The sequence below is a fragment of the Salmo salar genome, chromosome ssa03, assembly GCF_905237065.1.
Source record: "Salmo salar chromosome ssa03, Ssal_v3.1, whole genome shotgun sequence".
NCBI classification, from domain to species: Eukaryota; Metazoa; Chordata; class Actinopteri; order Salmoniformes; family Salmonidae; genus Salmo; species Salmo salar.
The window spans coordinates 27,050,324-27,294,479 of record NC_059444.1 but is presented as its reverse complement, the minus strand read 5'-3'; the positions used below and the strand labels follow the sequence as shown (position 1 = coordinate 27,294,479).

Sequence of the window (244,156 nt, the reverse complement as noted above, 5' to 3'; positions counted from 1 at the left end):
CTGGTGAGTCCTGTGCCTGCGCCCAGAGCCAGACCTCCTGCATGTCTCCCCAGCCTGGTGAGACCTGTGCCTGCGCCCAGAGCCAGGCCTCCTGCAAGTCTCCCCAGCCTGGTGAGTCCTGTGCCTGCTCCCAGAGCCAGGCCTCCTGCATGTCTCCCCAGCCTGGTGAGTCCTGTGCCTGCTCCCAAAGCCAGGCCTCCTGCATGTCTCCCCAGCCTGGTGAGTCCTGTGCCTGCGCCCAGAGCCAGACCTCTACTGCAAGTCCCGCCAGTCCGGTGCAGCCAGAGCCGCCCGCCTGTCCGGCGCAGCCAGAGCCGCCCGCCTGTCCAGGGCCTGCGGTGAGGGTCCCCAGTCCGGGGTCGGCGGCGAGGGACCCCGCACTAGAGGAGCCACCAAAGTGGGGTGAGCCAGTGGTGGAGCGGGGTCTGCGTCCCTCCCCTGAGCCGCCACCGCGGATAGATGCCCACCCGGACCCTTCCCACCTGCGAACACACATGCGAGACACCCAAATCAAACCACACCCCGAAACCAACTCACGTTTGAATTCAGTCAGGGACGCTAGCATTTCTTATTTAACCAAATCTAAAACGAGGCCAAATCAGCACCTCTACCTTGCTACCTTTCAGATGAGCCAAGGAGGAGGACAGAGGAGAACAGTAGGCGAGTAAAGCACTTAAAACAGCAGCAGCCAGGGACAAATGGTAGGGAAGAGGAGGATTTAGAAAAACCATACACAGGCCCAAAACAAGTTAAGCTAACCCAGTATCCCCTTGACCGTTTTGGATTGCAAAATTAAAGAGATACGGCAAACAAGACACAGAGACAGCAACAGAAGAATATGTGATGGAGAGAGACACCATATAAGACCCAGAGACAGCAAAAGAATAGTAAGATATGATGGAGACACACCAGACAAGACACAGAGACCGCAACAGAAGAATAGGATATGATGGAGAGAGACACCAGAAGAACCGAACAGGCCATAACAAAGAGGATAGACAAAGGAGACAGTAACAAACAAGAACCTGAGACAGCAACAGACAAGACACAGAGAAAGTGACAGAAGAGGGCAGATGGAGAGAGAACAGAGGTGGATTGAGTACACAGCAGACTGTATCACTTCAAACTGCTCTATAGATTATAATTAATTGTATTTATTTTCCCAAATGATAAGAAGTGAAATACAGACAGTGAAAAAGCAAAACATGGCTTATAAAGAATTTGCTGGTGAAAAAACCTTGAGAAATTACTTTTAAAACAATTGTTTACTTTTGCACTTTTTACAACCAGGACAGGACGAGAGAGGAAGGTAGACAAGAGACAGCAACATAGAAAACTAAGAGACAGCAGCAGAAGACGGCAGACAAGAGAGACAGCAACAGACGACACAGATGGAGAGAGGCAGAGGAGGAGTGAGCACACAGTAGACTATATCACTTAAAGCTGCTCTATATACTCTAAATACTGCACTGTGTGTGGTGTGTGTGTTTGGGAGAGAGAGAGAGACAGAGAGAGATGGTGTTTGGGTACTGTGGGATTCTTTAATCAGTTTGGCTCATTGGACAGGTCAGAGTCTATGTTTGAAGTTGTTGAGTTTTGGTGGTTCAAACTTGGAGGCCGCTGTGTTCTTGGGGACCTTCAATGCTGCAGACATTTTTTGGTACCCTTCCCCAGATCAATCCTGTCTTAGAGCTCTACGGACAATTCCTTCGACCCCATGGCTTGGTTTTTGCTCTGACATGCACTGTCAACTGTGGGACCTAATTTAGACAGGTGTGTGCCTTTCCCAAATCATGTCCAATCAATTGAATTTACCACAGCTGGACTCCAATCAAATTGTAGAAACATCTCAAGGATGATCAATGGAAACAGAATGCACCTGAGCTTAATTTTGAGTCTCATAGCAAAGGGTCTGAATACTAATGTAAATAAGGTATTTCAGTTTTTATTTTTTATACATTTCCCAAAATTCTAAAAAATAGTTTTCACTTTGTCATTATGGAGTATTGTGTGTAGATTGCTGAGTAAAAAAATATCTAATCCATTTTAGAATAAGGCTGTAATGTAACAAAATGTGGAAAAGGTCAAGGGTTCTGAATACTTTCCGAATGCACCGTAGGAGAGGAAGATGAGGAAATGTGGCTAGGATGGAATAAATTATATAGGAAAACCTCAAAAAGAGCAAATGTAAAGTAGGGGGGGGGAAAAAGCACTACACTCTTAGAAAAAAACTTGCTATCTAGAACCTAAAAGGGGACTTTGGCTAGCCCCATAGGACAACCCCTTGAATAACCCCCTTTGGTTCCAAGTAGAACCCTTTTGGGATCCGTGTAGGACCCTTAGCACCCCCAGGGGTACGCACAATGCTATCGGGGGTACGCCAAATAAAAATGTGATTCACATTTAAAAATATATTTTATACATAAATATCTTTTTTTTTCTTCACATTTTCAAACAGTACATTTATATTTTCCAACGGTGCTATACATTTGGGTGAGTTTCTTTTTCATTCCTGAGTAGCCTCGTTTCACTACCAAAAATAAAAGTAAACCATCTAGTGTTCAGCGAAATAACAACCCAATGTCAAGTACAGGTAGCCTAGTCAAATAATTAACATCCAATCACATTTACCATTACTCTCTCGCAGGAAACCTTCACTCTTGCGCAGACATTTAGAAACTAAACATGACAATTTGAAAAATAAGCCACGGGAGTTTTTTGAGCGAGAATAAAGATGACTTTCTAGTAGTAAGACGTATAAAAGCAACAGATACCATTAATAAGAAGGGGCTAGAATCGTCTTATATGGTGAGCTACCGAGTGGCTAGGACAGGCAAGCTCCATACTATTGTGGAGGACTTCATTATTCCTGCTGACGCAGATATGGCTGGGGGAAAAGGCCAAAAAACTATACAGACAATGCCTTCATCAAACAACACTGTTTCACGACGCATCAGTGACATCGCAGGAGATGTTTTGAAACAATTACTGCTTCACATACAAGCCAGTGAATTATATGCATTACAGCTGGATGAGTCAACAGCCGTTGCGGGCCTAGCACAGCTCCTGGTATATGTCCGTTAGGTTTATGGGGGGTCAGTTAAGGAAGACATCCTCTTCTTCAAACCACTGGAAACCAGGACAACATGAAATTATATTTTTTAAGTACTGTACAGCTTTGTGACATCAAATGGACTTTGGTGGTCAAGATGTGTTGGTATCTGCACTGATGGTGCAAAAGCTATGACAGGGAGACATAGTGGAGTGGTAACGCGTGTGCAAGCAGTTGCTCCCGACGCCACTTGGGTACACTGCAACATCCACCGAGAGGCTCTTGCTGCCAAGATAATGCCTGACAGTTTTAAAGACGTTTTGGACACTGCTGTGAAAATGGTTAACTTTGTTAAAGCAAGGCCCCTGAACTCTCTTGTATTTTCTGCATTATGCAATGATATGAGCAGCGACCATGTAACGCTTTTACAACATACAGAAGTGCGCTAGTTATCAAGGGGAAAAGTATTGACACATTTTGTTTAATTGAGAGACGAGCTTAAAGTTTCTTTACTGACCATTATTTTCACTTGTCTGACCACTTGCATGATGACGAGTTTCTCACATGACTGGCCTATCTGAGTGATGTTTCTTCTCACCTGAATGATCTGAATCTAGGATTACAGGGACTCTCCACAACTATATTCAATGTGCGGGACAAGATTGAGGCTATGATTAAGTAGTTGGAGCTCTTTTCTGTCAGCATTAACAAGGACAACACACGGGTCTTTCCATCATTGTATGATTTTTTTGTGTGCAATGAACTCAAGCTTACGGACAATGTCAAATGTGATATGGCGAAGCACCTGAGTGAGCTGGGTGCGCAATTACGCAGGTACTTTCCCGAAACAGATGACACAAACAACTGGATTCGTTATCCCTTTCATGCCCTGCCTCCAGTCTACTTACCGATATCTGAACAAGAGAGCCTCATTCAAATTGCAACAAGTGGTTCTGTGAAAATTTAATTTAATTAGAAGCCACTGCCAGATTTCTGGATAGGGCTGCACTCAGAGTTTCTTAACTTGACCTTATCGCGCTGTTAAGACACTAATGCCCTTTGCAACCACATACCTATGTGAGAGTGGATTCTCGGCCCTCACCAGCATGAAAACTAAATACAGAAAATGATTTAAGACTGAGACTCTCTCCAGTACAACCCAACATTGCAGAGTTATGTGCATCCTTTCAAGCACACCCTTCTCATTAACCTGTGGTGAGTTATTCACAATTTTTGTGCTAGAGGGGGTACGCAGCTGGAGGTTGAATGTTTGAAAGGGTACGGGACTTTAAAAAGTTTGGGAACCACAGCACTATGTGATGAATAGTGCCACCATGTGCCCATTACATGTTGCATCACCTTCCCTGAGACAAAACTTCTAAACGTAACAGACTATTTACATAAGTCTGTTTTAATGCAGAATTTCTGTCTTGTACTGTTTTCCCTAACATTGTCTTCCTCTATGGTAACTAGGATTGGCTACCTGACTCCTATCAAGGCATATCATTTACTTCTGTCACGTCCTGACCATAGTAAGATGTTATTTTCTATGGTAGAGTAGGTCAGGGCGTGACGGGGTGTTTTGTGTTTTTCTATGTTGTTAGGTTCTAGTTTTGTATTTCTATGTTGGCTTGTTTGGGATGATCTCCAAATGGAGGCAGCTGGTCCTCGTCTCTAATTGGAGATCATATTTAAGTAGGGGTTTTTCTTCCTGGGTTTTGTGGGTGATTATTTTTGAGTAGTATTACGTTCTCCCCTCGGGTGTAGCTCGTCGGAGGAGGAGATGTAAATGCCTGGGCCTAAACACACCAGGTAAAACAGATGAAAGGGGAAGAAATGTGGGGTGTAATGAGCAAAAATAATCAGACCACAACCAGAACTCAATTTTAGCCCTCAGGGGATGTTTAGTAAAGTAATTAAACAAACAATATAAAACACCCATAAAGAATCAGTAAGAAAACAAAAACTATCGGGGGATCGGGGTCCAAATAATGAAAATAAACAAAAGGTCCCTCTTCTACACACCTAATCCTTCCTAACACATTCTAAACCCTAACCCACTGTCCTACCTGGTTCCAAGAAAATACAAGGGTGACACCCGCCCGGCTAACCTAGTGTATAAAACAATGGGTTATCTACGTGGGAATGTACCCCCGTGGGCAGGTCTACCTTTTCCCTTCTCCAGGACCTAGGTAGGGTGGAGTACATCAGGAGGACAGACTGAAACACAAACAAAGATAAATTAAAACAAATCATCAAATAATCAAACAAAACATGTGTCTCCCTCTCTCTCTTCTCTTTTCACACGACCAACAGATATCCTCTCTTTCAATCAGCTACAGCCACGCCGACCATCGTCAGCCGCAACTAGGTACACCTGTAATGCCTAGGACACCAACACACTTACATGGGAAAATGGGGAGCAAGAAAAACGTAACATGTAACAAGTAGTGTTTGTTCTCCTCTGCGTCACGGTTTGTTTTGTCAATTCAGTTTATATATGTATTGCAACGTTTCACAGATTAAATCAAATGTGGAACTACACGCACGCTGCACTTTGGTTCTCTCCTTTCGACAGCCGTGACAACTTCTTTGTCTAAAAAGGACTTACTTTGTACTTTTGCATGTGGTACTTTGAATCTTACTTGTGATGTGACTGGTACATTCTCACCAAAACAAAGGAAGTCCTTCTTGTAAAGAGTCTGTGGTTTTCTCACCTCTGTAAATTGAAACACTTGTAAATCAGCATAGCCATCTGGTAAACAACTGATGTACAATTCCACTGAAGAATGATGTTTAAGATCTTTCGGGCTGGCTTCTCGGACACATATTAAGCCTAGGAGAACCTCCAATGAGCATGCTTTTTATTCCAGGGCTAGGTGAAATCTCTTACCAGGGAACCAGGTCATACCAAGGATCATTTAGCTTTTTGATTTGAAATTTTAAATGCCCTTGAAGTATAAAAAATATATACAGTACCAGTCAAAAGTTTGGACACACTTAAGGGTTTTTCTTTATTTTTACTATTCTCTTCACTGTAGAATAATAGTGAAGACATCAATGCTATGAAATAAAACATATGGAATCATGTAGAAACCAAAAATGTTTTAACAAATCAAAATATATTTTAGATTCTTTAAAGTAGACACCCTTTGCCTTGACAGCTTTGCACACTCTTGGCATTATCTCAGCCAGCTTCATGAGGAAGTCACCTGGAATGCATTTCAATTAACAGATGTGCCTTAAAAGTTAATTTGTAGAATTTCTTTCCTTAATGCGTTTGATCCAATCAGTTGTGTTTTGACTAGGTAGGGTTGGCATACAGAAGATAGCACTATTTGGTAAAATACCAAGTCCATATTATGTCAAGAACAGCTCAAATAAGCAAAGAGAAACGACAGTCCATCATTACTTTAAGACATGAAGGTCAGACAATCCGGAAAATTTCAAGAACTTTTAAAGTTTCAGCTCTCATGAGGACTGCCACAGGAAATGAAGACCCCGAGTTACTTCTGCTGCAGAGGATAAGTTAATTAGAGTTAACTGCACCTCAGATTGTGGCCCAAATAAATGCTTCACAGAGTTCAAGTAACCGAGACATCTCAACATCAACTGTTCTGAGGAAACTGCGTGAATCAGGCCTTCATGGTCGAATTGCTGCAAAGAAATCCCTACTAAAGGACACCAATAAGAAGAGACTTGCTTGGGCCAAGAAACATGAGCAATGGACATTAGACCGGTGGAAATCTGTCCTTAGGTCTGATGAGTCCAAATTTGAGATTTTTGTTTCCAACCGCCGTGTCTTTGTGAGATGCAGAGTAGGTGAATGGATGATCTCGGCATGTGTGGTTCCCACTGTGAAGCATGGAGGAGGAGGTGTGATGGTGTGGGGGTGCTTTGCTGGTGACACTGTGATTTATTTAGAATTCAAGGCACACTTAACTAGCATTGCTGCCATAGCATTCTGCAGTGATACGCCATCCCATCTGGTTTGCGCTTAGTGGGAATATCATTTGTTTTCAACAGGACAATGACCCAACACACCTCCAGGCTGTGTAAGGGCTATTTGACCAAGAATGATAGTGATGGAGTGCTGCATCGGATGATATGTCCTCCACAATCACCGGACCTCAACCCAATTAAGATGGTTTGGGATGAGTTGGACCGCAGAGTGAAGGAAAAGCAGCCAACAAGTGTACAGCATATGTGGGAACTTCTTCAAGACTGTTGGAAAAGCATTCCAGGTTGAGAGAATGCCAAGAGTGTGCAAAGCTGTCATCGAGGCAAAGGGTGGCTACATTGAAGAATCTCAAATATAAAATGTATTTTGATTTGTTTAACACTTTTTTTGGTCACTACATGATTCCAAATGTGTTATTTCATAGTTTTGATGTCTTCACTATTATTCTACAATGTAGAAAATTGGAAAAATAAAGAAAAACCCTTGAATGAGTAGGTGTGTCCAAACTGGTAATTTGACTGGTACTGTATATATTTGCTGAAAACGTTTATTTAGCCTTACTGCTATTACCCCGAGTGGCGCAGTGGTCTAAGGCACTGCATCTCAGTGCTTGAGGCGTCACTACACACACCCTGGTTCGATCCAGGCTGTATCACACCCGGCCGCGATTGGGAGTCCCATAGGGCAGCTCACAACTGGCCCAGCGTCGTCCGGTTTGGCCGGTGTAGACCGTCATTGTAAATAAGAATTTGTTCTTAACTGACTTGCATAGTTAAATAAAAAAAAAAAAAAAAAAATACAAATGCATTGACTAACAGATTCACTACATGGAACAGATAGCCCCCCCAAAAAAATCTGTGTCTGTCCAATATCTAAGAGACATAAGAAAGATCAGGAAACATTGTTATTTAAAAAAAAAATGTATTTAACCCCTTATTTTTGTCACTAAACAGTCACCATATACACATACTTCCATAATGTTTTTTCAACTGGTACCAGAGGACATTCAGACAAGTCTTGCTGGTCATTGTTTTACTCCTAGAGTAAAACAACCAAGTGTGCAGCCCAAACTGTTACACAGTTTACGCTACAGACAGAAGTTGGCAGATCGGCTGTACCGACTTCAAACAAGTCCCAAGACGCTTGTGGAGAACACCATCGTAATCTCTTACATTTACATTTTAGTCATTTAGCAGACGCTCTTATCCAGAGCGACTTACAGTAGTGAATCCATACATTTCATACATTTCATTTCATGCATTTTTTGTTTGTACTGCAACCAGCTCAAAATGTTAAGCAAAGTGAGATATGAAAAAAGGATGACTAACAGGATGTTCTCCAAGGTGTTTCTGTTAAGGGAAGTGTGAGAAGGGGAGTTCTAAGTAATGTCAAGAACAGCCTGCTCTGAAAATAGCTAGAGTGGAGAAATAGTTTTTCTTTCTGGATAGTTATGCCAACTAGAAAATGGTAGAGGCCTAGATAGTATGACAGAGCATAGAATATGCATCTCTCAAAACAGGTAGACCTACATTCAGTCAGTCAACATTCAGAACCGCATGCTATGAGTAAATACATTATTTCACAACTCTTTATTCATTTATTTTATCAACAATTTAATGCAAAGATTTAAAGATGCGTAATAGTAGAGGGAGTTGTTCAAAAAGGGGACTTTTTTTATTCTTATTTATCGATTGTGTTGCTTTAATGTGATCCAATAAAAATTATTGTTAAAAAAAACAAGGAAAGAAACAGCTCAAGCTCCTGAAGCAAATAAAATGTACACTTTCTTGTAAAAATAATAATAATATAATATAAGCCATTTAGCAGACGCTTTTATCCAAAGCGAGTCCTGCGTGCAAACATTGATTCAAATATTTCAAACATCATTTGTATCTTTTTGTAATTTACAGTTTAGCAAAAATGTTAAGTACATAAAGTCCGAAAGCAAAATTACACAGAATACAAATTGCATGTTCAAGTTGTATTGCTATGATTGAGAAATTCTTTGAGATAGTAAACATAAAACCCTCAAAAGTATATACATTATTCACAATTCACATCAATAATCTCTGGGTTAAAGACCAGTTCCTCTCTAGTATTCATACATGGTATGTGGGCTTTTCTGAGAAGTTGTTCTACTTTGGCTACTTTGGTTAGTGTCGATATAACTCTTCAGACATGGGATATGTTTTGCAAGTAGTTTCCTAAAGTGGCTTTGAAACTTTTTCCCAAGAAACGTGTAGAAGACAGGGCTTACACAACAGTAGAGGTATGCTATATTCCTAGTCACATACAGAGCGTAGTCAAGCACATCAGAGCACGGCTCAAAACTATGACTGGTGGACATCTGGAGGGCTCTCAGCAGTATCACAATATTGTATGGGGTCCAGCACACAAAAAATGAAAATACAATCACAAAAATCAGCTTGACTGCCCTACACTTCTCTCTCATTCGGGTTGACATGACTCGGACTGTGATTCTAACATAGCAGTACATGACCATGGCCAAAGGAAGCAGAAAGAAGATAACAAACTGCTGATAGTAACCCACCAGCTCCCGATTTGTCCATGATATCCTTGGAGAAGCCTGTCTCCTCACAAAGGTGTCCGTACTGAGGATCCTTCCAGACGTTGTACAGAACTAACTCCTTGACGCTGGCCAGAAGGCTGATACACCACACAACTGCCGAGGAGACGCAGGCGTAGATCTTCCTCCTCTGTTTGGCAGCGTTAATGGCATGGACCACAGCCAGGTATCGGTCAAAGGTCATGAGAGTGAGGAAGAGGATGGAGCTGTAGAATCCAATGAAGTACATGCTGCCCACCAGCTTGCACATGAACGGGCCAAAGATCCACTCAGAGGAGTAGTAAGTGGCCAAGAAGGGCAAACTGGACGCAAACAGCAGGTCAGAGATGACCAGGTTGAGGAGGAAGATGTTCGTGACGGAAGTGAGCTTCTCGTATTTGTAGATAATGCATAGAACCAGCCCATTCCCAACCACACTCAGCAGGAAATTGATGGTGTAGAATGTTGGGATGAACTTGGCTCCAAATCTGTTTACCTCAGTTTTGGCACACAGATTCACCATTTCATCCACGACATAGCTGGTGTCTACAGAGTTATTATAATCTGTGAAATTGTCCTCATTGAAAAAAGCCAATAAGTCTTCAAAATCCGGCATGGTCTCGTAACCTGTTAAGAGGGTGTAAATATAGTGTTTTCATTTGATTTTATGGTCTGCTATTACCTCCTATGTACTGCATTTACAAATTGCAAGTTAAAATGGTAAGTATATACGGTATATATAAGTATATATATCCTCTTGAGCATCTGATCCCGTTTGCGGGATCAAAATCCAGCGAAAAATCATATCGCCAATTAGCATTAAAAAATTATCATAATTTTTTACAAAAATAAAAAATATATATTTTTTTTTTTTATAGATACACCTCTCCTGAATCGACCCACGTCGTCCGATTTCAAAAAGGTTTTACAGGAAAAGCAAATCATTAGATTATATTAGATGAGTCCATCGTAAAAAGCAGCTTCATAGCCATTTTCCGACCAACCACTTCCATCACATATTATCAATAAACAGCTAAATGTAGCACTAACCTTTTACAAACTTCATCAGATGGCACCCCTAGGACATCATGTTATACAATGCATGCATTCTTTTGTTCAATAAAGGTCATATTTATATATAAAAACAGCATTTTACATCTCTGTCTGACGTTGACTACCTAATTTCCCCTCAAAAGCGTCCCGGTAAACAATGCTACGTTTCAATAAATTGCTATACTATAACGATTTTTTAAATGTATATTGTCAATCTAACATTTATAGATGAATATCTCTTGAGAACACCCGTCATACCAGATTTTAAATTAACTTTACTGGGTAATCACACTTTGCGATAAAAGGAGATGCGATACTCAGAAAATCAGCTAATATACAGTGCTCGGCGCCATCTTGGACGCAACAGTATGAACCATCTCATCTTCAATAATATTGTCAATAATCGCCTACCTTTAGTTGTCTTCATCAGAAAGCATCCCAGGTCCACAACAGATGTATTTTCGGTCAAAAAGGCCATACTTCACGTTCCATTAGCCTGATGTTGGTAGCGCGTCCTATGGCTCTCTCCAAACGCAGCTCTGCACTTCATACTGAAAGTAATCCTCGCGCATGTAGGTTCGTTCAAACATGTCAAACGTTGTATAAAATAAATGTTCAGGGCCTCTAACACCAAGAGAGCCAATAAGATTCGAGGGGGATGATTTCATTGCCTTTAAAACCGTTTCCAAAGGTGGGGGCAGACATGGCCGCCGGCGTCATAATGGTGATGGCCCATCCCCTGTGACCAATTTCAAACTCCTGTCATTCACTGAGTTTTGACTCTATAAGGCTCAAACCACTGTGAAAGGACTGGCGACATCTAGTGGAAGCAATAGGAAGTGCCAAAATATTCCTAAACCCCTGTGTTTTTCAATGGGATAGGTTTCAACTCAATACAACACATCAGGTATCCACTTCCTGTCAGAAAATGTCTCAGGGTTTTGCCTGCCAAATGAGTTCTGTTATACTCACAGACACCATTCAAACAGTTTTAGAAACTTTAGAGTGTTTTCTATCCATATATAATAAGTATATGCATGCCCTATCTTCTGAGTTTGATTAGTAGGCCGTTGAAAATGGGAACGATTTTTTTTCAAAATGCGCTGTGGCGCCCCCTATCCTAGGGTATCCTCAAGAGGATATATGTAGTAAATGCCTAGGGATTATGCTTTAATTTCTTTAATTGCTTAAAATTATTTTAAGTAAATACTAGAAAGTACTCATTGTTACTACATAACTTATTGGTAAATAGCCTACAAGCTGCAAATGGACTGGAAAATGAAGTGATACTTTAACAACTTACCAATGTGACCTTTCTGGGTGCTGATGTGATTATCAGAAAGGAAGTAGTTTTTCTGTTCATGTGTCAGCGCTAGTAGGTTGAAGCTTTGTGTGTGAGAGTTGTTGCTACTGCTTGAGATATGTAATATGTGATTAACTCCTCCCTAATAGCCTCCCTTACAAAGGGCTGTCTTAACACTGTTCAATACAGGAATTTCTGGAACCTTATTCATCATTATAACCATAAAGGGTTGTTACATGGGATTCAATTTATCAACAACATTTTAACAAGGTTTATTCAAAAAATACTTTACAGTCAAAAGTGCTCTTTCTCTGACAAGAAAATACATGGAGAAATGTATACAATTGTTTTGAAATGCGGAAAACAAAAAGACAAAGACAATTGTATGAAGTTGTCCAAAATGTATAAAAAGTATACAACAAACTGTATCCAAATAGCCCATTTGATAGACCCTTTTTCAAAATATGATGGATGAAAGTTAACCAGGTTACACTATTTATGGGTACAACAGACAGAGGATGCTTACTGAGAGAAAACATGTTCATTTCCATCCAGCAGGAGGGTCACTGAACACTACCCACTGGGCACAAACTGGTTGAATCAATGTTGTAAAAGTTAAAGAATAGGATTAAGCCAGTGGCTCAGATGAACCTATCCAATCATTAGAGATCCTTTAAATGTTGATATTTGGTTGCATTGTTTACCAAACACAATGCAATATTACTTTTGTAATAGCCTTAACTTTAGGCTACTTACTCTATCTTACAAACTAATGCAACAGTATTTATTCAACCTTAAAATGAGTAACACATTCATGAGCACATTTTGAGGTTAGCCTACTGTAACAATACATGTCTTCTTATGTAATCATAGAAAGAGTGCATGTTCAAGATAGCATGGAAAGGTCACAGGTTTGTGGAGATCTTCACAATTGCTATAATAATCTGTGCAAAATCTCGAACAGCACTGATCACTTGCACCATGTACTTTTAATTTAATCTTATCTGCAATCACAGGATGTTGGTGGCACCTTAATTGGGGAGGATAGGCTCGTGGTAATGGCTGGAGCTGAATTTGTGGAATGGTATCAAATACAGTGCCTTCAGAAAGCATTCACACGGCTTTACTTTTTCCACATTTGTTGTGTTACAGCCTGAATTGAAAATTTATTAAATTGAGATTGTGTGTCACTGATCTACACACAATACCCCATAATGTCAAAGTGGATTTTGTTTGTAGAAACTTTTTACATTTTATAAAAATGTTTAAGATGGAATGTCTTGAGTCAATAAGTATTCAACCCCTTTGTTATGGGGTACAAATGTGCTTAACAAATCGCATAATAAATTGCATGGACTCATTCCGTGTTCAATAATAGTGGTTAACATGACTACCCCATCTCTGTACCCCACACATAAAATTATCTGTAAGGTCCCTCAATCGAGTACTGAATTTCAAGCACAGATTCAACCTCAAAGACCCAAGGAGGTTTTTCAATGCCTCGCAAAGGGCACCAATTGGTAGATGTGTAAAAATAAGAAAAGCAGATGTTGAATATCCCTTTGAGCATGGTGAAGTTATAAATTAGGCTTTGGATATCAATGCACCCAGTCACTACAAAGATGCAGGTGTCCTTTTTAACTCAGTTGCTGGAGAGGAAGGAAACTGCTCAGGGATTTCACCATAAGGGCAATGGGGATTTTAAAACAGTTACAGAGTTTAATGGTTGTGATATGAGAAAACTGAGGATTGATCAACAATATTGTAGTTACTCCACAATACTAAGCTAAATGACAGAGCGTAAAAAAAGAAACATGTACAGAATACAAATATTCCAAAACATGCATCCTGTTTGCAACAAGGCACCTAAGTAATGCTGCAAAAAATTTGGCAACGGAATTCATTTTTTGTCTTGAACACAAAGAATTATGTTTGGGGCTAATCCAACACATCACTGAGTACCACCTTTCATATTTTCAAGCATGGTGGTGACTGCATCATGTTATCGGTATGCTTGTTATCGGAAAGGACTAGGGAAAAAATACTCACAGTTGTAATCATCGCCAAAGGTGCTTCTACAAAGTAAAATACCTATATAAATGAGATATTTCTGTATTTAATTTTCTGAAAATTTGCAAACATTTCTAAAAACATGTTTTCCCTTTGTCATTATGGGGTATTGTGTCTAGATTGGTGAGATTTTTTTTTTCAAGTCATTTAGAATTCAGGCTGTAACACAACAAAATGTGGAATAAGTCAAGGGGTATGAATACTTTCTGAAGGCATTGTACATCAAACACATGGTTTCCTTGGGATTTATGCCAGTCCATTCGCTCCATTCCAGACATTATTTTGACATCTGTTTCCAGACATCTGTTTCTCAAACTAGACACTCTAATGTACTTGTTCTCTTGCTCAATTGTGCACCGGGGCCTCCCACTCCTCTTTCTATTCTGGTTAGAGCCAGTTTGCGCAGTTCTGTGAAGGGAGTAGTACACAGCTTTGTGCGAGATCTTCAGTTTCTTGGCAATTCCTCGCATAGAATAGCCTTCATTTCTCAGAACAAGAATAGACTCAAGAGTTTCAGAAGAAAGTTATTTTTTTCTGGCCATTTTGAGCCTGTTTCTTTAATCAGAACAACAGTTTTCAGCTGTGCTAACATAATTGCTAAAGGGTTTTCTAATGATCAATTAGCCTTTTAAAATGGTAAACTTGGATTAGCTAACACAACGTGCCATTGGAACACAGGAGTGATGGTTGCTGATAATGGGCCTCTGTACGCCTATGTAGATATTCCATTAAAAATCAGCCGTTTCAAGCTACAATAGTCATTTACAACATTAACAATGTCCACACTGTATTTCTGATCAATTTGATGTTATTTTAATGGACAATTTTTTTTGCTTTTCTTTCAAAAATAAGGACATTTCTAAGTGACCCCAAACTTTTGAATGGTAGTGTAAATGTTTGCATTTAAAAGCACCGTCTGCTTTTTGATTGCAGAGAGCTCATAGTGAGGAAGAATACTCTGGACTGATTTACATCAGTATTCAGAACCTTTGCTATGAGACTCGAAATTGAGCTCAGATGCATCCTGTTTCCATTGATCATCCTTCAGATGTTTCTATAACTTGAATGGAGTCCAAATGTGGTAAATTCAATAATTGGACATGATTTGGAAACGAGCACACCTGTCTATATAAGGTCCCATGGTTGACAGTGTATGTCAGAGCGAAAACCAAGCCATGAGGTCGAAGGAATTGTCCGTAGATCTCCGAGATAGGATTGTGTTGAAGCACAGATCTGGGGAAGGGTACCAAAAAATGTCTGCAGCATTGAAAGTCCCCAAGAACACAGTGGCCTCCATCATTCTTAAATACAAGAAGTTTGGAACCACCAAGACTCTTCCCAGAGCTGGTCGCAAAAATGTAAAAAATACTTTTTTGCTTTGTCAAATCATTTATTTAACAAGGTAGGCCAGTTGTGTCACGGCTGTCGTAGGAATGAGAGGACCAAGGTGCAGTGTGCGTGTCGTTCTGTGACGTAGAAGTCCGTCACTGGCCGCGGGCAGCATTTGGTACTTTAACGCACGCACACATTCATCACTCCTCCCTGCTCCGTTATCAGATAAGTTAACAATGTGGGTCGACACACAAGTTAACGTCTCTATCTTAGTACATACATTTCACACTTACTTCAGTAACCAGTTAGGGTATAAAGAAATAAAGACAGGTGTTCATATTTAATATAAGCAATATTTAGTATACTTATCGATGTTATGGATGAGCGCGGTTGTTTGTTCTGTTCCTCTCTCTCTCCATCTCTGTAGCTTCCAGGTATGCTGGATAAGGACCCGAGCTAAGGGAATTGGGCTTACTTTGTGGTGCCTGTCCGGAATGGCTCATTAATGTAAACGGGCATATTGGAAGACACTGTCAGTAGTGATGTAATTTTGTAAATGTTATATTGTGATGTTGTTTCATAAACGTGTTGCAATGTATATATTTTGGTATGTTTAGATAAATGGAAACTGTATGTTGAATAGGTAATTGCTTAATTAATTGGTGTTAATTGTTCTGAGGGGAGGGGCTACCCCTACAAAAGGAGCCTCTCTTTCAGTTCAAGGAGAGGCATTTTGGATTGAGCTGTGGGTGGGGCAGCTTTGTTTTTAAGCTGTCCCATAAGGTACATGTTTGATGGCAGTACTGTTGTTTTGTTCTGGAATCACTATGTAAATAAACACCTTTGCACAGAAGAACTTTTGCGGCTCCGCCATCTTTTTATTTTTTATAGAGGTTAGGTTTTCCAGTTTAGCCTTCTGGCCTACTCTACGTGACATATGGTGGCAGCAGTGGGATGGCGCACCGCAAATCAGTGAATTCCAACAAGAGAGGTAAAGGAATGCGTACAGGATTGCGTTCTCAGCAGCAGCATCAACTGTCATAAAAGGTAATTGAAGTTGAAACTGGGTGGAATACCATGGAATCTTCTGGTGAAGAGGTTAATTATGAGAAACTAGGAGCCCGACCAAGGGGCCAAACACAACCAGAACTGTTTGAACTACCGGTTGAACCAGCAGATACAGCAATAAGAGACCAGCTGACTGAAGGAGCAGTTGGGGGACCAGAACCACACCCAACCATGGTAGCCCTTTTCCAGCAACTTTTCACCTGCCTTGAGAAGAGGGACGAAGACCTCAAGCAGGAGTTTCGGGGCCTACGCCAATCTATCCTCACAGCTCCTCACCAAGCGGAACTCGTCAGTGAGAGCCCAAGATTGGGTCTGCCAACACCAGGACGACAAAGGCTCAACGCAGCAGGGACTTCAACTCCACAGCAGGATCCCCAAGCAGTAATGAGGCCAGCACCAGGAGACCAGTCCAGCAGTGTTAACGTTCATCTTCCAGCATTCCTGAGGAAGGAGCCAAAGATGCCCTCATACCAGCAGGGGGAGGACATTGAAAACTACTTGCTGAGGTTTGAGCGAATGGCCAAGACGTGGCAGTGGCCGGAGGTAGAGTGGGCCTGCAGGCTTGTCCCATTGCTCACGGGCAAGGCCTTAGAGGCTTACACAGCAATGGATGAGGGGCTGTCCAACGTCTACAAGGGCTTGAAGGAAGCGCTGCTGGTGAAGTTCGACATCTCCTCGGAGACCTACCGTCAACGCTTTAGAGCTGCATCGACGCCATCGGGTGAGTCACCGACAGAGACGTACCACCGCCTCAAGGGTCTCTACCGACGATGGGTTCAACCAGAGGAGAAGACACAGGACGAGATCGGTGAGGTCATCATCCTCGAGCAACTTCTACAAGTTCTACCACACGACATTCGAACCTGGGTTCGAGAGCACGAGCCCAAGGGACGGGCTTATGGCGGCCAAGCTTGCGCTGCAGTACCATAATGCACGTAAAGGGGGGCCCACCACGACCTGCAGCACCCGCTCCAAGGAGTCTCCGAGACACAAGGGACATCAGAGATACCCGAGATGGTGGAGGTAACTCTGGGGGTTATGTGTCTGGGAGGAGGGAGGTAAGGTATTATGCAGTTCGCTCTGATGGGAGGGGTCTGACCTGTTTTTACTGCCGACAGCAGGGGCACAAGGCTTCAATGTGTCCGCTACGTAAATCCAAGCTCTCAGGTTACTGTTATGTGCCCAGAGAGGGGGATGGTGTTCAGAATAGACAGACTGGGGAAGGGTCAGTCTTGGTACCTGTAAAAGTGAATGGTAAAAGTCTTACTGCAATGATTGACACCGGCAGTTCCCTGTCGTTGATCAGAAAATGTAATGTACCTGTTAATGACATTGATTACGGTCACCAGACACTGATCCAATGTGTCCATGGTGACCAGTCACAGCAGCCCACAGCTGAACTCACAGTGGAGATTCAGGGTCAGAAATACCTCCTCAAAGTTGGGGTAATGGAGAAGCTACCTTTTGAGATGATTTTGGGGAGGGATGTGCCTGTACTCTCTGATCTGTTGGGAAGTGTGGGGGGTCAGCTATATGAGCAGTCAGTTTGCCAGTCTGATGTTCAGGTGTCATGTTCAGTTGTCACTTGTGCCCAGGCCAAAGCTGGTTTACAACCTCTGCCTGACTTGTGTGATAGTCTGTGTGAGGGGGGAACCAAAGGGCCCAGAAAGTCACGCCGCCAGCGGCGTCTTGAGAAGTATGTGGGAACCCCTGTACCTGTTGCTGATGTGTCTGGGTTAGAAGTGCAATGGGAAGTTCCACAAAATTTTGCTACACTGCAGAAGTCTGATGCAACCTTGAAAGGTTTATTTGATAAGGCCTTAGCTGGGGACAGCCAATCTTCATGTGGGGGAATATACACAGTAGACAACCACATACTCTACCTTGGGTCAGAAGCAGATAGCAGGAAGTTAGTGGTGCCATCTACATGTAGACCACTTGTTCTCAACCTTGCACATACAGTTCCATGGGCAGGCCATCTAGGGCAACATAAGACCTATCTTAGGCTAGGCTCCCGTTTCTTTTGGCCCTCCATGTATACTGATGTACAAACATACTGCAAAACATGCCCCACGTGCCAGAAAACCAGTGCTGTCCGTAGGTCTGACCGGGCTCCTCTATGTTCACTGCCAGTTATCTCTACCCCATTCAAGAGAATTGCAATGGACATTGTTGGACCCTTGGAGAAGAGTAGTGCAGGTTACCAGTATATATTGGTGATCTGTGACTATGCCACCCGGTTCCCAGAAGCCTTCCCACTCCGTTCCATAACCACTCCAAAAATAATCAGTGCTCTTGTTCAGCTCTTTTCTCGTGTAGGAATCCCAGATGAAATCCTGACGGACCAAGGCACAAACTTCACTTCACGACTGATGGTTCAACTCCACCGACAGCTGGGCATTAAAGGCTTGAGGACCACTCCCTACCATCCCCAAACGGATGGGCTTGTAGAGAGATTCAATCAAACGCTCAAGAATATGCTGAGGAAGTTTGTGGCTGACACTGGTAAAGACTGGGATAAGTGGTTACCCTTTCTGCTTTTTGCTTACAGGGAGGTGCCTCAGGCATCGACAGGTTTCTCACCATTCGAACTCCTCTATGGATGGCCAGTGCAGGGACCACTGGACCTGCTGAAGAAGTGCTGGGAAGGTTCCCCAGTAGCTACCTCAGGACAGGGGATTGTCCAGTACGTTCTCCAGATGCGAGACAGGCTGGAGCGGTACCGAGAGGAAGCTAGGGCAAACCTTCAGCAAGCCCAGAAGGCCCAGAAGCGAGGGTATGACCAGCACGCTCGCCACAGAGCGTTTGAGCCAGGACAGAAAGTCCTGCTCCTCCTTCCCTCGTCTACCAGCAAGCTCCTTGCGCAGTGGCAAGGGCCGTACCTAATCGGGAGGAAGATGGGCCCGGTGACCTACGAGGTGCTGCACCCGGACAAGGGTAAGGAGAAGCAAACCTACCATGTGAACCTCCTCAAGGCCTGGGAGGAGAAAGGGGAACTCTCCAAGGTAAAGTCCTTTCTGGTCCGCAGAGTAGAAGAAGAGGACGAGTCAGATGGGGTCACAGAGGCATGGAAAGGACGAGCAGAGGTCATACTGGCTCACCTAGAAGAAGACAAGCAAGATGAGCTGAAGCAGCTGTTTGGCAAGTATCCGGCCCTCTTCAGTCAGAGGCCAGGAAGAACCAAAGTCCTGGAACACGTCATTCGTTTGAAGCCTGGCCAGAACCCTGTCCGCCAGCATCCTTACCGTGTGCCTGAGAGGCTGGTGGTAGCCCTCAAAGAAGAGGTCCACACCATGATAGAGATGGATGTTGTCGAGCCATCATCAAGTGAATGGAGCAGCCCTATTGTCATTGTCCCAAAGAAGGATGGCTCTTTGCGTGTCTGCATGGACTTCCGTAAGGTGAATGCCATCTCCCAGTTTGATGCCTACCCCATGCCCCGCATTGACGACTTACTGGAGAGAATCGGTAGAGCTCATTACATCACCACATTGGATCTCTGCAAAGGGTACTGGCAGGTGCCCCTGGACGAACAATCCAAGGCCTACACTGCCTTCCGGACACCGATGGGCCTGTTCCAGTTTAAGGTCATGCCGTTTGGCCTTCATGGGGCCCCGGCAACTTTCCAGAGGCTTATGGACAAGGTCCTCCAGGACTGTGACGATTACTGTGCTGCTTACTTGGATGACGTGGTGATCTACAGCCACTCCTGGGAGGAGCACATACAGCATCTTAGCAGAGTCCTGGGGAAGATCCATGATGCAGGCCTCACGCTTAACCTCCTGAAGTGTGAGTGGGCAAAACAGGAGACTAAGTATCTGGGTTACCAGCTGGGTAAGGGTGAAGTTCGACCTCAGGTGGACAAAGTGGAGTCCATCAGGAACAGCCTTCAACCCAGAACCAAGACACAGGTGAAGTCCTTCCTAGGTCTGGCAGGATGGTACCGGAGATTCATTCCGCAGTTTTCGACCATCGCTGTCCCTCTAACCAACCTCACTTCAAAGGTGGCCAGCAACCCTGTGAAGTGGACTGAGGAGTGTGAGGAAGCCTTCAGGATACTGAAAAAACGACTGTGCTCATTCCCTGTTCTCCAGACCCCTGATTTTCAGAAGAGGTTTCTCGTGCAGGTGGACGCTTCGGCTGTGGGAATTGGAGCTGTACTGGCCCAAGGGGAGCCAGGAGAAGAGCTTCCTGTACTGTACCTGAGTCGGAAGCTGTTGCCGAGGGAAACCAGGTATTCGACAATCGAGAAGGAGTGCCTGGCTATAAAGTGGGCCCTAGATAGCCTCCGTTACTACCTTCTTGGGAGGGAATTTGACCTGCACACAGACCACAGAGCACTGACCTGGATCCAGACCATGAAGGACCGGAATTCTCGTGTGACCAGGTGGTATCTGGAGCTCCAGCCTTTCAGGTTCTGTGTCCGTCATAAGGCAGGAAAAGAAAATGTCACGGCAGACTACCTATCCAGACTCCCGAACCTGGTCGCTTCAGGAGAGGAGGAAGGTAATGTGACGTAGAAGTCCGTCACTGGCCGCGGGCAGCATTTGGTACTTTAACGCACGCACACATTCATCACTCCTCCCTGCTCCGTTATCAGATAAGTTAACAATGTGGGTCGACACACAAGTTAACGTCTCTATCTTAGTACATACATTTCACACTTACTTCAGTAACCAGTTAGGGTATAAAGAAATAAAGACAGGTGTTCATATTTAATATAAGCAATATTTAGTATACTTATCGATGTTATGGATGAGCGCGGTTGTTTGTTCTGTTCCTCTCTCTCTCCATCTCTGTAGCTTCCAGGTATGCTGGATAAGGACCCGAGCTAAGGGAATTGGGCTTACTTTGTAGTGCCTGTCCGGAATGGCTCATTAATGTAAACGGGCATATTGGAAGACACTGTCAGTAGTGATGTAATTTTGTAAATGTTATATTGTGATGTTGTTTCATAAACGTGTTGCAATGTATATATTTTGGTATGTTTAGATAAATGGAAACTGTATGTTGAATAGGTAATTGCTTAATTAATTAGTGTTAATTGTTCTGAGGGGAGGGGCTACCCCTACAAAAGGAGCCTCTCTTTCAGTTCAAGGAGAGGCATTTTGGATTGAGCTGTGGGTGGGGCAGCTTTGTTTTTAAGCTGTCCCATAAGGTATATGTTTGATGGCAGTACTGTTGTTTTGTTCCGGAATCACTATGCAAATAAACACCTTTGCACAGAAGAACTTTTGCGGCTCCGCCATCTTTTTATTTTTTATAGAGGTTATGTTTTCCAGTTTAGCCTTCTGGCCTACTCTACGTGACACGTTCCACATTTTATTTACTCTGTGAAACTATGCAGTACATAAATAAACTGAATACACAAAACAACAAACCGTGACGCAGAGGTGAAACGAACACCACTCAAAAATAATCACCCACAAAACCCTGGTAGAAAAACCCCTACTTAAGTATGATCTCCAATTAGGGACAACGAGGACCAGTTGCCTTTAATTGGAGATCATCCCAAACAAACCAACATAGAAATACAAAATCTAGAACCTAACAACATAGAAATAGAACACATAGAATAAACCCCCCTGTCACGCCCTGACCTACTCTACCATAGAAAATAACAGCTTACCATGGTCAGGATGTGACAAGTTGAGAACAATCTCTCATTTACAACTGCGACCTGGCCAAGATAAAGCAAAGCAGTGCGACAAAAACAACAACACATAGTTACACATAAACAGACGTACAGTCAATAACATAATAGAAAAATCTATGTACAGTGTGTAAAAATGTAGAAGTGTAAGGAGGTAAGGCAATAAATAGGCCATAGAGGCGAAATAATTACAATTAATTAGCATTAACACTGGAGTGATAGATGTGCAGATGATGATGTGCAAGTAGAGATACTGGGGTGCAAAAGAGCAAGAGGATAAGTAACATTATGGGGATGAGGTAATTGGTTGTGCTATTTACATATTGTCTGTGTACAGGTACAGTGATCGGTAAGCTGCTCTGACAGCTGGTGCTTACTTACAAGCCCTTAACCAAAAATGCAGTTTTAAGAAAAATATGTGTCAAGAAAGTATTTACCAAAATAAACTAAAGTAAAAAATACAAAGAAAGAAAAAAAAGAATTAAGGAGCAACAATAAAATAACAGTAGCGTGGCTATATACAGGGGGTACCGGTACAGAGTCAATGTGCGGGGGCACAGGTTAGTCGAGATAATTGAGGTAATATGTACATGTAGGTAGAGGTAAAGTGACTATGCATGGATAATAAACAGAATAGCAGCAGTGTAAAAATTGGGGTGGGGGGAGAATGCAAATAGTCTGGGTGGCCATTTTAATTAACTGTTCAGGAGTCTTAGGGCTTGGGGGTAGAAGCTGTTAAGAAGCCTTTTGGACCTAGACTTGGCGCTCCGGTACTGCTTGCCGTGCGGTTGCAGAGAGCACAGTCTATGACTAGGGTGGCTGGAGTCTTTGCCAATTTTTAGGGCCTTCCTCTGGCACCGCCTGGTTTAGAGGCGCTGAATGGCAGGAAGCTTGGCCCCAGTGATGAACTGGGCCATACACACTACCCTCTGTAGCAGTTGCCATACCAGGCGGTGATGCAACCAGTCAGGATGCTCTCGATGGTGCAGCTGTAGAACTTTTTGACGATCTGAGGACCCATGCCAAATCTTTTCAGTCTCCTGAAAGGGAATAGGCGTTGTCATTCCCTCTTCATGACTGTCTTGGTGTGTTTGGACTAGGGATGAAACGCTTACTGGTTTCATGTTAAACCACAGTAAAATTTCCGACGGTTAGCATTACCGTTTCATTAAAACTGTGTTTGATTACCACGGTTTGAAAAACTCACGGTAAATACTGTCCAGCATCAACCAAAGTAAGCAACAGTCTGACACAGGCGCAGCATGCAATGTGGGTTTTGTTTTGTGTGAAAACATGGCGGAAGGCAGTAACAGCGCTCTAGAGATTTTTCAGAGTGGTCGTATTTTGGGTTTTACAAGAGTGCCGAGGGAAACTTAATCGAAGATGGTCACCCTGTCTGCAAAACAAAAATCGCTGTGAAAGGGGGCAACACTTCAAATATCTTGAGTCATCTTTGTGACCACCACCCACTACTTTATAGCAAATGCAAGGTTAGTTAACTTTTAGCTCAATGCATGATGTGTGGACTTTGGAATGGGGAAAAATGTAATGGTTTGTCTGTCTAACTTGCTAATAGCTTGTCATTAATGTAAACTGAAGCTTTCAGTGTTACCTACTCTTGTAAAAACACTACACGTTGTTCTGCTGCTGTATGCGTCGTGTGTCTGCAGACTCTATTTGCCCATTGCACACGATAACACGTTATGTAGTTTAGTCACCCAACCAACATATTTAGTTTAGTCACCCAACCAACATATTTTATTCATTTAAAATCCGTCAGTCATCAACTTGGTTGTAAAAATGTTCCAACAGGAGAAACACTATATACTCCTATAGAAGACTCCTGTATTTATGTCAATTGTTGTGCTCATTGCAATTACTATCACTGTCTTCTTAAGACTCATTTGTATTTATGTAAATTGTGCATGGGGTCATTGCATATACTCAAATGCAAAACAGAAGATACTATGTGTGTGTGTGTGTGGGAGTGAGTGAGTGAGTAACGATGTGCGCTGAGAGTTGGGAAGCAAGTTCAGGGAGTGAGTGTTTTAATAAATACACGCAACATAATACAAAACAAGAACCTTGAACAACGCACAGACATGAAACAGAAACAGTGACATCTGGGAAAGGAACAAAAGGGAGTGACATATATAGGGCAGGTAATCAAGGAAGTGATGGAGTCCAAGTGAGTCTGACGACGTGCAGGTGCGCGTAACGATGGTGACAGGTGTGCGCCATAACGAGCAGCCTGGTGACCTAGAGGTCAGAGAGGGAGCACACGTAACAGTGAGTGAGTGAGTGAGTGAGTGAGTGAGTGAGTGAGTGAATAATAATAACAATTATAATGTAACAGCACCAATAATAATAATACATTTGCTATTCCCTTGTTAACATAGTGGGCGTGCAGCAGGCAAACCCAGTGATGCTACTGGTCCCTCCTCATCTACAGTTGTGACACAGACACTCGAGCAAACATTTAAAATGCAGGCAGCTTATGCAACCACATCAAATCATGCACTGCAGCCCTTTCATATTACATTGCAAAGGACATGATGCCATTTCAAATTGTTGAGAGGCCTGGCTTTCTGAGGCTAATGAAGGTTTCTGTGCCTCACTACAAAGTGTCATCACAAACATTATTTTCCAAGACTGAAATCCCAAACCTGTACAACCAGGTTAAAGCTGATGTTGGAAAAAGTTTGGCTCAAGGCACATGGTTTCCTGCAACTACTGATCTCTAGACCAGTGTCACGACTTCTGCCGAAGTCGATGCCCCTCCTTGCTCGGGTGGTGGTCGGCGGTCGACATCACCGGCCTTCTAGCCGTCTTGTCTTGTTTTCCTACACACCTGTTTCCAATCCCATTAATTACATGTTGTGTATTTAACCCTATGTTTCCCCTCATGTCCTTGTCGGTGATTGTTTTTGTTATGTTATATTACGTGTGTTTTGTATCGGTGTGCGACGGGTATTATGTTACCCATGTTATTTTGTATTTTGGTTGTGGAGTTTTTTTTGGGGGGGGGGGTTTGGATTTTTAGGGTTTGCCAATTACTACCGGAGGTTTATCCGGGGTTTTGGTCAGGTAGCGGCTCCCATTACCTCACTATTGAAGGGGGGTCCGGTGCGTTTGCAGTGGTCGGCTGGGGCGGACAGGGCTTTTAGGAAACTGAAGGCTCTGTTTACCTCGGTTCCTGTATTGGCTCATCCGGATCCGTCTTTGGAATTCATAGTGGAGGTGGACGCGTCTGAGGCTGGGATAGGAGCTGTGCTCTCTCAGCGCTCAGGTACGCCATCTAAGCTCCGCCCCTGTGCGTTCTTTTCTAAGAAGCTCAGCCCGGCGGAGCGAAACTATGATGTGGGGGACTGACTGGGAGTTGTTGGCTGTCGTCAAGACTTTGAAGTTGTGGAGACATTGGCTTGAGGGGGCTAAACACCCTTTTCTCATCTGGACTGACCACCGCAATCTGGAGTACATCCGGGAGGCGAGGAGACTGAATCCTCGCCAGGCAATGTGGGCCATGTTTTTCAACCGTTTTGTGTTTACCCTCTCTTACAGACCAGGTTCCCAGAACGTTAAGGCAGATGCACTGTCCCGGCTGTATGACACAGAGGAGCGGTCCATGGATCCCACTCCCATAATCCCAGCCTCGTGTTTGGTGGCACCGGTAGTATGGGAGCTGGACTTGGACATTGAGCGGGCGTCACGTTCAGAGCCCGCTCCCCCTCAGTGTCCATCTGGGCGTCTGTACGTTCCGTCTGCTGTCTGCGACCGATTGATCTACTGGGCTCACACGTCACCCTTCTCTGGTCATCCTGGGATTGGGCGGACGATGCGCTGTCTTAGTGGGAGGTACTGGTGGCCCACCTTAGCTAAGGACGTGAGGGTTTATGTTTCCTCTTGCTCTGTGTGCGTCCAGTGCAAGGCTCCTAGACACCTATCCAGAGGTAAGTTACAACCCTTACCCGTTCCACAACGGCCGTGGTCGCACTTGTCGGTGGATTTCATAACCGATCTTCCACCTTCACAAGGTAACACCACGATCCTGGTCGTTGTGGATCGTTTTTCTAAGTCCTGTCGTCTCCTCACTTTGCCCGGTCTCCCTACGGCCCTACAAACGGCGGAGGCTCTGTTTACACACGTCTTTTGGCACTACGGGGTGCCTGAGGATATAGTGTCTGATCGGGGTCCCCAGTTCACTTCTAGGGTCTGGAAGGCATTCATGGAACGTCTGGGGGTCTCCATCAGCCTTACCTCGGGTTTTCACCCTGAGAGTAACGGGCAGGTGGAGAGAGTTAACCAGGATGTGGGTAGGTTTCTGAGGTCTTATTGCCAGGACCGGCCGGGGAGGTGGGCGGAGTTTGTGCCCTGGGCAGAGATGGCTCAAAACTAACCTCTCTCCCTTTCAGTGTGTGTTGGAGTATCAGCTGGTTCTGGCCCCTTGGCATCAGAGTCAGACCGAGGCTCCTGCGGTGGACGACTGGTTCCGGCGCGCGGAGGAAACCTAGGACGCCGCTCATGTCCGCCTTCAGCGTGCCGTGCGGCGCCAGAAAATTGGCGCAGTGAGGCCCCGGTGTTCACACCGGGGGACAGGGTCTGGCTCTCGACCAGAAACCTGCCCCTCCGCCTGCCCTGCCGGAAGCTGAGTCTGCGGTTTGTGGGGCCATTTAAAGTCCTGAGGAGAGTGAACGAGGTATGTTATAGGTTAAAGCTCCCCTCCTATTACCGCATTAACCCCTCGTTCCATGTGTCTCTCCTCAGGCTGGTGGTGGCTGGCCCACTCCAGGAGGCTGAGGTGCAGGAGGTTCCTTCACCCCCTCTGGACATTGAGGGGGCCCCGGCGTACTCCGTTCGATCCATCCTGGATTCGAGATGTCGGGCGAGGGGTCTTCTGTACCTTGTGGACTGGGAGGAGTACGGTCTGGAGGAGAGATGCTGGGTTCCGGTGGAGGATGTGTTAGATCCTTCCCTGCTTCGAGAGTTCCATCGTCTCCATCCGGATCGCCCTGCACCTCAACCTCCGGGTCGTCCCCGAGGCCGGTGTCGATGCGCAGCTGGAGCCGCGCGTCGGGGGGGGTACTGTCACGACTTCTGCCGAAGTCGATGCCCCTCCTTGCTCGGGTGGTGTTCGGCGGTCGACGTCACCGGCCTTTTGCCATCATTGATCAGTTTCTCATTTTCCATTGGTCTTGTCTTGTTTTCCTACACACCTGCTTCCAATCCCATTAATTACATGTTGTGTATTTAACCCTCTGTTTCCCCTCATGTCCTTGTCGGTGATTGTTTTTGTTATGTTATGTTACGTGTGTTTTGTATCGGTGTGCGACGGGTATTATGTTACCCATGTTATTTTGTATTTTGGTTGTGGAGTTTGTTTTTTAAAATTAAATACTCCAGAATAACCAATTTGGTTTCTCCTGCGCCTGACTTCCCTGCCACCAACATACACGAATATGACAAGCAGTGTAAGCGGGGGTGGTCAACCCTACATTAGCTTCACTATCGATTACCTCACCCCAGACTGGCAACTGGAATCAAACTGGCTGGATACAGTCCTTCCCAGAAGATCACACGGCACACAACATCAGAGAGTTTTTTGAGAATATGCTGGAAGTGTCACGTCCTGACCAGTAAAAGGGGTTATTTGTTATTGTAGTTTGGTCAGGGCGTGGCAGGCGGTGTTTGTTTTGTGTGTTTTGGGGTTTTGGGTTTTGTTCAATGTTATTCTATTTCTAAGTGTTTATCTAGTTTTTCTATTTCTATGTTGGGGTTTTTGAACGACCAATTAGAGGCAGCTGGTTGTCGTTGCCTCTAATTGGAGGCCATATTTAACTTCTATGGGCTAGGTCCCACCCTAGTCAACAGCCAGTGGAATCCCATGGCGTGATATTCAAATACCTTAGAAATGCTATTACTTCAATTTCTCAAACATATGACTATTTTACACCATTTTAAAGACAAGACTCTCGTTAATCTAACCACACTGTCCGATTTCAAAAAGGCTTTACAACGAAAGCAAAACATTAGATTATGTCAGCAGAGTACCCAGACAGAAATAATCAGACACCCATTTTTCAAGCTAGCATATAATGTCACAAAAACCAAAACCACAGCTAAATGCAGCACTAACCTTTGATGATCTTCATCAGATGACACTCCTAGGACATTATGTTATACAATACATGCATGTTTTGTTCAATCAAGTTCATATTTATATTAAAAAAAACAGCTTTTTACATTAGCATGTGACTAGCATGTGACTAGCATTCCCACCGAACACTTCCGGTGAATTTACTAAATTACTCATGATAAACGTTCACAAAAAACATAACAATTATTTTAAGAATTATAGATACAGAACTCCTTTATGCAATCGCGGTGTCCGATTTTAAAATAGCTTTTCGGTGAAAGCACATTTTGCAATATTCTGAGTAGATAGCCCCGCCATCACAGGCTAGCTATTTTGACACCCACCAAGTTTGGTACTCACCAAACTCAGATTTACTATAAGAAAAATTGGATTACCTTTGCTGTTCTTCATCAGAATGCACTCCCAGGACTTCTACTTCAATAACAAATGTTGGTTTGGTTCAAAATAATCCATAGTTATATCCAAATAGCGGCATTTTGTTCATGCGTTCAAGACACTATCCGAAGGGTAAAGAAGGGTGACTCGCCCGGCGCGTTTCGTGACAAAAAAATTCAAAATATTCCATTACCGTACTTCGAAGCATGTCAAACGCTGTTTAAAATCAATTTTTATGCGATTTCTCTCGTAAAAAAGCGATAATATTCCGACCGGGAGTCGTTGTTTTCGTTCAAAGACTGAAAATGTAAACATGGAGTCGTCTCGTGCACGTGCGCCCCAGTCTCATTGTTCTCAGATCGACCACTTACCAAATGCGCTACTGTTTTTCAGCCATGGCCTGCAAAGTCATCATTCAACGTTCTGGCGCCTTCTGAGAGCCTATGGGAGCGTTAGAAAATGTCACGTTACAGCAGAGATCCCCTGTTTTGGATAGAGATGGCAAAGAAGGCCAAGAAATGGTCAGAGAGGGCGCTTCCTGTTTGGAATCTTCTCAGGTTTTGGCCTGCCAAATGAGTTCTGTTATACTCACAGTCACCATTCAAACAGTTTTAGAAACTTTAGGGTGTTTTCTATCCAAATCAAACAATATATGCATATTCTAGTTACTGGGCAGGAGTAGTAACCAGATTAAATCGGGTATGTTTTTTATTCGGCCGTGCAAATACTGCCCCCTATCCCCAACAGGTTAAGTGGGTTAATTTTCTGTTGTGTTTGTTTCCCTGTAGTCTGAGCACCTTACGGGACTGTTTTCGTCGTTTGTTTTGTGTAAGTGTTTTGTTTTGTTTTTCTTCAATAAAAGGAAGATGAGCATTCACATACCCGCTGCGTTTTGGTCTACATACAACGACGCTTATGACAGAACCACCCACCAATGAAGGACCAAGCAGTGGAGGAAGGAGCAGCAGGAAGAGTATAGGGAGTCATGGACCTGGGAGGAGATCCTGGATGGGGCAGGACCATGGCACCAGGTTGGGGAGTACCGGTGCCCGAAGGAGGAGCTGGAGGCAGCAGAGGCTGAGCATCAGAGGTACGAGGCACTATATCCTCCATTTCAGGAGGTGAGGAGGCAGCCCCCCCAAAACATTTGGGCACACGGGGAGTTGGAGTAAGTCAGGCAATAGGCCTGAACCAACTCCTCGTGCTTATTATGGCGAGCGTTTGGCGGTGAGAGCACCGTGCTATGCGGAAGTGCGCACGGTCTCGCCCATCCGCACGCAAAGTCCGGTACGGGTGATACCAGCCACCCGCAAGTGCCGTGCTAGAGTGGCCGTGCTAGAGACGGCCCACAGTCCGGAGCCTGCAGAGACGGCCCACAGTCCGGAGCCTGCAGAGACGGCCCACAGTCCGGAGCCTGCAGAGACGCTCCTCAGCCCCGAGTCTCCAGAGACGCTCCTCAGCCCCGAGTCTCCAGAGACGCTCCTCAGCCCCGAGTCTCCAGAGACGCTCCTCAGCCCCGAGTCTCCAGAGACGCTCCTCAGCCCCGAGTCTCCAGAGACGCTCCTCAGCCCCGAGTCTCCAGAGACGCGCCCCAGTCCGAGGTCTCCAGCGACGCGCCTCAGCCCGAGGTCTCCAGCGACGCGCCTCAGCCCGAGGTCTCCAGCGACGCGCCTTAGCCCAGAGCCTTCAGCAGTGGTCTACAGCCATGAGCCTTCAAGGGGGGTGGGCAGGTTAGAATGGGGACTAAAGCCGGAGCCTGAGCCACCTCCGTAGTTGGAGGATTGGGGAGGGGGGGTGTAGCACGGGAGCCGTCGGTGATGGTAGCCACCCTCCCTTCCCTCCCTTGAAGTTTGGGGTTATCTTTTGTGTGGTTTTTGTGTTTCGGTACATCTGGGATCTTCACCTTTAGGGGGGGGGTACTGTCACGTCCTGACCAGTAAAAGGGGTTATTTGTTATTGTAGTTTGGTCAGGGCGTGGCAGGGGGTGTTTGTTTTGTGTGTTTCGGGGTTTTGTTCTATGTTATTCTATTTCTATGTGTTTATCTAGTTTTTCTATTTCTATGTTGGGGTTTTGGAACGACCTCCAATTAGAGGCAACTGGTTGTCGTTGCCTCTAATTGGAGGCCATTTTTAAGTGGGTTAATTTTCTGTTGTGTTTGTGGGTGGTTGTTTCCCTGTATAGTCTGAGCACCTTACGGGACTGTTTTCGTCGTTTGTTTTGTGTAAGTGTTTTGTTTGGTTTTTCTTCAATAAAAGGAAGATGAGCATTCACATACGCTGCATTTTGGTCTACATACAACGACGTTTATGACGGGAAGAGTGGGTGATCAAGAAAGACCTGGTCTGCATAACCACAAACAATGCAACAAACATGATCAAGGCTTTTGAAGAGTTCCCAGATCTGTGGCTTGGGTGCTTTGGCCATAATTTGAATTTGGCCATCTCAAAGGCTCTGAAAATTCAGTGAGGTGACACAGCAGTCAAGGCCTGCCGTCATCTGGTCCAAGGCTTCTCACGGAGCTGGAAGGACTGAGAACTGAGAGAAAAGCAAGCTGCCCTCAACATGCCACTGAAGGCTTTGATACATGATGTGGTGACCCGATGGGGATCTACACACAAGATGCTTGAGCGTTTCCTCAGTCAACAGCAGCCAGTCTGTGCGACACTGGCTAGAGAAAGAGGAACATGGCATCTGATGCCCAAGGATGCCAACATGAGTGTCATGGAGCAAATGTGCCAGCTCCTTGAACCTCTGAGCAAGTGTACAGATGCATTTGCCTCAGAGACACGAGTGACACTGTCAGCCATCAAGCCTGTCCTGGACCACATCACCCGTGATGTTCTGGTGGAAAAGGATACGGAGCCATCCCTGACCAAGGAGATGAAAAGGGTAATTAGAGAAGACCTTAACAACAGATATACACAGAGAAGGCAAAGAGAGTCATGCACATGGCTTGTTTCATTGGCCCCCGCTTCAAAAGGAGCTTTTTAGATGAGCCTGAGGCTGCAAAAGTTTACACTGGCAGCTGTGTCCAGGAGGCCTTGAAGCTAGCAGCTGCACAAGTCAGGGAAGAACCACAAAGCACCAGCAGCACCTCCACCGCCAACACCCCCACAGTGGCATCAGAGGGGAAAGGCCTGGCTGGGTTGCTGAGAAATATAACCTCAACAAGGCAGCAGAGAGGTGAAGAGGGTCAGATTCCAACCATCCCAGAACACAGAGTGAAAGAAGAGATCAAGGTCTACCTGTCTCTGCCACCCATTACAGCAGAAGAGGATCCACTGGTGTGGTGGAGGGACCCCACCCATTCCAGCAGAAGAGGATCCACTGGTGTGGTGGAGGGGCCCCACCCATCCCAGCAGAAAAGGATCCACTGGTGTGGTGGAGGGGCCATGCATCAGAGCTGCCTCACCTTGCAAGGGTTGCCAGGAAGCTTTTGTGCATCCCAGCAACCTGCGTGCCATCAGATAGTGTTCAGTGCCAGCGGGCACATTGTCCACCCTCGCAGATCACTACTTAATTAAACCGGACAAAGTAACATTTTTACATTTCAATCTCAAGTGAACATAGATGCATACATACAGGATGTTAGGCCTGCAGCACCTTATTTCTTCATGAAGGAGAGAATGGACATACAATCAGTGCTGTTCATTTGATTTGTTTACATGCACATTTGATTTGCTTACTAAAGCCTGTTGAGGTGTAGGGGGCAGTATTTTCATGGCCGGATGAAAAACGTACCCAAATTAAACTGGTTACTACTCTTTCCCAAAAACTAGAATATGCATATTATTAGTAGATTTGGATAGAAAACACTCTGAAGTTTCTAAAACTGTTTGAATGGTGTCTGTGAGTATAACAGAACTCATATGGCAGGCAAAAACCTGAGAAAAATTAAACCAGGAAGTGGAAGATCTGAGAATTGTAGTTCTTCTTTTGAATGCCTATCGAAACTACAGTGTCTGTGGGGTCACGTTGCACTTCCTAATGCTTCCATTGGCTGTCAAAAGCCTTCAGAAAGTTGTTTCATCCGTCTCCTGTAACCAGGCAGAGTATAGGAGCTCAGTCAATCAGTGGACTGCCTGGGGACAAAGGGATTGGATATGTGCGATCCCATGAGCACGCTGTTCCTTCTTTTTCTCCTTGAATGAATACGCTATTGTCCGGTTGGAATATTATCGCATTTTTACGTTAAAAATACCATAAAGATTGATTTTAAACTATGTTTGACATGCTTCTAAGAACAGTAATGGAACATTGACTTTTTGTCTCTGGTACCACGCTCGCGCGTTATGCCTTTGGATAGTGACCTGAACGCACGAACAAAACAGAGGTATTTGGACATAAATATGGATTATTTTGAACAAAAAACACATTTCTTGTGGAAGTAGCAGTCCTGGGAGTGCATTCTGACGAAGATCAGCAAAGGTAAGAGAATATTTATAATACTATTTCTGAGTTAAGGTGACCCCAGAATTTGGTGGGTGTGTGTATAGCTTGCTGTGATGGCGAGCTATGTACTCAGAATATTGAAAAATGTGCTTTCTCCGTAAAGCTATTTTAAAATCTGACACAGCGGTTGCATAAAGGAGTACTGTATCTATAATTCTTAAAATAATTGTTATGTATTTTGTCAACGTTTATGATGAGTATTTTTGTAAATTGATGTGCACATTCACCGGAAGTTTTCGGTGCGAATACATTTTCTGAACATCACGCGCCAATGTAAAATGCTGTTTTTGGATATAAATATGAACTTTATAGAACAAAACATACATGTACTGTGTAACATGATGTCCTAGGACTGTCATCTGATGAAGATCATCAAAGGTTAGTGTTTCATTTAGCTGTGTTTTGGGTTTTTGTGACATATATCCTTGCTTGGAAAATGGCTGTGTGGTTATTTTTGTCTATGTACTCTCCTAACATAATCTAATGTTTTGCTTTCACTGTAATGCCTTTTTGAAATCGGACAATGTGGTTGGATTAAGGAGAAGAGTATCTTTAAAATGGTGTAAAATAGTGTTTCATTTAGCTGTGATTTGGGTTTTTGTGACATATATCCTTGCTTGGAAAATGGCTGTGTGGTTATTTTTGTCTATGTACTCTCCTAACATAATTTAATGTTTTGCTTTCGCTGTAAAGCCTTTTTGAAATCGGACAATGTGGTTGGATTAAGGAGAAGTGTATCTTTAAAATGGTGTAAAATAGTCGTAAGTTTGAGAAATTGAAATTATTAGATGTTTGATGTTTTGTATTTCGCGCCCTGCTGTTCCATTGGATGTTGGCTAGGCGTTCCGCTAGCGTAACGTCTGTCTTCAACAGGTTTCAAGGTTGTGTTCATTTAAACCTGCACTAGGGAAACTTTTACCTCTCATGGCCACATGGTGCCATCTTTAATGTTATTATTTTAATGTTTATGCACACAAAAAGTGCATAGTGCTGCTAATTTTATTTGTTGTTTGCTGGTTTTCAATATAAAACTTGGTGAAATGATTTCAGTGTGTGTATCAGTACTTCTTGAACATTTCCAGCACATTTTAACAATACTGCAATAATACTGATAACCGTGATAATTTTGGTCACTAAAATCGTGATATGAAATTTTCATTCCGTTTCATCTCTAGTTTGGACCATGATAGTTTGTTGGTGATGTGGACACCAAGGAACTTGAAGCTCTCAACCTGCTCACCTACAGCCCAGTTGATGAGAATGGGGGCGGGTTCGGCCCTCCTTTTCCTGTAGTCCACAATCATCTCCTTTGTCTTGATCACGTTGAGGGAGAGGTTGTTATCCTGGCACCACACTGACAGGTCTCTGACCTCCTCCCTATAGGCTGTCTCATCGTTGTCGAGGATCAGGCCTACCACTGTTGTGTTGTCGGGAGTGAGGGGACCCCATGTTGAGGATCAGCATGGCAGATGTTACCTACCCTTACCACCTGGGGGCAGCCCGTCAGGAAGTCCAGGATCCAGTTGCAGAGGGAAGTGTTTAGTCCCAGGGTCCTTAGCTTAGTGATGAGCTTTGAGGGCACTATGGTGTTGAACGCTGAGCTGTAGTCAATGAATAGCATTCTCACATAGGTGTTCCTTTTGTCCAGGTGGGAAAGGTCAGTGTGGAGTGCAATAGAGATTGCACCATCTGTGGATCTGTTGGGGCGGTATGCAAATTGGAGTGGGTCTAGGGTTTCTGGGATGATGGTGTTGATGTGAGTGATCAGCCTTTCAAAGCACTTCATGGCTACAGATGTGAGTGCTACGGGTTGGTAGTCATTTAGGCAGGTTACCTTGGTGTTCTTGGGCACAGGGACTATGATGGTCTGCTTGAAACATGTTGGTATTACAGACTCGGTCAGGAACAGGTTTAAAATGTCAGTGAATACACTTGCCAGTTGGTCAGCGCATGCTCAGAGCACACGTCCTGGTAATCTGTCTGGCTCTGCGGCCTTGTGAATGTTGACCTGTTTAAAGGTCTTACTCACATCGGCTATGGAGAGTGTGATCACACAGTTGTCCAGAACAGCTGATGCTCTCATGCATGCTTCAGTGTTGCTTGCCTCGAAGCAAGCATAGAAGTTATTTAGCTCATCTAGTAGGCTCGTGTAACTGGGCAGCTCGCGGCTGTGCTTCCCTTTGTAGTCCGTAATAGTTTGCAAGTCCTGCCACATCCGACGAGTGTCGGAGCTGGTGTAGTACGATTCAATCTTAGTCGTGTATTGACACTTTGCCTGTTTGATGGTTCGTCAGAGGGTATAGCGGGATTTCTTATAAGTGTCCGGGTTAGAGTCCCTCTCCTTGAAAGCAGCAGCTCTACCCTTTAGCTCAGTGCAGATGTTGCCTGTAATCCATGGCTTCTGGTTGGGGTATGTACGTATGGTCACTGTGGGGACGACGTCGTCAATGCACTTATTGATGAAACCAGTGACTGATGTGGTGTACTCCTCAATGCCATCAGAAGAATCCTAGAACATATTCCAGTTTGTGCTTGCAAAACAGTCATCTGACCACTTCCTTATTGAGCGAGTCACTGGTACTTCCTGCTTTATTTTTTGCTTGTAAGCAGGAATCAGGAGGATAGAGTTATCGTCAGATTTGCCAAATGGAGGATGAGGGAGAGATTTGTACGTGTCTCTGTGTGTGGAGTAAAGGTGGTCTAGAGTTTTTTTTCCCTCTGGTTGCACATGTTACATGTTGGTAGAAATGAGTTAAAACGCATTTATGTTTCCCTGCATTAAAATCCCCGGCCACAAGGAGCGCCGCCTCTTGATGAGCATTTTCTTGTTTGCTTATGGCCTTATACAGCTCATCTTAGTGCCAGCACCGGTTTGTGCTGGTAAATAGACAGCTACGAAAAATATAGATTAAAACTCTCTTGGTAAATAGTGTGGTCTACAGCTTATCATGAGATACTCTACCTCATGTGAGCAAAACCTTGAAACTTCCATATTAGATTCCGTGCACAAATAGACACAGACCACAGACCATTTCATAGTTTTGATATCTTCACTATTATTCTACAATGTAGAAAATAGTAAAAATAAAGAAAAACCCTAGAATGAGTAGGTGTTCTAAAAGTTTTGACCGGTAGTGTATATATATATATACACACCAAAAAAATATGGGGGATTGGAAATTATGCAGACAATTACATTGATGGAATCTACAATCTATCTGCACTATTAAAGCTGATCTACCCTCCAATTTTTTTAAAGAATAATACAAATTAAATTAAATAAATAAACAAAAAAATATATAACAGTTGACAAGTTGGTATGTGTCATAATGTAATTATGTGATTTTACCTGAATATCTGTAATCATGATCAGCACTATTAGAATAATATTTTTTTATATTTCAACGATGGCAATCTCAGATTGAAGTATGTAGAGAACATACTTCAGTTTTAGTTGTCAAACAAAGAATTGTGTGCCATTTAGAGAAAAAGGACAACAAGGATAGGATTATTTGTGGCCGACAAACCAAACCATCGGTTTATGGGACCAATCAGAACGGTTAGAATGTGTTTGCCTTCTAGAAATCGTCGGGAAGGTATTCAGATCTAGACTCATTGCGGAGAAGAAACTAACGTCCGTGGGTGTGTTGTAGCGTTTGGATAGCCAGGCAACACCATACTAGCTGTATTGTTGCTATTTTGTCATATACATTGTTCCAATAAATAATAGGTCTATGCATTTGTTTAGTTCAGAGCCAGGTTCAGATTTTCATCACTACTGTCAGCATGTTATTGTGTATCTCCAAGAGTTGTGGTCTAAAATAGAAATGTGTACTGAGTCCTACACAGACACAGAGATTAGGCAACAATGTACGTTGCAGAGGATGTGTTTTTTTTCTCCAAAATGCAGAAATGAAAGCTGCATTAGTGCTCCAGATGTTTCCAGGGGGTAGTTCAGTGAACATGCTGTTGGATGTGTAGACCAACAGGATGCTGCTGTATGCTTTCTTAGACCTACAATTACGAACATCCTCACTATTTCGAAACGCCCTGGATACGTGCACTTGGTGAAAAAATAAAAACAATCAAGGATTGCCTAATGCCTTCATACCTAGCAAGCATTCTGGAGTCTATCATTTGAAACAGTCTAAATCTTCAATAATCCATACAACAGATAATGGTCATGCATGAAACAAAATAAAGGGAACATACTCGGAAGTACATTAGCGCAAAGCTTCATCAAGTGGCCATCAGTTGGTGGCTTCCCCTGAAAGACAATATATTCACATCAGTATGCCTGTAGATAATGAGCTGGTAATGACTCTATAGACATTTTGGGGCAAATCGCTTCGACTCGTGGTCCACGTACAGGTTTCCCTGGGTATCCAAGCTCTCCTGGTTGCCCTGGTAACCCATCTTGTCCAGGAGAGCCACAAGACCCAGCAGCTACCATCAGAACCACATCCCCCTTCCTCCCCTCTGGCCCTCTGGCTCCAGTGTCTCCTGATACACCTTTCTGGTGTGGGACAACATCACAGCAAATTCAATTGGTGTTATAGATTGCATTGATGTATGTTTATATACAGTTGAAGTCGGAAGTTTACATACACCTTAGCCAAATACATTTAAAAACTCAGTTTTTCACACTTCCTGACATTTAATCCTAGTAAAAATGCCCTGTTTTAGGTCAGTAAGGATCACCACTTTATTTTCAAAATGTGAAATGTCAGAATAATAGTAGAGAGAATGATATATTTCAGCTTCTATTTCTTTCATCACTTTCCCAGTGGGTCAGAAGTTTACATACACTCAATTAGTATTTGGTAGCATTGCCTTTAAATTGTTTAACTTGGGTCAAACGTTTCGGGTAGCCTTCCACAAGCTTCCCACAATAAGTTGGGTGAATTTTGGCCCATTCCTCCTGACAGAGCTGGTGTAACAGAGTCAGGTTTGTAGGCCTCCTTGTCGCACACGCTTATTCAGTTCTGCCCAGAAATGTTCTATTGGATTGAGGTCAGGGCTTTGTAATGGCCACTCCAATACCTTGACTCTGTTGTCCTTAAGCCATTTTGCCACAACAATAGTACGCAAGGATATGGGGTCATTGTAGTATGCTTGGGGTCATTGTCCATTTGGAAGACCCATTTGCAACCAAGCTTTAACTTACTGACTGATGTCTTCAGATGTTGCTTCAATATATCCACATCATTTTCATTCCTCATGATGCCAGCTATTTTGTGAAGTGCACCAGTCCCTCCTGCAACAAAGCACCCCCACAACATGATGCTGCCACACCGTGCTTCACGGTTGGGATGGTGTTCTTCAGCTTGCAAGCGTCCCCCTTTTTCCTCCAAACATAATGATGGTCATTATGGCCAAACAGTTCTATTTTTGTTTCATCAGACCAGAGGACATTTCTCCAAAAAGTACGATCTTTGTCCCCATGTGCAGTTGCAAACCATAGTCTGGCTTTTTATGGCGGTTTTGGAGCAGTGGCTTCTTCCTTGCTGAGCGGCCTTTCAGGTTATGTCGATTTAGGACTCGTTTTACTGTGGATATAGATACTTTTGTACCTGTTTCCTCCAGCATCTTCACAAGGTCCTTTGCTGTTGTTCTGGGATTGATTTGCACTTATCGCACCAAAGTACGATCATCTCTACAAGACAGAATGCGACTTCTTCCTGGGCGGTATGACGGCTGCATGGTCCCATGGTGTTTATACTTGCGTACTATTGTTTGTACAGATGAACGTGGTACCTTCAGGCGTTTGGAAATTGCTTAGGTCTTAGCTGATTTCTTTTGATTTTCCCATGATGTCTAGCAAAGAGGCACTGAGTTTGAAGGTAGGCCTTGAAATACATCCACAGGTACACCTCCAATTGACTCAGATTATGTCAATTAGCCTATCAGAAGCTTCTAAAGCCCTGCATAATTTTCGGGAATTGTCCAAATGTTTAAAGGCACAGTCAACTTAGAGTATGCAAACTTCTGACCCACTGGAATTGTGATACAGTGAATTATAAGTGAAATAATCTGTCTGTACACAATTGTTGGAAAAATGACTTGTGTCATGCACAAAGTAGATGTCCTAACCGACTTGCCAAAACTATAGTTTTTTTATCAAGACATTTGTGGAGTGAAAAAACGAGTTTTAATGACTCCAACCTAAGTGTATGTAAACTTCCGACTTCAAATGTACCTGTTGTAAGTTTGCCGTCTGTAAAATTCACTTTACTTTTTAAAACCAATGTCTGCATAGAATTTTTCTGTTTGTTTGGGTTTTTGATTCCATTGAATATGTGCAGTGTGACACACAAGTGGTAATGTCCAAACCACATTACGTGTATGTACTACTTGTCACAGACCAAGAAGTTTGCATGAGACAGTGGAGGCGGTTATGGGGAGCTGAACTAACCACTATATACTGAAATATATTCCCTTCTCTTCATCAGAATTCCATTCTGTTTGTTTGTGTCAGTGTTGGTGAAATAATGTGGTTTGTATAGCTACGTAGGTTTCCATCCAATTGCTGACACATTTTCATGCGAATATTCAAATATCTGCATGAAGAAAATATATGCTTTTCCCACCAGTAATGTTTCCACCAAACTGACTTCCAGATAAAAAAAATCAGTGGGTGAGGACGTAGTGCACACAAAATTGTCTTTTTCGCTTAAATCTAATGTTCATTGTGTTTCCATCGCATTTTCAACTCTACTGATAATTTTGGCACAAAAGCTGTTACGTTAAATAGTAAATGTACCCTACTCTGGTCTTGGCACATGCGCTCTAGCCAACAGATCGCAGATACAGTACACATAGGCTCTGTGGATAGGCTAGTCTACATGATGAGATTATGGATAAGAGCAAAAATGCTTTTATTTGTCAAAACAGCATCGATCATACTGTCACCAGAATAAGACCCTTGACATTTATTGAAAAGGAGCATCAAGCTCATACCATGCACTTTCACCACCCTGTGAAGTTAATCAACATTTTTCTGTAGCCAGATTTAAACTGCGTGGTTTCCCGAGTTGTAGTGGGACACACCATTTCATTACGTGACTCCAAATTTACTTCGATATGATGGTTATTTCTCACATTGTCATGCCTGACCATAGTATGATGTTATTTTCTATGGTAGAGTAGGTCAGGGCGTGACAGGGGGTGTTTTGTGTTTTTCTATATCTATGTTTAGTTCTAGTTTTCTATTTCTATGTTTTTTTGGGGGGGGGATGATCTCCAATTAGAGGCAGCTGGTCCTCGTTGTCTTTAAATGGAGATCATACTTAAGTAGGGTTTTTTTTTCCCACCTGTGTTTGTGGGTAGTTGTCTTCTGTTTAGTTTATGTGCCTGACAGAACTGTGCGCTTTAGTTTGCCCTCTTTGTTATTTTTCCTGGAATGTTTTGAGTTATAATAAATATTTTTGTCATGAGCAATCAACACGCTGCGCTTTGGTCCCCTCTCTACGACAGCCGTTACACACATAATACATTTTACTGACACAAAAAGATACCACCATGTCGAAAGAACAAATTATCCTATCGTGATATTTATTTTATATGATATGACTTTACTCGCATGAAAACTGTAGATGGAAATGGGTTACAGTCTTCAAAATAGACCTGTAGGTCTGTATAGGCAGATTTCTGTATTTCTCAAGGCACAAACAAGAAGTTACATTTGAGAAGTGAGATATTTACAAACTAATGAAACGTACCTCTCCTTTGCTTCCTCTGAGCCCAGTATCACCCTACAGAGCGGCAATGACATGGATAAACATGAAATCAGAGTCTAAAAGGCAGTATGAACATCTATAACAGTTATGAGTAATGCATGCCCCTCAAGTAGATTTGAGAGAGGGGAAAAGTTACATACGCTTGTCCCAGGGGTCCCAGGCACACCATTATTCCCCTCACCCTAGAGAAACAGAATAGGAGGGTGACGATGAAAAATGAAAAACACCATTAACTGCTGTTTCTTAAAATATAAGTCATGAACACATCTAAAAAGCAAAAGGACCAAACACACATGTTGTTTTATACTTGGCTTCCTTTGGGACCGGGCTCTCCAGTTTCCCCCTGAAAACAAGGGAAGACATGTTACCTACAGTCAGTCATAATGACTATTAATATGACATATTATGATAATAACAATTAATAAACCAAAAAAGCCATACTCTACAGAGTTAACTTACTTTTGTAATATAGTTGATAAGTGAGCATCATTTTGCAATTCATGACCTTTGAACCCCCGGCAGTCCTTGGTCACCAGGTAACCCTTGAATCCCCGTTTCTCCCTCTGCTCCCTAGAGAAACAACAGGAAACACTTTAACAATTACAGTACTGTATGCTGTATAACAATAACACATGTACATCCAAGTTTATTCTGCCTTCTCTGTGACATTAAAATGAAGCCACACTAACTTATTTCCTTTCCATGTCCTGCAATTTGTATTTCATTCTCAGGGGACTTCTACCAGTTAGTATTGAATGGCACAAGGCCAAAAGCACAGGAATCATAGGCCTACAGCAGTAAAATATAATGATATGTGTTGTGAGTTTATTATGCTGAGAAATCCAAAGTCAAAGTTTTCTGCCTGAGGTGAATCCTGTATGGAAAAGACCCACTTACAGCCCCCAACACTAGAACATCATAGCATCTTTCACCTACCCGAAACAAGTGAAAAATACCTACTTTCAGTCCAGGTGTCCCAGGACGTTCATCTGATCCACACACCCCTTGGGCCCCCCATGTGAACACACTCATTACTCCCAGAACACACATCAACTACATGACGAGATGCACATGTATACTCAATAAGAATATCAACGCAACATGCAACAATTTCAACAATTTTACTGAGTTACAGATCATTTAAGGAAATCAGTCAATTGAAATAAAGGCATTAGGCCCTAATCTATGGATTTCACATAACTGGGAATACAGATATGTATCTGTTGATCACAGAAAACCAGTCAGCGTGACACATCTCCTTTGCATAGAGTTGATCAGGCTATTGATTGTGGCCTGGTAATATTATCCCACTCCTATTCAATAGCTATGCGAAGTTGCTGGATATTGGCGGGAACTGGAACGCGCTGTCGTACACGTCGATCCAGAGCCTCCCAAACTTGCTCAATAGGTGAAATGTCTGGTGAGTACTGTATGCAGGCTATGGAATAACTAGGACATTTTCAGCTTCCAGGAATTGTGTACAGATCCTTGCGACATGGGGCAGTGCATTTGTCACGCCCTGATCTGTTTCATCTGTCCTTGTGCTTGTCTCCAGCCCCCTCCAGGTGTCGCCCATCTTCCCCATTATCCCCTGTCTGTGCGAGTTCGTTTTGTTCGTTCATACCTACCAGCGGTTTCCCTTGCTCCTGTCTTTCCTATAGTCCCTGTTTTCTAGTTTCCCGGTTTTGACCTTCCTGCCTGCCCTGACCCTGAGCCCGCCTGCTGTCCTGTACCTTTGCCTCTACTCTGGATTGCCGACCTCTGCCTGACCTGACCCTGAGCCCACCTGCTGTTCCGGTGCCTTACACCCTCTCTGGATTATTGACCCCTGCCAGCCTTGACCTGTCGTTTGCATACCCCTGTTTAAAGATGAAACTTTAGTTTCTTCAACACTGTCTGCACCTGGGTCATATTTTAAAACGTGATAGCATTAGCCTATCATGTTGAAAGATGAGGTCATGGCAGCAGATGAATGGCATAAAAATGGGCCTCAGAATCTCGTCATGGTATCTCTGTACATTCAAATTGCCATCAATAAAATGCAATTGTGTTCGTTGTACATAGCTTATGCCTGCCCATACCAAAACCCCACCGCCAGTATGGGGCACTCTGTTCACAATGTTGAAATCAGCAAACCGCTCGCCCACACGACACTATACATGTGGTCTGCGATTGTGAGGCTGGTTGGACGTAAATGCCAAATTCTCGAAAATAACATTAGAGGAGGTTTATGGTAGAGAAATGTACATTCAATTCTCTGGCAACAGCTCTGGTGGAAATTCTTGCAGTCAGCATGCCAATTGCACGCTGTGGCATTGTGATGTGTGACAAAACTGCACATTTAAGAGTGGCCTTTTATTGCCCCCAGCACAAAGTGCACCTATGTAATGATCATACTGTTTAATCAGCTTCTTGATATGCCACACCGGTCAGGTGGATGGATTATCTTGGCAAAGAAGAAATGTTCACGAACAGGGAAGTGAACACATTTGTGCCCAAAATTTTAGAGAAATAAGCATTTTGTGTGTATGTAATATTTCTGGGATATTTTACAGTGCATTCGGAAAGTATTCCTGAGTCCCCTCCCTTTTTCCACATTTTCTTACGTTACAGTCTTATTCTGAAATTAATTACATATATTTTTTCTCATCAATCTACACAGAATACCCCATAATGAAAAAGCGAAAACAGGTTTTGAACAATTTTTGCAAATGTATTACAAATAAAAAAACGTATAACTTATTTAAATAAGTACTTGCTATGAGACTCAAAATTGAGCTCAGGTTAATACTGGTTAATACTGTTTCCATTGATCATCCTTGAGATGTTTCTACAACTTCATTGGAGTCCACCGGTGGTAAATTCAATTGGTTAGACATGATTTGGAAAGGTACACACCTGTCTATGTATATAAAGGTCCCACAGTTGGCAATGCATGTCAGAGCAAAAACCAAGCCATGAGGTCGAAATAATTGTCCTAGAGCTCAGAGACAGGATTGTGTTGAGGCACAGATATAGGGAAGGGTACCAAAACATTTCTGCAGCATTGAAGGTCCCCAAGAACACAATGGCCTCCATGATTCTTAAATGGAAGAAGTTTGCAACCATCAAGACTCTTCCTAGAGCTGGCCGCCAAGTCAAACTGAGCAATCGGGGGAGAAGGGTCTTGGTCAGCAAGGTGAACAAGAATCCGATGGTCACTCTGACAGAGCTCCAGAGTTCCTCTCTGGAGATGGGAGAACCTTCCAGAAGGACAACCATCTCTGCAGCACTCCACCAATCAGGCCTTTATGGTAGAGTGGCCAGACGGAAGCCACTCCTCAGTAAAAAGCGCATGACAGCCAGCTTGGAGTTTGCCAAAAGGCACCTAAAGGACTCTGACCATGAGAAACAAGATTATCTGGCCAGAATGCCAAGCGTTACGTCTGGAGGAAACCTGGCACCCTCCCTACGGTGAAGCATGGTGGTGGCAACATCACGCTGTGGAGATGTTTTTCAGCAGCAGGGACTGGGAGACTAATCAGGATCGAGGCTAAGGTGAACAGAGCAAAGTACAGAGATATCCTTTATGAAAACCTGCTCCAGAGCACTCAGGACCTCAGACTGGGGTCAAGGTTCACCTTTGAACAGGACAATGACGCTAAGCACACAGCCAAGACAATGCAGGAGTGGCTTCGGGACACGTCTCTTAATGTCCTTGAGTGGCCCAGCCAGAGACCTGAAAATAGCTGTGCAGCAACACCCCATCCAACCTGACAGAGCTTGAGAGGATCTGCAGAGAAGAATGGAAGAAACTCTCCAAATAAAGGTGTGCCAAGCTTGAAGTGTCATACCCAAGAAGACTCAAGGCTGTAATTGCTGCCAAAGGTGCGTCAACAAAGTACCGAGTAAAGGGTCTGAATACTTATGTAAATGTGATATTTCAGTTTTTTTTGTTTAATACAATTACAAAAATTTCAAAAAATATGTTTTTGCTTTGTCATTATGGGGTATTGTGTGTAGATTGATGAGCGGAAAAAACTATTTTAATCAATTTTTGAATAAGGCTGTAATGTAACAAAATGTGGAAAAAGTCAAAGTGTCTGAATACTTTCCGAATGCACTGTATTTCAGCTCATGAAACATGGGACCAACACTTTACATGTTGTGTTTATATTTTTGTTCAGTGTACATACCATAATACATACTTACATGCCCACACACAGTACGTGTAGCTCAGACACACACACTTATAGTTGGGGCAACAGCTCACTGGTTACCTTTTGAACCTTCATGTCTATAAGTTCCAGGTGGACCCACTGGACCATGACCCTGAATGATGATTAAACATTTAAACAACGGCATAATCATCTGGCATTGTAAAATTAACCTCATGAAAATAATGTGACTTTCATAATGTGAAATTCTGAGGACTACACTTTAATATAAATCAAAAAGCTGAGGCAAAAGGCTTCTTTTATCACACAAAATGATATAGGGAGAAAGACAAATTGAAAGATAAACAGAAAACACTGGAGAATAAAATGGTGAGAATGTGAGAATTGTTTGAAATCACATGACACTACAGTTGCAGCTATTTCCTCATTGGCCTGTCAGTTTTCTAAAGTGGTTATGTATAGTGGGTGTAAGCCTCATTGCGTAAGTCAGATATTGCATTATGGAACAGCACATAAACAATTTCATGAAAAGGGTGAGAGAAGAAAATATAGCATTTTACATGGTTCTCAAAACACTTTAAGGTTTTAAGTTACTCTTTCACAGAATGGATCTTAGCAGGCAAAGCAAGGTCATGATGACACAGAAGATGAGCCAACCAAGTCATTGATGGCGACATGGCCTACTCTTGATTATTGTCTAAAATGATAAATTGCAAGTTTTATCCACGAATTATTACCTGAGGTCCAGCAGGCCCCATCTGCCCAAGGAGGCCTCGGATTCCGCATTAAGGTGATGAAAAAACAAAGATATCCCACTCAGGACACATGAAAAGACAAAGGCAAATATCTACTGTATATCAATAAACATGTGTCATTTCTACAGCGCTTTTTAAGCACAGCTGAGAGGTTCCTACTGCTCTTGAAATATCCTGGAAACTGGAAAGAAGCGACCAGTATCATGATGTTGTACACATGAAATAAGAGGGCCACTTTTTATTTACCTCTAAAAATAATCAAACATGTTTTATTGTTGGAGCCAAAAGCACAGAGATTGTTGGAGCTAAAGCACAGAGAGAGAGAATCTGGCCGCACATTTTAATGCATGGGCAATAAAGATAAAAAACCTAGGTGTCATTTTAGATTCTGAACACAATTTCGAATCACACATTAGGAATGTGACCTAAATAGCTTTTTACCACGAGGAACATTACCAAGGTGCGGTTGTTTCTCTCTCAAGCTGATACAGAGAGACTCATCCATGCTTTTATTGCAAGCAGACTTGACTACTGTAATGCTCTCCTGTCTGGTCTACCCAAGAAAGCCTTTGGTCAACTGCAAAACATACAGAATGCTGCAGCATGGGTACTGAGCAAGACCAGATGGAGAGCACACATTACACCGGTTCAAATCCAAGATGGCGTAGCAGTGCAGATGTGTTTTCTTCGTCCTCTCGTGCACTTTTGTATTTTTCGTCCTTTTTTTTGTATACATCTCTTTTCCATTTTAATTCAATTATACCTTCCGGTAACCTGCCTCACCCAATGTGATACGGAACCGCTATTATTTTTATTTTTTTTAGACCTTATAGCCAGAACCACCTAGCCATCAGAAGCTAACCAGCTAATTAGCTACAAGCTATTTAGTCATTGTTAGCCATTGCTAGCGGCCTTTACCTTCTGCACAGATACCAGCCCTTTTTTTAGCCTGGATAATACTCGCCAGCCTACCAGTATCGGACTGTTTCTCCACTACAACCCCGAATTCCGTCCGTAAACCCTGGACCATTACTCCTGATCTTCACAGCTGCCACCGAGTGACCCAGTATCGAAGCTATCCCTGAGGCCCACCTCTCGGCCTACTCAGTTGTTCACCCGGACTCCATCCAAACACGGCTAGAATCCACTACTCCACCGGATCCTTGCCGTAAGCTCTGGAACTTGGCACTGGACCACCGCTGCTACCGAGTGGCTAATTTTCCCTGCCCCGAAGCTAGCACCAGTTAGCCGTGAGCCAGGCGCTTCTCCCGGCTAGCAAACTAAATTACTACAACTACAATACCTCTTTCGCCATCTGGCTTGGATCCTTTGTCGACACGGCGCCCCACCGCACCACCACGACTGGTCTGCCGACGAATACTCCATCCGCTGTGCCTTCAACCGGCCTCCGTCGGACGTCGGAGCAGACGCTTCTATTAGCCCCGGGCTGCTAACTTTAAACGCTGTGTCTCCCGCGTGCTAGCTTAGTACCGACTACTCCGCGGCTTCCCTGTTCCATCTATTGCTGTCCCCTGGACCCTATGATCACTTGGCTACATAGCTGATGCCTGTTGGACTGTCCATTAATCACGGTACTCCATTCTGTTTATCTGTCGGCCCCAGCCGCGAACTCAGGCTCTGTGTGTAGTTAACTGACCCTCTCTGACCTTTCATCGCCATTTTACCTGTTGTTGTTGTTGTTTTAGCTGATTAGCTGTTGTTGTCTTACCCGTTGTTGTCTAGCTAGCTCTCCCAATCAACACCTGTGATTGCTTTATGCCTCGCTTTATGTCTCTCTCAAATGTCAATATGCCTTGTATACTGTTGTTTAGGTTAGTTATCATTGTTTTAGTTTACAAGGAAGCCCCTAGTTCCACTCATCATACCTCTGATACCTCCTTTGTCCCACCTCCCACACATGCGGTGACCTCACCTATTATAAGCAGCATGTCCAGAGATGCAACCTCTCTTATCACCACTCAGTGCCTGGGCTTACCTCCGCTGTACCCGCACCCCACCATACACCTGTCTGCACATGCCCTCAATCTATTTTACCACGCCCAGAAATCTGCTCCTTTTATTCTTTGTCCCCAACGCTCTAGACGACCAGTTTTGATAGCCTTTAGCCGTACTCTCATCCTACTCCTCCTTTGTTCCTCGGGTGATGTGGAGGTAAACCCAGGCCCTGCGTGTCCCCAGGCACCCTCATTTGTTGACTTCTGTGATCAAAAAAGCCTTGGTTTCATGCATGTTAACATCAGAAGCCTCCTCCCTAAGTTTGTTTTACTCACTGCTTTAGCACACTCCACCAACCCTGATGTCCTTGCAGTGTCTGAATCCTGGCTTAGGAAGGCCACCAAAAACTCTGAGATTTCCATACCCAACTACAACATTTTCCGTCAAGATAGAACTGCCAAAGGGGGAGGAGTTGAAATCTACTGCAGAGATAGCCTGCAAAGTTCTGTCATACTTTCCAGGTCTATACCCAAACAGTTCGAACTTCTAATTTTAAAAATTAATCTCTCCAGAAGTAAGTCTCTCACTGTTACCGACCCCCCTCCGCTCCCAGCTGTGCCCTGGACACCGTATGTGAATTGATCGCTCCCCATCTAGCGTCAGAGTTCGTTCAGTTAGGTGACCTAACCTGGGATATGCTTAACACCCAGGCAGTCCTACAATCTAAGCTAGATGCCCTCAATCTCACACAAACCATCAAGGAACTCACCAGGTACAACCCTAAGTCCGTAAACATGGGCACCCTCATAGGCATTATCCTGACCAACTTGCCCTCCAAATACACCTCTGCTGTTTTCGATCAGGATCTCAGCGATCACTGCCTCATTGCCTGTATCCGCTATGGGTCCGCGGTCAAACGACCACCCCTCATCACTGTCAAATGCTCCCTAAAACACTTCTGCGAGCAGGCCTTTCTAATCGACCTGGCCTGGGCATCCTGGAAAGATATTGACCTCCTCCCGTCAGTCGAGGATGCCTGGTCGTTCTTTAAAAGTAATTTCCTCACCATCTTAGATAAGCATGCCACTTTCAGAAAATGCAGAACTATGAACAGATATAGCCCTTGGTTCACTCCAGAGCTGACTGCCCTTGACCAGCACAAAAACATCCTGTGGCGGACTGCAATAGCGTCGAATAGTCCCCGCGATATGCAACTGTTCAGGGAAGTCAGGAACCAATACACAGTCAGTCAGGAAAGCAAAGGCTAGCTTTTTCAAGCAGAATTTTGCATCCTGTAGCTCCAACTCCAAAAAGTGTTGGGACACTGTAAAGTCCATAGAGAACAAGAGCACCTCCTCCCAGCTGCCCACTGCACTGAGGCTAGGTAACACGGTCACCACCGATAAATCCATGATCATCGAAAATTTCAATAAGCGTTTCTCTACGGCTGGCCATGCCTTCCTCCTGGCTACTCCAACAAAGCCTCCTTCACTCACACCACCAAACTTACCCTAGTAAAACTGACTATCCTGCCGATCCTCGACTTCGGCGATGTCATCTACAAAATAGCTTCCAATACTCTACTCAGCAAACTGGATGCAGTCTATCACAGTGCCATCCGTTTTGTTACCAAATCACCTTATACCACCCACCACTGCGACCTGTATGCTCTAGTCGGCTGGCCCTTGCTACATATTCGTCGCCAGACCCACTGGCTCCAGGTCATCTAGAAGTCTATGCTAGGTAAAGCTCCGCCTTATCTCAGTTCACTGGTCACAATAACTACACCCACCCGTAGCACACGTTCCAGCAGGTATATTTCCCTGATCATCCCCAAAACCAACACCTCATTTGGCCGCCTTTCCTTCCAGTTCTCTGCTGCCAGTGACTGGAACGAATTGCAAAAAAAATCGCTGAAGCTGGAGACTTATTTCCCTCACCAACTTTAAACATCAGCTATCTGAGCAGCTAACCGATCACTGCAGCGGTACATAGTCCATCTGTAAATTGCCCACCCAATCTACCTACCTCATCCCCATACTGTTTTTATTTACTTTTCTGCTCTTTTTGCACACCAGTATCTCTACTTGCACATCATCATCTGCTCATTTATCACTCCAGTGTTAATCTGCTTAATTGTAATTCTTCGCTACTATGGCCCATTTATTGCCTACCTCCTCATGCACACACTGAATATAGACTTTCTTTTTTTTCTACTGTCATTGACTTGTTTATTGTGTTATTGGCTTGTTTATTGTTTTTTCCATGTGTAACTGTGTTGTTGTCTGTGTCACACTGCTTTGCTTTATCTTGGCCAGGTCGCAGTTGTAAATGAGAACTTGTTCTCAACTAGCTTACCTGGTTAAATAAAGGTGAAATATTTTTTTACTTTTTTTAAACAACGGTTTTAAAGGTCTCTGCACTGGTGAGTTTTATAATTACTTTTAAGCTTCATCTATTGGTTTTTAAATCAATCCATGATTTTGCAGCCCAGTACACGTCAGACATGCTTTTAAGTTATGTACCAAGTAGGTCCCTCAGGTCCTCTGGAACTGGCCTTTTAACTACCCCAAAGACTAAAACCAAGAGGCATGGAGAGGCAGCCTTTAGTTATTATGCCCCCAGCGTCTGGAATAACCTGCCAGAGAACCTGAGGGGGGCTGAAACTGTGGACATTTTTAAAAGAGACTTTAAAACAGATATTATTAACTTTGCTTTTCCTTAGGGTGCTTTTTATTCGTTCAGTTTTTATTGTTTTCTTTTGTTTTTTATCCTCTTATGTTTGTTGCATAGTAAATATTTTCCCTGGGATGCACGTTGTGTTGCAATCCATGTCTGAAATGTGATGTATAAATAAATCTTGATTTGATTTTCCCGGCCGGCGTTGAGCACAATATTCACCTAGTTTACAGCCTGTCAGAGATTTCACCCACTGGCTACACTACGTAGTGGTACTTAGGGAACCATAAACTGTTAGTTCCACTCCTCATGACACATTGCAACGTTTTAAGTCACAGCTGTAGGATGGCCTGGCTGACAGGCTCATTAGGTTTTTAATTCATTTTACAAACCAGTTTGATTGACTTGATTTCCCCATAAACTGGACCATTGTAATTATGGGCAGAGTGACACAGCAGAATAGCTGAAGAGCACTGGCAGCCAGACCTAAGTTAAAATAAATCAAATCAAATTTTATTAGTGTAACAGCCGTCGTCAGAATGAGACCAAGGTGCAGCGGAGGATGTGTTAATCTTAAATGATTTTAATGACCGAATGAACACTAGCAAAAGAAACCACGAAAATGACAGCCAAACAGTTCTGTCAGGAATAACAAAATACTAGACCGAAAACATTCACCCACAAACCCCAAAGGAAAAACAGGCTGCCTATGTATGACTCTCAATCAGCAACAATGATCTACACCTGTTCCTGATTGAGAGCCATACACTGCGGAAACAAAGAAAACCACCAACATAGAAAAAGAAACCTAGAACGCCCACCCATGTCACAGGGCGTTACAATTAGTCACATACACATATTTAGCAGATATTATTCGGCTGTAGCGAAATGCTTGTGTTACTAGCTCCAACACTGCAGTAGTATCTAACAATACACACATATCTAAAAGTAAAAGAATGGAAAATAAATATATACTGTAAATATTAGGACGAGCAATGCCGGAGTGGCATTGACTAAAATACAGTAGAATACAGAATATACATATGAGATGAGTAAAGCGGTATGTAAACATTATTAAAGTGACTAGTGTTCCATTAAAGTTACTATTGTTCGATTATTAAAGTGACCAGTGATTCCATGTCTATATAAAGTGACCAGTGATTCCATGTCTATATACATAGGGAAGCAGCCTCTAGGGTGCAGGGTTGAGTAACCGGGTGGTAGCCGGCTAGTGATGGCTATTTAACATTCTGATGGCCTTGAGATAGAAGCTGTTTTTCAGTCTCTCGGTCCCAGCTTTGATGCACCTGTACTGACCTCGACTTCTGGATGATAGCGGGGTGAACAGACCGTGGCTCGTGTGGTTGATGTCCTTGATGTTCTTTTTGGTCTTCCTGTGACATCGGGTGCTGTAGGTGTCCTGGAGGGCAGGCAGTGTGCCCCCAGTAATGCGTTGGGGAGACCGCACCACCCTCTGGAGAGCCCTGCGGTTGCGGACGGTGCAGTTGCCGTACCAGGTGGTGATACATCCTGACAGGATGCTCTCAATTGTGGATCTTTAAAAGTTTGTGAGGGTCTTCTTCAGTCTCCTGAGGTTGAAGAGGCGCTGTTAGTGTTTGTATTTGTTTTCTTTCAAATCCTTTGATTGAGCTTGATTGGAGAATGGCTGAGGGCACTGTCTACATTACCTACATGTTGAGCCACAGGTTTTAAGTTGTGCCAGACCCAGACCCAGACCACAGATTCATTGCAATGTTTTTTTTGTCAAATTTTATGGTATAATTTTTTGCAAACTCATCTTACTATTTTTGGCAAACACATATTAGTTGCTGTATCAATGCTCCAACAGTCCTGCTTCATTCAAATATTGTCAATATGTTGTCTTTGACGAGCTCCCAAAAACCAAGGCCTGCATTTGTATATACAGAGACCAGATATAAACTGATTTATTTGTCTATTTCAGTCTGTCTCCTCCTGGTGGCATTTTAGTGGTCTCTTTAAAAGAGGTTGAAAAGAGGAAAGAGCCTCCTGAGGTTTACCTCAACCATCTAACTGTGAGAACTGGAGTAGCTGCCAACATAAAGTCCATTTTATTAGCCTCTAGGTACTTTTGCACTAATCATTCATTTGATCTCATATACACCTTGTTAACTTGACGGAGAGAGACAAAAATTCATCACCCTCATCTCATTTAAGTGATGCACCCAGTACTTCCAACGACTATGAAGAGGAGACTGAATGATTACTGCAACATGGTGGTTTTCTATGGTTTGGAGGAAATTAATTAAGGTTGTTAGGGATCACTGCTAAAGCTTCTTTAGTAGAAATACGGTAGTTATTGGATGTAGGTTGCGTATGGATTATAGACAGATGCTATGAGGTCTCTTCAGCACCTGGTATAAACATTTTTTAGTGAAAGGTTTAACCTGAAGACAAATTCTACACAGATAGGGGTGGTTATTGGTGGTCCCTCAGCCAGCTGGTTCAGATTCTGTCCTGGGGCCACACTACCACACTAAAACGGGAATGGAACAATTGTTGAACACCTGGTTTGTGGGGGAAGGGTGGGAGTGTGTGTGTGTGTGTGTGTGTGTGTGTGTGTGTGTGTGTAACCCACATCCGTTGCTATGGGGTAATGATGTTAGGGACAATATACAGTGCATTCAGAAAGTATTCAGACCCCTTGACTTTTTCCACATTGTTACTTTACAGCCTTTTAAAATGGATTAAATAGTTGTTTCCCCTTATCAATCTACACACAATATCCCATAATGACAAAGCAAAAATAGAAATGTTTGCAAATATATAAAAAAAATACAAATGTATTATCACATTTACGTAAGTATTCAGACCTTTTGCTCAGTACTTTGTTGAAGCACCCTTGGCAGCGATTACAGCCTCGAGTCTTCTTGGGTATGATGCTACAAACTTGTCACACCTACGTATATTTGGGGAGTTTTTCCCCATTCTTCTCTGCAGATGCTCTCAAGCTCTGTCAGGTTGAATGGCGAGCGTCGCTGCACAGCTATTTTCAGGTCTCACCAGAGATGTTCAATCGTGTTTAAGTCTGGGCTCTAGCTGGGCCACTCGAGGACATTCAGAGACGTGTCCCAAAGCCACTTCTGCGTAGTCTTGGCTGTGTGCTTGTTGGAAGGTGAACCGTCGCCCCAGTCTGAGCTCCAGAGCGCTCTGGAGCAGGTTTTCATCAAGGATCTCCCTGTACTTTGGTCAGTTCATCTTTCCCTCGATCCTGACTAATCTTCCAGTCTCTGTCACTGAAGAACATCCCTACAGCATGATGCTGCCACAACTATGCTTCACCGCAGGGATGGTTCCAGGTTTCCTCCAGACGTGACGCTTGACATTCAGGCCAAATTGTTCAATCTGGAAACAATTGAACACTATGAAACATCTGGTAAATCAGGCCTGGTATTCATAGCTGACTTTGAAAAGGCATTTGATAAAGTACGACTGGAGTTTATACAGTTGAAGTCGGAAGTTTACATATACCTTAGCCAAATACATTTAAACTCAGTTTTTCACAATTCCTGACATCCTAGTAAAAAATCCTTGTCTTAGGTTAGTTAGGATCACCACTTTATTTTAAGAATGTGAAATGTCAGAATAATAGTAGAGAGAATTATTTATTTCAGGTTCTATTCCTTTCATCACATTCCCAGTGGGTCAGAAGTCTACATACACTCAATTAGTATTTGGTAGCAGTGCCTTTAAATTGTTTAACTTGGGTCAAACAATTCAGGTAGCCTTCCACAAGCTTCCCACAATAAGTTGGGTGAATTCTGGCCCATTCCTCCTGCCAGAGCTGGTGTAACTGAGTCAGGCTTGTAGGCCTCCTTGCTCGGACACACTTTTTCAGTTCTGCCCACACATTTTCTATAGGATTGAGGTCAGGGCTTTGTGATGGTCACTCCAACACCTTGACTTTGTTGTCCTTAAGCCATTTTGCCACAACTTTGGAAGTATGCTTGGGGGCATTGTCCATTTGAAAAACCCATTTGCAACCAAGCTTTAACTTCCTGACTGATGTCTTGAGATGTTGCGTCAATATATCCACATAATTTTCCTTCTCATGATGCTATCTATTTTGTGAAGTGCACCAGTCCCTCCAGCACAAAGCACCCCACAACATGATGCTGCCACCCTGTGCTTCACGGTTGGGATGGTGTTCTTCGGCTTGCAAGCATCCCCCTTTTTCCTCCAAACATAACGATGGTCATTATGGCTAAACAGTTCTATTTTTGTTTCATCAGACCAGAGGACATTTCTCCCAAAAGTACGATCTTTGTTGCAAAGCGTAGTCTGGCTTTTTTATGGTGGTTTTGGAGCATTGGCTTCCTCCTTGCTTAGCGGCCTTTCAGGTTATGTCGATATAGGACTCGTTTTACTGTGGATATAGATACTTTGTACCTGTTTCCTTCAGCATCTTCACAAGGTCATTTACTGTTGTTCTGGGATTGATTTGCACTTTTCGCACCAAAGTACATTCATCTCTAGGAGACAGAACGCATCTCCTTCCTGAGCGGTATGATGGCTGCGTGGTCCCATGGTGTTTATACTTGCGTACTATTGTTTGTACAGATGAACGTGGTACCTTCAGGCATTTGGAAATCGCTCCCAAGGATGAACTAGACTTGTGGAGGTCTACAAATCTTTTTCTGAGGTCTTGGCTGATTTCTTTTGATTTTCCCATTATGTCTAGCAAAGAGACACTGAGTTTGAAGGTAGGCCTTGAAATACATCCACAGGTACACCTCCAATTGACTCAAATGATGTCAATTAGCCTATCAGAAGCTTTTAAAGCCATGACATCATTTTCTGGAATTTTCCAAGCTGTTTAAAGGCACAGTCAACTTAGTGTATGTAAACTTCTGACCCATTGGAATTGTGATACAGTGAATTATAAGTGAAATAATCTGTCTGTAAACAATTGTTGGAAAAATGACTTGTGTCATGCACAAAGTAGATGTCCTAACCGACTTGCCAAAACTATAGTTTGTTAACCTCTCTCGGGCAGGTGGGATGCTAGCGTCCCACCCACGGGACACACGATTCAACAGCCAGTGAAAAATCAGAGTGCCAAATTCAAAACATCAAAATGTCATCATTCAAAGTTCTCAAACACACGACTATTTTACACCTTTTTAAAGGTACACTTCTCCTTAATGTAACCACATTGTCCGATTTCAAAAAGTCTTTACGGCGAAAGCATAAAGTTAGATGATGTTAGGACAGGTACAACACAAGAAAAACCACACAGCCATTTTCCAAGCAGGAGACTGGTCACAAATACCAGAAATTCAGCTAAAATTAAGCACTAACCTTTGACGATCTTCATCAGATGACACTCCTAGGACTCAATGTTAGACAATACATGTATGTTTTGTTCGATAAAGTTCATATTTATATCCAAAAACAGCATTTTACATTGGCGCGTGATGTTCAGAAAATATTTTGCCTCCAATACTGCCGGTGAATCAGCACAACAATTTACAAAAATACTAATCATAAACGTTGATAAAATATTAAACTGTTATTCAAAGAATTTTAGATAACCATCTCCTTTATGCAACCGCTGTAACAGATTTCAAAAAAGTTTCACGGGGAAAGCACACTTTGCAATAATCTGAGTACGGCGCTCAGAAACATACACTAGGCAATACAGATACCCGCCATTTTGGAGTCATCTAAAATCATAAATAGCATTATAAATATTCACTTAGCTTTGATGATCTTCATCAGAAGGCACTTCCAGGAATCCCAGGTCCACAATAAATGTTGTTTTGTTCGATAAAGTCCATAATTTATGTCCAAATACCTCCTTGTTGTTTGCGCGTTCAGTAAGCTACTCCAAATGTAGGAAGCGCGGCCAAAATTTCACGACGAAAAGTTTAAAAAAAGTTATATTTACGCTTGTTGAAACATGTCAAACGTTGTATAGCATCAATCTTTAGGGCCTTTTTAACATAAAACGTCAATAATATTCCAACCGGATGATTCCAATGTCTTGAAAAACGTTTTGGAACACAGCTACCTCTCACGTAAATGCGCGCCAATGAACTCATGTCCTTTCCTGAGTCACCAACTTCCCGGCCTTCTTGATCGCTCTCTGTTCACTGCAAAAGCCTGAAACTAGGTTCTAAAGACTGTTGACATCTAGTGGAAGCCTTAGTAAGTGCAAAATGAACCCTAAGTCACTGTGTGTTGGATAGGCAATGACTTGAAAAGACTACAAGCACCAGATTTCCCACTTCCTGGTTAGATTTTTCTCAGGTTTTTGCCTGCCATATGAGTTATGTTATACTCACAGACATCATTCAAACAGTTTTAGAAACTTCAGATTTGTTCTATCTAAATCTACTAATAATATGCATATCCTACTTTCTGAGTCTGAGTAGGAGGCAGGTTAATTTGGGCACGTTTTTCATCTGAACCTGAAAATACTGCCCCCTATCCCTAAGAGGTTTTAACTCTTTCTCCTCTCCCTCCAGATGAAATTCTGCATCTAGTGACTTCTGATTACCCAATAATCTGCACACTCATCCCATCCCCTCCATCTCATTGCATCCTCTAAAGCTGCTATTATTGTCATGTTGTCATTATCTGCTAATAAAGTTTGCTAGCCGTATCATACTGGGCATATAATATGTGAGATACACAGATGAACTAAAAACACTAGCACTGCAAACACTCAGAACAAAGAAAGCAGCACTGCCTGGACTTCGCAGTCTCCCTCTTCAAGTCCCCCTTCCAAGACTGCCTGTTGAGAATAAGTGACAGGCAGAACCTCCCAATCACACAGCACCGACCTCTTTATTCCACACACCAGAATTAAGTATTGCAGTCTGATTGCCATGTGAGTGTACAAAACATAATCTGTGAAAATAAATTAATACTCTACTCAGCAAACTGGATGCAGTCTATCACAGTGTCATCCGTTTTGTCACCAAAACCCCATATACCATCCACCACTGCAACCTGTATGCTCTAGTTGGCTGGCCCTCGCTACATATTTGTCGCCAGACCCACTGGCTCCAGGTCATCTATAAGTCTATGCTAGGTAAAGCTCCGCCTTATCTCAGCTCACTGGTCACGATAACAACACCCACCCGCAGCATGCACTCCAGCAGGTATATCTCACTGGTCATCCCCAAAGCCAACACCTCTTTGGCCGCCTTTCCTTCCAGTTCTCTGCTGCCAATGACTGGAATGATTTGCAAAAATCGCTGAAGCTGGAGACTTAACTAACTTTAAACATCAGCTATCTGAGCAGCTAACTGATCCCTGCAGCTGTACATAGCCCATCTGTAAACAGCCCACCCAATCTACCTACATCATCTCCATATTGTTTTTATTTACTTTCTGCTCTTTTGCACACCAGCATTTCTACTTGCACATCATCATCTGCTCATCTATCACTCCAGTGTTAATTTGCTAAATTGTAATTACTCCACTACTATGGCCTATTTATTGCCTTACCTCCTCACGCCATTTGCACACACTGTATATAGACTTTCTTTTTTTTCTATTGTGTTATTAACTGTACGCTTGTTTATTCCATGTGTAACTCTGTGTTGTTGTTTGTGTCGCACTGCTTTGCTTTATCTTGGCCAGGTCACAGTTGTAAATGAGAACTTGTTCTCAACTAGCCTAAATGGTTAAATAAAGGTGAAAAAAAAAGTTTTAAAAAAAAATGACAACTGTACCAAAAAACGATCATTGTTTATGTATTAAAATCTTAAATATTGGCAGGGTGGCTTTCACAGCTGTTTCATAAGGTGTTCATTATTGTAAGTTGTAAAGGTATCATTTGATGGTATTTATTCGTTCCACATTATTCATTGTTGTATCCTATGACCTACAATAGTTACATATACATATATATATATATTCAACCACAAGGGTGTACTAATAGATAGAAAACAATGAATCATAATAGAGGACTACTGAAATTATATTATTTCAGTGTAGACAAGGGAAGGGCAGATTAAAATTAAAACATTACAGCAAGACAAACCAGTGTATGAATCAAATGGATTTTGATATGAATGGAGTGGAAATTAGCTGACTTCGTGATCTGTAAGGTAAGTAACTTAATGTGTCAAGCAGATTACACGTTGTCTTTGCCATTTAGCAACATTTAGACATGGATTTCATGTTGTAATGTTAACAAGGTACCAAAAAGTAGTTAGAATTTATGTTTTCATTTTATTAGCTAAACAAAACTTGTTGCATAGCGATGATGAAAAGAACGTCATTTAGGCTGTAATGATATCCACAATTCTAATCATTAGGACATCACACCGTTGATATAGCAACAGACGCTAATAGTTTATTGAATCCCATTGTGAAGTAGAGTGGGACACTATTTGGCATGACAGGCCCCCAAAAGGCTAGGGCTGGCACTGACTGCATGTGTGGGTATGTACAGTATTTGGGTATGCAAACCTGCGAGCACCTCATGATGAGTTCAGATTTTTTGTGGCCCCCATCCTCATCAAAATTGCCCATCCCTGGTATTCACAGTGTTTGCTGTAATCTACTGTCTGTAGCAAAGTACAGGCCCCTAGTGGATTGTAATGAAATACCGCCATCTGTTGACAAAGATAAGAAAACTCGTGCATAATACCACACAAATTCTTTACATTAATTAATCTAACTACAGTATATGACAACTAAATTACAGATAGAACAATGGGCCAGATATTAAAAACGGATGTAATGTAGCATCTGGTTGGCGTTTCCACTAACTACCAAATATGGTGATGAGAGGAAGCCCAGTGGCTGGCAGTGTAAGAAGATGGAGTGAGATGGATTTTGGCTGACATTCTGCTAATTGTATCATCAATGAAACATTTGATCCCCATACAGTTCTGTTTCCAAAACTAGAATCTATAACAAACAGAGTGGACGGCGTTTTGTAGACTTAGCCTTTGCCAAAGTCTCATAGAATTACGTTGTTTAGAAAGAGTACACGAGAATGGAGTTATTGCACATGCGTACTTCACAGAGCAGGCGTTCCATAACGGAAATATGCAAGTCGGTGTTAGAACGCGCCAATAGGATCTCACTAGTAGCTCCTGTTTGGCTTTACCTCCTTACTTGTTCTGCCCACAATGATTAATTTGATCACATTGGAAACGTCTATAATGGGTTACTTATAAAACATATTTGACTATATCGTGTGCAATCTAGAGATAGCCAGCTTGTAGTCCTAAAAAACGTAAATTATTTACCTCTGGTTCGTTCAGAAATTCTTATCGGCAAAATGAATGGGGAAAGAATAGGGGTTTGGAATAAACGCTGAAAATACGGTCTGAGGTTAACACAGGTTTATGAGATTTTATAGGATTTGTTCTATAAGACAATCAGCCAGTTAACATAACCATTGTAAATTATGAAGCCTTTATGTATTTTGTGTTTTTTTCATAAATGCTTAAACATTTTAAAAGTTACGATCGGGGCGGCAGTTAGACTAGTGGTTAGAGCGTTGGGCCAGTAACCGAAAGGTTGTTAGAACGAATCCCTGAGCTGACATGCTAATAATCTGTCGTTCTGCCCCTAAACAAGACAGTTAACCCACTGCTCCCAGGTCGTCATTGTAAATAAGAATTTGTTCTTCACTGACTTGCCCTGTTAAATTAAGTTAAAACATATATTTTTTTAAATCTCAGAACCGAAGCTGGATTCCTTCTAGCCGTGACCGAGTTGGTGCCTACAAAAAGACGCCATTACTCTCTCTATTGTGTAAATATTTCAGTGAATTGCACTTCACAGTTTCATGCAATTAAATATAGAATATCGAATGAAATCGAATATTATAGAATAACAATCCATTGTGACAGCACTGACACATTTAGTAAAAAAAAATGAATGTTTTTACATTAATGAGAGAAAGTGACTTCGGTGACCTCTGGTAAACGCACCCTTGTCACGACCCGGTACCGGGTGGGATGAAGTTAGGACCCAGCAGTTTGATGAACGATGGGAGGAGTCAACTATGGGATTTTCGAGTGGTACAGTCAGTGCATGAAAATGAGTTACTGAGCCAGCTATACATAATCTCAACATTTCATTTCCATCTAATATCACATAAATACAACTCCACAGCAGTGTACAGATGCGAACGGAGCGAGTATGTAATTCTCCGATACGTTTGAATGAATTGATAATCGCTAACAAGTCCTGTCAGAGTTGATCATGCTGAAAATTAAATTGCCCATGCGAACGGCGGAGGAAGAATACCATACCGTCGAAGACGAGCAGGAAAATACCGATTACAACAGTCTCACTATTGATTCGATTTCGTACCGTGGTGTGAGCCACCGGTTCAAGGATTCAACGAGGGAATCGTGTCGCCTGTCGCAAATTGACAAGGAGACGGTGTTTGAGTGGTTCGGCTTGCACCTCAACCCAGCAAAGCGGATAGAGTTTATGTACGGAATACTTCATATGTGTCAACCACTTGAGCTTCGCTTTTTCGGATCCTGCCTTGAGGACCTTGCACGGAAAGATTTCCACGTCTTCCGAGACTTTGAGATAAGGGCGAACAGTCAAACTGACTTGGGCCTCCTTATGGACGTTGCCGACCCTGTCGTGCGTTCCAAACTACTTGTCTACCTGTCACTTTTGAGATCTGAAAACAGAGAATGCGCGGGCACACTTTATCGTGCTTTGAACCATATGGACCCAGCGCTGTACTTGAATACTTATCATGGCGTTCCAGTATCTCCACGTGGGAGCGCTCAGAATGTACCTGATCAACATTCCCCTCGCGATGGCGGAATGAAGTCCGGGAGATTGGAGCATCCCAGTGGGCCTCCACTGGAGGCAGAGTCGGGTTCCCTGGAGCACTTGGCGCTGCTTTTCACCATGGCCTCGCTGCACCCGGCGTTCTCTTTTCACCAGAGGGATACTGCCAGGCACCAGTTGGACAATGTGGAACGGGCCATAGAGGAGAGAAGGTATTGCCACAACCGCCCGAGCGTCCAGGTAAGCATCACATTGACAGCTTAAGTGCGTCTCAAGAGTGAATCCAAAGGGGCCTCCTCACCTTACCTCCTCTCCTTAGCTCAACTCATTACCTCACTTCTTATTGTCACTGAGCAGGTGAAAGGCTCCCATCGCATTTATTATCCTGTGCCATTAGATCAGTGCAGGTGAGGAAACGAGAAGAAAGCCAGTGAAGGCTTTGCTACTGTAGACTATTGAAATGCACCCACCCCCTTGGGGAGCCCTGGTACTTATGATGTTGACAAGTCCGCAGGGGGCGTTCCCCAGTAAAACTTTCACCTGACTTTTACTTTGACAATAATTAATTAGGTAGGTAGTACTTAAACAAGAATAACCTGTTTTTTACTGGCCACCTAGATCATAGGAATGAACAGATTACTTTTTTATACAAAATCTATATGTAATCACATTTTAGTTCAGATGACGCATTGTAGCACTTTATTTCTGGTAAAGTGGGACCAAATAATTGCTGTGGGGATAGACTGTAATAACCGTAGCATGTACTGATGTGAGTAGACTTGTGGAGTTAGCATAAAAAGAGAGGAAAGAGGTTCAACCCTTTCATACCAAGTATTGCTTAAAGCAGTTTCATTTCCATGAACAGTCTTGAGTGCATGGCCATATGACTACAAGCCGAGTTCATTGTGCTGTCACAAAATGACAGACGCCATAGAATGAAGATCACTTTCTCAATCAGGAGAATAGAGAGAGACCGCTTATCTGGTTTCAGCAGACATGCTGGCCACGGCTACTGTGTCTTCTGTCATCTTCTCCACAGTAGCTAGCTATTATGAATGGGAACACCCAGCATTCTTGTGAATGGTTGTATTGTGATCTTACTTTGCATTGTGTTGGAGAAACCTTTTTCTCTCCCCCTCTCTCTCTTTCTCTCTCCCCCTCTTTCTTTCACTTTCTCTCTCCCCCTCTTTCTTTCTCTCTCTCTCCCCCTCTTTCTCTCTGGCATCCAATGAAAAAGCCAGGAGTTTGAATGAGACAAACACCCTCTCTCTCATCTGTCTGACTGACTGACTGCTCTCTTATAGGGGCACTCTGTCATGCCCTCTTGGCTGGCTCTCGGCATAATTATATGTTTCGTTAAGACAGTTAGTCTACATTTTCCTGCAGCTAGGCGGTATTTCTAATAAAAACGGAGCTGACTTATGAATATAAATTCAACTGAAAAAGTTGAAAAAAATTTTAGTTTTCAAAGCATGTGGAGAGGAGGAAATTAGTATTGGTTCCAGTTAAGTATTGTAAGGGGGAAGTTGTTTAGTGGGACTATTATTGGGGGAGAACGCAATTTTTTTTTTTTACAAAAGCACCAATCTCTTCACTTTCTTTGTTGCAGCAGAAGCAGCATACCCTGCGAAAGGAGGACCTCAGCCTCAGGAGCACTGACATGGGTCAGTCGGCCTGCTGTATTCCCAATCAGCTCCTGAACAGGACCTTATCTCAGAGAGAAGGTAGTCTCAGTCCTGTTTGTTATTGCATCCTCTGAGGTCTCTCATTCACATGTTGAGAGGAGTGTTCAAGCAAGATGTATTTTAGCCTAGTGCGTTTGAGGTAAAACAAGGGACCCAAACAAATGGTCAGATATGGCTCAATAGACAGGATATATTACAATTACAGTGAGGGAAAAAAGTATTTGATCCCCTGCTGATTTTGTACGTTTGCCCACTGACAAAGAAATGATCAGTCTATAATTTTAATGGTAGGTTTATTTGAACAGTGAGAGACAGAATAACAACAAAAAAATCCAGAAAACCGCATTTCAAAAATGTTATAAATTGATTTGCATTTTAATGAGGGAAATAAGTATTTGACCCCCTCTCAATCAGAAAGATTTCTGGCTCCCAGGTGTCTTTTATACAGGTAACGAGCTGAGATTAGGAGCACTCCCTTTAAGAGTGTGCTCCTAATCTCAGTTTGTTACCTGTATAAAAGACACCTGTCCACAGAAGCAATCTATCAATCAGATTCCAAACTCTCCACCATGGCCAAGACCAAAGAGCTTTCCATGGATGTCAGGGACAAGAATGTAGACCTACACAAGGCTAGAATGGGCTACAAGACCATCGCCAAGCAGCTTGGTGAGAAGGTGACAACAGTTGGTGCGATTATTCACAAATGGAAGAAACACAAAAGAACTGTCAATCTCCCTCGGCCTGGGGCTCCATGCAAGATCTCACCTCGTGGAGTTGCAATGATCATGAGAACGGTGAGGAATCAGCCCAGAACTAGATCTTGTCAATGATCTCAAGGCAGCTGGGACCATAGTCACCAAGAAAACAATTGGTAACACACTACGCCGTGAAGGACTGAAATCCTGCAGCGCCCGCAAGGTCCCCCTGCTCAAGAATACATATACATGCCCGTCTGAAGTTTGCCAATGAACATCTGAATGATTCAGAGGACAACTGGGTGAAAGTGTTGTGGTCAGATGAGACCAAAATGGAGCTCTTTGGCATCAACTCAACTCGCCGTGTTTGGAGGAGAAGGAATGCTGCCTATGACCCCAAGAACCATCCCCACCGTCAAACATGGAGGTGGAAACATTATGCTTTGGGGGTGTTTTTCTGCTAAGGGGACAGGACAACTTCACCGCATCAAAGGGATGATGGACGGGGCCATGTACCGTCAAATCTTGGGTGAGAACCCCCTTCCCTCAGCCAGGGCATTGAAAATGTGTCGTGGATGGGTATTCCAGCATGACAATGACCCAAAACACACGGCCAAGGCAACAAAAGAGTGGCTCAAGAAGAAGCACATTAAGGTCCTGGAGTGGCCTAGCCAGTCTCCAGACCTTAATCCCATGGAAAATCTGTGGAGGGAGCTGAAGGTTAGTTGCCAAACGTCAGCCTCGAAACCTTAATGACTTGGAGAAGATCTGCAAAGAGGAGTGGGACAAAATCCCTCCTGAGATGTGTGCAAACCTGGTGGCCAACTACAAGAAATGTCTGACCTCTGTGATTGCCAACAAGGGGTTTTGCCACCAAGTACTAAGTCGTGTTTTGCAGAGGGGTCAGATACTTATTTCCCTCATTAAAATGCAAATCAATTTACAACATTTTGACATGCGTTTTTCTGGATTTTTTGTTGTTGTTACTCTGTCTCTCACTGTTCAAATAAACCTACCATTAAAATTATAGACTGATCATTTCTTTGTCAGTGGGCAAACGTACAAAATCAGCAGGGGATCAAATACTTTTTTCCCTCACTGTATGTGTAGTTTTAAACTGATACTGTGAGAGTCTTGCATTGATGCCCATGTTCTACTTACACAGACGCAGATGAACTCGTGGATACCATTTTTATGTCTCTTCATGCAGTATGAAGAAGGTTTGTGGTAGTTTCCCAAGCCAATGCTAACTAGTGTTAGCGCAATGACTGGAAGTCTACAGGTACAGTAGCAATGCTTATGAAACTACCGCTAACTTCCTTCATACTGCATGCAGAGACATTAAAATGGTGTCCCATGAGTTCTTCTGACTCTGGGTAAGGAGAGCAATGCCATTCCTTTAACAGTGTTCAATGTATTCTGTGGTAATCAAAATTACATTTGGGTGAACAGCAATTCATTTCTCAAAAGAATAACCATGGTCTTCTTTCTTCCTGTAGCAGTTCACATTGACAAGATTGAGCTAAAGAAGATCTTTTGGAACCGAGGAAACAGGGAATACAGTATTGAGGTATGTTCATGTTTGGACTCTAATTTTTCATGATTTTTGAAGCATACCCAGGTAGTATGTAGGAATACTTATTTTTTTAGGCCTATATATCGTTGGCCGCCAGATTGATTTGCGATTTCCTCACATTCAAATTATGTCACAAAAAAATATGTATTTTATCCTGAGCTTCAGATTGTCCATGCAATATATATTTTTTTTTCTTCTGTAAATCATGCAATGTTCTCTTACAACATCTGGACAGGCAGAGATCTAAGACTTTGCCTGGCCCTGACTCAACAGTCCGTCCTCTATGGCCAGGCATCAGCCAGGCATTGTGACAAGCAGCACTGTGCTGAGCAGTTTGTGAGAGGGAGAAGGAGAGCAAGATGGAGAGAGCCAGGTTAAATAGGACAGCAGGAAGGATTGCTCCCTCCTATTCAAATGCTGTCCTCCTTTGCAAGAGAACACAATCTGGTGGAAATATGTCCTTGATCGTTCGCGACCCCATAACATCTGCCGTTACTGTTTTTACAAGCTTGCGGCGGCATCATATCAGCCTGTAAAAACGGAAAGCCTTCCATTTAGACTAGAGGGTTGAAAGACTTGAGGGTAGCTCCAAGATTTCACAACACTGAGATCATGAGAGGATGTCCCCACCACAATGTTGTTGATGCTTTTGCTCAGATAGCTGGAGTAGTAATAGAATAGACGTATTCATGACTAATGCTGTCCTTATCTGTGATCTACTGAAATTGACCAAAACCATGAAGGCTACTTAGCTAAGTAACTAGAACATACTGCCAACACATGCTAACGATAATGAGTGTTGTGTTGGTCACTTAACAGTTAAAATCGGATCAGAGTTATATGGATAACAAGATGAGCTTCATTGAGGAGACTTCTGAAAGAGTTATAACCTTACCTGTTTCTGCGTAGTCTGCTCTACAGAGACAGTGGTACTGACAGTGTGTGACTGCGTGGAGGTGTGTGTGACACTCATGAATGGAAGGAATGGCCGTCCTGGCCTTGACCCAATACCCATCCTCATCATCTGTGTGGCTGGGCAGAATGAAGTCTTCGGTTAGCCTAACAGGTTATACCTAGGCAGAGGCTCAGGGTTGCCTCTGGATTTTTAAGGGGATTTCCCTTTGCCTTGTGAAACCAACCACGTATTAAGTATAATGAAACATGAGTGCAGCGGTCAGTTTGCTTGACCAGGCTAGAATTCCCTTGGTCTAAGGGAGATATCTCAGTGAGAGGATTGTGTTTGGTCCAACAGGTTTCTGAAAGCTGTTCTCTGGGTTTTTTTAGTGCTGGAGAAGGGTTTATCTGTAATTGAACCCTGCTGTCTTATAGCCTACTTGAAAAGGATGCACCAATGTAGCCTAAGTTAATAACCTCTTTGGGCTAGGGGGCAGTATTTTGACATCCGGATGAAAAGCGTGCCCAAAATAAACTGCCTGTTACTCAGGCCCAGAAGCTAGGATATACATATAATTGGTAGAGTTGGATAGAAAACACTCTAAAGTTTCTAAAACTGTTAAACGTATGTCTGTGAGTATAACAGAACTGATATGGCAGGCGAAACCCTGAGGACAAACCATCCCCCCCCAAAAGAAAATTCAGCCTACCACTGTTTTCAATGGCTGTCACTTTTATTATAAGGCGAAATCCTCCCAGATTGCAGTTCCTATGGCTTCCACTAGATGTCAACAGTCTTTAGAAAGAGTTTCATGCTGGGTTTTGGAAAAATGAGCCAGAAATTGTACTTTCTCTAGGTGGCTCCCATTTTGGCTGTAGTGTTTCCAAGCGCGTGGAAGAGAGCGCGTCCTTTGGTATTTTTCTCCGGTAAAGACAATAACGATTCTCCGTCTTAAATTTGATCGTTTATTTACGTATTAGTGTACCTAAGGTTTGATTATAAACGTTGTTTGACTTTTTTGGAAAAGTTTATTAGTAACATTTGGGATTCATTTTGTATGCATTTTGATGGAGGGAAACTGGGTGAATTATTGACTGAAGCACGTCAGCTAAACTGAGTTTTTATGGATATGAAGAAGGACATTATCGAACAAAAGGAACATTTGTGATGTATCTGGGACCTTTTGGAGTGCCAACAGAAGAAGATCATCAAAGGTAAGGCATTTATTATATCGCTATTTCTGACTTTCGTGGCGCACCTGCCTGGTTGAAATGTTTTTCATGCTTTTGTATGTGGGGCGCTGCCCTCAGATAATCGCATGGTGTGCTTTCGCTGTAAAGCCTTTTTGAAATCTGACACAGCGGCTGGATTAACAAGAAGTTAAGCTTTATTTTAAAGTATTACACTTGCGATTTTATGAAAGTTAAATATTTATAATTCTGTAGTTTGAATTTTGCGCTCTGCAATTTCACCGGATGTTGTTGAGGTGTCCCGCTAACAGTTAAGAGGCACTGTACAGACTGTAAGGAATCAACTGGCAGTTGAAACCCTCTTGGCTGAAATGTGGAGGGGGACAGTGATAAAATGTTGCTGCTAGCCAGGGCTGGAAACTGACGCGCGCACACGCACACATTTTGTTCTTCTTTCCTCGCGGGGACCTAAAGTTAATTCCATTAAAAATCCTATTTTCCCTAACCTTAACCCGTAACCCTAAACCTAACCACTAACCCCTTACCCTAGTTCTAACCTTAATTGTAACCCTAAACCTAACCCTTAAGCTTAAAATAGCCTTTGTCCGTATGGGGATGTGGAAAATGTTCCCATGAGGGAGAATTTATTGTTTTACTATCCTTGTGGGGACTTAGGGATTTTAGGTCCCCACAAGGATAGAAGAACCAACCCCCACACACACACACACACACACACACACACACACACACACACACACGAACGAAAGAGAAAGTGGCTTGCTGGGCTGTGCCATCTGCTCCGCTGGGCATGGTGTATGAAAGAGGGTGTTAGTGAGTTAAATAGGGGAGAACATCCATCATCTTCAGCACAGGAGGAAATTCACTCTGTCTACTCTAGGCTATACACAACACAACTAAGAGTAGCCTGTAATACTAGGGTAGGCCTGTGCTGAGTTCAGTGTAAAACAATGCTTTGAGAAGTAGGCCTAGCATATTACTTGCATATTACAGAGCTGGGCCCTGGTCAAAAGTAGTGCACTACAAAGGGAATAGGGTGCCATTTGGGACTCATTGTCGTTCAGTAGGGGAGCACCAACTACCAGACTCCACAGGTTAACTTCTATGGGCTAGGTGGGACACTAGCGTACACACTATCAACCCGCGGTACACACTATCAACAGCCAGTGAAATAGCATGGCGCGAAATACAAAACAGCAAAAATCTCATAATTTCATTTTCTCAAACAATCAACTATTTTACACCATTTTAAAGATAAACTTCTCGTTAATCTAACCACATTGTCCGATTTCAAAAAGGCTTTACGGCGAAAGCATAAAATTTGTTTATGTTAGGACATAAACTTCACAAGAAAAACCACACAGCCATTTTTCAAGCAAGGACATGCATCACAAAAACCAAAAATACAGCTAAAATATTCACTAACCTTTGATGATCTTCATCAGATGGCACTCATAGGACTTCATGTTACACAATACATGTATGTTTTACTCGATAAAGTTCATATTTATATCCAAAAACCCCATTTTACATTGATGTTCAGAAAATGAATTCCCACCAAAACTTCCAGTGAATGAGCACATCAATTTACAAAAATACTCATCATAAATGTTGATAAAATTTACAACAGTTATTGAAAGAATTATAGATATACTTCTCCTTAATGCAACCGCTGTGTCAGATTTTAAAATAGCTTTATGGAGAAAGCACATTTTTCAATATTCTGAGTACATAGCTCAACCATCAAAGCAAGCTATACATATACCCGCCAAGTTTTGGGGTCAACTAAACTCAGAATTAGTATTATAAATATTCTCTTACCTTTGCTGATCTTCGTTAGAATGCACTCCCAGGACTCCTACTTCCACAAGAAATGTTATTTTTGTTCAAAATACTCCATATTTTATGTCCAAATACCTCCGTTTTGTTTGTGCATTCAGATCACTATCCAAAGGCATAACGTGCGAGTGTAAATCCAGACACGAAAAGTCTAAATGTTCCATTACCGTTCGTAGAAACATGTCAAACGTTGTTTACAATCAATCCTTAGGGTCTTTTTAACATAAAACGTTGATAATATTCCAACCGGACAATAGCGTATTCATTACAGAGGAAAAAGAAGGAGCGGCACGCCAAACGTGCCCACGCAGCAAACAACTCACTGGTCCCAGGCAGTCCACTCATTGACTGAGCTCCTATTTTCTGCCCAGTAACAGGAGAAGGATGAAACACGTTTCTAAAGGCTGTTGACAGCCAATGGAAGCTTTAGGAAGTGCAACGTGACCCCACAGACACAGTAGTTTCGATAGGGATTCAAAAGAAGAACTACAATTCTCAGATTTCCCACTTCCTGGTTGGATTTTTCTCAGGTTTTTGCCTGCCATATAAGTTCTGTTATACTCACAGACATCATTCAAACAGTTTTAGAAACTTCAGAGTGTTTTCTATCCAAATCTACTAATAATATGCAAATATTTGACTCTGGGCCCGAGTATTAGGCAGTTTACTCTGGGCACGCTTTTCATCCGAAAAGGAAAATACTGCCACCTATACCTTAAGTTAACTCTGTGATGGACAGAGTAGAGTAGACTGCCAGGCTGTGAAAGAGCTCGTTGTGTTCAGATCCCCCTGCGGAGCAGATTATTGGGCCCAGTGATGATGGAATGTCACATTAAAAAAATGTATTACTTACAGAGTAGAATATTTTCATATAGCCTTCCACACACGGTATAAGCCTCAGATAAACCTTTTTTTTTTTTAAATGATGTGCTTGTCTGTGTTTGAGCACTACAGCCTTAAAGTCTCAGTCAACAATTGTTTCTGAAATGTTAGGCTACATACACATACAACTATCAGAGCAACCCAAAAAATGAAAAACAAATTGAGGCTAGTAACCTAACTGAAGCAGATCAGAGCCCAATAAAATCCTTCCTATTCTCTTGGCCTCCAAAGCATGAGAGAGCATCGGTTCACTCTAACCGTCTGAGTGAGGTGAGCGGCTGAGACTAAAACCTATTACTATTTAGTATGCTTTGAGAGGCAACAGAAAGCACCTCTTGGTATGTTTTTCTAAAGATGCAGATGATTTGTGAATATTTAGGGCCAGCGGGGTAATGTTTTGAAAGGACAGTATGGCAACACTCCAGTATGGCACCACTCCCTTCAGAGCAGGTCTAGATAAGTGTTGATGCTGTTGATACAAGATGGTTGAAATGTTTAACATCTGTTTTGTTTTTTTCTTAGTACACTAACTCAATCTTAGTGTAAATTATCAAAGGCCCTCTATTGGTATGCAAACTTGTCAAGATTAGTCCAGGGTGAGTTTTTGTTCTTCTTCCCAATGGGAAAACATCCTTTCAAGGCAATGCCTATCAGGGTGCGTAAGGGAGCTTGTTATGCTTTTCTGCTCAAAATATTTAAGGAGAAATTCCAACCTAGCTCTTTCTAAGATCATTATTTACTTCCATAACTAAGGTATGCAATGACCCGCTTTGGCTACAAAATCAAATACCTCAAACATTCTGAGCAGGAGTTTAGAGTGGAGCTGACGTCACCTTGTCTGTGTGTGTTTAATTCAAACTGACTTATGAGGACACATCGGACGACCTAAATACTAAACTACATCACCAAATGGAATGTGGTGTCGTCCAGATTCCAGAATGTAGTTAAGTGGTTGACTGCCAAGTATCAAATAATACCATACTTTGTTCCATCTGCATATTTCAGGGGAATGACATGCTGTCAAAAGCCGTGTATATGATGTGTGTTTGATAAAGCATACTGATGAATGATGTTGTCTTCCTCCCCTCTTCCAGGTCCAGTGGTCTGACTCAACGTGGAGCACAGTGACCAAGACTCACCATGAGCTGTATGACTTCCTGTCCAAGGTATGAGAGAAAAGCATATCCCCATCGATAGATTATAGGCCTAGAAGATACTGGATTTAATGTCTGGTGAAATAAAGTCACGCTATCTGCCGTCTGTATAAGATGTCTGATGATATGTGGATGTTGTCTTACGGATAAATAGATGAGTCTGCACACTTCGCACACAGTATATTGTTGCTCCACAGACAAGGCGGTATTTTGGATTCCTGTATAGATCTTGTCGTATGCCATCAGATCCTATTCATTTTAGTGCTGTTAGGGCTTCGATTTTTGGGGATTAACTTCTGTTTAATTAGCTAGCTCCACAGCCATTTGCTAACCCAGATGCAGTGTTTACTTTCCAAATGTATGCATGTGCTTTCTAGTCACTCAATGCTCTATGTCCATGCTAATACTAATATTGTGACATACAGTACCAGTCAAAAGTTTGGACACACCTAATAATTCCAGGGTTTTTCTTAATTTTTTTACTATTTTCTACATTGTAGAATAATAGTGAAGACATGGAATCATGTAGTAACCAAAAAAGTAAATATGTTTTACATTTGAGATTCTTCAAAGTAGCCACCCTTTTTTTTTCAACATCAACTGTTCAGTGGAGACTGCGTGACTCAAGCCTTCATGGCCGTATTGCTGCAAAGAAACCAATACTAAAGGACCCCAATAAGAAGAAGAGACTTGCTTGGGCCAAGAAACACGAGCAATGGACATTAGACTGGTGGAAATCTGTCCTTTGGTCTGATGAGTCCAAATTTGACATTTTTGGTTCCAACCGCTGTATCTTTGTGTGTAGGTGAATGGATGATCTCCGCATGTGTGGTTCCCACCGTGAATTATGGAGGTGTGATGTTGTGGGGGTGCTTTGCTGGTGACACTTGTCAGTGATTTATTTAGAATTCAAGGCACACTTAACCAGCATGGCTACCACAGCATTCTGCAGCAATATGCCATGCCATCTGGTTTGCGAATAGTGGGACTATCATTTGTTTTCCAACAGGACAATAACTTCTACCAGCATGTTAAATGTGCAACCAGAGGGCAAAAAAACTCTAGACCACCTTTACTCCACACACAGAGATGTGTACAAAGCTCTCCCTTGCCCTCCATTTGGCAAATCTGACCATAATTCTATCCTCCTGATTCCTGCTTACAAGCAAAAACTAAAGCAGGAAGCACCAGTGACTCGGTCAATAAAAGTGGTCAGATGAAGCAGATGCTAAGCTACAGGACTGTTTTGCTAGCACAGACTGGAATATGTGCCGGATTCTTCCGATGGCATTGAGTACACCACATCAGTTACTGGCTTCATCAATAAGTGCATTGATGACGTCATCCACAGAGTGACTGTACGTACATTCCCCAACCAGAAGCCATGGATTACAGGCAACATCCGCACTGAGCTAATTGGTAGAGCTGCTGCTTTCAAGGAGCAGGACTCTAACCCAGAAGTTTGTAAGAAATCCCGCTATACCCGCCGACAAACCATCAAACAGGCAAAGCATCAATACAGGACTAAGATTGAGTCGTACTACACCGGCTCCGACGCTCGTCGGATGTGGCAGGGCTTGCAAACTATTAGACTACAAAGGGAAGCACAGCCGCGAGCTGCCCAGTGACACGAGCCTACCAGATGAGCTAAATCACTGAAACATGCATGAGAGAATCAGCTGTTCCGGATGACTGTGTCATCACGCTCTCCGTAGCCGACCTTTAAACAGGTCAACATTCACAAGGCCGCAGGGCCAGACGGATTACCAGGACGTGTACTCCTAGCATGTGCTGACCAACTGGCAAGTGTCTTCACTGACATTTTCAAAGTCTCCCTGTCGGTGTCTGTAATACCGAGATGTTTCAAGCAGACCACCATAGTCTCTGTCCCCAAGAACACTAAGGTAACCTGCCTAAATGACTACCGACCCGTAGCACTCACGTGCTTTGAAAGGCTGTCATGGCTCACAACACCATTATCCTAGAAAACTTAGAGCCACTCCAATCTCCATTACACTCCATCCTGCCTTTTCACACCTGGACAAAAGGAACACCTTTGTGAGAATGCTATTCCTTGACTACATCTCTGCGTTCAACACTATAGTGCCCTCAAAGCTCATCACTAAGCTCAGGACCCTGGGACTAAACACTTCCCTCTGCAACTGGATCCTGGACTTCCTGACGGCCGCACACAGGTAGTAAGGGTAGGTAACAACACATCCACCACGCTGATCCTCAACACGGGGGGCCCTCAGGTGTGCGTGCTCAGTCCCCTCCTGTTCACTCATGACTGCATGGCCAGGCACGACTCCAACACCATCATTAAGTTTGCCGTTGTTACACGTGGTCTGCCACTGCGAGGACAATCAGTTGTCCGTCTTGTCTCCCTGTAGCGCTGTCTTGGGCGTCTCCCAGTACAGACATTGCAATTTATTGCCCTGGCCACATCTGCAGTCCTCATGCCTCCTTACAGCATGCCTGAGGCACGTTCACGCAGATGAGCAGGGACCCTGGGCATCTTTCTTTTGGTGTTTTTCAGAGTCAGTAGAAAGGCCTCTTTAGTGTCCTACGTTTTCATAACTGTGACCTTAATTGCCTACCGTCCGTAAGCTGTTAGTGTCTTAACGACCGTTCCACAGGTGCATGTTCATTAATTGTTTATGGTTCATTGAACAAGCATGGGAAACAGTGTTTAAACCCTTTTCAATGAAGATCTGTGAAGTTAATTCATAAAAATCCAATTATCTTTGAAAGACAGTGTCCTGTAAAAGGGACATTTTTTTTTTTTTTACATGTACATATTACCTCAATTACCTTCGACTAACCGGTGCCCCCGCACATTGACTCTGTACCGGTACCCCCTGTATATAGCCTCACTATTATTTTACTGCTGCTCTTTCATTATTTGTAACTTTCATTTCTTATTTAGGTATTTTCCTTAACTGCATTGTTGGTTAAGGGCTTGTAAGAATTTCACTGTAATGTTTTATTCAGAATACAACATGCGCCGAATACCTGTTGTATTCGGCGCATGTGACAAATAACATTTGATTTGAACCGAAAGCACACCTCCAGGCTGTGTAAGGGCTATTTGACCAAGAAGGAGAGTGATGGAGTGCTGCATCAGATGACCTGGCCTCCACAATCACTCGACCTCAACCCAATTGAGATGGTTTGGGATGAGTTGGACCGCAGAGTGAAGGAAAAGCAGCCAACAAGGGCTCAGCATATGTGGGAACTCCTTCAAGACTGTTGGGAAAGCATTCCAGCTGACTACCTCATGAAGATGGTTGAGAGAATGCCCAGAGTGTGCAAAGCTGTCAAGGGGTGGCTACTTTGAAGAATCTCAATTATAAAATATATAATGATTTAACATGTTTTTGGTTGCTACATTATTCCATGTGTGTTATTTCATATTTTTTATGTCTTCACTATTATTCTACAATGTAGAAAATAGTAAAAATAATGAAAAACCCTTGAATGATGTGGTGTGTCCAAACTTTTGACTGGTACTGTATATTGAAATGCATTTCTACATCTTGCTATTTTTTTACACCCCTAAATGTTATATATAAACTTTATGAATATACTGTATGTACATTGCCTTCGGAAAGTATTCAGACCCATTGACTTTTTCAACATTTTGTTACGTTACAGCCTTATTCTAAAATTGATTAAATAAAAAAAATCCTCAGCGATCTACACAGAATACTCCATAATGACAAAGCGAAAACAGGTTGTTAAACATTTTTTGCAAATGTATTAAAAATAAAAAACTGCTTATTTACGTAAGTATTTAGACCCTTTGCTATGAGACTCGAAGTTGAGCTCCGGTGCATCCTGTTTCCATTGATCATCGTGATTGGAGACCACCTGTGGTAAATTCAATTGATTGGACATGATTTGGAAAGGCACACACCTGTCTATATAAGGTCCCACTGTTGACAGTGTATGTCAGAGCAAAAACCAAGAAATGAGGTCCAAGGAATTTTGAGTAGAGCTCCGAGACAGGATTGTGTCGAGGCACAGATCTGGGGAAGGGTACCATAACATTTCTGCAGTATTGAAGGTCCCCAAGAACACAGTGGCCTCCATCATTCTTAAATGGAAGAAGTTTGGAACCACCAAGGAGGTGGCCAAGAATCCAGAAGGACAACCATCTCTGCAGCACTCCACCAATCAGGCCTTTATGGTAGAGTGGCCAGAACGAATCCACTCTTCAGTAAAAGGCACATGACAACCCGCTTTCAGTTTGCCGAAAGGCATCTAAAGACTCTCAGACCATGAGAAACAAGATTCTCTGGTCTGATGAAACCAAGATTGAACTCTTTGGCCTGAATGCCAAGTGTCACGTCTGGAGGAAACCTGGCACCATCCCTACGGTGAAGCATGGTGGTGACAGCATCATGCTGTGGGGATGTTTTTCAGCGGCAGGGACTAGTCAGGATCGAGGGAAAGATGAACGGAGCAAAGTACAGAGATCCTTGATGAAAACCTGCTCCAGAGCGCTCAGGACCTCAGACTGGGGTGCTTCAACAAAGTACTGAGTAAAGGGTCTGAATACTTATGTAAATGTAATATTTCCATTGTGTTTTATTTGTATACATTTGGTAATGTTTTTTCTTTCATTGTGGGGTATTTTGTGTTGATTGATTAGGGGGGAAAAAATGAATCCATTTTAGAATAAGGCTGAGACGTAACAAGATGTGGAAAAAGTCAAGGGGTCTGAATACTTTCAGACGGCACTGTATGTCTATGAGAACCCCTCATACGATTCCCTGCATTCCAGCTTCCATGTGAGAGGTCTGCTGAGCCCTTTGAGAAGGGACTGGTGAGGTTACTGGCCCAGAGAGACCAGTATGAACCCAGGGACCTGGAGAGGACGCTACAGTGAGTCTCCCTCTTTTACTCTGTTTGTTGCAGCACACAGAATGATGCGACATCTCAAGGGTTTTCATATTGTCAGTCAAATAAATAGATTTCTTGAAGTTCACACCTTCTTGTTGTTATACACTCCAGCTGTTCTTTTTTCCCTCGATATTCAAGATCTATTTATCTTCTATGACTTGCTTCTGTGGCATAAAATAACATTGCTGTATGAGATGGCTAAAACTGTCTACTAGTCCAAACCTCTACTTTAGCTGTGTTTTATTCACAAACCTCAACGTATCATATTGTGGAGAGTAGAGTAGACTACCCTCTAGTTACTGTCACCAACACTGCCATAAGCTCCAGTGTTGTCAGTTATGGCGAATAACCTCCAGGCTTTACATGTGTCAGAACCCAGGCTTTGATATCTAGGTCAACTGTGATGTCATTACCATTACTAGCCATTCCTTAAGGCAGTGTTTCCCAACTCCAATTCCTCAGTACTCCCAACAGAACAAATGTTTGTTGTAGCCCGGGACAAACAGCTCATTCAACTCAATTAGGGCTTGATGATTAGTTGACAAGTTGAATCTGGTGTGCTTGCCCAGAGCTACACTAAAAATGAGTACTGTTGGGGGTCTTGAGGACTGGAGTTGGGAAACACTGTCTGAAGGCATTGACACGCCCGAGAGTACTTAACACCTCTGAACAGAGTTCCGGACATCATTTGTAGAAACAGGCAAAAATGTCGTCAGTCAGACGCCCACCTGCGGTGGGGTGGTCAGTCCCTAAAACCATGAATGGCAGACCTTAACTCTGTGAGACGTGGTTTCTCCATTGCAGATATGGATGGGATCACTTTTTCCCCTTCTCTTTTTCACTACCATCCAAGGTCACACCCTCGCTTTGTGATCTCTTACAGAGTGCACCTACTGTATCTTGCTAATAGATATTCTAGTATAGAACAGGTGATGGATGACGCCTACTGTATCTTGCTATTAGATATTCTAGTATAGAACAGGTGATGGAGGACACATTAAATTATCATTTCCAAGTCACTTTCTCTCTCCCTCTGTGTAATTTCTATCTTTAACTCCCTTTCTTCTCTCTCTCCACTGTGACAGGGACATGCTTCTGTCAGCCCCAGCAGCCTTCAGGCAGAGAGGAGAGGTCTGCAGGTTCCTTGTCCCCTGCCTCAGCCTCCAGGAAGGTGAGATATCACCCGCTCCGCTGACGTGTACAGGAATGCATGTCTACACAAACCATCCACCTGATTGGTTAGGGATGCCTTGGAACACAGACCACAATTGCCCCTCTATCTTCTAGAATAATTTTGCATTTGGATTGATGTGGTCGGTCCATGTGACTAATCGTATCAATAGACAACTTCTCAGTCAACTTTAACTTTTTATTTTCTTTATTTTATGGCCTTTGAAAGTAACGCCCTGAGCCCAGTTTCAATATTTCTCCCAGAGGACCGGTAAATCCTCCAGAAATAATACGCACACTGCTTGGTGGCCAGCTTAGAGAAATAAACCCAGCTTCACAGTGAACAGCTCTCAGCATAGCTGCAGGACCAGGAGGCTGTTTCACCACATTAAACCCCGAGCCATTATCAATTGACTAAATTAAATTATTATTTGGGAAAGTTTCCTCAAACCTCTGACCATTCAAGGGAATCCATTGCTCATTGGTTTCACACAGCTGCATTAAATTGACCACAGAAATTCATAAACCAAGAATGTATTTTTGATGTCTAGGCTGCAAATGTAAAGCTTTTAATATTAACACACTTCCGCTGCCTAAAGACCTGCAAAGCTGTAATGTTAGGTAGGCTGGAAGGATCTTGTCGGCCATTCCCTAATATCTCACTATCTGGTCTCTCCTACCCAGATAATACCGTAACTCTGGGAAAGACCTGCAAGGCAGCCGAGCACTTTAAAGAAGACTGCACAGAGCCATCCAGTCAGGACGAAGGTGTGTGTGTGTGTGTGTGTGTGTGTGTGCGCTGTATGGTGTAGTTTCTATTATCGCTGTCTCATATAAACCATTTACTCTGCCTGTCTGTCATTCTTTGTGGGGTTGATCTGACAATGTGTGGAAATGGCTATTTCATACAGACAGATATTGTTGCCTGTCACCCTATGTGATTTAAGTCCAGTTGAATTTAATTGATCAATAGTTGATGTTCACTCGTACTTCTCTCTCTTTCTCGATCATCATTCTGCTCTCCCTCACCCAGACTTCGAGTCGCACCACCTTGGGCATCAGACGGAGTGCAGCAGCTTAGGCCAGAGGTAAGAGCTCTATCTGTTCAGTCCCAGACATGTGACCTTGTGGCTGATGGGTTGTACTAAGAGGATCCTTTCCTTCTCTTTACAGCATACTGATGACAAAGAGCAGCCGGAGTGAGAGCCAGAGGCCTGCTGTCCACTTAGAGCACAACGGAGTGGTGGAGGGGAGGAGAAAAGCAGACGTTATGTCCTGTTGGCCAGACCCACATCAGGTCAGTCACACATCTCTCCCTGACCTGGCCACTAGAGAAACTGCTAGAAACAGCAGGACTGTCAATATGCTGCTGTGTAACGCTGACTGGCATCTGTTCTAACAGTAAAAGCATGTCTCTTGTATTTTTGACTTTTTTGTTTGATTCGATCATGATAATTTACATCTGTTTAGCGTGTTAAATGTTCTGCTCTCTCTTCAGAAGGTAGATGAGAAATGGGCTTTCACTCCAGAACTAAAGAGTAGAAGAAGACCTGATGAAGTTAGGAGAAATGAGGGGGCCAAAGCCTACATCCCCAATGGCATCATCAGACCGCTGTCAACAAACGTCACTAGACAGGGTGTCAGTGAGAGTAAGTAGCCATGTCTGGCAATAGCCTATCCCCACCCCCAATTCAACGGTTTACATTTTAACAACATGCATGTTTGTGATTGGTGGTTTTCTAAGTGCATTCCTCCACCCCTGTAGAGCCAGTCCAGGACAGGTATGGAGACACGTGGTCTGAGAGCTCCAGTACCCCCTCCAGCCCCCAGCATGAGGCCCGTGAGAGTCTGGAGAGTGAGGACCTTGAAGACCTGGAGGAAGAGAGAGGTGAGTGGCCCCTCTACCCCTGTGGGGCCAGATTAATCCTGGACTAAAGAGCACTTTCAGTGGAGAGTCTCCATTTAGTCCAGGACAAAGCTTTATCTGGGTCTGGAAACCGGCCCATGATGTCTCAGTCTTTAGCCTTAATGTGAAATAGTGCTGTTGAACCTCAAGATGTCTTTAATGATCGCTTCTCTCTCTCCCAGACACTACTGAGAGTTACTCGGATCACTCTGTCCAGCAGAAGAGGGCGAGTGGTCACAGCAGGGGGAAAGTTGTGGCTACTGTACACCCTATGGTCCCTGTCCCCCACAAGGAAGAGCCATCCTACACTGACAGTACCCGAAGTGTACATCCTATACCACTGACGGTCCAGAATGGGCCCACCATGCCAGACGTTATGGTCTTTGTCACTTCACAGCCGGGGGGACGTTTCACCAGCAGAGGGGGCACTGACTGGGACCACCCCCATGGTTCCTCAGGAGTCCATCCCAAGCCAAGCTCCCCTGGGAGACCCTGAGAGACAGAGGCATGTGTCTGCACCCCTGAACTCACAGCCAGCCACCCCAGGCTCCAGCAGTCACCCCATACTCCAGTGTTATAGAACCCCCACTAGCCCAGACAGTAGAAGCACTAACCCCCAGCACCAGCCCCCCATGGGTGCAATCAGTGTCACCCCCCCCCGACCTCCCACATGTCCCCCCTGCAGCAAACATGCATCACCACTGACTCAGCCTCCACTGCCACCCTACCCCGAGCAGCCTCTCTCCCTGACCCTAACACCAGGCCTCAAGCCCTGGCTGTACCCACCAGCTTACCCACCCCTAACTACGTGACACCCTCCTCAGGGGCATCTGTGACCCCAGCTGCCATCAGTCAGGTTCAGGCCACTCTGCTCCCAGCCGTCCCCACTCACACCCCCGGCCCCGTGTACAGCCAAGCCCTGACCCTCACCCGCAGCACGGCCCAGGGAGACGGCACCGCTTCTTGCAGCAGCTCGGGGGTGGCAGCAGGGCAGGCCCAGCAAAAGCTGCAACCCCAGCAGCAGGCCCAACCTCTCCAGCAACAGCAGATGAGCTGCAACACTTGCGGTTGCCGTGGCAGCTGTGGTAGTAGCCACTCCCCCAACCCCAACTTCTACTTCCCTCCCCAGCTGGGGCGCCAGGTCTTCAGCGCCGCCCACCTCCCTCTCTTCCACCTCCCGTCCATGTGCAGTGCTGGATACCCCAGCCACCGCAGTCAGGTCCAACACCAGAGCAACGGCACCACACAGCTTCCCTTCTATCCCCCTCCTCCTCACACAGCCACGCCAACGCAATACGTCAGTGGACACCTGCTCCACACCTCCCACTCAGACCACATGCTGGCCACCCAGGCTGGATACAACCTGCAGCAGATGGCAGCTGCTTCCTTCAACCCTTTCTACACACCCATGTTCTCCTCGGTGGGACTGGGCACGGGCATGAAGAAGAGCAGTGCCAACGTCTCCTGCTATAACTGTGGGCTCAGCGGGCACTATGCCCAGGACTGCAAGCAGCCCTCAATGGACGCCGGGCAGCAAGGTAATACTGGCCAGGCTAGTGGCAGAGAGAGGAGGTGAAGTCTCTCATAGTGATAGAGCAGAGAAAATAAGGATTCCTCTTTTGTTTCAGCAAAATAACATTTTGTATAGGAAGGCAGAGCTTTTTTTTGTAAAAAAAATTTCCCACCGTGTTTTGCACTGTCCACCATTTTTATGTCTGACGCTCTCTGTAGCAAATCTTGGATTGTCTGAACGCGCTAAAGAGCTCTATTAAACACCCAACCAAGTGTTAAATCATCTTTTGATGGGACACTGAATCTGGAAGGCTAGCATAGACTATGGACATCACATTTCTTTAGGTTACTTGTTGGCTAGTTTGGCACGCGACACTGACGTGTGTGTGTGTGTGTGTGTGTGTGTGTGTGTGTGTGTGTGTGTGTGTGTGTGTGTGTGTGTGTGTGTGTGTGTGTGTGTGTGTGTGTGTGTGTGTGTGTGTGTGTGTGTGTGTGTGTGTGTGTGTGTGTGTGTGTGTGTGTGTGTGTGTGTGTGTGTGTTTCAGGTGGCTTTCGGCTGAAGTACGCAGCCCCCCACTCCTCTGAAGCAGACAAAACTGACTGACATGACAGAGAGAGGACCAAGACAATGCTTTGTTTATCTCACTACAGTAAAGGTTCCAGAAATCCAAAGGGTTGAGTTTTTCAACAATTTGTAATACCTTCCAAATGTCCTTTAGGGGTTTGAGAACCCATGCAAATATCCTGACTAGTTTCTCAGTAAAGAATGGAATCCAGTATAATTCTCAGACTTTTCAGAGGGTGGTATTTTGCACTGAAGACCGGCACGAGACAAGCTCACATTTACAGACTAGTCTCTTACTTTAAAGAAAGAAAACCACATATTTAAATGGTGTGGTGGTAACTTGCATTCGATAAGGATTGATAGATTTGGAGAGAAAAAAAATTATATTCTAATTTTAATGTAGGTCTTTTTAGAACATTTCAATTCTTCAAGAATCTGCCTTTGGTTCAAGTCGTTATATGTTAGGCTAAGTAGCCTATATCAACTAAAGCATGTCATGACTTCAAGTCTCTGTTCTCCCTGTCAGTTCTTTCATATGCTAGCACTTGTAATGGGAGGGAAGGTAGTGAGTAGGACAATGCCTTAGTGCCTCACAGAGAAAAGATGGAGAGGGTTATATTATCGCATAGTTAAACCTACCAGCTCATTAAATTTCTTTTTTATCTATTTGAAATAACAAAATATGTGATTTATAAAAATGGGTGGGGGGGTGAATATTCAAAAACTTCACATGCTCTTTTATTTTTTTGGATTGTCATAAAGTGGAGGAAAGATGTATGGTTTATGAGATAAAAATATTTATGTAATTTGTTTTTTGACAGAATATTCTGAATGTACCATAAATACCCTGTATTGCATTTGTTTTACATGCTAACGGTATTCCATTTAAGGAAAATCTTTGTGCGAAAAGGAATGTTTTATTGTCATTTGTTGCCACTTGATTTAATGTGAAGCATGTATTAAGTTAATCATGTCTGTCATTCATGATGTTAAAGGGATACTACAGGATTTTGGCAATCTACTTCCTCAGAGTCAGATTAATTTGTGGATACCATTTTTTATGTCTCTGCGTGCAGTTTGAAGGAAGCTGCTAACTAGCGCTAGTGCAATTGCTAACTAGCATTAGAGCAATGACTAGAAGTCTACGGTATCTGCTAGCATGCTAGACTTCCAATCATTGCGCTAATGCTAGTTAGCATTGGCTCATGAAACCACCTCTTAACATAACAGTGGTATCCAGGAGTTCATCTGACTGGGGAAGTAGATAAAGAGCCTCATTGCCACAATCCTGAAGTAACGTTATAACCCTTTAATGCTGCTGTTTTGTTTGTAACTGTCTCCTGGGGGCAAAATTGCACTAATCCTTACAGGTCTGTGCGTGTGTATATCTATGTTTGGTTCTTTGTGGGTCATGTCCCAAATGCTCTCAGGCAATGAGAGGACTCTTGTGGTTAATGTATCCCCTAAGCCTCTCCTCTAGGAGGTGATTTTCTGAGACCCAAATCAACCCCCCATCAGTAGGGTCGATCTTTGGATTGGGCCACAGAATCACTGTCCCTTATCCTACCACCATGCATGTACTGTACCTGTTGAAGATGTTGAACGTTTGGCTCCTGCCCGTTTGTGTAGGCTTGTGTCAAGCTCTTTGTTGCCAGTACTTTATGTGCCCTATTCCTCCTTTCTCATGCAGCAATGAGATTGTATTATGCATGTAGGTGTAAATTTGTGCACATCTGTAAGAGGCTAACTACACACACTTACTGTACTCAAATGAGAACTTCTGTATTAGAAAAAAGGTAAAACACTCACTGTTGTTAAAGACAATCGCCTGTTTGTGGGATTGAAACCCACCTTTCTCTTTCACTGTCTGCTGTTGAGGTGGATTGTTTAGTGTTTTCCAGCATACCAACACACAGGCACGCAATGTGTAAGCTATCTGAAATTGACACGCAGGTAAAGTGGAACGTTTTATAAAGTGGAACGTATCTGTAAGCAGCTTTTCAGAATCCGTTTTTTAAAGTTTTAAACGTTTTGTATTGGATTTAAGAGGCCTAGTTGTTGACTTTATTTTGATTAATATCTTTATTTTGATGTTTCAAATTAAAATTGAAAGAGAAAAAAACATGAACTATCAAGCCTGTTTGATGTATTTGTTGAACTTTTATGTTAAAGATGCAGTGCTGAAGGTTGAGGTAGTGTTACCTCTGGTGCAATTCATCTATTGATTAAATGTTAATGTCGCAACTGAAATATGTAATTATACAATAGTTCCTTCCTGTGCAAAATTAATTAAACATACTTTTTTTTTCTTCAGGGAAGTTGGTAGCAATCAATGAAAAAACAACAAAAACACAGGTTTATATTTTAATATGGAGATCCCCATGCTATATCAGAATTGCGAAATGCATTCTAAATGGTTTATTCTTCCATACATTTTTTTAATATAAAATAGACATTGAATATCTAAGGTCTTCTCTGTTATTTCCATTGAACAATGTTTTCACCATTATTAAAGTTGGAATACGTAGCAGGGAAACTGCCACGTCCGTTTGCGATATAATTACAAACAACGACGTTTTTTCAAACAACGAACACTGTTTTTTTTCCCCTCTGACGTCATTGCCTGCGCGACAGAACAGCATAGGATGTATTTGGAAAAACATAAACAAATGCACCTGGGGTGACGAGTGTCACTGTTTCACCTTTAAATGACTATTTACTATTGTACAATATTGTACTATTGTTTTTCACTGTTCAGGGTCAGATCAATTCCTAACTGTACATTCACCGGCCAGAAGGTGGCAGTGTATGTCAAGTGTAGTTCTCAATGTTGTACGTGAAAAAACCTGTGGTTGATGAGAAGACTTTCATACAGGAAGTGTTTGGGGTATTGAGTCCAGGTTGAAAAAAGTAGAATACTACTGTTCTCTGTGGATGATCAGACAGAGTTGTTTTAGAATAAGTAAAAAAATATACTTAAATTTTTTTTTTTTACAAAGGTTGACCGTATTTCAACACTGCATAGAATTACAGTATATAAAATAGTCAATGCCTCGAGGAAGAAATCTGGTTTAATCTCGGGAACACAATCCGGTAACACTTTACTTCACACCCAGCGTCAACACGTTATGCCACATACATAACCATGTCATAACAGCTGACACAACTTGTCATTACACTGTCATGATAGATATTTACACCTGTTGTGACATATATTGCGTTATTTTATGGCTGGTTATGACACCATAGGTGTCAAAACTCACATTTATTCAAATGTGTTTTTTCCCTGCCAAGAAGTTTCCTTTCATTTTAAAGTTTGTTAAATCCTATGTTGTTCTAATGAATTCTTTAGTCATGTTTCTTTTTCATATTTTAAATAACTTGCAGAAAGTACACTCTGACACTGTCATGAAGCATTATGACCATCCTGTGCTACTTTACTTGGACTAAGAAAATGCACTTTGACACTCAAGAAGCATTATGACGTTCATAATAATATAAACCAGATTAGCATTTCACGTGCATGCCCTTATGTCAGACATCAGTCGAAAAGAGGGTGTCTTGTCCTGCTCCTTAAATCTGCCCCTGCATTCATCCCAGTCATCAGCAACAGAGCATTGGGGTAGCTGAATGTCTGATGTAAATGTGGGTGCAATTACAATTTAATGAGCTATTTCAGAAAATTTTATATAACATAGCCAACTTGTCAACAGTTTGTTTATGGTGTAATGGAATGTTTTGCCTTGTGTGGTAGGTTTTGTGGGTTTTGACATTCTTATTTAGGTGTAACAACCAGCCATAATATAACTACTGTGGTAGGTTTTGTGGATTTTGACATTATTATGTAGGTGTCATAACAGCCATAAAATAGTGTAATATATGTTATGTCTAAATATACGTGTCCTTACAGTGTTATGACCATATTATGACAGGTTATGTCAGCTGTTATGTGTCCATAATGTTATGACGCTGGGTGTCAAGTAAAGTGTTATCCACGATCTTATATATTCAGTATTCTGTGCAGGTTTATGAAGCATAGTAAAATGTGTACGCCAGAGACCTCTAAATGTAGGCCTATTACCTCCTTCACTTCATTTGCAACAATAAGATATCAGAAAAGGGAATCAACCTGCCACCCATTGAAAATGTACATACCAAATGCATTGAGGATGCTTTATCTGAATAAAAATATAAACGTTCAACATATTTTTTTACTGAGTACATTTTTTTAAATTGACGTTGCGTTTACATTTTTATTCAGTGTAGATTAACTCAAGTCACAGAAGAAGCATGCTATAGCTTAAAAGAAAATCAGTCAATTGAAATGTGACCACTATTTGCCTCAAAGCTCGACACATGTCCTTCGCATAGAGTTGATCAGGCTGTTCATTGTGGCCTGTGGAATGTTGTCCCACTCTCCAATGGCTGTGCAAAGTTGCTAGATGTTGGCGGGAACTGGAACGCGCTGTCGTAAACGTCAATCCAGAGCATTCCAAGCATTCCATCTGCCCAGTACAGCTGAAACCAGGATTCATCTGTGAAGAGCACACTTCTCCAGTGTGCCAGTGGCCATTGAAAGTGAGCATTTGCCGACTGAAGTTGGTTACAACGCCAAACTGCAGTCAGATAAAGACCCTGGTGAGGACAACGAGCACACAGATGAGCTTCACTGAGAAGCTTTTTGACGTTTGTGCAGATATTCTTTGGTTGTGCAAACACAGTTTCATCAGCTGTCCAGGTGGCTGGTCTCAGACAATCCCGCAGGTGAAGAAGCCGAATGTGGAGGTCCTGGGGTGGCGTGGTTACACGTGGTCTGCGGTTGTGAGGCCGTTTCGACGTACTGCCAAATTCACTAAAAAGAAGTTGGAGGCGGCTAATGGTAGAGAAATTAACATTTAATCCTCTGGCAACAGCTCTGGTGGACATACCTGCAGTCAGCATGCCAATTGCACACTACCTCAAAACCTGAGACATCTGTGGCATTCTGTTGTGTGACAAAACTGTACATTTTAGTGGCCACTGAAGCCAGTGAAATCATGTTGAACACAGACAGTATGTTACTGTTAGCACTAGGTTTTCTTGGAATACTCAAGTCAAAGCTTTTAGTAGCCAGCCATTAGAGCTGTGTGTAAGACCAGGAGGAATGGAGGATCGGTTGTTGAGTGACTGATAATTCTGTGATGGAGCTGCCAGAAGTCTCATTTGAGTCCAATGCCTAGGCCCCACCCCGTGGCATGTGTGTGTAATCCAGGGATTTGAGCTGATGACGTGTGTGTGCCATGCAAGAGTACAGGCTTGCGTGCTGTAGTCCACTACAGCCCTGCCTTGGCCTTATTTTCAGTCACAGCATGGCAAATGCAGCCCTCTCATTGGACAACACTGAAGCATATGGAAAACTTGGAAAGACATGTTTAGTACCCCCATCATACCTAATTTCATAGCGTTGATGAAAGTATACAAATTGCAATTAAATATCAATATCACAGGACTACCCAGTTTCAAAACGGACACCAATCACAGCTTGGAGTGGGTGTTTCTAAGGTCGTAGAGAGCCAATGGTAAAATGCCCCATAACAATTATGAATGGTCACGCAACATCCTGGAAAAGGAATTACTTTCACCATGGGAATGCTGGCCCCACACCTCCCCTGCAGCTGTCACTGTGCATCAGTGGTTCCCCCTCTGCCTCTCCTTCCACTAGGCTGTGCTACACTACCCAGGGTGATAACTGTCCCCTCTGGCTGTTTGTGCCTTCCTTCCGCTGCTCGGCTAGTCACATAACAAATAGCGTGCAGCCAGATTAAACATTTAGACGTATTATACAGAGCAGTAGGAGAGAATAGTACCCATTGCTTTAAGTCAAAAGGCAGCATGCTGCAGTGGAGTCACACAGACAGAGGGAGATAATGGAGAGAGATCTTAATGGTATTGTTGAGGAAGGATGCAGTAAGCAGACAGCTTCTGCAAATGAATGGTCAACTTTCGCAGCAACCATCAAATGAGCCAACCAATGAAATGATTCCATGTGAGTGTGGGTACACTTTGCAGTAGTTTGGCAAGTTTCAGCGTGTCAACACCTCTCCCTGACAGCAGAGTACATTAGGAAAACAGATGTACAGACTGACAGGGGAAAGGATTTCTTTAATAGATTTTCTGACAGACATTCAGCATCACACACTGAAACAATTTCAAACTGTTCATTGTATAAGGCAAGCATGGAGGGGTGGGTGGTGTGAGCAAGGTCTCATTTCAGTAACCAAACCACTTGGTAGTGTTCGACGGTTCATTCATCAAGTATCATACGCTTACAGATCCTCAAGGACTACAGCCTTTCATCGGAGGTCTGTGGAAAATGTTTCAAAAGTGCAAAAGAAAAGAAAAATCACGATTCGTGATGATTTTTTGCAGTATGTTTTTTTTTTGCGCCAGGGTCGTAATCACGAGGCACTAAAACAGGGAGGGACTATCCAAACTTGTCCAATAAGGCAGGGTTTCCCAGGACCGAGTTTGGGAAACCCTGCCTTATTGGACAAGTTTGGATAGTGTTTGAGAAACCCTGCAATAATGAACGCTTGTTTTTTATTTTCTGTTAAATTGATTTTCTACCTTGTGCATTAATGAATACGACCCAGGTGTCTCCATCTCTCTCCAGAATCTAGTTATTTATTTCAGCAGTTTGTTGGCAGTGGCGGCCATAGAGGAGGTCATGGTCGCGGTGGGAACGGTGATGTCCTTGAAGATGGGCCGGGTGTTGCCGGCGTAGGAAGGCTTGTTCTGATTCAGCGTCTCAATGATCATCTGCTTCATTTCTCGGCTAGCGTCCCCTCTCACCGCTAGTAAGGCCACGATGTGCTCTTCCCTATGGGGACAGAGGACAGACACCTTTTTACTGAAGGACAATCAATTAAGCCTACAATGGTAAAAATCAATGGCCATCACATAATGTGAGTAGATAGCACATACACCATATATACACACAAGTATGTGGACAGCCCTTCAAATTAGTGGATTTGGCTATTTCAGCCACACCTGTTGCTGACAGTTTTTCATGGTTTGGGCTAGGCCCCTTAGTTCCAGTAAAAGGAAATCCTAAACGCTACAGCATACGATGACATTCTAGATGATTCTGTGCATCCATCTTCGTAGCAACAGCTTGGGGAAGGCCCTTTCCTGTTTCAGCATGACAATGCCCCCGTGTACAAAGCAAGGTCCACACAGAAATGGCTTGTCGAGATCGGTGTGGAAGAACTTGACTGTACTGCACAGAGCCCTGACCTCCACCCCATTGAACACCTTTGGGATGAATTGGAACACCGACTGCGAGCCAGGCCTAATCACCCAACATCGGCACCCGACCTCACTACTGCTCTTGTGGCTGAATGGAAGCAAGTCCCCGCAGCAATGTTCCAACATCTAGTGGAAAGCCTTCCCAGAAGAGTGGAGAGGCTGTTTAACAGCAAAGGGGGGGACCAACTCCATATTAATGCCCATGATTTTGGAATGAGATGTTCAACGAGCAGGTGTCCACATATACTTTTGGTTATGTAGTGTCTTATACGGTACATCTGAAGTAACTTCTCCTACAGCCAAGGTTATTCTATTGAAAACCATGATACCCCACTAACATTCATTCTCTGTGTAGCCTATGTGTTAAGTGGTGTATGATCTGACCTGATGTCAGGGTATTTAGAAACCAGCGTGGAGACCTCCAGGTACAGCAGGGTGGGGTCTGTGAGTTTAAACACCTCAGCTATAGCAGCGATGGCATCACACAGCCGGTCAGTCTCCTCACCCTGGAGCAGAACAGAGACAGAACAAACAAACAAACTGTAAAAGTCAGTAACAGTATCAGCGTATGGACTTATCAGAGAAGAGCAGTCTTCCTTACATCAAAAATGAATAATGAATCGTGACTAACTATTTGCTGAAAGACTAGATCAAGATGCATGTAGTTTCTACTGAGCATCTCCTTGGAAAAGAGAACACTCCTGTAACAATAAATAAACACTCACAGCAGTGAGTTTCCTGAAGAGGAACTTGAACTGCTCAGCCTCCTTAATCATCCTGTCCGCTCCCTCCCTCCTCTCATCTGCGTTCTTGAAGGTGATCCGTTTCTGCATCACAGCCTTGATATACTCCACCACCACCCTGCGATGGGCTTCGCTGGTCATCTCCTAAACACATCACATACAACATACTCAGTCACACACACAGGATGACCACTATCAATTTGTACATGCAAAATGTGTGGATTTCTCCAGAGCAATCAATTGTCCAAGCCTTTCATTTGATAGGATTATATCAATTGATTGATTTCTCCATGTACCGTATTGAAAGGCCTCTTGATCTTGGCGAAGTCGTTGAAGTAATCCTCGACGGTCACACAGATGGTGTCCACTGCATGGGTCCCCGTCAACCACTTCCGGGTCAGCAACTCACTGAGATGATGCTGTGGAGAGAAAAATCACCACTCAAATACAACAGAACCGTGCTCATGGCAACATTCTGTCAAATATTATACTAGAACAGTAACGAATGAGCTTAAAATATGTCCACAAACACTTTGTTCTAACCTCCAAATCCAGGAAAACTTCATCCAGTAGAAACTGGCATCCATCTTTGGCCACATCGTTCAGGGTCCTCTCTATGGCAGCATCATTCTGGGTGGGCTCCGTAGATTTTAAGAATTTCTTCTTTAGACTGTTAATAGACTCCCTAGGAGCAGAGGTACGGTTAGATATACATTAGCCGCATTAGGTTAGAGAAGACATTCTTATTTACAGGGAATTGTCAAATGGGAATCACTTGAACGTATGACAGTTGTTTATAATGGCGATCATGTATTGGACGTAGCACTGAGGGAGCTGCCGGTCTCTCAAGTGGTCCTCCTTGTAGGCGATCGCCTCTTCCCTGTACCTGAACAGCAATAGAAGACAATTGTAGATATACATTGCAATCCGTCATATACATAGCAATCCATCCCTGATATTCTGTAACACACCTTTACTGCCATCAATGTAAACGACTAATCACTACACAATTATTAACACAACATTATGAAATCCATGTTACCTGATGAGGAATGAATTCATCTGTTTTAAACAGAGCTTCAGGACCTCCTCTTTGAAGGTCTCGTCGATCTGAGCTGCCACTTGGAGATTCTGCTCAAACATCTGATGAGGAGAGAAAAACAAACATGTCAGATGATGGCCCCCCATCCAATAGACTTACAGTACACACTAGTGACTCACTGTAATTCTCAGATCCTAATTTTATCACATACACATTGTCTAGTGTAGTAACGCTACTGTAGTAGCCACTAGTCCAATGGGTTAAAGAGATTCTGGCTGATGCCAGAGGTGACTGGTTATACCTGGAAGACGATGGCGGGGAGGGTGGTCTGGTAGTATCCGTCTTGATCCGCCTCTGGTTCAGTCTCTTTAAACCAGTCCTTCTTGTCTGTCTCCAGAGCCTTGCGAAGCCAGCCAGTGATGTTAGACTGTGGAAGGGTGAGAGAGAGTCAGCCAGAGCCATGTTACCTTGGTCTAATAATTCATGAAACATTTAATTAGTGGCGGCTTCATCTTTGTTTACTGATGCAGAGAGAGAGAGAGTTGTATATCTGACAAGAGCCGCCATGTCGCTGATATCACAGAGTGTGTGTTGGCTGGACTCACAGTGAAGGTCTGGACGTATTTACTGAGAAGCTCATCTACCACCTTCTGAGGCAGCAGAGGATCCATCAGGTGGATGTCATACTCTGTCACCAGCTCTGGGTGACCCATCATCTCCACACTGGAACACAAACACAGCAGGGCGTGAGGACATGGCAACACAGCCTTGCCTGTACTATACTGTCTGTGGGAATTCATATAGTTCATGTATTGAATGTAAAAGACAGACAGCTACAGAGACACACACACACCATGGCATGCTCGCGCACCTGCACACACGGCAATGCCCGAATCCATATTATACACACAGATACCTATAAACATAGGCTGGTCACAAGCAGTCGCGCGTAAACACACACATACTCAGAAAATCATTGTGAATATAAGTGATCTATAATTCTATAATTACACAGCCTCATCCAATCAGTGGTTGTGGTTTCCATGGTAGCTGTTGGCTGATGCTTGTGTCAGAAATGGATATAAGGCTAGTTCTTTGTGTTTTGAATGCATTAGTACATTCATCTTTCTCCGTTCAATCTTTTCGGTGCATTCAATATGCAGTAGTATGTGCATTCATTGGATTATCCACACCAATTTTGCTTAGATCGCATGCTATGCCCTCCCTCTCGTGCCTAGGGACTGTTTAGCTTTAAATATTGAGTTAATTGCTCTTTGCAGAGCTTAGAAGTCCTTCCCATATATGGAGAGTACAAAAGTATTTCCGTGCCTATGTTCTTCCTACATCAATTTAATGATTTTGAGAAACACTCCACACACAAATGATGAAAGGTTAAAGGGATAGTTCACCCAAATTGCATTGGTCTCCAAACCCTGTAAGCAGTCTAAGGACAAGGCATGACAGCAATCCATGCTTTGGTTTTATTTCCCTCGAAATGTTTCCAAATGCTAACGTTTTAGCATTTGCGGCACAAATTCCATTCAAGTCATGGTACCGATATTAGCGTTTTTCATCTGAAAGTATCTAATATTAAATGCGAAGCTCAACAAAGTCACTAAAAGATTCTTATATTGGTATCATGACTTTAATGGGATTTGTGCCACAAATGCTAAAACGTTAGTATTTGGAAATAGTGTCAGGGAAACTACACACCAAAGCATGGATTTCTGTCATACCTTGTCAATAACTGCTTGCAGGGTAAGGAAACTCCTGCATATTCCACTGAGCTATGATTAGACTGGTGCCCAGTTATCACTGATGCTACATGAGCCACAGAGAGAGCAGATCATAGCCTGACCTGTAGTCAAAAAGTGTCTCAAAGTAGGAGAGACGATATAGGCTCAGGTCCTCCATGTCCATAGCTTAATCGTATTCAATATTATCTAAAAGACAAAACTGATCCTATATCAGCCCTCCTACTTTGAGCCTCTTGTGAATACGGGCTGAGAAAGGATACCTTTTGTATGTGTTGAGGACCCAGGTGAGGAGGGACACGATCTCGTTGGCCTCCAGGTCCTCTGCAGCCAGCTCCTGCACCCGCATGGACACGGCTTTGTGGTACAGCTTAAAAAACCTGTCAAAGGTGTTGTAGTGTGGCGGGAAGCACTGCACCATCAGGTTCTTCACCACAATCAGGTCGTCCAGCACGTACTTCCTGGTGATCTCCAGGAGCCTCACCATCCACATCTTGTCTGCCTCGCGCGTCACCGACTGGCTGCCCTCGATGCGTGTGGTGACCGTGCCCTCCAGCACCTCAAACATCTTCTCTGTCCAGCGCTTGGGCCGACTTGGGGGGATAAAGCCCATCTGCTTCTTGCGGTCCAGCATGCGCCGGTCAATCTTCTCCTCACGCTCAATGATGCGCACCACTGAAACCAGCATGGTGGGGTCGCGGCGCACCGTGCCCATGGCGCGCTGCAGCACCATCCACAGCTGCTTGGCCAGGTCGTCAGACAGGCCCTGCACCGCGCCAAAGTAGTTGCGGATCAGATTCATGTCGTGAGTGTTTTTGCTGTCCATTCGGTACTGCTCGTACATGAGGTCGTCCCGCGAGCATTCCAGATCCATGAGTTTACGGTGGGCCTCCAGCAGCTCAGCCTGCTCAATCAGCACCTGGGTGTCTGCCACTATCTCAGGCACTGCACAGAAGGGGAATGGTATACAGCAAGGTAGATAATTATTGGCACCCTTGATAAAGATGAGCAAAAAAGACTGTATAAAATAAATAATACAAATACTGAGCTATATTGCATGCTCTAAAGAATGTGCTAATGATATTATACTAATAAAATTGCTAGGAGAAGGAGATTTAGTTGAACAAATAATTAAAAACATCTAAAAAGATAGGGGTCAAAATGATTGGCTCCCGTTTTCAGTACTCCAGCACCCTCCCTTCGTGACGATGACAACACAGCCTTTTCCTAAAATATTTTATGAGATTGGAGTGGTTCAAGTCCGGAGACAGATGGCCATTGCAAAATGTTGATTTTGTGGCCAATTAACCATTTCTTTGTGGATTTTGATGCGTGCTTGGGGTTGTGTTGCTGAAAGATCCACTTGCGGCCAAGTGTCAGCCTTCTGGCAGAGGCAACCAGGTTTTGGGCTAAAATGTCACGGTACTTGGTATAGTTAATGATGCACCACCAAATGTTAACTGTAGGTATGAGGTACTTTTCTATGCCAAACCCACCACTGGTGTGCAGGGCAAAAGAGCTCTATTTTCCTGTCATCTGACCATAGCACTGCCTAAAGTTTGTAAAACAGCATTGGCACTTGGATTGAATCTGGTGCTATGGTCAGATGGTCAGGGTTTGGCCTTGAAAAACAGAAGCATATGCAGTAACGTACCTCATACCTACGGTAAATTATGGTGGCGCATCTTTTATGTTATTGGGCTATTTTGCTTCCACTGGTCCTGTGGTCAACACCATCATGAACTTTACCAAGTACCAAACCTGGTTGCCTCTGCTAGGAGGCTGACACTTGGCCGCAACTGAATCTTCCAGCAAGACAATAACCCCGAACAAACAAATGGCCATCTCAGTCTCCAGACTTAAACCCCATTGAACACCTGTGGTTTGAATTGAAGAGGGCAGTCCATAAGAGCAGACGAAGGATATCAAGGATCTGGAAAGATTCTCTATGGAAGAATGGTCCTCCCAATATGCTATTTATTTTGGGGCATGCTGTAGATATTGCAACCGTTTTCTGAAAACAGGGGTGCCAATATGTTTGGCCTCCATCTTTGAGATAGAACATTTGTTTAACAAGTAATAAAAAAACTTTCTTTAAGCAATGGTATTAGTATAAAATATTATAATTTCCCTTTTGTTTTAGCATACAATATAACTCTGAATTTATATTCTTTATTTTATACAGTATTTTTTGCTCATCTTTATCACGGTGCCAATAATTATGTACCTGACTGTATATTAATGCATTAATACTTTGTAACAGTACATTCTATGTACACAAATGCAAAGAGAAACAGCAATAACAGTTCCCAATTGATCTCTGAGGCACATGTAGTAGTTGTGCGGGGTACCTGAGAAGATATTCTTTAAATTCTCGACAGCTGAAGCAAGCTGACTGTGTTGGACCACGGCGTCTTTCACATCTTTGAGGTTCTCAATAGTGTTAATACTCTGCCTCCAGTCCTTACTGACGTCTGCCAGGGAGTTCTGTATGTCTTTGACATCCCGCAGGGCATTATGGAGCTGACTGAGCCCTGTGCGGACACCGTCCAACTGGGACTGGATGGCAGCCTGGGGAGAGGGAAAGAGACCAGGTAAGGTGTTTCAGGCCTGAGCCATGTATTTACAATATATATATAACGTTACAGCTCTCATTCAGACTAAAGCTCTATGAACAATAGGGAAGTACATAATGTATCTCATGTCTTCTTTGCGTCATCATTTTCTACCTTCAGTCGGGCTTCTACTGAAGCTTTCTTGCGAGCCTCTCGCCGGCAGTACTGCTCTACTTTGTCCAACTGGTCCGAGCGCTGCAGCATCCCTGCCACCCTCTGCACGGCGGTAGCGACAGCCTCCCTGTTCGTCTCCTCCATGACAACAACGCCAAGCTGGGTCTGTCAAAGATCAAGACGCTCACTTAACTGAACGTTACACTCTGTGATTACGACGAAAATGTTGCAAGGAACTATATCAGGTGGATTGCGTTATTAAACCATTAATACTGACAGTGCCTGTGTGAGGTGAGTGCCCATTGCATTGGGTAACGTTTAGCTGCCTTGGCTAATGCTACTTGCTGGCATAACGTTAGCTAGCTTGCTACTGCTGCTACTACTACTACTACTACTACTACTACTACTACTACTACTACTACTACTACTACTACTACTACTACTACTACTACTACTACTACTATCTGGCAAGCAAACTCAAATGTCTCTGAAATGTATTTTACTGGAGTACAGTAGCTAACTATATTGACTGGAAAATACTAACTTTATAAGGACAAGCCTGACGCCCAAACCGATCTTTAATTTATTTCAGAATGTATAAACATTTGGTTAGAGTCAGTTTTAGGTTTTTGCTAGTCGGGTTTAAGCGTCATCTGTATGTTTAAAGTCTCTCCCATAATGACTAACTAGCAAGCAGCCCATGTTAATGGTAAGCTAGACAGCTAGCAGCCTAGGTTGGCGAGAGGAAGGACACACACACAGCCCAATCAGTAAACACAACGCTAGCCCGTGTTCAAAACTCACTTGAAATGTAAAATGATCAAATCCAATATCTTACCAACTCTAATAATACGTTTGAGTAGGTCGTTCAAATTATCTCATTTCAATTCCAACACTGGTTCTCCTGGTTCAGTTCCTGGTTGACCTTTCTCGTGCGCCGCCCCAGTAGCAGCTGACAGAACAGCGCGCTTGGGAGCATCATGTGCGCGCGACTTTTGAAAGAGTATGCAATTTCTCACAACTGTATTTTATGTTACCGTTGATTTCTATAAATACAAGTCATTAGCTACAACACAGTTTCTAAACCCAGAGGCATAACATCGCAAGACTTCCGGAAACTAACCAGGTCGGGGATTGGGGTATAAAAAGTCAATGAGATAAGTGAACAATTCGTCCTTAGTTGTTCATTTTCTCAAAATCTGAATGCCCAATCTAGATTCGAGACAATGTCTTAAGTAGTTGAACTTGTTATAACTACAAGCTAATGAGAGTGAGAAAGTGATACATTTTCATTTTTCGTCCAAAACAACTTTATATCGAAGGAGTGGCTTTGATTTTTACGGTCTGCATATGCGCAGTTTGGGCGAGACGACCGTTATGACGTGGCCATGACATCGCCTACAAGCGTGATCAGGGATTTCTATTGGAGAAGCAGTTTTAGCCTCTCTTCATACTGTAACGTCTTTGGCTAAAATGTGTAGGAACGTAACAATTTGGTTTTAATTCCCTAACTGTGCTGAGCACTAAATTTAGTGTTTATTTGAAAATAAATCCTCATATCATAGCTTTCTTTTTGTATGGAGATCTGTATCCAGCATTTTATTAATATTTTCAGTGTTTCAAATAAATAAGATAATAATCAGCACTTTTTTTTAATGATTTTATTGTGCTAAATAACAAAACATGTTAGATGCCTATTGAATTCAATTGATATCTGAAACTTGTATGCATGTAATCCTTCTGTAAAATGTGCCTACAGTGCAACATGCAGGTTGTTCTATTTATTTATTGGTTCAATATATTACGATAAACCTTTGTTTCTCTCCTGTTCAGTGTACAGTACTTACAATAAATACACAATAAAAAGCATTACCAACAGTTGTTAAAAAAAAGTCTGGAATTCCATTATTTTAACATTTGCATAATAGTTTTAAATAAAGACAAATGCACGCGAAAGAGCTTGGAAAGCTTTCTTTAAAAAAAACTAACGGCATGAAAGAATGCTGTAGAGACTGCTGCATGCAGCTATGGAATGCATAAGGGGACATGTCATAGTTTAAAATATTTTTTCCTTTTCAAAATATAATAACAAATTGGCTTCATAAAACAGAGTTACATTTTCTAACATTTCTTTTGAATGTACTACAATTTTACAAACATTGACAAATAATATTACATTGGACCACAAACTTAAATTAACGGCATTTCTGTGTAATACATTTTTACATTATTATGCTCAGAGAGCATCTTAGACATTAATGTTTGTAAATGGCTGTTAGGTGAAGCTTTGTTTAATTTACATTTGTAACACTGTTTTATAAGACAAAACGGACAAACTCACTGTTAAAATAATACATTAATTCAACCTGTCATGAATAAAAACAATGAAGATACAGTATCTCATTCATAAAGGTTCATGACTCAATGGACATTGAAGCATCAATCACATTATAAACCAAAGCAAAGAAATTAGTAGGATTTTTATGTTCATCTGAATAATCAATCAAAAATAAATTACTTTTAATTTGTGTTTTTTTTATCCTTTATTTAACTAGGCAAGTCAGTTAAGAACATATTCTTATTTACAATGACGGCCTACCCCGGCCAAACCCTCCCCTAACCCGGACGACGCTTTGTCAATTGTGCGCCGCCCTATGGGACTCTCAATCACAGCCGGTTGTGATACAGCCCGGGATCAAACCAGGGTCTGTAGTGATGCCTCTAGAACTGCGATGCAGTGCCATAGACCACTGCGCAACTCAGGAGCCCCCAATTGAATTAATCAATGCATGTATTTTCTGTTCCCTTTACGGTAAAATGCATTGAATAGAAATACAGTTAATTTGACATGACGGGTGACATGGCTTGGTTTAAAAACGAGAAGTTATGAAATGTGTTTAAAAACAAATGTGGAACTCATGTGAATTGTAGTAGGTTCTGCATGTCATACTCATATTCATGTCATATAAAAACATATCTCCATTGCTTCCATATCTTTATGCTTTGTAACACTGTTGATTACCTGAGTTGAGTATAAATAACTACCCACCCTGCTATTTTAAGAATCAATACAATAAAGAAGCAAGGTGGAGTCCAGATGGTTTTTAAGATTGTCCCTTGAGCTCATTGCATGTAGATATATGGGTTTGGTTTGTATACAATAGCATTCATTGCCGAGTTAGGAATCATACTTCTCTGCATGGGTATTTGGCTAATGTCATGGCCACTGTCAGACCAAGGAGGTGAGTCCATGGGTTCCCTCTTTATAGCGTGGACCAGGTGATTCCTGAACTCGTAGTTCAGTTTGTTGTCTTGCTGCATGTAGCCATATACACTGATGTCCATACAGTTTTCTCCCTGACTGCTACACAGAGTGTCTGAGTGTGGTATCCTATGATCCTTCTGAGCCCTGTTCCCTGCTGTATATAAGTATTTATGGTGTCCATTGAGCGTTGGGCTCATGTTGGTCTTGTTCTTTTGGCAGGTGGTGTATTGTTCATAGTAGTCAGCCTCTGACTTCACCTGTGGTTCTTCTGAGTAGCCCATGTAGCGCTTTTCGTTCCCCACCCAGGCTCTATTTTGGGGCATGCCGTAGATATTGCAACCGTTTTCTGAGTCAGAGTCCTGCTCTGTTTTTATGGCCGTCTCAGGCAACACCATGCCATTGTAACAGTCAAGATGGCCGCCCATGTACCGGTTGTCTGTCTTCATGTGATCTTCGCAGTAGCTCTCCACCTCAGGGCTGTGGAGGCCTCCATACAGCTTGTTCTGAGATGCATCCTGTCTGTTAGCGTGATATCCTGGAGACATCCTGTAGGATCTAGTCTTCCCCAGGTGATTGTACTTGCTTTGTCTGCCTGGTGTGTTGGTGCCGCTGGGACCCTTTCGCAAGGCGGACCCTGTGCGGATGTCCCATGGATGATCCATGCTCTGAGCTTTGGGCCCACCACTCATGGAGGATAGGCAGAAGTTTAGGGGCTCCTCCTGGGTGTAGTAGCTGTTGTTCTTGTACCTGGTGCCGTCTTTGGAGAGGGGTGTCCATGGGGTGTAGTGGCAGGGTTCTCTGGTAGTGCTGCTGGACCAATTCAGAAACAGTAAGTCACTGCTGTCATATGAGCCTCTGGAGGAGCAATGCCTCTTGTCACTGTGGGAACTGTGACAAAATGTATAAATGGTCATGAATTAATTATATAATCTGCTAGTTGTGTACAGTATGAAGTACTAATTTGACCAAATTCAGCATACCCAGTGATTTGATTCTGAAATTGATGGTGTAATAAACATGTCTTGAATTGTAAATTGATAGTAAACTAAATGGTGTCCATGCCTGGCTCCTTTATAAAGTGTAGTTAAAATATAGACCAGCGTTTCCCAAACTCTGGTCCTCGGGACCTCAACGGGTGCAGGTTTTGGGTTTCGCCCTAACACTACACAGCTGATTCAAATTACCAATGCTTGATGATTAGTTGATTATTTGAATCGGCTGTGTAGTGCTAGGGCAAAAACCAAAACGTGCACCAGTTTGGGAAACCCTGATATAGACACACATTATTTGAGGAAGAGTGCTCACTGCTCAGCTCTCCCCATGCACACAACTCCCACAGTGCTTACCTGTGCTTTTCCGGTGTGGTGATGACGGGGCCCTTGTTCTTGCTCCTGGCCGTCATGTTCTTCATCTTCAGCTCTGTGATGGAGGGCATCACGAGGGGCACGGCCACACAGAACAGGGCCAGCTGGGGAGGCAGCAGTGCCCCGGACTCTGTCTTCTTCATCTGGCCCTGCAGGAACTTCAGGCTGCCCTGGAACTGCATGCTCTGCCAAAACATCCATCAATCAATCAATCAAAGTTATCTATAAAACACTTTTTACATGAACAGATATCTTGAATGTGTCGGTGCTTTACAGTAACAGTAACCTTGCCTGGACACCCAAAGAGCAGGTGAACATACATAACTGAATATAACTCCCACAAAACAGAACTGACTTCATGCTGTGTTGAGCACAATGGTAAATGACGATAGTAAGAGTTGATATTGCCAGGTACTTGTGTGAGCCGTGGTACTCACTCACCAGAAAGCCTGAGGTGCCGTCCAATAGGCAGCGGACCCGGGCGATGAAACAGCGAGTCAGGAAAGAGGTGAGCTCTAGAGGAACACCGTCAGGCTCCATGGCATTAAAGAGACTGCTCATCACAAAGTCATCATCTACAGGACAGCCACAGCATTTCTGTTAGTACAACCTATGTAACAAATACAATCCATTATATTTGTTTTGGTCTTCTAACCACCAATATTACTGTGAGAGGTTTTAGGATAGTATTACAAAGTACAAATTAAATACAGTATCCGTTCTTTCTGTCTGTGTCTTGTATACAATAACTAAAGTACTAACCCTTGTGTCGCTCTTCAAAATGGTCATAAATGGAAACTAATCTAAATGACAAGTTGCATGTAAAGATGAGGGGCTTTCCTGCAGTGTTTATCGGCTCCACGGAGTGACAGAGGTAATTATCTACACACCAGTTACTGTGGCCGAGTGCTGGTCCAGGGACGCCCCCTGGGGCCCGGGGTTCATGGCCCAGTGGAGCTGTCTTCTGAACTCCTGCCGCTCCTCCACATGTATATAATCAAATACATTCTGGTGCATCACATCCGTCTATGGGAGGGGATGAGAAGGGGGAACAAGTCACCAAACAACCAATTAACCCCCACATTAGGACTGTTGATTGTGTTTGGCCAACACAGTGACCTCCCCACTTAACCTGTGTCACGGTCGAGTGAAGCGAGTCTATGGTTACACACCATGGTGGTATCTGGACAGACACCGTAAGTGTCAGCCTGCCGTGAGCCCACTGAGAACTTAACGCTTCTGTTTTTCTGTTTCCCCCACTGACCAGGAGGGAGCCTCCAGAGGGCCTTCTGTGACTGACGGAGTTCACTCGGCATCCCTCCCCACCAGGTAGATCTACATGGGAGATCTTTTCTTTGTAACAGAAAAGCTTACAATTGAGGGAAAAAAAGTGGTAATGTATAAAGAGTTTAACTGTTGGATCATTACCGAACGAATCCAGTAATATCAAACTGCTTTGTTTGACTGTTTGCCAGTCAAAGATCTATAAATGGTAACTTAAATCAGTAAAGCTGAGAAGTAGATAGTGAAAACAAGTAATTACTAATGACTTGTCTACAATTTGTATCACAGCAGGGTAATTGGTGACAACAGTTGAATCAGTGAGTGATGAGTTATGACGCCCTACTGTTTGCATTTCTAACATGCAGTCTCCTCAGTCGGTGGGATGGTGGGAAGCCCCTCTCGCTGCCTTGTTTGTGCTTTGCGTGACACCAGAGCTGCTTGCATGAGGACAAATGCAACGCTACCCTGATGAAATCCCAGCCCACACTCGTTACTCCTCTTGTTTTCTTTCATCTCCAGCTATACCCACTGTTCATACAACGACAGACTCCCAACTAAAGTATTCAACCGTCCCGAATATATCTGCTTCTGTTGCATGCAACGCTTTGAACACTTGCCTTGTGAAACGCCACTATTGTTGAACACACAGCAACACCATCTCAATTCCCATCAGAGAAGCGATCAACAGTCTCCTTTGTCTCCTTCCCATGTTAAAACCCAAGGTTTAATGAGGCCCAATAGAAAGCTATTCACTCAAAAAGGACAGTTACAAATGTGTGAAGTAAACAAAGTAAGCTCTGTTTACTTACAACTCATATTATCATTAAAATCCTGTGAATTACACAACTGGCTATTTTCAACTAATGACATGGTTGGTCATCTGTTTTATACAACCATATTTAGATTTCTGTTTTGTTTCGTTTAATGACTAAAAGGGCATGGCTTTGCATTAAAAACAATGTGTACATTTTGTTGCGTTTTCTATCGTTGGTGGTTTTACTTTAAACCCATTTTACTTTAAACCCGTTTTACAATGCTGTAACAATTTTTCCTCAGAATGTAATTTTTTATTAAAGGCTTGTACAATGGTACTGTATTTCAACTAATTTACTTTCATTATTTATCTTTTACCCTCAATAATTAGGACCATTTTGATGAGTCATAATACACCATTTGAGAATACAAAGTGTTGTGATTATAACATACCTGATGAAAGCCCAGGTAGTCAACAATGGAGGTGGAGACGTAGAATATCAACCCATCTGTGCTCACCACCAAGGCAAAACCAGTCAAGGACTAGGAGACAAGAGACATGGATACATCTTTATACATGGAAACAGCATAGTGTCGTTCCATTTGATTTTAATAACTTTTTGACCGCACCCCTTTTAATTTGAACGAAAATGTCTATACATATCTATCTGCCCATGGTAGAAGTGATCAGAAAGTAACTTTTTTGACCTGAATTTCAAAACATTTATTAGATAGAAGTAATCAAAGTTGATCCATTTTGCATACCCCACCCTACTATGAGACATCCCCGTCTTAATCACTGGAAAAAATAAACGGTTAAGTTTGATATCATTTAAAAGCTTACAAACAGGGTTGCCAAACCATTTTATAATTTCTTACAAAAAAATCATAAATTATGCCATTATCTAAAAACACGTAAAAAAAAAAAAAGAGGGCAGTCGATAAGCGCAGCTGAAGGATATCAAGGATCTGGAAAGATTCTGTATGGAGGAATGATCTAAGATCCCTCCCAATGTGTTCTCCAATCTGAAAAAAAACTATTTAGAAAAGGCTCAGTGCCGTTATCCTCGCAAGGTGAGGTATTGAAAGGTTTGAAAACAGGGGTGCCAATAATATTTTACACCTATTGTTTAAGATTGAATTTTATTACTTGGAAAATAAAACTTTCTCTGAGCAATTGTATTGTAATTTTCAAATACTTTTTTCCATTTATACAGTCTTTTTTTTCATTTCTTTATCAAGGGTTACAATAATTTTGGACCTGAATGTGCTAAGAGCACAGGGGACCAACTTCAATTGCACTTGATTGATGAGTAATTCATAGGTAAATGCTTTTCATACAACATCTCTATTTCTGATAAAGAATGGACGTTAGAACAAAACATTACAAAAAATTGTGTTTTCGTGCCTCGTGATATGAAGAGTAAAACAGGGAGAAAAGTGGAGGAAACACCATGCAGGGTTCCTCATTAACTTCCCTGTGTTGGCTGGAGCTGTTGTGTTTGACATTTGCGTGACTCTGGCATGCTCCTTGCTAGGCCTTGTCACCTCTGGTCTAATTCGAGTCAGCCCAGGTCAGCTGGGCCCCCTTGTCCCACTTTCTGGTGTAATACTGACTTAACAGTGTCACGATCTTCATTGAGCTGCATCATGATCGGTTGTTTGGTCTCACGCTACTGAGGGAGGGAGATTTTCTAGCCGTTTGTGGCGAGGGGAGGGCATGGTTCTGGGATGGATAAGGTGGGTTTTAGGGGGACGCAATGTTCTGTTCCTACACCCATCCTCCCAGCAGCTCCGCTGTGCCACGATATCATCAATACATATTCTAAACCTCAAATAATAAATGCAGCTAAATTCAACTTTTTGGATTTTTTTAATTCAAGCTTTTATTTGCCATTTTTCCACTCCTGAATTTTAAAGAAATAACACAATCACGGCATGGCAGACTGCTTTCGCCAAGACTGATGACCCAGTCATTGCCGTTTCCCTGCCCCATCAGTGCTCTCTCATCTCATCGCTCATCAGTGCTCTCTTGGCAGGACAAACCATAGCCTGACCCTTCTGCTCAACTCTGTCTCACCTCCAGTAAGAGGTCCCTCTCTACCAAGCTGATGCTGGTCCCCGGGGTTCCAATGGGCAGGCTCTCTTTCCTGGTATCCTGGTGGTTCAAATGCGGCTTCATGATGTGCTTTCTGCATGGCTTCTCCTGGATGGCTGGATAAGAGAAAAAAGGACAAAACCTTCTCAGTGAGGGGACTAACAGGTTTATTAGATGTATGATGAGTAATCAGTCGATTAGGGTCGACAATAATAATACAAATTCTCACAGTTGTCTCATACTATGCACACTAATATGAACTCATTACTGCAAGATGCCACAACATGTCCTAGAGCGCTCTCTCTTTCTCTCACACACAGAGAGCGAAAGGGATAGAGAGAGAGACAAACAGTGTTGTACACCAACCTGGACTCACAGGTAGACGTTACATAGTAAATCTGGGACACTCAAATTAGTATGATATGTTACATATGGTATGTATTAATTTGTACATGTCATCTATTTCATATGGTATGTTACGAACTGCAATTCATACAATATGACACAAATTAACAATAGGTATGATATGTTAAGAATTCCTTTTTGTTGTGGCTAACGTTAGCTAGACTAGTGGTTACGGTTAGAGCTAAGGTTAGGGTTAAGAGTTAGGTTAAAGGGTTCATTAAAGTTAGGGTTAGGGGAAGGGTTAGCTAAAATGGAAAGTAGTTGAAAAGTATCTAAAAAGTAGTAAGTAGTTGCAAAGTTTCTAATTAACTAAAATGCTACATTTTCCGTGATGAGATTTGAACATGACACCTTTGGGTTGTTAGACGTTCGCGTTATACGCCCACCCATCCACCCTCCTTTTGCTTTTGCCTTAAACAACCTTCTGTCTAATGTAACTATACCAAACGTAACATATCATACTCATTGGAGTTTCCCGTATTTTTTATTTACTATGTTACGTCTAATCTATGAGACCAGCCTGTGTACACACACATGCTGTGGTGGTATGTTCCTAAAGGGCTCATATTTTCAGTTTATGAAGCATTTCCAATCTACCTTTTTCTTCAAGCTATTATTAAACGGTATAGACCCTACATTCTGTGTCTGGAGAGAGGCAGTGTTTAGACTCGTCTCCCTGGGAACCACAGACGAAAGAGAGACAGTACAGTACTAGGCTGCCCCTACCCCACTGCTTCCCTGTGCTGTGGTATCACATGGTTGGCTAGGGAGGGAGAGCACAGAGCAGAAGGGACTGTGCCCGGTCCCTGATGTCTGACAGCCTTCGCGTGTTCACAGCACAAATATATATTCACCAGCGGCTTCCTGGCCACCCCCTACATGACTAAACAAGGAAATCCATGTCAGGATCACCAGAGGGAAGCAGGGATGGAGAAAGAGAGAGAGGGAGCAGGAGTTGGCTGGCTGAGGCGACACTGTCACGCAACTAAACCATCTGTCAATCTCGTCCATATCCCTAACAGTGGCCTGGCGTCTGTTCAATCCATTGCGTGCAGGATGGCAAGCTACATTAGCCTGTAAAGAATTTCCTAATAACAGCTGTTACATATTGATGACTTCTGGCCAACACAGAATTCTCTCCCTGAACATTAGGCCCACAATGCAATTGAAACAAAATACATAGTAGATGGCATAAATAATGCATACAGTACATCTGCATAGTATTACATACAAACATAGATTGTCAAGGTAATAACTATGACTGTGTGATATCCATGGCACTATTCCCAATACAATTGTACAAAAATGATGTCCTTACGCTGATATACTTTATTGCATCAACCGTCTTTACTGAATGCCATGACAACTGCATTGGTAACAGCATGGATAACATGGAAATGCACTCCATCAATTTTATTATTTCCACTTTTAGGAGCGAGTTCATGGAGAGACCCACAAACACACACGCAGGCACACATAGACATGAGCACACACACACACGCACGGTGGCAGGCACACACAATGAATGCATAGCTGTAGTAAAAGACCTCCGGGGGTGGTATGAAAAAAAACTAAAACAGTAGTAAAAGCAATCAAGCTTTTGAAAATCGTGCCAACAACTCCTCTTGTGGTCACGCACTTCCAGCCATTCCCTACTGGTCAGAAACAGCCAGCAAAATCCTTTTCTGGGGATTACTACTGACAACTTGGTATATTTAATAGAAAGCACATCCAATATCACTCCCACTCACAATGTACTGTATGTTGAGGCTCACACATACAACAAAGACGTCACAACTTCTGTAAGGGCTATTATGAAGGGAACGTACATCTTTGCCCTACCTAAGATAATTATAACACGTACAGTACAAAGCATCTGAGCCTCAACTGGGAGAACCAGTGAAAACAAGATAAAAAAAATTTAAGAGTATGTCCAGTTCGATTACAAGTGGTTGGACCTTTCCACGTTCAGCGGATCCAGTGAAATGTAAAAAAGCTTCCTTTAATTGACTTGCCCTCAAATAAACTGAATGAGTCCCGCTTGTGACTGTTGCCACCTCCCTTACTACACCGAACAAAAATATAAACGCAATATGCAAAAACAATTAAGATTTTACTGAGTTACAGTTTATATAGGGCAATCAGTCAATTGAAATAAATGATGCCATAGTCTATGGATTTCACATGACTGGGAATACAGATATGCACATGTTGGTCACAGATACCTTAAAAAAAAAGGTAGGGGTGTGGATCAGGAAACCAGTCAGTATCTGGTGTGACCACCATCTGCCTCATGTAGCGCGACACATCTCCTTCACATAGAGTTGATCAGGCTGCTGATTGTGGCCTGTAGAATGTTGTCCCACTCAATGGCTGTGCGAAGTTGCTGAATATTGGCAGAACTGGAACACACTGTCGTACATGTCGATCCAGAGCATCCCTAACATGCTCAATCGGTGACATGTCTGGTGAGTATGCAGGCCATGGAAGAACTGGGACAATGGTCTGTGGGGGGTGTGGTTGCTGCTGGATGGATCCACCACCACTATATCTCACCTCTGATGTCACAAAACAGAGAAGATCCCATCCAGCCAGCAATCACGCAGGGGCATACACCATCTAGCGGGAGAGGGGGAGAGAGAGGGAAGGAGGGATGTGGCGCTGTGGAGGGAAAGGAATGACCGACTGGAGATGGAGCCATCAGCTGTCTACCACCAGTCACATCACCAGTCCTTCCTTCCTTCTGTTCTGTCATTCACTCCCAGGCTGTGGGGAGTACGCACTGACAAACATCTACTACTTAGGACTTTAAAATAGCGTGGCATTTAAGTCAAACCACTGTAGCTGGCAATAGCATTCATGTTAATGTACCTAGTGGCATCCAGTGACTGGTACGAGACGAGGTGATCAATTTAAATAAATACCTGAAACTGAACTTTCAGGTAGCAGCATTGCTTCCGCCCTGGAGAACAGGGAACAGTATATATTTCCTCTTCATGCCGTTGGCTGTGTTTGTGAAAGTCTGTCAACCTTTTATGATGTGTTCAACACTGTTTTGGGAGAGGCGGCTTTGACGCTGTATTTTGGTTGTGTGCACTTAGGAAGGGTATGGCCTACCAACGGGTATGGCCTACCAACTTTAAAAGGTATGCGCTTTTATCATTGTAATGTGAACCGAGTCTATTTGAAAATGTTGAGTATTTAATAAAGTATGCAAGTTTTGATATTGATCTTTTGTAAATGAGCCGGGGTTATAATTGTTTGTATGTGATCCGGAGAATCCTTTGGCTGCCCTTACTGTGTCATTTGTTTGTGTCCCTTACATTAAGTAGGCAGGATTTGGTATTTTGTCTATTCCGCCCAAGCAAAGGATCTGGTATTTCAGGCAAAAAAATGTGGGTTGCTTTATCGGTCGGATTAGTAAAAAAAAATCTTAAATGTTAAATGTTTGTTTGTCTACATGTTTATTTTCGTTACCACTTCCCTATAGACCTCCCCGGCTGGCTGTTCTTAGGAGGGAACTGTTTAGTTAGACAGCAGAGGCGCCGGAGGGGGATGGTTGCCTTGTAACAGGCTCCTAACCAACTGTGCTATTTTGTTAGTTTTTAAAAAAATGTTGTAACTCATTTTGTACATAATGTTGATGCAACCGTTGCTGCTACCGTCTCTTATGACCGAAAAGAGCTTCTGGACATCAGAACAGCGATTACTCACCTTGAACTGGACTAAGATTTTTTATTTAATGAGTCCGATGCGAAGGATATACTGCTTTGTCAAGACAAGGCCCAAATCCACGTCATTTGCGTGAAGAATAGACGGAAATACATTGTGCGGAGGTCTGGGTGCCTTGTGAGAATTCGTCGGCAAGTGAGTAAACCACCACTACCCTCCGTATTATTGGCCAACGTGCAATCATTGGAAAAAAACTGGACAATCTACGATTAAGACTATCCTACCAACGGGACATTAAAAACTGTAATATCTTATGTTTCACCGAGACTTGGCTGAACGACGACACGGATAATATAGAGCTGGCTGATTTCTGTTTTTCGGCGGGACAGAGTAGCTACGTCTGGTAAGATGAGGGGTGGGGGTGTATGTCTATTTGTCAATAACTGGTGGTGCACGATGTCTAATATTAAAGAAGTCTCGAGGTATTGCTCGACTGAGGTAGAATACCTCATGATAAGCTGTAGACCACACTATCTACCAAGAGAGTTCACATCTATATCAGTCGTAGCCGTCTATTTACCACCACAAACCGATGCTGGCACTAATACCGCACTCAACGAGCTGTATAAGGCCTTAAGCAAACAAGAAGCGGCGCTCCTAGTGGCCGGGGACTATAATGCAGGCAAACTTAAATGCGTTTTAACTTTTCTACCAGCATGTCACATGTGTGACCAGATGAGAAAAAAACTCTAGGTCACCTTTACTCCACACACAGAAACGCATACAAAGCTCGCCCTCCATTTGGCAAATCTGACCATAATTCTATCCTCCTGATTCCTGCTTACAAGCAAAAACTACAGCAGGAAGTACCAATGACTTGCTCAATACAGAAGTAGTCAGATGACGCGGATGCTATGCTACAGGACTGTTTTGTTAGCACAGACTGTAATATGTTCTGGGATTCATCCAATGGCATTGAGGGGTATACCGCCTCAGTCACCGGCTTCATCAATAAGTACATTGACGACGTCGTCCCCACAGTGACTGTACGTACATTTCCCAACCAGAATCCATGGATTACAGGCAACATCCGCACCGAGCTAAAGGCTAGAGTTTATGCTTTCAAGAAGCGGGCCACTAATCTGGACGCTTATAAGAAATCCCGCTATGCCCTCAGACAAACCATCAAACAGGCAAATCGTAAATACAGAACTAAGATTGAATCCTACTACCCCCGGCTCTGACACTCATCAGATGTGGCAGGGCTTGAAAATTATTATGGACTACAAAGGGAAACCCAGCCACGAGCTGCCCAGTGACACGAGCCTACCAGACGAGCTAAATGTATTTTATGCTCGCTTTGAGGCAAGCAACACTGAAGCATCCATGAGAGCACCAGCTGTTCTGGATGACTGTGTGATCAGGCTCTCCATAGCCGATGTGAGCAAGACCTTTAAACAGGTCAACATTCACAAAGCCGTGGGCCAGATGGATTACCAGGACGTGCACTCAAAGCATGCATGGACCAACTAGCAAATGTCTTCACTGACATTTTCAACCTCTCCCTGGCCGAGTCTGTAATACCTACATGTTTCAAACACCACCATAGTCCCTGTGCCCAAGATAGCGAAGGTAACCTGCCTAAATAATTACCACCCCGTAGCACTCACATCAGTAGCCATGAAGTACTTTGAAAGGCTGGTCATGGCTCATATCAACACCATCATGCCAGAAACCCTAGACCCACTCCAATCTCTATTGCACTCCACCCTGCCCTTTCACTCCTGGACTAAAGGAACACCTATGTGAGAACGCTATTCCTTGACTACAGCTCTGCGTTCAACACTATAGTGCCCTCAAAGCTCATCACTAAGCTAAGGACCCTGGGACTAAACACCTCCCTCTGCAACTGGATCCTGGACTTCCTGACGGCCGCACACAGGTGGTAAGGGTAGGTAACAACACATCCACCACGCTGAACCTCAACACTGGGGCCCCTCAGGGGTGTGTGCTTAGTCCCCTCCTGTGCTCCCTGTTCACCCACGACTGCGTGGCCAAACACGACTCGAACACCATCATTACGTTTGCTGACGACACAACAGTGGTAGGCCAGATCACCGTCAACGATGAGACAGCCTATGGGGAGGAGGTCAGAGACCTGGCAGTGTGGTGCTCTCAATGTGAGCATGTCAAAGGAGCTGATCATGGACTATAGGAAAAGGAGGGCCGTACAGCCCCCATTAACATTGACAGAACTGAAGAGGAGCGAGAGTTTCAAGTTCCTTGGTGTCCACATCACCAACAAACTATCATGGTCCAAACACACCAAGACAGTTGTGAAGAGGGCACGACAACACCATTTCCTGCTCAGGAGACTGAAAGATTTGGCATGGGCCCCAGATCCTCAAAAAGTTCTACAGCTGCACCATCGAGAGGATCCTGACTGGTTGCATTACCGCCTCATATGGCAACTGCTCGGCATCTGACCAAAAGGCGCTACAGAGGGTAGTGCGTACGGCCCAGTACATCCCTGGGGCCAAGCATCCTGCCATCCAGGACCCATATACTCGGCGGTGTCAGAGGAAGGCCCCAAAAATTTTTAATGACACCAGTCACCCAAGTCGTAGACTGTTCTCTCTGCTACTGAACGGCAAGTGGTACCGGAGCACCAAGTCTAGGACCAAAAGGCTGAACAACTAAACTAATCAAATGGCCACCTGGACTATTTACATTGAACTCTGTCCCGCATTTGTTTTTGCACTGCTGCTACTCGCTGTTTATTATCTATGCATAGTCACTTTACAAATTACCTCAATTGACCTGTACCCCCACACATTGGCTCGGTACCGGTACCACCTGTATATAGCCTCGTTATTGTTATGTACATTTCTTGTGTTACCTATTGATTGATTCGATTTTTTTAACTTTAGTTTATTTAGTATATATTTTATTAACTCTATTTCTTGACCTGCATTGTTGGTTAAGGGCTTGCAAGTAAGCATTTCACGGTATTCGGCGCATGTGACAAATACAATTTGATTTGATTTGTTCAACTGTGGTCACCTGTATGAATTATATTTATTGCCTCTTATTTAATAAACCTTGGTTTATATGGTTAACTCTGTCATTTATTTGACAGAGCTGTGTTTAACTTGTCCCGAGAACCTTCCCTTGTGTATAAACAAGATGTGTAGTACAGCTTACATTAATGTTGATGTGATGCTGCCTAGGAGGACATAGGAGGAAAACTTATGAGGCACTTGTGTTAGGAATCGCCAGTCTGAACACAGTCTTAAGAGGTACAGTATCTATGACCAGATGTTCTGCTCTTAGTTGCCAAAATGATGCCCCTATGGTGACTCTTGATTTGGGGCGGTCACTGCTACACTGCCAGACTCTCACCAAAAACAAAAGAGGACAAAGGCAATTGTACACAGACCATAAAAATTGAGGAATTGTTATTAGTGGACCAGACTTAATTCAATTGAACGTTAACATGGTGAGACTGTTAAGGTCAAACTAAAAATGTGAGAATACAAACAACCCATTTAAAAGATGTCCAAAACCAGCTTGGATCCCACAGTTTCTGTGCCAGGCCTTGGTGACACGTTGACTACAGTATGTCTGAAAAACAATAGCGTTCTTTATATGTTAACATTGAAGCTGTTGTAAGATTCTCTGTCCTGTGTGGTTTGCTGTAGCAGAGGCAGCCTAGATGAGACCCCTCTCCACTAGCTTCGACTGAGTCATTGCTGACCAGAGTGAACACCCCAGGATACTTCAAAGCTACCTAGTGATATAAGAGTAAATCCTTCTCCGTTGCGTGCGGGGTGTGCAGGTGGCTCTGGCTCCCACTCACCTCCCGCCTGGCTCTGAGCGTGCTCGCTCTCATTAGCATCCCAACACTGCTCTGTGGTGTGCAGCACCACTCCACATCAGGCCCTGACAGGGTCAATGAGGCCTGAACACTTCAGGTTAAAAGCCTACTGTGTGACAGACCCAATAGTGTTCAGACATTTTAATCTGTCACCCTCACACACTCACACAGCTTCCATACGTAATGCATGTGCTGTGTTTCAAGCCCAAATGGACAGAATTTCACATCTGACAATGGCTCATATACACACACACATATACACTGTACATACCATAATTTACAAACAAAATCCACCGACTGGATCCAGTGCAGCCTTCAGCGCTTGACTAGAAAAACATGGAGGGGAGAATCCTTAAACCTGTGGTCTATAAGGAAAGCAGATGTCTGCTTCTTCGTGTGTTGGCATGGAACAAATGAAAACATATAAAAGCCCCATAAACTAAGCTTCATTCCTATAGGGGAATGCTGCATATCCAACTACCTCATCTCTTTAGATAAAGAGTCAAAGACAACATGTTTACAGTTATACAGCCATTGTTGTAAAATTGTTGTAAAAGTGAGTTCAGTTTAGGGACTGTCAAATGAAATTCCTACAGGTTATTATAAAAATACATAGAGGGCCACTTCAAGTAATATTCCTGAACTGAAGAGCCACATTTGCATAGTTAATTGTTTATTTCAACAATATATGTGGTTTTAGAGAGTATTTTTTCCCACAGAATAAGGTTTGTGTAACGTCCGTCGTTAGAGTGAGACCAAGGCGCAGCGTGGGTTGGGTTCATCATATTTTAATATAAACGGTGAACCAGCAAAAACAATAAACAACACAATGAACGAATAGCTTCGCAGGCTACTAACAGCAATGCAAAATCAACTTCCCTTCTTTCCACTCCTCTCCTCTTTTGACCTCACCCTCTCACCTTCCCCCCCTACTCACAAGGCAGGCAATACACTTGACCTCATCTTTACTAGATGCTGTTCGTCCACTAATCTCATTGCAACTCCCCTCCAAGTCTCCGACCACTACCTTGTATCCTTTTCCCTCTCACTCTCATCCAACACTTCTCACTCTGCCCCTACTCGGATGGTATTGCGCCGTCCCAACCTTCGCTCTCTCTCTCCCGCTACTCTCTCTTCCATCCTATCATCTCTTCCCTCTGCTCAAACCTTCTCCAACCTATCCCCTGATTCTGCCTCCTCAACCCTCCTCTCCTCCCTTTCTGCATCCTTTGATTCTCTATGTCCCCTATCCTCCAGGCCGGCTCGGTCCTCCCCTCCTGCTCCGTGGCTCGACGACTCATTGCGAGCTCACAGAACAGGGCTCCGGGCAGCCGAGCGGAAATGGAGGAAAACTCGCCTCCCTGCCCTCCTTTCACTCCCTCCTCTCTACATTTTCCTCTTCTGTCTCTGCTGCTAAAGCCACTTTCTACCACTCTAAATTCCAAGCATCTGCCTCTAACCCTAGGAAGCTCTTTGCCACCTTCTCCTCCCTCCTGAATCCTCCTCCCCCTCCCCCCTCCTCCCTCTCTGCGGATGACTTCGTCAACCATTTTGAAAAGAAGGTTGACGACATCCGATCCTCGTTTGCTAAGTCAAACGACACCACTGGTCCTGCTCACACTGCCCTACCCTGTGCTTTGACCTCTTTCTCCCCTCTCTCTCCAGATGAAATCTCGCGTCTTGTGACGGCCGGCCGCCCAACAACCTGCCCGCTTGACCCTATCCCCTCCTCTCTTCTCCAGACCATTTCCGGAGACCTTCTCCCTTACCTCACCTCGCTCATCAACTCATCCTTGACCGCTGGCTACGTCCCTTCCGTCTTCAAGAGAGCGAGAGTTGCACCCCTTCTGAAAAAAACTACACTCGATCCCTCCGAAGTCAACAACTACAGACCAGTATCCCTTCTTTCTTTTCTCTCCAAAACTCTTGAACGTGCCGTCCTTGGCCAGCTCTCCTGCTATCTCTCTCAGAATGACCTTCTCGATCCAAATCAGTCAGGTTTCAAGGCTGGTCATTCAACTGAGACTGCTCTTCTCTGTGTCACGGAGGCTCTCCGCACTGCTAAAGCTAACTCTCTCTCCTCTGCTCTCATCCTCCTAGACCTATCTGCTGCCTTTGATACGGTGAACCATCAGATCCTCCTCTCCACCCTCTCCGAGTTGGGCATCTCCGGCGCGGCCCACGCTTGGATTGCGTCCTACCTGACAGGTCGCTCCAACCAGGTGGCGTGGCGAGAATCTGTCTCCGCACCACGTGCTCTCACCACTGGTGTCCCCCAGGGCTCTGTTCTAGGCCCTCTCCTATTCTCGCTATACAACAAGTCACTTGGCTCTGTCATATCCTCACATGGTCTCTCCTATCATTGCTATGCAGACGACACACAATTAATCTTCTCCTTTCCCCCTTCTGATAACCAGGTGGCGAATCGCATCTCTGCATGTCTGGCAGACATATCAGTGTGGATGACGGATCACCACCTCAAGCTGAACCTCGGCAAGACGGAGCTGCTCTTCCTCCCGGGGAAGGACTGCCCGTTCCATGATCTCGCCATCACGGTTGACAACTCCATTGTGTCCTCCTCCCAGAGTGCTAAGAACCTTGGCGTGACCCTGTACAACACCCTGTCGTTCTCTACTAACATCAAGGCGGTGACCCGATCCTGTAGGTTCATGCTCTACAACATTCGCAGAGTACGACCCTGCCTCACACAGGAAGCGGCGCAGGTCCTAATCCAGGCACTTGTCATCTCCCGTCTGGATTACTGCAACTCGCTGTTGGCTGGGCTCCCTGCCTGTGCCATTAAACCCCTACAACTCATCCAGAACGCCGCAGCCCGTCTGGTGTTCAACCTTCCCAAGTTCTCTCACGTCACCCCGCTCCTCCGCTCTCTCCACTGGCTTCCTGTTGAAGCTCGCATCCGCTACAAGACCATGGTGCTTGCCTACGGAGCTGTGAGGGGAACGGCACCTCCGTACCTTCAGGCTCTGATCAGGCCCTACACCCAAACAAGGGCACTGCGTTCATCCACCTCTGGCCTGTTCGCCTCCCTACCTCACAGTTCCCGCTCAGCCCAGTCAAAACTGTTCTCTGCTCTGGCACCCCAATGGTGGAACAAGCTCCCTCACGACGCCAGGACAGCGGAGTCAATCACCACCTTCCGGAGACACCTGAAACCCCCCTCTTTAAGGAATACCTAGGATAGGATAAAGTAATCCTTCTAACCCCCCCTCCTTAAAAGATTTAGATGCACTATTGTAAAATGGTTGATCCACTGGATATCATAAGGTGAATCCACCAATTTGTAAGTCGCTCTGGATAAGAGCGTCTGCTAAATGACTTAAATGTAATGTAAATGTAAAAGACAGGTGGAAAAAGGGCTACCTAAGTATGGCTCCCAATCAGCGACAACGATGTACAGCTGTCCCTGATTGAGAGCCATACCAGGCCAAAACAAAGAAATACAACACATAGATCGGGACATAGAATGAACATAGAAATAGAAAATATAGAACATACATCAAAACCCCGAAACACACAAAACAAACACCCCCTGCCACGCCCTGCCCAAACTACAATAACAAATAACCCCTTTTACTGGTCAGGACGTGACAGTTTGTCCAAATACACATTCCTGTCTGGGCTGATGCAATACCTAACAGTCTGACATGATAGATAGACCTGCAGTATGAAATCTACACTAACTCTATCATTTGGTAGCCTAGGGGTGGCAGGTAACCTAGCGGTTAGAGCGTTGTGCCAGTAATCAAAAAGGTTGCTGGTTTGAATCCCTGAGCCGACTAGGTGAGAAATATGCCTATGTGCTCTTGAGCAAGGCACGTAACCCTAATTGCTCCTGTAAATCGCTCTGGATAAGACCATCTGCTAAATAATGCAGTTTTGCTGTTGTTGATGGGTGAATGGATGCTAATCAAACCCAGACAGACACCATTACATTTACAACCAGATGTGTACTTATGCCATGGAAATAGTGCCTTAGGGAATGGAATGACAACACTGCCAAATATTCTGGTTCATGTTCTTTCTTCATAATATCAAAAACATGAGAATTACAAACCCAATCTCAAATGTACACTGTCTGTATCTGCCTGTCTACAGTGATTTGGTCCATATCATACTCATGATTATCATTGGCAATTTGAAAATGTTTATAAGAAGGTCACTGACTGGCTCTAGAGGACCATCTCTCTTCCTGGTCTATTGAAAAGACTCAGCAGGTCATTCCTCAGTACTGTATGCAGAGACCCAGGGACAGGGAGGGTCAAGGCCAGAGTCCTGCAGGATATCCCGTCCCCCTGGGCATGAGGGATGGGACCTCTCTGACATGGAAAATATCTCTCGCCATCGTAGGGATCTGCTGGCCATGATGGAATGCCCTCTTCTCTCCATGGCAACTGTCAATCACTCCCGTCAGGAACTATGGTGATTGGACTGACACTGACCATCATAATGGCTCATTACCTCTAAATATTGCAGAAAGCCTGTGACCTACATGATGAGATTATTATGGACAAAAGAGCGAGATTTGGCGATCATCTCACCAGAATAGGACACTCAATATTTATTGGAAAAGAGCATCAAACTCATCACCTTGCACATTCACCACCCTGTGAAGTTCATCATCATTTATTTAATCTGTAGCCTAATAAACTGTAGGCTATGGTTTCTCAAGTCATAGAGGGAGGACATCAAAACATATCATCGTATGACTCCAAGTGTACTTCAATATGATTGTTTTCTATCAATATTGCGCATAAAAGCATTTCCACTGACATTTATTGCATAATAAATGTTACTGACACAAAAAGACGCACCCTTGTCTAGCGTATTTTGTTTTGTCTACATTTGGAAAGATTACCGCCAAATTTTATGTTTCCGTCAGTCCTGTCATTATCCAACATGTACTTTAATTCCATAAAAAGGTTGGATGGAAACTTGGTTAATGTGGTTCCAAGGCAATCATTTTATACCATTGACATTGAATCAAGGAGAGCAACTGAAACCTGTCCCAAAATACTGCTGCTAACAAAAATATTCCTTTGTGGGTTTTGGAAGGATTAGTGATCTAATTTGCTTATGCAATCAGATTTTGAGCAATAGCCAAAATATCAACTATCCAAATGCAGAATTACCCAAATGTTCTACCCTTAATTCCATTCCACTTTCAGAATCAGTCCTTTAGAATTCTGGATCAGCTGCACTTTAATTTCCCTCTGTGTTGTTCCATTAAACCCACAGACACTCGGAAGGCCGAGCGGAATGGGTTTGACACCCCTGCATTAAAGTGACGCTCAAGGCCTCCCGAATGGCACAGCGGTCTAAGGCATCGTATCGCAGTGCTAGAAGCGTTAGTACAGACCCGGGTCATTCCCGGCTGTGCCACTACCGACCGTGGGCGGGAGTCCCATAGGACGGCTCACAATTGGCCCAGCGTCGTCCGGGTTAGGGGAGGGTTTGGCCGGGGGGGGGCTTTACTTGACTCATCGGTTTGGCCGGGGGGGCTTTACTTGGCTCATCAGCCTTCAGGCTGAGTGCCTGAAGGCTGACCCCGGTCACCAGTTGAACGGTGTTTCCTTCCTCCGATTGGTGCAGCTGGCTTCCGGGTTAAGCTCCCGAGCCCGTTGGGGAGTTGCAGCGATTAGACAAGATCGTAAAATACCAAAAAATGATACAAAAAAAATAATAAAAGTGACGTTCCAGAACTTTTGTATCATTTTTGCGAGTCATTTTGAAAGTGATGCTCTCGAGCCAAAAGGGGTCCCCGTTTTTTGTGTGCTACGTCATCCAATTGTGCACTACATCATCCATTTCGTATGACATGTTATGTCCTTTTTTTGAGCAATCTATATGTTATGTTACAAATCCAATTTGTACAATATGTTACGAATTTGTTGTATTTAAGATCCCAAACTGCATCTTTAACTATTTATAAAGGCACTGTTATAGGTTTCATGTTTGAGAGACACCAATTGCATAAAAGCTAAGTGATATCATGGCAGTCCTAAAGAAGAGCTGAAAATAACCTTATGACCAATCTTGGTTTATGTAATGTTCAAACATATCGCTACCTAGTCTGGCTAACACCTATCTCCTGAAGTCCTTCTGACTTCAGAGTCTGGAATGGCTCTTCGATGTTGTCGGAACAATGCATCGATAATGAAGGGGGCTGTGCTTTTACTGGTTGGCTCTTTTCTGTGTCTCACTCAAATCAAATCAAATTGAATTTGTCACATACACTTCTTTAGCAGATGTTATTGCGGGTGCAGCGAAATGCTTGTGTTTCTAGCTCTAACAGTGCAGTAATATCTAACAATTTCACAACAATACACACAAATCTAAAGTAAAGGAATGGAATTAAGAATATATAAATATTGGGTGAGCAATGTCAGAGTGGCATAGACTAAGATACAGTAGAATAGGATAGAATACAGTATATGCACATGAGATGAGTAATGCAAAATATGTCAACTTTCTTAAAGTGACTAATGTTCCATTATTAAAGTGGCCAGTGATTCCAAGTCTATCTATATAGGGCAGCAGCCTCTAATGTGCTAGTGATGGCTATTTAACAGAATTTAACGGTTTGATGGCCTGGAGAAGCTGTTTTTCAGTCTCTTAGTCCCAGCTTTGATGCACCTGTACTGACCTCGCCTTCTGGATGATAGCGGGGTGAACAGGCAGTGGCTCGGGTTGTTGTTGTCCTTGATGAGCTTTTTGGCCTTCCTGTGACATCGTGTACTGTAGGTGTCCTGGAGGGCAGGTAGTGTGCCCCTGGTGATGCATTGGGCAGACCGCACCACCCTCTGGAGAGCCCTGAGGTTGTGGGCGGTGCAGTTGCCATACCAGGCGGTGATACAGCCCGAAAGGATGCTCTCAATTGTGCACCTGTAAAAGTTTATAAGGGTTTTAGGTGCCAAGCCAAATTTCTTCAGCCTCCTGAGGTTTAAGAGGCGCTGTTGTGCCTCCTTCACCACACTGTCTGTGTGGGTGGATAATTTCAGTTTGTCAGTGATATGTACGCAGAGAAACTTGAAGCTTTCCACCTTCTCCACTGGGGTCCCATTGATGTGGATAGGGGGGTGCTCCCTCTGCTGTTTCCTGAAGTCCACAATCAACTACTTTGTTCTGTTGATGTTGAGTGAGAGGTTATTTTCCTGGCACCACACTTCCAGGGCCCTCATCTCCTCCCTGTAGGCTGTCTCGTCATTGTTGGTAATCAGGCCTACTACTGTTGTGTCGTCTGCAAACTTGATGATTGAGTTGGAGGCGTGCGAGGCCACGCAGTCATGGGTGAACAAGGCGTACAGGAGGGGGCTGAGCACGCATCCTTGTGTGGCCCCAGTGTTGAGTATCAGCGAAGTGGAGGTGTTTTTTACTACTTTCACCACCTAGGGGGCAGCCCATCAAGAAGTCCAGGAACCAGTTGCAAGTGGCGGGATTCAGACCCAGGGCCTCAAGTTTAATGATGAGCTTGGAGGGTACTGAGCACAGCCACACCCACAAGCACAGCCACACAACACTTGAGCGCCGCCCCCTTCCATAATGGTTGTATTTTCAAATTCGAGCAACGAGAGGTCACAATCCCAGAGGGGAAAAAAACATTTGAGAGAAACCAAACAAATATTGTATTAACAAACTGCCTACTTTCCAGACCAGTATGGTCACAGCTCTCCCTGCATGAGTCACATGGGTCGCTTCAGTCAGGCTAATGGCTGTCTCCATGCAAAATAAAACTGAGCATGCAAACCGGGGTCAAGGAGAATGTGTTGGCTTTTCAATAAGTATTTGTCTCTCCTTGCATTAATCAAATCCAACCTAAACCCACTGACCTTTACAATCTCTGGTTGTAGAAATCAACTGATCGCATGACTTACTCATGCATACTTCCCCATTAGCTATTGTCAAATCCAATTTTAAGTATAAAACTAGGTTAAAACTGAAAACAGCAACGCAGCCAGGATCTGAAAATAGAACTATCTCTAAAACACTTCTGCAAGTAGAGTAATAAGGTAGATAAAGAAGTGAATGAGACAAGAGGAATATGAGGCCAGCTGCCAAGGATAAGCAGTGTCATGTTTAATGTAATCAGCCCGGAGCCTTTAATGCATGGGGCTAATTGGCTTGGAGCATGTATACAGTAGTACTACACAAAGTGGCTGTGACAAGGCTTGGGTGGCTATGGAGGGGGAATATGTAAATAATGACATCAAGGACAAGACAACAGAGATGGCCCTCAAGCAATGAACGCCAAATAAATCTATCAACCTTCTAAACTATGCTATAAATGGCACAGAAATCCTATCTAAGCTCTAAGGGAAGGAACAGCATAATAACTCTCAGGGAAGTCAATGGAGCTTCCTGCGCCATACCACCTCTAGACTGGGTATATGTAAATCAATCTTAACATCTGTATATACAGTGCATTCGGAAAGTATTCAGACCCCTTGACTTTTTCCACCAAAAAAAAGCTCTGACCTGCACTGAAATCTGTGGGACCTTACATAGACAGGTGTGTGCCTTTCCAAATCATGTTCAATCAATTGAATTTACCACAAGTGGACTCCAATCAAGTTGTAGAAACATCTCAAGGATGATCAATGGAAACAGGATGCACCTTAGCTCAATTTCTATTCTCATAGCAAAGGGTCTGAATACTTATGTAAATAAGGTATTTCTGTTTTCACTTTGTCATTTTGGGTTATTGTGTGTAGATTGATGAGGAAAATGTTTTATTTAATCAATTTTAGAATTAGGCTGTAACGTAACAACATTTGGAAAAAGTCAACGGGTCTGAATACTTTCCGAATACACTGTATGTCTTGGTGCGTGTCTAGTGCTGTAAAGGCAATAAGGCCCAACTCTGAAGCGCAAGAGGTGGCTCCCCACTCATTTCTGCAGGGCTGGTCTCCTACACGCTGCACTGATCAACAGATCGTTTTCATAACCATTTCTGAGGTCAGAACCCAGTCTGCTGCAGTCACGCAACTGCTCGCCTGGTGAGCTTTACTACATGCCTACAACACGAAGAGCCTCTTAAAGAGACATTGTGCTGATTTCCTAAGAGGCTAAAACACATTACTCAATCACAAGTAGTTAGTGTACAGTACCTACAGAAAGTCTTCACCCCCCCCCCTTGGATTTCTTCACATTTCATTATGTTACAAAGTGGGATTCAAATGGATTTAATTGTCATTTTTGTCAACAACCTACACAAAATACTCTAATGTCAAAGATGAAGATTTCGGTCAAAATATAATAGCTTTTTGTATTAAAGGAAAATAAAACACTAATATACCTTGATTAGAGAAGTGTTCAATACATGTTAGAAACACCTTTGGAAGTCATTACAGCTGCGAGTCTTCTTGGGTAAACCTCATAAGGGCTTAAAACACCTGTATTGCCATTATTCTTTTCAAAATGATTCAAGCTCTGTCTAGGTGTGTTGGGGTTCATGGCTAGACAGCAATTTTCAAGTCTCGCCATAGGTGTTCAAGCAGATTGAAGTCAAAACTGTAACTTGGCCACTCTGGAACATTCTCTGTCTTCTTGGTAAGCAACTCCAGTGTAGATTTGTATATACTCCATTAAGGAGTATTTTGTGTAGATCAATGACAAAATTACAATTAAATCTATTACAATCCCAATTTGTAATGCAACAAAATGTGAAAAAAGTTCAAGAGGGTGTAGACTTTCTATAGTCACTGTACCCATATCAGGAGGAGGACATCATACTGTTACTGTGACTGTGATTTTCCTGTTTTCACTTCTCATCCTTCAATTTATTTGTGATACTTCGGTATCAATCACTGGGGAAGGGGGGGGGGTTCAGGGGCCAACTGAATGAGAAACAGGGAGGAGGTTTTAATTTCTGTGACTGATTTCATCCTTGCTTAATGAAATGACTGTGAGTAGCTACTTCAGGAATGTGAGTGTTCAGCACACAGAGTGACAAATGAAAGGGGGGTCAGTGAGTGTAAGGTGCAGAGGATAGTATACAGTGGCTTGCTAAAGTATTCACCCCACTTGGCATTTTTCCTATTTTGTTGCCTTACAACATGGAATTAAAATAGATTTTTTGGGGGGGTTTGTATCATTTCATTTACACAACATGCCTACCACTTTGAAGATGCAAAATATTTTTTATTGTGAAACAAACAAGAAATAAGACAAAAAAACTGAAAACTTGAGCGTGCATTCACCCCCCCAAAGTCAATACTTTGTAGAGCCACTTTTTGCAGCAATTACAGCTGCAAGTCTCTTGGGGTATGTATCTATAAGCTTGGCACATCTAGCCACTGGGAATTTTGCCCATGGAAAAACTGCTCCAGCTCCTTCAAGTTGGATGGGTTCCGCTGGTGTACAGCAATCTTTAAGTCATACCACAGATTCTCAATTGGATTGACATCTGGGATTTGACTAGGCCATTCCAAGACATTTAAATGTTTCCCCTTAAACCACTTGAGTGTTGCTTTAGCAGTATGCTTAGGGTCATTGTCCTGCTGGAAGGTGAACCTCCACCCCAGTCTGAAATCTCTGGAAGACTGAAACAGGTTTCCCTCAAGGATTTCCCTATATTTAGCGCCATTCATCATTCCTTCAATTCTGATGAGAGGTGTTGAGTTTGCGCCAGACATAGCGTTTCCTTGATGGCCAAAAAGTAGTCCTATGGACAGATACTCCAATCTCCGCTGTGGAGCTTTGCCGATCCTTCATGGCTATCTTTGGTCTCTTTGTTGCCTCTATGATTAATACCTTCCTCGCCTGGTCTGTGAGTTTTGGTGGGTGGCCCTCTCTTGGCAGGTTTATTGTGGTGCCATATTCTTTCAATTTTTTAATAATGGATTTAATGCTGCTCCGTGGGATGTTCAGTTTCTGATATTTTTTTATAACCCATGTACTTATGTACTTCTCCACAACTTTGTCCCTGACCTGTTTGGAGAGCTCCTTGGTCTAGATTGTGCCACTTGGTTGGTGGTACCCCTTGCTTAGTGGTGTTGCAGACTCTGGGGCCTTTCAGAACAGGTGTATATATACTGAGATCATGTGACAGATCATGTGACACTTAGATTGCACACAGGTGGACTTTATTTAACTAATTATGTGACTTCTGAAGGTAATTGGTTGCACCAGATCTTATTTAGGGGCTTCCTAGCGAAGGGGGTGAATACATATGCACGCATCACTTTTCCGTTTTTATTTTATTTATTTTTATTTTGACACAAGCTACAATTTTCATTTCACTTCACCAATTTGGACTATTTTGTGTATGTCCATTACATGAAATACAAATGAAAATCCATTTAAATTACAGGTTGTAATGCAACAAAATAGGAAAAATGCCAAGGGGGATGAATACTTTTGCAAGGCACTGTATATCACTGGGAATCTCAAGGAGAGAAGCCTAAATACACATCATGAAGTTAATTGAGGAGCCAAATATGAAATCTAAATAAGACTACTTACTTTTACAGTCATGTTGAAACTATATAATATAAAATTATGTCATTGTTGTTATTTACACATTAATGTAGCATAATATACCTAAAATAAAAGCTTAATTAACGAATTAAACAAATTTGTTACTGTCTAAACGCCCCCATCCCCAGGGTTTCTTATTGACTTGCGTGATCTATGTTGTCTAGTGCATTGATGATCAACGACTGTGGTGTTGTAGACAAAACTTAGAGTGCGAGTTGACACAAAAAAATTGTTTTGTGACAATAGTCTTTGTCGGGGTTCTTGAGTCGATATAGTTTTGTATATTGACTAGTCCGAAGAGCAGGTGGATTTGTCTTTAGAGAAGGGTTCAATACATGTTAGAAACACCTTTGGAAGTGATTACAGCTGTGAGTCTTTGGTTAGTGTAACGCCCTGGCCACAGAGAGGGGTTTTTTGTTCTTTATTTTGGTTAGGCCAGGGTGTTACATTGGGTGGGCATTCTATGTTCTTTTTCTAGGGTTTTTGTATTTCTTTGTTTTGGGCCGTGTGTGGCTCCCAATCAGGCACAGCTGAAGTTCGTTGTTGTTGATTGGGAGTCACACATAAGGAGCATGTTTTTCTTTGGGTTTTGTGGGTAATTGTTTCTGTTCAGTGTGTTTCCTGTCAGTACTGTTTGGCTGTCGGTTTTCCTGTTTTTTTGTATAGTGTTCTCTTTGTTTGAATTTAATGTCAAGATGAACACTAACTCCGCTGCACCTTGGTCTTCTTCCGACGACAGCCCTTACAGAATTACCCACCAACAACGGACCAAGCAGCGGAGGAAGGAGCAGCACAAGGAGAGGCACCAGGAGAAAAGCTATCTGGAGTCGTGGACTTGGGAGGAAATCCTGGACGGGAAAGGACCATGGGCTCAAGCTGGGGATTATCGCCGCCCGCAGTGGGAGATCGAGGCGGCGAGAGCTGAGAGGCGCTGGTATGAGGAGAGGGAGCGCAACAGACACGAGAGGCAGCCCCCCCCAAAAATTTTGGGGGGCACACGGGCAGAGTCAGGCGGTAGACCTGAGCCAACTCCCCATGCTTACCGGAAGCAGCGTGGTACTGGTAAGACACCGTGTTATGCTGTGGAGTGCACAGTGTCCCTAGTGCACGTGCATAGCCCGGTGCGCTACATACCAGCCCCCCGCAAGTGCCATGCGAGTGCAGGCATCGAGCCAGGGCGGATGGTGCCAGCTCAGCGCGTCTGGTCTCCAGTGCGCCTCCTCGGTCCAGGTTATCCTGTGCCGGCGTTGCGTACTGTGTCTCCAGAGCGCTGGGAGGGTCCAGTTCGCCCAATGCCTGCTCTCCGCCCTTGCCGGCCCAAAGTGGGCATTCAGCCTGGAGTAAGCATGTCGAGCGTACATACCCGAACTCCAGTGCTCCCCCACAGCCCGGTTTATCCTGTGCCTCCTCCTCGGTCCAGGCCTCCAGTGGGTCTCCCCATCCTGGTCCGTCCTGTGCCTCCTCCTAGGTCCAGGCCACCAGTGGGTCTCTCCATCCTGGTCCGTCCTGTGCCTCCTCCTAGGACCAGGCCACCAGTGGGTCTCCCCATCCTGGTCCGTCCTGTGCCACCTCCCAGGACTAGGCCTCCAGTGGGTCTCGCCAGTCCGGAGCCGCCAGAGCTGCCCAACAGTCCAGAGCCGCCAGAGCCGCCCGCCAGTCCGGAGCCGCCAGAGCCGCCCGCCAGTCCGGAGCCGCCAGAGCCGCCCGCCAGTCAGGAGCCGCCAGAGCCGCCCGCCAGTCAGGAGCCGCCAGAGCCGCCCGCCAGTCAGGAGCCGCCAGAGCCGCCCGCCTGTCCGGAGCCGCCAGAGCAGCCCGCCTGTCCGGAGCCGCCAGAGCCGCCCGCCTGTCCGGAGCCGCCAGAGCCGCCCGCCTGTCCAGAGCAGTCAAAGCCGCCCGCCAGTCCGGTGAGTCCTGTGCCTACGCCTAGGGCCAGGCCTCTAACATGTCTCCTCAGCCTGGTGAATCCTGGGTCAGTGCCGCCGGAGCCGCCAGGGACACCCGCCAGCCGGGCGCAGCCAGGGACGCTTGCCAGCCGGGCGCAGTCATCGCCGCCCGCCAGCCAGGCGCAGCCATCGCCGCCCGCCAGCCGGGCGCAACCATCAACGCCCGCCAGCCGGGCGCAGCCATCGCCGCCTGCCAGCCGGGCGCAGCTATCGCCGCCCGCCAGCCGGGCGCAACCAGGGTCGCCCGCCAGCCGGACGCAGCCATCGCCGCCCGCCAGCCGGGCGCAACCAGGGTCGCCCGCCAGCCGGGCGCAACCATCGCCGCCCGCCAGCCGGGCGCAGTCAGGGTCGCCCACCAGACCTTCGGCGCGGCCAGGTGCGCCACCTAAGAGGGCGACGCCGAGGGTGGAGCAGAGGCCACGTCCCGCACCTGAGCCGCCACCGTAGGAAGGCCCACCCGGACCCTCCCCTTCAGTGTCAGGTTTTGCGGCCGGAGTCCGCACCTTGGGTGGGGGGGGGTACTGTAACGCCCTGGCCATAGAGAGGGGTTTTTTGTTCTTTATTTTGGTTAGGCCAGGGTGTTACATTGGGTGGGCGTTCTATGTTCTTTTTCTAGGGTTTTTGTATTTCTTTGTTTTGGGCCGTGCGTGGCTCCCAATCAGGCACAGCTGAAGTTCGTTGTTGTTTATTGGGAGTCACATATAAGGAGCATGTTTTTCCTTTGGGTTTTGTGGGTAATTGTTTCTGTTCAGTGTGTTTCCTGTCAGTACTGTTTGGCTGTCGGTTTTCCAGTTTTTTTGTATAGTGTTCTCTTTGTTTGAATTTAATGTCAAGATGAACACTAACTCCGCTGCACCTTGGTCTTCTTCCGACGACAGCCCTTACATTAAGTCTCATAAGTGCTTTAAACACCTGTATTGTCCATTGTCCAGTACAATGCATGTCTGTCGTAGTAGTAGCAGTCATGAAAATAATAAAGATGTAAACATTACTATGCATATACACATGATAATTCACTCATAATTTCTCCCGTCATATTCACTTTTGAACACTTATCTTTGGGCTTGATTAATCGAACACCATTAATCCATCAATAAATCAATATATTTCCATTAATTAACATACATTTGTTGTTTTGTGGCTGTCTTTGTTATCGTGCCAAAATGGATAAAATAACATGTGTTGTGAAAATGCTTGTTTAGTAGATGTTTTTTATGATCTGATAACAAATTAAAAATCACAGTTTAGACAAAAAGGGCTTGTGCCAAATCAGTAAGCACTGCAGTCATCATGCAATACGACCAAGATTAGTACCCCTCCTTTATGACATATTAAGGTCACTTCCTCACGCTATTGCGAGCAGACAAATAGTTTTCCATTATCTATACTGTAAATAAGAATTTGTTCTTAACTGACTTGCCTAGTTAAATAAAGGTCAAATAAAAAATAAAAAAATGTCCATGAATGTTGCCTTTGGCTGATTGAACACAACCAATATCGGATAACTGAATATCACTGAAAAGTAGAAAACATAAGTAAAATACATGTTGGATCACAACATGCATACGTATGATATCAGAATAACATCTGCTAAGATTTTTGGTAGAAACAGAACAAGCCAAAAATGTTTGCTATTTCTAAAAACACTCTTCATGATCAATCGAGGCATTGTTTCTGGAAATAACAATGAAGTGAACAATAGATTTTTGGATGAAGTGTAACGACGACAGAACAGGATGAAAGAAGAACAAAGACAATTTCTATGAGAAAAAAAATCTCAAATTATATCATCAAAACCTAAATTATCCAGGGCCATATTCAATTCTGGAGCTAATTGCTTGGATTCATTGGAACAAAAATGTCTTATCCTTATTGAAAACAGTCTATTCAAACATGATGACAACAAACACAGGGGAAATGGAATTTCCCCGTTCTGCACGCAAGCTGAAGGAAATCTGCCAGAGAAGGTTGTGCAGCTGCCAAACACTCTGCCCTCTGATAGCCAATTTCTACATGATACTCAAAGCACCTAGTTAAACATGCAGGAGAAGGGAGAACCCAAGACCTCTTCTGTGTACTGATTCCATTCTAGCCCCTTAATCCCCCTGGTCAACATGATAAGCACTACAACTGGAATTGGAAATATGGAACTGTGACCAGACTGCAGAGTGTGCAACATCACAATTCAACACAGTACTTACAAAGGTTTTACATTAAAGTAATGCTTTCTTAGTGGTACTTCATAATTTGGTGGGGCCTTTGGCTCCCTTTGTACCAATTCTATAACATTTTAGAACCCTTTTCACTCACCTCTCAATATCATTATGCTAAACCTATAACCTCTTCTGCATTTCCGTTTGAAGACTATCCCGCTACTGTACTGATACAGTGAGTTTCAGAAGAGCATTTTAAGGTTATGGACAATAATCCAGTCTACCTCGCTTGCTTTAACATGGTACAATTCACTCAACTGGCAGCGCCTCAAACACATTAGCTCAGATTAGCTTAATTTGAATTACTTAATTTGGCTACATCTGGGATATAATTCCCTACAATTCAGATCTAAAATGACATGGGGACCTATACAGTAGTTCTAAGGAACATTTCTGTTCTGATTCAACATTTTAGGCACAGTATATAATGGCTGTTTTCGTTTGATTATAACAAATTCAATTTGGGTTTACAATAAGTGATAGATTACAAACTCACTTTAGAAATTAATTGTTCACATTCACACCCAGCATCCTCATTGTGTCATGCGAGGTCATTAGATCCCCCACCAATAAGTACTGATGTATAAAACCCAATGTCGTGGCACTTGATACAGTGAGGGAAAAAAGTAATTGCTGATTATGTACGTTTGCCAACTGACAAAGAAATGATCAGTCTATAATTTTAATGGTAGGTTTATTTGAACAGTGAGAGACAGAATAACAACAAAAAAATCCTGAAAAACGCATGTCAAAAATGTTATAAATTGATTTGCATTTTAATGAGGGGAATAAGTATTTGACCCCCTCTCAATCAGAAAGATTTCTGGCTCCCAGGTGTCTTTTATACAGGTAACGAGCTGAGATTAGGAGCACACTCTTAAAGGGAGTGCTCCTAATCTCAGTTTGTTATCTGTATAAAAGACACCTGTCCACAGAAGCAATCAATCAATCAGATTTCAAACTCTCCACCATGGCCAAGATCAAAGAGCTCTCCAAGGATGTCAGGGACAAGATTGTAGACCTACACAATGCTGGAATGGGCTACAAGACCATCGCCAAGCAGTTGGTGCGATTATTCGCAAATGGAAGAAACACAAAAGAACTGTAAATCTCCCTCAGCCTGGGGCTCCATGCAAGATCTCACCTCGTGGTGTTGCAATGATCATGAGAACGGTGAGGAATCAGCCCAGAACTACACGGGAGGACATTGTTTCAATGATTTCAAGGCAGCTGGGACCATAGTCACCAAGAAAACAATTGGTAACACACTACGCCGTGAAGGACTGAAATCCTGCAGCGCCCGCAAGGTCCCCCTGCTCAAGAAAGCACATATACATGCCCGTCTGAAGTTTGCCAATGAACATCTGAATGATTCAGAGGACAACTGGGTGAAAGTGTTGTGGTCAGATGAGACCAAAATGGAGCTCTTTGGCATCAACTCAACTCGCCGTGTTTGGAGGAGGAGGAATGCTGCCTATGACCCAAGAACACCATCCCCACCGTCAAACATGGAGGTGGAAACATTATGCTTTGGGGGTGTTTTTCTGCTAAGGGGACAGGACAACTTCACCGCATCAAAGGGACGATGGACGGGACCATGTCCCGTCAAATCTTGGGTGAGAACCTCCTTCCCTCAGCCAGGGCATTGAAAATGGGTCATGGATGGGTATTCCAGCATGACAATGACCCAAAACACACAGCCAAGGCAACAAAGGAGTGGCTCAAGAAGAAGCACATTAAGGTCCTGGAGTATCCTAGCCAGTCTCCAGACCTTAATCCAATAGAAAATCTGTGGAGGGAGCTGAAGGTTCAAGTTGTCAAACGTCAGCCTCAAAACCTTAATGACTTGGAGAAGATCTGCAAAGAGGAGTGGGACAGAATCCCTCCTGAGATGTGTGCAAACCTGGTAGCCAACTACAAGAAACGTCTGACCTCTGTGATTGCCAACAAGTGGTTTTGCCACCAAGTACTAAGTCATGTTTTGCAGAGGGGTCAAATACTTATTTCCCTCATTTAAATGCAAATCATTTTATAACATTTTTGACATGCGTTTTTCTGGATTTCTTTGTTATTATTCTGTCTCTCACTGTTCAAATAAACCTACCATTAAAATTATAGACTGATCATTTCTTTGTCAGTGGGCAAACTTACAAAATCAGCAGGGGATCAAATACTTTTTTCCCTCACTGTACATACTTTCCTTTCTTGTGCATTACACTGAGCCCTGAGGGCGGTCCAGGCCTTGCCAGGGACCAGTCACGCAATGTACTCAGGGAATAAGTGGAGCATTCATTACCTCTCTGATCTGACTATTCCTTCACTGCCACTTTCACTTGTGCACAATTACTCCCTCATGTGCTGGGGCACATTACAGCTTCCTAATATCTACCATTTTCCTTTCCCCATTACTCTGTATTCCACAGAAATACACTGTCATGTAGGCTCATACAAGTCAATCAGGCGAGTTAGTCAACACTGACAAGACGCTCATACATTCATGTCCAGGTAACACGCTGGGAACAGGCAGCATGACACCTTACTGGAGATGTATCCTGTACGAAAAATGACATTTCTATGGACTTTTATGGTTCGTGTGAATGTACTGCGGAGAAATCACCACATCTTCAAGACTGTTACCCTTTTATTGTCTTTTCCTTGTCTGATCATTTCAAAGAGCAGCTTTTCGTGTTGAATGTACAACAGGCAATATCAGAACTCTGCTTAGAATCAAACAGTATTCAGGACCATGAAATGAAAGGACCATTGACACTGATCCTCCCCGTAAGGACACTCACCTGAAACCACAGTGAGCTGTGCATTGTGTACTAGGTCTCTTAAGCTCTATCACTTCACCTGCCCTTTTTTAAATTCAGGTCAATGCAATTTTACATTTTTGTCATTTAGCAGATGCCATTACCCAGAGCGACTTACAGTAGAGTATATACATTTTCATACTGGTCCCCCTTGGGGATCAAACACACAACCCTGGCGTTGCAAGCACCATGCTCTACCAACTGAGGCACACAGAAGTGAAGTGCATGCTCCAATCCTATTAACCTCTCTGTGATCTCATTGTGAGCTGCTGGGAGGACCATACGAGGGTGCGTGATATCTAAGTGGGTCTGATGACTGGAACCTGGCAAGGGGAACCACAACTGCCGGCAAAGCGGAAGAGCAGCACGTGGCACAACTTGTACTGCAAACCCATTCCTTGGGCTATAGGGTGTTACAGCACTTGTATTATGCAGTATCCTGGATGAGATACTATCTCATCAATATGATTCACAAAAGTACTGCGCAGATAGCACACAAAATAAGAGATGACAGAAAAACAAGAAATACCTGGCACACCTCCGGTATAAGTGTGGTAAACTATAGGAGTACTCAGTCTGTTGCTGTAAATAACATCTGCTCTAAACTTGAAGGTTTGTAGGGTGCTGCTGAAAACCCATCAAAAATAAACCATCTGTTAAAACTGGAATACATAGAGTTTCATACGAGGGTCAACCAAGGGTCATAAAACCAAGGGTCATAAAATCAGACAGGGTGATCAACGCAGGGAGTTGAGTTCTGGGTGATCAAATTTGAGTGTAATTGTAAATGACAACAGTCCAACAATAGTGTTGGGGAAACAAAGGATTTCTTTCCGCTGCATGCTGTGTTCTCAGCTTGCTCTTGTTGAACCAACATATTTGGCGTCTAGACCAGAAGTGGTTTGGGGTCAGTCACTTACGCCTTTTGTTGTGCAGGGCCAATCTATGCAATTATTGACGTGAGGCTATTCAAGCAAAGACACCCACCAGCTCCAGCATAGCACTGCCACAGAAAGAGACGAGGTCATTACATCACTAATGAGGGAAAATGCTTTAATATTTTCTTCTTCTGTAACTGTAGATGGGAGGTTTCAATTGGACAATACACTTGCTTTAAGTTTGTAGATATTGATATTAGTCAATCAATCATTCAAATGTATTTATAAAGCCCTTTTTACATCAGCCGATGTCACAAAGTGCTAAATAGAAACCCAGCCTAAAACCCCAAACAGCAAGTATGTAGAAGCAGAGAACAGAGAATAGCTACAAATGTCTTTCATTGGATTGCATATCTATCCTTTTCACTATTCATAACAGGTTGGGTACTTCCAGTATGAACTTAGTATTTGATGTATTTCAAAGCTATGAAGATTTACAGTATATTGCAAAGACATAAATAAGTGATGACTGACACCTTATTTCACATGTGGACAATTCAGTCAAAACCTGATCTGAATACAGAATCAGATAATCAAATGATGTTAACACATGCAGCAACACTACCTTGACCTAACATGTTTCATTACAGACTTTGAAGGGATTGGAAATTACACAGAAAAAAAACAAGGCCACAGCTAGACACATTTGACCAATGTATAAAACAGTATATTTCAAAAGTTCATATAGGCTACCATGTATATCCATCACATATTGGCTGAATGAGCAAGGCTACCACAGCGACATCACGCAGGTGTAGGGTCATGCATGAATGGGTAAACTATCAAGGCTGTTTGGTAATGTTTTCCATTTTCATTTTCTCAAAGTGATAAACCTTGTCAAATACATAGAAAAGTAGGAGTGTGCATGGTGAGAATATCAATAGGTAGGCTACACTCTTACAAAAAAAGGTACTATCTAGAACCTAAATGGGTTCTTTGGCTGTCCCCATAGGAAAGCTCTTTGAAGAAGCCTTTTTGGTCCCAGGTGGAGGGTTCTATGTGGAACCCCAAAGAGTTCTACCTGGAACCAAAAAGGGTTCTCCTATGGGGTCAGCTGAAGAACCCTTTAGAGCCCTTTTTCTGAGTGTAATGATGTCTTATATGGGTCATTCCACCCCAGGAAGGCCTGAAAATATTTTTGATATCTTGGATTGTTCTGGCAATTCTCACATAGAGACTTAATTGGGAGGAAGGATGTTTGATATGCTTTTTATATTTATATCACAAACCATTTTTGAGAAAATCATGCTGAAATTTTAGGCCCTTTTTAGACCTATACATGCCTCCTGTAAGACCTTATGATCCGTTAACCTTACATGATACAGACAATGTGTTGGTGTCATTATACTCCTTACAGTGTGCTCTAAAATATGGAGTATGTCTAGTTTCTGAAATATTTTTTTTCACAAGAATTTATTCAACATTACAAATATTCATATTAATATCTCAAAAGTACCCTATTCGATTTTGTTCATTTTTAGACATATTGTTTTAAACAATATACTCTACAAGTACATCACATTTCCAGAGTGGGCTCTCTGCTACTTTTAAAGTTATGATACATTTTATGAGCACCAGAAACACAATGAATGGGAAAATGGATTCAAAGGGAACTCCCTCTGCTGGTGATTTCCTGAATGTACAATCCTAAAGGAGGGCTGTGATTGGTTAATGGCCTGTAACATCAATTTCTATGTATACAATGGGTCATATTTTGAAAAGTACCAGAAAGCCCACTCTGGAAATTTGATGTGCTTAAAGAGTAAAAATAAGTAAAATCAAAAAGGGCCCTTCTGAGATATAAATATAAATAAATACATATTTTAAATGTTTAATAAATTAATGTCAATTTTTATTTCAGAATCTAGACATACTCCATATTTTAGAGCACACTATAAGGAGTATAAGACACCAATATGTTGTCTGTATCATGAACGGTTCACAGATCATAGGGTCTTACAGGAGGAATGTATAGGTCTAAAAGAGGTCTAATCATGTCTGTGATACAAATGTGAAAGCATGTCAAACATCCTTCCAATGAAGTGTATATGTGAGAATTGCCAGAACAATCTGAAACACCCAAAATATATGTGGGCCGTCCTGGCGTGGAATCCCCCACATGCCTGCTGCAGAAGGCCACAAGATAAACAACTGAACACATGTTGAATCTACTCTGGTACTACTTCAGAAACGTAAGCACTTATCTTGTGACCATAGTAGTCTGAATGTGTTACACCCAGCTTGACGGTGCATGTCACACTTCTGCTTTGGTCCATGTATGATAAATAACATTCTTTCAGCTGAGGTGTTTTCCTTTTTATTTGTCTAAACACTCTCATTAGTAATGTAAACAGAATTATAGTTTCATGACATGGAAGTGGCACTAGGGTTAAAGAAATTTGAGTACGTGTGGCAGCACAGTGCAAGTGGTGCAATTCAAGTGTACAAACCAATCCTTGCATTACACAAATAAATAACTTGGAATAGTTTTCATACTGCAATAGGGTGTAATCTTGGCATCCAGACATGTCACCAGGGGTCTTTTCACAGTCCCCAAATCCAGAACAAATTCAAGAAAGCGTACAGTATTATATAGAGCCATTATTGCATGGAACTCCGTTCCACCTCATATTGTTCAAATGAACAGCAAACCTGGATTCAAAAAAACAGATTCAGCAACACCTCACGGCACAAGGCCTCTCCCCTATTTGACCTAGATAGTTTGTGTGTATGTATTGTTATGTAGGCTACGTCATTTAAAAAATATATATGTAGTTCTGTCCTTGAGCTGTTCTTGTCTTTTAATGTTCTGTATTATGTCATGTTTCATGTTTTGTGTGGACCCCAAGAAGAGTAGCTGCTGCTTTTGCAATAGCTAATTGGGATCCTAATAAAATACCAAAATCCATGGCCAAATCTCGCATGTGCGCCGTCACGATAGGCTGTAACTGTTGTCACGAGAGACTATATAGGGTGTAACTGCACCACATGGGGACGCTGTGCTGTCTGTACCTTGGAAGAAGCTCTTGACCCGGAGGTAGCTGACGCTGAGGCGCAGCACGGAGAGCTTGTCCAGTTTGGAGATGATGTCCGGGGTGAAGGGTAGGAGACTGGCCAGCCGGTCCAGCTCTGTATTCAAACGGTCACGGTGCCTCTTAGACGGGTTGGTCTTCTGGCTGGCCGCTGTCTGTTTTCTGTCAGATATAGAGAGTCAAGTAATTGATTGATGTTAATTGATGTTATGATAAAAGTTACAATCTAGGCTTTTTTACATCAATCTACTGATACCAAAGTAGAGTACTATTTATTGTCCCAATGATGACTGGTTTATTAAAAAAGCAATCATGCGTTACTGAAATTTAAATCCCATTTTGTCTTATTAGTCATTGGAACCTTTATTATGTCTAAGCGTGTATTTTGAGAAAGTCAGGTGTTGTCTGTGGGGTCAGAAAACAATAACTTAGTAAATAGCCCAATAATGACTAAATTCGGTTGAATGCATTCAGTTGTGCAACTGAATGCACAACTACATAATATTAAAACGATGTATTTACAGTACATCATACTACTACTTACATAGGTGGGCACAATGTAATTACAGTGGGTACAGATTGTTACAAGTACTTCCAACTGTGTAATACATGTTTGTGGTTTGTGTAATTGCACATCTATAACGACATTCAATTTGCAAATAAACGGAAAATAATTATTTTAACTTTCTGCATTAGAATTAGATGGTGAGGGATTTTCTTTTAGCAAATTGTTTGCAAAGTGTAACCAAATACCCTTAGAAAGTTAGACAATATAACAATGAATGTCCACATAGTGCTGTTTTTAATTGTAGGGTACTTTAAAACACCACAATGCTTTTGTTTGTCCATTAATTTATAAGTGTTGAATATCCATGAAAGCCAGACTGGAAACAATTATATTATATTTGCACATACAACAAACAGGCATTTCATGTGAGACTAATTCATTAATATCCGGTACTCAACTGTTTTTGGATGGGCTTCCTTCTCTTCCTTCCCGCATATAAGCAGTCCCCAGGTGGAATCATCATCTGTGAGAAATTATCATTAATTGCACGTCTCAAGAAGACAACACTTAGAAAGGGAATATCATGAATAAAGAAGTCTACATGAAAAATAGAATTCTCCAAGTAACAATATTAATTTGATTTCACATTTATTTAGCACAATAAACATTACAATTTGCTAACTAATTTGGCGTCCCAGTTATTTCACTATATCCGCTTCATATTCCTGCCTTTGTTTACATTCAGGGACCAATGGCATATAGCTTGTGTCATGCGTAGTAAGCGCTCAGGTATAGTAAACCATCGATTTAAGGGAAATTAGTACGACTGATCAACAAAAAAATATTAACACATCTACTAACTTGCACACTGTATTCAAATGTAATACAACTCACCTAAAGACTGTTCCAATCAATTTGCAAATCAAAAGGAAATCGGTAGTAGTTCTCAACAGTCTAGAGAATTGAATTATACTATTCTGTAAATAAAGTTGCATAAAAACCTAAACTGTAGCATACGGTACAACACAGCTCTCTACAAATGTGGTTTATCAGTCCGCGGTCCTCTTGGCAGGGATGTGGTTGATGTTATATAGACCCGATTGGGTGGCGTTAACTTCCTCGTATTTCAGGTGGCGAATTTATCCCAATGACCTGGCATGCCCTTCGCACGCAACTCTCTGCGATGTGATCTGGGACGAGACGCAAAAACAGTTGTGCGCAGGTGGTCGTACGGCACACTTCTCCGCGGCGAAGGCAAGGAGCGAGGGTCTCTTTAATATTATAGATATTATTTAATATTTACATATAATGTAATTGGTCACCTGCAAATTGAATAGTATTAATGTAAGTTATAGTTATATGCACTATTCCCATTCATTGACATTTGGAAAGGAAGCGGAATAGAATGTCCTTTTTCTGAAGTTCGAGTACATTTTTATTAATGTTCTCACATATTTTTCTAAATCTTTACTTGCCTGCGGAGAGAAATGGACAAGACACTGAATTCAAATTAAAACAGGGTGAGTATCCATTTTTGTTCTAAAATAAATGTTTGAGTATAAAACGTTTTCTTGGGTGTGCTACTGTAGCTTAAATGAACTTTTCTGTAAAACATAGCCTATATTATTGTAATAAATTGTGCATTTAGGCTATGCTATAAGTCGATGATATGCCATTTCATTGCATCGTCAAGATCAGATGAGGGATACTGCATGATTTAACACATCACGAAGGGTCAATGGGTTTGAAATAAGACAAATCCATTCTAAAATAGTAAATATTTATTATTTAACTAGGCAAGTTAGTTAAGAACAAATTCGTATTTACAATGACGGCCTACCCAGGCCAAACCCTCCCCTAACCCGAACAATTGTGCGCCGCTCTATGGGACTCCGATCACGACTGGTTATGATACAGCCTGGGATCGAACCAGGGTCTGTAGTGACGCCTCTAGCACTGAGATGCAGTGCCTTACACCGCTGCTCCACTCGGGAGCCCACAGACTAAATGTATCATATTCTGTCGATAAAAAATATATATACAGAATTTTGTAGTAATACCTCTTTAGAACCAATGTTCCATGCATATCAGAGATAAACAAAAAACATATATTCTTCCCTATAAAAAAACCCTGTCCCCTCAATGTCCCCATAGTCCAACTGACATGCCCTGAACCATTGGCCTGAACTCTGAGGCACCAGTGCGATGATAGGTAAAAGTGCGCCACCTGGTGAGCGCAACTCATTGCAAAAAATATATTTATTGAAATGCATAGAGATGAGCAGCATGACAAAAGTGTATTAATTTCATATTCTACATAACTTTTTTTAGAGACAGTACATTGACAGTCAATAGCAACATGTCAGCACACCAAGTGAACAGTAGGCTATTGTAGCTCCAATCACAAATTACTTTCAAATAAGCCTGAATTAAATGACCCTTTCCACAATATCTACGGCTGAGGTGGACGTGGAGCCCACCTAGTCTTCCAGGATGTAATTGGCGATGACCACTAAGAAGGGGTCCTCTTCCTCCACAGGTTCCTCTCCCTCAACACCAACTTTCTTCAGCCCAGTCTTCGTTAACTCTATGATGATGTGCTCCTGAAATGAACACATGAACAGAGCATGTCACTCACTCACAAATTGTACAAATCCTGCTGCATTATGTAAAGGTCAATACCATAAATGTAACAGTCAAATATTTAAGATGGTCTTAGTGTGTCTTGTTTTCCAATGCTTTACTTACATAATGGATTAGTCTCTGAAGCACTTTCTTAATCAGATACTTCTTGGCAACCATCTCGGCTTCTGACTCGATCTCACTTCATCTCTTTCAGGTACCAGTTAAATCAGCTTGCACTTCGTCAGTGAGGACTCTTCGTCAACTGTAAGAATGAAACATTTTGTTAAACGTTGACAAAACTAGTATCCTTTTAATTCAACTAAATTGAAAATAAAGGATCCTTTCAGTTTGTTTAAACTCTTAGTATCATCCATCTTCTGCATGTGCAGAATGATGAGGTTGGAGACCCTCCTATACTCAGCGAAGGTCATTTTGAGAGCAGGCTTGGCAGTGCTGGTCTTCTCAGGTCTGCCTGCCCCATGGTCTATGTCCATAGCCTCCTCTGCATGATGGCCATTAGTGCCGTTTGTCCCCTTCACAGCCTCATCTATCAAGTCATTCTGATATGGAGAACACAGGGTAACAATTTTATATGTGTAAATGTATCATTGTCAATAAATATATTGTTGCAAAAAGGTGAAAGTGACTGTTTCCTTACCATTCATTTCCCCATTGTGTTTCTTACCATTCATTTCCCCATTGTGTTTCTTACCATTCATTTCCCCATTGTCGTCTTGTTCCTGGTCGAAGTTGATGTCTGGGGAGTCGACACTGATGACAGACTTATTCAGCAGTCAGAAGGCCTACTTTACGCGTTTGGGATGCACCTTTAAAAAGTCAAAATAAAAGGGTGAAGATGTGTGTTGTACTGTCAGTGCAACTCTTCAGATATCATGTAAGCTTACTCATTATGTGAGCAAATTCACTGCACCACCTCTGTTACACCAACAACCATAATTATTATATTTTAACAAGCAATGAAGACACATAAAAAGACAGGAGTTTACTCTACAATGTATAGGGGCCTATATATATATGGGGATGTATAATTCAGTAGTAGGTGTCTGACCAGCCTCATCTGAGCAGCAGAGCCTGGCCATGCCCTCAGACAGTCGGAGCATGGTTTCTAGCTGCCTGACAATGATACACCAGGCTGGCTTGGTGCTGTCACTCTGACACAGATGTTGTGTGTCAACTCCTTGGCCTCCGAGGTGATCAGGGGTCAACGTGCTCCACACCTACAACGGGACAGAAAGCATGTTATGGTATGTAGATCTCACTGAACGCTGCATCTAAACAGCCCAACACATAAGGAACACCAATACAACAAGGGCAATTATTACCTCTGGTTGAAACTGTAGAGTAAACAATATGTATCTCTGGATCTCATCAGTGGCGTAGACTCGCTCTACAGATTCCATGTTTCTACAGCGCAGGTCTACAATACGTCTGGCTATGACATAATTTGTCACCAATACCACAAGTCACGCAAAGGTGAAAATGCATATGCAAAGGTCTCAAAGGGTTCTGAAACACACATTTCCATTCAATATGGGCTTACTGCAGGTGCTGAAAAAGTTAGGGAAAATAGGAAGGTTTTGCTTTTACCTCACTGCACTCATCAATCAAATTGACGAAGAGGTCAAATCTGAAAATGATGTGTTCTGACATGTTGACGTTCTGTTTCAGAGATTTAAGTGGTTGTATCTCCCATCGATGGGGTTGGCAGCTGCCATCCACAGCATGCAATGCTAGTCTCTCACTAGATACTACTCCAAACATGTAACATGCTACATTGCTATGAGGAATAATGAGACCTCCAGGGACCAGCAAGACTGCCTATGCAACACTAGTAAAAAACTCCAAATGCTTATGTTAAAGCTTTGATCACAGGTTTGATCTTCAATTTCAAGTAACTTATATGTTGGTTACAAATAGGATAGTGCTTGGTGGATTACTTAAGAAACTGTCTCTCGGCGGTACTGGGGTCGCAAACGATGCAAACATTGATGTCCCCCTGAGAGATGTGCCCTCCATGGTCGTCTTGTCAACACCGCCATAGAGAATCAGTAGAATTCCACGCTTGATCTCGTCATTTCCTGCAACAAGGAATATTAAACATATTTTTTTCAGGTTAGGCAGTGCATTTTATAACAGTTTTAACTGTTCTTTTACTTTCTTTTACTTTTAGATTTGTGTGTATTGTTGTGAATTGCTATACTACTGCACTGTTGGAGCTAGGAACACAAGCATTTTGCTGTAATAACATCTGCTAAATATGTGTATGTGACTAATACAAGCTGCCTCCACTATTGCAGCACTATTTCAACTTCAACCTCATCAAATCACCTACGATTGGACTAAAAAATTTAGTCCAATCAATGTATGCTAAATATGATGTGGCTGTCCATGGTTCTGATCTCTGCATGTGAGTGCGTTGTGCAAGTACAACAAATCATGTTCACGCCGTCATACAGTACATGCTTTTATTTTTTGTTGTCCTAGGCAACCTGGCTAAAATGCTTGCTCGCTAGCCTAACTTCCTTTCATGGGCAACGTTAACTAGTTAACATTAGCCTTCAACATCTCGCTACATATTGAACTTCCATCCTCTCAGGAGAGGGGCACAATGCATGAATTTATGGTTGGATCAGAGTAGCCATTATATTAATTGGCAAGTATGGAAAATTAAGTGAAAACGCAAGTCCAAATCCCTATCTCCATCCATGGCTAATTTAGGCTCAACACACTGTCTCCTCTTGGCCTTAATGATGAGTTCGACTTGAAACCATTTTTATAGTTAAAAAATGTCAATTATTATTTAATTTTTTATCCTAGTTGAATATTTTGTGTGCATATAAACTCAGCAAAAAAATAAACATCCTCTCACTGTCAACTGCATTTATTTTCAACAAACTTAACGTGTAAATATTTGTATGAACATAACAAGATTCAACAACTGAGACATAAACTGAACAAGTTCCACAGACATGTGACTAACAGAAATTGAATAATGTGTCCCTGAACAAAGGGGGGTCAAAATCAAAAGTAACATTCAGTATCTGGTGTGGCCACCAGCTGCATTAAGTACTGCAGTGCATCTCCTCCTCATGGACTGCACCAGATTTGCCAGTTCTTGCTGTGAGATGTTACCACACTCTTCCACCAAGGCACCTGCAAGTTCCCGGGCATTTCTGGGGGGAATGGCCCTAGCCCTCACCCGCCGATCTAACCGGTCCCAGATGTGCTCAATGGGATTGAGATCCGGGCTCTTCGCTGGCCATGGCAGAACACTGAAATTCCTGTCTTGCAGGAAATCACGCACAGAACGAGCAGTATGGCTGGTGGCATTGTCATGCTGGAGGGTCATGTCAGGATGAGCCTGCAGGAAGGGTACCACATGAGGGAGGAGGATGTCTTCCCAGTAAAGCACAGCATTGAGATTGCCTGCAATGACAACAAGCTCAGTCTGATGATGCTGTGACACACCGCCCCAGACCATGACGGACCCGCCACCTCCAAATCAATCCCGCTCCAGAGTACAGGCCTCGGTGTAACGCTCATTCCTTCAACAATAAACGCAAATCCGACCATCACCCCTGGTGAGACAAAACCACGACTCGTCAGTGAAGAGCACTTTTTGCCAGTCCTGTCTGGTCCAGCGATGGTGGGTTTGTGCCCATAGGTAAAGTTGTTGCCGGTGATGCCTGGTGAGGATCTGCCTTACAACAGGCCTACAAGCCATCAGTCCAGCCTCTCTCAGCCTATTGCGGACAGTCTGAGCACTGATGGAGGGATTGAGCGTTCCTGGTGTAACTCGGGCAGTTGTTGTTGCCATCCTGTACCTGTCCCGTGGGTGTGATGTTCGGATGTGCCGATCCTGTGCAGGTGTTGTTACACGTGGTCTGCCACTGCGAGGACGATCAGCTGTCCGTCCTGTCTCCCTGTAGCATGCTCTTTGGCGTCTTACAGTACGGACATTGCAATGTATTGCCCTGGACACATCTGCAGTCCTCATGCCTCCTTGCAGCATGCCTAAGGCACGTTCACACAGATGAGCAGGGACCCTGGGCATTTATCTTTTGGTGTTTTTCAGAGTCAGTAGAAAGGCCTCTTTAGTGTCCTAAATTTTCATAACTGTGACCTTAATTGCCTACCGTCTGTAAGCTGTTAGTGTCTTAATGACCGTTCCACAGGTGCATGTTCATTAATTGTTTATGGTTTGTTGAACATGCATGGGAAACAGTGTTTAAACCCTTTACAATGAAGATCTGTGAAATTATTTGGATTTTTACGAATTATCTTTGAAAGACAGGGTCCTGAAAAAGGGATGTTTCTTTTTACATTATTGTAAATATTGATCACATTCCTTGTGTATGATCATATATTTTGATACATTGAATGTTAACATTGTGAACCTATGTTATATATTTTTTACCTCCTGTTTCAGGAAGTGATGTCACTGAGTGTTGCCCCTATATATAGGACCTTCCACTCCCAAGACAGCATTGAATGAGCTGTATTCCGCCATAAGCAAACAAGAAAATGCTCACCCAGAGGCGGCGCTCCTAGCAGCTGGGGACTTTAAATGCAGGGAAACTTAAATCCATTTTACTAAATTTCTATCAGCATGTTAAATGTGCAACCAGAGGAAAAAGAACTCTGGACCACTTATACTCCACACACAGAGACGCATACAAAGCTCTCCCTCGCCCTCCATTTGGCAAATCTGACCATACTTGTACCCTCCTGATTCCTGCTTATAAGCAAAAATTAAAGCAGGAAGCACCAGTGACTAGATCAATAAAAAAGTGGTCAGAGGTAGCAGATGCTAAGACTGTTTTGCTAGCACAGACTGGAATATGTTCCGGGATTCCTCCGATGGCATTGAAGAGTACACTACATCAGTCATTGGCTTCATCAATAAGTGCATTGATGACGTCGTCCCCACAGTGACTGTACGTATATACCCCAACCAGAAGCCATGGATTACAGGCAACATCCGCACTGAGCTAAAGGCTAGAGCTGCCGCTTTCAAGGAGCAGGACTCTAACCCGGAAGCTTATAAGGAATCCCGATATGCCCTCCGACGAACCATCAAACAGGCAAAGCATCAATACAGGACTAAGATTGAATCATACTACACCGGCTCTGACACTCGTCGGATGTGGCAGGGCTTACAAACCATTACAGACTACAAAGGGAAGCACAGCCGAGAGCTCCCCAGTGACACGAGCCTACCAGACGAGCTAAATAACTTATATGCTCGCTTCGAGGCAAATAACACTGTAACATGCATGAGAGCACCAGCTGTTCCGGAAGGCTGTGTGATCACGCTCTACACAGCCGATGTGAGTAAGACCATTAAACAGGTCAACATTCACAAGGCCGCAGGACCAGACGGATTACCAGGATGTGTACTGCGAGCATGCGCTGACCAACTGGCAAATATCTTCACTGACATTTTCAACCTCTCCCTGTCTGAGTCTGTAATACCAACATGTTTTACCATAGTAGTCCCTATGTAGTCCCTTTTACCATAGTAGTTTTACCACCATAGACCCTATGCCCAAGAATACTAAGGTGACCTGCCAAAACAACTACTGACCCATAGCACTCACATCTGTAGCCATGAAGTGCTTTGAAAGGCTGGTCATGGCTCACATCAACACCATCATCCCAGAAACCCTAGACCCACTCCAATTTGCATACCACCCCAACAGATCCACAGATGATGCAATCTCCATTGCACTCCACCCTGCCTTTTCCCACCTGGACAAAAGGAACACCTATGTGAGAATGCTATTCATTGACTATAGCTCAGTGTTCAACACCATAGTGCCCTCAAAGTTCATCAATAAGCTAAGGTCCCTGGGTCTAAACACCTCCCTCTACAACTGGATCCTGGACTTCCTGACGGGCCGACCCCAGGTCGTAAGAGTAGGTAACAACACATCCGCCACGCTGATCCTCAACACAGGGGCTCCTCAGGGGTGCGTGCTCACTCCCCTCCTGTACTCCTTTTTCACTCATGACTGCACGGCCAGGCACGACTCCAACACCATCATTAAATTTGCCGATGACACAACAGTGGTTGGCCTGATCACTGACAACGATGAGAAAGCCTATAGGGAGGGGGTCAGAGACCTGGCTGTGTGGTGCCAGGACAAAAAACACTCCCCCAGCGTGATCAAGACAAAGGAGATGATTGTAGACTACAGGAAAAAGAGGACCGACACACCCCCATTCTCATCGACGGGGCTGCAGTGGAGCAGGTTGAGATCTTCAAGTTCCTTGGTGTCCACATCACCAACAAACTAACATGGTCCAAGCACACCAAGACAGTCGTGAAGAGGGCACGCCAAAACCTATTCCCCTCAGGAGACTGAAAAGATGTTGGCATGGGTCCTCAGATCCTCAAAAGGTTCTACAGCTGCAACATCGAGAGCATCCTGAATGGTTGCATCACTGCCTGGTATGGCAACCGCTCGGCCTCCGACCGCAAGGCAGTGCAGAGGGTAGTGCGAACATCCAGTACATCACTGGGGCCAAGCTTCCTGCCATCCAGGACCTCTATACCAGGCGGTGTTAGAGGAAGGCCCAAAAAATTGCCAAACACTCCAGCCACCCTAGTCATAGACTGTTCTCTCTGCTACCGCACGGCAGCGGAGCGCCAAGTCTAGGTCCAAGAGGCTTCTAAACAGCTTGTACCCCCAAGCCATAAGACTCCTGAACATCTAGTCAAATGTCTACCCAGACTATTGCAGTGCCCCCCCTCTCACCCCCTCTTTACACCACTGCTACTCTCGGTTGTCATCTATGCATAGTCACTTTAATAACTCTACCTACATGTGCATAGTTCCTCAAATAACCGGTGCCTCCGAACATTGACTCTGTATCGGTACCCCCCTGTATATAGTCTCGCTATTGGTATTTCACTGCTGCGCTATAATTACTTGTTACTTTTATCTCTTATCTGTATTTTTTTGAAACTGTATTGTTGGTTAGGGGCTTGTAAGTAAGCATTTCACTGTAAAGGCTGCACCTGTTGTATTTGGCGCATGTGACTAGTAAATTGTGATTTGATATGGATGCCTGACGAAGACCTAAAGGTCAAAAAGTTGTTAGAAATAAAATCACCTGGGAGCGTGGAGCAGAGTGAGGTTTATATTAACCTTGCTGTCTGTCTCTCCGACGTTGCAAAATTGTTAAAATATTCAAATTCGATCTCCATCTGTCTCATAGTAATGAATGTGTCGGGACGAGACAGACAGGAAGGCAGCGTTTCTCAACCAGTCAAAATCATGAATCAGCTGGTATCATTTCTATGGCTATATAGAAATGACAATTGAAAAAAAGGTAAAATAAAACGAAGTGCAGCTGGTTGTGGAAAAAGTACCCAATTGTCATTATAAAAATACTGTAAAGGAAAATGACTCAAGTAAAAGTGAGTCACCCAGTAAAATCCTACTCGAGTCAGTCTAAAAGTATTGCTAAAATATACTTAAGTATCAAAAGTAAAAGTATAAATCATTTCAAATTCCTTATATTAAGCTAACCAGATAGCACCATTTGTGTCTTTTTTTATTTACGGATAGCCAGGGGCACGCTCCAACCAGACATAATTTACAAACGAAGCATGTGTTTAGTGAGTCCGCCAGGTCAGAGGCAGTAGGGATGACCAGGGATGTTCTCTTAATAAGTGTGTGAATTATACAATTTTCCTGTCCTGCTAAGAATTCAAAACATAACGAGTACTTTTGGGTGTCAAAGAAAATGTATGGAGTAAAAAGTACATCATTTTCTTTAAGAATGTAGTGAAGTAAAAGTATAAAGTTGTAAAAAATATAAATAGTAAAGTACAGATACCCCCCAAAAAACTACTTAAGTAGTACTTTCAAGTAGTTTTACTTAAGTACTTTGCATCAATGCTAGTTTGCAGTGATATTGATGTACATTCTGATGAAAGCTGATCATGTAGCAACCTTCAGTTCTAATACCCACAAAATCCCAATTTATCCTGTTGACAACAAGCTTTATTTGAGCTTAACAGTTAACAAATGACTGGTGAAGAACAGCTATGTCATTTCTGGATTGTAATGTCAAGTAACCAGCACTGACTTAAAATATCCAGGTGACATGATTTTTCATTCCTGCAGGCCTACACCCCCAATTATATGATGGCCCTGGCCCCCAAAGTGACAGCCTGAGCACAGAGCATAAATTCAGTGCACAGTATATATCCATTAATGTCATATCATCCAAACTTTTACATCAGTTTTGAAGGAAGAAAGACCATCAGAGGGCATACAGAAACCTTTAACTTTTATTTACCACATAAAAAAAAGTGAACCACACTATACAAATGGTTTTCTGGTAGCAGGTAACAATGCAGATTACACTTCTAAGGGCCTTTTTCAAACACACAGATCGCGCTCTGGAAGTGCAGCTAAAATTGCTCATCTTTTTTTTTTAAAACACGTTCTTCATTTGCTCCTGCCACGTAACGCAGCAGTGTCTTAATAGCTTCTCCCCTATTATGTCTTTTTGCTCCTTAAATGCAGATAGGCAGTAGCATGCAACCCTCGGTGTGAAGGGTTTTGATTGGGTTTTTTGTAATGTTAACTTTGCAAGATAAAGGGGTAAAGGTCTCTGTCCATATTTACATATCAAAATGTATCTGTCGAACCTGAGCAGTTCAGATGGGATCTTCAAACAAACACTGGGCGAGCAGCTATCCCATAATCTCAGAGTTTAAAGGGAAGTCCAGCTTTAGCAACCACCTTGATGATTCAGAAGACTTTTCATTCTTCTTTATGTTTTTTATTTTTCTCCTTCGGTGCTCGCATTCCTGACAACATTGGCCAAATGTCAAAAAGAATGATGTTTATTACTCAAGAAACAACTTAAAAAAAAGAAAGGTGGAAGGGTGGAGAACAATGAAAAGGTTTTAAGCCAAGTAGCTGTAAGTGTCTTTCTCTCCGTCGACACGCTCCAGGTACTCCTTCTCTATCAGGATGTCGATGCATTTCTGATAGACAAACACACATGACCATTATTACCATTACTAACACGGCAGATGTTGCATAGAGAAAGTGGTTTCCATAAACCTACAGGAAACAACCATAATGTAAAAACACAGTATAGATTTGTTACATTTCTGAAAGACAAACAAGACCGTTCCTACCATGGCAGGTGTTGCATTTACAGTATGTGGTTCCATGAAATCCTCTGGAGTCGCAAAGTAAATTGCCATCTAATGTTCCCTAATCTAATGCATAATTTACCTTGATGACGGGGACTCTTGGTTTAAACCTGGATGACAGCTGGTTCAGAACCTCTGCCAGGAGCTGCTGATGTTTCAGCACTTTACGCATCTTCATGATTCTCACGATGGCTGCCTGCAGTAGGGTGGAGGAATACAACAGAACAGCCTTAAACAACAATATTCTAGACTAGAGCCAGTCATTTGTGCACGATGGATGATAAACATCGATTTTTGTGAGCGTTAACGAGTGCTTGAGAGTGTGTAAATGTCAGTGAAACAGAAGAGCATGATGATGGACTGATGGACAGTGTACCTGTATTAGCAGTTTCCTGTCCTCCTCTATGTTCTTGTGAGTGGTTTCCTGCTCCTGCTTCTGCTCTGTCTTCATTGGCACGTTAATGTTCACCCGAAGTTTCTTGCTGTCAAGATTAAAATCAAAACCTGCTATCAGCAACAGTTCATGGAATCGATACAGTACAGTAACATCATAAGAATGATGAACATCTTTTTTTACACCATTTGTACAGTTGTGATCTACACTGATAACATGGGCTACATCCCAAATGGCACTCCATTCCCTACGTGGTGCACAATATAGGGAATAGGGTGACATTTGGAAACAGCCATGGTGAGTGTCATCACTCACTTTTTGTATCCCAGGAAGAGTTTTATTAAGGTGTCTGGTTTGAACTCCACTTCATCCACATTTGCATTCTCATCCTCCAGGACCTGGACAAAAGAACATGGCTTAGGTCCAAACTTTCAAAGAGACTCTACAGTGCTGAATGGTGATTCCCTATCAACTGGAGTTATTTCTGTCTAACTGCTAATAAGAGGCACAAAACTTACCAGCAATTTGGACTTCAACAAGATTTGCAACACTTGTACCAAAATGTCCTGTTGGGGGGAAAAAAACAAACCTTCATCAAAATGTATGAAGCAAATTAGTGGGCTGTTGCTTTCAGCTTATATCTACACATCACAGCATAACATCTTCATTTGAAAAACCATCCATCAAAGAGAATGGTCTGTCTGACAGTATCTTTTGAATTACATTTATTTTGAGTAACAGACAAATACAACAAATGTACAATGTGGACCCAGAGGATATCACTTGAAAGTATTCATTAAAACGCTTGTTTCCAAAGTGGTCCTCGATGGTATACTGGATCCCTTAGAGTTGTCAGTACTCACTATCTTGATCTGCGTGCTGTCAGTGAGCTGCTGCACTGTGTAGACGTCCTCAGTGTTGTATTGTAGTAAGATGGCCATCTGGAAGGTAGAAGCCTGGGAGGACAGGAGGAGCAACAGGGAATACGTCAAAACCATCTTACAGTACAGGATACAACGGCAACTCAGCTCCATGCATATGGTTGATTTGTGGAATTTTTTGCTTGTTGACAGCGAGCACACAGCAGTATGCTCCAGTATGTTTGTTCAACAATGTTGGTTGATTAATGAATATTCACAACTTGTGAGAGTCTGAAAGGACATTATTGCATTTTATTTGACCAGAGAGACAACAGCTGTACTCGCCTGTAGAGTGTATCTGTTCTTAAAGCAGTTGGTGACCAGCTCTCCTTTGGACAGGTGGTAGAGCCAGGTCAGCTTGCGCCCGCTGTGTCTGCTGGCGTAGAAGGCCGTGAACCTTTGGTAACTCCTCTCCAGCTGAATGAGGGAAGGAGTGAAGAAAAGAGAGAACGGTGAGTAAACAGGGATCAATGTCAGTTAATTGAGTCACTGTGGAGGAGATCCGTTAGTGTGTCTTACCTCAGAGGGCAAAGCAAATGTACAGGACTGCTGGAAGGGCCAGGAACCAGAACTGAGGACCTGGATGCTGAAGTCCACTGGGATATAGACACACAAACAGATCAGCAATCTTCTTACCATAGTTCTTTGTTTCAAAGAGATTCTTTGTTTTACAGTTTGGTTAGGATAACACAGGGCTGTAGATTAATCTCAGTAACCGAGTTTCCAATAAACTCCTTTCTGTCATAATGAATCCCAGAATCTGGAAACTCTCCTTTTGCTCATTAGTCACATTATACTCACAGTCCAAAGGCTCAGAGTTGGTGAGGTGCTTTTTGAATTGTTCATTTAGGTCTTTGCTGACGCCGATGTCCTGGAACATGCGCTGGAGTTTAGAGGTGTACTCGAAGCCGCACGCTTGCTGTTGGGAAAGAGGGCAGGACATACCATTAAAACAGGGGTGACCCCAGGTAAAACACAGTCCAAACACTGAGCAACCAGAGAATATCTTACGGATTGTAATTCAACAAACCAATCAAAATGCAATGGCAATATCACAATAAAATCTGCAAACTGATCAAATGTGTTTCAAGGCAATTAAAGGCATTGTCATGAGGTGAACAAGATTTCAGTTGTGTACTACCTTCAGTTTGGAGATCATACTGGCTTCAGCATCGTCACTGGCGCTGTTCTGATGGACTAAACGCTTAGCCAGCATCTTGGCGTAGAACTTCTGGAACACATCTTTGTCCTCTATGTACTTAAAGACCACCATCTAGGGAAGAGAACACATAACAGTTAGATATAGAGTTGTGAATAGAGATCACGTAAACCAACTAAAATACAACATCAGACTGAAGGAGGGGGAGGAGATTGGGTCTGTAATGAAGGGCAGGCAGTTGTGGAAGTCCCAGTTTTCATCCTGTCGACTCCAGATAACCAGATGAAGTACCAGTGGCCCGTGTTTTCTCATTAAAGTGTTTATTGGTCTCTTGGCTGTCGTCAGAGCTTTTAAACTAAATACTAAACCATCCTTTCATTTCTGAGTGTGATGGCACCGGGGACTCAGGATGTGGCTGCGTTGTTGATGTCATGTTAATCAGGCCTTTTGATTTGAACATATGGATTGTTTTCGTTTTGTAGGCTAGGCTACCTAATTAATTATTTATGGATCAAGCCTTAGCAGTCATTCTGATCTTGTTCCCAATGATCAGTGCTTTAGTTTATTATGTTGCTGTCCAGCTGTCCATGTTTTTTGTGCAATAGCATTTTGATTTGAACATCCGAAAAGTTTGTGCGTGTAATAGGCTATTTAATTTATATATGTTACAGCACTTTGGTTTCACTAATAAATATGCTGAAATGGAACCAAATTATCATTTTTTGTCTTCAGTCCTTTTTACACTGAACAAAAATGTAAACGCAACATGTAAAGTGCTGGTCCCATGTTTTCATTAGCTGAAATAAAAGATCCCAGAAATGTTCCATACGCACAAAAAGCTTACTTCTCTCAAATGTTGTGCACAAATTTGATAACTTCCCTGTTAGGGATCATTTCTCCTTTGCCAAGATAATCCATCCACCTGACAGGTGTGGCATATCAACAAGATGATTATTGATCACTACACAGGGGCACCTTATGTTGGGGACAATAAAAAGGCACTCAAATGTGCATTTTTGTCACAACACAATGCCACAGATGTCTCAAGTTTTGAGAGAGCATACAATTGGCATGCTGACTGCAGGAATGTCCACCAAAGCTGTTGCCAGATAATTTAATGTTCATTTCTCTACCATAAGCCGCCTCCAACACAGTTTTAGAGAATTTGGCAGTAATTCCAACCAGTCTCACAACCACAGACCATGTGTATGGCGTCGTGTGGGTGAGCAGTTTGCTAATGTCAACGTTTTGAACAGAGTGCCCCGTGGTGGTGGGTTTATGGTATGGGCAGGCATAAGCTACGGACAACGACACAATTGCATTTTATCGATTGGTAATTTGAAAGCACAAAAATACCGTGACGAGATCCTAAGACTCCTTGTGAGGCCCAGTTTTTTTTTAGGTATCTGTGAACAACAGATGCATAACTGTATTCCCAGTCATGCAAAATCCATAGATTAGGTCCTAATTTATTTAAATTGACTGATATGTACTGTAACAGTAAAATCTTTGAAATTGTTGCATGTTGCGTTTATATTTTTGTTCAGTATAAATAGGATAGATGGACTATATGGGCTACGGTAAAGATTGAATGTAATAGTCTGTCTTTAACCAGCCTGAGTAGGCCTATAACTCAGCGTTATACTCTTCCTACTCTACTTAGCGTTTAGAGAAATTAAGCAAATTGGAAATTAGCTATTGTCAGGCTCGTTAATGCGATGCAGGGCCACGGTCAGTACATGTTTACGTTCTGGAACATTCAATTGAAAGGAAACGAGATTCCGTACTGAACGACCAGTTGAAAAACTGTGAGGAGTTGGGTTGTGGGTTGGGGAACGCTGTCAGCCTGGCCACTGCCCATTAAATACGTCACTCATTGCTTCAAGTCACACCTCGACACACCCACCAAACGTACCTCAAAGTCCGTTCAAGAACGTTTTGGGAAACGTGTCTTTCAGTACCAACCATTCCGCAATGTGGCAAACGTTTAAACTAACCGAACGCACCTCATGTCTGTTGAATTTGCAAAAATCCACCCGCACTCGGCCCCACCTCACATACTCAGCCAGTCAGGAGTCGCTACTGCATGGCGGCCGTGGCATACTGCATACAGTATGTACTGAACAGTATGTGCTGAATAGTATGCGACGATGAGTGCATAATATGCAGTTTAAGTATGTAGTACGCTAGTATGGGTATTCAGACATGGCCAGTGTGACAGCTGAACACTTGAGAAAAAGCAGTCCCCCAACTTACCACTTGGTTTAGTGTGTCTTCCAGCTCTGCCTCCTCTGGGTTCTTTGAGCTGTGCGAAATAAAGAATTTCATTTAAAATCAATGTCAATGTGAACCATTTCAGAACAAACGTCAATAGCAATACTGGAGTGCAGGCTACTGCCCTCAAGCGTGCGTAGACTTGAATATCAAACTGTGGGTCTGGAGTTATGTGTTGGGTGAATGCATCAGAGGAGAGACTGAGTGACACACCTCTTCTTCAGCAGAGAGTCACAGTATCTAGCCAGCAGCTCTGGGGATTTGCTGGACGACTGTACCATCTTGGTCACAGCATTGTTGTTTATGAAGCGTCCACAGGCCTGGAAAAAAACTATTCAAACTTAACAGCAACAGTGTGCGTGACACCACATGAAAACCTCTTACACCACAAAATATAGTCAAATTTGACCATACCTTGTCCAGAGCAGCAACAAAACCAGCGTCGTTGTTGAACGCTGACATTACTAAAGCATTATACTTTTTGTGGACGTCTAAGATGGTCTGGACATACATTTTGGGATCCTGTGGTGAAGTAAATGAAAACAAGAAAGTCAAGGATAACCCAAGTGAACTGGAGAGAGTGTCTCAGATGAATCCAATAAAGATGTGAACCTTTGGGTAAAAAGTATGCGAAAAATGTCACTATTTTATCCACCCTAGTTCTTACATTGAGAGCCGCTTCTCCACACTTCTCTATAGCAGCAAGGCCCTGGTTGTATATGTGCGTCTCCAGGAGTTTTTTCAGCTCTCCCAACCCATCAGTGATCCGGGACACCAAATTGTACATCCGCCCAAGGTCTACACAGAGAGATATATATATATGAGAATAAATGGTGATAACCACAAACATACATTTACACAGCCAAAGCTCACATGGAAAGTACATATACAGTAAATGTACATATAGAAGTACATACACTGAGTGTACAAAGCATTAGAAACACCTTCCTAATATTGAGTTTTGCCCTCAGGAAAGCCTCAATTCGTCAGGGCATGGACTCTACAAGGTGTCAAAAGCGTTCCACAGGAATGCTGGCCCATGTTGACTGCAATGCTTCCCACAGTTTCAGTGTCAAGTTGTTGAATGGATGTCCTTTGGTTGGTGGACCATTCTTGATACACACCGGAAACCTTTGAGTGTGAAAAACCCAGCAATGTTGCAGTTCTTGACACACTCAAACCGGTGGGCCTGGCACCTACTACCATGCCCTGTTCAAAGATACTTAAATATTTTGTCTTGCCCATTCACCCACTGAATGTTAAACATTCACAATCCATGTCTCAATTGTCTCAAGGCTTAAAAATCCTTCTTTAAATGCATTTGTTTCCCCTTCATCTACACTGATTGAAGTGGATTTAACAAGAGACATCAGTAAGGGACCATAGCTTTCATCTGGTCAGTCTGTCATGGAATGAGCAGGTGTTCCTAATGTTTTGTACACTGTGTACAAATTTATGGAAAGTACACAAAGCAAAAAGGCAAGTCTGGCAATTGCCATCTGGACTCTCCTCTGTACCTTCATTTTTGTCAGCGTCAAGAAGATTCTGGAACTCTGTGTGGAAAATCTCCAGGTGCTTCTCGATGAGCACCTGCTCACACTTGCGGGCCAGCTCGTCCTGCGTGCTCTCATGGAGGTACACTTGCACCCTCCGCTGCTCCTCCAAAAGACGTGCCTCCGCCTGAGACAGAGGGAGAAAAAGAGAGCAGAGGGAGACCGATAGAGATGGAGAGAGAAAGAAGGATTCGGTTAACATTTTTACACTAAACAAAAGCCACAGATAAAGCTACTATTTAGCTTGATGCACAGGTTTGATAACCTACCTTCTTCATGTACTCAGTAACAGGGTTTTGTTGCAGGAACTCTGTGCTCTCTCGTGTGTAGAAGCGCTCGGTGTCCGCCAAGAACTGAGTCTCAAAGTATTCTTTGTAGACCGACAATGTGGGGCCTTTGGCAAAGGCATCGTCCTCATTGAGGCCCAACTCAACTAAAAGACACACAACTCCACTGTCAGCGCCATGAAATTAGATTTTGCACAATAGTTTCAGATTGGTTGACCAACACACAACTAAAATATGCCAGGACCTACCATAGGATTGGACGACTCCACTGATAAGCCTGGTGTTGATGGTCTCTCCGTTACGTTCCTTCTCGATGAGCTTCAATACAGCATTTGTGACCTTAGTTGCGGGGGGAAATAAATGTAGGGTAAATGCCTTCAACAAAATGTACATTATCACAATCTAGTCACTAATCAACTAAGACTGGGAATAACTTTTCCACAGCTGATCGGAGGGGATACTCACTTGTTTATTCAAAGGTCTGAAAAGGCATTCCCTCCATGTCACCAAAGCGAGCTGAAAGGAGAAGAAAGCATGGGGCGAGGCATACGGTTGAGAAAACCATCTAAGATGAGATCTGGGTTAAGAAATGTATTGTCTTTCGTCTTACGGAGTAGATTTCATAGATCCCTTTGCGCCCCTCGTCACACTCGCGGCGGACCCAGTGCCGGTTGAGGTAGGCACAGATACCATTCAGCACTTTGCTGGAGAATCTGTAGTCTTCCCACTGCTGTGTGTAGAACTTTAATACACTCTCATCCATCAGGTCTTCTCCATCCTACAGATGAAGGGAAAAGAGAGGGAGAAGACTGATATTTAGTTAAAGATAAGCATGCACATGTGGTAGGATATTTCATATGCTTCCTTTAACCTCTTTTGAAAGGGCTTATGAGAATTAACCAGTATTCAATTAATTCAGTCACTTCATTGACCTCAGTCCATTTAAAAAGGTACAGGAAAGAGCATTACCTTGAGCAGGTTGGTCAGGTAGTTCTTGAGGAATTCCTTGAGTCTCTTGTAGAGCTCCAGGCCCACAAACTGGGCCCCTCCTGGGGTGGGGGCCTTTTTGGAGGGCTTGGATGGCGGGGGCCCTGCCCCACGGGCCTGATTGGACTGGTGCACACTGGTACAGTAGTTATAAACGTGTCTGGGTGGTGGGTTAAGGCAACAACATAAATGTAGAAACTGAAAATACTGACAAATGGATTATCCCCAATTATGCTTCAAACTGATGCAAACCTGTGCCATAAAAACACAAAATGCATTTTTTCCAGCTTCGCCATTTTGTTTGACTAACCAGGCATAGAAACCATCCGTTAACTATGCCCCTTAATAAACACACACCGGGAAGTACATTAGTCAAAGAAGCCTCGCAGTGCATCTATGTGGAAGGATACGTGTAGAGTTCCATGTATCGTGCTTTGGCCATGCTCTGTCTGGTGTACACCTGCTGTATTCCTGCTCGCAGGTCATCCCAGATCTGGTCTAGGCCAATCTGTTTCAGCCCATGAGGGTTCTGGCTTCTGTTGGATGACATTGTCTCTTTGCTTGTTGTTGCTCTCTTCTCAGTTGCTCTGCGTCACTTTTTGTTTTATCGCGTGTAATGAAACTGTCAAGAGCTACTCCTCCATAAGGTGATGAAGAGAGAGGCCACAATCCAACAAAGACAAGGTGGGGTCTTCTCTTCAGAGTGGCAGACGATATTGGAAGACCCCCTTCAAGTAGAAATCAGGAGAGCACCCTGCCAAGAGACCTGCAAACACACACACAACAAAAAACATTGTAAGAAAGGAGCACACATTTGTATAAGTCACATAGTGCAGACTCTGAAGTGTAAGATAAAATGTTGGAAAAATAAATTAGCTCAATATATGCACTCTTTCAAAACTGCTTCCATTATAGACTACACTACACACCAAAATGATTGGAATAATTCCCCTGCCACACAAAGCTGCTCTCTAGACATGTGCTAATGTATGACATATTGTAAGAGATTAGCCTAGTCAGTGTTATATTGGACTCTAGCCTCCCATTGATCAGGACCTAGCAGCTGGGCCTGAGGCCTGACCTTCACTGGTCCTGAATATTGTAACTTTAATACAGTGTCAGTAAGTGTGCCTGTCCACCGCAGTGCAGCGCTGCCTGGGGGGAATATGGCTGACTGGATTGGGCTTTCCTTCAGCTTGAAACCTAAACCCTGCTGCCCTCGGCTTCTGTTTACCATGTGCATGGCGGGGCTGATTTCCGGCATGGAGAAGGAGATCCTTCAAGTATAATTGAATAATACATTGAAGGTAGAGAAATTACAAAGAAAAAGAACAACCATGATTAAAAAGGAGACAAGAGCGCAGAATTACGATTTCAAAATTATGTAGGCCTAACCTGATCTTGTTTCATTACTGTGTTTATGTATGCAAATATGTTAATTTATATTCTACTAAGTCTTAGAATACAACCATATGATAATATCCTTGGTTACTAGAGACAAATGTATCTAATAAGAATATGACTTTTCTTGAATCCAGAAACACTGCATGCACTTTGCATGAATGACAAACATGAGATGGTAACATAACTGGTGGGCTTAATCGTTTAATAACCGACTGTTCAAGATAATTTGTTACTCCTTCAGTCAAGGCTCAATTATTCATAATCTTATCAGAGACAGGGTTGGCTCTCTGTAACCATGGCAACAGATGCAGATAACGCAGAAAACTCACTAGAAAGAGGTAGCCTAACCTCTCAAAGTGGTGTGGGTGCTATGGATGGAGGGAACTAGCATATGTGCAGTAAAGGTAGCTTGCTGCATAACAAAGTTCTCAAACAGTGACACTAATCCAGTTCAACAAATAAACTAATGAAACTTCGGACAGTTGGCAGCAAAGAGGAAGCTACATGATCAAAGGGATAATAACGTTATGTTTGGGCAAAATGATTGTTGTTAGCTACCAGCTAAGTGACAATCTCGGAATGCCTGGCTTGCAATACGTCGTCACATATCTATTCTCTGTCTATTGTTAGCTAGCTCCATAGCTCACTGTCAGTTGCACAACTGTTAATATTGATAACTAGTAGGCAGCTAGCCAAAGGCAACATCGTTGTAGCTAACATTAGCTACAGTAACTTTATCTGGCTATAAACACCTGTACAGTCTTCCGGCACGATCTAGCTATCCAGGGAAACTTCTGAGTTTGTAACTAACTAGCTTTATCATGCCATGGCTAAACCTGTACATTAATATTAACCTGGTCAGTGAAGCGTAAGCAACAATAGCAGTTAGTAATGATTTGGACTAGCTGACGCTAGCATGATTTGCTAGGTGTATGTAGCAAGCTAGTAACACCAAATAACTACTCGATAACAAGACAAACTGCACATTGTGATTGACGACTGTTATTTAGCTAACATAGGGCATTGGCTAGTACTAACATGATATATAGATAACTAACATTAGCTAGCTAACTAACGTCACCGCGAGAAATGAGGCCTGTTGTTTGGGCGCAATGCTAGCTAGCGAAGTTAGCTGTTCGCAGAAGGCAGCCGAGATAAGACAGCCAGTCGGTGGTCACTGTATAAACACAACACAAAATAGTCTAGTGCGCGTTCAGTTTTTGTATAACCAGTTAGCTAACCTAGCTAGCTAAATAGGTACAATAATAGCAAAGTTCACTGGTGATATGTGTAACTAGCTATGCTTAGCTACTGTACTAGCTAGCTAACAAGCGAACGTAGCTAGCCGACGTTAGTTTACCATCGTCCAGTAGCAGTAGTGCTTGTTCTTGGCTCCAAATCAAAGAAAACAGTGCAAATTAGACACAAATACTACGTTTATAATCCGAGTAGAGTATTGAAAAATCCCCTTCCCAAAATAAATCCCCCTTTCCCTCTAAATTATTTACTTTCACTGCCACAACAATAGCTGCGGCAGTGTATAGAAATAACACTTTATAAATCTGCGTTCACAGAAAGATGTCCCATGGAATTTGAGTGTGGAATTTAACGTTCCGTATACGGTTGGCGGATAATAAGGCCATTTTGTTCCATGTCACAGCCTGGTTTGTGAGAATGTCAAACTTCTAAGGAAAACTGATTGATAATGATGTATACCCCTACTACAACAGAAAACAATTCGTGTCGTCATATTCTAAAACATCCTGTGATTTTAATATGGTTTTACCGGTCTGGCTCTGGCATAGTTTGATGAACCAGGCTACAATCAGCTAGATGGTTCCCCTTCCACTCACCACCAAATGTTATTATGAGAGGAAGGCTGGCAGTGGGAGAAAATTGAGTAAGATGGATTTTGGCAGTTCTGTAACACTGAGATGGGTCTGGATGCTTGATGTTACATCCAGTATAGCATCCAGCTCAGAGATAAAACGTCCTGCATAGCATCCAGCTCAGTTACATCCAGCATCCAACGTCCAGCTCAGAGTAACATTCAGCATCCAGCTCAGTTATATCCAGCATCTGACTTAGAGTTAGTTACATACAGCATCAAGCTGAGAGTTACATCCGGCTCAGACTTCAAATCAAATTTTATTTGTCAATTTTTTTTAATGATTATATTTTTTATTTAACCTTTATTTAACTAGGCAAGTCAGTTTAGAAATATTTCTTTACAATGCCGGCCTACCCCGGCCAAACCTTGCCCTAACCCGGGCGACGCTGGGCCAATTGTGCGCTGCCCTATGGGACTCCCAAAGACAGCCGGTTATGATACAGCCCGGGATCAAACCAGGGTCTGTAGTGACGCCTCTAGCACTACGATGCAGTGCCTTAGACAACTGCGCCACTCGGGAGCCCGAATACAACAGTTATAGACCTTACCAGGAAATGCTTACATCCAACATCCAGCACAGAGTTATATCCAGCATCCGACTCAGAGTTACATCCAGCATCCAGCCCAGCGTTACATCCAGCATCCGGCTGAGAGTTACATCCAGCATCCGGCTGAGAGTTACATCCAGCATCCAGCTGAGAGTTACATCCAGCATCCGGCCTCAGTGTTACATCCAGCATCCGGCTGAGAGTTACATCCAGCATCCTGCTCAGCGTTACATCCAGCATCCGGCTGAGAGTTACATCCAGCATCCAGCTCAGCGTTACATCCAGCATCCGGCTGAGAGTTACATCCAGCATCCAGCTGAGAGTTACATCCAGCATCCAGCTCAGCGTTACATCCAGCATCCGGCTCAGCGTTACATCCAGCATCCGGCTGAGAGTTACATCCAGCATCCAGCTCAGCGTTACATCCAGCATCCGGCTGAGAGTTACATCCAGCATCCAGCTGAGAGTTACATCCAGCATCCAGCTCAGCGTTACATCTAGCATCCGGCTGAGAGTTACATCCAGCATCCGGCTGAGAGTTACATCCAGGATCCGGCTGAGAGTTAAATCCAGCATCCAGCTGAGAGTTACATCCAGCATCCGGCTGAGAGTTACATCCAGCATCCGGCTGAGAGTTACATCCAGCTCAGCGTTACATCCAGCATCCAGCTGAGAGTTACATCCAGCATCCAGCTCAGCGTTACATCAAGCATCCATTTTGACACAACGTTGGAAGTATGCTTGGGGTCATTGTCCATTTGGAAGACCCATTTGCAACCAAGCTTTAACTTCCTGACTGATGTCTTGAGATGTTGCTTCAATATATCCACATAATTTTCCTTCCTCATGATTTTGTTTAGTGCACCAGTCCCTCCTGCAGCAAAGCACCCCGACAACATGATGCTGCCACCCCCGTGCTTCACGGTTGGGATGGTGTTCTTCGGCTTGCAAGCCTCCCCCTTTTTCCTCCAAACATAACGATGGTCATTATGGCCAAACAGTTCTATTTTTGTTTCATCAGACCAGAGGACATTTCTCCAAAAAGTATGATCTTTGTCCCCATGTGCAGTTGCAAACCGTAGTCTGGCTTTTTTATGGCAGTTTTGGAGCAGTGGCTTCTTCCTTGCTGAGCGGCCTTTCAGGTTATGTCAATTTAGGACTCGTTTTACTGTGGATATAGATACTTTTGTACCTGTTTCCTCCAGCATCTTCACAAGGTCCTTTGCTGTTGTTCTGGGATTGATTTGCACTTTTCACACCAAAGTACCTTCATCTGTAGGAGACAGAACGCATCTCCTTCCTGAGCGGTATGACGGCTGCGTGGTCCCATGGTGTTTATACTTGCGTACTATTCTCTGTACAGATGAACGTGGTATCTTCAGACGTTTGGAAATTGCTCCCAAGGATGAACCAGACTTGTGGAGGTCTACAATAATTTTTCTGAGGTCTTGGCTGATTTCTTTTGATTTTCCCATGATGTCAAGCAGAAGGGGCACTGAGTTTGAAGGTAGGCCTTGAAATACATCCACAGGTACACCTCCAATTGACTCATATGATGTCACTTAGCCTATCAGAAGCTTCTAAAGCCATGACATAATTTTCTGGAATTTTCCAAGCTCTTTAAAGGCACAGTCAACTTAGCGTATGTAAACTTCTGACCCACTGGAATTGTGATACAGTGAATGATAAGTGAAATAATCTGTCTGTAAACAATTGTTGGAAAAATGACTTGTGTGCACAAAGTAGATGTCCTAACCGACTTGCCAAGACTATAGTTTGTTAACAAGAAATGTGTGGAGTAGTTGAAAAATGTGTTTTAATGACTTCAACCTAACCATTTTATTACGTTTGCAATTGCAACAAATAATCTGCTCAGACCCCAACCAAGGAGCATTAAAAGTCGTGCTATAAATTCTCAGACAACCCAAAGATTCCTTGATGCCCTTCCAGACTGCCTCTGCCTACCCAAGGACGTCAGAGGACAAAAATCAGTTAACCACCTAACCGAGGAACTCAATTTAACCTTGCGCAATACCCTAGATGCAGTTGCACCCCTAAAAACTAAAAACATCTGTCATAAGAAACTAGCTCCCTGGTATACAGAAAATACACGAGCTCTGAAGCAAGCTTCCAGAAAATTGGAACGGAAATGGCGCCACACCAAACTGGAAGTCTTCCGACTAGCTTGGAAAGACAGTACCGTGCAGTATCGAAGAGCCCTCACTGCTGCTCGATCATCCTATTTTTCCAACTTAATTGAGGAAAATAAGAACAATCCGAAATTTATTTTTGATACTGTCGCAAAGCTAACTAAAAAGCAGCCTTCGCAAATGGAGGATGGCTTTCACTTCAGCAGTAATAAATGTATGAACTTCTTTGAGGAAAAGATCATGATCATTAGAAAGCAAATTACAGACTCCTCTTTAAATCTGGGTATTCCTCCAAAGCTCCATTGTCCTGAGTCTACACAACTCTGCCAGGACCTAGGATCAAGGGAGATACTAAAGTGTTTTAGTACTATATCTCTTGACACAATGATGAAAATAATCATGGCCTCCAAACCCTCAAGCTGCATACTGGACCCTATTCCAACTAAACTACTGAAAGAGCTGCTTCCTGTGCTTGGCCCTCCTATGTTGAACATAATAAACGGCTCTCTATCCACCGGATGTGTACCAAGCTCACTAAAAGTGGCAGTAATAAAGCCTCTCTTGAAAAAGCCGAATCTTGATCCAGAAATTATAAAAAACTATCGGCCTATATTGAATCTTCCATTCCTCTCAAAAATTTTAGAAAAAGCTGTTGCACAGCAACTCACTGCCTTCCTGAAGACAAACAATGTTAATGACGTCAGACCGAGGCTCTGCAACTGTCCTCGTGCTCCTAGATCTTAGTGCCGCTTTTGATACCATCGATCACCACATTCTTTTGGAGAGATTGGAAACCCAAATTGGTCTACATGGACAAGTTGTGGCCTGGTTTAGATCTTATCTGTCGGAAAGATATCAGTTTGTCTCTGTGAATGGTTTGTCCTCTGACAAATCAATTGTAAATTTCGGTGTTCCTCAAGGTTCCGTTTTAGGACCACTATTGTTTTCACTATATATTTTACCTCTTGGGGATGTCATTCGAAAACATAATGTTAAATTTCACTGCTATGCGGACGACACACAGCTGTACATTTCAATGAAACATGGTGAAGCCCCAAAATTGCCCTCGCTAGAAGCCTGTGTTTCAGACATAAAGAAGTGGATGGCTGCAAACTTTCTACTTTTAAACTCGGACAAAACAGAGATGCTTGTTCTAGGTCCCAAGAAACAAAGAGATCTTCTGTTGAATCTGACAATTAATCTGGATGGTTGTACAGTCGTCTCAAATAAAACTGTGAAGGACCTCGGCGTTACTCTGGACCCTGATCTCTCTTTTGAAGAACATATCAAGACTGTTTCAAGGACAGCTTTTTTCCATCTACGTAACATTGCAAAAATCAGAAACTTTCTGTCCAAAAATGACGCAGAAAAATTAATCCATGCTTTTGTTACTTCTAGGCTGGACTACTGCAATGCTCTACTTTCCGGCTACCCGGATAAAGCACTAAATAAACTTCAGTTAGTGCTAAATACGGCTGCTAGAATCCTGACTAGAACCAAAAAATTTGATCATATTACTCCAGTGCTAGCCTCCCTACACTGGCTTCCTGTTAAGGCAAGGGCTGATTTCAAGGTTTTACTGCTAACCTACAAAGCATTACATGCGCTTGCTCCTACCTATCTTTCCGATTTGGTCCTGCCGTACATACCTACACGTACGCTACGGTCACAAAACGCAGGCCTCCTAATTGTCCCTAGAATTTCTAAGCAAACGGCTGGAGGTAGGGCTTTCTCCTATAGAGCTCCATTTTTATGGAATGGTCTGCCTACCAATGTGAGAGACGCAGACTCAGTCTCAACCTTTAAGTCTTTACTGAAGACTTATCTCTTCAGTAGGTCCTATGATTAAGTATAGTCTGGCCCAGGAGTGTGAAGGTGAACGGAAAGGCTGGAGCAACAAACCGCCCTTGCTGTCTCTGCCTTGCCGGTTCCCCTCTTTCCACTGGGATTCTCTGCCTCTAACCCTTTTACAGGGGCTGAGTCACTGGCTTACTGGTGTTCTTCCATGCCGTCCATGGGAGGGGTGCGTCACTTGAGTGGGTTGAGTCACTGACGTGGTCTTCCTGTCTGGGTTGGCGCCCCCCCCTTGGGTTGTGCCATGGCGGAGATCGTTGTGGGCTATACTCGCCCTTGTCTTAGGACGGTAAGTTGGTGGTTGGAGACATCCCTCTAGTGGTGTGGGGGCTGTGCTTTGGCAAAGTGGGTGGGGTTATATCCTGCCTGTTTGGCCCTGTCCGGGGTATCATCAGATGGGGCCACAGTGTCTTCTGATCCCTCCTGTCTCAGCCTCCAGTATTTATGCTGCAGTAGTTTATGTGTCGGGGGCTAGGGTCAGTCTGTTACATCTGGAGTATTTCTCTTGTCTTATCCGGTGTCCTGTGTGAATTTAAATATGCTCTCTCTAATTCTCTCTTTCTCTCTTTCTGTCTTTCTCTCGGAGGACCTGAGCCCTAGGACCATGCCTCAGGACTACCTGGTATGATGACTCCTTGCTGTCCCCAGTCCACCTGGCCGTGCTGCTGCTCCAGTTTCAACTGTTCTGCCTGCGGCTATGGAACCCTGACCTGTTCACCGGACGTGCTTGTTGCACCCTCGACAACTACTATGATTATTATTATTTGACCATGCTGGTCATTTATGAACATTTTAACATTTTAACATTTTAACATCTTGACCATGTTCTGTTATAATATCCACCCTGCACAGCCAGAAGAGGACTGGCCACCCCTCATAGCCTGGTTCTTCTCTAGGTTTGTTCCTAGGTTTTTGGCCTTTCTAGGGAGTTTTTCCTAGGGAGTTTTTCCTAGCCACCGTGCTTCTTTCACATGCTTTGCTTGCTGTTTGGGGTTTTAGGCTGGGTTTCTGTACAGCACTTTGAGATATCAGCTGATGTACGAAGGGCTATATAAAAATTTATTTGATTTGATTTGAAGTGTATGTAAACTTCCGACTTCAACTGTACATCCAGCATCCAGCTCAGTGTTACATCCAGCAGGATGTAACTATAAGCTGGATGTAACACACTTCAAAATAAGAGTCCCCCAATTTATCATGCCAAAATAAAAGTCATACCAGCATTACTGATTTTAAAATATGTCAAGCAAAAATAAAAGTCTTGCATTTCCAATTTGAAAATAAGTCCTGCGATTTCAGGTGTCAAAATAAGAGCCTCAATTGGAAATGTGAAAATAAGTTATCGAATTTCCTATTTCAAAATAAGAGTCCCTCGATTTGTCATGCCAAAATAAAAGTCTGGGCAATTTCCAATTTCAAAATAAGAGTCCCTTGCTTTGTCATGAACATAAGTAATGCAATTTCCAATGTCAAAATAATAGTACCTTGATTTATCGAATCAAAAAAAAGTTATATAATTTTTTATTTTCAAAATAACAGTAAGTTTCATTCCAAAATATGTCCTGCATTTCCAATTTCAAAATAAGAATCATGATTTGTCATGTATGTTTTTTTTATGTATGTTTTATTTCAATAGTAATATAAAGCCCCAGTGGAGAATGTCATAAAATTAATAGTCAAGGCACAGATATACAGTGCTGTGAAAAAATATTTGCCACATTTCAGATTTTCTGTATTTTTGCATATTTTTGATACTGAATGTTATCAGATCTTCAACCAAACCCGAATATTAGATAAAGGGAACCTGAGTTTACAAAAAATATATACTTATTTGATTTATTTAATTAACAGTTATGCAACACCCTATTCCCCTGTGTGAAAAAGTATTTGCCCCCTTACACTCAATAACTGATTGTGCCACCTTTAACTGCAATGATTGCAACCAAATGCTTCCTGTATTTGTTGATAAGTCTCTCACATCGCTGTGGAGGAATTTTGGCCTATTCTTGCATGCAGATCTACTTTAACTTAGTGACATATGTGGGTTTTCAAGCATGAACTGCTTGTTTCAAGTCTAGTCACAACATCTTTGACTAGACCATTCCAAAACTTCAAATTTGTTGCTTTTTGACATTTTCATGTAGACTTGATTGTGTGTATTGGATCATTGTCTTGATGCATAACCCAGCTGTGCTTCAGCTTCAGCTCAGAGATGGAAGGCCTGACAATTCTCTGATACAGAGCAGAATTCAGGGATCCTTCTATTAACGCAAGTCCTGAGGCAGCAAAGCATCCCCAAACCATCACACTACCACCACCATTCTTGATCATTGGTATAAGGTTCTTACTGTGGAATGCAGTGTTAGGTTTTCGCCAGTGACAATGGGACCCATGCACTCATTATTGTAAGTCGCTCTGGATAAGAGGGTCTGCTAAAAAAATTCAAATATACTTTTGACTCATCTACCCATAGAACATTCTTCCAAGAGTCTTAATAATCATCCAGATTCTTCCAGGTGCTTTTTGGCAAACTTGAGTCAACGTTTTGGACGAGATGGGTCCCATTATGTCTGCCGAAAACCAAACACTGTCCCTATTTTTTGTTAATAGAAGAATTAAGGAATGTGAAGAACCAGCTTCTACTGTAACTGCTCACATACCTGCCATGATGTTGTCCTGTGCGGGGAAGGCCACTAGGGCCTGGTTGCCAGTCTTGTCAACTTCTTCCCCAACATCTGCTCCTGGCTCACCATCAGCCTCAGCAGGTCAGGAGCTGTCGGGGTAGTCTGCCATACTAAAGTCTGGACTGCTGGGTGGCCAAGACACGAAGCTGGCCTGCAGGGGCTTCCCCGGGTCATCCTTCAGGCCTTTATATACTCTTTGGTGAACTGCTCATTGAGGATCATCTTATTCTGCATCTGGGCCTTCTCTTTAGCCGAGATCCTCTGGCCCAGTTTATTCAGCTTGGCCTCAGTCACTTTCAAGATGCACTCGAGGGGCTGGTACAGGTGGAAGGGGGGCAGCAGGTCTGTCTGAACCGTCTGCAGCGATGGGGTTATCCTGTAGGGGGCTCAGTCACTGCTTACACAGCCACACAGGACAACAATCGGTTAGCTACAAGGTTTTACCATCCAATATTACAGTAATCATTACCTGTAACGCTTTGATGTCTTGTGCAGTTAACTGATATCTAGTTGTCTTCTTGGATAGGGAATTAGCAAAGTTAGACCTATATTTACTGTTGGACTGACCTTTTGTTGAGGACGGGTGGAGGTGTTGTGATGTTGGTGGGTATTCTGTCTGGCTCTTGGGGAGGCCAGAGCGAGGGAGAGACAGAGAGAGAGAGAGCCAGAGAGAGGTACAGAGGGAGCCAGAGAGACAGAGCACTTGCTTGGGGAACACTTGCTTTGGCAATGTTAACATATGTTTCCCATGCCAATAAAGCACTTGAATTGAATTGAATTTAATTGAGAGCCAGAGAAAGAGAGAGACAGGGAGAGAGCCAGAAAGAGAGAGCCAGAAAGAGTCGGCGAGGGAGAGCCAGAGAGCCAGAGAGAGAGAGAGGGCCAAAGAGAGAGAGAGACGGAGAGAGAGCCAGAGAGAGAGGAGAGAGAGAGACTAGACAAAGAGAGATAGAGAGACAGACATACAGACAGGAGAGAGAAACAGACAGACACAGAGTGGGTTGTGCATGATGTGACTCACCAGGGCCAGTTACCAGGATTTTCCGGTCTGAAAACTAGCCACTTCAGCCAGGAGGTCATCATTTAGCCTTCTCCTGTCCCTATCATCATCTTCACTGGAGGACGACTCCTTTTCATAATCCGCACTGAGGGGTTGAACAAGAGGGGCCCTCAGTCAGAAACTCTACAGGTCAGAAGCTACAGTCTCTGTCAGAACCTTTATTCTCAGTATAGAGCTCTATAGAAGATCAGCACTTCATCAATCTCAAATGCCTACTGTATATTAGAGCCAGTTCCAAATGTTCAACCGTAAATATTCATTACATTTTGTTAATCGTTATTATAACTGGTCATGGGAACATGTCCATCTATTTAACTATGTTGTTACATATAATGACTGTGTTCGAATGTATGCAGGCAAAGCATCTAAAGAAGCATGCTTGCTGCAGACAAAATCCATACTGTAAAACCTTAAAATGTTATGTTTGTTCGGTCATAAGACCTAACATCCAAAGCCAAAAGAACACAGTGGTTCCACATTGCCAACTGCAGGTCAGCATTAAATTAACTTAAAACAGGGGGTAGAGGTGGGTTTAAAATAGAAGAAAAGAGGGGAAAGTGATAAGAGAATTATCTAATAAAGGTAAATGAATCAATAATCCATTAAGAATTAGTAGTTATGTAGCATGGATAATGAATAATCAATGTACTGAATGTTAGTCCCATAAAGTCTAGTAGCGGATGGAGAGGGAGAGAAATGTGTGTGTGTGTATTTAGTGGCCCCAAAGGAGCAGTAGACATGTGTGTGTGAGATACCGGGAGTAGCCTTCAAGGTTCTCCTAATCTATGGGGAAAGGAACAGGCAGTGCTGGAACAGTGGTGGGAGGTCAAGGAAGAGATACTGTTCACCTACTGTTTGTGCGTATGTGTGTGCATAGGTTATCTACTGTTGGTGTGGAGGTGTGTGCGTAAGCGGAGAGAGAGGATAAAAAAAAGATCTTTGTGCATGTTGGGCAGAACGTTCTCTGAATAAAGCCGAATGAACCTTTTGCAGAAAGCTGAGTCTTTGCCTAATTATTAACCCATTGTCTTACAAACCTTGGGAATTGGTCAAGGCTTATTGATTGTTAATTATTATCATAAGGATAGAAAATTCCTTTGACAATTGGTCCTTCGAGCCCGGATCTCAATATCTGCCCCTGTCGGTCCAGGAAGACACCGAAACCGTGCACGGGTGGATGAAATATCCGTAGATCAAAGACCTGGCCCCTTGCAGAGGGTTCTTTACAGGCTGGTGGCAAACTGGTATGCGACAGAGGCGGTGACGAGATTTTACAAACATTAAAACCTCAGCTGCAAATAACAAGGTCAGTGCGCTTTATTCATTGTTTTGGGGAATAGCACCTGTATGATTACATTAAATGATGAAATGAGCAATACACCTGTATGTCTGCATTACATGATGAAATGAGTAGTACACCTGTATGTTGGCATTAAATGATGAAACGATTGATGTGAAAGGCAAAAGCGATTGATGTGAGAGTGAAAGGCAGGAGCGATTAGAGGATTTTAATGTACTCTGGGTGTTAGACGCTGAAATCGGGGAAGTTTATAGCTGGTGACCTGTCTTTATAAGTTCGCATAGAGAAAAAATGTTTTAAAGGCAACCAAGTATTCTGTGTGAATGGAAGACAGGAAATAGTTATAAATTCAAAAACGGCGAAACAGGATCCATAATGACCCTGGGCAACTGTGGCCACTGCATAAATCTAAACTAGCGCTTATGGTGAGACCTGATAATGTAAAAAAGGGTCAACAGACATAAGGGGATAGTCAGATCTTTAAGGGGGCGTCCATTTAGGTCTGATTATCCATTGCGAAGGGAAACCTAATATAAAGGAGTGAGATACAGGATATTAGAGTCAATAATTGCAAGGAACGACAGAAAAAATAGGCTGTTAACTAGGGCTTTACGACCCCTGGAAAATAGCTTATAGTCGTAGACGTATGCGACCTAGTGTCTGATCAACAGACACCTCTGTAGAAAAAGTTTCGAGAGAGATAGAGTGATTATCCTGGGATGATTGTTCGCGGGTGAGGTGAATATATTGTTCAGTCAACAGTCGCGAGAAAAGACAGGCTCGTCTACGCATGAGATATAAACAGCGTGTCAGGGTCCATACGAATGATCATTCTAGAGGGACAATTCTATATTGTGAGAAGGGAATACATAAGATAGTTACAGATAGAAGTTTTAAATTGACTTATAATCAGAATTTTAAAAACACACACATGGATTGGGAAGATAATTAGTCGTGTGTGAGGTGAATATATTGTTCAGTCAACAGTCGCGAGAAAAGACAGGTTCGTCTACGCGTGAGATAGAAGCAATGTGTCAGGGTCCATACGAATAATTATTCTACAATTCTAGGTTAATAACGGTAAAAGATAATTTGTCGCGTGTGAGGGGAATATATTGTTCAGTCAAGAATCGCGAGAAAAGACAGGTATGGGTTCGTCTACGCATGAGATATAAACAATGTGTCAGGGTCTATACGAATAATTATTCTTCAATTCTAGATTAACAACGGTAAATAGCATACACATAAAGATTAATAACAAGTAGACACAGATTGTAATTGAATCAGTTTAAAAAATAAAATAAAAAATAAAAGGAGACACATAGAATAAAAGATCATTCAGGATTCATACGAATACTCCTTCTAAAATTCTAGATTGTGAGAAGGAGCAGAATAACTACGATAGTAATTTAATGAACATTTAATGAAATTGTACCCCTCCCTGGCAGACCAGGGGTGGCGGGAAAACCCAGATAACGAGGTGGTGGTAGTGAGACGGAGACAACCACATCAAGTGCCGCCCGACCGTTACCCCCTCCCCCATATGCTGGTCCTCAGGGAGCCGAGGGAGGTAGAGAGGAAGAGATACAGAGAGGAGAACAGGATTTAGCAAACATATTGAGAAAAGTGGATAGAGACAGTCAAAAGAAAGGGGGAAATAGCTGCTTTAACTGTAACAAGCCGGGTCATTTCGCTAGAGATTGTGAGACACCGTGTAAACACTGCAATAAAGTAGGTCATAATCACTGAAACTGCAAAAAGAGTGAACCGGTTGAGGTAGAGCATCTAACATTAACTGTCTGGGTAACTGTGTTCAAGGAAAAAAGAAAAGAAAATATGGATAGGAATAAGGCAAATACATGTTTCAACTGTCAGAAGTCGGGGCATTATGCAAGGGATTGTGGGGCACCGTTTAAACATTGTAACAAAACGGGACATAATAACCGAGATTGTCAAAAGGAGAAAGAGAAAGTGGGAAACAGGGAGAGTAGAAAGTGGATAGAACCCCAGGACAGAAAGTGCTACAACTGCAATAAAACAGGCCACATGGCAGAGGATTGCAAGGCCCCACCAAGGAACAGTAGACAGAGACAGTTTAGGGGTGACAAAAGAGAACGGAATAGCAGAATCTAGTGAGGGGAAGGAGGATTTTCAGGATTTAGTTATGAACAGTGATTCTGAAGTTTTTGAATTGGCTACGATTGATTTGGCATTACAACAGGAACAGAAACCCTATTTGACACTAACAGTAATGGGAGAGAGAATCAAATTTCTGTGTGATACTGGGGCGTGTCGCACAGCAATCTGTGCAGACGAGGCTCCCAAAGGGATAAAAAGTAATGGGGAACAGATAATAGTACGGTCAGCATCAGGACATCAATTCATGGAACGGTTATCTGCTTCTATAACCCTGAAACATTAGTCATCTGGGGGAGAAGCCACTGTCCCTGTTCTAATATCTAAACTATGCCCAGTAAACTTGTTGGGCAGAGATGTGATGACGAAACTAAATGTGGCAGTCACTCCCACTGAGAGGGGAATGAAGGCATACATTGTTCGAGACAATATGGTTGTCTGTGGGGACGGGGAACCATGTTATTGGTACAGTCAGGATTTGCTGAGGGGGGGATAACAGATATTCCTAAAACCTTGATGAAACTCTCAGAACAACTAGTACCAGGACTCATTAAAATGTCTCCTGATGACTTACACTGTACTCTCTGGTATAACAAACACCCAGGTCCAGATCCTGTCTATGAGGAAGCATTACTTAAAACCCCAGAGAGAACTATAGGGTTAAAGTGGTTACATTATAACAGCACTCATGTTGCTGCGGAAGTGGAGCTACTTCCACAGAACCAGACATTGTTCAGAGAAAGGTGGAGCCCCCATGTATCTCTCGCCAGGGAGCCCTCAGAAAGGTGGGAGGACATGGGCCAGTGGGTGTCACAGGGGAGGAAAATCACAGACTGGGTAGACATGATTAGTGGAGATCAACACAGTCCCTCAACCGATAGGTATCGCAAGAAGCTAAATTGGAGAGCTGATAGTGTTCCTTCTGTACACCTAGAAGCCACAATATCTTAAAGGGGTATACACACATATGGAGTCTTAGAAGTTATACACACATATGGAATCTTAGAAGTTATACACACAGGGAATCGTTGAAGTTTTGTTTTCGGAGTTTTAATTAAACACGTGAAATTCTTTTGATAGGGAATGTTCTGGGAACCTGGGATACAAAATGTAGATAAAGTTCTTAGCTTTCATTTGTCTAATGTAGTAAGAAACACGGTTCTGAAAGGGTGGTATGACCTTTGACTTCTATAGTGGCTTCCCTTTGTGGTCTGATCAGCCACATTGAGAAGCCATTTGGATAGGGAATTTAAGGTCATTTGTAATACTAATTTTAAGGGAATTTGTATAACTGATCATGATGATGGAGTTTAAAGTTCTTAGACATATTTGTAATTTGAACCAATGAGAAGACTGAAAGGGAAAAGCCTTAGACTAAGGGTAGGCTTCCTTAAGTCTATTTTCCTAGAACGATAAGGGTACAATAATTTTCCTTTGTGGAGTAGTTCAGATTAGTCATTTTGATCTGATTATGCTATTTGAATATCTTTTGACCAGTAGTAGTATTTTTATACATTATTTAGATAAGTATTTTCCTTTAGGTAGTCAGCTGTTGTTGTATTCAATGGAAGAGATTTAATGTGACTGAGTTAGGTTTAGAAGTACAGGAGAAAATTCTTAACCTCACAGCACCTATAACTGATGTAGGGTGGGGCTAGTACCAGCAAAGGACGCATACGACAGAAATTACCACAAAGGGTGGTTAGGTGCTTGCGCCCTGGGGTTATTGGTCCAACCAAGTCGAATTAGTCATCAGAGGCCAGTTATAGGAGGCTAAAGTCGTCAGAGGAGGAGTTTTGACCAGGATGGATGGATGCTATTGGCATCCTCAGGGAAATTCCAGATGACTACAAAGCTATGAATCAAATATTTGAAGGCATTAACACTACATTATTTTGGTGGTTGACAATAAATAAAAATGTGGATTGGATTAATGACATCTTTTATAATCAACAGAGATTCATGAATGAAACTGGGGATGCAGTATGCATATTCTCATTTCTGGGCAAGAGTAGTAACCAGTTTAAATCGAGTACGTTTTTTATCCGGCCGTGCAAATACTGCCCCCTAGCCCCAACAGGTTAAAGAGAAGACACTTAAACAAAACAAATGACGAAAACAGTCCAGTAAGGTGCACAGACTATACTAGGAACAACCACCCACCAACACAAGTGAAAAACTAACACACTTAAATATGGCCTCCAATTAGAGACAACGACAACCAGCTGCCTCTAATTGGAGGTCATTGAAAAAACACAACGTAGAAATAGAAAACTAGAATAAACATAGAAATAGAAAATATAGAACATAAATCAAAAACCCCGAAACACACAAAACAAACACCCCCTGCCACGCCCTGACCAAACTACAATAACAAATAACCCCTTTTACTGGTCAGGACGTGACAGATATGCTACTTATTTTACTTTTTAACATGCACAGAAATAAGCCACATCCATGTTCTCCTTTTGGTAGGTATTTTCCTTATTAAACATGCAATGAACTACACGGAGGGAAAAGTACACTGTGCATTCAGCACCACGGACAGAACTCTTGTTAACGGGTATGCACAAAAACACAAGAAAGAGAGAGCGCTCAACATTACATTTAAACTACTCAGTCAGTGTGAGTTTCTGATGGGCATCGACTAGAGCAGTGAAGTCAGGTATAGTTTCTGATGTCGCTATGCGCAGGATTTCTTAGAGGTGAGAGTCAGTAAGAGATGATCTGTGCCTTGACCTGTTATATTTAATCACTGAAAATATCTGTTCACATACAGTATTTTCCTTTCATTTGCAAAAACTCAGCAATCTCTAACTTCAGGTCCCACACCCTTTTAAGCACTTTCCCCAAACTCAGCCATCTCATGTTTGTGTGGTAGGGGAGATCTGCATGACCCGACTCTGTCTCTTCCAACAGTGAGACAAACTGCCTGTGGTTTAAAGATTTTGCTCTTATGAAGTTTACCACTTTAGTGACTGTATCCACAACATGGCTCATTTTCAGAACACATTTACAGAGCACCTCCTGATGAATAATGCAAAGCAGGAAAATAATTCTTATCTGGGTTCAGCTCAGCTACTTGATATTGTATCCTTTTCAAAAAGCCAATGCTTTTCCTGTGAAGTTTGGGCACCCATCAGTGGTCACACTGGATAACTTTTCAAAACTCAGTCCCAACTTTGCCACACACTTATTAACCTCCTCCAATAAATCTTTCCCTGTGGTTGTGCTCTTCATTGACTGCACTGACGCAAGCTCCTCTGTAATTTCAAAGTCTGGGGTTATGCCTCGTAAGAATATCAACAACTGTGCCGTGTCACGTGTATCACTGCTCTCATCCAGGGCCAAGGAGAAATAGGTGAAATCCTTTACCTTGTCTTTCAACTGTTGTTCCATATTCTCCGCGATGTCTACAACACGCCGTTGTCACTGTTTGTCTTGACAGGGAAACATTTACAAACAGCTCTTTCTTGTCGGGGCAGAGTATTGCTGCAGAGTCCGTTTAGCAATTTTGTGGGACAGTACATAGCTAGCTCTCGCAATTGCGTCATTTGCTGAATGCAGTTTTGTGAAAAGTCCTTGCTGCTTTTGCAACTGAGAAAGCAACTCTTTCGATACACTTGCCCTCTGCTCAGAAGACATATTCCTATATTTCTGTGCATGCTTCATCTGGATGTGTCGGGACAAGGTGCAGTCTTTCAAGACAGCGATGCTCTCTTTGCACACTAAGCACACAACTTTCCCTGATACCTCAATAAAGTCATATTTAGATGTCCACTCTTGCTGGAAAACCCTACTGTAATGAACACGAGGGGACAAAGAGCTGGTTTCAAGCGCAGGGCGCAGCAGGTGTTTATTGCAAAGGATCACAGGAGAAGGCAGGTAGCTGGGTCCAGGGACAGTCAGAAGGTCATACACAGAGGGTCCAAAAGGGCAATAGTACAGGCAGGGATAAAGCTAGTAACGTAGTCCGGGAGATCAGGTAATAGGTAGATAACAGGAAATCCAAGGCTAAAGTACAAGCAGGGAATAGGCAAAAGACGTTGTTAGTGAGGCAGGCAAAAACTATCATACACGGGAGGAGTAAATCACGGGAACAACAGAGCATTGAAAGACGTGTGTCACAAAACAAACAATACCTCACAGTGATGGGGTGCAAAGAACTGAACTAAATTAGTGTATGATAAAGACATACAGGTGTGTGAACAGGTGATTAGAATTCAGGTGATTGGGATCTGGAGAGTGAGCTGGGTTCAGGGGATCTACGTGTTTGAGGGTGTGAGTCGGAAGCAGACGTTACAGTACCCCTCCCTCCACGGGCGGCTCTTGATGGCCTAGGAAGCTGAGCAGGGGACCTCCCCTGGGGGTGTGGAGCTGGGCAGTCAGGACGGTTACGGTGGAAAGCCAGGATCATGGCTGGGTCGAGGATGTCCTGGGCGGGGACCCAGGACTGTTCTTTGGGTCCGTACCCTTCCCAATCCACCAGGTAGTGGATGCAACCACCCAGGCTCTTGGAGTCAAGGACGGCTCGGATAGAATAAGCCAGTGCACCGCCAACGCCACTCGGAGGGGGTGCGCCAAGGTGTGCCACAGGAGGATGGAGAGGGTTGTACCTCATAGTCTTGAGAAGGGACACATGGAAGGATGAGGAGATCCAGTAATGGCGGGGCAACTGGAGACGGTAGGGGCCAGATTGATGCGGTGTGTTATTTTGAAGGGACCAATGAATCGGGACTGAACTTTTTGCAGGGGTCACGAAGCCGGATGTCCCGGCTAGAGAGCCACACACATTGCCCAGGGTGGAAGAGTGGAGTAGGTCGGCGATGCCGGTCAGCAAACCGTTTCTGGGAGAGGGAAGCTTGATGAAGGTGCCGATATGCGGTCTCCCAAACCTGCGCACTCCGTCAAAACCACTCATCGACGGCAGGCACAGTTCCAGGCTCTGTCTCCCATGGGAACACGAGGGTTGGTATCTGAGGACACACTGAAAAGTAATGAGATGGATTGAGGAATGCACCAGGGAGTTCTGGGCGTATTCGGCCCAGGCTAGATAGCGACTCCACTCGTGTGGTTGGTGGGTGCAGTGTTGGCGAAGGTACTTCCCTATTTCCTGATTCAGGCGTTCCGTCTGCCCGTTGGATTAGGGATGGTATCCGAAGGATAGGCTGATGGAGACCCCCAGTCGGTCACAGAAGGCTTGCCACACCCTGGAGATGAACTGGGGTCCCCGATCTGAAACAATGTCTTCCGGGATCCCATACAGACGAAACACCTGTTGGAACATGCACTCGGCCATTTCCATGGCATTCGGCAGATGCGGAAGGAGGATGAGTCGGCACATCTTGGAGAACCGGTCCACCACAACTAAAATAGTCATGAAGCCTGAAGAGTCCGGGCAGATCCTTGAGGAAATCCATGGCGTTGTGGGACCATGGTCTGTGTGGTGTAGGTAAAGGCTCGATCTTACCGGTAGGTAGTTGGCAAGCACAGACGGGACAGGAAAGAACGTAATCTTGGACATCAGCTGTTAGGGATGACCACCAGAACTTGCGTGTCAGTAGCTCCGTGGTCCGGAAGATTCCGGGATGGCCAGAACTCAGCGAGGTATGGCACCACTGCATTAGTTAGGGTCTGACGGACGCAGGAACGTAGGTCTTGCCTGCAGGGGTGTCGGAGGTGCTGGGTTGTGGCGTAGGGCCTCTTGGACGGCTTCTTGGATTTCCCGCTGTATGGGTCCCACGACACAAGATGGAGGCAGGGTGGGCTCGGGAGCTGGGTTAGAGGAAGGGGCGTCAAATAGATGTGATAAGGAATCAGCCTTCACATTTTTCTTGCGGGCAGATAGGTGATGGTGAAGTTGAATCTGGTGAAGAAGAGTGCCCAGCGAGCCTGTCTGGGGTTGAGCCTCTTAGCACTTCTTAAGTACTCCAAATTGCGGTGGTTGGAAAGTACAAGGAATAGGTGATGAGCTCCCTCTAACCAGTGGCACCACTCTTCGACAGCCAGCTTAATGGCGAGGAGCTCTCTGTTCCCAACGTCATAGTTCCGCTCAGCGGGTGACAGTTTCTTGGAAAAGAAGCCACATGAGTGTAATTTGGAAGGTGTCCCGACACACTGAGAGAGAACTGCTCCCACACCGACCTTGGATGCATCCACCTCCAGAACAAAAGGAAGGGTAGGGTCTGACTGCCTAAGGATGGGTGCGGAGGTGAAGAGGCAATTCAAGGTCTCACATGCAGTAAGGGCGGTGTTCGTCCATTGGAGGGTATGGGTTTTTTGACTGGTGACAGCTGAGAGAGGAGCAGTTGTGCTGCTGCAGTTTCGGATGAACGGGCGGTAGTAGTTGGAGGCAATAGGCAATAGGTAGATAACAGGAAATCCGATAGGCTAAAGTACAAGCAGGGAATAGACAAAAGGCATCGTTAGTGAGAGCACACCTCCCCAGTGTGTCAGTAGCCATCGAAGGTGAGCATTTGCCCACTGAAGTTGGTTACGGTTTCTGACAGTTTGCGCAGAAATTCTTCATTTGAGCAAACCCATAATTTCATCAGCTGTCTGGGTGGCTGGTCTCAGACAATCCGCAGGTGAAGAAGCCGGATGTGGAGGTCCTGGGCTGCCGTGGTTACACGTGGTCTGCGGGTGTGAGGCTGGTTGGATGTACTGACAAATTCTCTAAAATGTTGTTGGAGGCGGCTTATGGTAGAGAAATTAACATACAATTCTCTGGCAACAGCTCTCGTGGACATTCCTGCAGTCAGCACGCCAATTGCAAACTCCCTCAAAACTTGAGACATCTGTGGCATTGTGTTGTGTAACAAAACTGCACATTTTAGAGAAATAAGCATATGGAACAATTCTGGGATCTTTTATTTCAGCTCATGAAACATGTGACCAACACTTTACATGTTGCGTTTATATATTTTTTCAGTGTATTTGCCTTCCTTGCTGTAACCCAAACCCTTGCAACAGCATCAAAGTCGGCGCGCTGTTGACCTGACGACGTTGGCTGACGCAGATCGTACCTTCACTCAACCGAGTTCGGCCCTATCCGTGGTGCCAGCTGGGAAGCCTACCAAATACAATGCCACCACATAGTTTTTATTTTACAAGCACAACTAACTGCTTTCTGAGGTCAAGTGTTAAATATATGAAAAATACAATTCCACGGCTTTAGAATATAACCAGTTACACTACTGTCACGTCCTGACCAGCAGAGGGCGTAATTGTGTTAGTTTTGGTCAGGATGTGGCAGGGTTTTTGTGTGTTAAGTGTTGTGTTGGTGATTGGACTCCCAATTGAAGGCAGGTGTGTTGAGTTGCCTTTGATTGGGAGTCCTATATAGTAGTGTGTGTTTTTCTTTGGGGTTGTGGGTAGTTGTTTTTGCACTGCGTGTTGTGTGCCTGCAAAACTGTTCCTGTCTTCGTGAGTAGAGTTTATTGTTTTTCCCTGTGGATGCTTTACTTGTGTTTATTAAAAAACTATGAGTATCCACATTCCCGCTGCGCCTTGGTCCATTCCTGAAGACAGCTGCTACAGAACTACCCACCACAAAAGGACCAAGCAGCTGAAGAGGAGGAAGCCACAGGAGAACAGCGTGGATGGATGGACTTGGCAGGATGAGCGAAGATTCTGGGAGGACAAGTTAAGGGAGCTAAGGGAACCCGATAGGCAGCCCCAATAAAAAAAAATTTGGGGGACACAAGGGCTGTTTGGCGGGGCGAGATGGGAGCCCCAGGCCAGCTCCCCGTACCCTTGTAGGGCAGAGACAGACTGGACAAGTCCCGTGCTTTGGGGTTGGGGCTGTGGTGAGGCCCGGGATTTTCCGGCCGGTAGGCACTGTACCATCGCCCCGCATGTGCCAGGGCGAGGTGAGCATCGAGCCGGAAGGGGTGATGCCAACCCTGCGCTCAAGACTGCCAGTGCGCCTCGACGGTCCGGTATTTCCCGCTATACGCACTAGCATGGAGGTGCGTGTCTCCAGGCTGGCACGTCCAGTACCAGCCCCACGCATCAGGCGTCTAGTGCGTCAGCCCAGCCTCGCCAGTCAAGAGTCGCCAGAGCTACACGCCAGTCAAGAGTCGCCAGAGCTGCCCGCCAGTCAAGAGTCGCCAGAGCTGCCCGCCAGTCAAGAGTCGCCAGAGCTGCCCGCCAGTCAAGAGTCGCCAGAGCTGCCCGCCAGTCAAGAGTCGCCAGAGCTGCCCGCCAGTCAAGAGTCGCCAGAGCTGCCCGCCAGTCAAGAGTCGCCAGAGCTGCCCGCCAGTCAGGAGCCGCCAGAGCTACCCGACTGCCCGGAGCCGCCAGGGCGGCCCGACTGCTCGGAGCCGCCAGAGTGGCCCGACTGCCCGGAGCCTCCAGAGCGCCCCGACTGCCCGGAGCCGCCAGAGCGGCCCGACTGCCCGGAGCTGCCAGAGTGGTCCGACTGTCCGGAGCTGCCAGAGTGGCTCGACTGCCCGGATCAGTTAGAGTGGCCCGTCTGCCCGGCCCAGCTCGAGTGGCCCGCCTGCCCGGACCTGCCAGAGTGGCCCGCGTGCCCGGATCTGCCAGGGTGCCCCGCCTGTCCTCCGGTCCAGCCTGAGTGGCCCGCCTGTCCTCCGGCCCAGCCCGAGTGGCCCGCCTGTCCTCCGGCCCAGCCCGAGTGGCCCGCCTGTCCTCCGGTCCAGCCAGAGTGGTCTGTCTGCCAGGGTCAGCCCGAGTGGCCCGTCTGCCCGGCGCACCGAACTGGGCGACGCCGAAGGTGGAGCAAGGTCCACGTCCCACACCTGAGCCACCTCCAGGATAGGTGGGTTGTCGTTGACAGGATAGGTGGGTTGCCATCAACGACAGTGCCGTCGTTGACGGCAGCCACCCTCCCTTCCCTCCCTTATTGTTTAGGGGTTATTGTTTATTGGTTTTGTTGGGGTATTGGGGATTTTTTTAGTGTTTTTTTTTAGGTGCATTCCGGGGTCTGCACCTTGAGGGGGGGGGGTACTGTCACGTCCTGACCAGCAGAGGGCGTAATTGTGTTCGTTTTGGTCAGGATGTGGCAGGGTTTTTGTGTGTTAAGTGTTGTGTTGGTGATTGGACTCCCAATTGAAGGCAGGTGTGTTGAGTTGCCTTTGATTGGGAGTCCTATATAGTAGTGTGTGTTTTTCTTTGGGGTTGTGGGTAGTTGTTTTTGCACTGCGTGTTGTGTGCCTGCAAAACTGTTCCTGTCTTTGTGAGTAGAGTTTATTGTTTTTCCCTGTGGATGCTTTACTTGTGTTTATTAAAAAACTATGAGTATCCACATTCCCGCTGCGCCTTGGTCCATTCCTGAAGACAGCTGTTACAACTACGAATCCCAGACTGCACTGCGACTCCCAGCACGCAGTGCTCCACTGGCTAAAGTTTGCAATTAGCAAGCCCAGCCGAAGTCTAAATATACATGCCATTCCACATTTATTTGGGGTTGTATTCATGTTATAATGCTCATATAATGCTCAATATATGATCATACCATTGTCACCAATCAACGCATTACACTCAAAATAATTCAAATTCAGATGCTGATCTGGTTGACAACACTAGCTAGCTAAATTGGCTAGCTAACCAAACCCATTATTATGGTTAGCTAGCATGCTAGCTAGCACAAAATAATTGTTTCCAACAATAATAGCCGAGTTTAATCTTAACGAATGTCATAAACAACCATCCAAAACAACATATAAGCCTTCTAGAAAAAACATATATATTATGAAATGTACAGGCAAAATGCTAATTACTACGGAATGCGTCTAGCTGGTTACACTTCTGCTCCTTGTTCTATCTGTGCAGTGACTTTCCCAGACGGAGACATCCTTGCATCCACAAAAGTACACACCCCTCTCTCCCATAGATGTCTCGCTCAACATCCACTCGAGGGCTCCCTTACCGTCACTCAAAGCTGAGCGGTTCCATTCCTCTTTCAACGGGTCGTCCAGGTGCTCGGTGCGTTATATCTTCGTCTTTAACAGAGTTATAGTTGCCTCTCAATTTTGGCCAACACTGCACATTTTCTCATCCATGAAACATTTGATCTCAATACAGTTTTCTGTTCACAAAACTAGAATATGTTACAAACAGAGTGGACTAAGTTTTGTAGACTTTATCCTTTGCCAAAGTTTCCAAAAAGTGCGTAGTTTAGGAGTGCAAGTGCGAATTGAGTTATTGCACACTCGCACTTCAGAGTAGGCGTTCCCCAATAGAAATATGCCAAGACAAGCTAGCTCATGTTTGGCTCTGACCACCTCCTTGCTTGTTCTGCCCAATGTGATTTGTTTATCCCATTGGAAACGACATGCTGTGGTCTATCTTGGGTTAGTTATACAAATCTTTGCTATATAGTGCATTCGGAAAGTATTCAGACCCCTTCACCTTTTCCAAATGTTGTTACGTTACAGCCTTATTCTAAAATGGATTAAATAGTTTTTCCTCATAAATCTACACACAATACCTCATAACGACAAAGCCAAACAGGTTTTTAGATATTTCTGCAAATGTATAAAAAAATGTAAAACTTCAATATCACATTTACAAATGTACTCAGACCCTTTCCTCAGCACTTTGCTGAAGCACCTTTGGCAGTGATTACAGTCTTGAGTCTTCCTGGGTATGACGCTACAAGCCTGGCACACCTGTATTTGGGGAGTTTCTCCCATTCTTCTCTGCATATCCTCTCAAGCTCTGTCAGGTTTGATGGGGAGCGACACTGCACAGCTATTTTCAGGTCTTCAAGTCCGGGCTCTGGCTGGACCACTCAAGGACATTCAGAGACTTGTCCCGAAGCCACTCGTGTTGTCCTGTTGAAAGGTGAACTTTCGCCCCAGTCTGAGGTCTTGGTCACTCTGAAACAGGTTTTCACGAAGGATCTCTCTTTACTTTGCTCCGTTCATCTTTCCCTCGATCCTGACTAGTCTCCCAGTCCCTGCCACTGAAAAACATCCCCACAGCATGATGCTACCACCACCATGCTTCACCGTAGGGATGGTATTGGCCAGGTGATGAGTGGTCCCTGGATTTCTCCAGATGTGACGCTTGGCATTCAGGACAAGAGTTCAGTCTTGGTTTCATCAGACCAGAGAATCTTGTTTCTCATGGTCTGAGAGTCCTTTAGGTGCCTTTTGGCAAACTCCAAGCAGGCTTTCGAGTGCCTTTTACTGAGGAGTGGCTTCCGTCTGACCCCTCTACCATAAAGGCCTGATTGGTGGAGTGCTGCAGAGATGGTTGTCCTTCTGGACGCATCTTCCATCTCCACAGAGGAACTCTGGAGCTCTGTCAGTGACCATCGGGGTGTTGGTCACCTCCCTGACCAAGGCGCTTCTCATCCGATTGCTCAGTTTGGCCAGACGGCCAGCTCTAGGAAGAGTCTTGGTGTTCCCAAACTTCTTCCATTTAAGAATGATGGAGGCCACTGTGTTCTTGGGGACCTTGGCACGGCCCATCCTCTGCAGTGCAGGGGCGGTTCCTCCTGCAGGCAGAGGAGGGTCGTTAGTGATTGGAGCTGGCGTGATTGGAGCCACCTGGGCTCAGGGTATGTAAACTGCTTCACTAACCACTCTTCTCTCTCTCTCCCTGCTCCTCCAGTTATGATCCTGTTTTTGTTCCTTTGTAGGTTTACTTAGTTTCCACTCAGTCATGTTCACACACACAGATTCATGCATCCATGCACTTTACATACACCCTACATTATGACATTTCCACACCTCATTCCTTTTTCTTTGTTTAAAGTTAATAGTTTTTGGTTTACAATAAAGAACCTTTTGATTGGCCTATACCTGTTGTTCATGTCCCCTCATTTTTGCCACAGGCTATGAGCCGGCCTGTGACAACCTTCAATGCTGCAGAAATGTTTTGGTACCCTTCCCCAGATCTTTGCCTCGACACAATCCTGTCTCGGAGCTCTACAGACAATTCCTTCGACCTCATGGCTTTGCTCTGACATGTACTGTCAACAGTGGGACCTTATATAGACAGGTGTGTGCATTTCCAAATCATGTCCAATCAATTGAATTTACCACAGGTGGACTCCAATCAAGTTGTAGAAACACCTCAAGGATGATCAATGGAAACAGGATGCACCTGAGCTCAATTTCAAGTCTCATAGCAAATGGTCTGAATACTTATGTAAATCAGGTATTTCTGTTTTATATTTTTAATACATTTGCAAACATTTCTAAAAACCTGTTTTCGCTTTGTCATTATGGTGTATTGTGTGTAGATTGACGAGGAAAACATTTATTTAATCCATTTTAGAATAAGGCTGTAACACAACAAAATGTGGAAAAAGTGAAGGGGTCTGAATAATTTCCGAATGCACTGTAGGTGTCGGGAGAGGGCGCACGTTCTGATAGGGAGGCATCTGATGAAAAACCAACTACACTCTGTATGGCAAGGCTTGTTTAATGTTTAATATTATGACAAAATCACATTACATATGCAATCTCAGGCCTGACATACAATACTGAACTAAAATAACACAAAATGAAGTTGTAAAATCTTTCATTTTGGGGAACATGATCTCAAGCCACTGTAAAAGACAATTTCAACAATGTATGTTTTTCACACAGAATATCAAAAAGAAAACTGCCATTTAATTATAATTGCAATGAAATAAATGTAAATATATTATAAAAAGGCTTTTGCACGTCATCCCTCAGATAAGAAATGTACAAAATATTTCCAAAGAATTAATGTAAAATAAATTGTACTGCAACGTGGTACTGTTTTTAGTTTAATTGTCATGCTGCTAATGAAAGGAAAAACAATAATCAAGCAATGGAATTTGAAATCCGATGCCAATCATTCATTTGACAAAAGTGGTAAACCAACAACAAAAAAATCTCCATAATATCAGTATGCTATATTATGCTTTATTATATCCTATGCTATAATATTATATATTACATTATGTGAACTGTGACGTGTTAGATATTCTAATGAAATGTAAGATCATGCTTTGTCATAAAGTGTTGCTCTACAGTAAATGGATGTCCTCTGATCATTTTGGTTTATAGAATATTAAGGTATATTGTGTTTCAGTTGCAACTTGATTATTAGCACATACAGTGACGAACAACCAATGTTTTGCTCCCCTTTATAACAATAAACCAAAATGTACCATTGTGAGATGTAGACAGAGATTTACATGTTGATTCAAAACAATAGCCTACATGATAAAATAGCAACAAAAAAAGTGAAGAAATGACCTAATAATATCAGCTTTGCTTATGTGTTCTGTGGTGAAATTTAAGGGATTTTTATCATCCGATTCAGATTGCTGTGGGCATGTGGGACACTGACATTATATGTAAGGATACATTCTGTTTGCAGAATGCTATTACAGCCTTCAACAGTAACAGCTAATCATTTTATGTTCATTTGAGAGGTTTTCACTACAGTCTCTCATGCTGTCTACATTCCCCTTAGCTCCCCTAATCCTCCAGTTCTTCTCTTCAACACACACTGTGTTGTTTGTGTAATTCTACTCTGGATTCATCACAGCAATTCCCAAACCACATGATGTGAATATTAGAATCTTAACACGGGGAAAGGCTGACAGTCTTGTTGGCACTTGTAACAGAAAAACATTTAATATTGTGGGTTATTCTGACTTACTGAGTGAAAAATGGTTATCTTATGAATAAGGAAATAAAATGATTAGACATAAAACATACACACACACACTGTACTATTGAACATAGGAGGTTGGTGGCACCTTAATTGGGGAGGACAGGCTCCTGGTAATGGCTCGAGCGGAATAATTGGAATTGTATCAAATACATCAAACACATGGTGTCCATGTGTTTGGTGGCATTCCATTCACTCCGTTTTTGGCCATTATCATGAGCCGTTCTCCCCTCAGCAGCCTCCTGTGCTATAGAACTATACACATTGATACCAACAAAGGCATAGAAGTTCAGGCATTAGTTAAGCGTGTGTATAGTGTATCACTGCACATGGAGATAGCTGAAGTTAAGCCATGTTCTTTCCTTTTAGCATATAGCCACCATCATAAATACATCCCTATTGGCCATTCAGTATTTATTATGTTCAATATTCAGGGTACAGTCAGTGTGCCCAGAATGAAATAGTCCAAAACTGAAAGCAGAGTGGCTGAATCTTGAAGGCACATTGGATATTGTCATTACTATAAGTAATATGATGCTTTTTGTACAATAAACCTTTTCATGACAATATCATAGCAATTCCCTCTCAAAAGTCACAATGTCGCCAAATGTGAACCTGTCATATCATGCCAGAAACCAATTTTTCCAAGAGCCATCATCTTATGTAGCAAGACTGGGGAAACAGATAAAGCATGCTGAATAATTTGGCACCCCAAAAAATTATCTGCAAGATAAAAGACACATTTGTGTGGAAACACCAGTGCTACTGTGTGGAATGGTGCAATGAAGGGATGCCATAGCCGTGTAGCATGCCATTGTATTCTACACATAATAAGGACTGCAGTGCAATCAAACCAATACATTACAATGCAATACAATCAAATGTCAGTGACATAAACCTTAATGTGTTTTTTAAATCTGTGCAGGGATATTATTTTCCAGAGCATTTTGTCTCTATGCAACTCACTTGGAACTCATTTGGCAGCAAAGGAACTAGAAGTGTACAGTATGTGCTTGACCCATTAAATGCAGGCATAAACATCTCTACAATCAAAGCTCAAAACATTAAGACATATCATCAACTGTAATGCAAAAAATAAATATAAAAAGTGATATCGTTTTTTTTTTAAATTCTCAGTCCAGGTGATGCTGTAGTTGTAATAATGGCTCTATGTGAATGACTGATATCATGTTGCCAAAACTCCTCCAACTCCTCACTCAATGTAAATACATTATAGACAAGCCAGCCAATGCACACATCTAGTCCATGGGGAAATCTTCCTATGCCCCATTTACACATTATTCATTCATCATCCTCATCCTCATCATCAAAGAAAGCCTTGTCCTCACACAGCGAAGTGTGAAGAGCAATGGGCACACCACTGACCAGTACCAAAATGTGAATGTCTGATTAAATGAACCATTCCTTCTTGCTCTCATCAATGGTTTCTGTGAAGGCTGGGTCATTGACAATGATGGCTGCATCGGCACAGTCCGCAGACTCCGCCCCTTTGGCCTCATTGGTGTGGTAGGAGCCCTTGTGACGGAACATATGGCGAATAAGGAACACCAGGGTGCAGAGGATGGTGAAGATGACCACAGCAATGATACCTACAAGTATAAAGGACATTATGAGGTACATGACAATGTGTTCTTTTGAAAAATCGATTACTGGATTTGACCCTTTTCTATTTATTTTCCTTTTTTATATATTGAATACTGCATTGTTGAGGAAGAACTTGCAAGTAAGCATTTCACTGTACTGTTTGCACCTACTGTGATAAGCATTTCACGGTATTCGGCGCATGTGACAAATAAAATGTCATTTCATTTAATTTGACCTTTAAAAACCTCAACAACCCTGTATAGTAGGTGAGTTGATTATTGCCCCTATTCACCTCCGATAATTGCAGCGTTCCGATCAACTCCATCCTGGCTAACTCTTTCCTCGTTGAATGGGAATACAGCACCAGCTGAAGAAGGAAACAAAAACAGATCAACCACAAAATAACCAAACAATGCTAAAAAAAAAATGAAATGCTATGACACATTTTTTACAGAGACAGAACATGTCAATTGTAAACTGGCACACTTTGGCATCTGATTATTAAAAAAACCAGGACAGGCGATAAATATAGCATGCGGTATATGCACAGTGTGTGAGTCATGGGGGGAAGTAGGCGTGGGCTGAGTCGAGAGGGGCAATCTGCTCTTTTCATCTGGCATCTCTGTGGGCACTCTAGTCCATTTGAGTGGATTCTGCAGAATATGTGCAAATCTCTCATCACATATCACCGCCCCAAAAAAATACACACACACACACACACACACACACACACACACACACACACACACACACACACACACACACACACACACACACACACACACACACGCACACACGCACACACGCACACACGCACACATGCACACACGCATGCACACGCATGCACACACAGTGGAGCAGGGATCACAGATGCCTCTTACAGGGAGCTGATCTGTTGCCTTTGGAGCACTATGCAAGGCTCAGATCAAATGATACAAAGATTCTTCCTCTTATTCTCATGTTCTTCATCCAAAGCTCTCTTAGTAAAAGTCAGAATATCAATAGTGTAACAATCTATAACTAGTCCCATTAGGCCTAGCTGTGGGACAATTGAAATTGTTTATATTAATCCTTACTAAAGCAGTACCACTAAAACGATTCATCTGATTTATTGAAACCTCATATGCCTCCGTAGGTTAAACATACAAATAGTCACTTAGAGTCCCTGAGGGATAACATTTCATACAGAGCAGACCATTCCCAGAGCAGGCAGGAGATAGATATTGTGTTCCCAGTAATGGAGAGATTAAGAGAAGAGAGGGTGAGTGGCTGGGCAGCAATAGATCTCATGTATCTGGAAAGCTCATTCCTTTGTGTCCAGAGAACACACCCAGGATCAATACTCTGACCCAGTGATAACCATCCTGTAGACCTATCCACAGGAGCTAAACAGCACAGCACATGGGTTTAAATGGTTCAATAGCTGAAGAAGAAAAATACCACTATTAAATATCATGCCTTGAAGTTTTAATTAAATGTCAAATCTCTTTGGAGGACTGAGTGGACTGCTGGTGCTGCTAGTTGACCACTGACAATATATCTACTGTAAAGGACTACTTTTAAAATGCAGTATTCAAGATGGTGGTATCGAGACGTGAATAAACACAACAATTCAATAGAATAGAATAAAATCCTATGATATGAATAAATGGTTCCATTGGTGGGACAAATAAAGGGGATAGATAGAAACACAGTGATTTACTGTACCTGAGTCCAGGTGCCAGGGGTCATTGACAGCAGCCATGGGTGAGATGGTGAGAGGAGATGCCCCGCAGTTGGACTCCACTAGAATGCCCTGGGTGGTCACTGGGGCGACGATGCCAGACCTCAGTGCTGCCTTCAGAGGGGCAATGTTGTTGAACTGAACTCTGGACAGACAGCCAACGAACCCTGGGGTGTTGTACTTCTCTATGAGGACTGGGTCAATCTGGCCAGTTTCTGATTAAAACAAAGAAAAAAGAAAAACCATCACAGTACTTCTAGATTAGATAGGAGTTCTTCTTGGAGCTGCTGACTGATGCTGCCTGACCACTTAATACTGGTCTACCACCACGATGCACTACTACTCAGCACAACACCGTAAGCCTCCCCAGTTTGATTTATGTTCACTTGAACCTAGTCTCTGGTTGGTGATACTGTATTCCCTGTCCCTAGCTTCCCCCAGACAGGCAACTACTGTAGAGACTCCTACTGCAGATATGTTATACTCCAGGGAAAACAGAGTATCCAATTCTTTTGCAATATGTTATTCTCCAAGGCAGATAAAGAAGAGTAATTTCACGCTTTCATGTAAGAAGGATGTTTCATATGCCCCCAAGTTGAAAAGACAAACACATCCTGTTTGGAACATTAGCCATGCATTATCTTTAACCTTTCAGAAAACACATTGCAATATCTACAGAAAAATAATTCACCATCTTAGGTCAGTCAGAGAGCTACAGTGACCATGTCTGTTAAAAACAACATAGGCCTGCCTTGCATGAAAAGGAAATGACAAAAAATATAAATATATCTGAAACAAAGAGTTGCAACAACAACACAAGGTCAAGGTTTACCATAAGTGTCCCCAACACCTACATATTTACAGTGTAGTTACAGGTTGGTTGTTATTGAAAACACTATGCCACCTCAAGTTTGTCAAATACAGAAGAGTATTACCTGGTTGCCCTGTTGTCCTCCCTGAATGAAGTGGCGCTAACTCTGAGTCTGCCCCCACGGCGCAGCCCCTTTATCCAGAGCAAAAGTCCTTGTCTTATACAGTGCTACCACTGCCTGCTGTATGCCTGTCTATGAGACATGCTTGTCTGTCTGCCTGTATGTTCATCTGTCTGCCAGGAACATTTAACTCTGTATCTGCCCTGCTGCCTTTCTGCCTGCTAATAGTCTGTTTATCTTCTTGCCAATATGTCTATCAATCTCTCTGTCTGTCTTCCTGTGTTTATACCTGTCTGTCTGTCTGTCAGCCTGTCTGTGTATCTGCCAGGGTGTCTATGTGCCTGAAGCCTTGGTTAGCCAGCGAGCTCTGAATGTGAATGCACCCTAAGTGATTCAGCCCAGCTCCTTTCCCTTCCTTCTCTTCTCTTCCTTACAGCCAGACAAGGCAGGGAAAACTTGATGATGTCATGGATCAGTGAGCTAATACATTCACAGACGGAACGAGGCTCGGAGAAAACCTGGATGTGCGTAAAGGATTACAGGATGGGGATCAGTACCGGGCCTTTGTGCTCCCTCCCTCCCTGAGGATGATGTCAGAGATTGTTGTTAATTTATTAATCGAGTGCAGCAGCAAAGCACTCTGGGAAGTTGTAAGGCTTTACCAGCCAGGCACAATGGGGCATTCTACTGTTCTCAGAACAGGATCAGTGTACTGGTGTCTGACTCCTGCTAACACGGTGCTGCTCCCTCCCTTAACGGAAATCAAACACGCCATGCCATGCGCACATCACTTTATTCTGTTTTCTATTCTACCTTCCTCTATACTGTGTGCTGCAGTGGTGTGGTTCCTGATGGCCCTATGATCCACAATGTTTTACCCTGCGTTTATCTGAGTGGTGTGGGTGTACTATAGTAGGTGTACTATATCAGTCAACAGTGGCGATTTTAGCCTATAAATCTTGGTGGGGCACACTCCATTTTTTTTTAGATGCATGACAGCAAAGCCACTACACAACGCTAAACAATACATTAATTGCACTATAACAATGACAAATGGTGCCCACAAACTGTTAGGGCCTACATAAAGCAGTCCCTATACCTGGCTATCAGTGGAGCCTTATTTGGCAGCGGAACAGTTAATTGAGCCTCATTTTCTGCCTTTTTATATGGCTGACTTGCTTAAACACATGTGGTTTCTACTGACAATTGAGATGTACAAACTATGGCATTAGGGAACGATGAGCGGATAAGAGGAAATCCGTAATTTCGATTAAGATATTAATGAGCGAGCTAAGACGGATGTAGTCAATATGACTATACAGCACTTTTGAAATGTACAACGACATAATTCAGAACATGAGACGTTCTTACAGTATTCTCCCTGTACACCAAGTCAGAACCGTAGGATAAATAAAGGGGACATGTAAGCAAACAATGAAAGCTCTTACAATATTTGATGATGACATTTCTCTAAAACAGGACATAGGCTACATGTGTACCACCAAGTCAGAACAGTTGGCTAAGGTATTATGGGGAAAGGGACCAAATTATTAGGGTGAGGTTACTAACAGCTTACTACACAAAATACAGTTAGTATTACTTTCTTAGCTACATATCTCCTTGGCATATTACATAATTTATGCAGCAGCATACAAGACATTTTTGGCCTCTCCGTTGTTGTGCTGTGCTCACTTCAACAGGAGTCCTTGTGGGCAAATTGTGTCATGAAACTTCTCTGGATTTATGGTGCTTTCAAGACAACTGGGAACTCTGAAAAAAAACAAGGTTGAATCATGACGTCAGTAATTTTCAGGTCGGAGCTCTCAAAAGAGACCTAATTTCCCGACTTGGAATTCCGAGTTGGATGACCGTTCAAAGCGTATTTTCCCAGTCGGAGCTCGTTTTATTCCAAGTTCCAAGATTTCACAGTCCGGAGTTTCCAGTTGTTTTGAATGCGGCAGAAGTCGTGCTGGATTGTCAGCATGGCCAATGAATTCCCATGGTGTTACGTGTGAATGTTTATCCTTTTAAGCTTGGAAAAGAGACCCTTAAACCCAGACTTGGTCCACACACCCACTCCACCGAATAGCAGGCAGGGGAAGAAAAATAGTGATTGCTTTGCAGCGCTTGCAGTTAGCCACTGATTCCTTCCGAACCACTCATTGTTGAATTTGCGATCTCCAACTTGTTGTGTAATGTTTATGTCCAATGGCCAATGATCACCGATACGTTTTATCTATAATTTCTCTTCATATGAAAAAGATTGAAAATTGTTTGCCAGTAGATTGTCGACATAATTCATGAAGATGACTGTTTGTCTGGCTTGCTAGCTAGGATTTTGAAAGTATGTTGTTGACATGATCAGTCCAATCAAAGCTACGGTAGATATAACGTGATTTGACGTCATTTTATCTGTGGCCAATAACCTTGAGCCTTCTTGAATGGGCACTTCTAATGTAAATCTATGGCAGCACCCAAGGGGGCTTGAACTTTATAGCTCTCCCTGTAGATTTTGCGGTGACGTAGTGTCCCCATGAATGACAGAACACTGAGCCAATCACGGCAGAACTAGAGAAGATTACCAACCCCAACGCTCTATAATTTCCGCTGGCTGCCCCACAACAACAGAAAGCACTGATCTAGGCTGAAACACCTGCATTTTGGAGCTGCCTTAATCAAGATAGCAAAAAAGAGACCATGTTCTTATGCAGCTTTAAAAAAAAAAAATTGTAACATTGTTTTCAAACTGATATGTGACACGTATTTATGCCAAAATAACATGCAAAACAGGCACTGCCCCACTTGCCCTGAATGATGAGTCGCCACTGTCAGTCAGACAAAGCCAAAGGAAAGGCCTAGACAAGGCCTATTGTAACATTGCTCAATATGGGCACTCAGATGGATGTACATGTCTTTGTATCAACAAAGCAAGATTTTTCTGTCAAGGCAACATCACCATTACCAGATATATTGATGCCCTCTTTCCATATATTAATACACCTGGACTAAACCAGGACTAAACAAGATCAATCACTCAGTCATGGATGGGCAACAAAAAATCTGGTTTTGTGTTTTTTCAGAAACACACAGAACCAAAGTCCAGATTTAATCACTCAGGGCCAAATTCAAAGAGATCAATGCAAGTAACTCTGACTTCTGTGTAAATAATACATTGATTCCACGCATGATACACAGCATTCCTTATATTTACACTCCAGTAGGAATACATGGATTATATCTGCACTTACCAAAGACTTTCCCCAGGAATATAGTTTTAACCAGGTTGAACTTGGTGTCAGAGCCAGCAGGCAGAGCGTAGCTGACTGGGGGGTAATGGTCCAACTGGAAAAGAACATCACGATATGGTCATCAATCATGATGTATTAGTCAGTTAGAAAGCCAACAGCCGGCAGTTTTATTTTTGTTAATTACTACCACCTAGTGGTGGATTTTAAACAGCATATGCCTGGAAATCCTAACTGATGCCAGTGTATCATGCATTAGTGAAATCTGATAAACAAACAGAAATAAACTGTGCTAAAAAGCATAATGCATTATAAACCACTTCCACAGGAAAGGTGGGTCTGGTGTGTTGCAAAGAGCCTAATGCAGTCTGAGAGGACACAGAACAAGTATGTATTGTGGATTTAATGGCATCAGCAAATCCCTCTCACTGAGAAGGGTGTCCTCCCTTCCTGATAGCAGAGCACTAGTGTTCTACCTTTGAACTGCTTTATGAAAAGTGCTATATCTATAGTCTATGTAGCTATCAAACTGTATCAAGGCTGTAACGTAACAAAATGTGGAAAAAGTCAAGGGGTCTGAATACTTTCCGAATGCACTGTAGGAGAGGTGCATGCCAGCAGATGAGGAAATTTGGCTCGGATGGAATAAATTATATAGGAAAACCTCCAAAAGTGCAAATGTAAAGTAGGGGAGAAAAAAGCACTACACTCTTAGAAGAAAACTTGCTATCTAGAACCTAAAAGGGGACTTTGAATAACCCCCTTTGGTTCCAAGTAGAACCCTTTTGGGATCCGTGTAGGACCCTTAGCACCCCCAGGGGTACGCGCAATGCTATCGGGGGTACGCCAAATAAAAATGTGATTCACATTTAAAAAAAATCTAATTTAGTCTGAGAGGACTGTTGGATTTAATGATGAAAATGAAAATGTTTTTTAGATAAACTACATCATTGTTAAGATTTTTACCTGCAGCCTAAAGTAGTCTGAGAGGGAAAATACATTTCATGACTTAGGCAAATCCCACTGAGTGATAGATCACCCTTTGTGGTAGTGGAACACTAGGGTCATCCTGGAACTGCAGCTGAAAAGTGCTCCATAGATAGATAAAGCAACGTCCTCATTATTATCACCTGCAGCCGTATGTTCCTCTCCTGCCTGGAGATGTTGATGTGGTGGGGCTGCCCGTTGGCCATGTTGCGCTGGTCCAGGTCGATGGTGAACGGCTCCCTCAGGCCTCCCAGGCTGTAGCGGATCTGAAGTGTTCCTGACAGAGGGAGACGGAATGGCCAGTCAGTCCCAATGTGTCTTAATCATATTCATATGGTTGTCCACCCATTATCTCACAGGCTTTGAAACATGGTTAGAGTATCAAACTCAAGTGGCAATTGTATTTTAAATTAAGCTTTACATTGCTAAAATACTAAATTGACCATCACTCTCTCTTTCTGCTGTTTCAGTTATTCATGCATCTGCCTCGGACCATGCCCAACCTGTGTGTTGCACCATTTAATTAGCTATTGAGCTAATTTCCTGTACATTCTGCGGTTCTTTGCTGGCTAAACCATTAACTTCACCGTCCAAGCCTTTCAAACCCTTTAAACGGATGGCCAGGATTGCTCTCACATTCTCTCAAGCATTTTAAACCCTTTGAGCAGTTGCCCTCTCACCATTGTGTCTGAGCACCACAGCCAGGTAGTCCTGGGTCCTGGAGCTGATGTACACAAGAATGCTGGGGGCATTGGAAGTGCTGAAGCTGAACACCAGCTCCTCCTGGGTCAGGTTGCCCTCTGTGGGCAGCAGGGGAGACAGGCTCTTCACATCCCTGATGGCTGGAAGGCCCCCCTCGGGAAGGAAGTCGTAACGAACTAGTGTTCCACTCTCGAAGTAGCCACCCACGTCTGATACACACAGGAGACACAAGGCAGCAATACAAAACATCAGCAGACGTTTGAGAAATTGACAAGCGAATCGATGTTAGCCTCCCAAAAGCAAAGGGTAAAGTTAGAGTTGTAACACTGTGAAGTTGAAATAAAATGGACACATTTAGAGTTACCATTCTCTCACATGGCTGTGACTATATTTTACCTTCAGTGCAGAAGGGCCCGTCATACGCCGTCAATGTGCAGTCGCATGAGTAACCGTTGTATTTCTCCAAGCACTGGCCACCGTTTCTGCAGTGCTGCCCATAGCTGGTGCAGTGGCCAGAGCAGCCAGGCTTCACCCCCGGGGTGACCTTCGCCCTCTCCTCCAGGTCAAGGGTCACACCGTTCATCTTCAGGGCACGGATACATCCTAGGAAGCCCCTCTGGCCACCCGATGCACCTGAAGGATAACGTTTATGACAAAAGGTCTTATTAGACATTAAGGTTTGCAACAATTTTGTTACCAAGTACACTTCTGATAAAACAATTGTAAACTCAAGTTTTTTTTACTTGTTAGTTGTTGACTTGACATCCTAATAGCTTTTGACATTGTTTCTGTGTGTAATGTGTAAACTGTGTGGGCCTGTATAAGTCGGGTCCAAACACCATGAGCTGAGCACCAGTTGTCATACAAACATAGACATATAAACCTGATCATCATTACCCTATGTGGTGGGAAGCAGGAAGGAAGGATGTCTTACCCACATAGAGTTGGCTGTAAAGCTCCAGGCGAGTGTGACCCTGTGGGGGTGCAGGGCGAACCTCCTTGAACTGCCCATCCAGCTGCAGCACAGCCTCCTTCACGTTGCGCTCAGCCACCACCCTGTGCCACTGGTCATCATTAAGAGGAGTAGATGACCTCACACTCAACTCCACCAGACCGTTGCCCACATCAAAAGAAAAGGACACCACCGTGGCAGCTGGGCAGGAGAGGAAAGAGCGAAAGGCATCAGAAAAGGTTTTGGGTGAGGCAGACAAACAGGCTTTAGATCTTCAGAAGTGGAAAGATTTTGTCTCTGCCTTATGAGCCAGTGGGGACAAAGGGGATACGTACGCTTTGGGTGAGAAACTGCTGAATTATGAGGTGGAAATCTGTCAAGGAGGTCTTTTTTGAAGCAAAGATTAAGCTGGGGCTATACAGGAGATTTGAGAGACCTTGGTCTGTGTGGGAGTGGTTAAAAAGTTAACAAGCATTTTTAGGGAAACTGAACTTCCACTTCATGGTTATTATAGTTTTGAGTTTTTATATTCGTTTTTATTTCTATTAGTTTTAAGATTTTTATTTGAAATTCAGTTTAGTTTCAGTAAGTTTTCAGATCTACTTTGCTAGTTTTTATTTAGTAAGTTTTAGAAAATATTTATATTTCATGTTTATATTACCAATATGGAAATAAAACATTTCAATATATTTAATGTCACGCAAAATATATTACAAATACATATACAGTGAGGGAAAAAAGTCATTGATCCCCTGCTGATTTTGTACGTTTGCCCACTGACAAAGAAATTATCGGTGAATAATTTTAATGGTAGGTTTATTTGAACAGTGAGAGACAGTATAACAACAAAGAAATCCAGAAAAACGCATGTCAAAAATGTAATAAATTGATTTGCATTTTAATGAGGGAAATAAGTATTTGACCCCTCTGCAAAATTTGACTTAGTACTTGGTGGCAAAACCCTTGTTGGCAATCACAGAGGTCAGACGTTTCTTGTAGTTGGCCACCAGCTTCGCACACCTCTCAGGAGGGCTTTTGTCCCCCTCTTCTATTTGCAGATCTTCTCCAAGTCATTAAGGTTTCGAGGCTGACGTTTGGCAACTCGAACTTTCAGCTCCCTCCACAGATTGTCTATGGGATTAAGGTCTGGAGACTGGCTAGACCACTCCAGGACCTTAATGTGCTTCTTCTTGAGCCAGTCCTTTGTTGCCTTGGCCGTGTGTTTTGGGTCATTGTCATGCTGGAATACCCATCCACGACTCATTTTCAATGCCCTGGCTGAGGGAAGGAGGTTCTCACCCAAGATTTGATGGTACATGGCCCCGTCCATCGTCCCTTTGATGCGGTGAAGTTGTCCTGTCCCCTTAGCAGAAAAACACCCCGAAAGCATAATGTTTCCACCTCCATGTTTGATGGTGGGGATTGTGTTCTTGGGGTCATAGGCAGCATTCCTCCTTCTCCAAACACGGCGAATTGAGTTGATGCCAAAGAGCTCCATTTTGGTCTCATCTGACCACAACATTTTCACCCAGTTGTCCTCTGAATCATTCAGATGTTCATTGGCAAACTTCAGACGGCATGTATATGTGCTTTCTTGAGCAGGGGGACCTTGTGGGCGCTGCAGAATTTCAGTCCTTCACGGCGTAGTGTGTTACCAATTGTTTTCTTGGTGACTATGGTCCCAGCTGCCTTGAGATCATTGACAAGATCCTCCCGTGTAGTTCTGGGCTGATTCCTCACCGTTCTCATGATCATTGCAACTCCACGAGGTGAGATTTTGCATGGAGCCCCAGGCCGAGGGAGATTGACAGTTCTTTTATGTTTCTTCCATTTGCGAATAATCGCACCAACTGTTGTCACCTTCTCACCAAGCTGCTTGGCGATGGTCTTGTAGCCCATTCCAGCCTTGTGTAGGCCGACAATCTTGTCCCTGACATCCTTGGAGAGCTCTTTGGTCTTGGCCACGGTGAAGAGTTTGGAATCTGATTGATTGATTGCTTCTGTGGACAGGTCTCTTTTATACAGGTAACAAACTGAGATTAGGAGCACTCCCTTTAAGAGCCTGGTACGGCAACTGCACCACCCACAACCGCAGAGCTCTCCAGAGGGTGGTGCGATCTGCACAACCGGGGGCAAACTACCTGCCCTCCAGGACACCTACAACACCCGATGTCACAGGAAGGTAAAAAAGATCATCAAGGACAATAACCACCCGAGCCACTACCTGTTCACCCCGCTTCCATCCAAAAGGCGAGGTCAGTACAGGTGCATCAAAGCTTGGACAGAGAGATGGAAAAACAGCTTCTATCTCAAGGCCATCAGATTGTTAAACAGCCACCACTTGCACAGCGAGGGGGCTGCCTATCTACAGACCTGATATGATTGGCCACTTTAATAAATGGAACACAGGTCACTTTAATAATGCCTCTTTAAGAATGTTTACATATCTCACATTACTCAATTCATACAGTTGAAGTCAGAAGTTTACACACACCTTAGCCAACTACTTTTGAACTCAGTTTTTCACAATTCCTGACATTTAATCCTAGTAAAAATTCCCTGTCTTAGGTCAGTTAGGATCACCACTTTATTTAAGAATGTGAAATGTCAGAATAATAGCAGAGAGAATGATTTATTTCAGCTTTTATTTCTTTCATCACATTCCCAGTGGGTCAGAAGTTTACATACAGTCAATTACTATTTGGTAGCATTGCCTTTAAATTGTTTAACTTGGGTCAAACGTTTCGAGTAGCCTTCCACAAGCTTCCCACAATAAGTTGGGTGAATTTTGGCCCATTCCTCCTGACAGAGCTGGTGTAACTGAGTCAGGTTTGTAGTCCTCCTGGCTCGCACACGGTTTTTCAGTTATGCCCACAAATTTTCTATGGGATTGAGGTCAGGGCTTTGTGATGGCCACTCCAATACCTTGACTTTGTTGTCCTTAAGCCATTTTGATACAACTTTGGAAGTATGCTTGGGGACATTGTCCATTTGGAAGACCCATTTGCGACCAAGCTTTAACTTCCTGACTGATGTCTTGAGATGTTGCTTCAATATATCCACATAATTTTCCCTCCTCATGATGCCATCTAGTTTGTGAAGTACACCAGTCCCTCCTGCAGCAAAGCACCCCCACAACATGATGCTGCCACCTCCATGCTTCACCATTGGGATGGTGTTCTTCGGCTTGCAAGCCTCCCCTTTTCCTCCAAACATAACGATGGTCATTATGGCAAAACAGTTCTATTTTTGTTTCATCAGACCAGAGGACATTTCTCCAAAAGTACGATCTTTGTCCCCATGTGCAGTTGCAAACCGTAGTCTGGCTTTTTTTATGGCGGTTTTGGAGCAATGGCTTCTTCCTTGCTGAGCAGCCTTTCAAGTTATGTCGATATAGGACTCGTTTTACTGTGGATATAGATACTTTTGTACCTGTTTCCTCCAGCATCTTCACAAGGTCCTTTGCTGTTGTTCTGGGATTGATTTTCACTTTTCGCACCAAAGTACGTTCATCTCTAGGAGACAGAACGCATCTCCTTCCTGGGCGGTATGACGGCTGCGTGGTCCCATGGTGTTTATACTTGTGTACTATTCTTTTTTTTCTTCTTTTTTTCCCACCTGTCCTCGTTATTGTCTCCACCCCCTCCAGGTGTTGCTCATTTTCCCCAGTGTATTTATCCCTGTGTTTCCTGTCTCTCTGTGCCAGTTCGTCTTGTATGTTTCCAAGTCAACCAGCAGTTTTCCCGTTCTCCTTCTGTTTGCATTCTCCTTTTACTTAGTCCTCCCGGTTTTGAACCTTGCCTGTTTCTCAACTTTGTACCCGCCTGCCTGACCATTCTGCCTTCCTTGACCATGAGCCTGTCTGCCACTCAGTACCTCCTGGACTCTGATCTGGTTTTGACCTTTTTGCCTGTCCACGACCATTCTCTTGCCTACCCCTTTGGATTAATAAACATTGTAAGACTCCAACCATCTGCCTCCTGTGTCTGCATTTGGGTCTCGCCTTGTGCCTTGATAGTACGAACTGGCCATGACAGACCTAGCAGATTTGGACCAGCTCTGCCACGCTGTCTTCCTGCAGGGAGCCACCATTAGAGACATGAGGAGTTGGTACAGGGCCTTTTGGAAGGGCTCAGGTCCTTGACGGAACGCCATGACCATGGGTTAAAGAGCTATTATGAAGCAAATCAGGTAGTTAGCTCATAGCCTGCCTGCCACCTCTGAAAAACTCCAATCACCCAGTAATTTTCCCCCTATCTGTGGTGAGATTGTACAGCCTATCCCTGCTCCTCGAGAACCCTGCTTACCACCTCCGGAGCGAAATTCGGGGAATCCTGGTAGCTGCCGGGGTTTTCTTTCTCAGTGCTTACTTATTTTTGAGCTACAGCCATCTCTGTTTCCTTCAGACAGATCAAAGATGGCGTATATTATTACGCTAATGTTCAGGACGGGGGCTCTCCTGGGCTACGGCAGTTTGGGAGCAACAATTTGCCATTTGTGGTCATCTGGAGGAATTCATGGCAGAAGTGAGAAAGGTATTTGAATCTCCGGTTTCTGGGAGAAAGGCGGCCAGTAAACTGCTTGTCTTACGTCAAAACTCTCGTAGTGTGGCAGACTATGCAGTGGACTTTTGCACGTTGTCCGCCGAGAGTGCCTGGAATCCGGAGTCTCTTTTCAATACTTTTCTGCACGGATTATCTGAGGAGGTTAACCTCCCTGGGCAAGGTGGGACCTAGTCAACAGCCAGTGGAATCGCGTGGCGCGAAATACAAATACCTCATAAATGCTAGAACTTCAATTTCTCAAACATATGACTATTTTACACCATTTTAAAGACAAGACTCTCGTTAATCTAACCACACTGTCCGATTTCAAAAAGGCTTTACAGCGAAAGCAAAACATTAGATTATGTCAGGAGAGTACCCTGCCAAAAATAATCACACAGCCATTTTCAAAGCATGCATATATGTCACAAAAAAACAAAACCACAGCTAAATGCAGCACTAACCTTTGATGATCTTCATCAGATGACACTCCTAGGACATTATGTTATACAATACATGCATGTTTTGTTCACTCAAGTTCATATTTATATCAAAAACCAGCTTTTTACATTAGCATGTGATGTTCAGAACTAGCATACCCACCGCAAACTTCCGGTGAATTTACTTAATTACTCACGATTAACGTTCACAAAATACATAACAATTATTTTAAGAATTATAGATACAGAACTCCTTTATGCAATCGCGGTGTCAGATTTTAAAATAGCTTTTCGGCGAAAGCACATTTAGCAATATTCTGAGTAGATAGCCCGGCCATCACGGCTAGCTAATTTGACACCCACCAAGTTTGGCCCTCACCAAACTCAGATTTACTATAAGAAAAATTGGATTACCTTTGCTGTTCTTCGTCAGAATGCACTCCCAGGACTTCTACTTCAACAACAAATGTTGTTTAGGTTCAAAATAATCCATAGTTATATTGAAATAGCTCCGTTTTGTTCGTACGTTGAGGTCCCTATCCGAAGGGTGACGCGCGGGCGCATTTCGTGACAAAAAAAAATCTAAATATTCCATTACCGTACTTCGAAGCATGTCAAACGCTGTTTAAAATCAATTTTTATGCGATTTTTCTCGTAAAATAGCGATAATATTCCAACCGGGCGACGTTATATTCATTCATAGACTGAAAGAAAAACATGGAGTCCTCTCGTGGACCCGCACTCCAGTGTCACTGTTCTCAGCCTGACCACTCACAAAAACTCCTGCTGTTTTTCGCCCAGAGACTGCAGAGACGTCATTCCACTTTCTGGCGCTTTCTGAGAGCCAATGGAAGGCTTAGAAATGTCACGTTACAGTAGAGATGCTGTTTTTTTGATAGAGATGCCCTAGAAGGATAACAAATTGTCAGACAGGGCACTTCCTGTATGGAATCTTCTCAGGTTTTGGCCTGCCATATGAGTTCTGTTATACTCACAGACACCATTCAAACAGTTTTAGAAACTTTAGAGTGTTTTCTATCCAAATCTACTAATTATATGCATATTCTCATTTCTGGGCAAGAGTAGTAACCAGTTTAAATCGGGTACGTTTTTTATCCGGCCGTGCAAATACTGCCCCCTAGCCCCAACAGGTTAAGGATGAGCTAGCTGCTCGGGAACTGCCTGTGGACCTCAACTGCCTTATCACCTTAACCATTAAAATTGATGGACGCCTAAGGGAACACAAGAGTGAGAGGTCTGGTCTCGGGCACACTCGTGCACCCGATATGGCGCGTTCACCTCGTATGGAATCCAGAAGTTTCCGAAGGCAGCTCTTTTGAGAGGAGTCGAAGCCACCCGAGCTCTCTCGTGAATCTACGACAGGTGAGTTGGATACCCCTGAGCCTATGCAGTTGGGAAGAACTAGGCTATCAGTTTGGGAGCGCTCACGGAGGATGAATAATAACTGTTGTCTGTACTGTGGAGGGGCAGAACATTTTATAGCTACCTGCCCTATTAGGAAACCCCTGTCTCTAGTGGGTACCAGTACTATGGTGAGTCAGTCTGGGAGTTCCATAATTCCGATCACCCGCACACCCCTTTTTTCTCTTGTGCTGTGGGGAGACCAGTCTAAGGCTCTCCGAGTGCCCATTGACTCTGGGGCTGATGAAAATCTTATGGATGCCCCGATAGCTTCGGAGCTTGGTATTCTCACTCAGCCTCTCTCTGTGCCCATGGATGTTAAGGCACTGGACGGCCGCTCTATAGGGGAAGTCACCCATAGTACTGTGCCCGTTCAATTACGGGTTTTTGGTAACCACAGTGAGACAAGGCAGTTCCTCCTTATTACATCTCCCCATGTTCCGGTTGTTTTGGGATTTTCCTGGCTTCAAAAACATTGATTGGATTGATTGGACCACAAGCTCCATCCTGGTTTGGAGCCCATTTTGCCATTCCCACTGCCTTCAAGCAGCACAGCCTTCCCTTACTCGTCTTCCTTAGGATGTTATCAAGACTGTGGATGTCTCTGCTATCCCCACAGAATACCATGACCTCCTAGAAGTGTTCAGTAAGGCACGTGCTACTTCCCTTCCCCCGCACCGTCCTTATGATTGTGCTATTGATCTTCTCCCAGGTACTACCCCACCTCGGGGTCGATTTGTATTCTCTGTCTGGACCAGAGACCAAAGCTATGGAGGAGTACATAGAGGAGTCTCTGGCCACTGGGGCTGTCCATCTGCATCTCCTGCCGGCGCAGGGTTTTTCTTTGTGGAGAAGAAGGACAAGACCCTGTATCCGTGCATTGACTTACCGGGGACTTAATGACATTACTGTCAAGAATCGTGACCCCCTACCTCTCCTCGGTGTTTGAACCTCTCCAGGGGGCTACCATATTTTCCAAGTTCGAAATGCCTACCACCTGGTTCGGATACGCGAGGGGGATGAGTGGAAGACAGCTTTCAACACAGCCAGTGGACATTATGTGTACCAGGTCATGCCATTTGGACTCACCAGGCTTTCCAGGCTTTGGTCAATGATGTGCTTCGGGACATGCTAAACCGGTTTGCGTTCGTGTACATTGACGACCTCGTGTTTTTTCCCCGATCTGAACAAAAACATGTTCTTCATGTCAGACAGGTCCTTCAGCGCCTCCTGGAGAACCAACTGTTCGTGAAAGCCGAGAAGTGTGAGTTCCACCACTCTACCATCACCTTTCTGGGATATGTCATTGTTGAGGGCAATGTTCAGATGGATCCTGGAAAGGTGAAAGCAGTGGTGGATTGGCCTCAACCAACGTCCAGGGTGCAGTTGCAACGGTTTCTTGGTTTTGCAAACTTCTACCGACGTTTCATTCGGGACTACAGCACCCTGGCGGCCCCCCTCTTGGCACTCACCTCTCCCAAGGTACTGTTCAAATGGTCTCCAACTGTCGACAAAGCCTTTGTGGACCTGAAGCATCGGTTCCCAACAGCACCCATCCGGACCCCTCGCATCAATTTGTGGTGGAAGTGGACGCTTCGGATGTTGGAGTGGGGGCCATCCTGTCCCAGCGATCTGCCCAGGACCAGAAGCTTCATCCCTGTGCCTTCCTGTCCCATCGTCTCAATCCTGCTGAAAGGAACTACAATGTTGGCAACCGAGAACTCCTGGCGGTGAAGATGGCATTAGAAGAGTGGAGGCACTGGCTGGAAGGGGCAGAACAGCCATTCCTGGTCTGGACCGACCATAACAACCTGGAATATCTCCGTACAACCAAGCGCCTCAACTCCAGGCAGGCCCGGTGGGCCCTCCTGTTCACCAGATTTAACTTCACCATCTCCTACCACCCAGGGTCAAAGAATGTGAAGCCTGACGCCCTCTTCCGCGTATACCACACCCTCGACCTCTGAAACCATTCTCCCTAGCTCATGCCTTGTGGCCACTGTGAATTGGGGTATTGAGAACCCACTACCTGGAGCTGTCAATTAGTCAGGGTGGAGTATGCCCGGAACACTCTTCCTAGTTCTGCCACAGGACTCTCCCCTTTCGAGTGCTCCATGGGGTATCAGCCTCCACTCTTCCGTGAACAAGAGCAGGAGGTCAGCATACCCTCGGCCCAGGTGTTTGTCCGCCGCTGTTGACGTACCTGGTGTCGTCGATGAGCGGAACCGTCGCCGGACCCCAGCTCCCCGCTACCGCATTGGGCTGAGGGTAGGGCTGTCCACAAGGTCCCTTCGGGGCCGTGTGGACCTGCTCCTTCGGATATAGTCCTACAAACTGTCCCCCTGTCCCCTTGTTTCATTGGTTTTCCCATCTCCAGAGTCCTGAGTTCCAATGCTGTCCATCTTGTGTTACCCCGTACACTCCATATTCACCCTACCTTCCATGTGTCTAAGATTAAGCCTATGTCTCACTGTTCTTTGTCTTCTGTCCCTAGGCCCCCCCCCCCCCCCCCGTGTCTTTGATGACCATCCGGCCTACACGGTAAAATGTATTTTGGGGTGTTCGACCACAGGGCAGGGGTTTCCAGTACCTGTTTTGTTACAATATTTCTAGCCTGTCTATCTATGGGTAACATGTGTTATGCTCGACCCGCTCAGTTTTTCAACAAAACACCAGAAAATAGAAAATTGCCAAAAAGAGTAGAACCAGCTCACTTTTTCACTATGATTTGACTATTAGATATTCAATTCTCTTTAAATAAATATTAAAATATTTTAAAAGGAATACTGTAGTTTCACCATATTACAATGACAGTTCAGTTCACAATGTTTACCTTAAAATGAGGAACAGGAAATAAATGACTTCACTTTAAATAATCTTCACAAATAACTTTGTAAAAGCAATAACTAGGGTTTTACAATGATGGTGAAAAGATTTTTAGTTTTTTAAGGTTAGTGGGTTAAAACCTTCCTAGAAGTCAGAGGGTGCACGGAGGGATATCAAAATGCCACATTTTGGCACTTTAGCAAGACTTTATTCATATTGAAAATCAGATTTATTGAATTATCCATGTGGTCTATATTAAAGGGCAATTCATTTAATATAAACAGGCTTAAAATTCAATATTGGTGCGCAATCTCTACTTGACCTATCGAAGGGATGCAAAAGGACTGCTTTTGTGGAATGACCCAGCACACGTTAAGTTTTGGATGTTGGTTGCAATGCTCTCGTCAGGTCCGTTTGTTTATTTGCCATATGCACATGAAAGACATGGAGTTTCTACTTGACCGATAATGTATCATGTTTGTGGTCATTTATTTTTGTAGTCATTTAGTTAAGTGCCTATACAAAGTCTACACCCCTCTTGAATTTCTTCAAATTGTATTATGTTACATAGTGGGATTAAAATGTTTTTAATTGTCATTTTTTGTCAATGATCTACACAAAATACTCTGATGTCAAAGTTGAAGACCTTGATTAAATACATGTTAGAAACACCTTTGGCAGCAATTACAGCTGTGAGTCTTCTTGGGTAAGTTTCTTATGAGCTTTAGATACCTGTATTGTCCATTATTATTTTCAAAAAATGTCAAGCTCTGTCAAGGTGTTGAGGGTCATGGCTAGACAGCAATTTTCAAGTCTTGCCATAGATTTTCAAGCATATTTAAGTCAAAACTGTAACTTGGCCACTCAGGAGCATTCTCTGTCTTCTTGGTAAGCAACTCCAGTGTAGATTTGGCTTTGTTTCCTAGGTTATTGTCCTGAATTCATCTCTTACACGGAACCCAAACCGGCTGTGTGCATGCGCCATCGTGCGCCATCGTGCATAAATGTATTTTGTCCCCCTACACCAAATGTGATCATGACACGCAGGATAAAATATCAAAACAAACTCTGAACCAATTATATTGGTTTGCTGTTGCTAGCTAATTTGTCCTGGAATATAAACATTAGGTTGTTATTTTACCTGAAATGCACAAGGTCCTCTACTCCGACAATTAATCCACACATAAAACGGTCAACCGAATCGTTTCTAGTCATCTCTCCTCCTTCCAGGCTTTTCATCTTTGAACTTATATGGTGATTGGCATCTAAACTTTCATAGTATTACCACGACATCCGGCAACACAGTTCGTCTTTCAATCACCCACGTGGGTATAACCAATTAGGAGATGGCACGTGGGTACCTGCTTCTATAAACCAATGAGGAGATGGGAGAGGCAGGACTTGCAGCACGATCTGAGTTAGAAATAGAAAGGACTTCTATTTTAGCCCTTGGCAACGCAGAAGCTCGTTGACGCGAGCGTGCAGTGTGGGTGCAATAATTGAATAACATAGATTTCTACATTTATTTTGCAACGCGAGCGGTGTAGTCAGGGTATTAGTGTCTGGTGTAAAGCAGACTGAAGCAGGTTTTCCTCTAGGATTTTGCCTGTGCTTAGCTCCATCCCATTTATTTTCACTGTCATTTAGGTCATTATTGAGTCACTACAATGTGGTTGATCCATCCTCAGTTTTCTTCCATCACAGCCATTGAACTCTGTAGCTGTTTTAAAATCCCCAATGGCCTCATGGTGACATTACTAAGCAGTTTCCCTCCTGTCCTGCAGCTCAGTTCAGAAGGATGACTGCATCTTTGATGTGTCTGGGTGGTTTAATACATCATCTACAGCACAATTATTAACTTGACCATGGTTAAAGATATATTCAATGTCTCATTTGTTATTGTTACCCATCTACCAATCACTGCCCTCCTTTGAGGCTTTCAAAAAGCTCCCTGGTCTTTGTTGAATCTGTGCTTGAAATGCAATACTTGACTCAGGGACCTTACAGATGTACAGTGGGGGGAAAAAGTATTTGATCCCCTGCTGATTTTGTATGTTTGCCCACTGACAAAGAAATTATCGGTCTATAATTTTAATGTTAGGTTCATTTGAACAGTGAGAGACAGAATAACAACAAAAAATATCAAGAAAAACGCATGTCAAAAATGTTATAAATTGATTTGCATTTTAATGAGGGAAATAAGTATTTGACCCCCTCTCAATCAGAAAGATTTCTGGCTCCCAGGTGTCTTTTATACAGGTAACCGGCTCGACAGGTTCCCGTACCCCAGCCGGCTCGACAGGTTCCGCGCCCCAGCCGGCTCGACAGGTTCCGCGCCCCAGCCGGCTCGACAGGTTCCGCGCCCCAGCCGGCTCGACAGGTTCCGCGCCCCAGCCGGCTCGACAGGTTCCCGAGCTTCAGCAGGGGTGACTGGTCCACTCCTGATCCCCGGGTTCGTCCCCTTTGTCGTCATCCTGCGGCTGGAGCTGCACGTATACTCCCTCTCTGGGCTCTAGGTCATCAGGCTGCTGATTATGCCGCACACCTGTCACCATCATCAAGCGTACCAGCGCCTCATGAGACTCACCTGGAATCCATCACCTCCTTGATTATCTTCCCTATATCTGTCACTCCCCTTGGTTCTTTCCTCAGGTGTTATTGACTCTGTTTCATGTCAGTGCATGGTGGTCCGTGTTTATATGTTTTGTTAATTTATTAAAACACTCACTCCCTGTACTTGTTTCCCGACTCTCAATGCACTTGTTACACATTAACTCATTTTTGACCAAGTGAGCAGTTACTGCCTTTTTCCTTGATAGGGCAGCACAGATGTCTCAAGTTTCGAGGGAGCGTGCAATTTGCATGCTGACTGCAGGAATGTCCACCACAGCTTTTACCAGAGAATTGAATGCAGCGTGACACATATCCTTCGCATAGAGGCTGTTGATTGTGGCCTGTGGAATGTTGTCCCACTTCTCTTAAATGGCTGTGCCAAGTTGCTGGATATTGTCGGGAACTGGAACACGCTGTCGCACGCATATATCCAGAGCATCCCAAACATGCTCAATGGGTGACATGTTTGAGTATGCAGGCCATGGAAGATCTGGGACATTTTCAGCTTCCAGGAATTGTGTACAGATCATTGCGATATGGGGCCATGCACTATCATGCTGAAACACGAGGTGATAGCAGCCGACGAATGGCACGACAATGGACCTTATGATCTCGTCACGGTATTTCTGTCCATTCAAATTGCCATCGATAAAATTAAATTGTGTTCGTTGTCCATAGCTTATTCCTGCCCACACCAAAAAACCCTCGCCACCATGGGGCACTCTGTTCACAATGTTGACATTAGCAAACCGCTCGCCCACACGATGCTATACCCGCTGTCTGTCATCTGCCAGGTACCGTTGAAACCAGGATTCATCTGTGAAGAGAACACTTCTCCAGCGTACCTGTGGCCAACGAAGGTGAGCATTTGCCCACCGAAGTCAGTTACAACGTCGAACTGCAGTCAGGTCAAGCCCCTGGTGAGGACGATGAGCATGCAGATGAGCTTCCCTGAGACGGTTTCTGACAGATTCTGCAAAAATTCTTCCGTTGTGCAAGCTCACAGTTTCATCAGCTGTCCGTGTTGCTGGTCTGAGACGATCCCGCAGGTGAAGAAGCCGGATTTGGAGGTCCTGGGCTGGTGTGATTACATGTGGTCTGCAGTTGTGAGGCTGGTTGGGACGTACTGCCAAATTGTCTAAAACGATATTGTAGATGGCATATGGTAAAGAAATGTATATTTAAATTCTCTGGCAACAGCTCTGGTGGACATTCCTGTAGTCAGCATGCCAATTGCACGAACGCTAAAAACTTGAGACATCTGTTGCATTGTGTTGTGTGACAAAACTGCAAATTCTAGAGTGGCCTTTTATTGTCCACAGCACAAGGTGCACCTGTGTAATGACCATGCTGTTTAATCAGCTTCTTGATATGCCACACCTGTTAGGTGGATAGATTATCTTGGCAAATGAGAATGCTCACTAACAGGGATATAAACACATTTCTGCACAGAATTTAAGAGAAATAAGCTTTTTGTGCGTATGGAACATTTCTGGGATCTTTAATTTCATCTCATGAAACACGGGACCAACACTTTACATGTTGTGTTCATATTTTTGGTCAGTATAAAACGGAACATAATTCATGATGGTTTTTATTTTATTTTAGTTCATTTTGGAGTCAAAGATAATAGTTTCAGCATAGTTTTAGTTTTTCAAACAGGTTTGTTCATTACAGTATTTGATTTCGGTTTACTACATTGGTTTTATTGATTCGTTTTCATTTTTTGTTTCAGTTTTTGTTTACTATAATAACCTTGGTCTGCTTACATACAGTATTGACTTTTCAATGAATGTGAAGTAAGCTGTCATACAATTTACACTTTGAAATGTCGGAGACGTTGAAATATTGTTGCTGGTATCATGATGATTTGAAACATGAAAGACTGACAATATTGCATTTATAGCTCTGAAAAATGTCACATTTTCTAGATGTGTTTTTGACAAGTATCTATCAGACCATGACACCTATAAATACGTAAGGCAGACAAATACTCCAGTAGTGAGATAGATCTCTTCACAGCGGCACAGTTTGCTCATTTTCCCCTCTGTCAATCGTCATTTACTTCATTGAAACACTGCTGACAAGTGTCATCATACCCCCTGTTGGGTCCAATTCCACCGAGACAAACGTCACATACCGACAACCGGTCTGTAATCACTCAACATCCTTTCTGATTGTTTAATCCACATCAATCACAGAGATCCAGGTTACCATCGAGTAATGAGATTTCACAGGGATTGTAATTGAGTGCTTTCCACTAACCAGGGGTCTCATCCTGGACCACCTTTCATTGGGAGAATCATTCTTTGATTTGATTTCCCAACCGACTCAATATATCTATATTGAAGGGAGCTGTCTGATTACATTTGTTCTCCATTCAGAGCATGTACTGAAGCTGTGGCGATGACATAGGGGAGCCCTGTCAATCATCGATCCACCTGTTCAGAGCAGATGCTCGGCCTGCAGGACTGGCAGAGAACCTCCGGAAGCTCAGAGAAGAATTTTGGAGGGGGGCCAAGTCTCATTAAAACAACTGCCATTGCCAAGCTCAAAAGAGAAATTCTAATGCATAACGGTACTCTAGAGTTTTGAGTGAAAAAGTATTTAAAATACAAAAGCTTACAAGGGGCTTAGTAAATCCATTTCTCTTGGCAGACTAATACTGTACCTTGTGAATATTAAAATGGGGGGGAAAATATTAAATAGGAAATGTTTTTACAGAATATTTTCTGTCTGTGTCTCTAATGAAGAGACACTGTTTCTTCAGAGCAACTGAATCATTGTAATAATACTGCTCAAATACTGTCAACTCATTGCACCAAAAGATGGCGTCAGTAAAGCTTGAAACCTGCCAGAGAAAAAGGGTCAGAAACAATAACAAATGGGGCCTGAAGCGATGGAAGCAGCTCAAAGATATTTCTGACCATTGATCTTTCCCAGCGGAAGGAAACTGCTCCCCCACTAGCTCAAAAATCATGCTTAAATGTCACTGGAAACCAATTTGATCTAACAATACCATTTCCAAACAGGGTTCCAACTGTGCTGGTGAACTTTAAGTTAATACTGACTTCCAGCCATTTCTAAAGCGCTAAAGTTTAATATCTGATGACAAAATGACAGAAGTATGGCCTGCAATCGATGAGATCAATGGCAGCCTTTATGGAGAGCCCTAGAAGTATTTTGGGAGTGTTGGTCTTCTAACATGTTCTCCGACTCTAAAGTACACACACACTGGTGCCCCAAAATTCAATCTACCATCTTGTTACAGTCCCCAAGAGCTGACTGTGGAGATTTACTAAGAACTGAATGTTGTTTTACAGTAGCTCTCATGGAACATGGCACGTGACACTTGCTTAGTGGCTGGTGGTTTGTTTTTTAGTAGGAACAAGAGATTCTTGTTTTGTGGTTGCAAGATAGACATGATCCTTTTTGACTTAGAGGAAAGTCTTAGTGGAAAGTCTAGGTCGATATCTACTGTGAATAAGCCTCACTAACACTGTCCAAACCACTGAATTTATACTGCATCTATACATTATATATTGTAATGGTAGTTTTTTTTGCAGATGTGGAGGTAGAGCTTTGATACTGAACTGCACACACATCCATAATACAGGTCTACAGGTAGTGTATATCGACCTGTTACTGAGTAGTAGTACACTCACCTTTTAGCTCCAGGCGGATGAAGTCAGCATTGCCAAGGTTCTCCAGAAAGACGCCATAAGAGGAGGAAGTCTTGAAATAGAAAGAGATGTCAGCACTGGTCTCCCCTTGGAAGGTAGGGAAGTGCAGGTATGATGCAGGCGTGTTGAAGGATGCTGCGTTCCAGTAGTTACCTGGGAAACAGAAAGGAAACAAGAATAACTCACATTGTGTTGCCTGTGTACATTACTGATTGGCATTCTAAGGTGTAGAAATGATAACAAACTCACCATCTCCTTGACAACGCAGTGGACCCACAGTCAACTTAGCCTCAGAGCCAGCACGGTTAGTGTCACCAACTACCACCTGACTCACAGGCAGATGGTCTTTATACACCAGGAGACCAGCGTCCTCTCTCCTAAAAAAATACATCACAAAACTATATGAAATACAGAGGAAAATGTTCACTACAAAAGGCACTACAGTAAGATTGTAGCACAAAGAAAATGTTACAATGTATTACTTGATACATTTCAGGATAACTAGATCTAGCTTACGTTTCCATACTGTAGCATTTCATCTCTAGTGTTGTTCAGAGTGGAGTCACTCACCACCGCGTTTGGTCAGCGTCACAGTTGCAGTAATACTTGGGATCGGTGCAGTTCCTCTCGATTCCACAGGCACACTTCTGGATTCCTGGTCCTGAACCACCCCAGTAATAATGCCTCTCATTGGCCCTGCCAACCCACCATGTGAATGGGGACCCAGCTGCAAAATAACAGCATGAATCAGTACAGAACATACCAAAACAACAAAATACTCAATACATAAGCATGATGCTACATTATTTGTGTATATCTAAACAAATGACCATAGTCTAAGCTGTTTCATTTACTCTTCTACTGGTATACAAATAATACAATGCTACCTTTGTTGATGTCAATCTTTCATGGCAAATAGCATTGAAGTTGAGATGGGTCTATTGATGCATATTGTATGAATACGTCAGATGCCATAAAACGGTTATGTACAAGCCTACAGTATGTATAGATCCTCATGTACAGCACAAGCGTTACCAGATGATCCGTTTCCCTCACTCCGTTTGACACTTTACTTTTTATTGATTGAGAGAAGCTATGTGGTCTATTAATCAGCTATTCACCCTGTTTCACCCGTGCACCAACAGCAGCACAGACAGATAGTCTTATTCAGCACTCCAGGTAATAAAAAATGACTCGCTCTAGGGAATGGGAAAATAACTGGTGTGAGGAATCACATCAAGTGGAAATGTCTGTTCTATAGATGGACAAACAAGATCATTTATCAAGGCAAACACTCCCCAGGGCATTTGTTCTTCTTCAACATCTCCACCATCCTTGTGTTGTGTACTGACTACTGCATCATCTCTAGAAACTTTTAAAAGTACTCTTGTGTTTTGCTGTTTACAATGTGAATTATGCGTTTGAATTATTTTCATATTTTTCAGAATAATCAGACAATGGTCATGTCTGCCATAACAATAAGCAGTGGGAAAACATTTAAAAAAAAATACAATGTTTACAGTAATTTTCAAAAGACAAGAAAGTGTTATTTAATTAGAGCCAAACGATTAGGCACTTTCCATCTTTTCATTGTTACTTATCAGCAGCACCTGGCAAAAATTGCCCTCCAGTGAATGACAAATAATAATTGAATGAAAAATAATAATAGGTTTGTAGTACATTATCAAAGGGGACGGTGAAACATTTATGCAGTGTTTACATCAATGGGGAAATAATATTGGAAGGATAATGCGTCTGTGGTTTTTAGCAGCTGGGGTGGTCTGTTCATCACACACGCCTTCCTAGATATCTCCCAAAATTGTTTCAGTAATAGCCAGGGGGACACATAGCACATAGTGAGGTGGTGAGGCTCCAGGGAAAGAACAAAGGCTGTTACACTGGTTGTTTCCTGCGAGGTACCTATGTTCCACACTGGTCCCCACATGCAGGGGGGAGAGTAGGATATGGAGTGGGATATGGAGAGAGAGAGAGGGAAGGGGGAAAGAGACAGAGAGACACAGAGACAGGGGGTTGGATGGAGAGAGAAGGCTGGATAGAGAGAGAGTGGAGCGAGATTGGGGGGAGCAGTGTGGACTAGTGCTGTGTATTCCCTGGATATAAAGTAATCAATAATTCAGGTTATTTATGGTGATGAGAGGGAGACGGGCTGAAGGCCGGGAGGCCAAGCGTCCCCCCGTTGAGTGAGAGGGGAGAGGCACACCAGCAAGGGGATAATGTCAGGTAGAGTAGGCTTCTATTCCTCAATACTGGTTGAATGGGCACCACTGGGGCCAACACAATAAGACTACCAAATGAGGGAGAAATAGTACAGCCAGACAGTCTTCTGACCAGGAATGTGTGACTCCTCATCTCTTTCAGCTCACTGATGCTGCCAACCAACACGCTCCCTTTCACCATGCTAAACAGCTGTCGAGCGGCGAGGTGTACAGAGCTCACCAGAACACGAATGATGTGTGGGTTTTATCTGTCAACATCTCCAGTCAGTCCGACTATTGTCTCAGATCCTAACACATCCAAAGGATTTGATGAAAACTTGTTATGCTGGTCATACAGTTGAAGTCGGAAGTTTACATACACTTAGGTTGGAGTCATTAAAACTAGTTTTTCAACCACTCCACAAATTTCTTGTTAACAAACTATAGTTTTGGCAAGTCGGTTAGGACATCTATTTTGTGCATGACACAAGTCCAACAATTGTTTACAGACAGATTATTTCACTTATAATTCACGGTATCGCAATTCCAGTGGGTCAGAAGTTTACATACACTAAGTTGACTGTGCCTTTAAACAGCTTGGAAAATTCCAGAAATTGATGTCATGCTTTAGAAGCTTCTGATAGGCTAATTGACATAATTTGAGTCAATTGGAGGTGTACCTGTGGATGTATTTCAAGGCCTACCTTCAAACTCAATGCCTCTTTGCTTGACATCATAGGAAAATCCAAAGAAATCAGCCAAGATCTCAGAAAAAAATTTGTAGACCTCCACAAGTCTGGTTCACGCCTGAAGGTACCACGTTCATCTGAACAAACAATAGTGCGCAAGTAAAAACACCATGGGACCACGCAGCCATCATACCGCTCAGGAAGGAGATGCGTTCTGTCTCCTAGAGATGAACATACTTTGGTGCAAAAAGTGAAAATCAATCCCAGAACAACAGCAAAGGACATTGTGAAGATGCTGGAGGAAACAGGAACAAAAGTATCTATATCCACAGTAAAACGAGTTCTATATCGACATAACCTGAAAGGCCGCTCAGCAAGGAAGAAGCCACTGCTCCAAAACCGCCATAAAAAAGCCAGATTACGGTTTGCAACTGCACATGGGGACAAAGATCGTACTTTTTGTAGAAATGTCCTCTGATCTGATGAAACAAAAATAGAACTGTTTGGCCATAATGACCATTGTTATGTTTGGAGGAAAAAGGAGGAGGCTTGCAAGCCGAAGAACACCATCCCAACCGTGAAGCACGGGGGTGGCAGCATCATGTTGTGGGGGTGCTTTGCTGCAGGAGGGACTGGTGCACTTCACAAAATAGATGGCATCATGAGGAGGGAAAATTATGTGGATATATTGAAGCAACATCTCAAGACATCAGTCAGGAAGTTAAAGCTTGGTCGCAAATGGGTCTTCAAAATGGACAATGACCCCAAGCATACTTCCAAAGTTGTGTCAAAATGGCTTAAAGACAACAGTCAAGGTATTGGATTGGCCATCACAAAGCCCTGACCTCAATCCCATAGAAAATGTGTGGGCAGAACTGGAAAAGCGTGTGCGAGCAAGGAGGCCTACAAACCTGACTCAGTTACACCAGCTCAGGAATTGTGAAAAACTGAGTTTAAATGTATTTGGCTAACGTGTATGTAAACTTCTGACTTCAACTGTATATACTTTGAGAGAATGCACAAATGGCAAAACCTCAGGCTCAGAACTCTATGGACCCTCAGGGTCGCTTGATAGCACCAAATCAAACAGGGTAAAAAACAGCAAACAAAACAACACTAGACTGTCGGAAGACACTGAAGAGCCTTTGGGTTTCTGTGGCTGTCATGGAATTTCAGTTGTAATATTTCCTGTAGTTGGCTTGAGGGAATGAAACAGTTCCAGTTGCCACAGATAGTATTCCTCCTTTCCATGAGATGGGAAGAGAGCCACTGCAATAAGCGCTTGGCTCTCTTCTATGAGTAATGACAAGGGATGACAACTACTGTGACGCTATCTAATGTACGCCTGCTTGCCTTCTCATCTTGTGAAATAAAATAGATAAGAATATTCTAGATTTGTCGCCCAAATGCTAATAACCATCTGCTATACAATCTGACAACACTTAAATGAACATTCATCAAAAACAAACACTGGGAAGGGAAAAGAGAAGACGGCATATTCTTGGCATATTATTTCTCCAAATGCATAAATTACAGTGTGTCTTTGTTGGAAATAATAGTATTTCCCTTTAGAAACAGATCCTTTTCTCAGATATACATATGAGCACACAAAAACACATACAAACACCAAAAAACACACAATGTCCTCTTTACCTGGGTTATTGAGCAGTCGAGACATTCGACAGGCGTAGGCTACATGCTGTTCACAGTACTCTGCACTGCTCGTGATGGCTGTCACCTGTCACAGGGAGAGAAAACAGGGCTTGAGCTTGAGCAAAGCAGAATGCATAACATTTAGTAATTGAGGATAGTAGCGGAGATGAGTGAAAATACACTGAGAGAACATCTTTAATAAACAATGTAGCTAGCTAGTGCCTTCGACAGTAACATAGAAATGCATTAAAATACACATAGGGTTGGTTTCTCTACACAGAAAATAACCATGGAGTTTCTCCATTGAGCATAGTTCTCAGTCCAAAACTAGACTTAATTCGTGCCCGTTAAACCTGCCCATAAAATCCATGTTTATTTTGCATTGAGCTGGTTCCATCATGAATGGGTGATGATGTCATAGGGTCATAAGGTAGTAAGGTCACCTGCTCTGTGGACATGTTGTAGTTGAGCTGCAGCAAAGCCTTCCTCTCCAAGTCTGAGCCACTCACTGAGGTCTGGGGAGACAGGTTGTTTCTCACTGTAGTCCACACCTTGTCCTCTGCAACATAGTCAACAACACCATCAAAAACCAGTCAGCGTAACCAATATTTACAGGAGAGGAATGAAATGTAGGTCAGCTATCCCAGTGGTCAAAACTGGTTGCCATGACGTTACTACAACCAGAAGAAGACCAATACTTTATTGATCCATTTTCCTTGCAGCCCACAGAAAATTGAAGTCCTCCGGTTGCTGGCCCGCCTCTCTAACGTCTAGGTTACTTGCCACCCCAAATTACAACCAAACACCAGATGTTGTTGTATTCTGGTTATAATGATGTCATTTCAACCAGATTTGCCTGCTGTGATGGGACAAAATCATCTGATGCCATAATGGTTAAGTGGATTTTCTGTTCGGTAGGTTTGGGAGGTACTGTACTCTTACCAGTCATGTTGCAGTTGACTTTGAAGGGGCCTACGGGACCACTCCCATCAGGGTCGATCCAGTACGTGCCAGATGTTTTACCAAGATGTTTGTATTCCTCACAGGACTGTTCATACACGGCTGGAGAAGAGGAATACACACGCGAGAGAGGAAACCACATGTATTATGGAGCTTACATTACAGCAGATTTACTTATTCATCATTATAAATCCAGGAGTTTCCCCATGTGGTTTTAATGTCAGTGAGGTGAATGTGCAAAAATGTAACTGATGTTTCAGATGGGTCCCTGAGGGTATGAATAATGAGAGATCATAGATGAAGATGTCCATATACTGTATGAACATGAAGATGTTCAAGGCTGAGGAGGAGGATACTTACAGGTATGGCATGTAGCCCCAGTGTAGCCTGTCCCATTGCAGGAGCACCTGAAACTGTCCCAGGTCTGAGTGCAGCGGCCTCCATGTTCACAGTGGTTAGGTACACATCTGGGGGTTGGGGGGTAGATCACATGATGAAGTAGCAGAAGTGACCGATAATTGAACTACTTTGACTTTTGTGAAACTACAGATGTAGGATCATAATTTGAGCCAGTCTGCTACAGCAGGAAAATAATCCTGCAGCAGCAGAAAAATAATCCTGCAGCAACAGGAAATGTGAATTATTATGTGGATTATAATTAATGAACAATTTTGTAGGGGTTGATACATTTTTCGTAAGGGAAAATCAAGTCTGAAATTTCAAAGTAGAAATGACAAACATCAGAAGCCTTTTTAAACCTCAAATACATTACACGTTCTCCTGCAACAGAGTGATCAAATTAAGATCCTACATCTGTACAGATGGGACAGAAAAGGATAGATCATAGGGATAATAACTTTCCTAGAGTGCATCCTGCAAATATCATCTACCCTCAAAAACTAATTAATTTGAGGCTGCATACATTTGGTACTTCTTGAAGTCATATTCACACGACGAAGAAGTGCCGTTTAATTGAAATATGCTGACCTTAGTGAGACAACGGGGGTTAAAAATCACTGTGATGTCTCTGTGTCGTGACAGTAATCAGCCAACCCGCAGAGCTGTGAGGAGGTTTGTGACCTTTTTTTCCATGTACAGTACCAGTCAAAACTTTGGACACACCTACTCATTCAAGGGTTTTTCTTTATTTTTACTTTTTTCTACATTGTAGAATAATAGTGAAGACATCAAAACTATGAAATAACACATATGGAATCACGTAGTAACCAAAAATATCTAAATATTTTTTATATTCTAGATTCTTCACTCTGCGGTCCAACTCATCCTAAACAATCTCAACTGGGTTGAGGTCGGGTGATTGTGGAGGCCAGGTGTAATGAGTACGATGGGAGACAGAGTGCTGGTTTCAAGCTCAGGGTGCAGCAGGTGTTTATTAGTAAAGGACCGTAGGAGGAGGCAGGTAGCTGGATCCAGGGGCAGGCAGAAGGTCATACACAGGAGGAGGCATGTAGCTGGGCCCAGGGGCAGGCAGAAGGTCATACACAGGAGGAGGCAGTTAGCTGGGCCCAGGGGCAGGCAGAAGGTCATACACAGGACGAGGCAGGTAGCTGGATCCAGGGGCAGGCAGAAGGTCATACACAGGAGGAGGCAGTTAGCTGGGCCCAGGTGCAGGAAGAAGGTCATACACAGGACGAGGCAGGTAGCTGGGCCCAGGGGCAGGCAGAAGGTCATACACAAGAGGAGGCAGGTAGCTGGGTCCAGGGGCAGGCAGAAGGTCATACACAGGAGGAGGCAGGTAGCTGGGTCCAGGGGCAGGCAGAAGATCATACATAGGGACTCCAAAAAAGTAACAGTACAGGCAGGGAAAAGGCTAATATCGTAGTCCAGGAGATCAGGCAAGAGGTTGATGACAGGAAATCTGATAGGCAAAAGTACAGGCAGGGAATAGGCAAAAAGGCATCGTTAGTGAGGATGGCCAAAAACTACGATACACGTGAGGATTAATACGGAAATAAACAGAGCTCCAAATAGAACACGTACAAAAACAAGCAATACCTCACAATGATGGGTGCAATGAACTGAACTAAATACTGTATGTAAATTACATCCAGGTTTGTGAACAGGTGATCAGAATTCAGGTGATTGGGATCTGGAGAATGAGCTGCGTTCAGGGGATCTATGTGTTTGAGAGTGTGAGCTGGAAAGTGGGCTGGAAAGTGAGCTGCATTCAGGGGATCTATGTGTTTGAGAGTGTGAGCTGGAAAGTGAGCTGCGTTCAGGGGATCTATGTGTTTGAGAGTGTGAGTTGGAAGCAGACATTACACCAGGTCATCTGATGCAGCATTCCATCACTCTCATTCCTGGTCAAATAGCCCTTACACAGCTTGGAGGTCTGTTGGGTCATTGTCCTGTTGAAAAACAAATATTAGTCCCACTGAGCGCAAACCAGATGGGATGGCGTATCGCTGCAGAATGATGTGGTAGCCATGCTGGTTAAATGTGCCTTGAATTCTAAATAAATCACAGACAGCGTCACCAGCAAAGCACCCTCACACCATCACACCTCCTCCTCCATGCTTCATGGTGGGAACCACACATGCAGAGATCCTCCGTTCACCTACTCTACATCTCAAAAAAGCACCGCGAATGGAACAAAATAATCTCAAATTGGACAGATTTCCACCAGTCTAATGTCCATTGCTCATGTTTCTTGGCCCAAGCAAGTCTCTTCTTCTTATTGGTGTCCTTTAGTAGTGTTTTCTTTCGCAGAAATTCGACCCTGAAGGCCTGATTCACAAAGTCTCCTCTAAACAGTTCATGTTGAGACGTGTTACTGTCTATTACTTGAACTCTGTGAAGCATTTATTTGGACTGCAATCTGAGGTGCTGTTAACTCTAATGAACTTATCCTCTGCAGCAGAGGTAACTCTGGGTCTTCCTTTCCTGTGGCGGTCCTCATGAGAGCTAGTTTCATCATAGCGCTTGATGGTTTTTGCGACGGCACTTCAAGAAACTTCAAAAATTCTTGAAATTTTCCGTATTGTGTTAAATTAATGATGGACTGTCATTTCTCTTTGCTTATTTGAGCTGTTCTTGCCATAATATGGACTTGGTCTTTTACCAAATAGGGCTATCTTCTGTATACCGCCCCTACCTTGTCACAACACAACTGATAGGTCCAAACGCATTAAGGAAAGCAATTCCACAAATTAACTGTTAACAAGGCACACCTGTCATTTAAATGCATTCCAGGTGACTACCTCATGAAGCTGGCTGAATACCAAGAATGTGCAAAGCTGTCACCAAGGCAAAGGGTGGCTACTTTGAAGAATCTCAAATATTAAGTGTATTTTTATTTGTTAAACACTTTTTTGGTAACTACATGATTCCATATGTGTTATTTCATAGTTCTGATTTCTTCACTATTATTCTACAATGTAGAAAATAGTACAAAAATAAAGAAAAACCCTGGAATGAGTAGGTGTGTCCAAACCTTTGACTGGTACTGTATGTTTGATACCACAGTGTGGTGAATGGTAGGGTCTATCACTTTATCACTGTACTGTTTCATTTCCAGTGCGGGGACCCCCTACACCTATGTGTCGGTCACAGTGTCTCCCCAGATGCCCAGCGTTAAAAGCATTAAACCTGCTGGTGTGATCAAAGGGCTGTAGTAACATGAAGTTCCAATTGAAGGTAGGTGAATTCCCCCCGGTAGCATTGTTGAGACTGAGGATATCATCACCACAATTCTGTAAATATGCACAGGCCAGAGATGTTGGAAACATTCCTATTGAATGCGAGAGAAAATCTGGTGTATCGGATTAGCGTTACCATAATACATAAGCCTAATGAACCACACATCAAGAGTATTCAACCATAAATGGATCTATCATACGTATATACTACACAAATCTCCCTAGAGTAATAATCAAGTTTGATTTGACTTCTGATGGTAAAGCTGTGATCCGCATTAGGCGAAACAGCGTCACAGGCTCTTTTATTATTGTTTGGGTTTTGAAAAGGAGGATATGAGCCTTGAGCAACGTAACACTCTGCTGTTCTATTGCATGTGCAGTGATGTGCAATGATTGTCTCAAACAGTGTTTGTTGTTTGAAGTAATGTCTTTGTAATATCGCAAACAGACGTGGCAGTTTCACCGCAACGGATTCCAACTTTAAGATGAAAACAAATCCGCATGACTGTCTTTAACTTTTCTGAAAATGTCTTACTCTGACATTTCAAACGGTGTCGTTAACAATTCCGGAACATAAGGTTGGATTAATGGGATCTACAGTTTGACTCCTAATCACTAGCGGAGAATAAGAAACAGAGATAAGATTCCATTTATGAACCAGAACCATGTGTTGGAGTGAACCCACATACTGTGAGAATGAATTTAATTAGTTTATCCGGATAAGAATGTTAGCGCATATCCATATTTTGAGTAACCTTTCGGTGAAATTGCATTTCCATATCTCAGGAGGAGCAGTGCTTTTCCACTTCATGGTTTTAATGAGCTTAGCTTTGGGGATGTGCGCCTGTGTGGCTGTGTGCTTGCGTACGCGTGCATTTACCAGCAGGAACACAGAGATTGCACACTAAGACATCCTATAGCAAAGCCTTGTGTGATCCGCTGATCCCCGCCTCTCGCTGTGTCCCTGTGTGAGACCTAAGGGGTCGAAACGTATCAATAAAATCACCTGGGAGCATGAACAGCAGTGTGTGGCGTTTTCCTTTTCATTTTCTCTGTGTGAGACGCCTGCTTGGTCTTCGTACTCATACCCGATACTCACCTCTCACTGAGAGACAAAGCCTCTCGGTCCACACGATGGTGCAGTTGGTGGGACCCATGCCGCCTTTGTGAATAGACAGTGCGACGCATGCCCAAGAAGCAGGTAGCCCCTCAGGTAAGGTTATAGCACACGTTTATACTTTTACTTTCATGATCAACAGCAAAGAAAAAAGTCTGGTTTGAATAAGTCAGCTCAGCAAGGGAATGGTATAAATGGCATAAAATATTACCTGTCTATGATGGCACACATATCCAGGCTGACATTCTCAAAGGTTCCCATGTTGCCTTGCTCTACAGCCACCAGGTCAGCGAGCTGGTCGTCCACGTGGATCAGCTGCATACAGCCCTGGAAGGAGCGCTGGGCAGGGGGTGTGTTGGTACGCAGGAAGTAGCCTACAGGAGGACAACAGCAAAAAGGTACAAGAGTTTTTCATATGATCAAGACTGCACTTTCTGTTTGAAAAGTAAAGTTTTGAGGCACAGTTCATGTATTAAGCAACATTAATTATATGAGCATTGTGTTTTGGTTTAAAACATTATGGAGCTTTCATTCAATATTTAATACACCCTCTTAAAGGCAACTACAGTACTTCAAAGGCAATCAAAACACAAAGACAACAAAAAGGCAACCAATCAAAAGTAACAAAAAGAGGATTTAATAACAAAGCCTGCCATCAAACACAAAAAAACCCATGTGCAATCAACAAATCACAATAGTGTTTTTCAGACTGAATTAAGGAAAATGTAATAATGAATAAGTATGTGCCAAAGCCCATAACAAGGGCTTATACATTATAGAACAGAGCCCTATACCGGTACAGAGATACATGTACAGCCTCCCTGTGGCTCAGTTGGTAGAGCATGGTGTTTGCAATGGTGTTTGCAACGCCAGTACGGGGGGGAAAAAAATGTATGAAATGAATTGAAATGTATGCATTCACTACTGTAAGTCGCTCTGGATAAGAGCATCTGCTAAATGACTAAAATGTTTTTTAAAAAATGTAAAAATGTATATGGCTCTGTTATAAGCCATCTCTGTAAGTACCTCCAAAGTAGTATTGTCCCCCTGTTCTGATCTGAATGGGAATGACCGTTCTGACAGTGGATGCCTCGTCACCATCAATGGTCAGCATGGCGTAGTTCTCCAGGGCATGGAGGTAGACGTTGTGCCACTGGCCGTCATTGAGCCCCGAACCTGAACAGTGACCACAGACAGAACAATATGCCATTAAGAATCAGTCAAGGTGGATGATGAGCAGACAACTGCAATTACTGAAACATCAGAAAAACAACTAGAAATTCTGAGAAAGACTGAGAACACAGGGCCTAACAGACAGAGCTTCAGCTACGGAAGACCCTCATGGGGAGGGCCTCCCCAAATTGATAGAGAGAATGAATTAACGAAGGGAGGGGAGGGTCTTTGGGCTAAATGAACACGTCTACTTTAGTGCATTAGTCAGCATGGCCGTACTAACTAGACCATACCGGAGGAGATGTCTATACGTGTGTTTTTCTTCTGGGCGACGTTGATGTAGACGGTGACTTTTCCCTCGGTGAGGCCCACCTCCACCACGCCATCAGCCAGGGCCGTGTAGAAGAGCAGGCCGCTGGGGTTCCACGTCCGAAAGGACAGGCTGACCGACAGGGTGTCGCTGTCCTGCAGCCCCGGGAGACGCAGGAAGCTGGTGGCATTGAAGAACACGGGGAAGGAGTGCGTCTCGCTGCAGGAGAACGTCAGGTTCCTCTGTAAGGGGGATAGAAAGTATGACAGCAAACAGTTATACAAGTCAAGGCAGCTTTCCCTCTTGATTTCAACTCAAGACATTAGCACAACCATATAAATATAGTTAGCATCAGTGGAGGCTGGTGGGAGGAGCTATAGGAGGACAGGCTCATTGTAATGAGCCATTTATTCCATTCCAGCCATTACAATGAGCCCATCCTCCTATAACTCTTTCCAGCAGCCTCCTCTGGTTAGCATATATTTTGCATAAGAGATACATCAGAAACCTGAAGTGCTTTTTAGATGTAAATGCTGGGGTTTAATGCATTGGAAAATGCAAGCGCCTGCATTATTTCCAACACAGAAAAACACTCATCATACAGCACTTGACTAAAACCATTTTCGTCTGCTCTCCTCATCAAAGCTGATCTTTCTCCCTCCACTTGTGCTGAAAGCAAAGCATGCAATCCAACACCAAGAAACTTTGTGGATATCCCACAGTTTGGTAAACCCATTTGCTCACAGAAAAAAAAACAAGGCTAAGAGGCACATAAGAAGTGAAATCAATAACAATGGTTAGATCCATACTTTAGCACAGTAATGACTCACACACCATCACACACCATTGACAACAGAGCAGTAATTGCTTTAAACCCTATGCTGAGGGCTTCTGAAGCTTGACACATTTATTGGGTTCAATCCCATTGCATAGACTACTGTTTTATTCAGCATATGACTTCTAAGAAATGTATTTGTTTTCCGACATCATCAGCACAAGGTAAGAGTTTCTTCACTTCTGCACTCATAGAAAAAAGGGTTCGGCTGTCCCCATAGGATAACCCTTTTTGGTTTCAAGTAGAACCCCTTTGGGTTCTATGTAGAACCCTCTGTGGAAAGAGTTCTTCATGGAACCCAAAAGAGTTCTACCTGGAACCAAAAATGGTTCTTCAAATGGGTCTCCTATGGGGACAGCCAAAGAACCATTTTAGGTTCTAGATATCAACTTCTTTTCTAGGAGTGTGATTTATAGAAGCACTAAAGCCTGTTTTATTAGCGCCTTATATTGAATTGTATTGAAGTGAGGTGTTGCGTCACTGGCCTTTCCAAATAGGTAATCACAAATACCTGGCTGTTCCTACCGTTTATGTTTTCAAGGTATACTAGTGAATCACAAACCAAGTGGTAAAAATGGCACTCAGGTATACAAAAAATAACATAAATGTTCTTACAAAACTTGAAGTATCAATTTTCTTTCTCTTGACCAGGTTGGTAATGTTATCTCCGTTGTAGGTGATGCCCTCCATGCAACCAACAAAGTTCTCCCTGCCTCCCGAGCTGGGCTTGGCAGAGACAGGCATGCCTCCAAAGCTGATCTGGAGGACACAGAAGGAGAAGAGGAAATGGGGTCAAGTTTTAGTTGAAGAGGCTCGGCAGCAGGAGCCACATCTCAGAGCCATTTGTTGCTTTGAATCAAATCAATACAGCAGCATATATCCCTTCAGGGAATATATTGGTTTTCGCTTGTGCCTGATTGCATTAATCTCCACTTTATAATGAGTGTATGGTGTTGTGTTTTTTCCCTCTCCTTCCTTGCGGAGGCAAAGTAATTTCCTTCAGTATCGCACATTGATAATTACACAGACAAACCTAAAAGTTAAGTTCTGTAATCACAGGGGAGCCGCAGTACAGAGTGCTTGCTCTGACTTGGCATCCGTGAACTAACACATCTTCACACAGACTTCCGAGTAACATGACTCACAGGAACTCTCATAGAGATAGGGCGGGATGTGAGGAAAATAACCAGGACAATATACAATACATATGTAGGGATGAAGAGAATAAACAATATACAGTGTGGTCAGAAATTATTGACACCCTTTATGAAGTTTAGCAAAAACGACTGTAAAAAATAATTAAAACACTGAGCTATAGTTTATGCCAAAGAAATTGCGAAAATATATTATTTTATACAAATACAATTTCTCTGAGAAAAATATTGTGTTTAACAAGTAATACTTTTTTCCCTCCAAAAGGTAGGGATCAAAATGATTGACAACCCTGTTTTTAATAACTTTCAAAACCGCACCTTACGAGGATAATGGCACTGAGCCGTTTTCTAAAATGTTTAATGAGTTGGAAAACACATTGGGAGGGATCTTAGATCATTACGGAGACTGAGATGGCCATTGCAAAATGTTGATTTTGTGGCCAATTAACCACTTCTTTGTGGTATTTGATGTGTGCTTGGGGCTCTTGTTTGCTGGAAGATCTACTTGTGGCCAAGTTTCATCCTGGCAGAGGCAACCAGGTTTTTGGCCAAAGAGCTCTATTTTCATGACATCAGACCAAAGCACCAGTTCCAATCCATGCCAATGCCGTTTAGCAAACTCCAGCCGTTTACATTTGTTGGATGACAAGAAAGTAGATTTCTAGTGGTGGGTTTGGTGTCGAAATTAGAATACATGAGCAGAAAAGAACCCCATACCTACTGTAAAATATGGTGGTGGATCTTTGATGTTAAAGGTCTATTTTGCTTCCATCCACCACCCCCGTCTTTGGAGGACAAAATTAACTTGGTTTTTACAGCTTTTTCTTTTTTGTTACATGTACACTACTGTTCAAAAGTTTGGGGACACTTAGAAATGTCCTTGTTTTTCAAAGAAAAGCACATTTTTTTGTCCATTAAAATTACATCAAATTGATCAGAAATACAGCGTAGACATTGTTAATGTTGTAAATTACTATTGTAGCTGGAAACGGCAGATTTTTTAAAGGAATATCTACATAGGCGTAGAGGCCCATTATCAGCAACCATCACTCCTGTGTTCCAATGGCATGTTGTGTTAGCTAATCCAAATCAGCACAACAGTTTTCAGCTGTGCTAACATAATTGCAAAAGGGTTTAGTAATGATCAATTAGCCTTTTAAAATGATCAACTTGGATTAGCTAACACAACGTGCCATTGGAACACAGGAGTGATTGTTGCTGATAATGGGCCTCTGTACGCCTATGTAGATATTCCATAAAAAAATCTGCTGTTTCCAGCTACAATAGTCATTTACAACATGAACAATGTCGACACTGTATTTATGATCATTTTGATGTTATTTTAATGGACAAAAAAATAGCTTTTCTTTCAAAAACAAGGACATTTCTAAGTGACCCCAAACTTTTGAACAGTAGTGTACATTCTACACACATTTGACATACATAGCACTTTTTTTCACACAGTAGTTACATAGCAAATATATATGTATTGATATATATTACATCTGGATAGATAGTACTTAATCACATCTGGTATACATTATGCAAACTGTTTTCAGTTGTAACTATTATCCTGGGGCCCTTGTTAAGGTCAACAGCTTCATGAACTTTACCCAGTACCAGGACATTTAAGCCAAAAACCTGGTTGCCTCTGACAGGAGGCTGAAACTTGGCCTCAAATGGATCTTAAAGCAATGCAATAGCCCCAAGCACACATCAATATCCACAAAGAAATTGTTAATTGGCCATAAAATCTACATTTTGCAATGGCTAATTCAGTCTCCAGACTTGAAACCCTTTGAAAACCAGTGGTTTGAATTGAACAGGGCAGTCCGTAAGCACAGGCGAAAGATATCAAGGATCTGGAAGGATTCTGTATGGAGGAATGGTCTAATATCCTCCCAATATGTTCTCCAACTCATAAAACATTTTAGAAAAAGGCTCAATGCCGTTATCCTCGCAAGGTGAAGTATTGAATGGTATTGAAAACAGAGATGTCAATAATTACTCGTTAAACAAAATCCCTTCTCTGAGCAGTTGTATTAGTTTAAAATAATATACATTTTCAGAGCATACAATATAGCTCAGTATTTGAAGTATTTATTTTATAGTCATTTTTGCATCTTTATCAATGGTGTCAATAATTTCGACCCCACTGTATACAATACAACTATATAATGTAGGGAGGGATGCAAAGGGAGGAACATAGACAACACATCCAACTCTATAGGAAGGGATTACGAAATGAACTAAGACAATATATACAGTACAATATAACTATATATAATCCAGGGTTGGGGTCAATTCCATTCCAATTCCAGTCAATTCAAAAAGTAAACAAAATTCCAATTCCAGATTTTTCCTAAAACATTGAAGAGAATTGGAATTTCAGTGTACTTCCTGATTTGACTGGAATTGAAATTGAAATGACCACAACCCTGATAGGGAGGGATGCGAGGAGAGGAATCACTAAGACAATATCCAACATAACTGTAGCCTACCTCATAGTCCAGGTCAAGATGATCAAATTCCCCATTGGTGCGGAAGTGCTGTGTGTGGCGATCCAGGGTAAAGTTGACATTCCGTCGGTAACGCTCGATAATTACGGAGTGCCAGTGGTCATCATCCAATAAACTTCCGCTTGTCACAGAGGTGTGTCCGAGGATGGAGCCGTACTGATTGCTGCCTGAAGTTTACAAGACATAAACAGATCGACTTTATTAAGAAAATGCTTAAGGGGAAAATGTTCCTATAAACAACAGGCTGACATAGTGAGATAAAAATAGTACAAATTCTAATTTATGAAGGCTACTGTGATGAATAATTATCTTGTTGACAACAACCAATATTCAAATCCATCAAAAAGAAATAGATGTATAATGCATAATGCATAAGGGCCAGTCATATTAGGAAATATGCAGGAATTTTATCAAGTTTCATCAACTGACCTAAGTAGCTACCATAAGAAGCTAAATTATTAGCGATTATAGTACACTAGGTGTGCGTCCCGAAAAGCACCCAGTTCCTTATATCGTGCACTACATTTGGTCAAAAGTAGAGGACTAAATATGGAATATGGTGCCATTTTGGATGCACACAGGTATACCATAGACAGGATTGGAAATGGTCCATTACCCAGGTTGATCATGAGCAGTAGTTTGGATCTCTTCAGCTCCAAGCTGATATAGTCTCCTTGCTGTCCTTCCCCGTGCAGGAGCACACCGTTACTGGCTGTGGTCTTAAACTTCAGGGAGATGACGTCCTTCAAAATCTTCATCTTCTTCATCTTGAAGCGGTAGGAGATCACACCCTGGCCTTCGAAGTTGATCACATCCGCCCCTGAGGTCATCGAATGGTGATAAAGGATACAGAGCTTAATATCCTCTCAATTACTGTACCTCTACTATCCTATGTCAAGGCTATTCACAGGATGTGTTAGAGGGGTGTTAAGAAAAAACAAGTCCTTTAGAGATCACCTACTGCAATCACAAGCAATGTAAAAAAGTGAGGCAGCTTATACGTATTTCTCTTTTTATAATTGGAGGAACAGAACAACTGAGGGAGAAATTACTCAAATGCTCTAAGACATATAACCCTGGCTGCAAAGACTATTCTGTCTGTTGAGATGTGCCAGCTTACGTGCCTAGACAGCAGCATGTCGGCATTGTGATATCACCCTGCGGCAACTCTCTCCTTTCAAAGGTGCTTTCATCTTTTTATCCTGATTTAACCGGTCAGGGCGCTCAGAACACTGACAGTCCTGTAAGCCAGCCCTATCGGGGAGGTGGCAGGAGAGGGCCCTGCTCGGTTACATCTATTTGCTGTTCAATCTTAGGGTTGTGGATGGAGTATATGCAGTAAGTAAGGACAAGTGCCACGGGGAACTGGACTGGTCAAGGACTAGGGCAAACAAGTTTCTCAGATTCAACAGTGTGTAATACAGCATAGGATGGTTACAGCAAAGGGTTGTGTGGCTGGTGACATTTTTAAAGCGTGGTATGCACAAGCATTGAAGGAGGGAATTGATCAGTCAAGCTTGTTTTTCTGTGGTATATGGTAACAACAGAAACCAGCCAAGGTAAACAGCTGTTCTCTATCTCCTACTCTATCAAAAACCTGTAGCTGTGAATTTGGCTGTTGGCATGGAGAGCAGTAATCTAATTATTTCAACTCAATTAATGTATTTTACTGAGCATATTAATACGCTCCCCTGACAAATATGACATATGATACCAAGATAATTAAACCTTCAGTCTTACATATTAATTAAGCCCATTTTGGCCAACACCTGATTATTCTAATATTTTCTTCATACAGAAATGATCTGAACTGCACACAATAAAGTAACTTTTCAAAGAGATTCCTTGTTCCATGCTCCTTGTTCAGAGATTCCTTGTTCCATGTTCCTTGTTCAGAGATTCCATGTTCCATTTCTCTGGTTAATAAAGGATTGCAATAAACTAATACAGTAGCATGAGATTGTGCATGGATGTTTGCTATTCACTCACAGTAAGAACAGCCATAGACCTCCACTCGCAGGCCGATCCTCCCCTCTTCGCTCCACTCCAGTGGGATGATGCGCACGTAGCGCGTTATGATTGCATGCTGCAGATCATGGCGGACCACACTCTCACTGTTGGAGTTGCCAGAAAAGGCCTGGGCAAGCAAACAAAAAACGGATATTTAGGTTCCATATCCTGAAGCCTAACTTTTCATTTTTTAATGGGGTAGGTACACTACATGGCCAAAAGTATGTGGACTTGCTTCAATTCAGCTACAAGAGCATTAGTGAGGTTGCGGACTGATGTTGGGCAATTAGGCCTGGCTTGCACTCTGCGTTCCAATTCATCCCAAAGGTTTTCGATGGGGTTGAGATCAGGGCTCTGTGCAGGCCAGTCAAGTTCTTCCACACCGATCTCGACAAACCATTTCTGTATGGACCTTGCTTAGTGCACAGGGGCATTGTCATGCTGAAACAGAAAAGGGCCTTACCCAAACTGTTGCCACAAAGTTGGACGCACAGAATCGTCTACAATGTCATTGTACGCTATAGCGTTAGGGACGGGGGCCTAGCCCGAACCATGAAAAACAGACCCAGACTATTATTCCTCCGCCACCAAACCTTACGATTGGCACTATGCATTGGGGCAGTTAGCATTCTCCTAGCATCCAACAAACCCAAATTTGTCCTTCGGACTGCCAGATGGTGAAGCATGATTCATCACTCCAGAGGACGCGTTTCCACTCCTCCAGAGTTCAATGGCAGTGAGCTTTACACCATTCCAGCCGGAGCTTGGCATTGCGCATGGTGATCTTAGGCTGCTCGGCCATTGAAACCCATTTCATGAAGCTCCCGATGAACAGTTCTTGTGCTGACGTTGCTTCCAGAGGCAGTATGGAACTCGGTAGTGAGTGTTGCAACCGAGGACAGACGATTTTTACACGCTACCTGCTTCAGCACTTGGTGGTCCCATTCTGTGATCTTGTGCGGCTTACCGTGGTTGAACCGTTGTTGCTCCAAGACATTTCCACTTCACAATGACATCACTTATAGTTGAAAGTCACTGAGCTCTTCAGTAAGGCCATTATACTGCCAATGTTTGACTATGGGAATTGCATGTCTGTGTGCTCGATTTTATTCACCTGTCAGCAGCGGGTGTGGCTGAAATAGCCAAATCCACTAATTTGAAGGGGTGTCCACATACTTTTGGCCATGTAGTGTACCTCTTTGATACATCACCAATGTCTAATGGACTAATTTGAAAGGACAGATGCGCCTCTCTCTTTAAACTAAAAACTTTGTTATTTCACTTTGGTTCAAATCATTGACTCACCCATATGTTGCCATCTTGCAGATATGGTCTCCAGTTCCTTCCTGTGTCACTGTATAGGAGTCTGTATTGCATTGTCCAATCAGAGCTGCTGTACCTGCCCTGTGTGGCGATGGAGGTGACCTGCTTCCTGGTTCCCAGGTCCATCTGCAGCCACTGGTAATGATCAGTGTCCACAGGAGACCAGCCTCCAGCACCTAGGGTTGAGAGAGACAATTACACCAGCTCCATAACCTTGTATAGCCAACTCTAACCTACTTGCAAATCATTTTATTTGCATGTATCTTCCATCTGCTAACCATGTGTATGTGACAAATAAAATTTGATTTCATTTGATTTGATTTAGTGTTCTAAGTTTTCATAACTGTGACCTTAATTGCCTACCGTCTGTAAGCTGTTAGTGTCTTAATGACCGCTCCACAGGTGCATGTTCATTAGTTGTTTATGGTTCATTGAACAAGTATGGGGCCCTTTACAATGAAGATATGTGAAGTAATTTGGATTTTTATGAATTATCTTTGAAAGACAGGGTCCAAATTTTATTTGTCACATACACATGGTTAGCAGATGTTAATGCGAGTGTAGCGAAATGCTTCTGCTTCTAGTTCCGACCATGCAGTAATATCTAACAAGTAATCTAACAATTTCATAACAACTACCTTATATACACACAAGTGTAAAGGAATGAATAAGAATATGTACATAAAAATATATGGATGAGCAATGGCCGAACGGCATAGGCAAGATGCAGTAGATGGTATAGAGTACAGTATATACATATGAGATGAGTAATGTAGGGTATGTAAACATTATATAAAATGGCATTGTTTAAAGTAGCTAGTGATACATTTATTACATCCAATTTTTAATTATTAAAGTGGCTAGAGATTTGAGTCAGTATGTTGGCAGCAGCCACTCAATGTTAGTGATGGCTGTTGAACAGTCTGATGGCCTTGAGATAGAAGCTGTTCTTCAGTCTCTCGGTCCCAGCTTTGATGCACCTGTACTGACCTCGCCCTATGGATGACAGCGGGATGAACGGCCTCCTATATGATACCAAGATAAGGCCTTTCTACTGACTCTTAAAAACACCAAAAGAAAGATGCCCAGGGTCCCTGCTCATCTGCTTGAACGTGCCTTAGGCATGCTGTAGGGAGGCATGAGGACTGAAGATGTGGCCAGGGCAATAAATTGCAATGTCCGTACTGTGAGACGCCTAAGACAGTGCTACAGGGAGACAGGAAGGACAGCTGATCGTCCTCGCAGTGGCAGACCACGTGTAACAACACCTGCACAGAAATCGGTACATCTGAACATCACACCTGCGGGACAGGTAAAGGACAACTGCCCGAGTTACACCAGGAAGGCACAATCCCTCCATCAGTGCTCAAACTGTACGCAATAGACTGAGAGAGGCTGGACTGAGGGCTTGTAGGCCTGTTGTAAGGCAGGTCCTCACCAGACATCACCGGCAACAACGTTGCCTATGGGCACAAACCCACCGTCGCTGGACCAGACAGGACTGGCAAAAAGTGCTCTTCACTGAAGAGTCACGGTTTTGTCTCACCAGGGTTGATAGTCTGATTTGCGTTTAGCGTCGAAGGAATGAGCGTTACACCGAGGCCTCTGGAGTGGGATTGATTTGGAGGTGGAGGGTCCGTCATGGTCTGGGGTGGTGTGTCACAGCATCATCGGACTGAGCTTGTTGTCATTGCAGGCAATCTCAACGCTGTGCGTTACAGGGAAAACATCCTCCTCCCTCATGTGGTCCCCTTCCGGCAGGCTCATCCTGACATGACCCTCCAGCATGACAATGCCACCAGCCATACTGCTCGTTCTGTGCGTGATTTCCTGCAAAACAGCAATGTCAGTGTTCTGCCATGGCCAGCGAAGAGCCCGGATCTCAACGTCTGGGACCTGTTGGACCGGAGGGTGAGGGCTAGGAACATTCCCCCCAGAAATATCCGGGAACTTACAGGTGTCTCGGTGGAAGAGTGGGGTAACATCTCACAGCAAGAACTGGCAAATCTGGTGCAGTCCATGAGGAGGAGATACACTGCAGTACTTAATGCAGCTGGTGGCCACACCAGATACTGAATGTTACTTTTGATTTTGACCCCCCCTTTGTTCAGGGACACATTATTCCATTTCTGTTAGTCACATGTCTGTGGAACTTGTTCAGTTTATGTCTCAGTTGTTGAATCTTATTATGTTCATACAAATATTTACACGTTAAGTTTGCTGAAAATAAATGCAGTTGACAGTGAGAGGACGTTTCTTTTTTTGCTGAGTTTAGAAACATCAGTATCCTCTGCTCCTATGTGGCAAACAATATGTGAGTGAAGTGAATGAGACTGCGGCTTAAAATAATCACCAGAGATGATCAGAATAAAAGCTTAGGGTTTTAGTTGTTAATACCTCCTCTCCTGTTGAGCTTTGCGTATCCAGCCCCATATCCACTGGAGTACACTGAAGAGCTGGTGAAAGCAGCCTGGGAGAGTGGTGTGGCCAACGCTTCATCACATTTCCCTGGAGGGCAACACAAAACACAAGATACAGACAAGGGAAGAATGAGTCATCGTCCCATACAATGACACTTCAGCATGTTGTAACAATTTATTTGATTCAGTGTTATTTTCTTCCTTATAATTGTATTTTACATTACTTCATATACTGCTCAAACATAGACAGAGAGCAGTATATGTATTGGAGAGACATTATGAGAGACGTCCATGAGACGTCTTCCCATTCACACCCCTTCAATAGCAGTTCCTTGGTGGTAATGATTGGAAGCCAAATGCCATTCAGTATAAGTACAATATGTCTGTCCAATGAATATGGCAAGGCCAATTTCTGTCTGGGTTCCTGACCATTTTGGTTATTATTGAACACATCAATAGCAATACATGAATAGCGTAGCATCTAACCTTCAGCCTGTTATGTTCCTGGTAGACACTTTTGATCTTGATTGATAGACACACTCAATCTTAATGAATAACTTTCCATAGACTCCAACAGACTCTTATTGCAATTTGTGCTGATGACTCAGTCTTGCTTGGCTACAGAGGTCAAGGGTTAGAATTCGGGGCTGCATTTCAAAACTCTCTTCACACTCTCCACAATCTAATTAACAAGAGGCCTCCAAATCAACACGCACCACTCATGTTTAAATGGAGCTGAGGAGGTCAACATCATTTCCAAAAGTCAATTAGCACTCTTGAATCTGTAGCCATAAGCCAGATACATTTTATAGACTTCAAAAACAACTGTGTGGACTTCAGGAAAGGTTACACAGCGCCCTCACTACCTTTAATGATGTAGCTACCTCCTACCAGATAACTTGATCTAGAAGAACTAGCTGTATAACTCCTCTGTATAACAATTCCTGAGGTTTCCCTATACACCCAAACAAACTGCTTGGTAAATAACACGCAGGAATTGTGTCAATATTTCCCTGTGCAATCACAGACTATGAAATGACCAGTGAACATTGGACCAACGTGATTGTGGGGAACTGAATCACCTGCATTAATAATGTTGCTGGACAGCTGAGTACCTACTGAGTTACATAGATTGTTTGTTACTATCCCTTCATTTGCCTCGAATAACATTTAACAGAAAATTGCTTCTATCAACGTGTCTGCCCTGACTGACAAAGAAGGAACGCTTGCTATTTGATGGAAACATGAAAGAACAAACAAACAAGTCATTTGCTCTTTGTATTTTGACAGGTGAAGAGGGAATGTAGCGCCTCACAACAGAAAATAAGGTATCAACGCAACAAACACTTTCTAAGACCCAAGAAATCAGACAAGAGCGTTGAAAAACATTGTCAGAAAATAACCCACTACTTTCCAAGACACATTTTGTCAACAACTTTTTGAGAGAATCACTTGAAAGTGCAAGGAGAACGTTATTCACGATACTGTAGCTGTGGCATTAGGATGTTTTCTTCACACCAGATTTGTCATCTGTTGAGTGTTGATGGAATTTTACTCATCGCCTGTGTGCAAATATTGTGCCATGTGCTCACACTCACACTCTCTCTCACACACGGTGTGGTAGGCCTGGTCACCGGTGATGATGAGACAGCCTACAGGGAGGAGGTCAGTGACCTGGCAGTGTGGGGCCGGAACAACAACCTCTCCCTCAGCGTCAGTAAGACCAAGGAGGGAGGTGGGTGGCGAGCACACCCCCATCCACATCGACGGGGGCTGTAGTGGAGCGGGTCGAGAGCTTCAAGTTCCTTTGATTCCAAATCACTAAACATTTGAAATGGTCCATGCACGTACAGTCGTGAAGAAGGCGTGGCAGCGCCTCTTCCCCCTCAGGAGCTTGAAATGGTTTGGCAATGGCCCTCAGATCCTCAAAAAGTTCTACAACTGCACAATTTAGAGCATCTTCACTGTGCATCACTGCTTGGTATGGCAATAGCACCGACCTCGATCACATGGCACTATAGAGGCTGGGTGCAGACATCCCAGTACACAACTGGGGTCGAGCTCCCTGCCATCCAGGACCTCTATATCAGGCGGTGTGAAAGGAAGGTCCGGAAAATCATTAAAGACTCCAACCACCCAAGCCATAGACTGTTCTCTCTGCTTCTGCACGGCAAGTGGTACCGGTGCATCAAGTCTGACACCAACAGGCTCCTGAACAGCTTCTATCCCCATGCAATAAGATTCCTAAAAAGATTTTAGAAAATGGCTATAGGGACTATATGAGTTGACCTTTGTATTTTACACTTAATTATGCACTGTCTCTATGCACACTCATAGGGCCCTACACACTACACACACTGATACTCCAACACACATACAAACACTCACTCTATAATTTGCTCACACACATAATATGCACATACATTTATACTGACTCTACAAACACCCACTCACATACAATCATCATATACACTGCTGCTACTCTGTTTATCATGTATCCTGTGGCCTTGTCACCTTTACCCTATACATATCTACCTCTATCGATACAGTATCCTTACACATTGTAAATATGGTTCTGAAACTGACCCTGTATACAGTCCCAGTCAAAAGTTTGGACACACCTACTCATTCCAGAGTTTTTCTTTATTTTTACAATTTTTTTTACATTGTAGAATAATAGTGAAGACATCAAACCTATGAAATAACACATATGGAATCATGTAGTAACCAAAAAAGTGTTAAACAAATCAAAATATATTTTATATTTGAGATTCTTCAAAGTAGCCACCCTTTGCCATGATGACAGCTTTGCACAATCTTGGCATTCTCTCAACCAGCTTCATGAGGTAGTTACCTGGAATGCATTTAAATTAACAGGTGTGTCTTGTTAAAAGTTAATGCGTTTGAGCCAATCAGTCATGTTGTGACAAGGTAGGGGTGGGTATACAGAAGATAGCCCTATTTGGTAAAAGACCAAGTCCATATTATAGCAAGAACAGCTCAAATAAGCAAAGAGAAACGACAGTCCATCATTACTTTAAGACATGAAGGTCAGTCAATACGGAACATTTCCAGAACTTTTAAAGATTCTTCAAGTGCAGTCTCAAAAACCATCAAGCGCTGTGATGAAACTGGCTCAGGAAAGGAAGACCCAGAGTTACCTCTGCTGCAGACGATAAGTTCATTAGAGTTACCAGCCTCAGAAATTGCAACCCAAATAAATGCTTCCCAGAGTTCAAGTAACAGACATATCTCAACATCAACTCTTCTGAGGAGACTGCGTGAATCAGGTCTTCATGGTTGAATTGCTGCAAAGAGACCACTACTAAAGGACACCAATAATAAGAAGAGACTTGCTTGGACCAAGAAACACGAGCAATGGACATTAGACTGGTGGAAATCTGTCCTTTAGTCTGATGAGACCAAATTTGAGTTGGACCGCAGAGTGAAGGAAAAGCAGCCAACAAGTGCTCGGCATATGTGGGAACTCATTCAAGACTGTTGGAAAAGCATTCCAGGTGAAGCTGGTTGAGAGAATGCCAAGAGTGTACGAAGCTGTTATCAAGGCAAATGGTGGCTACTTTGAAGAATATCAAATATAAACTATATTTTGATTTGTTTAACACTTTTTTGGTTACTACGTGATTACATAAGTGTTATTTCATAGTGTTGATGTCTTCACTATTATTCTACAATAAAGAAAATAGTAAAAATAAAGAAAAACCCTGGAATGATTAGGTCTGTCCAAACTTTTGAATGGTACTGTATATGCTTACTTACTTTATCGTGTTCTTATTAATTTCTTAGTTCTTATTTTTATATCTTGTGTGTTTTTGTTCTATCTTGTTAATTTTTGTATTCCATTGTTATTGATTACTGCATTATTGAGGTTAGAGCTTGCAAGATAGGCACTTCACTGTACTTGTGCATGTGACATTAAAACTTGAAACTCGAAACACACACACACACACACACCTTTGTCGAGTCGAGCCTTGCATCATGATCGTTTATTGTAGTGAGATTGTCCCAGATGGTTAAAAACATACATTAAGTGAACCAGATGAATTCCTCAGCGCATAAAGGCATGGCTTAGAAAAGCTGACAGCTCATTTCTCACTGCTGTGTATCTACTGTAGCTGTTGGATGAGCCTAGAACTCCTGACGTTATTGATTTGGCAATAGCGCCTGAATGCAGTCTCCTGTGATAGCCTCATTTTCGCTAAGAGCACGAAGACCTTCGATATCATCAGCTACAGCAAGGCCCACTCATCTCATGTCTAGGACTGGCCCTACACATTGTCCTTAAATGCAGTGACAATCATTCCAGGAGCCTTGAGGCTACCGCAGCACAACATCAACAAACATTGGGGTTACACCAAAACAAATTAATTGAGCGCAATGACTAGAGGGGAGCTAATGTTGGAAAATGGTAGCTGGTTATTCTGTACATCGGCACCTTTTCCTAATTGCTAATTTCTTGTCTAACAGTACATGAGCTGCTGAGTTGTGTTTTAGCAGAAAATACCGGTAGGCAGTTTGTTATAGTTACATGACATGGAACTAGGCCTATAATACCATATATATTTACACAGAACGTTAGTGGGTGGAAAAGCGCTACCTCATTGAGCAGTGGTAATGTGGTTACTGGTGACTACCGCCACACGCCTACTAGCTGTCATCGAGTAAGGCCTGAGGCCTACAGCCAGACATGTCATTTTTTCATTTTATAAAGCAATTTAGAACTGGAAGCCTCCTAAATAGGCAACACAATGTTGATGGGGATAGGCTAATGAATTTGGTCCACCATGCTCCTTTAATTTGCTGCGCTAAGGTCAGTGACACAATGGCAGAGTCGCTACAACACTGAGAAGTGTGGCATGTTAATCAGTCTACTCGCTGGCCTCACACTGGAACACACAAGTAATAGGTTAGATTCAATCTGCCACTGTGGAGATTCTGGCTTTCTGGGACTTATTAGCACAGCCTGAGCCTTGGCTGAAGCCGAGCTGTTATTGGAGCATGACCGGAGCTTAAACTAATGGAATGGCATGTTTTGTCACCTCCAATGTTAGAGACAGGAGAGAGAGAGAGAGAGAGAGAGAGAGAGAGAGAGAGAGAGAGAGAGAGAGAGAGAGAGAGAGAGAGAGAGAGAAAATTGGAAGAACTTCGAAATTTGCTGTCTATAGGCTTCTGTCCTTCTCTTCTCTTGTTATTCTTAGACACTAATAAGTGAATGGCTCTATGACACCACACGTGCCGACAATAATAAACAGTAGGTCCCCGAAAAGCCAAGGACGTTATGTATGAGTGTCGCAAGGACACTTGCTCACAGGATTAATATAATAGTAGAAAAATAAAGTGTTAGTCGGAACAGTTTTACTTCACTCTATCAGCAAATGAAGCTCTAAGAATAATTATTCTCATTCCGACCATTACTGTACTTTCATTCTGCTGTGACAATGAATTGCCCACTACTCATTGAGCACCAAGTCTGATCCCTCTGAGTGGAAAATTAAAGAAGCTAAATCATTTACTCCGCTAGGAAGTTTGATAGAGTGATGTTTGAATGTTGAACTGTATTGTAGAACACATTAAAACATCAGAGAACAGGGAGAAAAATTGTGTGATGTGGTAGCAAATCAGAATTTGACTAATTCTTATTCACGGAGAAGCAATTCTGCTTCAAATTACATGTTTTACATGCCAGTCAAATTGACTTTTTTTTTACATTTCCTTGCCTTTAGATTAGTATTAACAAAAGCAACAGGCTCTTAGAAGCCTTCCCTGTGAGATTTGCGGAGAGAGTAGCCAAGCATAAAATTAAACACGCTCGCTCCACCTCCTCCTGTCCTTCATAGCAAATGGATATTTGAGGCTTTTTGAGTGTTTAAATAACTCTCATGAAGCTGCCTCTTACTACCACACTGCTAGATGCACATACAACACTTGATCATTGCCAATTCAGACACAGGACATCGTTTTTTTTTTTTAAGTGGTAATGCATTTGTTACATCTGTAACTGCTATATAGTTATTTATCCCTGCCAACAGTCTTTGATGTGGCATCCTTACGATAATTTAATGAGGCAAACTCTTCATCCAAATCACAGGTCATTACATATGATTTTCTGCCAGAGAAAGATGTGACATTGATCAATAATAAATGCCATCTAAGAACTGGAATAACCTGGGAAATAATGATATTATAATCGCAGACATAAATTGGGTGGGTCTAAACCTAATATGAACTCCTCGTTGAACGTAATGCCGGGGGAGATATGATATCAGTGAACATGAGTCTGAATGAATACGAGGAGAGGTTTCTCAAAAAGCTCAGTCGAATAGAGGAATATGACATGGCTCACACCAAGTAGTCATCTTTTTATGTAGTAAGTATCTTAAATCCCGGGAATGCTTGTTATTGCATCTGAGAGTTGCAGTACAGTCTGAAGTGTCCTCAGGGATATGTCTTGCAAGCTCAATGAAAAATGTTTTGTTTAAAAAGAAGAAAATGTGCCCTCCCAATCCCATACTAGATCTGAACTCTGAAATGAATTCAAACTCTTAATGCCATCTTCTCATACAATTATCTGTATGCATCATTTAACAATAATACATTATACCACCATACTGCTGCTACATCTATGAAAAACATTCCGTTTAAATGTGCAATAAAAAGGGGACAAGGATTAATGAATAAGACAGGTTCTTTAACAGTAAACCAGAGCAGATGCTTTAAACAGAGTTCTGTGCCTAAAGATCTGTGTCAGAGACAGGGTTAGTCCCATACGGACCTCCTTAATTTAGAGGCAATGGGGCCAAACTCAAACACACTCAACTATCCCCACATAGCATAAACACCATGTTTCAAACAGGATCTGGTTTAATACAGAACGAAGCTCAAAATACAATATGGGACTACATCATTGTGTATGTATTGTGCATGCTTTATTTAATAATGGATTTCATACAAAGCCATGTTTTTGGATCACTCCATTCACAAGAGCAGCAGGCTTTAAGTTAAGCCCCTGAAGCTTTTTGTGGTAAACAAAGCTATTCGATTTCCAATATTTAGCTAACTCAACTTCAGCTAATAACAATAAACAGGAAAAAATGTAACCTCCTAAAATGATGACGTTATTAGAATGTTATATGATTTTAATCTGTGATTCCAGGGTTGGGAGTAATATTGAGGGTCGGACTGACTGACACTCCAAATGTTGTGATTACTTTTGTTGTGAACGCTGTCATTTATGCCTCTCAAACCCATCCCCATTCAAGTGGTAATGACTGAGCTAGGCTTTGAATGGCTCCCTCCTCAGCTCCCTCTCTTTGTTCGACCCAATCAGACTGAACACAGCATCTGCCCGCGGCGCTCACAAATGAATACTGATTTTGAATGAGAACATGTTCTGTCAAAAGCTAGTGATCCACGGGGGAGGTCTGCTGCCTGAAAGCGAGTGCACGAGTGCTTCCTTTATAATCTGCTCTTTCTGGGACTCAGAAACCCCAATGATTCCCCTCACAATCACACGCAGAGAGTTATGACCGGCAATCAGCCATGTCAAGACATTGGGACTGGGAGTGTGTTTCCTACTATTTTCACCTCACATCCCAATTCAACTGCAAACAACATAGGATAAATGCGGAATCATTTCAGATATACATGTATGGGGCCAAGCTGTCACCATATGTGCAACACCAGTGGCTGTGGCAAAAAAACAGCTCAACATTTTATCAGAGATATGGTGTGGTTGGTTGTGTTTTTGATTTTCTGGGGTCTGATTTTGGGAAGGTCTTTGTTCTGGAGGTGTCCATCAGGAGTGGACAAAAGGAGGAGCCTGTAGAATAGGGGGAGGGTCACGGTAAGGGCGTCACATGGTTTGACAAATCAGGATGGCAGGTGTCCAGAATCTTAATGAGCTTTCTCATTTGCCTAACAAAAAAACACCAATCTAGAGGTTCATTCTCAAACAGGGGGATATGCAGCAAGATTACTATGTGCAGACGCAATCATTATTTCCCTACTTACATGACCCTGGCAGCAGCTTCAGTTCAATATTATTGGAAACATTTTGTTGTTTAGAGTCACCAGAGCAGAGTTGAAAATCTGGGAGAAGTAGTCTCTCATTCACACATAGTAATAGTCCTCTTTCTATCGTACCAAATGTTTATGTTACAGTGCATTACAGTGCATATTACAGTGCTAGTAAACGAAAGGTTGCAAGTTCAAATCCTCGAGCTGACAAGGTACAAATCTGTCGTTCTGCCCCTGAACAAGGCAGTTAACCCACTGTTCCTAGGCCGTCATTGAAAATAAGAATTTGTTCTTAACTGACTTGCCTAGTTAAATAAAGGTTAAATAAATTATGCTCCAAATGTGCATGATGAGTCTGTTTTTAAAGTTAGTTTGGTGAACTACAGAGAGACCTGATTTGTTTTTGGTCTATTCCCTATGGATTTTCCATGCAGGTCTCTGAGCTACTTCAGTGATGATTGACTGGGTTCATTTTTCAAATGTATTTCCTTTTAGTGGGCCAAATTGCATTACTCAGAGTTTGATTTATCTAAATCCTTTAGCCAGGGAAAGTCAATTGAGTCTCATGAATTAAGTGATTCATTCTAAGCTTTAATTTCACACGTGATCTTTAAAATGTTTATACTATATATTTCCTGTTATATTTAAGTAACAAGGCCCAAGGGGGTGTGGTACATGGCCTATATACTGTACCACAGCTAAGGGCTGTTCTCTGCACGACACAAAGTGGAGTGCCTGGATACAACCCTTAGCCGTGCCTTATTGGTATTATAAACTGGTTACCAACATAATTAGAGCAGTAAAAATATTTTTTTTGTCTTACCCGTGGTATAAAGTCTGATATACCACGGCTGTCAGCCAATCAGCATTCAGTGCTCTAACCACCCAGTTTATAATGATCAATAACTTTTACACTTTTTTTACACTGTATAAAATCATTGAGGCACAAATGTGGCACAAAGCCACTTGACCACAATCAGTCTGTCTTTATGTCCCAGAGGTAACTATAGATCACAAAGGTCAACACAGAGACATCAACAGAAGTCAAGGCTGATGGGTCCCTGGCTTCCCTTGTCATTGACACAAGGCATTATCAAAAACACTAATCTGGTTTTAATTTATAATCCTTTATTTAACCAGGTAAGTCACATACATAACTTGATAATCGGTCAGGGAAACCGCTACAATAGAAATCCAATAATATTTCCATAGAAGTTCACCATTTGGCTTTCATTGCTGAGCTAGTCTAACACACAGTATAAATATGTAAATAAGGTAACCAAGAGGTTTACAGCTTAATCTGATCTGAGACATTCAGAAAGCTGAAATAAAACCCCATTAAACCTGAATCTAAATCTCTGCATCTCTACTCATACAACTAGTGAAAGGTCATTGCAGGCTGGAGGAAAACAATTCAATAATGTGTTCAGTAGATATGTTAAAGACAAACCTCTGACACAAAAGCACAAACTCTCCTTCTGCCTCTCTCTCCCCCTGTATCTCTCACTCTTTGAACCTCAAGGAATAGTTTCCCCAAAGTGTTAGTATGAGTGTGTTAGTATGTCACTCATCCTCAGTGAGCACAGCCTGCAGTCAAGTCTGCCTGTAAAGGCCAGTCAAAATGGTCATTGGTCAGGCTGTGCTCACTGAGTATTGGCATAGTCCATATTTTTCTCAATTTTCCATTAGCCACTTACAATTATCAGATAGTTTGCCACTATGTATTGTCTGTTAAAAATAGCTGAATAGACAAATATAATGACAAATAGTCCTGATTCTGTGTGAATGATCTCCTTTTTTTATTTTATTTCAGTTTGTTGTTTATTTACTTCTGTCCTGGGACTCATCTCAAGGCATTTCAGGGTATCACAATGTCTCTCTTACACACATACCTTTACATGTGAATGACACATATAAACACAATATACAGTACCATTCAAAAGTTTGGACACACCTAGAATGCTTTTCCAACAGTCTTGAAGGAGTTCCCACATATGCTGAGCACTTGTTGGCTGCTTTTCCGTCACTCTGCGGTCCAACTCATCCCAAAAAATCTCAAATGGGTTGAGGTCAGGCGATTGTGGTGGCCAGGTCATCTGATGCAGCACTCCATCACTCTCATTCCTGGTCAAATAGCCCATATACAACCTGGAGGTGTGTTGGGTCATTGTCCTGTTGAAAAACAAATGATAGTCCCACTAAGCGCAAACCAGATGGGATGGCGTATCGCTGCAGAATTATGTGGTAGCCATGCTGGTTAAGTGTGCCTTGAATTCTAAATAAATCACTGACAGTGTCACCAGCAAAGCACCCCCACACCATCACACCTCCTCCTCCATTCTTCACTGTGGGAACCACACATGCAGAGATCATCCGTTCACCTACTCTGCGTCTCACAAAGACACAGCGGTTGGAACCAAAAATCTCAAATTTGGTCTCATCAGACCAAAGGACAGATTTCCACCAGTCTAATGTACATTGCTCGTGTTTCATGGCCCAAGCAAGTCTCTTCTTATTATTGGTGTCCTTTAGTAGTGTTTTTTTTTATTGTTGCAGCAATTCAACCATGAAGGCCTGATTCACAAAGTCTCCTGTGAACAGTTGATGTTGAGATGTGTCTGTTACTTGAACTCTGTGAAATATTTATTTGGGCTGCAATTTGAGGTGCAGTTAACTTTAATGAACTTATCGTCTGCAGCAGAGGTAACTCTGGGTCTTCCTTTCCTGTGGCAGTCCTCATGAGAGCCAGTTTCACCACAGCACTTGATGGTTTTTGAGACTGCACTTGAAGAAATGTTGAAAGTTCTTGACATTATCCACATTGACTGACCTTCATGTCTTAAAGTAATGATGGACTGTTGTTTCTTTTTGCTTATTTAAGCTGTTCTTGCCATAATATGGACTTGGTCTTTTACCAAATAGGGCTATCTTCTGTATACCGCCTCTACATTGTCACAGCACAACTGATTGTCTCAAACACATTAAGGAAAGAAATTCCACAAATTAACTTTTAACAAGGCACACCTATTAATTGAAATGCATCCCAGGTGACTACCTCATGAAGCTGGTTGAGAGAATGTCAAGAGTGTGCAAAGCTGTCATCAAGGCAAAGGGTGGCTACTTTGAAAAATCTCAAATCTAAAACATATTAAGATTTGTTTAACACTTTTTTGGTTACTACATGATTCCATATGTGTTATTTCATAATTGTGATGTCTTCACTATTATTCTACAATGTAGAAAATAGTAAAAATAAAGAAAAACCCTGGAATGAGTAGGTTTGTCCAAACTTTTGACTGGTACTATATATATATATATATATATATATATATATATATATATATATATATATATATATATATATATATATATATATTTAAATAATGACTTTGCTTGCAGGTCAACAGGTCCTAATGTTTAACAGGGACATCTAAAGTGCCTGTCACATGAGATCAGTACTCTCTTCCAGCCATCACTACATCTGTTTCAGTCCTGTGTTTATCAGGGTAGCATAAAGAGCAAAGCATGAACACCTACTTCCTAAAACATGTATGATGATAATATCAATCATAGCCTATTGATGTTTTTGTGCATTCAAGCTTATTCATGTACACTCATCAATTATATAAGAACACAGTAGGCGTCCTAATCTAGCCTGTTATAATTACATTTTCAATTAAACTTTTCGGAGACTCGAATTTGTCTTAATTTAAAAAAAAGAAACAATCCTGCAGTGCGTTGTAATAAGAACCGCACTCTACAGAAACAAAGTGGCAGAAACATCTATCAAGGATAAATAATTTTGACACCAAACGTAGCCTACTGTAGCCTGCCATTCAGCATCATCTAGGATCTCTAGGCTATGAGCGAAACAAGGAGGCAGGTCATAGGTAGCTTATAAACAGCATAGCCCCCCCCCCCCTTAATAAATACAATAACATACGGTTCTATATTACTGAAAACACCGGTAATTATTATACTGCCATGTCTTCTAAGCAGGTCTGATGCCGAAGTGGTAAACACTTTGACGCATAACACTTAGTCTGCAATGCCCTGGTCCTGAACAAGAAGAGCACAAAGCAACGTAGCTAAGCGCATACCATATAGGCTACAGTGTGTGTTAATAGCCTACTTACGGGATGATGAAGATGCTGCGCTGAGGCTGCTGAAGCGACTGAAGATCCAGAGCAGTAACGTTAGCTCCTTTCCCGGAAGCATCTTTAATTAAAGCTTGAAACTAAGCAAATTTTGGCAAGTTGTGTTTTCCGTTGCCTATGGATGTTTCATAACCCGCCTCTACAGGCGGAAGCAAGCTGAAGACAGCTATCCAGATAATGGTTTATTAGCTATATAGAAAGTGGCTGCTACCAAGCGGCTAGCTCACATGCCGGTGCGCAATATTCACTACCTCTCGTGTCACCGAGCAAAACAGTTTTTTGATCGCACTGCCCCATTACCTCTAACGGCATTGTCGGATACTATCTTTATAATTATGATAGGACATACAGAAGAATCGCTGCCAGGTGCTGAATTGGAAATTGCCTTGCCGTTCCCCTATATTTCTGTGATGATGGTATGGTCCACCAAACATTTATTTATATATAAAAAATAATAATAATTATTGTAGCAATAATAACAATAACACACATCAATATAGCGACACTCCTGTGAATACAATGAAAAAATGTAATAACAGAACACCAGGCGAGCCACCCCCCCAAACAAAAGATTAATTCAGGACATCAATAATATGTGACAAGGCAATGAGACATTAACAGACATACAGAGACATGACTTCTAATAATTTGTACAACTTTTAAAGTTTCTCAAGTTTGAGAGATTTATAAAATTTTAACAGTTCAATGAAAAAAATCCAAAATAAGATTTTTTTCCACCCCATTTACATTTGTGAATATAATATTTGGCCAGGAGAATAATAATGTTAATAAAATAGTTATGATCGGAATTACAAGGATAAGCATAATGCCATTTAACATCATCAAAGATAAACATACACTACCGTTCAAAAGTTTGGGGTCACTTATAAATGTCTCAACGTCAACAGTGAAGAGGCGACTCCGAGATGCTGGCCTTCTAGGCAGAGTTCCTCTGTCCAGTGTCTGTGTTCTTTTGTCTATCTTAATATTTTATTTTTATTGGCCAGTCTGAGATATGGCTTTTTCTTTGCAACTCTGCCTACATTTACCTTTACATTTACGTCATTTAGCAGACGCTCATATCCAGAGCGACTTACAAATTGGTGCATTCACCTTATGATATCCAGTGGAACAACCACTTTACAATAGTACATCTATATCTTTTTTTTTATTTTAATTAAAAAATGTTATAAATTTGGGGGGGGGTGGGTTAGAAGGATTACTTTATCCTATCCCAGGTATTCCTTAAAGAGGTGGGGTTTTAGGTGTCTCCGGAAGGTCTAGAAGGCCAGCATCCCAGAGTCGCCTCTTCACTGTTAATGTTGTGACTGGTGTTTTGCGGGTACTATTTAATGAAGCTGCCAGTTGAGGACTTGTGAGGTGTCTGTTTCTCAAACGAGACACTCTAATGTACTTGTCCTCTTGCTCAGTTGTGCACCGGGGCCTCCCTCTCCTCTTTTTATTCTGGTTAGAGCCAGTTTGTGCTGTACTGTAAAGGGAGTAGTACACAGTGTTGTACGAGATCTTCAGTTTCTTGGCAATTTCTCGCATGGAATTGCCTTCATTTATCAGAACAAGGATAGACTGATGAGTTTCAGAATTAAGTTCTTTGTTTCTGGCCATTATGAGCCTGTAATCGAACTCACAAATGCTGATGCTCCAGATACTCAACTAATTTAAAGAAGGCCAGTTTTATTGCTTCTTTAATCAGCACAACAGTTTTCAGCTCTGCTAACATAATTGCAAAAGGGTTTTCTAACGATCAATTAGCCTTTTAAAATGATAAACTTGGATTAGCTAACACAACGTCCCATTGGAACACAGGAGTGATGGTTGCTGTTAATGGGCCTCTGTACGCCTATGTAGATATTCCATAAAAAATCTGC

The 244,156-nt window shown here is 43.1% G+C and overlaps 6 protein-coding genes and 1 long non-coding RNA gene across 9 annotated transcripts; 1 reads left to right on the top strand and 6 right to left on the bottom strand.

Moving 5' to 3' along the window:
• Window positions 1-9,218: 9,218 nt before the first annotated feature.
• LOC106599588 (C-C chemokine receptor type 4-like) lies at window positions 9,219-12,045 on the bottom strand. 2 transcript variants are annotated; one of them, XM_014190881.2, is made up of 2 exons: window positions 11,936-12,045; window positions 9,219-10,206 (listed from the first exon to the last, which is right to left on the bottom strand). In XM_014190881.2, the coding sequence occupies exon 2, from the start codon at window positions 10,193-10,195 to the stop codon at window positions 9,494-9,496; it is 702 nt and encodes a 233-aa protein (XP_014046356.2). In that variant the 5' UTR covers window positions 10,196-10,206; window positions 11,936-12,045; the 3' UTR covers window positions 9,219-9,493. The 2 variants fall into 2 exon arrangements, with proteins under 2 accessions (XP_014046356.2, XP_045570644.1); XM_045714688.1 differs by lacking the exon at window positions 11,936-12,045 and adding an exon at window positions 11,044-11,154.
• Window positions 12,046-37,250: 25,205 nt separating this feature from the next.
• LOC106599590 (uncharacterized) lies at window positions 37,251-43,367 on the bottom strand. Its single transcript, XR_001327505.2, has 5 exons — window positions 41,239-43,367; window positions 41,073-41,122; window positions 40,920-40,961; window positions 40,762-40,794; window positions 37,251-37,307 (listed from the first exon to the last, which is right to left on the bottom strand). It is a non-coding gene; the product is annotated as an uncharacterized lncRNA (long non-coding RNA).
• Window positions 43,368-60,353: 16,986 nt separating this feature from the next.
• On the top strand, window positions 60,354-85,297 carry LOC106599295 (zinc finger CCHC domain-containing protein 2). Its single transcript, XM_045716027.1, has 14 exons — window positions 60,354-61,336; window positions 62,706-62,820; window positions 64,976-65,046; window positions 70,971-71,042; window positions 75,820-75,920; window positions 77,024-77,109; window positions 77,793-77,876; window positions 78,142-78,196; window positions 78,282-78,405; window positions 78,607-78,757; window positions 78,874-78,996; window positions 79,197-79,505; window positions 79,626-80,552; window positions 81,072-85,297. The coding sequence occupies exons 1-14, from the start codon at window positions 60,545-60,547 to the stop codon at window positions 81,128-81,130; spliced, it is 3,069 nt and encodes a 1,022-aa protein (XP_045571983.1). The 5' UTR covers window positions 60,354-60,544; the 3' UTR covers window positions 81,131-85,297.
• Window positions 85,298-87,212: 1,915 nt separating this feature from the next.
• LOC106599297 (exocyst complex component 3) lies at window positions 87,213-95,945 on the bottom strand. The gene is made up of 14 exons (XM_045714687.1): window positions 95,485-95,945; window positions 94,647-94,811; window positions 94,269-94,488; window positions 92,181-92,862; window positions 90,769-90,886; window positions 90,465-90,590; window positions 90,164-90,264; window positions 89,897-90,007; window positions 89,665-89,806; window positions 89,418-89,540; window positions 89,104-89,265; window positions 88,763-88,884; window positions 87,657-87,950; window positions 87,213-87,575 (listed from the first exon to the last, which is right to left on the bottom strand). Exons 2-13 carry the CDS (start codon window positions 94,788-94,790, stop codon window positions 87,755-87,757), a joined length of 2,247 nt encoding a protein of 748 aa, XP_045570643.1. The 5' UTR covers window positions 94,791-94,811; window positions 95,485-95,945; the 3' UTR covers window positions 87,213-87,575; window positions 87,657-87,754.
• Window positions 95,946-96,340: 395 nt separating this feature from the next.
• Window positions 96,341-139,094, bottom strand: LOC106599299 (aryl hydrocarbon receptor repressor). The gene is made up of 13 exons (XM_045716026.1): window positions 138,891-139,094; window positions 138,002-138,170; window positions 137,645-137,759; window positions 137,056-137,492; window positions 136,788-136,910; window positions 134,766-134,830; window positions 133,780-133,961; window positions 103,393-103,526; window positions 101,766-101,855; window positions 100,166-100,301; window positions 99,717-99,850; window positions 99,258-99,460; window positions 96,341-98,799 (listed from the first exon to the last, which is right to left on the bottom strand). The coding sequence occupies exons 6-13, from the start codon at window positions 134,828-134,830 to the stop codon at window positions 97,770-97,772; spliced, it is 1,974 nt and encodes a 657-aa protein (XP_045571982.1). The 5' UTR covers window positions 136,788-136,910; window positions 137,056-137,492; window positions 137,645-137,759; window positions 138,002-138,170; window positions 138,891-139,094; the 3' UTR covers window positions 96,341-97,769.
• A 6,146-nt stretch (window positions 139,095-145,240) lies between these two features.
• LOC106599302 (cullin-1) lies at window positions 145,241-164,238 on the bottom strand. Of its 2 annotated transcripts, none has more exons than XM_014190464.2 (22): window positions 164,219-164,238; window positions 154,122-154,477; window positions 153,694-153,871; window positions 153,335-153,502; window positions 153,190-153,240; window positions 152,973-153,063; window positions 152,707-152,870; window positions 152,402-152,564; window positions 151,552-151,682; window positions 151,299-151,406; window positions 151,098-151,204; window positions 150,867-150,915; window positions 148,593-148,724; window positions 148,253-148,370; window positions 147,971-148,047; window positions 147,737-147,868; window positions 147,395-147,487; window positions 147,050-147,097; window positions 146,847-146,929; window positions 146,514-146,619; window positions 146,220-146,333; window positions 145,241-145,963 (listed from the first exon to the last, which is right to left on the bottom strand). In XM_014190464.2, exons 2-22 carry the CDS (start codon window positions 154,259-154,261, stop codon window positions 145,883-145,885), a joined length of 2,334 nt encoding a protein of 777 aa, XP_014045939.1. In that variant the 5' UTR covers window positions 154,262-154,477; window positions 164,219-164,238; the 3' UTR covers window positions 145,241-145,882. The 2 variants fall into 2 exon arrangements, with proteins under 2 accessions (XP_014045939.1, XP_014045938.1); XM_014190463.2 differs by lacking the exon at window positions 164,219-164,238 and adding an exon at window positions 156,476-156,780.
• Window positions 164,239-181,121: 16,883 nt separating this feature from the next.
• LOC106599303 (contactin-associated protein-like 2) lies at window positions 181,122-242,517 on the bottom strand. Its single transcript, XM_014190466.2, has 25 exons — window positions 242,250-242,517; window positions 230,054-230,164; window positions 227,639-227,832; window positions 226,313-226,460; window positions 224,940-225,143; window positions 224,306-224,490; window positions 221,266-221,409; window positions 219,799-220,057; window positions 219,359-219,508; window positions 218,544-218,706; window positions 213,917-214,023; window positions 213,539-213,658; window positions 213,040-213,155; window positions 212,597-212,681; window positions 208,609-208,765; window positions 208,288-208,415; window positions 208,021-208,191; window positions 192,493-192,711; window positions 191,955-192,191; window positions 191,537-191,767; window positions 191,000-191,133; window positions 189,873-189,966; window positions 185,677-185,907; window positions 184,262-184,336; window positions 181,122-183,974 (listed from the first exon to the last, which is right to left on the bottom strand). Exons 1-25 carry the CDS (start codon window positions 242,329-242,331, stop codon window positions 183,775-183,777), a joined length of 3,945 nt encoding a protein of 1,314 aa, XP_014045941.1. The 5' UTR covers window positions 242,332-242,517; the 3' UTR covers window positions 181,122-183,774.
• Between the last annotated feature and the right edge of the window lie 1,639 nt (window positions 242,518-244,156).

Bases quoted from the DNA above. Each gene is read 5' to 3' on its own strand.
- LOC106599303 (XM_014190466.2), bottom strand. From the start codon at position 242,331: ATGCTTCCGGGAAAGGAGCTAACGTTACTGCTCTGGATCTTCAGTCGC. The intron at 221,410-224,305 runs GTAGGCTACAGT...TGTGTCCTCCAG, and splicing joins ATCTTGACCTGGACTATGAG to ATCAGCTTTGGAGGCATGCC. The intron at 208,192-208,287 runs GTGAGTTTGTTA...TCTGTTTCCCAG, and splicing joins ACTGCGTTGTCAAGGAGATG to GTAACTACTGGAACGCAGCA.
- LOC106599297 (XM_045714687.1), bottom strand. From the start codon at position 94,790: ATGGAGGAGACGAACAGGGAGGCTGTCGCTACCGCCGTGCAGAGGGTG. The intron at 89,541-89,664 runs GTTAGAACAAAG...TTCTCTCCACAG, and splicing joins AAGTTTTCCTGGATTTGGAG to CATCATCTCAGTGAGTTGCT. The intron at 87,951-88,762 runs GTCAGATCATAC...CTGTCCCCATAG, and splicing joins TCTAAATACCCTGACATCAG to GGAAGAGCACATCGTGGCCT.
- LOC106599299 (XM_045716026.1), bottom strand. From the start codon at position 134,830: ATGATGATTCCACCTGGGGACTGCTTATATGCGGGAAGGAAGAGAAGG. The intron at 101,856-103,392 runs GTGAGACAGAGT...CTTGTCTCCTAG, and splicing joins AGAGGGACCTCTTACTGGAG to TCCTTGACTGGTTTTGCCTT. The intron at 100,302-101,765 runs GTATGTTATAAT...CCCCTCCCATAG, and splicing joins ACTACCTGGGCTTTCATCAG to ACGGATGTGATGCACCAGAA.
- LOC106599295 (XM_045716027.1), top strand. From the start codon at position 60,545: ATGCTGAAAATTAAATTGCCCATGCGAACGGCGGAGGAAGAATACCAT. The intron at 65,047-70,970 runs GTATGTTCATGT...CCCCTCTTCCAG, and splicing joins ACAGGGAATACAGTATTGAG to GTCCAGTGGTCTGACTCAAC. The intron at 78,406-78,606 runs GTCAGTCACACA...CTCTCTCTTCAG, and splicing joins GTTGGCCAGACCCACATCAG to AAGGTAGATGAGAAATGGGC.
- LOC106599588 (XM_045714688.1), bottom strand. From the start codon at position 11,110: ATGGCCTTTTTGACCGAAAATACATCTGTTGTGGACCTGGGATGCTTT. The intron at 10,207-11,043 runs GTAGGCGATTAT...CCCTCTTAACAG, and splicing joins TCTGATGAAGACAACTAAAG to GTTACGAGACCATGCCGGAT.
- LOC106599302 (XM_014190464.2), bottom strand. From the start codon at position 154,261: ATGTCATCCAACAGAAGCCAGAACCCTCATGGGCTGAAACAGATTGGC. The intron at 151,683-152,401 runs GTACAGAGGAGA...CTCTCTGTGTAG, and splicing joins TGACGCTGACAAAAATGAAG to ACCTTGGGCGGATGTACAAT. The intron at 151,205-151,298 runs GTATGGTCAAAT...GTTTTTTTCCAG, and splicing joins TTGTTGCTGCTCTGGACAAG to GCCTGTGGACGCTTCATAAA.